Source organism: Dermacentor albipictus, chromosome 10, assembly GCF_038994185.2.
Source record: "Dermacentor albipictus isolate Rhodes 1998 colony chromosome 10, USDA_Dalb.pri_finalv2, whole genome shotgun sequence".
Taxonomy (NCBI): Eukaryota; Metazoa; Arthropoda; class Arachnida; order Ixodida; family Ixodidae; genus Dermacentor; species Dermacentor albipictus.
The window spans coordinates 55,695,672-55,939,371 of NC_091830.1; the positions used below are offsets into that span (position 1 = coordinate 55,695,672).

The window sequence follows — 243,700 nt, forward strand, 5'->3', positions numbered from 1 at the left end:
GCTCCATTGTGTATTGTTTTGCAGCAGCACTCGAAAGATGCGGAACGTCAGCACGTTGGGAATGCTGGCGTCGTTAAGGCCAATGCCGAAGGTGACAGGTGGTGGATGAGCCTGAGCAGAGCGCTTGAACTTCTGGCGACCTAGGAGATACTCGGACTTTGCCTTTGAGCAAGTGAGCTCCGTGGATTCAACATGAGATTGTACGGCATTCATTTCAGCGTAAGCACTGGGCAGACATTTTGCCTAGTGCGCATTTCCAGCGCTTTCTTGACAGCGGTGGGTTCCGTGAATAATATTCCGCGATAGTCTTGGGTGCCCTGCGAATCAACCTGACGAGAAGCTCTGGCTTTACAGCTTGCACCATAAAGCCAACCTGGCACCCTACTGGAAAATTTCGGTCGAGCCGTTGCGACAGCTGTATCATCTGCTCTGTCAAAATTGCGATGTTTTTTTTTTATAGCTGAACTTGACCTTAAAACAAAACTTGCGTTCGTTATATGCAAAGGACGCTGTTGAATATTTTCAAAAAATCTACAATTCAAAGAATTGTCTCCCAATGCATAGCATTCCTTTGCTAGGCTGATATTTAGCTCTCCTATTTGGTTTCAATATTTCATTTGAGATGTGCGCCGTACACCCCCAAATTTTAAGTTGGGCCTGCCCCAAATTTTACTTGGGACACTAGTAAATTTCAATTTGGCCTACCCGCAAAGAAATTTCAAGTTGGCTTACCCATAAATTTCAGTTTGTCCATGCCGAACTCTCAATTTGCCCCACACCACAAGTTTCAGCTGTCCCACCACAAAATATTATGTTAACTTACCCTCACTCAGGTGTCTACATGTATTTTCTGTAGTACTCTATGTATCCCTATTGGTTTGCATAAATCTGATCATATGTGTACACTTTTTGATCAATTTTTATTAGTTTCGCGTGTTCCTTCTCGTTGGGAGAGTTACCAGTCATATATATCTACACTATTATAACTAATAAATATGTGAACTTCGCAGATTACGCATTTATTCTGCTGATACAAGGCACGGCGCTTTTTGCGTGAAAGGCAGAGTTTCCGGTACTACTCACCAAAGGTGGCTTACGCTTTAAAAAAAAAAGGCGTCTCCCACTTTTTATAGGCGAATCAGCCACATGCAGTTACTTTTCATAGGCTTTATTTTTCACGAACGCGCGTCCCGGTGATTTTCATGTGGAAACATGCAACCTTTACCTACCGTAGCGGCAGTAATATATTGTCACGTGGTAGTGACAGTGAAGAAAGAAGCAATAACACAGTAGCAATACTGTGAACGAGAAAACTAACTTTTATTGGGCGAACCTGTGCCCACAAAAACAGGCTACACTTATAGCACAACGATAGCGGCGAACACGGTCGGCGATCGTCGGAAAAACTGATCAGCGGGTCAAGCGCGTCGGCTTTTATAGATCAGTCGTCGAATGTTCCAGATTAACTGATGGGACCCGCGTGTCTTCCACAAAGTTCTACACTATTCGTGTCACGCGATGAAATCTGATAACACAAGGTTCGGCGACAACAGGCACGCGGATAGAAGCGTCGATAACTTTCCAGAAACTTCGGATACATGCAAGCGCGTCCCGCGCTGCGCGATAAGATTTGTTAGGCGGTGAAACCTGGTCGCCCGATAAATATAAATACACGTGTCAATACCCCCCTCTTAAAAAGCATCGTCCCGATGCTACAAAGAGAGCGAAACACAAAGGGACGCTTATTAAACATAAGTAACAAAACAACGAAAAGAAATAAAGTCCAAAGGTCAGTTACGCGAAGTCCCAAAGTTCGTCAACGCTGGTGGTACGGCTTGAGCCGCACAACGTGGACAATTTCAGGTCGTGAGCGGCGCCGCTGTGACAGCGAAATGCCGTCTGGCACGACCTCGTAGTCCAGTGCACCAATACGTCGGATGATCTTGTACGGTCCAAAATAGCGACGCAAAAGCTTCTCGCTCAGTCCTCGTCGGCGTATAGGGGTCCATACCCAAACACGGTCGCCGGGCTGGTACTCGACGAAGCGTCGTCGGAGATTGTAGTGTCGGCTGTCGGTCCTCTGCTGGTTCTTGATTCGCAGGCGGGCGAGCTGTCGGGCTTCTTCGGCGCGCTGGAGATAGGTAGCGACGTCAAGATTCTCTTCGTCCGTTACGTGCGGTAGCATGGCGTCGAGCGTCGTCGTCGGGTTCCTGCCGTAAACCAACTTGAATGGCGTGATCTGTGTTGTTTCTTGCACCGCCGTGTTATAAGCGAATGTTACGTACGGCAGGACGGCATCCCAGGTCTTGTGTTCGACGTCGACGTACATCGCTAGCATGTCGGCGAGGGTCTTATTCAGCCGCTCCGTAAGACCATTCGTCTGCGGGTGGTAAGCCGTTGTCCTCCTGTGCCTTGTCTGACTGTATTTCAGAATGGCTTGGGTGAGCTCCGCTGTAAAGGCCGTTCCTCGGTCGGTGATGAGGACTTCTGGGGCGCCATGTCGCAGCAGGATGTTTTCGATAAAGAATTTCGCCACTTCGGCTGCGCTACCTTTCGGCAGTGCTTTTGTTTCAGCGAAGCGGGTGAGGTAGTCCGTCGCCACGACGATCCACTTATTTCCGGTTATTGACGTCGGAAAGGGTCCCAGCAAATCCATCCCGATCTGCTGGAATGGTCGGCAAGGAGGCTCGATTGGCTGTAGTAATCCGGCTGGCCTTGTCGGCGGTGTCTTGCGTCGCTGACAGTCTCGGCATGTTCTGACATAACGGGCGACGTCGGCGGTCAGGCGCGGCCAATAATACTTTTCTTGTATCCTTGATAGTGTCCGGGAAACTCCGAGGTGTCCAGCGGTCGGATCGTCATGTAGGGCATGCAATACTTCTGGACGAAGTCCTGACGGGACAACAAGAAGGTAGTTGGCGCGGACTGGCGAGAAGTTCTTCTTCACGAGTAGACTGTCTTGAAGCGTGAAGGAAGATAATCCGCGCTTAAATGCCCTGGGGACAACGTCGGTGTGCCCTTCCAAATAATCGACGAGGCCTTTAAGTTCCGGGTCCGCTCGTTGTTGTTCGGCGAAGTCTTCCGCGCTTATTATTCCAAGGAAGGCGTCGTCATCCTCGTCATCTTGCGGCGGCGGGTCAATGGGAGCGCGGGATAGGCAATCGGCGTCTGAGTGTTTTCGTCCGGACTTGTATGTTACGGTGATGTCGTATTCTTGTAGTCTGAGGCTCCACCGTGCCAGCCGTCCTGAGGGATCCTTTAAATTCGCTAGCCAACACAAGGCGTGATGGTCGCTGACGACTTTGAATGGCCTGCCATATAGGTAAGGGCGAAATTTCGCTGTAGCCCAAACGATGGCGAGGCATTCCTTTTCGGTTGTAGAATAATTGCCTTCCGCTTTTGACAACGACCGGCTAGCGTAAGCTATCACGTGTTCATGTCCATCTTTTCTCTGGACCAGGACGGCGCCGAGGCCTAGGCTACTGGCGTCAGTGTGGATTTCGGTATCGGCGTGTTCGTCGAAGTGCGCGAGTACGGGCGGCGACTGCATGCGTCGTTTGAGTTCTTGAAATGCCTCGGCCTGCGGCGTTTCCCACTTGAACTCGACGTCGCATTTAGTTAGCTGCGTCAGCGGCTCAGCGATGCGTGAAAAGTCCTTGACAAAGCGCCTATAGTAGGCACACATGCAAAGGAATCTGCGCACTGCCTTCTTGTCGATTGGCTGCGGGAACTTTGCGATGGCAGCTGTCTTCTGCGGGTCGGGGCGTACTCCAGATTTGCTGATGACATGGCCAAGGAATAGAAGCTCATCGTAAGCGAAGTGACACTTTTCCGGCTTCAGGGTGAGCCCTGATGACTTGATGGCCTCTAATACTGTCGCAAGCCGCTTAAGGTGATCGTCGAAATTTCCGGCGAAGACGACGACGTCATCCAAGTAAACAAGACAGGTCTGCCACTTCAATCCTGCTAAAACCGTGTCCATCACGCGCTGGAACGTTGCAGGCGCCGAGCACAGTCCAAACGGCATAACCTTGAATTCATAGAGGCCGTCTGGCGTGATGAAGGCGGTCTTTTCGCGATCCCTTTCATCGACTTCTATTTGCCAGTAGCCAGACTTGAGGTCCATCGATGAGAAGTATTTAGCATTGCAGAGCCGATCTAATGCGTCGTCTATCCGTGGGAGGGGGTATACGTCTTTCTTCGTGATTTTGTTCAGTCGACGATAATCGACGCAGAAACGTAGGGTTCCGTCCTTTTTCTTCACTAAAACAACTGGAGACGCCCACGGGCTTTTCGACGGCTGGATGATGTCGTCGCGCAGCATTTCGTCGACTTGTTGTCTTATAGCTTCGCGTTCTCGCGTCGAAACTCGGTAAGGGCTCTGGCGTAGTGGTCGAGCGCTCTCTTCGGTGATTATGCGATGCTTTGCGACTGGTGTTTGTCGAATCCTTGATGACGTCGAAAAGCAGTCTTTGTATCGTCGAAGCAGACTTCTGAGCTGTTGCTGCTTAATCACGGGGAGACTTGGATTTATGTTGAAGTCTGGCTCGGGAACTACGGTCGTCGGGGTAGATGCAACAGAATCCGAGAGGACGAAGGCATCGCTGGTTTCCTGTATTTCCTCGATGAATGCGATCGTCGTGCCCTTGTTGATGTGCTTGAACTCCTGGCTGAAGTTTGTCAGCAACACTCTCGTGTTTCCTCCGTGCAGTCGAGCGATCCCTCTTGCGACGCAAATTTCACGGTCGAGTAGTAGACGTTGGTCGCCTTCGATGACGCCTTCTACGTCAGCGGGTGTTTCGGTGCCGACCGAAATAACGATGCTGGAGCGAGGCGGGATGCTCACTTGATCTTCGAGCACACTCAAGGCGTGGTGGCTACAAGGGCGCTCCGATGGTATCGCTTGATCTTCCGACAGCGTTATTGACTGCGACTTCAGGTCGATGATGGCGCCGTGTTGGTTCAGGAAGTCCATGCCGAGAATGACGTCTCGTGAACACTGTTGCAGGATAACGAAGGTGGCGGGGTAAGTCCGGTCATGAATGGTAATTCTTGCCGTGCAGATTCCAGTCGGCGTAATGAGGTGCCCTCCAGCGGTCCGAATTTGGGGGCCCTCCCATGCAGTCTTAACCTTCTTTAACTGGGCGGCGATGCGTCCACTCATTACGGAGTAATCGGCCCCTGTGTCGACTAAGGCAGTGACTGCGTGGCCGTCGAGAAGCACGTCAAGGTCGGTGGTTCTTTGTCTGGCGTTGCGGTTAGGTCGTGGCGTCGGATCACGGCTGCGTCGTGTTGAACTGAAGCTGGAACGTCGCTTCGTCAAGTCGTCTTTCGTCGGTGTAGTCTTGGCTTCCTGACTTCGTCGGGACGGCGGCGTGTCGTCATTAGGTCGTCGAGACGGTTTCTTCGTCGTCTTCGTCGGCGGCGGAGGATCTTCGTCAATTCGACGAACAGCAACCGCACCTCCATCGGTTGCTGCTTTTAGTTTTCCGGATATGGGCTCGCAGAGCGGCCCCGGGCTGGGCCGGTGTATGGTCGGTGCTGCGGCGACAGGTAGCGGCCTGGTGACGGCGAACGGGACGGTCGTCGAGGGCTCCACTGAGTAGCGGCGAGGTAATCGGCGATGTCACGAGGGCGTTCACCTTCCCTCGGGCGCTGTGCGTTCACGGCGAAGCCTCGCAATCCCAGGTCGCGGTATGGGCATCGGCGGTACACGTGCCCGGCTTCGCCGCAGTGGTAGCAGAGTGGGCGGTGGTCGGGGGCGCGCCAAATGTCCGTCTTCCTCGCGTAGGTGCGCTGGGCGACGGGTGGGCGTGCTGGCGGCGGCGGCGGTGGACGACGGAATTGCGGCGTTACAGGGACCTGGCGTTGTCGCGGAGGGGGAGCTTGACGGCGTGCGATGGCGGCGTAAGTCATCGCTTCTGGCTGGGGCTGCGGTAATTGTGGTTGCACCTCAGGAACTCCTAGCGATCGGTGCACCTCTTCTTTCACGACGTCGGCGATCGAGGCCACTTGAGGCTGCGACGATGGCAAGACCTTGCGCAGTTCTTCGCGCACGATGGCCCTGATGGTCTCGCATAAATCGTCCGTGGCCAGTGATTGAATTCCGGAGTAGCTTGTTGGCTTGGTGCGTCGGTCAAATTGCCGGTTCCGCAATTCCAGTGTCTTCTCGATGCTCGTCGCCTCACGAAGAAACTCGTCGACGGTCTTCGGTGGACTTCTTACCATACCGGCGAAAAGTTCCTCCTTTACGCCACGCATCAGTAGACGTACTTTCTTCTCCTCGGACATTTCTGGGTCGGCGTGGCGGAACAGACGGCTCATTTCCTCAGTGAAAATCGCGATCGTCTCATTCGGCAGCTGCGCTCTTGTCTCCAGTAGAGCTTGGGCTCGTTCTTTTCGCACGACGCTTTGAAATGTTTTCAGGAAGCCGCTTCGGAAGAGGTCCCACGTCGTCAAGGTGGCTTCTCGATTCTCGAACCACGTCTTGGCGGCGTCCTCCAATGCGAAATAGACATGTCGTAGCTTGTCGTCGCTTGCCCAGTTGTTAAACGTAGCGACCCTCTCATACGTTTCCAGCCAGGTTTCCGGGTCCTCAAATGTGGAACCGCGGAACGTCGGTGGTTCCCTGGGCTGCTGCAGGACGATGGGGGACGCTGGGGCTGCCATTGCGGTTGCCTTGGCCACAATCTTCTTGGTCTTCTCAGGTAGAAGTCCGTGCTCCGGGGGCAGCTGTTGAAGACGGCGGCTTGCTCGGTGGTCCGGGATTACGTTGGTGTTCTGTTCGCGGTCTGGGCTGGGATCACGGCTTGTCGGGGGCGTCCTGTACATGGACGAAAAGCACCTCCACCAGATGTCACGTGGTAGTGACAGTGAAGAAAGAAGCAATAACACAGTAGCAATACTGTGAACGAGAAAACTAACTTTTATTGGGCGAACCTGTGCCCACAAAAACAGGCTACACTTATAGCACAACGATAGCGGCGAACACGGTCGGCGATCGTCGGAAAAACTGATCAGCGGGTCAAGCGCGTCGGCTTTTATAGATCAGTCGTCGAATGTTCCAGATTAACTGATGGGACCCGCGTGTCTTCCACAAAGTTCTACACTATTCGTGTCACGCGATGAAATCTGATAACACAAGGTTCGGCGACAACAGGCACGCGGATAGAAGCGTCGATAACTTTCCAGAAACTTCGGATACATGCAAGCGCGTCCCGCGCTGCGCGATAAGATTTGTTAGGCGGTGAAACCTGGTCGCCCGATAAATATAAATACACGTGTCAATATTCCGCTGTCTTCATAATACACCGGTACTTGTGAGAATGCTGCTGTACAGAAGCAAATTGTGGATTTTTATTGGAGTGTAACATTGCTCATCAGCTACAGACTCCGAAAGTGACGCAAAAGTAAGCACTTCATGCACCGAAGCAACTGGCGCCGCGACCTCAACTGCCAAACTAAACTTTTTTTTTTCTTCTGGAGTATTTGGCGTTCCAGCGTGGTATTCTTTTATTTCTTAAGATGGCCTTTCCACGATGATGATACACAACAGAACCTTTCAGGTGTTTACAAAACAATCGTCCCTTGTGTCGGGTTCCTTTCTTCGAACCTTTTTCTTCGAACGCACTTCAGAAGAAATAATGTTTAAGGGCAGTTTAAAGGAAAAGATTTCTCGCTTTAGGAAGAATCCGTATTCCGAGGACTCGCCTTAGCGAATCTTGATTACCAGACCCCAAGTAAGCAACGCGATACAAGTGAACTCTTAACAGGCTGACAATTACAGTAGCGAAAAGTGCATCGTGGGGAGCGCTCAACAAAGATTTCCTTCGAAAACGCTCCCTTAAAGCCCAGAAATATGACTGATTTTTTTTACTAAAACCCCAATATCTCTGTGATACTTCTCTTAAGGAGGATGGTACTACTATGTTCGTAGGGTAACTAACAAAATTAGATGCAACGATTTAGAAATTAAAGGGTGTTTGGTATTACGACGATAAGATCTGGACGTTATCGATAATGAAAAGTTTTCTATCATGTATGATCAATCATGGTATGAGCGACATCGCTATATCTGATGTTCATCTTGCCGGAACGACACATTCTAGAAAGGTCGGATGCGTGAGAGACATGCAAGGACCCCGAGGTTTACGAGGACACTTGTTAGTGAAATTGTATGGTATGCGTGTATTGTGTACGCACGCAAGTGCAGCGCCAAAAGTGGATGTTTTTTTAATATTATGACAGCGTCTGTCTGAATATCAGCCTCCTTTTCGATTTGCGCTTTCGTACCGTTCTCTTTAACTGCATTCCCCTTTGTTTCATTCTCTCACCCCCTCTCCATCACGCAGTGTAGAAAACCGAGCATCCGTCTGGTTACCTTCCTGCTCTTCGTTCTTTCTCTCTCTCTTTCTCTGCTCAATTTCATGAATGTTTTTCGTATACGAAGAAAAAGACCTCCTGGTAAATGTTGTGGTGGTGAGTCTAGGGTGGCATGTTCGACTCTAGGTGAAGTCACTTCTTTTTTCAAAATTTGTTTTCATATCCTACGAGGCAGCGTTTTATGTAGAGACTTTGGAAAGACATTGACGGCGATGCTTTGAATACTATAATGCAGCGTGGGTCAGTGCACAGCTCACAAAGTTCGTCCCAATATCTACTGCAATAATTCTTCCATAATCACGATAGCACTGATATTCTGGCTTCCACGACGTAGTATATTCTTCAAATTGGCTTCGCTTCTTGTGTGGTTTATTTACCTATATAATATTATTATACTTTGCGCACATACTGTTCTTGCCAGTCTGACAGCTCTCACGTTCACGTTGCTTTTTTCATTTAGTTCAATCAATACTTAACTCAATTCATTTAGGTTTACCACGCCTCAGTGTTGTCTTTTATTTCGCCTGCTCACTAGCCGATAGCAATAATTAGCAATGCTATGGTTCCTTAGGCCATCATCAGCGTAACCTTCTAGACAACAAGCCGAAAGCCATAGTTAGCAATAATATGGTTCCCCAGGTCACTGACATCACCAGCGTAAGCTTCTAGAATATTGACACGTGTACTTGCTTTTCGGGTTACCACGTTTTCACCATCTAACCAATGTAGTCTCTATGCACAGAACGCGCTTCCATGTATCGGAAGTTTCTCGAATGTTCTGATAGTTTTATCCGCGGTCTGTTGTCAACGAACCTTGTGCAATCTGATTGGATGTATGCGTGACGAGGATTGCGTAGTACTTTCTGGAAGACAAGCGGGCACCCGTGATTACTCTGGAACCTTCGATGACTCATGTATGAAAGCCAACGTGCTTGACGTGCTGATCAGATTTTCGATGGTCGCCGACTGTGCGCGCCACTATCGCAGTGCTTTGAGTTTAGCCTGTGTAGAAGGCACAGATTCGCCCAATAAAGCGCTATTTTCGTCATTCAAACTTTTCCTGCTTTCATCACCGCCACTTCTACGTGACAATATTGGCAAGAATGAATGGATGAGCCCTAAATGGCCTTGACAGAATTACTTGGTGGGTGTCCGGGTATGCACTGAAGATTAGTTACGTGATTCATTAGGCGTGTGTATGTTGTGTAGATTTATGAACAGCCTGCGCTTGCGTGTATGTGTATATATATTCATGGGCCACTGCCCAAACTAAACTAGAATGAAGTGCCCCCCGTGGTGTCTTTATGTGTCTTCCTTTGGTGTCGGTTTTAGCTTGTGACAAAAATGTCTTTCAGCAAACACCAACTAGGTCATCGAGCAGTGCAGTTGCAACATATTTCGAGGTAGATAAAGCCGTTCTGCCATTGTATTGAAGCTCCTTGTTCTCCTCTTCTGGTAATCGCACCGTTTCGTCTTCGTTTTGACCGCATTGCATATTGTATATTTGCTTTTATGCTTGAAGGTTTGTAACCAGAATGGTCCGCACTTACGCGAATGTTTCATGTGCACATTCGCTGAGCAGTTCTTCATGAGCGGGGGAATTTATTTCCTTAAGTCTGACATGACGAGCGTGAACATGATGCAATATCGAATAATCACGAGATGGTACACACAACCTGGAGAATGAAGCACATATAATGGGCTTGCTCATTCTCGTGCATTGCGTTTCAGTTAGTTTCTTTTAAGTCATGCTTTTGATTTGCTTTACAAGACTGCCTCTTGAGCTGTGCTGTTTCCAATTCCTTCTTAACTTGAACGTAACTTTAGCAGTTTATTGCACATGCTAGCTGGTTTGTATACTGCTTGTTCACCATATAATACGTAGTTGTATTTACATAATGAAAAGAGACCACTTATTACAAGGACGCAGACTTTAATGCTTTACTGCCGTTGAAGGCAATTGGAGTGCTGGTATTTAAAGTTGATATCAGTAATTGTAGTGCACCAAATGTTGTAATTTTCACGACATCTATGTAAATATAACGGAAACATATGCAACATCGTCATATGCTATATATGCTTCCTAGTTTACGTAACAATCATACGTTACGCAACAGGTTACGCCTACAGCTATCCCATCGGCGGGCCATTTCCATACGATCGCATTAGCCAAGTTACAGGTTGATTATTTAAGAGAGGATTCATGAATTTATAAGAAAAATGTGGTGAGAGGGAAATGTTTCCTTAACAAAGGGATAAACGGCTGAGCCAGTAATGCCTACTTTTTCAATGTAGCAAAAAAAAATTAAATGTGTGTATAGATGAAATATTTCCGAAAGAGAGGAGGGGCCGGGTAAATGCAGAGGACGGAGATCTAAGATGCAATGCTGCTGGTGCGATGACGGGATGTCTTTGCGTCATATCACCTCCAGACCCCGCTCCTTTCTGTGTTTTGATTGACCTATCGTTCGTAGAGCCCGTTGACTTTTTAACTCACGCAGCGTAATCTTAGCAATGGTTTATCAGCATTACATCATCACCCCCAGTCTCCTCTCCTTTCTCGATCCTCACATTGAGCTATCCTACACCGTTATGTTGTCCCCAAATTGTATCACCGCATCACCACTCCCTTTATTCCTTTAGTCTCTCTTCGCTCATTTCGTGGTTATGCGCCTCCGCCGCTTTGCTAGGCATTGCATCCTTGAAATATACAGGTCTTTATTAGTACTCCAGCAATATTCGTTTAGCGTTATCCTTGAAGTCCTTAAAGAAAGTGTCGCAAAGGTGCGAAATTTTTCACGATTAGTTATTTGTGCTAAAACCAATATTGCGTAGACCAGTTGTACAGGCTTTTGGCTATGACGTTGTGCTGAACAAGTTCATGGATTGGCTTTCCAGTCGATGCGATTGCGTTTTGATGGGGCGAAAATCAAAAAGATCGCGTACGTTGCACAGGTGTGCATTAGAGAGCCTCAAGTGTTAAAATTATTGTTGAGGCCTCGGCTACCGCATACCTTGCTATGAGATTGTGCTTTCGGGACAAGAAAACCCACACTTTAGTTTTATTACAGGGATGTTGTTAGCCGCTGGTTCGTCATGAATTTTCATGTCACCGTCCTTGGTGAAAGAAAAATGTGGGCCGGTATCGGAGATTGTGCGATAGTGGGGCCGATCTGCGGCGGAGGTGAAGCCGGCTTCAAGCACTACGCAAAGGGAAGCGAAAAGGGGATGAATTCTTTGTAATCACGCGCACAACACACAGAATATCATTCATTTCAATAATGCACAGGCACAAAACAAGCATCCCAACCACATAATTGATGATGATTCGCTCCTGCTAACAAGGCGAAGCACGTCGCGCTCCCTGTGTACCTTTCCCGGTAGAGAGTGCTGTTGCACAAGCTTCCCTGGCGACGGCAGCTTGAGAAGTGGGGAGTGATGCCACAGAGTTTCATAGATAAAACAATCAGCTTAGCAACTGATGTCATTGTTGTTGCAGCACTGCTAATTGTAGCCTAAGCAGTCGCAATACGACCAGCGATGGCGAGCGGTAAAAACTGCCGTTGCTTCAAATAATACCATTGCTCTAAAGCAATACAGCAATGCGAAACCTCTCAGCAGCTGTAGTAGCTGTTTTCAACAGCTTCCTTAGACATTCACTTTGCAGGGCCAGGAAGGCAAGTCACCCTCTTTTTCCTTTCTTTTTTTGAGCAACGATCTGCTGGCTTTATTTTTCAGTAAGGAACACCCCAACAGAATGCACATCCCACGACCAAAAAACACATCGGGGATGTGGCATGCTTGGCAATAAACATACGCAAAGTCGGGATTTACCTTATGTCTACAATGCTCCTAGTCGACTCTACATGTGGTGCCAGAGATGGCTTTCATTCAACCATCAGCAAATCTTTCAAGAAACCCTTCACAGAAACTGTTGTATTTTGACATTTGTTTTGTACCGGCGGTTCTATCGGTGCTTCCGCTTTCGGAGGAAACTGCGTCTTTTTCTGCCGGCGAGGAAGAAAGTCTCAGATTCATCTGAAAATAGAAGCATCAATTGCGATGGCCAATTAGTAGAAAGCTACACGAATGAAGGACAGTAGCTTTGTATGTCATATGAACGCGTAAACGTTCGCTTACAAAACAAACTAGGAAGCAATATGTCAAGCGCACACAGGCAAACTTCACCACATCTAACTTGACGAGCGCCGACACTCGCTGTGAAAACGCTAGCGATAGGAAGAGGGAAAGCAGCAGCGAGCGAAATTACCTTTGTGCTGTCTCTCAATTCAACGTGAACAAAACGGCGAGGACACAGCGCAAAGGAAGCTATGAGCCCTCGGCCCACCTACCCTGTGTACTCATTGCAAATGGCTTTCACAATAGAGCCTGTGCGGCTGACTCTGTACTCGTGGCAGAATGCTGTCAAGATAAGGCCCGTGTGGCCGCGCACAGCAGCACCGTACATAGCAGCCGGCCTAGTATAGTACCCCCAGCCCCGCGCCCTCGAGGCCTTGCGCACAGTGTAAGACGGCGTGCTTCATCCAGGCCTTCATTCCATGAGCGCGCGAGTTCCAGCCATGATCATCGGGGCACTCTTGCACGCTTTCACTCGCGCCTACAGAGATACACGGCGTGCGTCGATGGTGTAATCGCACTTGGACATTATAGGGACATCACGGCGATGCCAATGGCGGCCGAATTGCGCCACTAATAACCCACTCATAAATATGAGTAGGTTACCCACTGCTATTGTGTACACACCTGTGTGTAACCAAATTATATTACTTTCATATTTTCCTGAATGATTTTATTCGACTTGAAAAAAATACACGTACGCACCGTTCGTCATAAAAATGGGGCCTCTAACTTCTACCACATTTTGATTGGCATCTTGAGAACCAAAACAAAAAATGAAATGTTAGCTGAGCACATTTAGATAAAGAATTGAATCTCTGGACTAAAATAATACTGGTGGTTTTAGAACTTTATTACCAACGTAGCTTTCATGTGATTCCCGTCAATATTCTTTTTTCGTGTTTTTGTGCATGGGAACAAGGGCATCCTATATAATATTTCATAGAAAAGAGGCAACGAGGTGCGTTATTAGGGCATATTTCTAAGTTGCGCGCTGGTCGATAAGCTTTTGTCGAATTAACAAAAACATGCCTTCAGTTCTTTTTATGCTGCTTCTTCTTTTCACATACCAGTGGAAAAGATAAGGATCGCAGAAGCAAAAATAATCACAAAAAAAACTGATTTCAATACGTTATACAGGATAATGTTTGTGCCAATAAGAACAACAATGATAATAAAATGAGAAGGCAGAATAGTGGTAACACATGCGAACTAATTTGATATGCACTGGCTGCGCGAGTGGCGACCATTGATGGACGATTTCATAGTGGGTATGTGCTACAGTGACCGAGAATTATTACCATAATCTTCCTGATCGCATTTCAGACCTTGAAGACGAATCTTAGGAAACAGGCCTGTAAGTCCTACTTTGCTTACGCCAGGCTCGTGGCAGGGGCGACGCAGTGAGCCTTTTTGCGTACTGTTCCAAATAGTCTTGCTGAAGGCGTTTTATTTATTCAAGTGCAGTCAATAGAACCACCGTTATTTTTCCAAACATATCGCCACCTTCGCTGTCTGCACTAAAGACGCCAATTTTTCTAGGATCCTAGACCACGATGTTCCCCCTAGGCCCCGCGACGATGTACTGGTGGTGGAAAATTGGCGATCTATTCATGGAAGACGGGCACTGGGAGGAAGGTTGGCGCAATACAAGCATGACCTATGCCTCTTCTAGCCCCCTGCCGCATTGTCCACTTCAAGACAAATTAGTGGTAACTCTGCGGGACAAGGCAAGACAGGTAAGAAATGTTACCATTGATAGACCGCACACTGGAAAAAGGCAACAGATATGCATGTTACGAGCCACTAACTGGTAATTCTATTTGTTTCGCTTAATATCATTCTGATTCGCCATTGCATGCGGCGGTCGCTGATTTTAGGGCGCACGTTTGGAAACAGAAAAAAAGCTCTCAGTACGGCTGAAGATAGCCGCGTGGCTTTGCAAGTAAAGAACACAAAAATCAGTAGCGTTACCAGTAAAAATGGCGTGCCCATGCTGCTTCTGGGAGCTCGCCCTGATGTAGTTTTTACTGAAATAGTGAAAAGTATTTTACATGAAAGAACGCAATTTACGAACTATTTTTCTGCGAGACGTATTTAAATGCGTTCAGTACAATCTGGTGTTATCTCTGGTTTTGGCGCCGAGGACACGCTAAAGTTAGCGCCCTTGCAAACTCTCCGAAAGGGAGCAGAGTTGCGCCTACTTTTTCCTTTCGCAGCTCGCGCCGCTACTCGCCAAGCATCGTCACATGATCTTAAATGACGTCAGTGTTACAACGCGTTGCAGAGAAGCCAACTTCGCGGATGCGACACCAACTTTTTATTACCTCAATGCCTTCAACATCGCAATCCGTTGCTCTAGCAACACGCGTGACATCACATGAATTGCATGTAATCTCACGAATAGCATGACATGACATAAATGGCAGAGATGCATGATAAGTCATCACACAAATCATAACACATGCGAAATATGACAGTGAGTGACATTTCGTACTTCCGTGACATCCGGAGTGACTTCCGTACTGTGTGACAAGTCGCACTAGGGAGTTCCTGCAGCAATTTTTTTTAAAGCGCTGCTTTTAGCCTCTAGTAGCCTGAGATGTATCGTGCCTGCGTGCGAGACCTTTGCTTGCACAAATATGTGGGCCGATCTCTAGGGCAGTGCAATGAAGTGGGCAGCACGCAGTGTGCTGCTTCTCCAAGGAGCGTTACATAATGTGATCAGACGACATCATCACTTGACCAAGACGTCATTCCATGTCGCCACGTTTGACGTGATTGCGCCATCCGTTTACTTCACCCGGCGATATCGTGACGGGAGAGTGCGGTTATCGCGTAACGCAACGTTTGACGTGATATCATCGTGCGACGTTTACGGTGATTTGAGGTCATGTGAAACGTGGTGCCTCCACGTGGTCACACGGGTTTGGTACCAATGGGTGTCACCATCGAATTTTTCGCATCGTGGCCCGTAGAATGATTTCGCAGTTATGAAGAATAGCGCTTCAGCAGTTGTAGTGGCGCTTTTCCACTGCTTCGCTGGACATCCACATTGGTACGGCCGGGATGGCTAGTGATTTTTAAAATTTTTGCTTCTATTTAGTTCTGGCAAATCTGCTTTTTTTAGAATGACACTTGCAGTGCTGTTCCTCCTTTTCAAGTGAACGAATGAGAGAGAAGGAAAGCACCTTCTCAGGAAGTATTTTTATTGCGGTGACTAAATAACAACGTGAACCAACTGCCTCTTATTTTGATTGCTCGCTTTAGGTCACAAGTTCCAATTGCGAAATTCAAAGCGAGTGTTAGTGAAGTCGAGCTCGCTTAGCAGAAATTGTTAATTTAGCGCAGTTTTTCGCGATATCCGTCACCATAATCTGCGCGACAGTTTAAACAAAGTATGGATCCAGTAGTTTGTGATTTACTTAGCTGTACTGTCAATGCCTCTTCTACTAAACATCGGAGGTGGACAGATAGAATGCGACACTAATTATGACATTTTCGCAAAGCTGGTAGGACTTCATTCCTTCTCAGTGGGGTCATGCGGCTTTCGCAAGAGGGTCATGTGCCATGATGCAAATAAAAAAACTCAACTGGCGAAATTTTTAATTGCCCATATGCAAAGTGCGGTGTGTCGTGCAAGTGATGTAACAGGTGGAACTGCACTTGAAGGTCCATGAGACCTGGAAAAAAAAACGCGTGCCTTAACTCACAAATGAAATATCTTATGTGAGGTCCTGCCTTCAAATCTGCCACAACCGAACAGGACATGCCTGTTTTCTAATACTTCTGATGTCCTCATTCTTTCGCTACAGGTATTTCAATACTGCATGCGTTATCTCGTGTGCTTTTTGTTTTTCCATCGTGCTTCATTGAGATATAAACCGAGCATACAATCTTTTCTCTACTTCTCAGGTGATCTGGATGGTGCTGTTGCTGGGTTACACATTGTCCATATGCGCCGCCATCGTCAAGACCCACGCTGTCGGCAGGCGACTCGTCCTTCTGGTCACACCGGCTGTTCTACTCCTAGCCTTCACGTGCCCCGTCACAAGCCCGCTTCTGCAAAACTCAAGCGCACTGGGTGCTTTGACAGCCACCTTGGTTTTGATCTTTGAGGTGGCATGCGTGGTAAGCAAGCGTACACAATATTGAAAGCTGCCAAAAGAAGAGTGGACATCGTGGAGCATAGAACATTGCTATTGTACGGTGATGACTTCCCCAAGTTACTTCGATTCCGTAAAGCAGATCCGCGTGCACTAGATTGGTCATGTAATTTTGCTCCTACAACAATTACGATTCGTGTTCTAGTGTTCCGGTTCTTAAGAAGTGCCAAGCTACGGGTCGAAATGGCGCAACCGCACTCAGATGACAACGTTTCTGTATCACTGGTAAATTTGTCGACTTCTTGTGAGGAGAAAATTCTGAGCTTATGGTGTCCAGCATTTACTCAATTCGTTCAGTCCTATTCAGCTTTATTTTTTTTTCTTTATTGTACCACTGCCATCTGGTTAAGGTCATCAGTGTTGCTCATTGACCATAAAAGAAAAGTGAGGAACCATAGCTTGTCTGTACGAACTCACATGTATCCTATAGCATCTATAGTGTTAATAAGTTCAACTTAGAGCACATCCTCATTGTTCCTATGCTACTTAAGTATCATATTATGTGCTGAAGGACACTTTTTCTAATTGTACTTGAAAGCAAAATAAACTGCATAGCTTGCTGACCCCATATTTCAATGTTATCTTTATGTTCTCCCTGACTTGACAGGTGGAACTGCTGTACGTGAAGCCATTTGGCCCCGCAGCTGCCCTGGTCACTATAATATTACGCCTAGGAACAGCTTTGGCACTGTTCCACTTGAAACCCGGCTCTTCAATGGCTTCTCTACCGCTGCTGCCACATTTTGGATTGGCGGCGCTAGCTGTATTTCTCCTTATCGTGGCCTATTACTTCAAGACGTCACCAAAGAGGTATGGCTTGATATATTGACATCCATACATTGTTAATACTTGTTTATATTTTTCTCCCAGGAACCGCTCTTGAACCGATACCAATTTTAATGTTATCACTCAAGGCAAGACGCACTTGCATTCATAGTAACATTTTCAAAATATTTGTTGGCTATATTTGTTGTCTATGTTGTCACTGGAACTTGCGTGCTCATATGTATGCGCGAAACAAATACTGTTGTTCTTTCTGGAAGGCACGTGGGCACCAGTGATTACGCTGGTACCATCGGCGATCAAGTTATGTATAAATCACCAACGCGTATGACATACTGACCAGACTTTGACAGTCGCGAACCTTGCTCACCGCTATCGCAGTGATTTGAGTGCCACCTATTTTTCTGGGCAAAGGTTCGCCCAGTAACAAGCTAACAGTCTAAGGTTACGTTTTTGATATTGTCTTATTCTACGCCTGCCACGACGTGGTTACAATATTGATATACACATTTACTTACTGCATAGGCATTGATCTATACCTTCACTATCAAACGAGTATACTTTATATCTTTCTGGAAATAAACACCGAGGCTAAAAGCAAATGCTTTGCACTAGAACTGAATTTTTTTGTGGGTTTCACTCTTGTGCGTTCTTTCTTAATATCGTAAATAATTGTAACAATTCAGGGTCTAAAGTAAAAAAAAACATGGTAAATAATTCATTGTATTGTATTGCGTTTGAGGTTGCCGTAAAGCAAATAAAGATGTTCAATAAAAGGGCGTGAATATTTCGCTTAAAATGTAAGAAAAAAAAGACTTTGCCCTTACCGCTGCACTGCTCTTCATAGCGCTTCGCAAAAAGATCACATCTTGTAGTTTACGTCGTTCAATATAACACGTGGCACAATTACCTACCAGATTTGGTAGAAGACAGATTGAAGTTTGCCTTCGTTCATGGTGAGCCGAGCTGAGGCTGTGATGGCTAAATTGTACATTTGTGTTGATGCCTGCCTGCAGCTACAGAAAACAGCAGTTCAGGGCGGGTTGCGACGCGTTCCACATGCTGCCACCATCCCTGAACAGCTGGTTCGTGCAGCTGCTCACACGCAGCGAAACAATTTACCGTTTGCGCTATCGCAGCAATAGGTTGCATTCCCATAAACGAAGAGAACATTGTATTTCTGTCTAATAAACCAAGAAAAATAACTGTTCCAGGTTTTACATTCGAAGACATTGGCTCTACAATGCAATCTTCTCACGAAATTCGCGTAAAAACACTTGAATGATAAGTGGGCGATCCTTTTGAAGATTTCAAGAAAAATACGTTGGCCCTTTCCATAAGCATGCATTTGCGAGATTTTGCTTTAGACCAAAAAATAAATTTGTTATGTTTCTGCACATTCTAGATAACACATTTCTATCAATATTTACTGTCTGGCAACAAGCGTGTTTTCTTTTTTGACCTGCTTGTTTTTACACCTTTTAATCTGCACGAAGCTTTTCTTTCTTTGTTTCGCACTATGCTCATACCTTTTATATTTGTATAAACGTAGCCTGTTCATCGAAAATACTTATAAAAGTACTCCTGAAGGAATTTGAGAAAAACCAACATGCAGAAAGAACCAATAGACTTGAAGATTTGATGTGCGGCTTGCGCAAGTGGCTATTCTAATAAGAAAATGTCACACCTCTACTAATTCTCATGGGAACAAAGAGTGGGGTATGAATACAGATACAAGCTTAACAACAGCGCAGAATGCAATTGTAAACAAACATTATAATACACCAAAAGCTCCTGCAAGCAGGCAACATACCTTCAAGAATTCACCCCATAAGTGCAGTCATCCCCTTGGCGGTTTAAATATTGTTCAAAAGATTTCTGTGTTAATATTGGCCTAGAAGAAAGCATGGTATCGTTAGGTAGAGGCAATATAGTGGATTGACACAGCTTTCAGTTTTAGAACTATCCATCAGAGTTTCGAGTCTTCTTCTTTTTCCACCTTGGTTATTCGGATTGTAGAAGGCCAAATTCATATTGCCTTATGTAGGTCCTCAGTGAACCTAAAACAATTACGGGGTGATTATATTCGCATTACTGCACTGTTTTAAGAAACACGGTAACCTAACACGTTAAAAGGATCATCGGAGAGATTGCTCGAGAAGACGGCTGAAACGAGAAATGGAAATCCGCTATAGTGTCTTTCCTTGGCATCGGGTGATCAAAATGGTGCAGGAGTGACGGCTTTGATGTGAATGTAGGCGGGGGGTTTGTATATTTAGCGTTGCTCATAAAGGGACCCTGAAGCGCTTTTGACGATTTTCTACAAACGTACTGAGTCGTTAGAGTAGGTCCTTCTGATCATTAATTGACACATCTAAGTGCTCTGCGTAAAGCGTGTAATTTATTATAAGCTTTTAAAAATGCACATCGCTGCCGATCGTAGCGCACTGCTCGGCGGGATTTGAAGCCGCCCCTACCCATATGACCGAAATCACCCATATGAGGTCAGTGGGGCGAGCTATCCGATTGGCTGACGAGGGCGCGTGATCGATAATTTTTCCAACTTCATGGTAAACAAATGATCTTCGTAATAGTTTGAATGTTAGTTAATTTGTTTTTATAAAAAGAAAGTAGCATAAAGAGAATGCACAAGAACAATTTTTCAGTACACTTAAGCACTTCCGGCACACAGCAAGTGTCGTCTGCTTGTGTTACAACCTACTCCATTTTGACGAGGGCTCCGCGGTCAGAGTTGGTCTGAGTTATTTCGCGAGCACTATGATTCGACTTGGTTGCCTTGTGGACTGCAAACGTAGCGACTGGCAATATGTCAAGCTGCGACATCGTGTCCCTCTGGAAGGCAGCGTACGAGCGAACTGGCTGCTGCGCATCGGACTGCCGCTATCCGATCGGCGCAAGGATTTCCGCGTTTGTGGCCGTCACTTTACACCGGAAGATTACTAACGCAATAGCGTTTCGCGAGTCCCGTATTAGGGCAAACGTAAGCGCGAGGGGACAGGGTCTGGCCGCTTGACTGTGCCGTAACGGGACGAGCCGAGATGAGCAGAAGGGCAAATGTGAATGGTCTGCACGGTGCAGCCACCTGGTGGCATAGAGCTCAACCATACACAGTAGCAGCAACGAAGCGTATTCTTCTTTGCTGTTGGTGCGTATTTTTCGCAGGAGTGTAATCATCAAGATGTTGTTTTTATAAATGTTTAAAATGTTTTACACTTGGTTAGAGCAATGTTAGCGCTTTGTTTGGCTGGTTAAGCGCTGTGCCAACAAGTGTCGGGACCGTGCAGACCGATCAGGCCACTCACGTACGTCTACATCAAAGTTCCTTAATCAGTTTGAGTTTATGCCTCCAGTCATTTGCCGAAATGACCAGCTTGCCTGTGGTTAACAGAATACCAGACACGTTCGGCGCTACGACAGAATGCTCGCAACGCACGCTGCTTCGATAGCTCTCGCTTGGGGTCGACAGCCAAGCGGCTAGCGGAGTGGTTTAGCGCGGGCGGGGGCGGGCTCCTAAACCACAGGAAGTGGACGATGTGACGTCGCATCCTGACGCAGGACCAGTGAAGGCGGAGCTTAGCCCCGCTCGCTCGGCGAATGAGTTGAGGAGGAAAAGCATGGCTGGGGAGGAGGGTAACTTCTAATCGCTTGTAGCTCCATTAATACGTAACGCTTCACTTAAATTGTGGTGCGAATGTTCTACTTAAACTGTACCTTACGCGTCTCAAAATTTGTCCGAACCGATTCAGGGGCCCTTTAAGGCAGATCAATTAGTAGTACTTAGGCTTGTGGCTGAATAGCTAAATGACTTGTGTTCGTGATAAAGAAAGATTTTCCACTTAAAAATTAAAATAGCGAGTTTTACGCGCTAAAACTACTTTCTGATCATGATGCACGCCGTAGTGGGGCACGCGGGAAATTCGGACCACCTGGGGTTCTTTAACGCGCACCTAAATCTAAGTACACCGGTGTTCTCGCATTTCGCCCCGGCGGAATTCAGCCGCCCTGGCGGAGATACGATCCTGCGACCTCGTGCTTAGCACGCCAACACCATTGCCACTAAGCAACCATGACGGCTTAACTACCTTCTACTTTTATATGCTTTTGGGTTTCTTTGCCTCCTAATAATTCTCGACCAAATCGTCATTAAAACTGCAGGGAAGAGAACCAGTGTTCCAATACAGTGATTCAACGACCTCTTGGCCTTGCCACAAGAACATCGCTTCCACAGGCCACTGAAACATTGGTCATGGAACAGACGTTAAACGTATTGCGGCGTGACCAGAAAAAGAATCCCAGCTCGACCAAGAAAGGATATTTCCAAGATCAACCAGTCATCTTGCGCAGGTCAACGCGTATTCGACGGCCAGTAGAGAGATTTGATCCTTCGTCATAGAAGACACCAGCGAGATCCGTTATAGTTCACTTGTGAAGAAAAAGGTACTTGCCATGTCTCTTTCACTCTTGTATCATTATAATTTGAAGACCGATGCAATTGATAAATTATAACTGCGTTTGATGCCATCGTATGTCTTTGCAAAGATTGCGACAACTTGCATCTTCAGTTCTTCATAGACAACAGTTCTCAAGCATGCGATTTTAAGAGGAATGAGCACATCCGCATCTTTTACATAAAGAGAATGTGTCTCTGAAGCCAATCAAGCCCGTCGTTGTCTTTTCATGGGAAAGAGCCACATGAAATGCACGCCTAATCAAGCTGGGCAAAATAATAGTACACTCGCAGCTTTTACTCACATGGGGTGGCTTCTAACTTGTGTGTCAGGTACGCAACTTTCACTTAGAAGTCGCACAAATGTCGTCCGTGTGTTTGAACTATGATAGCCGGCTCATAACTTCTACTCCCAATAATATATTCGCTCATTTCTTTCACCCCTGCATCATCGATCTTGTATGCATATAAATATGGTTGTTTTTTATTGGTGACAGGAAGAAAATATCCGGCCGAACTCATATCACGACGTTTGTTGACGTCAGTACAATTTTAATATTGAACCAATGCAGAAACCACCAAAACGCGCCATGTATAACGCGTGTATTGACTGGATGCTCTCTCGCGCGTCCCTGTGGCCACGCTGCGCCATCCAGTGTGGCTGTAGCAAAGTCACCGCCTAAATATGTACTGTGAATATTTATTCAGACTATATGAACCGAATAATATTGACGCGGAGTCGACTTCACCCACCACCAGGGAAATTTAAATAATTTTTCGTCATTGAAGCGGGCCACATACGCATTGGCGCATTGCCAAGCTTGTGGTAAATATGAACATAGGAAGGCAGTACTTACCCCGTGGCCGAAATTGGTCCCAAAGAGGTTCATTAAACATGACAGATGCCCAGTTTTACATACCCAGTCATTGAAGTTGGGTTAACGAGGTTCATTGAAAAGTGGCATAAAACTGGCAAATCACCAGTACTAAAAGTTGTTGTCAAAAGGGTAACTGATGAGTGCCACATATGCAGTGTAGGCCTGACGCATTTTCCCGACGATTAGTTTCGGACCCAATTTCCTCATCAGAGCAGCGCGATGCTCTAACCACCAGTTCATTCATCACCCAGTGGCACAACTTGGCGGAAGAATGGTTAGTGACACGGTTAGTGACCGACCAACCGACAGACCTACGAACACTGGAAAGTGCCTAAAGTACTCTAATAATGCTAATCACATTAAAACTAATTTATTCTTCTTTAACCACATGGGTAACGAGCCATACCATTCAGAAATTCTTTTAAGACTTTAGTGTTGAATACATTCAACTTCAGTGCTTGCAATTTTCTTAAACAAAACGCAAGCGCCGGCGCATAAACGGATGTTAGCACTGTGTGGAAGTGGATAAATTTGAACTAATAACTTTGGTTATTTATCTAAGAAGAAATTTGGAGGTGGAAGACGCTATGTTAGGGAACTGGCGACCAGTTATGGATCAGAAAGATTTGCGCGGATGTCGACCCAGTTTCAATCCAGTGATCTCCCTTACCCTAGTTTCATTAGTGATTGTCTTGAGCTAGCTCATGGGTGAAAGTTAAGCTTTTTCCGCGCTATCTTAACAATGACAAAAGCAAATCTGCATTGTAACAGTATGTGACAAGAATATAATTGTTTACAAATAAAGTAAAATCGTCAAGATTTCCAAAACAGTTTAGGAATTTTGTTCGAGTCAAATACAATACCTAAAAGTTGGTAAAGAAATAAAAGAAGAAAATTTGCATAAGAGAGGAGCGACCCAAGCCAACATGCAAATGCCTTTTCGCTGAAGAAACAGCTTGTCATAAAAATAACAGCGCCAGAGACAGCGACAAACGAACATGAACTATCAACATGCCCAACTATCTACCTTTCATATCGTCATAAAAATTCACAATTGTGTTACTTGGGTAAAATTACAGCAATTAGATAAAACTGAGGATGAACAGTCTACAGAAATCTTCAAGAATAGTGCTATCCCTAGCTTTCAAGACACACACGTGATAAGGAGCACGGATGTGCGGTCCTTGAACTGCTTGAGCCCCACTCCCCAAATTAAAAACGGTATTCTTGTATTAGTATTCCTTGACTGTCCGCTTACCAGAGTGAAAATTGTTTTGCTGTAACTACGCGGCTCTCCTCCTCGCGTTCTTCTCTCATTTGGGTTTTTCTAGTGCTGTTCCACCATAAAGGTATCGTACCAACTAGTTTGCGACCAGAGCCTAATCAGCTCTTTTAATGTCGGCACGTGCCTTGCTTGCATAGTTTAAACTGTGCATCTTCACTCAGCTTGTACAGGGTACCCCACCTATCATGCGCCAATACTTAAACATACGAAAATGCTACATGACTAGACAAAACCAAGGTAAAGTCTACCATGCGTTCGAGATACTCAAAGAACTTTCTTGCATTTCGCCTAATTACGTAATTATTCCTAATAATTTATTCAACTGGTCAAATATTGCAATTAGATGAAAAACGTCAATGAGAAAATAGTAGAGCAAAATGACAAGCTCCTGATACAGTTTTCTGTTGCAGCAAATAGTGTCAAGGTATTACCGACGCCTCAATATAAGCGGAACAATGCTCTGACAGTATTGCTAACGAGCTAACTTTCAACCACTTATGCTTTTTGTGCTGTTGTCCCGCTGTTTTGGATACCATATGTGCGAACCAAGATAGGCGAGAATGTGGCACTGCCAAAGAAAGAGACAAAAGCGGAGTGAATTGGCACAATATATTTGGCGAGTCGCAGTGGTACGGGAACATTCCAGGCAGGGCCATACTTTGTATTTTTATTGGCTGTCTGAGAGCGTATCGTAACACGATTCAGGCTGCATTTAAAACATCGCTTGTACCATTAAGAAACATTAAAGCCACATAACACCTTTTCAAAGACAGTTCAATTTGTTTTCAACAATATCGCGATTACTTCAGTTCAGCATGACAAGTGGAATTATGCTTCACTTCCGGTGGACGTAAATTTTCTTCCTGTTCATTTAAAAATAAAAGAAAGCCTCAGGAATCTCAATGAAGGATGTTTGTCTCCTTGCAAATCACGTTTCAGATAATGTAAAAGCATTGTCGATACCATTTGTGAAAGAAAGGAGGGTGCGTTATAAAAAACTTTTTTATTTTGGATATAAGAAAGCTTGAATGTTCACGCTTTCGCACACACCATGACTTTATTGTTTGAATTCTTAGGAAACGTGCACCTTCTAAAACATAATTTCGAATGGTAGCTATTGCGTGAGTTATGTACGCGCTGCAGATCTTATCGCGAGTTTCTTTTTGAACATTCCCGCTTTAGATTTTCTGGTTCATCGTACAGTGAATACGTTATATTTAGGCTGTATGCTGTGATCCTTAATGCATCTGTTTTTATATGAAATAAGCTCCTCTGGATAGTCTCACGTTCTACAGTTTCTGATACTGGCGTACTCTGTGCAGTGCAGTGTGGCTCAATACTATTTTATTAATGGCGATTTTCGTCCTATAGGTACCACGACGCGGTTGTCCATCGATTATGAGCTTCTCATTGTTAATGGGAGTATAGGGGTGAATATGGTTCTAAAAAACTGGATTCTCAGAGCACCTTTTAACGGAAAAGTGTTATTTTATATCGCGGCTTCAAGGCCCATCCCACCAGCAGCGACTGCCACTTTGTCATGAATTGTCTCACTTCAGCAACTGAGGAGCCGCTGCTGTCCTTGCCCCTACCACTACCCATGTTATGGCATCCAATGGCGCAGCGTGGGCATCGCCGTTGAACTGTGCCCGCAATTCATCTACGCGTTAAGATAAAGCAGTAGCAAACCGCTGAAACAGACATTTGAAAACGAAATGACGCATTGCAGCCTTGATGTGTTTGCCCTTTGCGCAATCACTTCTGATGTGTGCTGTCCACAAAAGCATGAGCTTGGAGACTGCCTTTCTTTCCTCTGAGCACAACAGCTTCCGCGGGCCCATTTCGCTTCTTCACTACTTACTGTTAGTATACCGCTGTACTGTTGAAATGCGTTAGAAACGTTCAAATACCAATTTTCTACCGCACTGAACACACTCAAATTTGGAAGATTGCTGTGTTAAGTTCACGATTTAACGTGCAATTCAAGACACAAGTTCCAAAATTTCGTGTCATAGAGTCTATAGAAACACAACTTCTTTTTGTTTGACTTTTCACCTATTGTGTTTATCACTTGGAACAAAGCAAGCAAGATTCGGAACGTTACCCAGAACTAAGATTTCCAATTAGCACGACAACCAACCACCCACACAAGTATGTAGCACAAAGCGCTAAATGTACTTATTTGGCAGCATTCTTTTCTCTTGCATGTCGCTAGATGTTTCGTTAACATCAGCAGAATATTTTTTCTTAGCGAAAACTACACCCACTATATTTCTAAGTTGTTTTCCTATTTTTTTTTTCAAGAAATAAACATCAAGTGATCGACCGATGTTGTGGCGATGGAATAGTTGAAATCAAACTTTGACCATGGCAGTGCTTATAGACAAACTCCAATCCCCAAAGTTTGTTGGGTGCATCGCACACTTTCGGGGCAGCTATTCAGCTCCAAGGGCCTCCTTGAGGGCTGGCAGCACGTGCGTCTCCGGCAGCTTGGCGAACACGGGCACGAAGCTGTGGTCGGCAGCCTGCATCATTTCGAAGTAGGGCACTCCGCTCACTTGAGTGTTTTGCGGGCTCGTGGCTATGCTCGAGAACGAAGGATACGCTCGCATAGTAACCCCGACGCTCCACACTGGCTGTGGCGAGGAGGAACTACCGCCGACGTTGCCACTTCCGTCTCCACCAATGAGCTGCTGGCTGAGCTTGCCGTTGAAAGAGACGCCGGAAAACGCCACAGACACTCGGCCGCGATCTTCAGGAGTTGTAACGTTGTTGCCCGCGCAGTGGTAGTGGTAAATGCCTCTCATAGTCCCATCCTAAAGAGAAGAATGAAACACAAAGACTTTAATTAGCCTTATAAGCAAATTCGAGGGCTGGAGGTGATTGGTGATTGGATTTTCTTTGCGAATCGACGCAGGCTATTTAATATGCTCAGGTTTATTGGCGAATACCTGTTTTTGACCACGGGAGTATTATGTTGATTTACAACCTTTCTGTTGTGTTTTTTTTTATTGGTGTGGTCAGAGTGTATCGGTCGACAACCGAGAGTAAACGAAGCATTTTCTAGCAAAATGTGGCCTCTTTCTCAATGAAATTTCACAAGTTTGGAATACATCGCAATGAATCCGCTGAAGCTGAAAAATTATGAACAATAAAACAATCATTCACGCGTGGGGAGCAAATAAGTACAAAGAAAGACAAAGGAAACTAATGTATTTTTATCAAAGAAAAGGTTGCATATACAAAATATTATTGTTCTTGGTATCGCGACTGAGTCGCAATCAATCGTTTTCGCATGGCAATCTTTCTACCTAATGGGCGAACCAGGAGGTAACTACAAATTAGGCTTAGAGTCTCTTTATCAATCCCTGTCTTGAGGAGAACAGTGAATAAGCAATAAGTTAAGCATGGATCTACAATGTGGGCGAACTTATGTAACACATAAAATGCTCTCCTATTTCAAAAGAACACGCTACAAAATAAGACTCATGCGAGTATCTCACTTAGAAAGTATCCCAACTGAACCAAACCCATTCCGTTCTGAAGGGGTACAAAATAAGGTCGAGTTACATTAAATTTGAAGCTAACATGGAGCGGGAAGACACGAGGGTGGTGTGTAACTATCAGCACGATTATATTCCCTAGAGTGCAATAACGCAGCACCTTGTGTTAAAATATCCGTAATTTCGGAAACAGCACCAAGATAGCTGCGCAAACCACGCCTCCAAATGAAGCTTACGCTCTTTGATGGCACAATATTTACGGACAAGCATAATCAACAACTGAAGAAGTTGTAAAAAGACTGCTAACTTTTTTTCTAGAGCATGGTATGCGTTTAGGATGGAAGCTTGAAGACAATCGAATTTGAAGACAACTTTATTTAATTCATTTTCTTAGCGCACTTCTACTTCGAAATAGCCCTAATACACTTTGCCCCTGAAATCGCTAATTTCGCGTTCAGAGGTGGGAGTCTTTAAACAAAGATAAAAATCTGTGGTAACGTTGCCTATTTGCATGTCGCAACATTGCCGAAGCCGTACACGCCCTAATAGAGTTATTTTACGCTCCTCAGAGGGACTGGACTCTTATTTTTCCATTATTATGAAAAAACCATCAGCTCGTTTGCTTCGTCTTGTTGGACACACTTATTCATCTTCCTTTCAAAGGACACCATCGAAAGTGAACCAAACCTTAACACATAATATGTAAAGCTTTGTGCCTCAGCAAGATTGGTGATTACAGCTTGACCAGGTACTCATTCTGTGTCTACGACTCCCTTTAAGCTCCGCTGCACTATAAATCACATGTGTTCCGCGGTTTGAATTTGTTTTAAAACCTGCCAACAGTAAGAAAACGTTACGCTGCCATGATGATAATAGGGAGTTATAGTTACGCGTCCTCAACAGCACGGGTACACAGCGCGAGATCGTGCACACATAGTGAAGCACGCTCCCACGTAGCAGCAGTAACTGTTAGCCGGACGCAAATGTTCAGAGGTGGATTGCTCGTTGGCTTGCGCGGAATTCTGTCGCGTGTGGCTGCGCGCCATCATACGTGAGCACCAGGAGCTGCCGCAGCCAATCCACACGCCTTCTTTCGTTCGAAGCCATTTTGGCCAAGCGTCTTGGAAAATCCGCTGTCGTTGGCACGCCTGAACACATTAGAACGTCACGAAGAGTTTCCAGCGGCCCCAGTGGACGCTACTTAGCGCCTGCAAAGCTGCGGGGGGAGGGGGGGGGAGGAAGGACAAGAAGTCGTGCTTGCTCCTGCGTACTGCGCATGCGCACTACTACCTCGGAGGTTTTCTGCGTACGCAGAGCGGTTGTGGACGCCCAAATGCCTATTGGCAATGACAACCCGGATTGATGAACTAAAAATAATACTGGTGGAGCTGGGAGACAAGTTATTTCTTTTTCTGCGCTACGGTGCGGGTGACAATGGAAATGAGGAAGTGGCAGATGACGTAATTTTCTACGAAGCCGTTGACAACGACGACGATGTACCAAAAGGGACGCATACAGCAAACCCGTTTCAAGCTTTTTAACTTCTTTTCGCTTTAATACGCGCACTTAAAAAAAAAAAAACCTACTGCCTTTGCGATATATCTTGTTCGAAGAATAATCCTCATCTGCATGGACGTTCGCTACTTTCCTGTCAAGCATGTTATGCCACGCTATTTATGCTTTGTCACGTTGTTTGTGATCTGGAAGTACTAGGCGTGCAGCCTTAAATAAAAGATTGGCCTTGAAGCCCGATTACATTTAATTTTGGAGGACACGCTGACCTCGAAAGAGTGCAAGTAATTCAAAGAGCGCAGTTGCGCTCGCAGTAATAAAATATTCTCTGTTATTTGTCACGCATGTACTAATGGAACGTTGTTTGACTGCACAATAGCTTATTTTCTCATTGTGTAAATTGAAAAAAAGAAGGCTAATGACGTACGCCGACTAATGTTAAGACCACCCTTTTAATAAAATGCATTCAAATAATGGAATATTAGCACAGTGAGGCCTTGCTACAGCTTCGACATTTGAGCCTTCTGCTAGAAACGACTCCTGTGTCCACCAAATGAAAACAAGTCTCTGAAAGCTGGGTAACTGAGTTTCACAACAAAAGATAAGCCGGCAACTCTGCTGAAAAGTCAAGCAACATGTAGTCATTTAGTATGCGGGCTTTTATTTTTCTGCTCCATGCTCGTGAGGATTCAGCAGAAATGATCAAGCAGGTAAGATTGTGGGAGAACTGCAATAAAAATATTGATTTAATTGTGTACGCAAACACCTACAAGAGAAAGTTGTGATGCGCCGTTTTTACATCTTACGTATTGCATAACGGACAAAGACGACGAAAATAAACGAAGTGTAGCATATTACGCTAACTTGCAACAGTGATACCACAAAATTTGCTACCGCTTTCATGCACTGCAACGCAAGTACTGCGCATACGTCAAGATGTGTTGCTTGCCATGCGCGCGTCCTTCGCAAGAATGCAAATTTTTGAGCTGACATTGATTTTTATGGAGCACTGATGAATCTGTCCCCTAAGTTAGAAATATTGTGAGTTTCTATATTCAGTCACGTCCATTCATTATGAGGTTTTGCATATTCTCTATCCCTCATTTTCTTAAAGCTCTATGTGATCCAGTGTAAATTTATATGCTCTTTTTAACTGTACAGGGCGAAATAGATCAGACCAGTTAGACACATAGTGCGGGTGCAATCATAGTCGGCATGACGGCCATTTGAACTGCTCACCGTGCCAACTCCTATGACGAATGGGAAGTGCCGTGCGTCATCCCTACACACGGCTTCCTGCGCAGTCACGTTGACGTCGGTAAGAAGCAGAGGCGATAGGGTGCCGTTGTACAGGGTGTACTCGGAAGAAGAAACACCGGGCACAGGAATGCTCTCGGGTAGGGTGGTTCCCATCCTAGCCACGGCATTTTGCAGCAGACTCCGGGCCTCCTGCAGCTGACTTTCCGCACACAGATCTGGGCGCTGGGTGCTCAGCGGCTGTTGAGTATGCGCTGGATCTGCAGTGTCGCATAAACGTCTTGAGCATAGGTGTGAAGCCGATATAATTTAGCGATTCACTTCTCTCGATTGTATTCTTTTTTTTCATTCAGCGTTCCCGAACGGGCGATCCTGTAGTGATAGGATAGGCGGCGCACTGCTCAGACCACTGAGAAAGTACGGCATTAAAAAAAAAAGGAAACTAAATAGAATTGTTACCTTATACCAGCCTAATTTGCGAGATGCTATTTGCGGGATGCTAAACCTTGCTAAACTGCAATGTTTAAGTGAATCAATGGCAAGAAGCCCATCGTGTACAGATCTTTGAGCAAGCTTTTCAGCAAGCAAGCGTTTGACGAAAAGACTCCCAGGACAAATTTGTCAGGCGCAGTGGACGCTACTAAGCACATGCAAAGCTGCGGGGGGGGGGGGGGGGGGGGGGGGCAGGACAAGAAGTCGTGCTTGCTCCTTCGTGCTGTGCAGGGACAACTTGAAATACAAAATTAAACCTCGCGAATACAAACCATCGCTCGTGACTTCAATTTCCTATGCACGTGCTCATCGTGGCGACAGCTGCGTTCTTTGGGTGTAACTTTGTTCGCATCTGCTCAAATCTAGATGCATTACCATAAACAAAAGCCAACAAACAAATATGCAAATGTCTGCGCTGCCCAAGCTAACAAGCGCTGATTACCACATATCTTGAATCGCATCGATAATCGCAGTACCTGATGTGCGATTAACGCTGCGGGATATATTTCGGGATATGTTACACTTTCAAATGCAAAGCACCTCTTTGAGCCTCTGGAATCGTTTGCGCCATTGTATCAGCCTGCATAACATTCAGCAATGAGTGCATATGTCAGCTAATGGAGCGATAATAAAAATAATTAAAATAGCCATTTAATATATATACTACCTCAAATTGTTCTGGAAGCAGTAGCAGCTACTAGCAGTAACACCAATACTTTCCGCGACTTGAACCTGCCATATTCCTTTATTCCTAATTGATTTCGATGGCTACAGGACTGTACTAATGTTGGCAGTAATGAGAAGGATGTAAATATATAATTCAAGAGTTATAAATTCGCTTTAGTTCTTCTGGATGTCTATTGGAAGATAGAAAAAGGTTTGAATGGCAACTTCTCTTTGACTACGTTGAAAAGATCCATTTCATTGACAAAACCAGCAATATTCTAATTGGATCGTGCAACACAAGAGCGAAAATCGCAAGGAACGCGCAAAATGCTGAAGTTGCGGATAACGGAAATAAATTCAACTAAATAATAGGCGCAATTCATGGTGCGAAAGCAATCAACGGTTCTTAAAAGCTTTAGTTGCTGAGTTCGTTGTTCGTTGCTTGTGCTTGTAATAACTAGGCTTATGCTTTCGTGATCCTTGGTTGAAGTGCATCAAAACACAAATGATTTACAATATTTCATGATGTTCGAGGCACAATGTAATTTGTCGCTTCCGTTTCGCATACTGGTGACAGTGGCAACCACATATTTCATGCACTAATAAAAAATTTGAGCACTTTATTAGAATGTGTTTTCTGCCTATGAACTGAGACACTCTACTGCCACATGTGTGCGTTATACACGTGAGACACTCATGACAGCCACTCTTTCACGATACGGAAAAGATCCTGACAGCAACAATGACAACGGGCAAGGCAGCTGACAAAATCAATATCTAATTGATTGCATAATAAGGCCCTTCATCTCAGCAACGCACTCAGAGAGTTTAGGCTTTGAAGATCCACGCCTCTATCCCGAGCTCGTAAAAACTAGCGGCAACAATGTTTTAGGTGACAGTGTCCCAGGCCATGTTTTCGGCAATCGGCGTGCCTTTCTTCAGGGACCGAATTCATGGAGCATTTTTTCAGCAGTAATGTTTGAAATTGGCCATCTGTTTTTGCCAATTATATGTACGACATTACGAATGACTTTCCTCTGCTATTACGAACAGTTATATCATAAAATTTTTGTGACTATGAGCCCTGCATATGAGGGCCATGATTATTTATAGCGGGCTTGGCGGAAACAAATTAGCATTCACAGTCAGCGCTTTTAAGAAGTGGCTATACTATTCGCCTTGTTCCCTAAACAAGAATACAGGGAGAGATAATGACCTCGAGTGAAGCATCTGGCAAGCCAGCTAAACCACGGAACAACCTACGGGGCTTCACCACTGAGAACTATCTTTTTTTTTTTCAGTGTACCGTTCCTCATAACAAATAGCTCTTATTTCTCTGTGCCGGTAGTCTGTGCTGAAGCACTCTTTTAATATGTACTGTTTGTCATGCTGTCCGAGTTATGATGTTTTTTTTTTCTCTCCTCAGAACGCATTCGTTGTTTTGAACAAGACAAGACCCCAGTAACAATATATTCATTCATGCCAATCACGAACGCCACACCTCGAACACAAGGAAGTCCTCCAACATATTACGACGCAAATTTTACGGTTGTTTTCGCATGCATGAGAAAAGAAAACCTTATTCTGAAGTTATCATAAAGCAAATTCTGTTTCACCACTTGCTTACCGCAAACGCTTTATGCTCTCGTATTGCAAACATCGTAAGCTGACCTGGCAATTGCTCATTCATGCTCTATCATTCAAGAGGTAAACACTGTGATGCGAATCGATGAAAATGGCTTCACGCAAGCAGACATGACTCTTCTGCGTTTAATGCGTCTGCTTAAGCACCCTCATCATGGTCAGAATAGACAGGAAGGGCTCACACATGCAAATGACTGAAGTAAGTAAACAATGTGCACCCGCAATTCAATCACGTGTGCTTTTTCTGATCACTTCATGTCCGTGAAATGCCGTTTAGCATTTTTCACAGGTAGCTGTCAATGCTGAGTTGTGTTTCCCGTTTGCACTTTTCTGTAAGCTAACATTGGGCAACAAGCACGCATTTCTTTATGTCGCCGCAACATGCTTTGCTGCCGATGCGAGGCAATAGTTTGTATGGAATATAAAGTCCAGCAAGCGCAAACAACCTGAGAGGCATAATATACTTGATATTCGCATGAGTTTTCCACAAACAATTGTGAGGACATAAAGTTAAATCATTATTACGTGTCAATGTCGCTTTGTTTCGCGAATTTAAAATTTGAACTCCACACGCAATGAAACTGCACTTCTTTAGCAACTTTAAGGTCTGTTAGAAGAAAGATGGTTCGCACAAGTCCACAATTTTTCACTCTGCTTGCAGCACAAAAGAAGGACACAGTACAAAGAAGCAACTGACGAAGAGCACTTGTCTTTTGCTGGTGTTCCCACTGTGTCCAGTTTCGCGCTGCCACCCATGTATCGTACAAAGTACCTACCCTCTGCTATATTCTCGCGTAAAAGCTATGATAAGCTCGCGCGGAATATGCAAAGTATTATGCAACGCGCCCTTTCATTTTTTCTTGTGTATGACCTTTGTAATTCGGTAGTAGCACACCACGTCTACGTTAACGCCCGTATCGTGTGCTCTTTACGATGGGTGGTAACACCAGAAAACAATCGATATCAAAGAATCCTTCCTTAAGATGGCCCTTCAGCGAAAGAAAAAGCCATACGCACAAAAGAACACAAAAAAGAATCATGCTGTGTTGCTAGCACACGAAGTACTTACAAACTAGAAGAAACATATACGGGCAGGGTGCCGGGTGTCAACATTGATTTTTTTTCAGCATTTTATAACTTAGCTACACCGAAGGATGCGCTTCGATTTCCTCCGAATCACTACACTTGTCAACACTTTGTCAACACTAGGAAAAATAAGAATGCTAAATAAGTAGATCCCTGCGCGCAACCTCAAGCAGACTGCTCTAGGCATGAATTTACTTATTTTCTCTGACGCACAAGCTAAGCCAGCAACATAATCTCCTTAAGCACATTCATTAAATTAAGGTTATATGTTAGAAAACTAGCCACGAATATTTGCATACTCCGTTTTCCACCGCGTAGGCCTAATGACACTAACCAACGGTCACCAAGAATAACACATGGGTGACCTCAAAGATTGACCACTACTTTCAATGGTCATCACTGGTCTTTGCCAGGCGAACGGGTGTGCAAAGTTAACTTACAAATGTCAAAATGCTCACCTAGTGTTGTCGCAAGCAGTGCTAGCAACAGTCCCAGAAGCGGCGACCGCATGCCTTCGGTGATTCCTCCGCACAACACCGCGACGATGGGATCCACGCGCAATCTGGCCTTCTTCCGCTGTCACCGGCCTGGAGCTGCTTCGCTTTCGCTGTTCGCACGAGGGGCCGTGAAGGGGCATCTCCTATTTCAGCCATCGTCCTTGATATCTTTCGCTCATAGTCGCGCCGCCTCGGCCGGAGAGGCTGTCTGGGTGCGGTGGGTCTGACGCGACACTGCGCATAAGCGATAACGATGTAGAGAGAGCCGAGTTTGAACCAAGCGCGCGAGCGAGCACGAACTTAGAAACACCTACGGCGCGGAGTTCTTGCGTCAGCAACGGCGTCGGTTCATCTAAGTGAAGAGCACGCACTGTTTGTTCGTGCCTGGCAACATGTTTACGAACATACGGAACGCAACAAACATGTTGCATGCCGTCAATTGTCACCACCATTTGGGCATGAAGTCCCATAGTTGCTGCGCATTCCTCCGAGATCGCTGTTTGTATATTTGTCACGCATGGAAAACAAACTTCGGCCTTTCGTAATGACCTCATTTGCCACCACTTCAAACCGCTGTTTCTTGCGAATGTATGCTGCTATGTCATGCAACATCCGTGCTCCATTCGTTGTACTTCATTCTATAGCACCTGCTCAGCACAATATTTTATCCAGCATGATTACTGTACTGCGTTCACTGCTAAAATTATCCGCCAGAGCCCATCTTGCAATGAGTGCCGACGTGAATGCGATTAGCATTCAAATAATGGTGCGACACATCGAATTCCTGAAAAATCTTCATTTATTCCTAGTTCATTCTGAAATTAACATTGTTTCGGCTATATGCGACATACACTGTCTCCAGGATCAGCCCATTTTTTGCGCACTTGCTCGCCCGGGACGGCGATGACCAGTATATGACGACGATGCAGTAATGACCAAGGAATGACAAAACAGGAGTGTCGTCAATGGAAATTCCAATGGCAGAGTGACGATAATGTCATGACGACAATGGGATGACCATTCTGCAATGGTGATGATGGTTTCAAGATGACAGCTTGACGACGGCAGCTAGAGGACAATGAGATGATGAAGTATTTAAGACGATCTTGTCTTCAGGACAACTGTATGACGAAGCCGGAAGGACTGCGAGGAAATGACTTCTATGACATCACATCCACGAACGCATATTTCGTGCCTAGAGTCCAAGCTAGTAGACAACTTTGACTACTGGGTTAGCGAAGATAGATAGATAGATAGATAGATAGATAGATAGATAGATAGATAGATAGATAGATAGATAGATAGATAGATAGATAGATAGATAGATAGATAGATAGATAGATAGATAGATAGATAGATAGATAGATAGATAGATAGATAGATAGATAGATAGATAGATAGATAGATAGATAGATAGATAGATAGATAGATAGATAGATAGATAGATAGATGGATAGATAGATAGATAGATAGATAGATAGATAGATAGATAGATAGATAGATAGATAGATAGATAGATAGATAGATAGATAGATAGATAGATAGATAGATAGATAGATAGATAGATAGATAGATAGATAGATAGATAGATAGATGAACCTTGTGTTGAGGCACTTACCAGTCTAACCCACCCACCGACAACCACAATGCGAGGGCGAATTACTGACCACGCCTCTGAACACTTTAAAAACTGTTTGGTTTCGCACTACTCAGATTTCTTGTTGTACAGAAACTCCCAGCTTGTTCCGAGCTGTAAGAAGTACTTCAAACTGCGCACGCTATTTCTACTATAACAGTAACGTAAACCACCCTAGTATTACACCCTATTTCACTCACCAAGGGAGCTATAACGTAAAGCTATTCCAAACTTTCCTATTCCAATTCTTCAATCTGCCCTTGGCGATTGTTCGAGCGAGCGATCGAGGCAAATTCATTAGGAATGCCTGCAGAACCATGAGCCTTCCACTGTAAGGGAGGCGTCACCGTGCCGTGGCCATGACGTCTTCTCGGCATGGGGCGCCTCTACTCCGGCCGCGGCCGCGCTATTCCCTTTGGTCGACCGTGCCTGCCCATCTTGTGGTGTGGCAGCGTCCCTCCCGTTTCGCTCAGTCGTTGCCTATCGAGGGCCGCCGAGATCTGCTGTACGGCCTTGGCTTGGACCTCTTGATTGTAGCACCACGTTGCGGCCTCAAGATTGTCGTTGAAGCAATGAACGACAATCTTGTGGGCATCATTAAGGAGTGTGCAATGAAAGTCGGTGGTAACTCCGTTGGGCAGGATAACAGTAAACTATCGGAGGACACGAAAGTTCTGATCAAGAAACGCCAATGTATGAAAGCCTCTAACCCTACAGCTAGAATAGAACTGGCAGAACTTTCGAAGTTAATCAACAAGCGTAAGAAAGCTGACGTAAGGAAGTATGGTGTGGACAGAATTGAACATGCTCTCAGGAACAGAGGAAGCCTAAAAGCAGTGAAGAAAAAACTAGGAATTGGCAAGAATCACATGTATGCGTTAAGAGACAAAGCCAGCAATATCATTACTAATATAGATGAGATAGTTCAAGTGGCTGAGGAATTCTATAGAGATTTATACAGTACCAGTGGCACCCACGACGATAATGGAAGAGAAAATAGTCTAGAGGAATTCGAAATCCCACAGGTAACGCCGGAAGAAGTAAAGAAAGCCTTAGGAGATGTGAAAAGGGGGAAGGCAGCTGGGGAGGATCAGGTAACAGCAGATTTGTTGAAGGATAGTGGGCAGATTGTTTTAGAGGAACTGGCCACCCTGTATACGCAATGCCTCATGACCTCGAGCGTACCGGTATCTTGGAAGAACGCTAAGATAATCCTAATCCATAAGAACGGGGACGCCAAAGACTTGAAAAATTATAGACCGACTAAGGTAATCGCAAATAGAATCAGGAACACCATAGACTTCTGTCAACCAAAGGACCAGGCAGGATTCCGTAAAGGCTACTCAACAGTAGACCATATTCACACTATCAATCAGGTGATACATAAATGTGCGGAATATAGCCAACCCTTATGTATAGCTTTCATTGATTATGAGAAAGCGTTTGATTCTGCCAAAACCTCCGCAGTCATGGAGGCATTAGGGAATCAGTGTGTAGGCGAGCCTTGTGTAATAATACTCAAAGATATCTATAGCAGCTCCACAGCCACTGTAGTCCTCCATAAGGAAAGTCACAAAATCCGAATAAAGAAAGGCGTCAGGCAGGGAGATACGATCTCTCCAATGCTATTCACAGCGTGCTTACAGGGGGTATTCAGAGACCTGGATTGGGAAGAATTGGGGACAGAGGTTAATGGCGAATACCTCAGTAACTTGCGATTCGCTGATTATATTGCCCTGCTTAGTAACTCAGGGGACCAATTGCAATGCATGCTCACTGACCTAGAGAGGCAAAGCAGAAGAGTGGGTCCAAAAATTAATCTGTAGAAAACTAAAGTAATGTTTAACAGTCTCGGAAGAGAAGAGCAATTTACAATAGGCAGCGAGACACTGGAAGTAGTAAGGGAATACAGCTACTTAGGGCAGGTAGTGACGGCAGATCCGGATCATGAGACAGAAATAATCAGAAGAATAAGAACGGGCTGGGGTGCGTTTGGCAGGCATTCTCAGATCATGAACAGCAGGTTGCCATTATCCCTCAAGAGGAAAGTGTATAAGAGCTGCGTCTTACCAGTACTCACCTACGGGGCAGAAACCTGGAGGATTACGAAAAGGGTTGTACTTGAATTGAGGACGACCCAACGAGCAAGGGAAAGAAGAGTGATAGGTGTAACGTTAAGGGATAAGGAAAGAGCATATTGGGTGAGGGAACAAACTCGAGTTAATGATATCTTAGTTGATATAAAGAAAGAGAAATGGGCATGGGCAGGACACGTAATGAGCAGGGAAGATAACCGATGGTCATTAAAGGTTACGGACTGGATTCCAAGGGAATGGAAGTGTATCAGGTGGTGACAGAAAGTTAAGTGGGCGGATGAGATTAAGAAGTTTGCAGAGACGACTTGGCCACAATTAGTACATGACCGGGGTTGTTGGAGAAGTATGGGAGAGGCCTTCGCCCTGCAGTCGGCGTAAACAGGCTGATGATAATGATGATGATGGTTGCGGCTTCGAGCCGCGACGGGATTGTTCTCATCGTTGTAGCATCGTGCGGATTCTTGGCACTATCCCAAATGATGTGATCTGCAGTGGCTCTTTCCTTTCGGCACACACCACACAGGTTAGTCACGTAAACACTCAGACACACGTGCCTCTAAAAACTTGTTTGGACCACCCCCACTTCGCCTATTTGTCACGCGACGTCACGGAAGCCGGGATAGCTTGCAATCTGGCATGGCATGTACACGCTGATTAGGCATTTTTCAGCGTAAACAAGAAAAATAATTTTTGTGATCCGACGCCTTTTCGCCCTTAACACGCTGCAATTGATCAATAGGTTTGACGCGGCGCGCACTTAACCTGCCTGTCACTCGACGTCAAAAAACCTCACAAACTCAGTGCGTCAAAGGGACCTCTACCCGTTGCACAGGAATTATTATGCCGAACAAAACCGGCCTTTTTTCTGAATAGCCGCAGAGTGCCTCGTTCCGAAAGAAATATAATATCGCTGCCGCCGATCGCTCAGGCGCTGGCTATTGACACCTGCCGAAGAGCATGAGTTTATGTGTTTATAACAAGATTTCTTGCGTGGCCGTATAATGGTATTGAACCCTTTCGGTACGTATGGGACATCGTTCTGCGATGTCTTGTTTGCTGAGGTTCTGTTTTAACGGCATTTTTAACTTCCCGTGGCACGCCACCGCCATTTTAGACAAGCCACCGCAAGCTAATTAAGGGAAAGTAAACCAATCGCAGACGCCGGCACGTCCCTTTTCATCCGGTTATCTTTTGTCAGTGCGCTGACAAGCCCCATCCAAGCCCTCGCCACTTCAGCGTACTCCTCGCCTCTTGTCATTCACACATATAAAAAAAGTGATCAAGGCACGCAATGTTATTCGTTTTGAAAGCAAACAAAAGTAACCTACTATAAACGAATAGAGCGTTTGACTGGGCTGTTCAGGCAACGCTGCGGATCACCGCCCGATGCTTGCGTCGGTGATTACGTAAATATGAGGTCAGGAGATTGGAATATAAACATATTTGAATAATTTTGCGGTATTGGGCCCCAAGTCAAATAATAATTGTTCGGGAACTCGTATGGCGTCTCCTTGTTTACAATATCGCTGACACATGGTCGTCGTCAGTACGCAGCGCAGGACGCAATGACCGGTAATAAACTTAGGGCGTGGTGCCAGCCGTACGTACAATTTGGTGTCGACGGTATCAGTAAAGATTCAAGTAATAACCTCATCTCCCCGTTTCCTTCTTTGGCGACCACTGACGCGTAGTTCTATTTGATGACCTGCTTGCACTTGTGTGGGCGCTCCGCCAATGCCTACGACAAAAGACTGTTCTCCACCATCACGCTTGTTCTCTGTGAGACGTCTCGAGAATTTGCCAGTCACCCCATGTAATAAGATCGTGGCTACGTACCATAAGACAACGTGTGCTTCACCGCAAAGCAGCAGCTAGACTGCGGCACGGGGTGACCCGAAGGAATTCCGAGAACCATCCCAAGACAGCACAACTTCCAGAAAGCGAGCAAAGAAAAAAAACGATATGCTTGAGCACAGGGCGTCCGACGAAAATTATGCGCAAGAAGCAAACATCGCGCTTAGGACGGTGTCGGGTAACCGCGGGTCCCAGACGGCCGTGTGAAGGGGGACGTGCTTGACTTCGCATCTGGCGTGCTCTACCACGCCCGCTACATTACGCTCGGTCATGCGCCCTTCACGCCAACGCCGCCTGTCACTGCTGCCACCTACGACACTTACGATCTCCCGAGCCCCTGCCTTTGCAGGAGCTACAGCGCCTACTTCTCCTGGTGAACCGAGATCGCCGCATCGCTTCGTGTGATGAACGCTTGGACTGGCAGGCTGCTGCAGTGTTTTTGCACGAAGGTTTCTTATATCCCTTTGTTCTGTTGCTATGTGTTGCTAAATTATAACCTTTGTTAGGTGTGAAATGCCTTGGTTAGTCATATATATTTCGTCTGTATTTTTATACGCAATTTAGGTTTTGCTTCTTTATTTACATGTGGCCTCTCGTGTGTGTTTTCTATACGCCTAGAAGGCCCACAAGCGTTACATTAAAACTCCAGGCACCAATGTCGCTGTCACGGCCGTGTGCGCAGAAAAGGGTGTGATTACCGCTGGGAAATTTTTCTCTTAGAGGTCGTTTATGTTGACAAGCTTGTCGCGGAGATTCTCGGGAGACACACGTGTGTGCTACACGCCGGGTATGTTTGGTGAACATGAGAGACACATCTACGCCTATCCGCGAGGCAGATTTCAGAAACAAAGTGATGGGAAAATAGTTGACGCTGGTGCGTTTCCGGTATACCATCTCGATCGTTGCTTTTGAACTCGGGAATCGTCTTCAGCTTCGAAGGGCTCACACGCATTGCACCTTCACGAATTTACGAACGTTCATTCAGCTGTTGTTCCATAATTTGCTCGGTCCTATATAAAAACGTACACGTGTACACGACATACGAACCAACTATTGTGCTCGTTGAACGTGCAAACTAGAAGTTAACCTGGCAAGAAATGCGGTTTGGCAAAAGGGAGTCGATTCGATTCCACTGCTGTGGTAGCCACAATCTTGTGGAAACAGAATGGAAACACTCAGTTACTTCCTTTGTGTGCTGGTTGTACAAGTCCAAGAAAACCTAAAGTCATTGAAAGCATCCTCCTCACCCGTGACTATTGCGTCTGAAATAGTATCCCAGCTGCTTTAATAAATTGCCTTAACATATTACGTGATGTTCATTTGAGCGTGTTACTGCGCTGTCTTATTTTTTCTTTCACTGCGCAATGGGCTGCGACACGAGGACTCGTTACCTTGCAGTTTTATTTCTTATGAGCTCCCTTTTTCGACCGCAGAATGTTATTTCAGCTCAAATAACCGATCTATTTGCTCCAAATCCCGACTAATGTAAGGCCTTCGGTCCATTGTAGGTGAACTAAGGGGGTTGCTTGGGCTAGTTGGTAATTCATGATCAAAAATAACGTACAGCGCGAAGGACATCAGTGCTGTGTATCTCTTCTCTCGCAGTTTTTGTCATTCGCGCTGAACGTTATTTTAGACAATTGTAGGTGTTGTATAAATAAATAAATGAATAAACATACATACATACATACATACATACATACATACATACATACATACATACATACATACATACATACATACATACATACATACATACATACATACATACATACATACATACATACATACATACATACATACATACATATTATGAATGCTTTACAGATGCAATGAGAGCTATTGTGTACACTTCTGGTGAAGTATTCGCACAACATTGAGGAACTATTCTTCAAAGAAGTAGGAAATTCAATTACATAAAAATGTTGTAGATGTAGTGTTTTACAATACTGAGATAGAAAAAGGCATTGTGAGGATACACAGTACTCAAAAACTTCCTCGTGGTCAAAACTATCGCCAATCATGTGCCAGCAGAGAGAACTCAAACGTAATTTCGAGAAACCTAATTACTTACTCACAGATTACATTCTGGAAGTTTATCAATGTTGTCCCACTTTTGCGTATTTTTAATACTGAAGACTCTCGGGCAATAAGGGTGGTCGGCAGTTACTTGCTTACACGGGCATTTCAACAATCACGTTCGAGAGAAACTTCCATGGCCTCCCCAGGAATCAAGGAGAACAAATTATCGTCTCCCCCATTCTGCGCAATGTACACCCGCATAGCAACGTCGGAAGAAGACGAGTCGGAGACTTGGCCCTGCTTCGCAAGGCCGAATAGGACCCAAAAGAGAACTGTTTTGTCGACGACGCCCACTACGGAGACAGTGGAAGATACACGGCCGTCTCAGTTGACCACGAAGGAATAATCATCAACGCGGCTTCGGTCCAATGCGCCTTATCAAGGGCGGCGGAGCAAGTGGCGATAACCATCGTGTTACTTGACGAACAACGTCCATACGTTTTTAGCGACTCCCGAGCTTCCCTGCGAGCTTTAACCCTCGGCTCCATCACCAAGAAAGCCCACTGTATTCTCAAGTGCAAAGTGGCCACCCCACATACACTAACGTGGTTTGCAGCACACACGAAGTCTTTCGAAGAGGGGCTGACCAACGTGAATGAGCCGACTCACTCCAAGGCACGAGGTCTCACGTGCCGTGCCCATAGAGAATCCCCCAAGCCCACGACACCCTATAATAGTGATTCTCCCACCACGTACAACGAGATCACGCTACACGTTTAACCTTAGTGGAAAGGTATATCCACTCCCACACAAAGAATTGACCAAAGCGCAGACAATAACTCTGAGATTTTTGCAGACGGGGATATAACGCAACCCATTTTTATTACACTCGAACTTTCCAGACACGTCTACTAGCATTGCCTGCCCTCAATGCGACGATTCAGCCAACTTGGAGTAAATGCTTTGGCGAGGACCCTCGTTACGAAGCACAGGTCACGCGGACCAGTCAAGATCACATACCTCACTGCGAAGCCCCGACTATGGGCATCAAATCTGGACCTGTTAAAGAGCCCATGATGTGGGGGACAGGCTCTGCTTGCCCGTCCCAACGTGGGAGCTGCCCGCTACGTGCTGATCGCATATCTCAGGACTGTAAACAAAATTTTGCCGTTCATCCATCTATCCATAAACGCGTTTTTTTCGAGCATGAAAGAAGCCGGTGAATACAGGTAAAACTGCCGCGCGACTGGCTGCTCGAGGCACTTTGAATACGTTCGCGGGTTTCTTTCACTCTCGGGCAAATACTTTTATGTGGCATGGTTTGAACCACACAATGCTCTATTGAGAGTTTTTCACGCTGCTCTACATCACGTTCGTCGTTCCGTAGCTCGCTCTCATGTTTATCCCGGAAACAGTAACGATGACAGTGGCTCTACAATGCCGAGGACCACATTGACGACCTTTGGCGTAACTGCCAAGGCATGATATGCATGCTAAAACTAATTTCAATCTTCATTGGCGTATATGTAGCACCTACATCGGCCAGTGAAAGCAATGAAGGGAACAGCAATATTCCCTTTTTTTAAAAAAAGGTTTCCCCCAAATTAACACGGAACTGCTCAGGAAAGGTGTCACCACCACAATTATTTACAAGTAAATCCTTTTTGCGTAAGCTATTCATTGCGGAGCATTCGTTCCACAATCGTACATTTTAGTTACCACTAGATGTCACATTCGACTTTGTACTGTCTTCAACATCAAACCAGCGGGCACAATTTGCAATTTGCTATTTGTCTACTGCGTGGGCCGCTATCATAATGGAATATTGTGTCCCGTTTTACAGCAAATCTGTGTACCTCTACATCCTAGGAAATTTTCGTGTCGTAGACGTGGTAAGCAAGAAACTCCCCATACATGGGCCGATCCCAAAGATTGTGCAATGCCGGCCGGACCCGCGGCGGAGGTGACGCTGGCGTTAAACACTCCCCATACGTGGACAGACCCTGAAGATAGTGCAATGCCGGGCCGACTAGGGGCGGAGGTGAAGCAGACATTAAGCACTCTCCATATGTGGGCCGACACCGAAGATGGTGCAACACCTGGCCGACCCGCGGCGGAGGTGAAGCCGGTGCTAGGCACTCCTCATACGTGGGTCGATCCCGAAGATACTTGTATTGCAATGCCGGGCCGACCCGCAGCGGAAGTGAACTTCGCCATTAGGGGGCAGACATACACAGCTCAGCTGGTCATCCTTCACAGAGTGGAAGGGCACTGAGTTTTTTTATCACGGAATACAATCAAAAAAGTGAGCGACTCAAATAAAACAGAGTGTAGTTCGCACACAGCACAGCCTAAGATAACATAAACTTGAAGCTTGGAAGGTATGTGTAGCATAGTGGGCACCATCCCTTAGATGCTGCCATTGATATTCCACTGTACCTTGTTTGGTGGGCGACAGAACAATGTGCTATTGTTAAACTGTGGCTATTGTAAATTGTTAGACTGCGTTCCCTGCATATAGTAGGCACTTATATACAACATTAGCTGCGCCTACATATCTACAGGACTACAGAATGTAGAGACAATGTGACGAGGAGAGGGAGAGCGAGGCGTAACTGGATGTTTCGTCTACTCGAAGGTAAAGGAGCCGTGAAACACTTTTTGAACATAGTAAGAAAAAACATTGAAGATCTGTAAACGAGGCCCCTGTGAACATATGAGCCGAATATTATGGCACTGCTTGCAGCAGGGACTTTGCAATCACAAAAGAGTTAACAGATGCTTTCTCTCGCATCCGCAATATCAACATCAAAAACCGATGGGAACCATACTTGGCCGACCAACGGTATTGGCTGATTTCGTTATTGCGAAAACATTCTCAATAGTACGCATTTTCTTATTTTGCATTAAATAACTGAAAAATATATACGTCTACTGTTAAAAAAAGCCATTTCATCTTTGTTGGGCGCGTAGTTGCGTCTGCTGAGTGTGGCGTCTAAGATGGCTGTGGCGTTCTGCGTACCGTAGCGGCTACCATAGGGCACCGCGACGAGCCTTTTGGTGCCTGGAACACTGAACTTTTGGCCGGTGCTTTGGTTTTTTAACTCCTCGACTTTGTAGCTTCCAGCGAGCTAGCGGAAATGAAAGGAGACAGAAAGCTGGCTATCTGGTCCTATAATAGTTTAAGAATTTGGAACATTTCTCCAGAATAAGGTTTGTGGCACGACGTATTTTAATATTAATGTCATTCCATGATTAAATACAAAAAATAATTCAGGGCCCTTTAAAGGAAAATGGCGGAGGGTGGCGGATTCGGTATAACTCACAAGGAACGCTCAGCTGGGCATGGACATCGCATTGGGTAGTGGCGCCATCTCTCCATCCTTCTTGTAACAATGACCACGGATGAATCTACCTAGCGCCACTATTTTTGCCTCAGTCAGGGCTTTGGTGGGCAGCAGACAACTTCTCAATTTTCAGTTCGCCATTTCGCGATAGGCCGCGCCACGCCGCGCTCATCCTACCGTAGTCTGCCCGATGTCGTGATTTCTGCGCGCCATTCTGAACATCAAGACGTTGCCTTCATTGTACTCGTTGTGTCACTGCATCATCACTGACATCGATAATGTGACATTGTCATCGTGGATATGTAGCGCCCTGAACACAGCGTTCATAACGTGTTTCCGGCTTTTGCTATACGTTTACGCGTTTGCATCATGGAAATTCATGTTCTGTGAGAATAGTGTTTCTAACACCGAATAGTCGGCGTCTTTTGCATAACTTGGACGCCTCCTATGTTTCGCATTGCAAAGACAAGCTTCACCATCTGGTAACAAACTGAAATGAGGCTGCATAATTAGGTAGCGGCAAAGTGTTTCGCCTAACAATGAAATCGGCCGTGCGAGGCATCTCTATATTTTAAGTGCGAAGCATTATTTGGTGAACACTTTTCATTTCGACGGTATCTATCTAGCCACCTACTACTTGCTGCTCTAATGATCGTTTCGTTAATTTGGCATGTACCGCAACTGCCATTATGACAAGAGCATATGACGATCATTAATGATAGGTCATAACATGATTATCATGACGTGGGTGTCATGCATAGGTCCTAAAATAGCCGCCTACGTCCTGGTGCTCTCACGGTCATTTCATTAACTTGGTAGGCTCCCCGCACATCGCTTCGCATAACATCGATTCCCACAAGGCGTGGGATATGCCGGCGTTCTTTTTTATTTGGTCGTTCCTAAAAGGGCACGGGCTACCCTGCATACACCATTTATTAGAGTAACTTGGCGGAAATTTTCCATGGCCGTATAGTGCACTGTGGGCCTTGCACTAACCACTATGCACTGTGCACTATGGTACATGTTGCTTAGCTATAGTGCTATTTTGAATGTCAATACCTCCCCCCCCCCCAAGAAAAAACAAATAAAAGCAGATCCCGCAAGGGGAACTGCCAAAAACAATTTATGAGGTGTCTCATATTACACCGCGATTTCGCTGCTGAAAGTCGTCCGATGTCCCACTTGCAATTAAACTATAATTGCTGAACCAGAACAAACACTGCAACCTTGCTGCTCAGTAATAAGACAGGAGCTCCAGGCTATGCAATGGCTTTCCATCGAAAGTTTACACAGAACTGTTACCACGAATGAACTCATTTTTCCTTCTCCTCACTCCCGAAAATGACCTGCGACGCAAACACGTTCTCTGATTCCCTTATGTGCCTGCAATATGTCCCGCAGCAACGCCAGTGTACTGGACGTTTAGAGGAATAGGATCTGGCCTGGGGCAGTCCTTATCACAACACTCACCAACAAGTGAAAATGATTCACGGAGACCGATGTCACCAGCCGCAACTGTGCCTCACTGGTGCACAATGGCAATTACATGTGTCACCTACTGTTGAAGTGCAGCTACATACGACACATTCCGCAACTTTACTTTGGATGGTCTAGCCTACACAACGACAGACATGCTGACTTCAACACGGGAATTTCAGAGAATCGTCATTACACAGCCTTACTAGAAGTCCTACACGAGGCGGCGATGCATTCATTAGTGTTTGTTTTTAAAGCGAGACTATGATTGTGTACTATAGCTACCTCATCGGTTTTGCATTGGCCACTTGGTCAATGTGAATATCAACTGATAAGACATAGCTGATTGGCTTCTATTACTCTTGCGTAAAGCCGTCAACCCTGTGCTGACGTCAGGCAACGCTAGTTTTCGGCCTCTATTGTGAGGAATAGTCCCGATCAGGCGATGTGGTAGCCGGTTTCCTATTCCATCAAGTTTTTGTATGTTTTTTTACAAACACTTGATGGAATAGGAAACCGGCTACCACAGAGCCTGATCGAGACTATAGGTACTGCGTTGTTTGTTGCCCATTTTCATCCACGCCCGACCACCTCTGAACAGTTTTTCTAGGGTAAACGTTCCATTGTCTTACAGTACCCATGTTTCTCTTCGTCCGTTCATGCACGTCAAAGATAGAGAGAAGGGAGGAATGACGGGCCGGGAGGTTTCCTAGATTTTGTCCAGTTTGCAACCCTACAGGAAATGAACACGACGTGTGAACGAGAAAGGGAGATGGAAAGAGGGAGAAAAGACGCAAGTATCAATTCAACTTCTACATACACCAAAAAAGGTGCAGCTTATCTAAATTCGCCTGACTGGTTGACACTTTCCATCATTGCATGTAGCACGGAATACTACAGTGTGAATACAATCATGTCCTAAATGTCAGACGGGCAGATTGTCGTTTTGTTTTTTTTAAGGACGGTAACTTACGTTACCAACTGTCAACCAATCAAACATGAGTCCCTGCTTTGCACGAGTTAAATAGGTTCTTCGCCCTTACGAAGACTTTACTTCTTTCATGCAGCTTAAGCAGTTTATTTTGTTATTATCATTATTATTATTACATTATCGTCGCAACTCGGTGCATGTCCCAAAAATATAAGTATGCAGTTGAAATTAATACAATCTGGCGTAGGGAAATGGTTCATTTTGACCGATAAAGAAATAGCTGGTGACTCTAATAAGCTTTCTCCAAGTTAACCTCTTCAGACGAAGAGCTCGAACAAGTTGTGAGCCGTTGCTTCCGATGAAAAGAAGGGATCTCGTTCTCTAGGCGTTTTGCTCTATTCTTAAAAGTAAATTCAAACAGAAAATGTTTCGTTTGACTGGTTATGACAAACTTCAAGTGGCCGAACGCAAGTGTGCATTTGAACACAGCAAATCAAACTGTGCATTGCTTCCTCAAAAATATAGACCTTTTACAACAAGATGTCTACGCATCGCCCACCAGGGGTCACCACAAGCCCGCCGAAGGTGACCACCTTTGGAATCTGGGCAAGCAGGCGCTAGACGCTGCTCGAGCAACGCTCCGCCGAAAGGCCGGGATTATGCTTAGTACTGTTCATTTAAAATTTCAAAAGAGCAGAAAGCAGACCGGCTACGTCGTCATATACAAGAACTGCGACAAAGACTTGAGTTAATGAAATGAGACTGCGTGGGAGCTTCGTTTGCCTCAACTGCACAAGGAGTGCCCGTATTTACGACCGCTCGTCGCCGACATCTTTTGGCAAGGCCAGCACATCACGTTTCACCGCGACGAGCGCTGGATAGCCAGCCGCCGGCAATTACCGGGAACCGATTGCTGACAACGACTGCCAGACAAACACCATCTGCAGCAACAACACAGCGTTATCGCTGCACTTGGCACAAAATATGACCGAATCTTAAACTTCAATAAGCATGCAAGTCAGCGCTTCGTCCACCCGACTCAGGCGTGACTGTTAATCGAGGAACTTCACGTTCCATTACAGCGAAATCAAATGTGGAATAACAGCTGGACACCGCGGCCTTTTCTTTCTTTGCCGAGAATCGAACAGCGGACGACAGAACAATAGGCCACTTGCAACGTCAAGTTAATGTTTGAGCGCGCGCGAATACATTTTAACCTGCAGTGTGCGTATCCGGAAAACCAACTCCAACTTACCTGGCTAGCGCTAGGCACAGGAGCTGAGCATTCAGAACCGACCACGGTGGCCGGAGGAGGTCGCAAACATGCATTTTACTGTGAACGCACATGGATCCACATATCAGCGATGTCGCTGAACCTACATTTAACGACGACAAAAGGTGCGTGGCTGTAAGCGCCCTGCAAATCTAGCCCCGTAAAGACTCGAAGGTAAGCAGTATTCAAGGCAAAGATCAGTCTGCTACATTTGTCGTCTTCAGCTAGTAATCCTGCGCACAATCATCAGGATTGCATCGCGCACAGAGTGGATAAACGAAAAGTATACTTACGCTGCCTCTGCATCATTGGCTAAAAGTCCTGTGTTGTCTACACGCTCACTTTTCACCGTGGTGGCCATAATAGCGGTTGTCTGAGCCATGCCTGTGACCGACGTGGGCATTGTAAGCAAGCGAGCAAGCAAGCGCCGACCAGAAGGCGCTCAATGGCTGGTGCACTTACGGGGCATATATCGCGGTGATTATGGGTTTGATGCTGTGCAACGTCTATGTAGTAACTATATGTCTCGTTACGCAGTGTACTGTGGCCTCCCAATGAAATGATCGATCACTCAAGTTTATTCGGGAATTCGGTTGATTATATTTTTATTAGACATTTCGGCGCAGCTACTCACCGCGTAGGCCACTGTGTCGAAATGTGTTTAATGATCGAAATAAATATGCTACCACTGGGCGAACTTGCTGTACTTGGTCATAGGCACAAACGCGACATCTTCTTTTTCAGTTTTTGCATTGTTTGGCAAAAAACGAAAGAATGTATCTGTTTAACAAACCGAAAGAAAAAGCAAACAGAGCATATTATTTCACCTCTTTATTAGGCGCAACAAGCCACTCAGGAATGAAAATACAGGGGTACAACTCCTGGGTTACATATGACCGCACGACCGCTAATGAAGGAAACATTCAAGTATTATAAACAGCAATGAATAAGTTACAGGTCTCACATTCCTTCCAACACGCTCTTTGAAAAACTGAGCCCAGTTTTGTCGGACATGATACAAAAAATAACAAGGATGATATTACTATTAAAGGCTACCCCATCGCGTGGTGCACACTTCCAAGGAGCTGCGTCTTCAGTCTAATATTATTATTTCCATTTTGTACATAGCAGAAACGGTGTGTTTCATTTGGTCCTAAGTATAACACCAGTGGTTACTATTTTTGTAAATCCCCTGTAAAGCACGCGCATACATAAAATACCATTGCGAACATACTTCGGACTGCGTAGTGTTACTTATAATTAGTACCAAGCGTCCTCTCCATGCATAGCTCTCCTGTGCTACGGCCGAGAGTCCTTACAGCAGTGTGTGTGTTATCATGGAAATGTAACACATGTAGTGGCATTTCGAGAATAAAGGTCACATGTAAAAGTGCGTTAGAGTGTTGTAGCTCTGTGTGGTGCCTGTACAATGATAAAATATATCTAAGGCCAACTGCGCCTGCGCTACCTCTGTGGAATATTGCGGCACATATATATATATATATATATATATATATATATATATATATATATATATATATATATATATATGGCGCTCCATACCTCAGCTAAGAAGTCACTTATCGATTTCTGCGAAGAACTAGAATCTAGCACTTACCCTATTGCCAAAGCGTCAACAATGCAGACGGCGTGGCACTACCTGGTAGATAATTATTAAGGGAAAGTGAGACGTCAGCCGAAACATACCCAAGCGTTACAAAGTAAACCCCTACGGGTTTCTCGAAAGAAAAGCCTCGCAGTTGAAGAAACATTTGTGCTAGTCCGTGACTCGAACCCGGGACTACCACCTTTCGGGGCAAGCCGCTTTACCATCTGAGCTAACCAGGTGGCTAGCAGATGGCAGGGCAAAATCGAATTTGTCAACAACTCGAGGCAAAGGCCAGACTCTGACGTAATAGTTCTGATATATTCCTGGTAGGTAGATATCAGAAGGCTTTCGCAGCTTGGTGGGGCTTCTTTGGCCTAACGTCAAAACAAACTGCGGATCGCAATCCTGGCAAAGGTTTTTTTTTTTTCAACCACGTTATTGAGACTAAACGATGACCACTTTAACATATATTTCTAACTTTCATGACGAAGGACAAGTCGAAAGGGCACATTATTATCGAATCAGGCAGCCAGGGCATCTGCCATGATGCTACGCAATCACGGTAACCCGTGGTCATAGGAGACTGGAATTCTGGCTGGGAGGGGCAAAATTATTGGCCAAAACCCCAATTTCGTTATGAGACACGCCGTATTGCGGGACTCCGGAGTAATTCTGACCACCAGGGGATCTTTAACGCGCCTCCAATGCAACAGACACGGGCACTTTTACATTTAGTGCTTATGGAATCGTAGCCCCCACTGCCGGCACTTCATTCGGCGACCTCATGCTTTGCATCGCAACACTACAGCCGCTAAGCCACCGCGGTGGGGCGGTCATAGAGTTATCATACTAACTCTAGTCAAAAGCTCCGCGAAAAAGGTGGCAATCACATAGGCGCTCTCATGCCGCTGCCTTTCATATATCGCGAAAGATAATCACGATGCTATTTAAAAATGAGCCTTGATATCTAGCACGTCCGTATGGATGACGTGTGTAAAATTCATTCAGAACTTCTTCTAGAAAGATGGCAGGGTAAAGTAATGCTGCCATGGAAAATTTAAAGTGCATAAATGGGTGCGTTTGAAGGCCCCAAAACTAGGTAACGCCACCCTACCGACGCAGGCTAGAGATAGCGTTCGTAGCACGCCTCTGCTGAATCGCATCCCCTCTTCCGCGCATGCACCCCTGCCTTGCGTAGCAAGATGACGGTGCCCTTGCGGCTACCGATCTCAACTTATGGGTGCCACGGCACGCTTTGCCTCTGGAGTTATTTATATTATAGAGTCCTAGAATAGGGGCGCCAAATGTTTGGGGTGCCAGAGAAATAGCGTAGAAGCCACTGCGCATGCGCAAGACGCAAAGTGCGTTTGAGTTTTGCAATGAGCGCGCTATTTCACTGATTTACCGGGAGCCCCAAAATTTGCCCCAATAGCTGCCCCAAAAGATTTGCGTAAACAAACATGGCGGCACCCATCGAAGCGACCGCTCTAGCCTAGCACCCCACTGGGCCCGATTCGTGTTAACACAATAAATTATCAAGCTAGGAGAACATACGACAGGAATCACTTTCTCTCGACTAGCATGTGTTATGAAGATCGATTCATTTGACGTCGCTGATGCCGAATTTAATTGCAGATTTCATGGCTCGTAGGCCTAACATGGCTTTGCTTCACTTGCTATGGTACGTAAAGTCGGTTACTCGAAACTAAGTGCATCTAATTGTTCGCTGCTAATAGAATAACCTATAAACGGAATTAAACGCTAAAACACGAAAGCAAAAATGACTATTCTTGTCATAATGAGGTACATTTTATTTTACTTATTTCCAATCGCTCTTCTTTGATGCCACAGTGGCGCAGTGAGCGGAAGACTCTATCCGCGAACGCAAAGCCCTGTTCTAAAGCCCTTTACTCCTGCGTGCCCCAACACTATCACCCGCAAAGCTCATTGGTGCGCGAAACTATCGGGGCCACTATTCTAAAGCTCTCTATTACCTTTGTGCCTACGGTGACTGCCGCTACCACCAAACTAGTCCCGGCACGGCACACCCATGGCCATGGGGCGTCTCGCGGTGACTCTCACAGTGGTGACATCTCGCGGTGACATCTCACAAAGATACAAGTGTTTATTATGTGCCCTGAAAGTACAATTTTAAGTGGATGCTATTTCTTGCTTGGGTTGGTGCAATCTTGGCGTGTAAAATAAATTTATCAAAAATCACAACCATTATGGCTGCTACTTTTATTCAAAAGTAACAACACGGCGCATGTCAAAATGGCCACCGTTATACAAGCTATCATGTTATTATTATTTGCCAAAACGCGGTAACCCCGTTCTTTTTACTCGGGTAATGAACGCCTTTAAAGAGAGGAGACGCTCTGTGAATTGGCACAAGTGAAAAAAGAAATTAAAGATCATTCAATTTTCCTAGCAAAAGAAACTTCCAACCTCCCTTTGCTTCTGTTATGATGCAGCGCGACACAACGCAGACTTTTCACTGCGGCGCCTTTAGTTCAGCCTTTTTATTTCCTGCCTTAGCAATTAACCTGCCTCCGTACGCCTGACGCAGAGCGGGCAGAACGTGCGTTTCGGGAAGCCATATGAAGAGTGGATAGAAAGTTCTCTTGGCCGCCCACTTCATCTGGGTGTACGACGGCCCGTTGCTTTGCCGCTTCAGTGGGTAACTGCGTATGTTCGGGTACGACATGAAATTCCCCAGTGTAATCCTGAAGTGCCAGAACTCGGGCTGCGTGAGGGTTACTCCGTTGCCTTCTGCGTGGTCTGCGTGTAGTTTCTGGCTCAGCGTGCCCCTCATGTAGGCACTGGAGAACGTGACGCCGACGTGGCCGCTGTCCTCGGGTTCTGTGTCGTCGTGTCCTGGGCGGTGATACTCGTACATACCGTCCATCTGGGCGTGTCATTGGGAGAATGGAACAAAAAATAGGTACGATTATTTCGGATCACATTCAAAGGGCGACATGAAGGCAAAGTCGGTGTTAGTAGAGACAGATGAAAGCAATGAATGCAAGGTCAAATAGAGGACACTTCCGGCTGGCTACACTGCACTGGGGAAGGGAACGGGTGGTGTCAAATAAAAAAAATGAAAAATCAAGAATTGAAGAAAGAAATGAAAATAGAAAGAACGAAATAACGGAAGAACTAAAGAAAGAAAACGTAGGAAAAACTCAACAAACTCCTACTCTCTCTGCTGATGCAGTCACACCATCTGGGAAGTCAACAGTGTTTGTCAGCAGCGTTGTGCAAAATGCGTGCTTTCACTCAACCACTACGAAGCTGCCTTGTGAATAAAGTGATCATGTTCCCTCCAGGTTGATACCAGTAGCTTTGTTGCCTGGTCATCCTCGCAACTCTGTTGCAGAATAAGTTCAATTCGACACATAATCATAAACAATGCCAATGTCCCACTGAGATATGTTATGCAACAAAGTGCACAGTCAGAAGTTGTCGCCTAGTTAATCGTTTTTTTGGGAAACGCAGCCCCACCTTTATAACGGCTCGCACTCATCTCTGTTAGGCCAGTGACTGAGGCTTTTGTATCGGCGCTGCAACTTTGCCCGACGTGAATTTCATGAAATAACTAAATTGCAGCCCGGATTTATCGTGCAACCAGTAAACAGTACATCGTTAACTTGGCCGTACTCAAAGGTCGTGCGAGAAAGACAAGAAACTACGAATGTCGCCAAGAAAATCTTATTTCTTGCGCAGTTAGGCCGGTGGTCCAAAATTAGGTTATACAGCCAACGTTCGCATGTTCTACCTAAGCTATGCTCTGCCAGTATTATGTGTCCGCTCTAATCTGATACATCTGATCACAATTTTTGGGTGATTGAGTGATTTGAAACATCGCCTGCAGCAGGTATACAATACAAGCATCAAGTTTTCAAATTGAAAACACCGGTTGCATGCCTAGGTTCAATGAATATTCAGCTTATTCACAAATATCGCTTCGAGTAAACTTTTGAGGCCGACTCTATCTACATGAAATGAAGGAACACCTCTTGAATATGCACCGACGCCAAGCTCTCTGCCAACTATCAGCTGAATGTTGGCTTCGATACAGTGTGACAGAGGCGCCGACACGAAGGGAAAACCGCTGTAGCCGACAGTCGGCAGGCCGAAATAGCTGTCGAGTAGGCCTAGTGTGAGTGAGCCTTAAGCGACCAACTGGTGGGCGACACACAAGTGGAGTTTGCCCTCAAGCGCATTAACATTTACATCACCTCCAAGTAGGATTTGATAATGATAGACATGGCATGGTTCACAAATTCCTTAGTGAAATAAAAAAGATAACCGCCCAAGTACTCCGTACAGATGGCTTAACAGAAAAGCTGATACATCCGGTACAGGTGTTGTTTCACTGAGTTATTCCCAGTGGCTGATTAACGTTTCACTCGGTAATGGTAACGCCTCTGTGTTTTTTAATGAGGTTACATACACGTGTGACTGCGACGGAAAATATGGCGGAGCCGGAGTCAATCATGATAACGTTGGTTTTGTGTCTCCACATGGACACAATCCTGGGCTAACCAGCCCTAAGGGCTTAGGTGTAAAATTTTAAGCATTGCCAGTAGGTGGCCGATAGACAATGTAGCACCCACCGACGCCGCAATGCGGGGACGCTTAGGTCGGAGCTATCAGCCGGCGCATTGGTGAAAGAGGAGGAAAACAAAGATGGCGTAGCAGTGCGTGCTCGTGGCGCAAGCTCCGCATTCGCAGTGTGGTTCTATAAGCGTGCTTTGCTTGTCGTCTTGGTCGGGCCCTCCGAGGCGACCCTTTTGCTCCCGACATTGGTGACCCAGGTGAAGGCGGCTTCCGCCTAATCACACTGTCATGGCTAATTGGCCGGAGCGGCTGCTCAGCCCAGTAGAACCACCATTCTAATCACGCTGCTTCGGCGCATGGTTCCCGCAGTGTGAGGTGGCTCTGCAGTTTAACAACATAATGATCCAGGAGATCAAGTACAAGGTACTACTCGACGTCGTACCACTTTACCTTCAACTGTGTCGCACCGCTCCACTGCCTGGTCCCCGCTCCTACAACGAGCTACGACAGTCCATCATGAACTTCTGCGGTGCTACGTACCGCCTTCTTCCAGATGTTGACGCGTGGCATGGGACCCATCTCTGCCAACACTCTCACGGCCAGCACCAAGGGCATCTCTTGCTGCACCCATATGCCATCCTCAACTGGCCTGCCCTCGTGGCTGATCTGCCACAATACAGTTTCTTTGACCGACACGTGCAATGCCGCTCAGTCCCCCGGCCTCAGACTTTCTGTGCAAGTACGCGTATAATGCTCTCGACATGGGTGTTGACCCGACAATGATGCCGGGCACTTCATTGCCTTTATCGCCACCAACGATGGCACGTGACAGTGGCTGCATCACCGACCCAAAGCCGGCTCCCGTGCAGCATGCCATCGGGTCAACCAACATCGCACTTGCCACTCGGCGCCGCACCAGTCTTTCACCCGATTCGCCCACGCCAATTCTTTAGTGCACCTCCTTCATTCTTGCCTCCCACTGAGCCAGCCTCGGAGACGGCGCGGCAGCTCTGCACCTTGCTGTCTCCGCTAGCTCAGACCATGCCAGTCGTCGCCACTGCGTACACGAGCCACGATCTTTTCGACCCTGAACTTCGAATAAGACCCATCTCCAACATGCCAACTAAGCTGAGTCCCCCTTCAATTGTAGTTCACTGAAAGACCAGAAACTCCTACGAGCCCTACAACCGCTTTGCCAGGACAGCCCATTGCTCATAAACGATGCACCCGGTTGCCAGCTGCGCCGGATCGTTTTCGCCTCCCGACAGGGTGCGCCACATTCACTTGCAACGCACGCGTCGTGGCCCGTACAGCTCTTCGTCTGTGTTAAATCTCCTTTACACTGCACTGCTCGGGCGCGCACGCTACATGCGGTGAAACGGTGCGGTCTGTAAGCGCCGCCGACAACCCTCGCAAAAGCACCACTTACCCATCATTTCCCTCACAAGCTTCGTCGTGCCTCCGTCCTCCAGGCGCTTGTGCCGTGCATCATGTTGTCAATTTGGTGCACTCCTCTCAACCGCGACCGTTCATCGAGTCCACCGCACATTACCGAGCACAAGTGTCGCCTGCCTCAGCTGCTCTACGGTACTGACTCGTAGCCTTTCCCGCTGACTGCTTAGGTTAACCACGGACCCTTTTGTCACGCGTGTACACTAGCCGTTTTGCCGTTAAGTATGTGCGGGGGATGGTGGGGCTGTAACGCCCACCGACGCCGTAACGGGAGGACACTAATGTAAGCGATCTCAGCCGACCTGAGAGGCGGCGACGAGGCAAGGCCTCGAAGTCCCCTCATGGGAGACGTGAGCCTGGGTCGTTAAACATTGCCGGATTTAAAACAAAGTTGTTTCCATCCATTCATTGTTGAAAGAAGAGGAAAATAAAGATGGGAGGGCAGCGCCTGGTTGATGTTGAAGCTCGGCACGCGCAGCGTTGTTCTATAAGGCTGCTGCATTGGTCTTCTCATTCGGACGCTCCGCGGCAACCCCTCGGTGCCCGATAACCACAATTAAAATATTGCTGCCGCATTTCAGACTAAGTGCCTTGTACCTCATCATAACCTATGTAAGTTCGCCAGATAGTTTACATGGTGTGTCCCGTTTAACAAACATTGCCACACCACCACCCCGAGTCTCGGCTAGATTTACCAATTAGTGAGCGTAGTTTTCCAAGACCAGCATATCGTAACCATCTCTGCATGAAGTTTGGGAAAAGATCACGACATCAAGTGTATTTATAAACCTGACCAAGAAAATCAGCCGCTTCGTATTGCTTATGAACAAGAGAACGTCCGTTCAAATCAACTACGGAAATCCAATTATTTGTGGAGACCGGTGATACTATCTTGCAGGCAAGGCGTATTCGTAAAACTTCATGTAGTCTTTAACAGGGAAAAGTTATGGGTGTGTACATGACACGCTCTTTCGCAGGTCCTAATCATATTTAATATTTATGTCTTCAGTCTCTTCAGGCTTGCGTGCAAACATTATTCCATTCTACATCGAAACAAACGGCATCTTACAACCCTTTTTCTTGGCGATACCCAGAGAAACAAGACATTTCAGAGCTGGACATAATTGCGAGAGTTCAAGCATACACTTACAGAGGTGGCTGGGACCACTTTGAGCATACAGTGATAAGCTGGGGGCTGTGCATTCAACTCATAGCAAAATATACACCCTTTGGGGCTTATCTTGTTCCACAGCAATAATCGTCATCTGTATTGCACGCATTTCCTTTTTTAACGCTGCGAGCTCGGCATTTCCAAGTAACGAACGGCATGCGCGTTATCAGCATGTCCTAGCAATCTCTACAGGAAAGTAGTGAGCTCAACGTTTTCAAGAAAGGAAACGCAAGCGAGGCACATGATTATTCTCTCGGGGGCAAATATACACCCCATAGGGTGCAACTGCTATAATAGTATTCACTCTAGAAGTTATGGCGAACTTAAGGCGAATAATATTGCAATGTAATTCTTCCTATTCAAACTTTCCTTAAATAAAATGAATCTCGGAACACTCGATGCAAACTTGGCGCGGTAAGTGTAACCGCAAACATGAAACCCACCCGCCGTGGTTGCTCAGTGGCTATGGTGATAGGCTGCTGAGCACGAGATCGCGGGATCGAATCCCGGCCACGGCGTCCGCATTTAGATGGGGGCGAAATGCGAAAACGCGGGTGTACTTAGATTTAGGTGCACGTTAAAGATCCCCGGGTGGTCCAAATTGCCGGAGTCCTCCACTACGGCGTGCCTCATAATCAGAAAGTGGGTTTGGCACGTAAAAACCCATACTTTATTTTAACATGAAACCGAAACTTCAAAAATATTTCTTCGAATAATAATAATAATATATGGGGTTTTACGTGCCAAAACCACTTTCTGATTATGAGGCACGCCGTAGTGGGGGACACCGGAAATTTTGACCACCTGGGGTTCTTTAACGTGCACCTAAATCTAAGTACACGGGTGTTTTCGCATTTCGCCCCCATCGAAATGCGGCCGCCGTTGCCGGGATTCGATCCCGCGATCTCGTGCTCAGCAGCCTAACACCATAGCCACTGAGCAATTCCTTTGAAGGAACAGTGGCCTTTCTCTGATTAAAGCAACCGATAAAAACCTAAACCCTTGCAAAGGTTTGACAGCTCACCTTGCTGACAGAAATGGTGAACGGGAAATGACGTTCCGTTTCTTGGCACGTGGCCTCCTCGACGATCACGTGGACGTCGGTCAGGTGCAGGGGCGACAGCGTGCCGTTGAAGAGAGTGTACTCGTGGGTAGACACATCCGGAACTGGGATAGTGACGGGCAGGATGGATTCCAGTCTTGACACGATGTCTCGCAGGAAGGCCTCCGACTCTTGAACGTTTGCCTCGGCGCATGCATCTGGCCATGGGGTGGCCGCAAGCGCATTCTCCGTAACAGGCAACGCTGCATAGAGTTCGCACACTTTCAGTGATTATTGGAGTGATCGCATGCCCGCTTGAAGGCATTGTCCCAAACAACACTTAGCGTCTACCCGCTTACCAGTTGCTCGTCTTTACTAGCGTGCTGTTAGTGCTGACACGCAATTCACGGTAAAAATTGGTGATAAGAAACGTTTGGCTGCTGTAAGAAGCAGCAGCGTGCGCTTTGGTATACTGTGCTTAAGAGAACTAAAGTCACGTACAGTATGAGCTGCAACACAGCACCCGTGGTTGAAAGGGCCCAAGGCTGCAATCCGCACTGACATAACACAAATTGCAGATCTTAACACGATTGAAATTACTAGTGTTTGCGAAACCAATTTTTCTTATGCCGGCGCCGCGCTATATTCTAGGAGCGCCTTCTCCCTAGGCCACGGTGTTGCAGCTCACGTCGCACGCGACTGTACACGACATTATGGACCGTACTTCACAGTCTTCACAGAAACCACACCGAATAATCACGTAAGTGCACCATGGCACTATCAGTCTGTTTTAGGTGCGTTCAGGATTAACATCTCTGAAAGACACCGACAAATGGCCATATCATCCGTAAACCAAACTGAATCTCTATGGGCAGTATTCCTAATTTCACGTCACAGCATACATTCCATCGGCGCCATCGGGTGCTCCCATGTCCTGTCACTGATTCTGTTGGTCCAATAGCCCAAATAGATAGATGTTCTACGCAGTACATAGATTGAGTTTTTGTATGGTATAAATATATGTTACATACAAAACGTTTTGTTCATCAGCTGCGCTCTCATCAGTCATTAGTCATGTTAGCGTTACGCCTGTCGCATTTCTTCCATGGCTCGCTGCGGTTATCTTTATCTAAATTTATTTTTACGTCGAATTCTTCCTGCTTTGTAGCTTAGTGCTATAGCCGCAAATATAGCCGAATGCTGTCGATAGCTAGACGCCATCTGCCGGATACACTTATAAACTATTCTTCTTTGTTCAGAGAATTCTTTCTCTCGATTTCGGTTTTTTCCGTCACTGTTTGGCAAAAAAAGAAATGTAATATTCCCTGCTTCAACAGGTTAGCTTTCGAACTTAGGAGCCCGTTCATTCGGCAGGCTATTACAGATTGCTCCAAGGTTTCTGCTTATTTGTAAATTGCCCAACCTACATTGTCAGTTCCAGTTAAGGGCTTCAGTCTTTGCGATCAGTAATTCACATCCTCGCTTTGCTCAAAAATTGCTCAAATGACAGGTTACAGTCGTATTCGTCGCAAAGATTTACTCTTCGTCCTCTTCAGCCAAGATTGAAACGTTCGGTGAATAACCATTTTTGGGGCGGTTTGCACAAGCCAGCACGCCGTGATAGTTCATTACATTTTCTGCAGTACGCTTTGCGTGATTTCCAAGGTGCAAGCATTGCAGTGAAACTCCACTGACGGGCAGAATACTTAGTGCTTGAAGGAGTCAACAAGGACGAGATTCTGCAAAACCAGTAAAGCTCGAGCCCTCTGGTGGGGAAAAGTAAATACGACAAATTGTCATGCACCCCAAGGTATCGCAGCGTTATAAAAGAAACCGAACCCAGGTTTCTCATAAAGAAAGCTTCACATCATATTAAGATACATTTAGCCTGCACTGCAGAATAAAGCGATTGTGATTTCACAACAAAGAGAGTGTATCGCCTTGCTTGACATGTTCTTTCACTGGTATTTCGCTACATTTCTTCCTACCATAGCTCTACACTCGATGCCCATAGTTATTACATTGTTCATTGGTCACTTTAACCCCTTAATTATGGTGTACCTTCGGGTTATGGCAATCACGAAAATGCGTATGTGTGCTAGTAATTCCTCATTTATTCCTTTTTTGATCGCTACGAGATCTTGTACACATTTGCTTTTATTTTCCCTATCGATGAAAACTTATTATTGCCCCTGCCGTGGTTGCTTAGTGGCTATAGCGTTGGTCTGCTAAGCACGAGGTCGAGGGATTGAAGCCTGTTTGCGGCAGCCGCATATCGATGGGGCGAAATGCCAGAACACCGATGTACTTAGGTGCACGTTAAGGAATCCCAGGTGGCCCCAATTTCCTGATTCCCCCACTACCGCATGCTTCGTAGTCAGATCGGGGTTTTGGTACGTGAAACTCCATCATTAATTAACTTCTTATTGCCTGTTCACGGTGCATTCTACACCGACAATATCAAATGTGATCGCGTCGATATATTATAATAAATGGGCAGTAGACTACAATCTTTATTCAAGCAGCGACAGCGCGTGTCCTCGTCAACACCGTGTAATTCCCCTGCTAACTCAAGAAGGAATTCAAGACGTGTGTTAGCAAAACTTGTCATTTAATTTAGAACGGTGAGTGTCTGGCCTTCTGCTCGGCGATCGTATTATTATCACCCTTGTCTCTATCAGGAGTGTCGGGCGGCAGCACCCCGACTCCGGGGAAACATTCTATGGGACGATGACTTTCCGGCATATGCAACCCATAACAGTTACTTTGCAAAAAAAGTGTTTCTGTATTACTCAAATTCGATCGAACAAATTGTCGTGGATATCGAAATATGTGCCTTCATTTCAACTGTAACGCACAATGCCAACCATATAATACTGCAATAGATGATTCCTGGTATCCCACCGCACAATAGTTACAGAATACTCAATGATCAAGAAACGTCAAACGTTGGAAGCCTCATCTCAGAGTCAACGTTTCGTCGACTTCTCTTCAATGATACCATCCAAACCTGGTGGGAAAGTCGGAAAGGTCAGAACAACGTCCTGCGTAGAGACACACTTAAAAAGAAAGAAAAAAGGCGCACTGTCCTTCTAGTCTGTGAAAAAAGAAAAAGAGGAAAAGGGAGACCGGCGACGTCGTGAGCCCTTGATGGCCGCTTCGAGGCTCGCAAGGTCCAACGCTTCACACTTCTACGTTTTTGTGCGCAGCACGCTGTATCAGCTTGCTTCTTGCGGTCCGAGAGACATTAGAGCGCGCCGCCATTGAGGACGTGTGACCTCGTCTGCTCTCCATGGATGGTGCGGCGCAGATCCATCTTTTGATTGTCACGTCGCACGTTGCTGCTCCGACCATCTGGCGCGATGTTAATGGCTCCCAGCGAAGATATTCCCGCGCATCGTCTCCGCTTCCTCTTATGGCGATAGCGGGCAGGGCTGTCGCGTAAGCTTTCCCGTGGTAGCCGGTGGCTACGCAATGCGAGTACCTCAGTAGGCGGCGCCGAACAGTCGGGAACCGTTTTCGTAATATGTGCTGACGTTTCCCGTTGGGTGATCTCCACCGAGGCCATCAATCACTTTCCCTCTCTCATTCTCTTTCAAGCGCCTTTGAAGTCATTCGCGTGACGTCGGCAGTGATTGCGTGTACGTGCTTCCCACCGCTTTCCTCCTCTCAAGTCTAATCAGCTGTGGCGTCTGCGCAGGACCCCGGGCCCAAGCAGCAACCGTGGCATTTCAGCCCGTAGGTTCCGTGTAGCATGCATGTCTCCTGGCAGGGCTGACCTCTTCAGATTTTATTAAGGCCTCTCTTCTCTCAATTCCCTCAATATTGCTCCATGATGAGTGCTGGCGGGGAGGTACTGCAGAAAGCTTGGGCGAAAAAGAAAATGGCCCTTTTCATGGGCACAAGAAATGATTCAGTGACTCTTAGTTTGAAGCACCACGGTGACTCAGTGGTTGTGCAGCGGCGCCGCTGAGCGCGAGGCAGCCTATTCGGTTTCGTACGTGCAGGCAACATTCGAATACAGGCGCAATGTAAAAACGCTCGCGTGCGACGCATTTGGTGAGCGCTGAATGAACAATGGTGAAACTTGTGATCACGATTAGTGGTAAGACTCTCAATATGGCGTGTCCCATAGCCGAATGTGAAGTTTTGGGAGGCGAAATTGCACAATTTCTTTTTTGTTATCCCAATTTCTCTGCGAATGGTGGTTTGTAGCGGCGCATGCAGGCGGCCATGCGACAAATTGAGCTCACGAAGAAAAAGCCAAACTACCAAACGGCCGCTTGCCCTTTATTTTATGTTGTTGCACATACAATACGCTTACTCTAAGAGACGCTCATTCCCCCATTTGTGGGACTCGTGCGAAGCTTTCTGCTATGGATTGTGCATAAAGAATCAGGCCCTATACAGGTCCTTTCCTTGTGCCGCCACATTGAGGGAAAAGCACCAATGAATATGACCAGATCAAGATATATTTTCATGAAAAGGGTACTTTTGGCTCTAAACAAACTGTTTTTTTTTCTTATATTAGATGTCTGCAACGTAATGTGCTATGATAGATTTCTTGTGTGGCAAAGATTAGCCTTATTAGCTCCTAATTATGGTCGTGTGACTGCTTTTATAAAGCTAGAAGCAAGAAAGAATCCTTCACAATGACGTAAATAATCATTCTCCATAAGTTCATGATTGTCATTTGGTGTAGTAGGAGGGATTCTGTAGTAGGAGGTAATTTTGTGCTATGAATTGTTAATGGCGAAAGCTGCCCACATCTCTCACCCCTGTAAAAAACAATGTGATGAAAAGAGAACCCACCAGCCACTCGAATTGGTTAAAGCAACGATAACCTCTTTCAAAGGATCCGTCGATGGGGTGAAATGCGAAAACACCCATGTACTTAGATTTGGGTGTATGTTAAAGAGCCCCACATGTACAAATTTCGGGAGCCCCACTACGCCGTGCCTCATAATCAGAAAGTGGTTTTGGCAAGTAAAACCCCATATTTTTTTTAAAGGACCCGTGTGTAGTCGTAAATTAAAAATTACGAGTACAACATTGAATTCCGAGTGTGCCTCATGTAGTCTCCTATGCATCCGTTCTTATCAAATCCATTAAACTAACCTAACGTCTTAACAGTGTCAGTCATCTAACTATTTGGTATTTCATAATCAAACTTCTGAGCCTGGAAACATCATGCGAGACAGACTGGAAACGACGGTGATTCCCCTCGCTGCGCCCAATGTTTCCATGTCAAGAAGGCAGATGTAGTGAAGCAGTGGCTCTAGGAAAGCACTGCGTTTAGCTACGTTAATATTTGTCTCCCTCTTCGGGCTGTTTCTCACAAAATATTAATAGCACAAGCCAGTGGACATCATGTCAAGATTTTTGAACGGTGATAATTCAACGAACAGGAGAATAATAAATAGTATTGGGAAGAATTATTTCCTTTCGTGAAGGGAAGACTTGGTTTCTCTCCATAACTCTAAACTGTCTCCGGTATCTGCGGCCTCAAGAGCTGAGAAGCCCGTAGAAACCGGCCTGTTTGTAAAACCTCACTTATTGCTATTATTTGGTGATCTGTTCACCTTTTGTTCCCTTGTGCGTTTTTGTTGGGCTGTGAACGTTAGGCCACGAGCATGTGATTAGACCAAACAATTTAAACAACTCTGTAGCTGATAGCATGCATGCGCAGACCCCACGCGAACGCGGACCGCGCCAGTATTCGTGTCGCGACGATACAAACTTGAAGGTCGCACAGCTCGAGTATCCGGCGTCTCCCAAATCAGATTGGGCCTTTTAACGGGCACCATGCACCACCCGGGATATCAGGGAAGCTGTTGTGAGCTGTTGAGGGTTAACATTGACCCCTTGGGGCTGCTCCACGTGCGCCTAAATAAAAGTGCAGGAGCGTTTTCGCATTTCGTCTACATTGGAGTGCCACGAGAGTTGACCCGGCGAGCGCGCGTCCGACAGGAGAATGCCATAGCAACTCAGACGCCACAGAGGGTTGCGTCTTGTGTGATACGTACAAGTGAGGGTAACAGGGCAAGCGTCGCTTTGACGGCCGTAAACCAACGAATGACGCCTTGGGTAGCGTGCACGCTTTTGTGTGTATTTGTGTATGAGTGTGTGCAAATGCGGATGCGCGCGTGCGAGCGTGCACGAGAGCGTACGTGTTTGTGTGTGAACGTATCTCCCCACTCGCGTCCGTGCATCAACTCGAAAGCTTAACTGCAGGCTGAAAACCGGAAACGACTGATTAACAGGCGAAGTGTAAAGCACACAGAGCGACCCGTTTGCTGCGGAACGGCTCCAGCGCACCAGCGGCTATTATCAATCAGCGCCCCGCATTCAGGATAGGACAGCCGCTGTATCGATACGCGTCGCAAGGAGCGTGAAGGAGATAGCAAAGGCGACAAACTGTCACACTTCGGAGAAAATTTGGGTTGATGTGGCGCGCTTTGAGACCAAAACAATTGTTTGGAATAATCATAATCTTGTGAAAAGTAGTTTGGGCATAACACATTTTGGGGAAAGACAACAGCGCAGTAGAACGGGGGAGGGGAGAGAGTTCTTTTCGTCATGTTCTGCCAAAGTTATTACCGAGGAACGTCAGAAAAGAATGTTTGAGTGTTTGTTTGCTTGCTGGTTTGAATGTTCGTTTGAATGCGTACTTGCCTGCCTTTTTCCTTGCTTGCTTCTCGCTTCCATGATTTCTTGCTTGATTCCTTGCTTGTTTTACTTTCATTCTTTCTTCCTTGCTGTGCTGCTTTGTTTAGTTGTTTTGTTTGTTTGTTTTCGTTTGTTTGCTTGATTGATTGTTGGCACGTTGGTTCTTTCTTGCTTTTTTTTGCTTGATGGCATACTTGTTTGCTGACATACTTGCTCGATTGCTTACTTCCTTGCACGCTTGCTTGTTTGCGTACTTGCTTCCTTCCTTGCTTGTCGGTTTGCTTGCTTGCATGTTTCTTCTCGCTTTTTCTTTCAAAAATGTCTGTTTCCCGCTTCCAAGAAACTAAAAAGCCAAGAATAAGCGCGCTTACTGTAGCGAACTAGGTCCCTAATTTCTTGCGACCTGTGCTTGAAGAAAAGCGGGACAGGACATATGCAAAACATTTTATCACATTCATTATAATAAAAACCACAAATCCACTTATTATCAAGAAAATAGAAAGTAACAAATTCATCGAAACAATGAAGCGCTGATGCATAACACATTTATTCTAATCGTAGCCTAATTATTGATAAAAATACAAAGGTCAATAAGGAGAAGAAATGTACAGTGATTACATGCATGCACAAAATTCCAATCCTAGCAGGCTTTCCAAAGACTGCTTTTTAGCTCATAAAAATCGTTACGAGAGGGAATTGTCAATCTTAGGAAGCAAACGTGATCAAAATTCACATGCCTCGCTCATACAATAATTAATAATGGTGAAATATTGTCAGATAATACTGAATTAGGACCTGCCGTGGTTACTTAGTGGCTATGGTGTTGGGCTGCTAAGCACGAGGTCACGGGATCAGATGCTGGCCACGGCCGCCGCATTTTGATGGGGAATTAATGTGAAAACACCCGTGTACTTAGATTTAGGTGCAGGTTAAAATCCCCAGGTGGTCTCAATTTCAAGCATTATTGGATGAAACCTGTTCCTTTGCGAAAAACTGGAAAAAAATAACGAGCAGGTGAACCACCCATTTCAAATGTACCTGTTGCCATGCTTGTTCAATGTTATTTAAGATAATGATACTCGTATGCAGATATTTTCTTGCAATAAATTTAGAATGTGTGCTAAAGCGTCAAAGTCAATACACACTGAACAAACTTATTTGCCGATATTAGCTTGCACGACACTTTCGTGCACAAGATTTCGCGATTATGATACCATATGGAGACGTGCCGCGAGCTTCCTGTGTTAGCGTCCTTGATTAAGTTTTGTGGCAAAGAATTGCCCAAATTGCTTGCGCGCCAGTAAATCTCAATTATTTCCATACAGAACAGTTGACACGAACATTTTTCGCTAATGGTGACTCCACGGTTCTTGTGATCGGAGACTATGACATAGAAATTCATCGAAATGACACTGCGCTAACAGCCCCGATCACGTTACGTTATGCATCTCATACTCCACTTTGGAAAGATGGCGTGCCAATGAAGCTGTCATTGTGCTCCTAATCCCCCCCCCGGCCAATTCATGGCGCGAACGTGGCTGGACAGGGAAGCAAAACAACTGCACGAGAGAAAACACGATTGACTGAGGCGCACTCCAAAGCAGTGCACAAAACAAAAAGAAAAAGCATTGGTTTGTTACACGCGATTGAGCACATTTCTTAGTTAACTCGCTTAAGGTAACTAGGAAGCACTAGAGTCTTACCCTAGCAGATAACCGTTGGGCTGCAACGTTTCCCTCCCGTGGAAGCTTATGTATTATCAGCAGACGGGAATTCCGCAACTTTTACAACTTCACCGTGAACTACCTAATTACGAAAAGTAAATTAAACTCTTCATAACGATTAATAAATGATTAATATTTATAAATTATTATAATAATTGTAATAATGATTATAAATAATAATGATAATATAATGATTTATAATGATTACAAAGAGTTTAATTTACTTTTCATAATTAGATAGTTCGCAGAGAATTTGCAAATGCTGTGGAATTCTCGTTTGCTGTCAATACATGTGCTTCTACCGGACAGAAACGGGCAGCCCCATCTCTCTCTGCTAGGGGAGAACTCTAGTCCTTTCAAATTTCATTAACCTAATTAACTAAGAAGTGTGCTGAATCGCAATTTGCACACACATGTTTTCTGTTTTGTGCACTCCTTTGGACCACGCCCCGGTCAATCGTGTTTTGTTTCGTGCACTTTTTTGGCTTCGCCGTCAACCAAGGTTCCATCATGGATCGGTGGTGAATTTGGGAGCACAATGAACGTTTCGTGGCCATTCTACATTGTCAGCCTGGATTGGCCACCACTTTCTTTCACTATTTCAGCTTGTCCTGTAGTATTTGTATATGCCTTGTCATTCCAGTTCATTTATTTTGTAAAATGGGAGCAAAAAATCGCAACAGGTGCAAAGCACTCCTTTCGACCAATCTGCGGCATCTGCTCTCACGTTAGTTTGTACGCAAGCAATGCATGGCGAATAAAGCGAGGTGCTAGAAGCCGTCAGTGGGTCGGCGCAATTATCTACGACCAGATTGAACAAATCGCTTAATTATATTTCGAGCGGCGCACTGTCGTTATCTTCATTTTCATAACCTTCATTATATCATTCTTTTTCAGCGGGATTGTAGTTACCCTATCACACGGTCGCGTTACCGTAATCAGCTCTTGAATGCATAATTGTCGCACTTTCGGTAGGACATTAAATTTGAGAGTTACAGAAAGCTGTGACACGATTTAATATTGTGCGTACAAAACTACTTCGCTAACTTCAGTGTCTTTCGTTCAGGAAGATCAACCTTCTAAGCGAGCAGACAATCGTTATCAGTCACCGGAGAGGAATGCGACATTCAGCCGGCGTCGCGCAGATTTCTCAGGCCAAGGGCAGAACTTGTCACAGTAGCTCGGAGGCAAAGGCGACGAGCTGTTCAATACGAGGCCGCAGTTTCTCTCCATGACCGCGGTGCTTGCATTGCAGTGACCGGGAACACACGAGTATTATAATGCTCAGACGTCTGAACATGTTAAGCAAACAATTTTCATTAAAATTAGTTGACTGCTGCAAGAGGGCCGTTTATAGCCCGCCATGCACCTACCGAAACTGAACTCGCAACAACTAGTTTCGCGAAACAAAGTGTCACCTGTTGCTGAGCCAAACGAGGCAGTAAAACTAACTGCATAACCGAAAAGATGTAAACCAAAGGAGGGAACCATGAAGTGTGATCATGTCCAGGTAAACGGCATCACGCACCGTGGTGACTCAGAATCTGCATCACACTGCTTTTTCACGTGAGGGGGGGGGGGGGGGCTCCATTTTATAGTCTAAAGTTTGTGCCTATTAGAGAGACGGCGGAAGGGTTACTTGACAAAAGAAAGAAGCGTCTGGACCTGAAAAAAGCCTCTTCCTGCTGTTGCAGTTAGTGATTTACCGCAATTTTGAACTCGCATGCATCCCGTGGTGGAATGAAACCGTCGCGCTATATAAAAAATAACAAGAACTTAACTCTAAAGTGCCATCGGGTAGCTTTCCAAAAGCAGTATGCAAAAACCTTCGAGCACTTCGAATGCTATTCGCGTTACGGAGCACCAGCTGCACATGATGAATCTGGAGTCCGCCAGGCCGGCGCATTTCGCAGACCGCACGCGGTCCATCTTGAACTTGAAGTCCGTAATCAATCGATCCGTCAATCGACCGGTTCACCAGTTAACCATGCTGCAGTTTCGCAAGGAGAAGGTATTGAAGCGTATTTGATGCTCACCGTAAGCAGTCGCGAAGAGAGCCACAAGCCACGTGCGTGTCGCCGGAGAATGCATTTCGACGGTCGCTGCTGGTCGCACTCACGCCTCAACGATAAGCGGCCCGCTCGACGGAACCCTAATTTGTCTTCGTCTCCGCGCTTGCGCGGTGTCACTGCCAGGCCAAACTGTCGCATCGCTTGGGAGTGCGAGGCCCGCGGTGCTTTTTATCTGCGTCTCAATTTTTGCCATTTTGCTGAGCCACGCGCACGTGTCTCGTGCGTGCCTCTCACGCACGAGGCGCGTGCACGTGGTGTGTGTGACGTCGGTTGTAGGTAAAAACGCTGGGGAGCATTTGGTTACGCAATCGCCTCCTCGAAAGAGAGGCACCATGTTAGAAGCATCCCCCACAAGCAAACGACAGACGTGCGTCTCAAGTTCATAACACGTCGACTTCTTTCACAGCGCATTGCAAGGAATTTAAAGTTCCTTGTTGTCACCCGGGCGATTTCACAACGTGGTCCAATGGGCGTGACCTCGCTCCCTGCGGCCAATCCGGCTGGGGATCTCCACCTTAGTGCAAAAATAGAACGGCATTGCGCAGCTGTCTGCCCGATAGCGGGCTCACCAAGCTCCAGGGCTTTTCTAGGCGACTTGCACTTTCTCGCTGATGTTAACTCGTTAAATATCGAAAAGGAAAACGTGACTACGGCCTTTTGCATGCGACGATTGCTGAAGCTGTAACCTTCTGAAATAGTAGGTTATCAAAAGTTTATTACCGTGAAAACGCATAATATGAGCAACATTCCCTTGTGTGTGGCAGAATGAAGATTCGTCTCATCTTTTTTTTTCTATTGTGGCGAGCATGCGTCTGCACGATCTTTCTCATTTTCTTAACTGAGTTTACAATGTTTGGTAAGCTTTCTTGCCGGAAAGCATTAACTATTCCGGTGATAATTGTACGCTCGGAAACACCCTACCTTGCTCCGAAATGAAACGATGAAACTTAAATATAAGCTGTAAAATAGAGGATAACTCGGGGCGCCATTCGGTTTACAAGGTTTTTTTTTTTCATTTCTGCACGCATATGTTTTATCATGAGAAACGTTCGCTGGATATGTAGCCGATGTGCTTGAGTCATTTCGGACTACAGTTAGCATTTTATTATTGAGCAGGGGAAGTGCGTGTTTTCAAAATTAGGTTGACAAACTGCGAGAAGTACGACTTAGCCTTTGATTTGCGTTATTGCGAAAACGCAAAACACCAGTTTTAGCGAATTCTGCGAACGTGAAACCTTGTATAAGTATCAGCTAGTATTTTTGTTGCTGTGTTTACCGCATCGCGGTTCCTTTTGTTCCACGGGAATCTTTCAAACTAGAGTAACTTGCAATTCTAGCTCAAGTTGAGGATACAAATACTGTGACCACGTGTACAAGTGTTGCCATATCTACAAATTTCTACAAAGATCGACTGATTTAGGCCCAACTACACTAACTAGAGACTGGTGTGATGACCTGTGGCGGCATTCATTTTTCGTCTTTCGGCCTTCGCTAAAAATATATACCCCGTCATTATTGGCAGGTAGACGATATTACGAAGAGTTCTAGCGTAAGAACTCCTTTTGTGAAGTCCCAGGGTCTATATTCACAGCAAGCACTTACAGTTTATTTTTTTGAAAGAGGAAGCTCCAGACAACCTATCATAATTTACTAAAACTGCTGACCAATGACAAAGAGCGCTTACGCACGAATCTCTTCGTGAATGTTGCCACAGATTTAATAATCTGTGGCAACATTCACGAAGAGATTCGTGAATGTTGTGAACTCCTTTTATGCGACTGTGATCCTTTATTGGCTGGGCCCATTTGTGCTGTGTCAGAACAGCCTAGAACACCCATCTCGTTGGACGACTCATGTAGGACAACACCAAAGTGCACTAGCGTAAAAGCATCGTTGATGCAGCTTCCTGGCAAGATTACAAAAAAAAAAAACGTTCCTATGCTTGAATTGTTCCTAATAGCAGGCGTCAGCCATTCATGATGTACGACAAACTATTAGCGCGTGTCACCGGCCGATGACGAACCGCTGTTTGGAACCGAATGTATTGTAAATTACACGCACGTCCAACAGCGTTTTAGAGAGCAGCTCTTAGGGCACCCGTTGCTGAGATGAGCGTCGGCGTAACCGAGCGAACGAGCGCAACAGTGAATGATGAAAGATCAGCGCGGAGTGCAACGGGGAATGAAAGGCGGTGATAGCGGAGAGAGTGCGAGCAGGAAAGCGTGAGAAGAAAAGCGCAGTCGCATTAACGCGAGACGTTCTCTGCGCCAATCGCTAGGAGATGACGCAGAGTACCGCACACCGTCTGTCCGCTTTGTCCTTCATGGGTCACTGCTTCTCACCTACTAACAAATGTTAAACGTTATCCCTCGACGCACCTGCATGTGTCAGACGTTTCTCGAATGTTATCGATAGCTCTATCTATCAATTGGTTGTTGTCACCAAAGCTTTTATTAATCGGATTGTATGCCCGATGCGAATTTGTAGTCCTTTCTGAATGCCAGGCGGGCAGCAGCGATTGCACTGGGGCCTTCGCCGAGTCGTGTGTAAAAGCCGACGCACTTAACCGGCAGGTCAGATTTTCGACGATTGCCGACTGTGCTCGCCGCTATTCTTGTGCTAGAATGTTACTTACTTAGCTGAGTTCTGGTTCGCCCAATAAATAATTAACTTTGTAACGCACCCTTTCAACACTCTGTTGTTCTTGACTGTTGCTACGGCCTGAAAATTTAAGGCATAATACTTTCTGAAGAATGAGTTACGCAACCGATTTAAGTGCTTAGTCTAATGCAAAGACTCAGTGCCACCGCCCTGAGCAGCGGGCCGTTCCGAATCAAATGATTTGATGCAATGTATGGCGAATTCGAAGCAAGTAAACATCAGCGCTCAAAATTATCATTGTGAGGTATTGTAATCTTCGGTGAAATTTAATAACTCTGGAACTGTTAATTGTTAATTCAGCCCTAGATTTTTTTCCATTCATGGCGCCACCTAGTGTTCTTGATGAGTTTCCGAGCACTGTTGCACTAGAACTTGCGATATGTTTTTGTATGCTTATATATAGGCCCTATTTACTCATATAATTCTCAGTTCAACACTGAATACGTTTGTTAGTGCGTTTGTGCATGCAGTACCATCGTACTATAAAACCGGGACAATAGATACATTGTTTTACTGCAGTTTTCTGTATGCACATTCTGTTTACCAGTTTCATAATTAGTGCTTAGAATAAAAAAGATCCCTTGGCAGCAGTATCGCCACGGAGGCTATCACGCTTAGAAGTAGATCTGGCGTGCCATTTCTCTATACACGTCTGCATGTCTCGTTTGTTGCGACAGTTTATACGGAAACTCGGCCGTATCTTAGAACGCAAGCTTGGTTGCCTTTATTCGTCCCTGCGAAATGGCATAGGATTCTTCACAAGACTCATTATAAACAGCCATTGCCTGATTTTGTGCGCAAGCAAACGAGACAAGTGTGATGTCTGTTTCGGACGTCTTTAAAAGTAATCATTGTAATGAACTATTCCAATGCCTATTGCATCGCAGCGATTCTCTAAATCGCATGAACATGGATCTCTCACAAGAAATAAAACAAAATTTTTTGTTTTAGTGCGAACGCGACAAATACGCAATGTGCAAGAGACTCCAAGTACTACATTATTACACTAGTACTACATTAAGTACCACATTAAGTACAACATTATTCGCTATTGACCTCATCGACACAAACAAACTCACTCTATGTCAACAGTTCACCCACAGCACAAAACAGCAGCATATGCCATCTCCTCAGTCTCGAGAGCAGACCACCAGCTGCACTTCTGTTTTTAGCGCCACGACTTTATTTGTACTTTTCACACCTAAAATTCAAGAGTAAAGAAACGATGAGGAACTCAATTTATAAACAGCTGAACCGCCCCCCCCTCCTCTCTGTGGCGCCTTCATGTTGCCAGCCACGGAACATTCCATATGAGCTTCGACCATTTGGTTCTGAGAAACATAAATCATTCTCGCTTTTGGCCCGTCGGATATGATTACGAGTTGATTCATTCGTCTCTACGGCGCAAAAAAGGGGCTTTGAATGCTCTTCGAGTGCACTTCACGGGGTCCTAGAGGGAGCTGAAAAATTTGCTTGCCGCTGGAGATCGTCCAATGCGCGCTTTGAACGTGGACATGCTGATCACGTGACAAAACAGACGTGAAAAACAACTTCATAAGTGTTCCATCAGCCTCAAACATACCATAAGCCTTAACAATCCCGAAAGTGTGAAGTATGTAGATGGAGGAGGATGTGGATGCAACTTTATTGTTGCAGAAATCTTTGCGCGGTCTATTCCTGGGTGGTTCCCTCTGACAGGGCTCCACTGGCGATCGCGGCTCCACATACCTCTTTAGTTGGCCCGTGTTCTCAAAAGCCTGTCAGGCTAGAATTGTTCGTGGGAGAATATTTCAGCCAATTCTGATGCGGGAAATCCTACTATCGAAGGTAGCTGGCCGATGAAAAACAGCATCTTAGGAACGAAAAGCTTTGTGAATTTGTCCCTCCCTTATCAAACACCTCAGGCCAAACTCACAAATTTCGTAAGTGTTCTTTGACATTGTGTGCATTTGCTATTGATATGTCCGGTATCAGGAGTGGGTGCAATTAGCTTTTATGAACACTTGGTACGGAAGAGCTTTTTGTAAACACTGGCCCTCATGTCTGCGCTCCGCGGGTTTGCTGAAAAAGCTTTCTTCGTTGTTTTCAAATACTCAAGGGATCTCCTCTGAAAAGCGCTTTGTTAGTATTTATAGAGCACCAACAGTGACGGCGATGCTGCTCCTTGTGGTGCTTTTCTCCTGATTTTCTCCACTACAGCCGCTACCACTCACATACATTGTGCACAGAATTGCCTTACTCCCTCGGCGCTTCACATTGCGCAGCAGTGTCCGCAGTTGCTTGGCATGTGGAGTAGTGCCGACAGTTAGTGCAACGTTTTAACACCCCCGAGTAGCATGTGCTACAAACGTGTCCATGGCCACCATTCTCCGCGTTATCTAATTATTCTCCCGGAGATTTGGTCTGGCTTTCAGTTTTTAAGGAATGGACAAGAGGCCCCACCTCTGGACGCCTCATTTACATTTCACGTACTCTTTCTCGTTCTTTTCATACTCGGCCACAGTGCGAGTCTTTAGATATTGTTCTTGCCTAGACTATCGGTGACTATTTACAAGGCCCAAGTTACTACAGGAGCTTTTGTCAAATGAAATCTGGCAACTCTCTCAGGAGGCATCGACTTATTTGGCGAACCACCGAATAGCAGTCCTCTGAGCAGCCGATTCTTCTGCAATTCATTCACTGGCTTTACAACAAGATAGCCCAGAATTTGGAGGACGCGACATACAACAAGCTAGTGAAGAGATTTACGTGGCCTCACATGAAAGAAGACGCCAATAAATACGTTCGTTCATGCCACATTTGTCAACTCAACAAAATGAAATGTAGAGAGCCTACGGACGCCATGATAATACCTTACCATTCAAAATTGCGTTTTGAAGTTATATACCTGCATTTCACCGAGCTAGATTAGAAACGAGAAGGAGTCCTAAAAACCAAGCTCTTGTTCTGGCCATCGATGAATGCATCAGGGTGGTCGCGGCACAGGCAGGAAAAGAAGATGTGAATAGTGCCATTACCCTCCTCGAACGAGATATGTTTAGGACAACAAGAACGATCGTATGTGACAACGGTCCAGGGTTCAAGAGTGAAAAACTAGCAAGATGGGCTCGAGATCACAGTATATCAATAGAATTATGTGCGCCCACCACCCCGTGGCGAATGGGCTTGGAGAGCGTGCTATACGAGATGTGAAACAATACATCAGGATGCACGATAGTTTCCCTCGTGGATAGAAATGCGCTTTAGAAGCAGCTGTAAGACATCACAATCACTCCTAGACGAGGGGCTTGAGATGCAGGCCAGTTTCTCTTCAGGAGAAACCACTATTCGTCCAGCGGAACATGAGCTGAGGCCGTTAAAAAATCTCAAGATCGTTGTGGCGAAGAAACAAAAATTGCAGGAGGGGAGGTACCGTAAACGAATGAAAAATAATTGACAAGAAACCTTGCTCAGATATCCCAGACAATCAAGGCACCAACCTCTTTCTAATTTAGAAAGGAGTAAGAGATTGCAGTAGCAAATTTTATGGTCCTTAGTCTGGTGCAAAGGCAGCCACTCAGAAAGGAATAGTGAAGACTGTGTGGTACATGGGTGAACGTTGGTCAGTTGAATGTGCTTTGATTCGAGACATTTTCAAGTATTTCCCCAGGAGGCGTTAGCAAAAGAAACCTGGAAGGGTGAAGTGGTGCGCGAATTCCAATAGAAGATGAAGAAGCGCAGGAACGTGGGTACAGGAGAATGAAGTTAGAATAAAGGTAGATAAGACGGACGCCAGTTCCACAGCAATGCTTTACGTCTATTAGGTCATTTAACTAGTAAAGGAAGGAAGGAAGGAAATCAACTTTATTCGAGGTCATGCAGGCCACGAGAGCTTTGCGATCTCATTGAGTGGGCGCCTCTCACGACGGAACCGGGAGGCTGAGTTTCCTGGCGCCGTCGTGGACCTGCTGGACGGCCCAGAGTTGGGGAGCGAGTTCTTCACTCCGTATTGCTTCTTCAAACTTGTGCTTGTCCTGTTCGTAGATTATGCGAGCTTGCGAGCAGGGCCAGAGTAAATGATATAGGTTAAGGGATCTACTGCAATTGGTGCAATAAGACTTGTCGTAGAGCTCAGGCATGTAATGGTGTAGTCTGTTTTGCGTGGGGTATGTGTCTGCTTGTAGCATTCTGAGTGTAGCCGCTTGAGCTCGAGTGGGCGTGTGGTGTGGCGTGCTATACTCTCTACATTGTAGGTAGTATTGTTTAGTGATTTGATTGTATGTAGTGGGGGCATCCTTGTTCTCCGAGTGGTCAGATGAAGCAGCGCAGTCTGTAAGCGCGCGCGCAGCCTCGTATGCCGCCGCGTTAAGGTTGGGGACATCGCCGATCTTTCGTCCTAAGTGTGCCGGGAACCAATATATGACGTGTTTCTTAATCTCTTTCTTTGTAACAATTCTGAGAGCCTGCGCGCAGACCGTGCCCTTTCGAAAAGCTCTGATAGCGGCTATGGAGTCGCTGAATATATGGAAAAGATTGCCGTTGGTCAGCGCGACAGCGATCGCAACCTGTTCGGCCTGTTCAGGCTTCCTTGCGATTACCGCGGCTTCATATCTTGTGGATCCGCGGCCGTCCACAACCGCCACTGCGAAAGCTTTGTTTCACGCGTATGCAGCCGCGTCCACAAAAGCTGAGCGTTCGTGGTTCGCCGAGGCTTGGTTAAGGAGGAGTTGTCCCCTCGCTTGTCGTCTGTCGTTTTTGTTTTCGGAGTGTACGTTTCTGGGCACAGGTCATACCGTGATCTTGGCACGGCTGTCCCGTGGGAGGTCCGCAAAGTCTTTTTCTATGTTTCCATGAGCAATGCCAAGCTTCCCTAGGATCGTGCGCCCCGGAGGCGTCGTGGAAAGCCTAGCAAGCTGGGCGCGCTGCTGGGCTTCGGCAATTTCTTCCAGCGTGTTGTGCATGCCCAGCTGCTTCAGCTTCTCGTTGCTGGTGCAGGTCGGAATGCCGAGGGCTTGCTTCGTGACCTTTCTGATTTGGGCATTAAGTCTGTCTCTTTCGCATCGTGACCAATTGGGCATTGCCGCAAAGTATGCGAAGTGAGAAGTGACGAACGCGTGTATGAGTTTGATGAGATTATGTTCCTTGAGGCCCCCGTGTCTACTTGCAGTTCTTCTGATGAGCCCGATAGTGTTGTTGGTCTTGGTGATGAGCTTCTGAACCGTACAGGCATTGACAGCTTTAGTCTCTACGATCATACCCAGGACTCTGATTTGTCGACGCACGGTATGGCGTGCCCCGAATTGGTTCGTAGGGTAATTTCTTGATTATAATCAAAACCTGACGAGTATGGCTTGCGGCCCATCTGCGTGGGTCTGCGTACGAGCAGCTCCGACTTGGTAGGCGAGCATTCCAGTCCTGTGGGAATTAGAAATTCTTCTACCCTATTCACTGCTTCTTGCAAGATGTCCTGCACCATGCCCGGGGTTCTGTTGGAGACGCACATGATGATATCATCTGCGTATATGGTGTGCTGGAGCCCGTGGATCTGTCCGAGTTTCTCAGCAAGTCCCGCCATGGTAAGGTTGAAAAGCATAGGGGACATGACCGAGCCTTAGAGGTGCCCCTGCTCCCCAGCGAGAGTGTCTCCGTGGAGAGGTCGGCATATCGGAGCGTAGCCGTCCTGTTATCCAAGAATGACTTGACGTACGCGTGGAATCTACCTCCGAGGTTGATGTCGGAAATAGTGTCCACAATGTATTGGTGAGAGAGGTTATCGAATGCTTTCTCGAGGTCCAACCCTAGAATGGCCTTGGCGTTTCTAATGGGATCAACAATGATTTGGTGCTTGATTAAAATCATGGTGTCTTGAGTTGATAGACTGGGTCTAAGTCCGATGAGGGTGTGTGGTAACAGTCCCTTGTTTCCGAGGAATCTGGAAACTGTCCTGAACGGCGTGTTCCGCAGCCTTACCCACGCACGACGTGATTGATATGGGTCTGAGGTTCTAGACGCCCGAGGGCTTGTTGGGCTTTGGGATTATGTCCGTGGTGGCGTGCTTCCATTCCGGCGGGGCCCTACCGGAAGCCCAGACCTGACTGATTCGTTCCACTAGGAACCGGACGGAGTCTTCGTCCAAGTTACGAAAAGCCTTCTTACTAATACCGTCCGGACCTGGACCCGATGTGCCATTCAAGGTTTGAAGGACGGTCCTGATTTCTTCCACGGTGAAGGGTTTGTCGAGATCGGGGTCGTCCGCGCCCGTGTACGGGGAACTGGGTGCCTCGGCCTCGTTTTTGTGGCTGCTCGAGAGTGTCATGTATCCCTCGGCAAGTCTTGCCATAAATTCCTGCTCGTTGGAGCTTTTCAGTTCGCGTTTCGTTATCTTTTCAGCCGCCTTCATCTGGGAGCTCCTGGTTTGACCTTTGTTGAGAAGGTGTTTGAGCAGGTTCCAGGATTTTCCCGATGTCGTGCTGCCATCAGCCATTGCTCATACTTCGTCCCGTTGTTGGTTGGAGAGTACCACACAGTGGTGCCCAATGTCCTTGTTCAGTAGTGCGACCTTTTTCCTAAGTCTTCTATTGAGTCTCTGGGTACGCCATTTCTGCAATATGGATCTTTTCACTTCCAGAATGTGAGCGAGCTTAGCGTCCATCCCGATTGTCTGGATATCTGTTTTTATTTCTTTGGTCGCGTTACGGGCGTCCTCTATGAGTTCTTGCGCCCATTGTTCAAGTGTAGCGGGCTTGTCGGTACGTTCCTTTCTTACCTGTCTAAACGCATCTCAATCCGTGTATCTCCATTTTGGTAGTGGTTTCAAGGCGATTGCTATTGACGTTTGCACAATTTAATGGTTATTGCCGAGGTCACGTTTGCACAATTCAATGGTTATTGCCGAGGTCGTCACCGCTATTATGCCAGGTGGCTCCCTCGTTGTTGAGGACGAATGTGAGGTCTGGGGTGGTGACCCTCGAGACCGAGTTGCCCATCCTGGTGGGGCAGAGCGCGGATGTGATCAGGTTGAGCCCCATCTCTTCCGCATCGGTGGCAAGATTTCTGCCTTTTGCGCTGGTGACGCCATAGCCTCATTCTACGTTTAGGGCGTTGAAATCCGCGGAAATAATCAGCGGGTTCTCCCCGGCTTTGTCCCTGGCCTTCTTCAACTTTCTTGTGAAACTTTGCGTTCTGTGGTTCGGGCTGCTGTACGTGTTGAGTGATAGTATGCTCTTGGCCTTTTTGCCTTTCGGAAAGACTTCGATGAACAGGTGCTCGCATTTGCTGTCTGGATTACTTCTGTCAATTTTGGCCCACGCGAGCCTGTTACTGATAAACCTCGCTACGCCGCTGCAGGCTTTTGTGGGTGGAACGGCAATTGTTTCATATCCTGGAAGTGTGCGTGTGTCGGTGTTGGTGTCTTGAATGAGTATGATGTCCGGCTTGTCTGTAGTGTGTCTGATGTGTTGTTGCAGGACCGATTTCTTGTGGCGGAACCCACAACAATTCCATTGCCAGAAATAAGCTTGCCTTGATTGCTCGTTTGCGCTAGGTGCCTTTCGGCTGGTTCTCGCTTATTTGCCTTCTCTCTTCCTGCTTTCTACTTTGGTTGCGGACTTTACCGCCATTTTGAGTATGATGATATCGCTTGTTGCAGTGTTCCTTCTGACCATGTGTGAGGCGGGTGAGTTGACCGGTGCCATGGAGTGAGTAAAGACGGTTCTGTCGAGACCCTCGATCCTGGCGCCGACGCCCTTCTCCATCACTTCTACCCTGCCTATTAGGCGGTCGACCACCTCCACTAGTCTGTCGTGCCCCTGCTTTAGTGACTCGACATTGAATTGTATTTGACCTAGGGTACTAAGGACCTTGTCCAATTTACCGTCTATGTCCTTGGCAGGCGTGTCGATTCCGTGGTCTTGGCCTTGCATTTCTTGGTGGCTGGTGTGCCCACGAGTGGTGTTTGACTAACCGTTTGTGATTCCGCTACGCTGCAGGGATTGGGACTGGGTGAAGTGTCCATGTGCGTGTCCTGTGTCTGCGCATTTGGTGTGACGATTTGCGTTTTAAGCAATCTGTTTTCGTTAGCCAGTTCTGTCAGTGTGCGCCTGAGTTGAGCGTTCTCGTGCTCGAGTGCTTTGATTCTCTCTAAGATGTCTTTGTGTACACTATTATCTGGCCGCGCTTGCAAGCTCACCTGAGATTGGTCCCTCAGTGGCCCGCAGTGAGTGGGCAGCGTCCCTGCTGTGGCGGAGGCCTGGCATCCCGCTGTCGCCTTCACTCACAGGACCCAGCTGTTCGCTCCGGTCGCGGGTGCGAAACGCACCCCCGATGTGGAGCGGCCCCGGCTCCCAGGTGCGCGGGATTGGCTCCACCAACCTCTGCTGGCCGATCGGGATCCCGAACTCCCTCTGGGTCTGGAGCATCCTCTGGACGCGCGCTGTCCGTCTGGCTGCTGCACCGCACCTGTGCCGTTTAGCCTTAAAGGACTCGTCGCTCTTTCTCGAAGTTTCTTGGACGCAATGGCTGCCTGCTTGTTCTCGATTCTTCGCTTGCGTACCACGTACGGGATCTGGTATCTGCATTCCTTGCTGGCCGTGGGATGTTTCTCGCCGCACAGCGCGCAAGAGACTTCTTCACAAGCGTGATCTGCTCCGGGGTCTGCAATGCTGCAGTCCCTGCAAGTCTGCTTCTCTGGTTTGGGGCATACGTCGGCTCGGTGCCCTAGTTTGTCACAAGCCTTACATTTGGCGATCTGCTTCCTGTAGAGTGAGCACTCGCCTAAAGAGTTCTCTCGGGGGAGGGTTCTTCTGGCATCCCCACAAGATGTGATCTAGGTCCGCCAAGGGGCAGCTACAATGTTTGCAGTTTGGTGAATATTCATCACCGGTCATTACAGCTAGCCTTTTTGGACTAAGTACAGGTCTACTCTGTACTCTCCTGAGGTTAGTGGCCTGTATTCTTGTCAGTGTCTCGTGTGGGGATGGATATATTCGCCTGGATTCGGGGTAACAGACGGTCATTTCGTTATTGGTGTGGATACCTTCATGTTGGTCAAACCCGTTGGGGAAGCCCATCTCCCGGTTACTAGCTGCTCGGGCGGCTAGGTGGGCGGCCTCATTGCCAAGGTGGCCCGCATGAGCGGGTACCCTCACCAACTTCAGTTGATTGAGGTTTTTGTTGATGATTCTGAATGCTCGAGGGGAAATGAAACCTGAGGTGTAGTTACGAATCGCTGTTTTCGAGTTGGATATAATAATCTTGGTGCCCGGAATGGAGGTGCCCATGGAGATGGCGGCCTCTTCCGCCTCCGCAATGGAAGATGTGTTTACCGTCACACAGCTGATGGTGTGTCCATCGCCATTCGGCAGGTGCTGCATGCGGTCATCGGACACTTCAGTGAGACATGGACCGTGCAGCTGCTGGCATCAGTGAACCTGGATCTGCGCAGGGTCTGCACAGACAGCGTCTTTCTGTCTGCAATTTTCGTCCACAAGCTGTCACCCTCTCGTCAGCACATCACCTAGCCTGCACCCCAGACGCTTGGAAATGCCTACTTAAGGAACAGCATCGCTCGGCTTCTTTGCAGTCAGCTGCAAATACGTTCCTGGAGCAAATCATTTCATGCCTTTCGGCAGGTGAGCCTTTTGCTGTTACTTATTTTACCGTTGTAATTTTTTGCCGCTGACTGCACAGAGATGCCTTCTCATTGTGCTGCTTGCTGTAAGCCGTTACCTTCCGATGCGAAATTTTTAACATGTTCTGCTTGCCAAGAAGGTTTCCACCTTGGAAAACGATGCTCTACAGTAGTTGAAAACAGCTACGAAAAATTAGTACAGGTAAACGTGAAACCTGGCTATGCCAAACTTGTCGACCGGAAAAAAGCACACAAGGAGACTTGACACACACAGCAAAAGAAGAATCGTTCGCACGGCAATTTACTGCTGTAAATGAAAAACTAGACCGACTTGCATCTAGCGTAGAAATACTCGCCAGGAAAGTCCAGGAACTTCTAACATTCAAGGACTCAGTTGGAAAGATTGATAACGCAATACAGGTAGTGCAGACTTTAATAGAATTTCTTTCCACAATATATGACTGGGTATTGGGGGCAGTTAACAAAAATCAGACGGAGGTGGCGGAATTACGTTCCAAGGTTGACTCGCTGTTTTCTACCGTCGAGTTTCAGTCAGACTTGATCGACAAAATAAGTGAGCAAATGAAGGAAATGGAGCAGTACAGTAGAAGAAAGAATTTCGAGATCCACGGATTTCCCAGCAAGCCGAAGGAGAACTTGCATTCCTTCCTCAGTGATCTTGCGCAACAACTTGAGGTACCTAACTTTGCGGCAACTCAAGTCTCTGCACTACCTGTATGGACAGTAGGGACGTACTGCACCAGCTATTGTTGTCCAGATGTGCTCCGTTGAAGCGAAGGAACAATGGCTTCGATCACGTAAAAACTTTCCAGGATTAGTTCAAAATGATTTTCCACGGTTGTATTTCAATGACAACGTCACAAGGGTTAATCGTGAACTGTTCTGGCTAGGTTAGACTAAAGCAATGGAAATGTCCTTCAAATACGCCTTGAAAAGAAATGGCAAGGTGTTTGCAAGGAAAGCAGACGGCGCTCCACTCATTCGAAATAATAAAACAAAATTGACATTGAGAGGCTTATCTAGTCATCGGTAGTACTTTCAAGGTTTGCGATGACCTTTTAGAAGTTTCGCGGTTTTTTTTATATACGGGTAACGACGCTTTCTATGTTACTCACGTAAACATCAGAAGCATTCGTAAGCACTGGGACCATTTATAAGCCATTCTATCTTCTGTTCCACTGCTCTTTGCTGTCATCGTACTCACCGAGATAAATATCTCGCCAGGTCTATTTTCTAGCTTCGCGCTACCGGACTATTGGTCATTCTCCTTCTTTCGTCCGGTCCGGAAGGGTGGAGGCGTGGCTGTGTTCGTAAAAAACACTTGGTCAGTCTCCGAACTACACTTGCCTTTCGATCATGCACTGCCAGGCACTGCCAGTCAAGCCCTCTGAGGCTTTGGTAGGCCTGCTATATCCTCCTGAGACCCGGCTATGGAGATTTGTCCAATATATTGGACATTCATGAATGAGCCAGTACTCCTGTGGCAAGGCTTTCATCCTCATAAAACCACGCTGTCCTACTTATTGGACACCTGCTTGCGCCATCTATGCAGCTTTGATGAAAATACATCGTTCTAATTCCCGCCGAAACAGTTTCACAATGGTGGCATTCAGCGGTGCGGCGTTTTACGGCAGCTGCCGGAGAAGTAAACACTGTTTCTCGTATTTCTACCTGCTTTCAGGGCATATCTTTGATTTTACATTAAAGTTAATACAACAGCGTACGCGCAGAATACGGAATTTAAACTGTTCGCGCGCTCACTTTTTTTTACGCGTCCTTTGATTTCGCGTGTCCATTACGTTGGACGCTAGGACTCAACCCGGTTATTTTGACCGCGCTTTTGTGATGGCCTTGTTATGAACAGCATGCGACTACTGTTGGCATTTAGAGACTTGTGGATGAAATCACATCTTTTTTTTTTCTTTAGGGGACCGGCCACGCGTGTCTGATGAATTAAGCTGATAACTTATCTTTTTTAAATCCATGGCTAGGACCCGCAAGACACCTGTCGCGAACATCGATATCCCTCAACCAGATATTGTGCGCATCTACGTCAACATGGCCGGTGTTAACAACACAGATCGAAAGATAAGTTACTACAGGATAAAAGCATGTGTCAACAAGTGGACAATCAGAGCCATCCTTCACCTCTTCGACATTGCCCTCAGCAATTCCAAGGTGCAGTACACGTGGGACATACGCTCCCTAAAGAAACAGCGGAAAGAAATACTGAAATATATGCAGTTCCGCCAATCTGTTGCTGAGACTCTCGTGGCTCAAGGGAAGCAGCAGGATGAAACTGAGAGTGAGAACGAAACCGAGTGGCATTCGCCATCAAAGCAGGCTTGACTGTCTCTTCGGGAACCCCAAGAAAAGAGCGCTACCCACTGCTCAATACTGGCAGACACTGCAAACGCTGCCCGTTGCAGACTACAAAGGCTGCGACATGAAAACAAAGTTCTTTAGCACTAAATCGCGCCATCTATGCAGCTTTGATGAAAATACATCGTTAAAATTCCCGCCGGAACTGTTCCACAATGGCGGCATTCAGTGGTGCGGCGTTTTACGGCAGCTGCCGGAGAAGTAAGCACTGTTTCTTGTATTGCTACCTGCTTTCAGGGCATATCTTTGATTTTATAATAAAGTTAATACAACAGCGTACGCGCAGCTCTTCGGCTCTTCTTCTGCATCACGAAGGACAAAAAGGTGCTTTGAAGTTTCCCACAGGAAGTCAACACAAGACCAATTTTTTTTTAACAGATGAATGATCTTTTTATGTACTTTATTCACAACTTTGCCTTTCGAGTTATTAAAATATTTTTGCACACGAGTTTGAGCGCAATATCTGCGGTACATCATTACGTGTGTGCTGGCTGAGAACAGACCGGGCAGAATCCCAGTGTCCAATATATTGGACATCACGCTGAGCTGTAACTATCAGGGCTATTGGAAAAATATTTAACACTTTTCACCTTCATAACCCTACTGACTTATTCTGAAAGTATGGGAAAAATCTGTGGACCCAAATGCATCCCGGGTCTCAGGAGGATATGTACTTTGTTGTCTTTATGCACAATAATGATTGTATTGTATCGTATTGTACTAGTGACGGCTGTGGTGTGTAGACCAGCACTGGTGCGAGAAGCATCAACGTATATGGCGGGTTGGTTTTTGTTGCATTGCCAGAGTGCCACCGCCCTAGCTTTGCGTCTACCACTGTTTTCAGTGCTCATGTTTTTCGGAAGCGGGGGGATGATGATCTTGGTCCAGATAGTGTTAGGTATTCGCTGTCGTTGCGGAATGTCTAAGGCTGGGCGATACCCTAAAGTGCCGAGGATCCGCTCTCCCGCGTGTGTGCCGGATAATCGAACTGTTTGAGCCCATTTGTGGGCCTCTATGATTTCCTCAACGTTATTAGGCACCCCTAGACTCAAGAATGCATCCGTATTAGTCCATTTTGGCAACCCAAGAGCCTGTTTGAATAACCTTCGGATTGGACTGTTAATCCGTTCCAAATCCCTCTTCCTGAGATGCAGGCAAGGGCTGACATACGCCACACGGCTCAGAAAAAAAGCCTGGATTTGCCTGCAGGCATCTTTCACCTTAACTCCGTGTCGTCGGTTGGAGACCCTCCTGAGAAGGTTCTGTAATTGCCCAGCTGTAGTTTGGAGTCGTGCTGCGGCTTCTTCGTTGTGCGTGTTTTGCCGGATCCACAATCCTTACACTCTGATTTTAGGAACGGGTGGGACCGGTTGTCCAGCTACCAGCACCTGAATGTGTGCGGGCATATTGGCAGCCGGATTTGTGGGATTTTTGTTCCAGACTATAAGCAATTCTTATTTTTTCGGCGAACAGCTGAGGCCATTGTTGCAGGCGTGTTTCTGCACTGCGTCAGCCGCTGCCTGCAGTGTTTCTGAAATTTCTCCATCCGACCCAGTGCACGTCCAGATCGTTACGTCATCGGCGAAGATGACGTGCCTGATATGAGGAATATCTTTGAGCTGTCGGGATAAGCCAGTCATAGTGGTATTAAAGAGGAAAGGAGAAACTACTGCTCCCTGTGGTCTACCTCTAGTGCCGAGCTCTATGGTTTTGCTTTCAATATTGCCTATGTTTACGGTGGCAGTACTTCCCTTGAGGAATGTGGTAATATCGGAATATGTTCTCTTACCTACGTTCATGTTGGATACGTTTTCTACAATGGCTCGATGTCAGACATTCTCAAATGCTTTGTGTATGTCTAATGCTAAGACTGTTCGAGTTGCGCGTATAGGCGCTGGGTTAAGGATATCATTTTGTACTTGCCACAGTATGTCTTGGGTGCACAGTTTGGGTCGAAAGCCAATCATTGCCTCTGAGAAGAGGTTGTTGGTTTCGGCATAGTCAACCAGCCTATTGAGAACCACATGCTCCATAGCCTTACCAAGACAAGAGGTAAGGGATATGGGTCTGAGGTTCTCTACACTGAGTGACTTGCCCGGTTTAGGAATGCAGACCATGCTAGCGTGCTTCAACTCTTGCGGTAGTGTGCCGTTTTGTCAGTGCTGAATAAAAAGCTTGGTGATCATTGTTGTGGTAGGGTCATCTAGATTCCTGAGCATTTTGTTGGTGATCTCATCTTTACCGGCTGATGATGTCGTGCGTAGGCAGCTGAGAGCGGCGCGTACTTCGGCCTCAGTGATGTCTTCGTCTAATGTTGTGTTTTCGTCTCCTCTGTACTCTATATATGCACCCGGCTCCCGTTCTGTATTCAGATATTGCCCGATCAAGAGGTTTGCGAATTCAGAGTCTGTTCCCGGGAAACTGTGTACGATTTTCTGAATCCTTTTATGAGAAGCACATTTAGAGTGTTGTGGATCTAGCATGTGTTTAAGCAGGGTCCAGGGGTTCTTTTTGCTCAACTGCCTATTCATGTTGTCACATAATTAGTTCCATTGCATACTGCTGAGCTCGCTAGAGTAGTCCTGAATCGCTTTCTCTAGGGCGGCGAGTTCGTGGCGCAGCGTGCGGTTGATCTTATTCTTTAGCCATCTCTGCTGAAGGTCTTGATGCTTTTCGCATAGACCTAGGGGCTTAGATTCTGGCACGGGGCCTTCCTTCTCTATCGGTGCCATGGTTGTGGCATTGTCCACATCCTGGATAAGCTCATTCGTCCACGCACTGAGGTCTGCTATATCGGTGAGTTGATGCGGTTTCTTACGTATCGGAATACATCCCATTTGTTATGCGCAATCAGCTTCATTTGTCATTTATGCCCTTTGGAAGGGATAGTGATAAGAACGAGATAGTGAGCGCTCCCAAGACTAGTTTCGGAGTTATCCCAAAGAGCCCCATTGGCATTTTTGACGAAGCATAAGTCTGGTGTGGTATTCCTGCATACACTGTGGCCGATACGCGTGGGCCTATCTGGGTCAGTGATGAGTGCATGTTCTAAGTGACTTGTCACTGAATATAGCGCATTGCCTTTCCTATTGCAGGTTTGGTATCCCCAGACTGTGTGCGGAGCGTTAAAATCTCCTACAACAACCACTTCTTCCTTTTCTGCGGCTTTACATGCTTTTTTCAGGAGGGCAATAGCTCTGTTGCTTTTAGCTTTCGGGGAGCTGTACAAGTTGAGGATGAATACCCATTTGTGTTCCTTTTTCCTAGGCAGTAGCTGTACAAACGTGTAAGGAATTTTGTCTTCCTCCAGATCAATTTGCATTGCCGTAAGGTTGCGTTGTATCGCAACTGCCGTAGAAGGTTTGTTGTCGGCGTCAGTTAATTCATTGAACGTGGTATACCAAGTAAATTATACTTGCGTGCCTGTGTCCTGTAAGGCTACAACATCTACCTTGGTATCAAAGCTAGCGAGTTGGAACTGCAGTGCTGTACGCTTTTGCTTAAAAGATCTGCAATTCCATTGTATAATCCTAATAGTTTCAGCCATCTTTTTGGTGTACGGTTCTGCCCTTACCGGCCATACAGATGTCATTTTGAAGCCCTTAGTGTTCAGCACTTTGGTGACTGTGGTGGCAAGCTGTTCGTGTTCCGGGCTTTGGTAAGGCCCTGTGTGCATTTGGCTCTATACACAGCGCCTATTCTGGTAAGCTCGTGGGCTACCATCTGCTGAAATTCTGCGGTAGACGTTAGGTGTTTGGAGACTGTGTTCGCTAGCTGAGCAATTGCTCGGTATAACTTATCTACTCTGTCCATAGGGTTTGACGCTTGGGACTGCTTGGGTGTGTGCCGCAGTGACGCTTTGCGTTTGTTTGACGGTTCTGCGTCCATCGATTCAAGTTCAGCTTTCCGAACACAGACCACTATTTCGCGTGCAGCCGGCGTCATAGAGGCGCCTCCAATTGGCTGCCTACTTGGTAGGGTCCTGATTTCGGCATTGGCTGCCTCAAGCTGTTGTCTCAGTGCTCTATAATCTCTTCAGCGAGCTCCCTCACCTGGTTTGCATCCTGCTGAGGTCATGCGGGCGTGGGCTTGGGCTCGGGATAGGCTGACCAGGCGACTTTCCGCAATACCGCCTCGTCACTGCGTTGTTTGGAGTTGGAGTGGCTGCGAGACTGGCTGTTGCTCCGGCTGCGCTGCCTGCTGCCACTTCTACTATTTGATGCTTCGCGCTGATCGGAGCGCACGGAAGGGCGGCCGTGCCGCATGGCGTCTCGGTAGCTCGTTCCGCTCTCTGTGCCGGTGCCAGATGCGTTTTGTGCGCCACTTGCCGGTGGCGCTGCTGTCGTCGACGTGGTCGCACTTCCTCTTTTTCCTTCCCCGGCTGGTTGTCAGCGCTGCGCAGGTGGATAGAAGCGATAGCGGCAGCTGGGAGCGCCGGTAGGGTGACCGCCGCGGCAGATGATGCAACGCGCTTTGCACGCTGCCACAGTTCCCCGAGGCGGCGTATCATGTTCTTCGACGCCACAATGGTGACATCGTTGTCGTCTTGGGTCCGGACAGACATCGGAGCGATGGCCAATCTGGCGACCGTTAAAGCTAGCTTCAATCCGTTCGCGGTATTGATGCACATTAAAAATTGAGGCCCAAAAGCGTATGCGCTTGGGTAATGTTTGTCCGGCAAATGTCACCACAATAGGGCGAGACGATCCAGAAGAGGCGTCATAGACTCTGCAAAGCACGGGGAACCACCTTCTAGGTCGCGAGGTGTTTGCATTGGACAACCGATGACAATAAAAAAAGAAATGTTATGGCTAGTGTTCAGTGGAAAACAGCTTAAACACTTTTGTTAGGAGACACCAGACATAAAACGCGTGCGTACTAGCACCCAGTGCAAGGTACACGAGCGTTTTCTTTATTCGCCCTCTTGCCAGATTGCAAGCAGAATTGCTCGAAATCTAATCCACCAAATTTAGCGAAGCACCAGAATGCCATGGTCATTGAGCTGCAGTTGATTTGTACGCACAGTGAAACGATGTCGCATTGTGTTCTTTGAATGACGTGAGCGACCGTCATAATATCTTGCAGTAAGGAAGATCAACACTGCTAAACAAGTGTCGTTGACTAATATTGCCTTTAATGGAATGCCAATATACCGTGCGAATAGCAGGACCGCACTTATTAGTGCAGTTTCAATGGCTTTATTGGGTGGATTACGTAGTTGTCAGCCACATGCGGGTTTTTCCGTCCTCACGCCCAATTCTTGAATTCTTCATCAGCGTCTTTGAATAAGTCGTGCCTTTCTTCGGTGCTCAGGGTGTAATTTCCAGGTAGCAATGCAGTCAGTATTTCTGCGGAATATACAATGGATTTTGAGCATTTGTGTTTGTTATTCCGGCAACATTGTGCAATAAAGTAAAAAGAAACGCCATAGATGTGCACGCTGAGCACTGAACATGGCGAAACATTGCTATTGCTCTAAATTCTAACCATTCGTTTAATTTTCTGCTCTTGTACTCTTTTCAGAACGCCTCGCATGATGCGGCTTTTGAGCTGTCGAATAATTAGGGTGCATGGCTCGATGGATGATGCGGCGTATACTAAATAAGAGCAAAAGACGGCTTGCCTAAACCAGGACCTGAACCTATCAAATTTTTCTTTCTTGCGGGCAACATAGAAATTCTAATATAAAAAAGTTATATCCATATGACAATAAAACTACTCAGTACCCGCCGTGGTTGCTCAGTGGCTATGGTGTTGGGCTGCTGAGCACGAGGTCGCGGGATTGAATCCCGGCCAAGGTGGCCGCATTTCGATGGGTGAGAAATGGTAAAACACCCGTGAACTTACAAGCACTTAAAGAACCCCAGCTTGTCTAAATTTCTGGAGTCCTCCACTACGGCGTGCCTCATATTCCGGAAATAGTTTCGGTGCACAAAGCCCCATAATTAAAGAAATATATATATTCAATACACTAATAAGACAGTTGAAAGTAGATGAGTACCAATTTCGAGAATAATGTGTTGCCAGGGTGTGGCAAATGCTCAGAGCCTGAACAGAAAGTCGAATACTATCCAAGGTGTGACTTTTTATAGCGCAGGAAAAGACGCAACTCACACGGGTGTTCATGCGGGCGTAATTTACTGAAACCATTCAGCGTCATTACTTTTTGAAGTAGCAAGCCCAAAAATATGCTCAGAAATTTTAACCCAAGCGATGCAACTTTGTCCTTACTCACACAAAACTAGAAAAAAACAAAAAGAAAATAAAACGAGATATTTTCTCCTGTCGACCTTGCATATATTGAGTTTTTGCGTCATACCTGAGCCAAGAGAATGATTGGCTTTCCGAGCCCCAAATAATACCCGGTACGGTCTTTCCAAACACTTTCTCAGTCAGGTTAGCTTATACAGCTAACCTAACTGAGCCTATCTAACCTAGCTTATGCAGTAAGATATTCGATTAGCGTTGTTTGCATGCTGTGTGACAAACGTCTGGATTTGCCTAGCTTCGCATATGCTAACGAACCTTCTGTGGATTGCGTGAGGGTTATCGGGGCCCAAACACTCACCGGACCACTCTTCTAAGGAGTGATAGATGTGAGCTATCTCGCAGCTCCTAAATTCCAGCCCAGTGTCCTTCGCCAGTGACCGGACATAGTTCAGCCTGTCGTCGGTGGTCTTCATGTCCTGTGATGGCGAAATGAGGGCTTCCCACATCTGCAATGGTGGGTTGCAGAGTTAGTCGTGGCAGCTGCGCTATCTTTACATTTGCTATCTGCGCACCGGCTGCGCTATCTGCGCATTTTACATATCTTTTATTGAAGTGAGAAGACCCACTACTTTATCACTCTTTCCGCAGTGGGACATATTAAAGCATGGCTTTAAAATGGTAACCCTTGATGAAGCTTCCATGCCGTCTTTTGAGAAAAAAAGGAAAACATAATGACTTGCACAAGTTGCTATACCAGTTAGACGAATATGAATGTCTGCTTTCTGGCAAGTACATTGAAGATATTTGGGACATTATAGCACAAATACAGACAATGTACCTTGAGATATATACAGGTGTACTAGTTCGAACACGTACACGTCAGTATTCGGAGCAACAGTCTTGTAGTCGTTCATTTGGTGATGAGCGTTGGCATGCTCTGTCGAAGGAAGTGCTCAAGATAGAACATGCCGGAATGATTCGTAATGACCAGGCTAGAATAATGAAAACGTTAACGAATTCACATGACAATTTTTTTTCCAATGTCATGAAATTAATAGTGAAGTTGTAACGAAAACATTTGTTTCGCTGCTACCACAGCTCGGTCAAGAAGAATGTGATGATGTTGATAGGTACATATGTGTCACAGAAGTTCAAGCAACCATTTCTTCGCTGGCTAAAGGCAAAACTCCTGATCCTGAAGGCTTGATTGGGGAACTTGAACAATGTTTTTGCTCTATATTGGTACCCTTTTTGTTTAAAGTTTATTGAGAAGCTTACCAGATTGGATACCTACCCGGCACACTCTATCAAAGGCACACAGTACTTATCCCAAAGAAGCAGAGATGTGACTAAATTTTAGAAAGTCGAGGGATGTCGCCCCATATTACTTACCACCGTGGATTATAAAATATTTACGAATATATTACCCAGCCGCCTTCAAAACTTAAGTCAATCCGTGGTGGAAGAGCTATAAACAAGTGGCGTTACAGGAATAATAATTTAGGCAAACATCCACGTTGCGCGGTATGTGCTAAAGTGTGTGATAGACAGTGCAGGTCAGGTCGAAATTGTTCAGGATAATTTGGCAAGAGCCTTTGATAACGGTAATCACTACTCGTTTCAGGTGTCAGAGCAGACAAACATTGGGTCTCTTCTATTTTATGGCACCACTGTCTGCTACGCTAATGGCATAAACACGGGTAATAGTTGGTGGTTGTGTAACTAAATTTTTCTACTTGAGGGTATGGTAAGGCAGTGCCGTCCGTTGTAACCTTTGCTATATGCATTATGCTTTGAACCGCTTTACGCATGAACTTTGAAGGATCCTGTCTTTCAAGGATTCAAATTTTTATCGATCGAGATCCCTGTACGTTTTATGTAGGTTACATAGCCTCCTTTACCTCTGAGAAGTGTAGAGAATGTCCTTGCCATAATACAACAGTTTTGCTCGGCTTCTGCAGCAGCAGTAAACATTGAGAAGCGTTCAGGGTTTTGGTTCGGCTTGGGGTGTACGATGCCAATCCAAATCGCACGTGTTCAGTGGAGACAAGACTTTTAATACCCTGTTATAGCTCTCTCTCTCTCTCTCTCTCAGTATCGCAATAGCAATCCACACGGGTCAGTGGAAGTTGCAGACGTACAACGTAAGGTTAAACGCTGCCAGGGAAGGCATTGCCAACAGTTAACCGACCTGAAGCTTGCAATGTGTGCATAGGCGCCGGTCCTATGTATGTCCTGAATGTATTGCACTGCGCGGAACTTATATTGCAAGCTTTCCATCCTGTCTTTGCCACCTATGCGGGAAGGTCACGAGGTGACGCCATGCGACATAATAACCTGTTTTTGTTCCTTGAAACTGTGGGTCTTGGCCTACTCCACCTTTTTTGTTAGGAAACTTGTCTCCAAGTTATTATTCTTTTGTGATTTAAATAGGTAATTGATAAAACAGGTGTCACAAATTAGAATAATGAGTTACCGTCCAGAAATAGTTGTGTCGTCATCTGTGGGAGATGCACAGCGGGCTCCTTGGGGCTCCTTAAAGGAGGCTCTCAAAGGCTTTCACTTTCTTAAGGCTCGCTTTAGTATGGATTATATTTTCACTGTCCCCTTCAAAGAATATTCTGCTGCACTCATATAAATATTGGTTCCTGTTGTCCATTATTGTGTGTGTCATTAGGAATGTCATTACCAAGAGGTACTGAATCATGTTCGTGGATTGATCACCCATCCAGGGATCACTACACTTTAAGCTACATTTGGCAACCCTTCCTGTCGAAACCTGGTTAGAAAAAAAGCGCGTGTTTCGTCCTGTGGTAGACAAACGACCGCTTGTGCCCACATGCTGAAATGATTGAAAACTGTTTTGTATACTGTAGGGATGCTGTGCTCTTCTGGGACATCCTCAGAGAATACTTAAAATGATTAAGATGTCATACCACACACAATCCGCCTCCTGCCTTTTAAAGATTTCTGTGAGCCGCCATATGCCATGTTCTTGGTACTTGGCCTAATAAATAGCCTTCAGATTGTGCGACAGGCACGCGGATCCAACGCCAAACATTCAGTCGTTTTTTCATGAAAATATTGTCCGCGTTCATAGAGTGTACGCTGCACAAGAAACATTGCCGGATTGGACGCTTTTATTGAACGCTTGCACTTCCTTGCGTGGCTTTTAAATGTGTTTAAGTTCCTGTAGCACTTTGTTTTTCAAGTTTTGCTGCAGATTTGGTTACCATGTAATAAAAGAGGGCACTGGCGTAACTCAGTGGTAGAGGAACTGACTCCCGCGCAGTTGGCGCGAGGTCAATCTTAGCGGCAGCTCCGATTATTTTTTTCTTCTCCCGGACACCTATGGTGGTGGCGCTGGTGGACAAGCTTTACGTTATGGCGTCCTAGCTGTGTGCAATTCATCAATTAGTTTCTTCGGCACAAATTTTGGAAATTCGGTATGTGCCAGCATTGCTAAGATTTTCTCGCCTTGCGAAGGCAAAGAAAGACCTAAATTTTTAAACGGTGAGTGGAGCCGAACGCACACCACAAGGCTTCCTCAATAACGGCCACTCGACGCTTCAAATGCCAGCACCATAAATACACAAATGCGCCCCTCTTCAATGAACGCCTTTCACACACCAATGCTTCAGGCGGCTGTGAAAAAAACGCTGTGGGTATATTGTCTGAGCCTCTCGACAACTTGCGACACTGATTTTATGCGATTGCTGTGTACGGAAAGCGAAGGAACACGTTCACGTACATCGATGCGACCCGCTTTGTGTCTCTATATCCACGTGTGGAGCGTTCAGAATTGCCACTAGATGGCACAGCGAGTCCAAAACCAAGTTCGAGGGAGGAGCCAGGTTGCTTCGCTACACCTTTCTGAGCCATGCACAGCCATGGCCACGCGCAGGTTTCGCGGTGGTGAAGCTAGATTGGACAGTGTGTTCTGACGGAAGTGTGAAAGAGAAATTGCTTTGCAGCGCACGCGTCATACCTAACTCGTTTCGATGGTGGCAATACGTTGTGTCCCTATATTCATCCAATCCGAAACGCATTCGCGTTGACTGTGATTGTGAGAAGGGTTCTGCTGAACTTTCTGTGACTCCAACGTAATTTAGCACATGCATGTGCGAAGATGTCGCGGTATGCACCTTTCTTTTGGTGCCAGAGTTTTAATTCGGACGTTGTGCATGCCTTTAGTTAAATTTACGTAATAAGAAGAGGAGCCGCAAGATTTTTTAGCCATGGCATATATTTTGCTTGAGAGTACATATCTTGCTTAATGTTCATTGGTTTCGGCATTTATGTGCGGTCACCACAACGAGAAAAGTGTATTAACCGATTTTCACATGGGGTTGCTGCCGGGATGTATATCATTAGATGGTTACAATTTCAATCTCCTTGCACATCTATGGGCTGTGCATCGAGCTGCCCCTCTTTGGGAGCCAAATTCTGAAGTAATTACAACACACTGCATGTTTTTTTCATAATTTTGTGAGAGTTTCTACTCAGGTACGCAGCAAACGGTGACACGCTATATCATGAGAACGTAAGCGAATCGCTGGAAAAAAAAGTTTTGCAAGGAATCGACAATGCTTTTCATTTTACATTGTATTTACCACTGGTCAGCTTCTTTAACAAATATTATGTCTAACGTCGACATTGCTTGGCACCTGCTTTTACGGACAGATATAGCACAGGAACGTTTTGCTGATGATTGGCTTTGCTTATAAGTATCCACCACTCACCTCCGCAAACCTGCTCCAGCGTTCCTTTCTCAGCAATGCTCTCGAGACTTCAGTTGTAGCGAACCAAGCGCTGTAGTACAGAAGACACTCTCCACCAGGCTTCAGTAGCTTCACCATGTTGCTCCATGCTTTGGGCTGGTCTTTCACGCGGGTAAAACAGTTGAAGCTGTAGACGCGATCGAAAGGCCCGTACAGCCTGAGGAACTCTGAGACGTCTCCTGTTATGTCCAGCTGTTCGTACGCTAGCTTTGGATGAGAACTGTGCTCGCGAGCATAGGAAACCATGTTTGGGCATACATCGACCCCCACAATTTTCCCAACATTCGCTGGAACATTGGGCAGAAGGATCTCCAAGGTCACCCGACCGCAGCCAGAGCCAATGTCCAGGAATTGCAATGGCCTACAAGGACTCACGCTTTCTTGTCCGACGTCATCGTCTTGTCCATTGTCGAACATCAGGTTGTAATAATTTAGCAACGTAGTATATACAGAGAAACAACACGTGACGCCCTTCGAGTACGCAGCCGCGTCGTAGTCAGGTTTGCTGAGACTGGGCTTGGCTTCGTCATCCATGGTAATTGGCTCACAGTGACGGTGTTGTGCGTGGTTTTTACTTGTTCTGAGATGTGCCTGAAAAGGCTGGGAAAAGATGTGGCAATTCGTTTGATTTCTCTACTCGCTCTCTTTCCCATGGTTAAAGACCAACTACAAGGAAACATTGAACTGCGTATAAAGCCTTGGTTAATATGATATGGATGTAGAAAAGACCTCTTGCCATTATCTGTCATTTGAAATACTAGCACGAAAGTAATACAAGGTTCCTCAGTGGCAGCCATTTCTAATGATAAAAAACAACATTGCCTTTACCGCTCGCTAGATATGACACACACCTAACAAGCGGCTCCCCAGCATGACTTCGCTAATCTCGGTGGCCACATTGCTGCCGATACCGCCGCAGCCTCGGGGTGCCACGACGAGCCGTCCTGCCGTGTGAGACGCTTAGATTATCGCGTGCGCTGCTTGGTATTATTAGTTTTGCAGGCGTGGCAATGCATGTCAGTCAGAGCAGGAGGCGTCCTGTGCGGCATGCGGCCCGCTGCCAAATTTCTGAAGCGGCTTCCTGGGACTCCCGTCCTAGCGACATCACGCGCGCACTTCTTGTGATGTGCTGTTAAAAGGTTGCTAATAAAAAAAAGGTACACATTATCAGCTCTGCGACTCCGCCAAAATTGCTTGAATGGTATATACTACAGATTTGTGAGAAATGTGACCAATGTAAAAGTTATTTACAGTTGGCTATGAAGTGTTCTTCAGAAGGATCTTGGAATATACGTTGTGGGAACTGCTGGCGCTAGGCGCACTGAAGCGCATTTGCATGGATATCGAGGCTAAAAATGAGGCTGAAAGGGAGCGCAGGACAAGCCGGGGTAAATAACTTGCAATTAGAACCCGTGCCTACCCTACAACGTGAGGAACTTTTCCTAACATGCAATAAATAAAGTTTGTGCTTCGACGAGCGCACTTCTTCATTTGCACTGAAATTTCTTTCAAAATGGCTGTAGGCTTCCAGATGTCGGAAAAAGTATAAAACCTGTAACGAGGTGCGAGATCTTACCTGAATCACTGTCGAATGACTTTTTCACTCTAGGTTTTGCCCTGCAGTGAGTAGTGCCCTTTTATGTGCAAGTTTGGCGGCTGTGGGTGAGGTGCAGCTGCGTCGTGATGAATGCATATATGCTCGCTGTTATAAACAAGGGCAAACACGTGTGAAACGCTTCATGAAAAACATCGCACAATCTCCAGATCTAATCCGACTAGAGCCGTCATGCTCTAAAATTACTTCGTGTTTTTCCTACGGTGTATATTCAAGCGCGGATGACACTGAGAGATCGCCACTTCCGCATTCTTCTGTTGAGGGAATGGAACTGATAGAGCGAATGTTCTCTGTTTTCCTCTTTATACTTCGTCCTTTTCTTCCTACATACAATCGCCCACCTCCCTCCACCCCTTTCCAAGGCAGCGAACCAGATGTTTTATTCTCCAAGGTTAGCCTTGCTGCCTTTCTTTCTTCTTTTTCTCCCTAAGCATAGAGCCCCACCCGGTTCTCCTTCGTAGAATGCCTATTAACTCCTAAAATATAAGAAGGGCTCGGAGAGCAAAGCAAAGGCAGGCGAGATAATTTGACTTCAATATCGTTTATTCTTCACTTAATTAATTTGTTTTGGAAAGATTACGCCTGGATCTTTGTAAATGGACACAGAAGGCAAAGACTAATTCTGTTCAGACTGCGGGTATTCACAAAAACCTTTTTTTTTGCTTTTGCGCGGTATGAGGTTTATTACTATCATAGAAAATGAAGCTCGAATTTCTAGTTATTGATGTGCAGAAATTTTGGCCATTAGCTCCTGCGTCTATCTATCAAACTTCACCGCGGTTTACCTGAGTAACTCAGTGGACAATATAATAAAAAGTTCTTTTGAAAACACCGGCCTAACTTGAACAACATTCAGTTGTCATCGTCGAGTAAGTATGCCTTTAAAATTCTTATTCGTGGCCCTTATTCGTAACATCATTGCAGCATTATAGCAGTACTTTGGGGCCGTCGGCGCTCCAACGTAAAACAATTCCAAACTTTTCTCTTCCAATTTTGTGATCAGTGCTCCGCGATTGCTCAAAAACTATTTTGAACCATCCCCTCCTCACCTGTCTGTCACGCGTCATCACGAAAACAGCGATGGCTCAGTTAACCAATATAAATACCTTGGAGTTACCTTTTCTTCTTTGGAAGAATTTGCGACATATCGAAATGCACATAAAGTAGTCGATATTGTTATTCCCGTAAAAACAAGTGATTAATCATGTATACGGGCGATAGTTACGCCGAAACCACTAAGACAATGGAATGAACATCTTGTTCACTTCTGCGAAAGAGTTATAATGTTATAACTGAGAAAAATAGCATTCAGAGGACCAGTAACTCACGCTGGACACAGTCGCATAACAATCAAACGCGGCTTTTTCCAGCTTATAATTTCATTGCGTTCAGACGTGCTTTCAAACACGTATACTTTTCAGCCAGTTGCGAAGCTTTCGTATGAACATTTTCAAACACAGACCAATTGCGTTCGCAAATGGCAGAAGGCGCAGATATCTTCAATGGCTTAGAAGCAGTAGGTGTCAGTAGTTGATTTGTGAGAAAAGTTTTCCACCAGGCTGATCGTTGCACCTGATTTGTGAAGTCTCGGGTGCCAGTACTGGACAGAGAGGCAGAGTGCACCTTTTATTCCAGAAGCTTCTACATATACGCAACTACTTTCAAAACAAAACTGAAAGCATACACTTTGCTGCACAGCCCAGATTGGGAAGTAATGCTGTATGTGGGATTTTTACTAATTTTTCTCACTCTTTCCATGTTGAAAAGCACCAACGAAAACGAACACGCTTCGCCCCCATCTTCCCGTTCTTTTTTTTAAGTTGCATTTCTAGTTGCGAGATTGGTATATATGTAGTTTAGTGCAGATATTATTCAGGGTAGTAAGCTGCCCACACTATTTTGAACAATGCTGCAACATAACCCTTAAAAAATGTAGAATACACGTGAAGGCAGGTCAGTTTTTATGAACAGAAACTGGACCAAACTGAACACAAACTGGTTCAATTAGGGCATATATGCTCACTTAGGCGTAGGTAATTGAGATGGGTTGGTCACAAAAATATAAAAATTGAATGCATTCATGATTTTCGGTTAAAAGTAATATGTTAACGCAGGCGATGCTCATTTGCAAGCAATCAGAATACAATGCAAACAAAATAATAAGTACAACATGAAGCGCCCAAGCGTTTTTATGCATAATATGTGGCATACGCTATATTATCAATTTGTTCTACTTTTCAGAGTAGGTGGACATATACTGACAGAGATTATCATAGTAGGCATTGCAAGCCAAAAACTAACGCACACAAATGCTCATTTCAGCCGGGTATCCGTCGAGAAGGAAGCAGTGGGTCCCACAAACTTCGTGTAGTTGACATGAGTATATGCTGGATAAGCCAATAATTACCATTATTCGGCCAGAAACGCTGGAATCACATTGACAAAGACATTACCTCTATAGTAGTTTCATCGCCAGTCGCATCTGGCATCTGGCTTTCTCGAAAGCCTGAGAGACACGACTGATCACCTCCCGTTAATGCATAATTGATGCGAGGGTGTCTACCCTGCATGAAAATACTGACACGTTCAGGCTTACTGTAGAAGCGAATACATGCCATCAAGAAAGGAACAGGTAATTGTTTGTGTCAATTGCATTACTAAGTCGCCATTATTACTACATGCCCCCGCTACACGTATAGTGTCGTCTTATGAATACTGGAATGACTATGGCAATGCGATGAGACGCTTCTACCAATATGTGCTGCCTACCGCAATCCCACTTTCTTTTTGCAAAAGCTGCTAAGAAATCATGGCTGCTCTAGCCATTATACGTAGCAATGTTTTCTTTGTGAGGGTCACTCTAGAAAAATGGAAAATAAATTTTTACTAAGTATTCCCTGGAAGCTCTTTAGCCCGGCAAGGTTAAATTATTTTCTGTAAATTTTTTACCTGCGTGAGGCGCGTTTTTGTCGCAAATGTGTCAAACAGTTCGAAGGCTGTGTTTTTACTTATTTCGGAATGCAGTGCAACAATTCTTTGCTGATGGACAATTTACAACCTTGGAAGAGAATTCAAAAGCCAGCATAATGTGCAAAAGGGCGTATATACCTGACTGTTGTTTTTCCACTGTTTCATTCTTGTCAAGCCTCTGCTTACGGTGACACTGACCTATTTCTCAACAGAGACCTCTTATTTATCAGTCTCATTTGGGTTAACTTTATTTTTAACCTGCCATACTGAGCTCTCCACTTGAGTCTACTTGCGACATCTGGCGTAATGCATACATCAGGACTGAACCGCTTGTCAGAAAGATAAGAAAAAAGTTGATAGCACAAGACGATTCGACGCTGCGAAATTGCGTTGCTCTTTGCTCTCTTTAACTGGCCGAGGCACAAGCCATTTACTGTGTTGTACAATGAGATAGCAGCTACATTGACAACATACCAACCAACACTACTCACACAGCTCAGCATATTTTTGACCTCGAAGAGTGTTTTGACGGCACGGAAAGTAGGTCACGGTGAAATAACTTAATTTTTATGGGTTTCGCGAGCCTAACAATGCAGAAAGTTACTCCAAATCCGAGGAAGTGGAAATACGGCATTCTCAGGACCTCTTATGATTACGTTAGACTCAAGAGAAACAGAATGGACCCATCATCTTTGTCGCAACTCTACCGGCCACAATCGCCCCATTAGCGCACAGTTTTCTTTATACAAAACGAAAGAAGCCATTATTTCTAACGCAGGAAAACTAAAGGGAATGAAGCGCAGCACGTGACTAAAATATTCCTGTTCTCTCATCGATGCGCCCAGTAACTTCATTGCTTTCGCCAAGACGAAATCTGTCCCTTTCTCCCTACATTTCAAAACCATTTTAATTACTTTGAGAGAATATACATACGACGAGGTCTCGCAAATGGTAAGGGATGTTGCATAGCTATCAATTCCGATTGAAAAGAAAACGCATCCCTGCAAGGTTTCTCGAGCTAATCCCACATTCTCTGCAATCTTCATGATATACGCAGCTTCTGGCAGAAGCGGGAACTCGTGTGCAGCATTGTTTTGCCATCTTCCAGTAATGTACTTATACCTGCAGAAACGTGGCTGCATGGCGATATTTAGTGACACCTAAGTTCTTGTCGATTTGCCTAAATTGAACCTCCATCGCAAGGATCGTCGTGATGCATGCATGGTTGGAGTACTTGTGGCGGTGAATCAGCAACTGCCATCTTCTGTATTTCATATCGATTCAGATATCTCAATGTTATAAGTAGTTTGCCGCGCTGCGCCGTGAACTGTACTTGCAGGGGCCTCTTACAGGCCGCCTCAAACTAGCCCCGATTTTCCGCGAGAATTGAACAATATTCTAACCATCCCTAAAGGAGCACATGGGAATGCAGACATCGCTCCGTTTGGTCATTTTCATTATCCCACCACAGACTTACGTAACTACTAAACGTTAACAAGCAACCAAGAAGCAACCAATCTTTTTTCAAGTCTGTCTTAACTTCAACCTTTCGTAGGTAATATTTGAACCAACGTGTGTTACACCGAACGCGGCAAATGTTTTCGAGTTGGCGCTAACGGGCAATCCCGACGGCATGTGATCCACAGCATATCTCTGGGAAATAAGCCGCCACAAGGCTGTCCATGGGACTACTATCTGCGTTGCGCTAACTTGTAAAATTTAAAAGAAAACCGCTCATCTTCACGGCAAGGCCAATTGCGAAGCAATTACTATAGCGCTAATCAGTTTCTTCCCTTTATTCGAAAAAGTTTTTCGTAAGCATCCTGTTCATAAAAATTGGTTGCTTTTTAAGATCAAAGTACGTGAAATAATTGATAAATGCATACCGGCATGCAGATTCCATGCTAATGAAGACAATAAATGGTTCAGTGAGTCACTAAAACCATTCGAGAATAAGAAAAAGCCTTATTTCCGAGCTACAAAACTGTGATAGAGTCCCAAGCACCTAGAACAAACTCTATTCAGTGGAAACCGCATATCTGGCAGCAATACCTAACGCTAAGTACAACTTTTTAATAATGACCTTCCTAACATGTTAGTAAGGAATCAGCGAATGTTTTGGCACGTGGTGAGCCCGGAACACGTACCTACAACTACACTTGCTGACAAACATAATAGAGCAGTAAGTGGCGCAGAAAGCGCAGACGCATTTAACATCGCCTTTGAATCAGTATTCACTCCAAAGTGTGACATGTTTTCTTCCTTGCAAAGAACTACCACCGGTGAACAAACTAGGCCAGATCTTGCATTTTTCACAATTGGTCTATTATGTCAGACGGAACAACTGAAGATCAAATCGTCGACTGGCTTCAATAAATGGAATTCAAATTTTTTGCTAAATACAAGCAACATTTAAGCAAACTACATGTGTCTTCTGTATTTTCAGTCCCTTTCTACAGGTCTCATACCTGATTACTGGAAAGTGCCAAAGTCCTTCCCATCCATAAATCAGTAATAAACAGTCACCGTCCAATCATCGTCCAATATCTTTAACATTTAAGTATACCCTGTAAAATCACCTAATTACTAACTTATTCACAAATAATGAACTTCTTCAGCTGGAATAATTTCTTTAATACTTCAGATCATGGTTTTCGCAGAGGCTATATAGTGAAACTAAGTTAGCTAATTTGCTTCATGATTTATATTACCATCATCACCGAATTGATGCCATCATCTTATATTTCGCGAAGGCTTTCGATAAAGTGTCTCATCAGCTTGTCCACATTAAAGATTCTGGCCTAAATATTCACCCTCGTGTTCTTGACTGGACTGGAACTTGACTGAGCGATCGTTCCCACTCTTCCTTTGTTAACGAGCACATTTCTAACCCTCACCCTGTAGTGTCCAATGACCCCTAGGGGTCGGTATTGGGGACCCTGTTTGTAATATACATGACTGACTTGGATTTACTTGTGACATGTTAGGTCCAAATGTTTGCGGACGGCTGCGTCATTTATCGTACTATCACTAACCATTCTAGGTAGCAAGCTCTTCAAAGTGATTTTAACTGTAATAAAGTGTTGTGTGACCAGTGGTTCATCACACTTAACTCCACTAAATTTATATCAATATCTTCCTCGTCATCGTAACTCTTTCCCTTTTTCTTATGCTGTCGGTAATGTCAATCTTGAGAGGGTCGAAACGAATGTGTACTTAGAAGTAACATTGTCATATGATATACCATGGTTCGCATATATCACTAACATAGAAACGTCTGCTAACAGTCGCCATTCTCAAACGTCATTACAGTCAAGCGACTGAACACTTCAAGTTGCTGCCTTACAAAGCAATTATCATACCAAACCTCGAGTACGCGGCTACCATCTGGAGCCCGTATCAGGTGTACCTTGTTAACACACTTGAGGCTCTGCAGAATCGAGCAGCGTGGTTTATTCATTCGTTCTATTCCTATCATACCAGTGTATCATCAGTAAAAGCAGAATCATCTCTATTGTCCCTCGCGCTTCGTCGCCGCATCGCATCTCTAGCCCTCGTTCATTAAACTTATTACAGCACCCGTGACCGCCCATGCTTTATGATCCCCCCAGCCCGCATATCTCGTCGTACCGGCCGTTCTTTCAAGTTGCCCGGCCACGCAGCCGCACTGCTACTTTATCCGCCTCCTTTCTCCACGCACAGCATCCGATTGGAATTAACTTTCCCACAGCATTGTCGCAGTAACCTTCACAATATTATTACTTAAAAATGTAGCTGACGACCTCTCCTGGAACTAAATTGGGGTAACCTTTGTTAAAGAATGTGTTCTTCATAGCCTCCATTTCTGTGGATTTGAAGCGGGAGGTAATGCACCAAGGCAACAAGTAGCTGAGCTCTCCCATGTAACCTAATGAAAGACCTAATAATGAGATGACAAAGAATGAAAGTGTCCAACTCTATACACTAGATAGAATTCGCGGAACTGTCAAAACTAATCAACAAGGAGAAAATAAAAGATATTCGAAACCATAACGTGTGAAGTACTGAGGAACTAGTAAGATATGAACGTGGCCTGAATATAGTGAGAAGAAAACTGGCTATTTAAAAACCAATATGTATGCACAGAAGGACAGGCAGGACAATATTGTGGGCAATTTCGAAGATGTAGTAAAAGCAGCGGAAGAATTATATACTGACCTGTACAGTACCTCAAGCAGCCTTTGTACCTCCATTCGAAGTAGTAATGAACAGGTTACAGTGGTTCATTCTATAACTTGTAATGAAGTTAGTAGGGCGTCGCAAAACATAAAACATGAAAAATTGGCAGGTGAAGATGAACTACCAGTCGATTTAATCAAATATGGAGGAGACATATTGCTAGAAAAGCTGGCGGTCCTTTTTTATACGTGTCTATCGACTTGAAGGGTCCTACAGAACTGGAAGAATGTCAGTCTTATACCAATTCTCCGCCCATCACCTTACTTCCAGTATTATATAAATTATTCAAGAAGATAATCTTTATTAGATTGAGGGCAACACTGATGTTTAGTCAACAAAGAGAACCTGCAGGCTTCATGAAGAGGTACCTCACAATGGATCACATCCATGAAATCAATCCAATAATCGAGAAATCCACGCAGTACAATCAGCCTCTCTATATGGCTTTCATATATAACGAAAAAGCGTTTGGTTCAGTCCAGAAACCAGCAGTCATATAGGTATTACGTAATAAAGAAGTACAGGAGGCTTACGTAAATATCTTGAAAAGGATCTACAGAGATTCCGCAGCTACCTTAACTCCCTGCAAGGAAACTAGGAAAACACCTATAAAGAAAGGGGTCAGACAAGGAGACACAATGTCTGCAGTGCTATTGAATGCGTGTCTAGAAGAAATATTCAACCTATTACTCCGGGAAGGCATAGGTGTAAGGAACGATTGCGAAGACCTCAAAATCCTCCGGTTTGCCGATGACATTGGTCTGTTCAGCAACACTGCGAACGACTTAGAACAATTGCTTGAGGACCTTAACAGAGTGAGTAGAAGAGTGGGGCTGAAGGTTAATATGCAGAAGACAAAGATAATGATCGATAGCCGGGCAAGGGAACAAGAGTTTAGGATCGCCAGTCAGCCTCTACAGTCTGTGAAGGAGTACGTCTACCTAGGTCAATTACTCACAGGGGATCCTGCTCATGAGAAGAAAACTTACAGAAGAATAAAATGGGTTGGAGCACATTTGGCAGACATTGTCAGATCCTGTCAGACATTGTCAGACCGAAAATAAAGGTGGATAATGAATGCATTGTACTGGAACTGACATATGGGGCTGAAACTTGGAGACTGACAAAGCTCGAAAACAAGTAGGCGACCACCAAAAGAGCAATGGAACGAAGAATTTTAGGCATAACTTTAAGAGCCAGGAGGAGAAAATGTGAAGATCAAAAAGCAAAGAGGGCTATCCGATATTTTAATTGACATTAGGAGAAATAACTGAAGCTGGGAAGGTCATGCAATGCGTAGGGTAGATAACCGGTGGACCATTATGGCTACAGAACAGGTGCCAAGAAAACGAAAGTGCAGTCGATGACGGTAGAAGACTAGGTAGGGTGATATAATTAAGACATTTGCAGGTGATAGCAAAAATCGGTTGGCGCATAACAGGGGTAATTCACTTCAGACATCCCATTAAGGTTAAAACTAAATATATAATATGCACTATTTCATTCTAAGGTAAATTATGGGATATCAGTCTCGGGAACAACATCGCAGAGAAATTACCATGGGCTTATTACTATCCAGAAAAAAATATTGCGCTTTTTCGAAAACAATAGGGTAAAATTACAAGACCTGCCAACTGCTCCACTGTTCGAAAATCATTCCATGCTCAGGGTTGACCAATAGTAGTATTTAAAATTGCTCCAAATAATTCAACACAATAAATTATGTGAACAAAGCCGCACCGAAAAACCATGCTGCTGTTTACGAGAACAAAGGATACGAGCACCTTAAGTAATAACTAATTACGGAAAACAAAGTGCTGCTTACCAGACACATCATGTTTTGAATATCCTTGCAGATAGATTGAACGGTAAATCTAGCGGGGCTGCATTTAAAAAACAAGCGAAGAACTTATTAATTACCGCCTGTGTAGAGTACCAACATTACCTGTGGATTTTCATCCCTCGACCAATGCCTAAATTATTCAAGAATTAGAATTAGTAGTGTTTCCATGTATGCTGTAATTTCATTGTATCCTCATGCATTGTAAGTTTCGCATTTTTTGGAATGTATTTTGTATGGCTATATATTATGGCGTGCGCGACCTCTTCTGTACGAATATTTAAAGATGTTTTAAACAAGAGAAAAATTTTTCTCTTGTTTAGTGATTTGTTATGTGTACTTTTGCAAGTTGCTAGTTGTTCCTTTTCCTGAAACTGATGCACTGCAATCCTTTTTTTTTCCTCTGTGGAACTCGAAGCGTGTCAGCTGCCACGAACTGCGGAAGGACAGGGACCTTTGTCAGGTTTGATTGCCTTGAGCCCATGCCCCTGCAGTTAGATTTCTATATTGCTTGCTGTAAATAAAACACTTGCTTTCTTAATTACTTAATTACTTACCAAACATCGCAGCAGGTTGCACGACCGCCTGACTAGTTTACCAGGTAGGAAGAGGTTTGATGATTGCATGCTGTCATAGACTCTTTGAAACGGATAAGTGGGTGGCGCTACCTGCAGACTCGTGAGGCTATTATGGCGTTTGTGATGCCTAAAATTATTCCCAGTATGCTGTCATTTCTCGGCTAATTGCCCCCAACTGAATGTAAGGTTGCTATATAAAAACAACCATTGCACAGGCTATAATATCCGTTGTGCTTATTTGCAGAAGCAAATTCGACAAAGTAGTTCCGATTTCCAGTAGTTTCCGCCGCACACAGGCAGAAAAAGCATCGCCTTAGCAATCTATGCATGCAATATCCCTAAGAATATTGACATGTTTGCACAGGGCAAAAGAGAAGGACTGCAGGGAGAACACAACACAGGCGCTGGCTGCAAACTTGGGATCCAAGCTTAACACATGTGGCACTCCTTCCGGAATACGTACATTACATGCTGTGTGGACTGGGTTGCTTGGTGTAGGTGACTTCTTGTGGGTGATGGCCCGAAGCTCGATGAGCGCGTGCAGCCAGATGAATTCAGTTGTTTGGCCGGTGATGACACGAAGTTCAAGCCACTTCTTCTTTGCCCTGGAAGGGGTCTCAGCGCTTTGAAGTTGGAAGAATAGAACGACCCGGTGCAGCATTGCCTGGCGTTTCCACTCTCAACGAAGTATTCTGCAGATTCTCATTCCATGTCCAGCCGAAGGCGTGAGACCTCCGAATAAGTGTTTTATCTCGGGAAGAAATATCTTGAACCGTATGCAATAAGCAAGTGTGGTTCGTGCCCTACATTCAGCAATGGCGATGAGGTTTCCAATAAAACATGGATCAGCGGGAAAACAAATAAAAGAGCCCGATGCACTAGAAATATAACTTGATAATGTGGAATCTTGGGCGTGCTGGTGATTCGATATTGACATGTTTGGAGCGGGACGTTCAATTCTTCAAACTTTGAAGCGCTGATACCGCTCCCAGTGCAAGGAAGAGGTGGCTTGAACTTCGTGTCATCGCCGGCCGAACAACTGAATTTATCTGGCAGCACGCACTCATCCAGCTTGGGGCCATCACTCCCAAGAAGTCCGCTACACCAAGCAACCCAGTCCACTCAGCATGTGATGTGCGTTTTTCAGAAGGATAGCAACAGGTGTTAAGCTTACGTCACAAGTTTGTAGTAAGCGCCTGTTTTGTGTTGTTCCATCAGTCCTGGTCTTTCGCGCTGTGTCAACATGCCGATATTGAATCACCAACTCACCCAAGCTTCCACACTATCCTGAAGAGGTCGTTACTTGGACGTGGTTTTAACGACTTGGAATTAAATCAGCTGTTCTGCAACCCACCCACGACCCCTTACGCTACTGCCCATGCTACCGGCCCCGTAACATTGTTTTAAAGGCCTTGCTGCTGTCGTCAGCCTGTACTATAGCCTTAGAAATTGTTGACATAATCTCTGAGGTACAAATGCACAGCGTGCGATGTTTTCTTGGGTATCTTAAATTTTTCAGTCGAAAACATCAAATCTGCGAGGATTCATCGCTCGTGTGGCGTGGCATACACCCGTGTCTTCCGCAATAGAACTACTTGGGGTTCTTCAACATGGAGTCAATGCATTGTGGGCAGGTGCAGGCTCTCTTGTCCCCATAGAAATTGGGCCGCTGTGGCTGGAATTCGAGCCCGCGAACTCATGCTTAGCACCGCATTACCGTAGCCACTAATCCGCCGCATGGATGTTTGCCATAACCGCGATATGATTATAAGGCATGATATATTATTGCACAGCAAAATATTTTTGGATACCTGTGTTCCTTGTTACTCCATTACTCTACGTAAATTAGCGTTCTTACCGTCAGGCCCCATTAGAATAGGACTCCTACCGCTGGAATCACATTCTTGACCTCAAAAGTTGTAGCCACTAAGCTGGGCATGTTTCGCCGCGTCAAAATAAACGTGCATGTTGCAGTCAAACTAAAATCAAGCTTTAGTGATTCTTATAAATAAATCCCATACCGCCAATGGTGATGCTTATAACTGTTTTTACTTTCGTATTCTCCAACCTCTGTTCTCTCTCGCAAAAGTCATGTTTATGATTCGCAAAAGCCACAACTTCCGTATCCCTCGTGTAACATTAGCACATTTACGCATTTAGGCTACTATACTGTGTCTGGTCCAGAGGCACGTACTCATTCCGGAGGATTGGAAGGGAACGCAGACAGACTGTCACCCACACCGAATGGCTGAAACATAAAAAGTCACGTATATCAAACAAATAATTAAATATTGCGTGTATTTTCGTTAAGTGGTTGGTGCGCATTAGAGGTGCCTCATGGACGACATCACGCGTGTGGGTTTCACGTAGGAATTTCTAATTTTCCTACGCATAGCTCAGATTTCCTTACTTGCACTCATGCCCAGAAATGTTGGACGTTGCCCTCTTCAGCAATTTTATTGCGATAAAAATTATACAGACACTGCAGGTTTTTTGTACGAGTGAATGCGTGCGGGGGATAGCCGGCGATCGCCGCTCAATCTCGCGCGTGCAAGGGAGGAAAGCGGGACGAAGACCTTCCGTCCCACGCAAGGCTTCGGGGGAGGGTAGGGAGAAAGGGCTTCTTCCGCTCCGGATTGCCCGGGCGGCCGCGCGTGCCCGGCTGAGACGCGGTAGCTTGAAAGCCATCCGCGACGGCTACAGATTCCACGCTGTGCTGTGTTATCACGTTTTAGTTCGCGTTGATGTTAGCGCAAACGAGAAAGTCAGTTATCTCGTTGCTTCTGCTGCTTCATCATATAATTTTGTTATAGACACTGAGGAGTTTGGAGCAACGAGACTCGCGGGCCCCCGCACTAGCCCACTGCACTCAAGCGCTTATGTTCATTTGGTCCATAGCGCTGGCAGCGCGATCACTAGGCATGGTATGCTGCGGCCGCGTTTCCAGACTGCATCGTTTCGACAGCGTGTTTACACGTTCATCCAGTGAGATGTGTTCATATTTGCTGAAGCGCGCATAACACAGTGCTCTTTAACTTAGTTTATAGGGCCGATAGGACTGCTATCCTTACTTCGTAAAACTGTCCACAAATTGTCCACGTTTCGCTTTTCCGGCGAAACCGCGATGACGGAAACGTAGAGGAGGTGCTTCCCTCTAATATTGCACGCATTTACGACACCAAATTCTCACTTGGCTGCCACTTTCTAGCAGTGTTTTGTCCGGACCAAGCGGCTGCTAGAATGTAGCCCTGAACGTCGAGTGCGTGTGATAAATGCGTTTGACCTTTGAAGAAAATACCCAATTGAAGTCGTAAACGAAGCAGTAAACTAGGTACACCTTTCAAAAGGTAATTTCTGAAAGCGCAGCCCATACAGTTATGTTGGTCTGTTGCGGTAAAATTCAGCGGTCTTCTTAAGGGGAAAGTTCAATGTCTAAAATTGAATGTCTAAACCACACGTGTTCGCTGAGTGTACTTGTGATTTTAGCAGTAGTAAGACATAGGAGGTTATTTTCTAGGGAGTAGATTGCTACTCATGCCACGCTCTGTATTATTGTCCAGAGAAATGCATATGAACATCCCCCATACAGAATAATTAAGTGGCAAAACCAACTTACAAACTAACAAGATGACGGTGAATCATATTCTTTCATCACGGGTTTAAATAATTTTTTGCTTCATGACCTGCAAACTACGTGAAATGGAAGACTACGTGCAATCATACAAATACTTTCATAGAGTAACTATACATGGCAGAATGTATAGTTCTGCTGGTTTCATGACAAAACATTGGAACGGATACTGTTCATCTGTATCTCAAAGTGTTTTTTGACTCGTATAGCCAGCAGTGCGCCCTTGAAACTATTGTACTTCGAACAAGTGATATGAAGAAATGGCATACTGTACTACGGATGAGTAGACAGCTACATTTTGCTTTACCCTACTGCAAGGCTTTCATGACTCAGAACATGCTGAGATACTGACCCGTAAAAGTAAGATCCACATACTGGAGTAGTTTTACATATATTGCTTTATAGTTCGTTGTGCAGCGCAGGATTTTCAAGACCTTGTAAAAACCCACTCAATGCCATTCTCATGAAATCAACAGCCGAATTAATTCAACCACATTACAGACATTTTTATAATCAAGCAAGAACATATTTAAAATGACATTCATTGAAGAAGGCAAACGAGACAAAATATTAGACGTTCACAATGTGACGTCATGGAAACGCACTGTGGTTTCTATCGCAGATGCAGGTGAATGACAAAGTTTATGAAGAAACAAAGAGAACTGCGTGTAAAAGGCTGCGTCTCCTCGCTGGAATGCGATGGGGCAGTTGGCTGTGAAAACATCGTACACCGCCGCACATGTGTGTCACACAACACTTGCGACACAGGCACACTACATAGATTCGTGGGCCGCATCATAAACGCACAAGGCATGGACGACAGCAGTGCGACGAGTGCACATTCAACACACCAACACGAAAGCAAATGCGGACGACAAGGGTGTAACTTGCGCCACGCGAGCGATGAACCCTCATAGGTTTCATGCTTTCCAACTGAACCAAAAAACGCGTACAGAATCATCGCACACTGTAAACGACAGCTGCAGTAAGTCTTTCGAAGTGAAATGTTTGCACAGGTATCACAGGCAGTAGGGCAAAACGTAACGGAGGGGCTTTAAAACAAACGTTCCCTCTCAAGCGATGTCAAATTGTTGAAATCATGGCCCGACGGTGACTTCTTAAAATAAAATAACCAAATATCAAAGGGCCTGCCTTTTTTACTGGCCACGTTCGGGAGAAGGTATGAAGAATCAGAAATACCTCATACAATTTCTTCCAGCGCTGAGGTACAGCAGACAATATAGAAAGAGTGATGGTCAGTCTTGTATCACATCATCTGTAGTTGTGCGTCACACGAGAAAATATGAGAGTGTACTGATTATTGATGTAGTTGTTCTGCGGAAACCCGCAAGGTGGAGAGAAGTAATGAAAAAAAGGAAAAATCAGACAATCATCCGTTCGTAGCAATTGCTACAAAGAAACCCATACGGGTTCCTCGAAAGAAAAGCCTCATAGTTGAAGAAAAATTCGTCCTGGTCCGGGACTCGAACCTGGGACCACCGCCTTTCAGGGGCAGCCGCTCTACCATCTGAGCTAACCAGGCGGCTACCCGATGGCAAGGCGAAGTAGAATTTGTCGACAACACGAAGCAAAGACAAGTATTTGACGTAGCAGTTCTGCGGAAACCCGCAAGGTTTGCGGGTTTCCGCAAGATGTGGCTCGATGGACCAGCACAACTTGGTCAACCGAGTGAAAAGGGGAGCTAAGGCCGCCAAACTCAGGGCATTACTCAGTGCAGAGAGAATGATCATTCTCTAGTCGTGTGCTCTTTCGTATAAATTTTATTCTCTCTCTCCCAGGGCGCCAAGCTGACAGTATTTAGTTAGAAATGAAAAGCTACGCAGCTGATATATGACACTTACCCTTGACAAATTACTTAGTTCTCGGGCAACAGAGTGCGTACAAGAAAATTTGTAGCACTTAAGTAATTGTATGCTCCTTTCTTAAGAGCAAAAACAATTTTCTTTTTGTGTAACAAGTAACCAAATGTTTGCACTGGTCTTCCGCCTCTGAAATTACAACTTACTAAATACTAAATGTCAACAAATTTTTTACCACAATATAAACATTCTGCAACATGACACTGTCCATGATATGTAGCTATTTCATGCATGCTAAAACTTTTGAAACGCATCATAGGTTGTTAGCATGGTCCAATTGAAACCACACCAGGATAGAGAAAGCACCAGGCAAGCGCACTAAACGCACGTCGAACACACAAAGCGCGCCGGGTCAGGTACATCAAGCACAAAAGACTGGGTTCACTGTATACGCCAGAATGGTTACACCAGACACACGAGACCGGGCTTACCGTACGCACCAGGTAGAGGCCACCAGATACACCAGACCCCTGTCTAATGACCGGGACTGGGACGGGGATTGTAGCAATGTTTGTGTGGCGCTGTAGTTTTAGTGGCCATGGTCGTTATATACATCATGAAAACGGATCTTCTACAAAGTTTTCCAGTGGTATGTATTTGAGTAATTCGAATTCCATCACCAAATGAAGCGAAGTGGTCAAGAAATCTTTGTCTCCATGCAGTGGCCAAACTGCTCCCTTTTTGGTTGTAAACAAATGGTCATTGTCGAAGGTTCTAATGTTATAGAATTACTGTAGGATGGGCAAGTCAGAATCAGTTAATTGATTCACGTGAACATACGGATGCGATCGGGACAAATATTTCATAATTGTATCTTCTCATCCCTCGTGCGATACCTAAACTTTGAACCCTTGGAGGTACTAAATAATATTATTAAATAAAAATGAGGATGCATTTGCTTCGGCAGTCGATAGTTTGTGCCAACTGGCTCTTCATGACGCTTTGTGAAGCTTTCAATGTCAGCCTGGTTTGCATATTGCGCCATCTCGCTGATGTGCCCGCATCCTAACAGAGCAGGTTCAAGTTCAAGTTCAAGTCCATTTATCCACATACAAGGAGTTTCACATAAGTGGTTGGAACGAGGGAAAAAAGCTGCATTAAAACAGCTTGACTGGCCCCACGTCCCCGGTTCACTGAGGCAGCATGGCAATATTCTACGTCGGTGTCTAATGAGAAAACATGACATGCACAGACGACATATTTTACAAAAAGTGAAATTTAACTGAACATATTTAATACAGGATGCTTAAAACAGAAGTGTTAGAGAGTGTGCGAACGTTTTCATAAGAAATCATGAATTTATTTAATCTCTTCTGCAAGCAATAGCTAATGTTTGAAAGCCATAATTTGTACGCAGCCGTGGCACATACCATTTTTCCGAGTGTCTGTTTAGACACGAAGAAGGATTTAGTTGCAAGTAAGCCACACTCTGTATATAACCGCGATTTTTTACGGTATAAGATCTAAAGGAAACTAATACAGTGTATTCATATAGCACGTTTAATTTAAGTACATTATATTTAACATTACAATATATTACATTATTACACTACATTATATTTAATATTACATTAAATTTAAGCAGTAGGTGTCACACGTTGATTGTTGCGAAAACCTTTCCACAAGGCTGAAAATTCCACCCGATCTGTGAAGTCTTAGGCGACAGTCCTCGAGAGAGACTTACGAGCGTCGTTTATCCCAGTAGCTTCAAAGTATACTCAACTTTCTGAAAATAAAGATTAATGCACGCATTTTGGCGCACAGCATACATAGCGAAGTAATAGTGCAAGTGGAAATTTAAATGGTTTTTCTCACTCTTTTGATGCTGAAACGCTACAACGAAAACGAAAATGCTTTCTCCCAATCTTCCCATTCTTTTTTTCCTGGCCCATACATTTTAAGTTACGAGATCGGTGTATCTGAAATTTAGTCCAGCTAGTCCAGTGTAGAAGGCCGCGCACACTGTTTTTAACTATGCTTTAAAATAACCCTTAAATGATGTAGAATGCACGTGAAGGCAGGTCAATATTTAGGAACACAAAGTGAACCTTATAGTTCTATTAGGGCCTATATTCACATGTAAGCATAGATAATTAAGATGGATCTGTCACAAGAATAGGAAAATTGAATGGAGTCATGATTTTCGGTTAAAACTAATACGTTTACGCAAATGATGCTCATTTGCGAGCAATCACAATACAAGGCGAACAAACATGAGACATGCAACATGAAACGCAAAAAAAATGTTTTTTTTTATGTGTGCGTAATGTGTGGCATACGTTATATTGTCGATTTGCTCTATTTTTAGACAGGGTGGAATTATATTGAAAGAGAGTGTTATATTAGGCACTGCAAGAAAAAATGAATGAACACCAATCCGCATTTAAACCGGGTGTCCATTGATGCGAAAGTAGTAGGTCCCTGAGTTTTCGTGAGGTTTACGTTACTACATGCTGGATAAGCCTATTTATTGCCATTATTCGCCCAGAAACGCTAGAATCTCATTGACAAAAAACATTACTTCTATAATAGTTTCGTCGTCAGTTGCATCTGGTCGAATCACTTTCTCGAGAGCCTGAGAGACACGACCCATCACCTCACGTTAACACAAAATTGATGCGAGGGTATCTACACCACATGAAAATACTGACACGTTCAGGTTTACTGTAGAAGCAAATGCACACCATCAAAAAAGGAACCTGTAATTTTTTGTGTCAATTGCATTACGAAGCCGTCATTATTACAACATGCTCCCGCTACACGTATAGTGTCTCCTTATGAAAACTGGAATGACTATGGCAATGCGATGAGACGCTTCCACCAATATGTGCTGCCTGCCGTAATCCCACTTTCTTCTTCTAAAAGCTGCTAGGAAATCATGCCTGCTCTAGCCAGTATATCTAGCAATGTTTTCTTTGTGAGGGTCACTAAAGAAAAATGAAAAATAGATTTTTACTAAGTATTCCTTGGAAGTTTTTACCACATTAAGGTTAAATTTATTTCCGTTAATGTTTTGCCTGCGTGAGGCGCTTTTCGCCAAAAACCTATCAAGCGACACGAACGCGCAGCTTTTACTTATTGCGAAATTCAGTGCAAGCATTCTTTGCTGATGGACACTTTACAAGCTCAGAAGAGAATTCAAAAGCCAGCACAGCCTGCAACAGGGCGTCGACACCTGACTGTTGTTTTTCTACTCTCTCATTCTTGTCAATCCTCTGCTTGCAGTGACACTGACCTATTTCTCAAACGAGGCCTATCATTTATGAGTCGCATTAGGAGAACATTATATTTAACCTGCCATGATGATCTCTCCACTCGAGTCTACTTGCGACCTCTGGCGTAATGCATACATCAGGACTGAAGTGCTTCTCAGAAAGATAAGAAAAGAGTTCAAAGCGCAAGACGATTCGTCACTGTCAAATTGTGTTGCTCTTCGCTCCCTTGGATGGGACGAGGTACAGGCTACTTACTCTCTGATGTACAGTGAGGTAGCAGCTACAACAGGGGACGATTTTTTTTTTCTCTAGGCACTCAAACTTTGTATCACGTATGGGAAGTGAATTATGCTTCTATACTAAACTCTGGTACAACAGACATGAGCGAATCATTCAAGCTGTCCTGAGTTGTCTGCTACGTACGTAAAGGGAAAACGAAAGTACACCTTAATTGAAAAGTTTGTGGGGAATACTGGAATATATTTAATACGTTGACATCATTTGTATCCGACCTGGCCAGCTATGACACGCCTGGGCTGAGATCACAAAGTGAAATCCCCTTTCCACGTTCCTTACATCTCTCCATTTGAAACAGCTTTATATTATATTTGGATCCCTGTTTAAAACGAATTTGTTGTAACACTTCTCTTGACGCTCTTTAAGTCTAACGGTGGCAGACAATTAGAATGTCTCCAATATTATTCCCTGATGTGAGGAGTAGCCAGAGTTGCTACATCTAGACCAACCAGTGGAGTGACATGTAGAACGCACGCCGAATTATTCTTCACCAACAGACGACCGCAACTACTACGACAAACAAGATTTTACCGTTATAGGGTCCTTAATGAACTCGCTCCAAGTACTACTGACTGTCATACACACTAGGGCTGGTCGAGGTGCACCTCAAATACTGGACGCCATGAATCATTGTGAGTGTTGGGAAGCTCAATGGCTGCTCCTCTCCGATCCTTCCTTAAAGAAGTCAAAGAGGAGACTATCTTCAAAGGGAATTTCTGCCGCCTTAAATTCCCTATTTCGGACTTTCGTCCTATTGTTCTTCAGAACAAATATTTAGTCATCGTCCATTGTGTGCCTAAAATTGAGAGCGCCATCCGTCTATCCGGGTATGAATTTTTTATGCCTGTCAACGGTTGAACCACCGATTAGTTATCGGTTGCGTCATACGCCATCTCACTTTTCTTTTACGCCTTGTGGCATATAATGACTACAGTAAGTCCGTATGCTTGAACATTAAACAAAAGAGCGCTTCATTAATGCTCATAGGCGCCTATATTTAACCTTCGAGATGATTTGACAACTAAAGGCTAATTTCAATTTGAACAGTGCCATGTGGACTATGGATTAAGACCAGCGATTTCAATGCGCATAATTCGCTGTACGGAAGCCTAAATATTGATTGCGGAGGAAGACGTGTACTATGAAGGCAGACGTATCTCAAATGATGGCAGTCCTATTTGCTGCGAGGAACGATTTGCTGCGGATGCCTCGACTTAAGTTTTGTTTCAAGATGCCTCAGTGCCAGTGGGAAAAGTGGGAAATGGTTTCCCGACAACGAAATTCATGGTAATGACAACGTTCCTACATATATTAAAACCGAAGGCATATTCAAGTGATACCCTACAACAGCACTTAAACGCATCAACCGGCCGTTGCTGATGGAGTATAATTGATAAAATATCGGCACTCTCTACCTTTAAACATTGAGGAGCTAATTAATGCCGTTGTCCAAAAAGCCACCAACGTTTATGAGCTTATTCGTAAGTTTTCTGAATTCGAAGCAGCATTGGAGCAGTTGCGAGTAATTCCCTGGCGCGCGGAACAGTGGTACAGGCACACTAAGTCTTAAGCATCATATACGCCTTAAGGAAGGTGATACGCATGCAGGAGTTCCAGCATCGTATCCAGTCTCGCGGCAGTCTCTAAATGTAAGACTTTCTGTGATTGCTTTGACCGACATGAACCTCTGCCATATATATGGAGAATGGTGCGTGGTCTACGACCATTGTCGCAGTACGCTACCCCAACAAGTGCTTAGCTTTCTGCCAAGGCCGGGAGATCAGCGAAGCGGGAAGCTTCCGGTCAATAGGCACTTCTTAGGTTAATCTGGAGACCAGCATTCAGGAGACAGGTAAGAACTTGATGTAAACGGCGAAGATGGGTAGAAAAATCAGGGGACAGGACGACAACGCAGTCGAGGTAGCAGAGACAAGTATGCCACTTCAGGCCACGTAGGCTGCCCTCCATTATGCATTCAAAGGTGGCGGGCACGTTGCACCGACCGAACGGCATTACAGTGAATTCATACAAGCTGTCTGGTGTTACAAACGTGGTTTTAGAACACTCAGCGTCAGCCATGGGTTCCTGCCACTAGCCAGAACGGAGATCTAAGTAACAAAAAAAGCCCGCTCCTTGCAAACAGTCAAGTGCGTCGTCAATACGTGACAACGGATATACAGCCTTTCGGGTAATCTTGTTAAGCCTTTGATAATCAACGCAAAATCATATGGTGCCGTCTTCTTCTTTAACTAGGGCGACTTGTGATTCCCAGGGACTTCTAGAAGGCTGGATGACACCGCGTTGGAGCATATCGTTCACCTGATCATTCTTAACGCGTCTTTTTGCTGCGGATACTCGGTGGGGAGGCTGTCGAATTGGTGCATGGCTACCAGTGTCGACAGTGTGCGAAGCAATCGTGCGGCTGAGTGACGTTGCTCGGCAGTCGCAAGAGGAACAGAAGCCTTGGAGCAAGCGAAGAAGTTCGTCGCACTGCGTCGTTGTATGGTTCCTGGCAATACCTGGCGTAAAAGAACGCGGCAGTTACAAAGGAGGAGATGCCTCGAGAGCGGCAACATAAGTATTGTCGTCCATCGTGTCAAATATTCGCGATGAGGCCAGTGGGTCTGCTCTGCCAAGGCTTTCACGGCGGCCTAAAGTAACTGGTTCGGCAGATGGGTTTGACATGAACATGAGAGAGGCGCCAGTTTTGAACTACAAGACAACGAATCGCAGTGGTAGTGAACAGTGGCGAACTAAGAGTTCACATGGAGCGAACAGTACTGTGCCGTCGTCTACAGAATCACGATAGATACTGACAAAAGTTGAAGACCGGTTAAGTATGACGGTGTCTACTGAAAGAGCAATTTTGCGACAACAGTTCTTGTGGTCAGTGATAATATCGGTCGAAGACGGAACCAGCTCGACTTCGGCGCGTGCGCAGTCATGAATTGCATGACGTGTGGAGAGAAAGTCCCAACCTAGGATGACGTCATGTAAGCATGATAGCAGTAAATATATATATATATATATATATATATATATATATATATATATATATATATATATATCTTTATTTGTATATATATATGTATCTATAATACCACGGCAGACCACCACCCTCTTTTTCTTGCTGCCTAGCTCCGTTGCACTTCATGAACAACCGCTCAGCCACAGTTGCTCGAAATATGTGTCCGTCGGAGGTCGTTTCCCAGATTTCGGGAACCCACCCAACATCGCTGCACCTGGCTCGAGCAGTACTTTGGGGAAGCGTGATCAAGGAGGCCGCATGGTGATGGACCCCGAAAGTGCGCTGCTTTCGAGCTGAAAACCACACCCGTCATCTCCTCCTAATCTGATGGCTTCTCACAGGACTTCAGCCTCCGTTCCGCCTACGACCTTCGACGGCTTGGTTTCGCGTGGCGTGTCGTCGAGCTCTGCCCATTCTAGGGGATCGGGCAGCCTTGATCCTTCAGTGGCCACTCAATGAAAAACGAACTTGCCTCACGCAACGACATGAAAAAGCGATTCTTCGGTGGAATTACGGAAGCGACGACTTCTGGAAGTTCGGGTGTCCACAGTGAAGTTGCGCGATGCCATCGCGTTCGGGCAATCTCCACGTCCCTCGTCTGCCGCTGGGAAGGTGTGTCAGCAGGTAAAAAACACTGCCACTAGGCTGCCCCCTTAATCCCATGATAGGTCCAGATGCTGTCCAAATGACCCCGTTTTGGCGTTATTTGAGACCTTGCTCGCAGGTACCTTGCATGGGCGCATGAGACGCTGCTTGGGGAACTTACTTCTGTATGTCGGATGGCGCGTACTTGAAGATTCTTTACCTTTGCCCGTGCTATTTTTTGGCCTTTGGCTATCGGTTAATATAGCTATACGGAGCTCCCAGCCCTAGCGGGAACGCGCCGTTCTCGTGTATCAGATCTCCGGAGGCTGCACCATGCTCTCAGATTTTTGTCCGTTTTGTTATATTGTTTTGCTAATAATTCCCTCCGCTATGCGTTGCTCAACAGCAAGAGCGCTGGCAAAAGGGTATGGGGTGCTATGAGAAAGGTATATTTATTTCTTTTGGTATGCTCTGTTTGCTGTCACTGAGGACAGTCTGGATATTTCATGTAATAAAATGCAGATTGATTTTTAAAAATTGTTTTGTGTTGAAAAGCCTAATAATAGATGTTCTATTGGTGAACGTCCTCTAGGATCTCCCTAACTGCGGCTAGGGCTCGTATTTATTCTCTTGGTTTCTCTGAGCACGCGCGCGCTCATTGTCGCGTCACTACGGGGCGTGCAGTATTGGCATGCTTGAACCTGCGGTTGTCGTCCTGCGCGGGGCTAGCGTGCGCGCCCTTAAATTTTAAAACTACTGCTGTGATTCAATACTCACAAATGCGAAGTTTTTAGATACTTGTTGGGGAAAAGAACGTCAAGATTTCCACGTACAGTAATACTTGCTATACACTGCTGCGCAGCATATTGTATGATTTCAGTGTTGTTATTGAAAAATCTGCTTATAGTAGGAGCTTTCATCGAGCACTGGCATCACAGACATTGCGAAGCACGTAGAACCATCTGTCAGGTCACAAAGATTTTTGTACTTAACAACCGCTGAAAATAAGGAAGAAATGCTATGGCTGTGTTCAGAGTTAAACAAATGAAGCACTTTTCTGAGAAGAAGGCAGACAGAAAACCCATGGGTACAAGCACGCAGTCCTCGATACACGAGCGTTTTCGTTATTCGCCCTATTGGCAGATTGCAAGCACAATTGCTGAAAATTCAATCCACCAAATGTTGCAGAGCACCAGAATGCCATAGTCACTGAGCTGCAGTTCATTTGTACGCACAATGAAATGCTGTCGCAATGCGTTCATTGAATGACATTAGCGACCATCATAATTCTTTGCAATAAGGAAGACCAACAGAGTTAAAAATTTTGGTTGAATAATATTGCCTTTAACGAAAAGGTAATTTACTGCCCGAATTGCCGAACCGCACTCATGAGTGCCGTTTCATTGGCTTAATCCCATGGATTACGTAGTTCTCAGCCAAGCGCGGATTTTTCCGTCCTCGTAGCCAGATCTGAAATTCTTGATCAGCGTCTTTGAACAAGTCGTGTCTTTCTTCGGCGCTGAGGGTGTAATTTCCTGGTAGCAGTGCAGTCAGCATTTCTGCGGAATATAAAACAGATTTCAACATTCAAGATTTATTTATTTCGGCAATATTGTACAATAAAGTAAAAAAAAATGCCGTAAATCAGCACGCTAAGCGCAGATTCTAACCATTCTTTTAATTTTCGGCTCCTTTTGTCTTTCAACATCGGCATACACGATGCTGCTTTTCAACTGTCGAACAAATCGGGTACATGGCTCGATGGATCACCCTATATATATTAAATCAGAGGAAATAAAGCCATGCGTAACACAGGGCCTAAAATTGTCAACGCTTTCGTTCTTGTCGGCTATAGAGAAATTCCAATGTAAAGAAGTTATCCATATTACAATAAAGATATTCAATAAAAAAATAAAACAGATAAGTAAATTAGTACCAATTTCGAGAATAGCGTTTTGCCAGAATGTGGTCAGTGCTCAGACCCTCAACAGAAAGTCGAACAATATTAAAGCTGCTGTTATTTTATCGCCAAGAAAGTGGGAGCTGAGATGGGTGTCCATGCAGGCGTCATTTACGGAAACCACTCACCGTCATTATTTTGGGAAGTAGTAAGAAAAATATTTTCAAAAATTTTACCCCGAGCGATGCAAACTTTGCTTTCACTGACTTGAAACTAGTAAAAGGTAAAACAATTAAAAAAGACATTTTCTCCAGTGGACTTTGCATAAATTGAGCATTTTGCCACAAAGAAGCAAAGAAGAAGATTCCATTTCCGAGCCCGAAATGATACTCGCTACTTTCTTTCTGAACATTTTCTCACTCGGGTTAGCTTATACTATGTGACTGAGACCAAGCTAAATGCAGTAAGCTATTTGATTAGCATTGTTTGCACGATGTGTGACAAACGTTTGGATTCGCCTGGCTTCACATATGCTAACGAACCTCCTGCGAATTGTGTGAGGATTATCGGGGCCCAAACACTCACCGGACCAGCCTTGTGCGGGGAGATGAATGTGAGCTATCTCGCAGCTCCTCAGTTCCAGCCCAACGTCCTGCGCCAGTGACCGGGCATAGTTCAGCCTGTCGTCATTGCTCTTCATGTCCTGTGTCGGCGGAATGAGGGCTTCCCACATCTGTAACGGTGCGTTGCAGAGTCAGTCGTGGCAGCCGTGCTATAATTACTTGTACCCAATCAAATATGATAAGCAGGGGCCGCTTTTTCACACGTTTTTGTTAGTAAGGATTACTGGCTACTGGCCAGTTAGCTCCTCCGCTGAGAATATGTCCCATGACCGAATTGGCTTGAACGTCTGCTATTACGCGTACAGTGTGGCTGCCTCAATTGCGCCAAAGTGCTACATTTTTCTTTGCTGCGACAAGCTGTGCCTTCGCCATAAAAACCTCCAAGTTCGCCCGAGCTGCAGTAAACCTCAAAGCGCGATTCCTATGTGCTCATGTTTTAGCCACATTTACGCAGTAACAAGCCAAATTGCCTTATTGTGCTTTCTTTCACAAGATATCAGGAGTCGCCACTGTTATCCGGTGTCGCACCCTCCCAGCGTGCATTCTTTTATATTCATGTGCAATAATTACTGATCAGAATAGGATGCCTGCAAACCTGAATGCGTGTTTTGGGGGGGGGGGGACTTATGAGTTGCATATCTTCAGACTTGTCTCGTGAGAATCGTACCTTGTAAGCGAACACCGTTGCAGTGCACACTTCACCTTTGAGCATAAGCACATTCCGTAAAATGCGTTTTGAAGCGCCCATTTACAGTTCTAAAACATTATTTCCTTTTTTTTGATTGCTAATAATTACTCGTGGTTGCTCGCTAACACTTACCAAGAGGGGCGTCCATTTGATGCGAGGCTACGCAGCAATCCGCGAGGGACCGCATCGCGAATGAGTTAAACAAGCTTCAAGCGCCCTCGTAGAGTTGTCGTGGGAATCGTTTTGTCCATAGGGTGACCGCTATGATAATGTCATTAAGTCATGAATAATACCGATGATGCAAAAACAACTTGGAATCTATGTGAAGCGAACCTTTTGCGGAGCAGTTGAAAAAATACTGTAAGTTTGCCAATTTCTTTCTTCGGCCTTTCATTCTTCATTCTGCCTTTCCATTTCATTCTTCTGCCTTTGGCGTCAAGGTAACTGGTGAGCGCGTCTGTGATCTCACACCGCGATGTTATGAGGTTGTGAGATTTCTTATATTGCATTGTATTTCCTGATTTCTTGTTTTTAATAAAACCTACCACTCATTTTTTTTTACTATTGCTACAAGGAATACACAATTATGGGTACCAGCAGCAATGCGGTGATCCTCAGCAACACTCTACAATCATCCCCAAAGAGGTAGTCGGCGTTGATACAACGGAACTATACAGTAGCACATGGTGTTGTGACCTAATGGTTATTAAAGTAAGCATTGAAAAACTAGAGCGGTCTGCTTCATTGAAGGAATTGTTGTTTGAAAGACGTACATTTTATCGCATCAGGGTATTTGGCTATAATTTGTTTTATCACATTGAATTGGTAGAGAAGAAGGCCAAGAACCCAGACACCCGCAAAGGCATTAAAGGTGGCGGTGCTGTCCTTTGTGTGAGCTATTCGGTGAGACGACTGCAGCAGCAGCATCGTCCAACCAGGGTCATGCCTGTCTTGCAGGTGACGCAAAAAAAACTTTGGTTTAAAAAGAAATTTAGCGTGGAAGGCCAAGCGGAATAACAAAAACGCATGAAATTGTTGGTGCACATCGAGTCCGATAACGCGCACAATTAATGGTATTGGAAACTTGACTAGGTTGGTAACGTGCCGGAAATGCTGGCTGCGCATACGTAAGGCTTTGGCGATGCCACTAAAGAGGGGTTTTCGTACACAGTGGCAAGGCCTGTCCAATCATTCGCGGTTTTAAGCCGAAATCTAGCCCCGACCGCCTCAACAACGACTGAACAGAGTGCTTGTAACTTCTCAACGACGTTGCTAATGGCAGAAAATACGATTGTGTATAATGCATTTTCGCATACGCCATAGATCGCGGTATTGAGAGAATGCCTCCACCATGCAAAGCAAGTCAAGCGAGAGCGGAGCTATCGGCCATAAAGCGGCGTTTTCGGCGTCAAGTAGTGCGACGCGCTGAAATTTAGCGTACGGCTGAACAACGGCGGGGAGGCTGTTTAGAAAAAGGATAAAATTCAGAACAAAATTATGAATGCGTGCTCTCTATCACTGGACCGAAAATTCCGCTTGTGCGCGGGCTACATGCCTCTGCGATATTCAGCAGAAGGAAAATGTAATTTCGCTCGCACTATACTTCTGATGCATTTATGAGTACCAATACTCGCAGTACTTTTCAACTTGAATGTGTTACGCCGTGGCGAGACCCGAAATGCTGTTCGAGTTATCCATTTGGTCGAACTATGGGAGAATCAGTTATAAGTATTTCACTGTACCAGGTAAGCCGAGCACTGCAGCTGGACAGCCCAACACCGTAACCAACTCTGTGTTGTTACACGCAGGCCTCGCGCGTTGGCCGTACCGGGCCCCGGATTTTCGTGATGCCCCCCCTCTTGGTGCTGGATGCCAAGGGCATTCTAGGAGCACGCGAATATCGGTTGAGACATTTGTGGCTCGTCAGCTTTGCCAGCAGCCTTTTGAAGCGGAAGCTCGTCGATAAAGGTCGCGCTGCTAGTCAAAGAACTAAAGTGCCTTGTCATCGATCCAGAAATCCGCAGCACAAAAACGATGCTGCTATGGCTTCCTCTTCACCTAGAACATAAACCAACTGTTGAGGCATCGGAATCGTATGGCATGTTGCAGTCTATAACCAGAGAAATGTAGCGTTGTGAAGCCATGGAGAGTTGGCAGATGATGAATCGCGATGTAGAGTTCACGCTCATGGAAGGCATCTCTACCAGTTGCCGTCGTCACCTTCTGATGATCTCCGGACACACGTGCCTAATTTTGATTCCCTAACGACTTCCCTTCTTTCTTCAATGCAACAAAATAGAGCACATACGAAGACAGTGAAAAACACCACGATACAGGAAGCGCCACAATCATGGTCATAACGCCGAGGCATGCATTGGTACGTATGCTGACAAGCTTCGTTGCATTCGACCGGTAGACGTAGGGAACCATCCTTAACCACCTCATTTATGTGAGTTCGTATGTGCATCTGGCGAGTGGCTGCTGATTGCCACCGGGCTGAGGCGGTGCAAGTATCACAGCTGCAAACACAGCTACAGCAAAGGCTATTGAAGAAAAACAGTGACCAACTTTTAACAGAACTTTCGTGCAACGTGGGCCTAATCACCACATTTTCGGGACCGCCTTCATCCTGCCGAGGATGCGGAAATGACTGATGTGTCAAAGAAGCGACAAGCCCCATTAGATGAATTCGAGTGCTCTGGGTAACAGCCCAGGTTCGTTGCGGCGAAGGCGACGAAACCACTTCATGGAGCTCTTGTGAGTGTAGATGGCGCTGCAGTTGCAGTAGTTCTTGAAGATGTGACTATCCAAAGCGGCGGGACAGGCAAAATAAAAGTAGCAGTGCTACTTCTAGGCGCTGCAACTCAGTAGTGAAAAAGTGGCGGACGTCCTTCCCTTAGCGTTTGGAATACTGAATGTCGGTGGCTTACGTGGTAGGCGACGGCAGGGTCAGTTGCTGCATTTGCTGCGCAGCCGAGCGTTAGATGTTATTGCAATTCTGGAAACAAAAATTGAGTCCAATGAAGGCACAGCGGCTTCTGTAGCTCTAGTTCTTTCGAAGTATGAAGTATGTGTCAGCAACACCATTGCTGTCGGCACATCTGGGAAATTAGGTATGTGCCACTGTTACTAGGATTGGCCCGTGTTGCAATGGCAAAGTAAGACGTAAAATTTTCGAAGCTGAGTGGAATCGAACGCACACAACAAGGCTTGCTTAAAAACGGCAACTCGACGATCTTCCTACCTGTGCCATATATACAAAAATACGTCCCTTTTCAACTAACGTTATTTACGCGCCAAAACTTTAGGCTACTGTGAAACGAATGCACTCGGCATGGGCTGATCTTCAATGAGCCTCTCGACAACTTTTGGCACTGACTTTGCGATTGGTGCGTGCGCGGCAAGCGAGGGAACAACTCCTCACGTTCCTGTACACCGGCGAGGCGCGCTGTTTGCCTCGAACTCCACGCATGGATCGTTCAACAGTGCCAATAGATGGCGCAGCGAGGCCCAAACTATGTGCGAGAAGGGAGCCTGGTTGCCTCATGACACGTTTCTCAGCCATGTACAGCTGTGGCCACGCGCATGTTTGGCGGCGGGGGAGCTAGATTGCGCAGAATGTTCCGACGGAAGTGTGAAAGAGGAATCGCTCTGAAGCACACGTGTCATACATAACTCGTTTTTATTGTGGAGATATGTTGTGTCCCTATATTCCTCCAGTCAGAAACGCATTCGCGTTGACAGTCATTCTCCGACTACAACGTAATTTAGCACAGGCATGTGCGACGAAGTCGTGCTATGCGCTTTTCTTTGTTGCCAAAGTTTTTATTCTGATGTTTTTCATTCTTTTTGTAAAATGACCCTAATAAAAAAGAAGCCGCAAGATTTTATAGTAGAGGCATATTTTATTACTTTTGAGTATATATTTCACTTTATTTTTGTTAGTTTCGGCATTTTTGTGTGGTCACTACATGAATAAAAACTTGTGTACCGACTTTCAGATAGGGTTGCGACCAGGAGGTGTAAAATGAAATGGTTTCAATTGAAATACCTTTGCAGATCAATAGGCTGTGCAGCGAGCTGCCGCTCTGTGGGAACGAAATTCGGAAGTAATCATAAAGCGTTGAATGTTCTTCATTATTTATTGAGAGTTTCTACTTAGCGACGAAGTAAATAATGACACGCAATATCGTGCGTACGTAAGAGAAGGAAGCTTCGCTGGAAATAAGTTTCGCAAGGAATCGACAAGGCTTTTAATTTTTAAGTTGTCTTTACCATTGGTCAGGTGCCTCAACAAATATTATTTCCAACGTCAACATTGCTTTGCACCTGCTTTTACGGACAGATAAAGCACAAGAACTTTTTGCAGATAATTAGCTCTGCTTATTAGTATCCACCACTCACCTCCGCAAACCTGCTCCAGCGTTCCTTTCTGGCCAATGTCCTCCAGACTTCCGGTGAAGCAAACCAAGCACTGTAAAACAGAAGACACTCTCCGCCTGGCTTCAGCAGCTTCGCCATGTTGCTCCATGCTTTCGGCTGGTCTTTCACACGGTTAAGACTGTTGAAGCAGTAGAGGCGATCGAAAGGTCCGTACATCCTGAGGAACTCGGAGACGTCTCCTGTTATGTCCAGCTGTTCGTACGCTAGCTTTGGATGAGAACAGTGCTCGCGAGCGTAGGAAACCATATTTGCGCAGACGTCGACCCCCACAATTCTCTCTACATTGCTTGGAACATTGGGCAGAAGGATCTTCGACGTCACATGACCGCAGCCAGAGCCAACGTCGAGGAATTGCAATGACCTGCATGGACTGGCGCTTTCTTGCGTGACGTCGTCGTCTTGTGCATTGTCAAACGTCAAGTTGTAATAATTTAGCAACTTAGTTATTAAAGGAAAACAACACGTGACGCTCTCCGAGTACGCAGCCGCGTCGTAGTCAGGTTGGTTGCGATTGGGCGGTGCTTCATGATTCATTGTATTTATTTCGCAGTGAAGGTGCTTTGCGTGCTTTTTACTTGTTCTGAGACGTGCCTGAAAAAGTTGGGAAGACGTGGCAATTTGTTCAATTTCCCTACTCACTCTCGCTCCCTTTGTTAAAGCCCAACTCCAAGAAAATAAAATGTGCAATGCTGAATAAAGCCTTGTTTAACATGATATGCGTATAGGAGAGCCCTCTACCAATATTCTGATATCTAAAATACTAGCGCGAAAACTGCGAATAGCTCACCAATGCAGGCATTTCAGATTGTTGTATTCATATGGGAGGTTGTGGCCAAGTACTGCACCAGGGTGGCCAATCCTGGTCTGGTGAGAGAGTGCGTTACCGGTTCTGGTCGCCGGGATCAGGCCGCACTCCAGGCCTGTTTGTGCAATTTTCTCAACACACGGTTTTTTTTGTATTTTCCGGTGGAGAATTGTGCGGCACCGGGATTTGAACCACGGTCTACTTGCACGGGAGACGGATACTCTACCGTCCCCGCAGTAGTTAAATTAAAAAATGAAATTATGGGGTTTTACGTGACAAAACCACTTTCTGATTATGAGGCACGCCGTAGTGGGGGACTCCGGAAATTTCGACCACCTGGGGTTCTTTAACGTGCACCTAATTCTAAGTACACGGGTGTTTTCGCATTTCGCCCCCATCGAAATGCGGCCGCCGTGGCCGGGATCCGATCCCGCGCCCTCGTGCTCAGCAGTCTAACACCATAGCCACTGAGCAACCACGGTGGGTCCCGCAGAAGTTGTACGCCTCATTTAACCTACAGTGGTGCCCTATTTGGTCAGTCAAGGTTGACCAATCTGAGCTCGGTTATACCGCACGGATGGCACTCGGCTAGAGAACCTGGTATTTATGATTTGCACATGTGTCGCCATACTAAAAAAACAAACAGCATTGCCGGTACCGCAAAGTGGGAGCCACGCGTGACCTAAGACATACCTTCTCCTATCTCGGAAGGCATGTTCTTGCAGATTTTTTTATTTATTTAGTTCATTACCCACAGCGCCTTAGCAGGCATTACAGTGGGGGAGGGTACACACAGAAAGATAAAGAAATACATACAGTGTAAGTCACGCAACTAATACAAATAACCACTAATCACAATCAGTCACAAAATGCACATGTCATTAGAACAAACTTAAACGCGGCTATGCTAACATAGAAAGGAAAACATCATTAGATATAACCAAGACAATGTTTGTCGGCAATTGGTTCCATTCGCGGATTGTTCTAGGAAAGAGTGGCAATTGAAATAAAACAGTCTTTCATGCGATTTCCCGTACCTTGATCATATGATCAACTCGGGCTTAGACATAGAGATCCGCAAACAAATATTTTTGATTTTCCATCCCGACACGACCATGGTAAATAACATGAAAGAATTTCAATCGCAATTTATATCGACGAAAATCTAAATGCTCCCAATTCAGCGTTTATTTCATACTTTCCAGCCAATAGTCCTGCGGTAATTGCCTGAAACAAACCTGGCAGGCAAATTTTGAATCCTTTCCAATTTATCATTGTCTCGCTTTTTTGGAGGCTCCCAGGCTGTTCAGGCATATTGAAGAAGTGGTCTAACTTTGGTTTTGTACAACAATTCTTTAGTGAATACAGGAAAAGTTCTGGCATTCCGACGCAAAAAGCTCAACACTTTCCCAGCTTTGGCTGCAATGTAATCAAAATCTCTGTGCCACTTTAGCGCACATTTAAAATGAACACCTAAGTATTTGTAATATGATACTTGTTTTAAAAGTATGCTGTTTACAATATAACTGTTCTTGTGTGGATACATTTTATGGGTAAATGTCATGTACACCGTTTTTTTATTTAAATTCACATGCCGCTTCACACACCACTCGATATTGTCAAGATCTTGCTGGAGAGCAGCCGCATTCGCAACGCATTTTACTTCCCTGTATAGCAAACAATCATCGGCGAATAAACGCTTCTGAGACAGGATACCATCAGTTACATCATTTATGTATAATAGAAATAACAGTCGACCGAGCACAGATCCTTGAGGTACACCGGACGGGACTCTCGCGATCAGAGATTTAGTACCGTTAACAATGCCAAACTGCTTTCGTGATGGGAGATATCTTATCCATGAAATAACCTGCGGATGTATAATATAGGCTCCAAGTTTTCCAGTTAAGGAAGCATGGGGTACAGTGTCAAATGGCTTCTGTAAGTTCAAGAAAGCAAAGTCTACTGAGAGTCCATAATTGAGGGTTTCTGCTAATTGTGTAACGCAGGAAAGGCCTTTCTGAGAGCCGTGCTGAGCTGGACTAAAAAGCCAATGTTCATTAATACGTGCTACAACTGTAGTATACAAAATATGTTCTAAAATATTGTAAGAAACAGATGTCGAGGACGCTGGCCGCTAATTCGCTGCTTCACTGCGTGCGCCCGACTTATAGATCGGCACAACCTTCATAACTTTCCACTTGCCCGGAAGATAGGACTGCTCTGGAGATTTGTCATAAATTATCGTTAATCATGGCACGACTGATATTGCACAGAGTTGGAGAAGTCTGTTTGACAAGCCGTCAGGGCCACAGGCCGTTGACGCATTTAATCCCAGCCGCAACAATTCGATACCACGTGCGGAAAAGTTAATGTTATCCATCTCGCCTAATTTGCTTCGAGGGTCCTGTGTCTTCCCATCAGTTCTAAGCACTGTGGTGAAGACAGAGCCGAAGTATTGATTAAAATTTTCAGCCTTGGCATTGTCCTCAGTACCGTGTTACGGCCAACGACCAACGATGGAACGGCTACCTTGTCCTTACCCTGTTTTTTACCATGCTTGCAAAATTCTTTGGGGTATTGTTTTATTCTACAGCGCATAGAGCCGGAATAACAATCCTTTGCATTAGAAGTAGCAACTTTCACTTCAAATGTTATATGCTGCGTTTTTTTTAAATTTTCTTCTGTTGGTACTTTTCGAAAATTGCGATAGCATCTCTGCCTTTTCTATGTTAGTCTGTACAACAGTTTTGTAAACCAGGGTCTACATTTAGTGCGCCTTGAGGGGAACACGCAGGAAGGAACAAACTGTTGCTTTACTTCGGCCATTTTTCGTTTAAATAATGTCCACAGATGAGCTACACTTTTAGCCTCAGCTTGTGTTTCAAAAACTGTTGGATAGGAATCTAAGACCCCGTTATTCTCAGCCACATTAGCATTCTCAAAGTTGAAAACCCGCCTCTTAGGACCAGTTACCTTTTTTACGTAACAAATATGCATCTTGCACACCACAGCGCGGTGATCGCTTAGACCAGGTACGACAACTTTGGAGAAAACTAGTTCAGGTTGATTTGTCAGAATCAAATCTAAAATATTTTCTCCACTTGTAAGTTCCAACCCCATTTGGTGCAGCACAAAAAGGTCGATTAAGTTTTTCATTTCTTCACTACAGTTCTCTGCTGTGGTGACAATATTAGGCTCTTGGTGCTAATCAAGGGAAGACAAGTTAAAGTTACCACCGATTACTAACGTGTCTGCCTACGGCGTTTCAAGTACTTTCGTAAGCTTTAACAGTGCGCTCAGGAGGGAGCCGGTGGCCGGTAAAAAATTGCCCACAAGCAACACTTTGTTATTAGGTAGCATCAGCCTGCAGAACACCGCCTCACAAGCACCTACGTCAGCGTTGACCGTGCTTGACGAAAAACTGCTATCTACTAAAATGAACACGCCTCCTCCATGATAATTTCTATAGGCGGTGAAACCATCAGGAAATACTTCATTGTTAGCAATGTCGTTATCTAACCACTACTCGGTCCGCAAGATAACAGTTGGCTCGACTGTTTCAATCAAATATTTCAAATCATCTTCCTTATCTTAATACTTCTGCAGTTGACCAGAATAAAGCGAAGCCCTGCGTCGTTTACTTGGGATAGTCAAGTCAGCGGTACTACTTGTTTCATTGCATCGTCATAGCTATACTTCTGCCCATTCATGAACAGAGTATCATATCGAAGGCTCAGTTTGTCGCCTCCTTCTTTTCGGGACTTGGCTTACTCCCATAAAATTTTTCGTTTCATCCTTGCTGTTTTGGAAAAGTCCTCCGAAACGCTGATTACTTCCTTTAGGCTTTTTAGCGTTGCTCAGAATATGTCGCTTTCTTTTAAACAGGGTGAAATTAGCAATTAAAAGACAGCATTTTCCTGGAGGAAACTCCAAATCTATGAGCCCGTTGGATACCGCGGCGATCGCGAGATCCGCGACGAATCTTCTCCCCGTTTGAGATGCTTAGATTATCGCGTGCGCTGCTTGGTTTTTGCGGTTTTACTGGCTTGGCAAAGCAAGTCAGCCGAAGCGGGCCGTGTCCTATGCAGTGCGCGGCTCGCTTACAATGTTCCGACCCGACTTGCTGGGACTTTTGTCCTAGCGACATCACATGCACTCTTCATAGGTGCATTTTAAAGGTTGCTAACAAAAGAAAAAAAAACTTCGCATTATACGCTCTGTGGCTTCGTCAAATTTATTGAAGTCGTATATACTGCACATCTCTGACGAATTTGGCCAACAAACATTAACCTAGAGTTGACTTTCACGTGTTCTTCTGAGGCAAGGCTACTGATCATCTTGGAGTATACGTTGTGGGAATTGCTGGTGCTAGGGGTACAGGAGCATCTTTGCACTGACTTCGTGGCCAAGAATGAGCATGAAGTATAGCACAGGACTAGCCGGGGCAAGCAACCTGCAGTTCAGACCCGTGTCTACCTTACAACGTGAGAGACTTCCGAAATTGCAACTAATATAAGTCGATGTTTTAACGAGCGTACTTCTTGATTTGCAATCATATTTGGTTCAAGAAGGCTGCATGCTTCCAGGTGTCAGAAAAAGTATCATAGCAGTTAAATGTGGTAGATCTTACCTTAATACCACGCCAAAGGACTTTGTCAAGCTAGGTTTCGGCCTGCAGTCGATATTGAAGAGATGAAGGTGGTACATATATCAAGCCCGCTAGCAAGTCAGCGCCCTGTTATGTGCACGTTGTGCGGCAGCGGATGTGGTGCAGCTGCGTCTTGGTGAGCTGTTAGCTGTTATAGAAGAGCTCAAAAATGTTTCGAAAGGATCATGAAAAATATCGCACAACCTATAGTCCTAATCGGACTAGAGTCGTCGTGCCATAAAATGCCTTTATTTTTATCTTGCGGTTTCTTTTTATGCAAGGAGGAAACTGTACACGTGTGTTCCAAATGGGAGACCCACAGTATCCTCTCTTTGTTTTGAGCGAATGGCAGTGGTAGTGCGAATGTGCTCTGTTTTTATCTTTCTATTTTGGTCTCACCTTTCCAGATATTATCCTCCACCTCCCTCCACCCCAATGTAGGGCAGCAAACCAATTTTTTTTTATTCTCCATGGTTAACCTTCCTGCCTTTCTTACTTTTTTGTTTCTGTCTCAGTGCAGAGCACCATCCGCTGTCCTCTGTATAATGGCGATTAACCCCCAGAATATTGAAAACGTTCCGGCAGCACAGCAAAGGCAGGCGATATAATGCGGCGTCAGAATTCTTTATTCTTCCCTTAGTTTTGTGTTTAGGAACGCTGATACCTGGACTCCTGTAAATGGACAAAGAACACAAAACGTTATTTTGTTCAGACTGCCGTTATTCTCACAAACCCTACTTTTCGTAATTCGTACGTAGAATGTTCATTACAATCACAGAAAATTAAGCTCCAATTTTATTTATTGATATCCAAATGTTTTGGGCATTGCTCCGGCGTCTATTCATCAAACTTCACCGCGGTTTACCCGCGTAAGTCAAAGGACAGTACTATGGATGGATGGATGGATGCGAAACTTTAATAAGGTCCTGAGGTACGCGACTCAGCGCGCTGCGCGCCGCTCCCACGTTGGGACAGTCAGGCCTTGCCCGACCGCCTATACTACAGTACTATAAAATTGCCCGACTATACAGTACTATACTACAGTACTATACTACAGTACTATAACAATTATATTTCAAAAGGCCGGCCAAATTTCAACAGCTTGCAATTATGAGCGTCGGGACAGTACGATCTTTTTAGGATGGGTTTTCATGGTGGGTGGTGGGATGGGTGTTGACTTATTCGTAACGTCATTGGTTCGTTATGGCAGTTTTTTGGTCCGGAAAATTGTACACTGCTACGACTCAACGAAGGAGCGACGAGTACCTGCCGTAGATAGGCATGTAATTACAAGTACGTACCTTGTCAACATTGTTAACGGAAAGTTGTTGGAATTGGGGTGGCATTTTCGCATAATAATCTGTTAAATGGTGCTTGTGAGCTCCACTGGTGCATGGGAGGGAAGTTGGATAGTTGGCCGCAAGGAAACTTCTAAAATTCAACAGTATGTAAAACCAATCCAACTTTGCATCAAACGTTACCTCGCTAATTATGTTCTTATGTTCTTGCATATATATATATATATATATATATATATATATAGAGAGAGAGAGAGAGAGAGAGAGAGAGAGAAAGAGAGAGTGAGAGCGAGATGAAGCGCCTATGTGATGTGCATGCAAGTACATACCAACGGGCTTATATAAACCCTTTTTGCTGACCACCAGATTAATCCAGAGTACTTTTGGACATTGCCACTTACGCCATCTGTTTAATTTAGCCGTTCAGACCAGCGCAACTCAATGGCCTGCACTATCAAAAGTTACACATCGAAGATCGACCAAGTTTAGCACCGTTTCGTTTGCGGCGTCGATAGGGTGTTTTCTTCCAATAACATACGCGGTTATGACACTTCGTCGGTACATAGTGCGGCTTTGTAGCATTGGTTTTGTCCAGACCGAAACACTGCTACAAAGTAGCAGCAAAATGATAACTAGGTGCCGTAAATGCTTACGTAATTAGAAGGGACTACCGTCTCGACGTTCCTATTTAAGACTTCTTCAAATCGTAACAAATTGTAATGCTTTCCCCTTACAAAAAACCACCAGAAACTAACTATGCCCGAGGTGGTATTTGCCATAATTGGCCCATTATCTCGTATTGAACATCTCAAGATCACATCGTCAGCTGCCTTCGATGAAATTAATTCAAACTGTTTACAAAATACTAAGAACATTTCTACAAACATCCTGTGTCTTTTGTATTCTCAGTACCTTTTGATAGGCCACATACCTGATGACTCGAAAGTGGGAAAGGAGATCCCCATCCTTAAATCTGATAATAAACAGTCACCGTTGGATTATCGTTGAGTATCCCCAATAGTTATTGAAGCGGACTGCGCTGGATGCATGAAAGAAGACGAAATGGGCTAGTGGAGAAATGTGGACAAAGAGGTCAGAATTAAATGATGGGCGACACCCGCCTCACTGAAAATGTCTGTTCTACTGTCGTTCTAGTTAGAAACGCTAGGTTTTGGGACAGCTGATTCGATAGCTATCGAATAACGGACATGCAGGTGACGTTTTTCGTCGACCAGGCGTGATCGGCGTCGGCTGTTGTTTTCACCCAATACCAAGTGGACCGTGAGCCAGTGACGGATCTTCCTCTCGAAGTTAGTTCTACCGCGCTGATCAACATGTGCTGCAACAAGCTGAAATCAGCCACCAAGTCATGGTACAAACTTGATCAGCGACAGTGAATCTACAGCTCCAGACACTGAGCGAAATCGTTCTGGAACCAATACCACGTAGCAGTCTCATGAGGGAAACACCTGCCGGGAAAGTTAGCCTATACTTGACCATTATAGCACAACTGCAAAGGCGCATTATACTACTGACTGAAATAATGAGGTGTTCGGTGCAAGCGCTTATTCGAGAGACATCAGCACGAGGCATCGTTGAGCCGGATGTTTATGAAGAAAACTCGCAAAGTGCTTACTACTGGCGGTGTTTTTTTCGAGTGCGCCTGCGACAAGACTATGTGGCACTCCGACGAGACAAAAATTTTGAATATGCGCTGCTGCTTGAGCGCTATAGACAGAAAATGGTATGATGTGCAACTCACTGGTCATGGACCAACATATTGGAAAGTGTGCAAAAGCAAGTTTTTAGCGGCTTTCGAACGTAATGCTGTAGAAAGATAGGATGGTGTACTGCGGTTGAGATATATATGTCGTTCTCTGCTTGGGTACTGTCTTTAGAAGCGTCCCCTATTGTATTCTGCAGAACCTAAGCTGTGTTCTCCTGCTGTTGTAACATTGATAACGCAAGGACTAGGTATCGACATCCGTAGTCGTGTCCAGCTCAAAGTTTGAGAACATTTGGTGACCTTCTGAAGTTTCTACAGATTTCACTGCCAAGAATTGCATTGAGAAGACTGTCACGTGGTACAACAGATCAACTTGATTCTCGTAAGCTGAGTGAACATCTCGAGTCGTTGCCATCATCTGAAAGAAACCCCTGGGAAGCATCAGTCATGACTGTGAGAATGGTGAAGAACCAATTACCGCAGTTGAAGATAAATTACTTCCACATCATCTGTCTACCACAGATCAGAAGCCCCAGAAAAGAGCTTAAGTGAGAAAGCGTACTTGGTGTCGTCAAGCTTACTGTGTGTCCCCATTAAGGTAAATGGCATTGAAGCGAATGCTCTCGTTGAGACTGGGGATTCGGTATCATTATCAACAACACTTGAGCGAATGTCAATCGTCTGCGTGCTAGTAGAACATTCCATGTCCAAGCCTGCGATGTTTCAGTGACCATGCATAAAGAATGCGTAGCTCTGGAAATTCCGGGAATTACATGGACATTCTATTGCCAGCACTGTATTGGGAATTACCAACATCACCCATAGTTTCCTTTTGTCCTGCAGAGACATGGAAAAATTGAGATAAACGTCTATCGGGAAGACAAAGTAATGGCTGAAGGCACCATAAGAACTGAAGTTCCTGATGAGGAACCTAGAGTATCAAGACTGTTTTTCACCAGCAATAAACCAAGACAAATTAGGCACCTATCACATGCATTGGAGTGATCCGCCAGCGATGAAATCACATGTCGTTCCTTTCGAGCTCACAGATAAAACAGTGGATTTTAGAGCCCCCTATCCTATGTCCAGAAATAAAAAAGAGTGACTAAAAAAGGAGTAGCAAGAAATGTTGGACGCAGGCATCATCCGGCCTTGTTTATCTCCATTTGCTTCTCCTACAAATATTGCACCAAAAGAGGACGGGACATCCCACCTCTGCACAGACTAGCGGGCTCTCAGTGCTCAAACTAAATTGAGAGGTTGTCCAATGCCGAGAATCGACATAACTGACAAAACTTGTGGTTGCCATTGCTTTTCACGAATAGATTGCACGATAGATAGAGGACTTTTGAAAAATTCAAGTAAGTGACGGAACAAAAACGTCCCCAGAATTAATAACTCCATTAGTCTTGTTTGAGTACAAACACCTACCATTTGGCTGGAAATACTCCCCTGCGTGGTTTCGGAAAATTTTGACCGACATTTTTAAACCTTACTTGGGCCCACTTGGAATGTGTACATTGATGACGTCATCATATACTCCAAGAGAAAGGAAGAACAGCGTAGTTCTTCGAAGATTTCAAAAGCTCTTCATGCTCTCAGGCTTGCCCAACTCAAGTCAACTTCAAGAAAAGTGCGTTGTTTCAAAGTATAGTATTGTTTCTTAGAAAGGGTGTCTGATGAACACAGTAAAAGTACTAAGCAAGAATCGGCAGAGAGGATCTTCAAGCTGGTAACGCCTTATGACGTGAACTCCCTGTGCGTTTTTCTTGGCCTAGCAAAGACACATCAGAGCGTTTATCAACGACTATGCACTGAGGACTATGTACTGTTAGCCCACCTGCTTTTTCCCCACTTTTGAATTGAAGTCCCCCATTTATACTGTATACCGCGTTTCCACTTTTCCTATCGGTAATTCAACATTTTCATAAAACTGATCTACTTCCTCATCATCGTGACTGGACGTTAGAGCGTACGTTTGTACTACCTTCAATCTATACCTTTCATTGAGTTTGATTACGACTACTGCTACGCTCTCATTGATGCTGTAAAATTCGTCAATGTTGCCCGCTACGTCTTCATGGAATATGAATCCCACCAAGTATTGCTTCTTATCTGGGAGACCTCTATAGAAGAGTACATGTCCGTTATTCAGCAATGTGTAAGCCTCACGAGGTCTTCTAATCTCACTAAAGCCGATAATATCCCAAACAATGTCTGATAGTTCTTCGAGGTGTCCTGCTAAGCTTGACTCACTCGAGAGCATTCGGGTGTTAAACTCTGCAAGGGTCAGTTTACATTGGCGGCCTAGAATTGACGGCCTATATAGAATTCGCTAAACTACAAACAATAATCAACAAGCAGAAAATAAGCGATATTTGAAACTATGCCGTGAGAAATACTGAGGAAAAATTCTAAAATGGACGCAGCCTGAAAACAGTGCGAGGGAAACTAATCATTGTACAAACTAAGATGTATGCACTAAAAGATAAGCAGGGTAATATCATCAGCAATCTCGAAGATATAGTAAAAGCAGCGGAACATTTCTTTACTGACCTGTACAATACCATAAGCAGCCACAATATCTCCATTCGAGGTAGTACTTAACAGGTTACAGAGACTTCTTCTATAAGTAGCGATGAAGTTAGAAGGGCCTTGAAAGGCATTAAATGGGGAAAAGCGGCCGGAGAAGACGGACTACCAGGTGATATATTCAAAGATAGAGGAGATATGATGCTTGAAAAACTAGCGGGCCTTTCTTTATACGAACTGTTTATCGACTTCAAAGGTCTTAGAGAACTGGAAGAATGGTAAAGTTATACCAATTCACAAAAAGAGAGACGGTAAAGGTTTGGAAAATTATTGGCCCATCAGCTTACTTCCAACATCATATAAAATATTCACGAAGATAATCTTTAATTGAATAAGGGGAACACTGGACTTTAATGAACCAAGGACACATGCAGGCTTTACGAAAGTTAGCTTTCCAATGGGCCACATTTATGTCATCATTAAGATAATCGAGCAAACCGCAGAAGAAAATGTGCCTCTCTACATGGCTTTCGTAGATTATGAAAAGGCGTATGATTCAGTCGCGAAAGCAGCAGTCATAGAAATATTACGCCATCAAGGAGCGCAGGATGCTTACGTAAATATCTTGGAAAGTATCTACATAGATTCTACAGCTACCCTCATTCCCTACAAGAAAAATATGGAGATACCTATAAAGAAAGGGGTCAGACAAGGAGACAAAATCTTCCGAATGCTATTCTCTGCAGGCTCCAAAGAAGTGTTCAAAGATATCAAACTGGGACGGCTTAGGACTACGGCTCAACGGCCAATATTTCACCAACCTTCGATTCGCAGTTGACATTATCCTGTTCAGCAACCCTGTGGACGAGTTATAACATATTATTTAGGACCTTAACATAGAGGGTAAAAGAGTGAGGCTGAAGATTAATATGCTGAAGACAAATGTAATGATCAATAGCCGGGCAAAGGAACAATAATTCAGGTATGCCAGCCAGCCTCTAGAGTTTTGAAGGAGCACGAATGTGAAGTGCGATGTTTCCGCGTGCATTTTATCTATTTCAAGCGGAAAGCATCAAACTTACGACGATTCATCCCTTGTGTGGCGCCGGATACGCCCGCATCGTCCACATTGCCAGAACAACTTCGGGTCCTTCAACGTCGACTCAATGCTATGTGCGCAGGCGATCTTGTCCTGATAGAAATTCGGCCGCTGTGATCGGGATTCGAGCCCGCGACCTCGTGCTTAGCACCGCAATACCGTAGCCTCTAAGCCATCACGTGGAGGTTTGCCATGACCACGGTAAGATTATATTGTCCGATATAGTATAGCACTGCGAAATCATTTTGAACACCTGGATTGCTCATAACCAACCTAAATATAAGTAAAAAAGCGTTCGTGCATTCAGGCCCCATTACAATGCGACTGCTGCCGCCGGAATCCAACTCCCGACCTCGACTGTTGTAGCCACTAAGCTGCCTCATGGTTAGCTGCGTCAGATTAAACGTACATGTTGCAGTGTACGTGAAATGAAGCTTTAATCATTTGTATAAATAAATGAAAAACAACCCAGGGCGATGCTTATGATGGTGCTTACTTTTATATTATCCAAACTGTGTAATTTCACGCAAAAGTCATGTTTATGAATCGCAAAGGTCAAAACTACCACATTCCTTCTGTCACATCAGCACATTTAATCGTGTCATGAGAAGCCAATAAATACACCAAATAAAACGATGCGGAATTTACTTGGGCTCATAATTTCAATTAAAGAAGTTATAAATTAATCGTACTGAGAGTGGATGAAAAAGCAACTTGCCACAGCTGGGAAACGATCCCGCGTCTTGGCATTACGCGTGCGATGCTCTAACCAATTGAGCTACCACAGCGCGGCTTCCCCATCCACTTTCTTGGGTATTTATGTGTTACCACTAGAATTAACCTTGGAAGGCATAGCCAGCACTACTACACACAGGCCTTTCCCCTACGTTTTATTTCGTGTCTGCTTGTTGGCTTCTCATGATGTGAATAATAAAAATCGGTCCCCTTCTGTTAATCCCCTTTCTTCTCGTTTTACATAACGAGGGTCTTGCATCCGGCAGCGTTGATGCCTGCAGATAACATGTGCGGGTCTATTGACCGATTGCCTTTAACAAAGAAGATCACGTTCTCCTGACGCCTGCGTCATAAATGATGCTCTACATTCGCCACCAAGGTTTGTATATTAATATATTAGTGTATGATCGTATATATAAGTAGTCATATCATAAGAAGCCAACAGACACTGATACCAAGGACAGCATAGGCGAAATTACTTGTGCTTAATCAGCGAAAAAAAATAACTCTAAATGAATCCAAATGAAAGTGGATGAAAAAACAACTTCCCACAGGTGGAGAAAGATCCCACGACCTTCGCATTGATATGGTCGCCGTGCGCCGAATGGCCTATGTTCGAGTGAAATTGTGCGAATGTGAGCCGGCGATGTCGGCTCAATCTCATGCACCTCAGCAGGCACGAAGGGCCCCGCCTTCCGTCTCGCGCAAAGCTTCGGGGGGAGGGTGGGGAGGGAAGGCGCCTTCTACTGCGGGTTGCCCGGGCGGCCCCGTGTTCCCTGCCGGGTCGCGGTATCTTCAAAGCCATCCGCGACGGCTACGGATTCCACGCTGCGCTCCGGTTTCGCGTTTTAGTTCGCGTTGATGCCAGCTCAAGCAAGAAGGTCAATGATCTCATTGCTGCTGCATCATCATGAAATTTTATTGTAGAGACTGAGTTGGCAGCAAGCACATTCGTGGGCCACCGAACTAGTCCACCGCACTCAAGCGCCTATGTTCCGTCGGTCCATAGCGATGGCATCGCGGTCAGTAGCCATAGTCTGCTGCTGCCGCGTTTCCTCACTGCGTCGTTTTGACAGCGTGTTTCTACGTTCGTCGAATGAAATGTCAGAGGTAGGAGCGTTCCCTACCTGCGGCAAGTTGTTCTTTAATGCACTTTCATTTCCAATAATTTATTGTTTGTTTATTTCATTTATTGAGGACAAGTGATTTCCCCCAAGTCGTTCTTGGTGTCAGTATTCGCTGGCTTCCTATGATATCACTGATACTAATTGGGGCCCTCGGTTAACCCCCTTTATATACATATATATATATATATATATATATATATATATATATATATATATATATATATATATATATATATTGAAATTCCACGGTTGAGACGACGCTTTATTCCAAGAAGGAAAAATGGCGCCGACTCAAAACGAACACGAGCCGATAACTGATGATGACTTTGTACAGATGAAGATGAAGTTCGCATAAATGCTTACAATATATATATGTATATATATATATATATATATATATATATATATATATATATATATATATATATATATATGCAGCCGAGCAAACAGCAACGAGAAGGCGGCAAAGAAACCTTCGCTTGGCACACACAGGACTTTAAACATTCCCTTGCAGCAACGTATCAAACTTCACCGCAATGCACCTCAACGAGCCACATATAAGCGACAATAAAATTATATTCTACCTTAAATTTCTCTTCCAGCAATGAACCTCTTAACACGAAATTACTATAAAATATGGTTTATAAGAGAGACACAGAGAAAAAAACTTTACTTATCCCATCTCAAGCGGAAAGGGGCTGCAAGAAGAAGACGAGGGAAGTTATTCTACTCGCGGTAGGCCTCCTCAAGAATGCTGAATTTAAACAGAATTACTATTTCTGTTCTGTGTCCATTTAAAGGGACGCAGACATCAGTGTGCGCAAGCACAAATTAGTACCTACAATAAAGAATCCCGTCGTCCGATTATCTCTCCTGCGCATGCTGTTTATTTTTCTGAATTATTTGGATATTCTAGGGTTTAATATTTCTCATACAGAGGAGAGCGAGGCGGTGCTCTATACTTAGAGAGAAAGGAAAAGAAAAAAAAACATAAAGGTCACACATGCAGGCTCAAAAAAGTCCGGTTTGCTACCTCACACTGCGGGGGAGAAAGGGGGAGGATGATATCTGCAAACAAAAGAAGAAAACAGACAGATTCAAAAAGAGCACATTTGCACTATCGCTCAATTTCGCAGAATAGAAAGATGTTACCGTGTCGGTATCCCATTGGATGAACACGGGCACCGTGTCGTCAGCGCTTGCGAATAGGCCACAGGAAAAACAGGAAGCAATTTTATAGTACAACGACTCTAGTCCATGTAGGACTAGAGATGGTACGGTGTTTTTTTTTATGACGCTTTGAAAATATCTTTGAACTTTTCGTTCAAAGCGAACATATATTCGCGCATCACGATACAGGTGCACCACGTCCGTTGCCGTGCAATGTCCCCATAAAAAAGCGCTGAACAGAGAACGATACTACACTGCATATATACGCGCCTTCGTTTCTGACCACTGCCACGAATGACCACTGCAGGCCGAAGCCTTGCTTCAAAACGTCCTCGGACACGCTATTCAGGTAAGATTTCGCATTTCGTTGCCTATTTGATGCATCTTCCGACACCTGAAAGCATGCAACCTTTTTGAACCAAATTTCAGTACAAAGCAAGAAGTACACTCGTCAAAACATCGGCTTGTATTTGTGGCATATGGCCGTAATAGTTTTCCACGTTGTGGGCTCAACCCTGCTCCCAACTCAAGGTTCCTTGCCCCGGCTCGTCCTGCGTTTTACTTCAGCCTCATTGTTGGCCACGATGTCAGTGTAAATATTCTCCAGTGCGCCTACCAGCAACAGTACCCGCAACATCTATTTTAAGGCGCTAAGCAGTCTTGCTTCTGAAGAACCCTTCAAAGCCAACTATAAAAAAATTGTTATAGCCAAATTTGGCATAAATATGTAGTGTATACCACTGAAAACAACTTTTGCATTGCCCCAGAGTTGGTAATGTGTAGTTTCGTTTTATTTGCTATTTTTTCGTTAGTAACTTTTACACAACGCCTAAGAAGTGCGCACGTGGTGTCGCTAGGACGAAAGTGCCAGCAAGCTTGGTCAGAACTTTTTCAGCGAGCCGCGTGAACCACTGGACGCCGCCCTCTCGGATTGACTAGCGTGCCCAAGCCTGTAAAACCACAAAGACCAATCGGACGATGCGGCATTCTGATCTTCTTACATGGGGACAGAATCAGTCGCGGCACCTGCGTCGGCCGCAGGATCTGCATTAACGTGGCCTAGGAGATTACTGAAGTCATGGCGAGGAACCACGTGTTAGATCTGCGTCGTTTTCGGGGGACGGTGATCGCAGCGCACTTTTTTTAGGAACAGCATAGCTACATTGGCAAGCTTTGCATGACGCTCGCGCAAGTATTTGAAATGTCCAATGATCGCAAGTGGGCTCCTTTATGCCCTTATGATATTAAACAAGGCTGTTTATGCAGTTCAACATGATCTTGCAAATATTCATTACCATAGAGAATGAGAGCGACTTGTGAAGCCAAACAAATTGCAGTGCTATTTTCGCATTTTTCAGGCCCATTTCAGAACAGCAAGTAAAAGCCATCGACGTCATTTTCACTGTGAGTCAATTACAATGGATGACGAAACCCAGTCCAATCACAACAAACCTGACTACGACGCGAGTGTGTACTCGGAGAACGTCTCGTGTTCTTTCCCCACAATTACTAAGTTGCTAAATTATTACAACTTGACGTTCGACAATCCGCTAGACATCGGCATCGGGCAAGAAAACGTGAGTCCATGTGGACCATTGCAGTTTCTAGACGTGGGCTCCGGTTGCGGTCAAGTGACCCTCAAAATCCTGCTGCCCAATGTTCCAGAGAATGTAGGCATAATTGTAGGGGTTGACGTGTGCGCCAACATGGTTTCATACGCCCGTGAGCATTCCTCTCATCCAAAGCTAGCATACGAAGAGCTGGACATAACAGGCGATGTCTCCGAGTTCCTCGGCCAGTACGGACATTTCGATCGCCTCTACTGCTTCAACAGTCTTAACCGCGTGAAAGACCAGACCAAGGCATGGCGCAACATGGCGAAGCTATTGAAGCCTGGAGGAGAGTGTCTTCTGTTTTACGGCGCTTGGTACGTTACACCGGAAATTTGGAGGGCATTGGCCAGAAAGGAACGCTGGAGCAGATTTACGGAGGTGAGTGGTGGATACTTACAAGTAGCGCCCATAAGCACGAAATGGTTCTAATGCAATAACAATCCGTAAAAGCATGTCAGAAGTCATTGTGATGTGTGACGTACCAATTGTTTATGCCATTGGCCGATGAAAATAACATCGTTTGCATGAAAAGCATTGTCGATTTCCAGCCACAATGGTTTTACCGCCAAGATTCCATGGCTTACTATAACGCGATATTGCGTGTGGCCGTCATCATCCTCGCTGAATTGAAGCTCTCATCAAATAAATAAGAAGATTTAGTGTGTTGTGATAAGTTTTGAGCCTCATTCCCTCAGACCGGCAGCCCGATGTCCTGCCATTGATCTGCTAGGATACTTGACGTCAGTCGAAGCGGGTATGGGAAGCGCTCGTCTCTAATTTTTTATGCTGCTTTGTCTTTTCGGTTCATCGAACCTTCGGTTACATCATTTACCACTGGGCGTGGGATCTCCATGATATATTTGTGCATCTGCTGTAGTTCCTTAATAATTCACACCTTGTGTCATAGTTTTAGGTTTAATTACGAATAGAGTTAGTAAGATCTCGGGATCCTGGCGACATTCCGTTTTTAGTAACCTGTATACCGACGGAGACTATGATTAACTTTTCGATAAATTCAAACGCGAGAAAACCACTCTATAAGGTGTGCGTAATATTCAACGAATACCTCCAAGCTACTAGACATTCTTTGAATTCCTAAACCTAAACTCTAAAGTCCCTATTAGCAAGTCAGTCAAGACTCTTGTATAATCTGCCATCTCCTTTCTGTGATTAGGTGAATGCGACAAAAGGCAAGCGAAAGCTCAGAAACCTGTCAACAAAAAATGCATACGGCAACGTCGTCGCACATGTCTGTGCTAAATTCAGGTTAAGTGAGAGAAATTTCAGCAGCGCCCATCGCCCGATGACTGTCGAAGGGAATGCGTTTATGATTGGATGGATATAGCGACACAACTATGAGCACGTTAAAGTAATCATGGGAATGTTGGATACAGAGTGAGAACGACATCAATTTGCTTTTAATACTGTGAATTTTCCACAGCTAGAAGCCATTTGAAATTGAAAGGGCTTCATGCGCATTTAGTTGACAATTGTTCGTCGGAATTTATGGTATATTGAGACAGCTGTAACAAAATCTTAGTTTTCGGGCATAATATTTTGAACTTCAAGCAGGTTAACTAGACAAAAAGTAAATATTTTGACCACAAAAATTTCAATGTAGATTAGCTCATTTGGATCTTAACAATTTAAATTTGAAGGAGCACGATGAAATAAGTGATGGCAATTTTTACTCAAGTCCTTCCCTTTTGCAGTAACTCCTGGAATTGTATATTCGACTTCTCAGTGCTATTGTAATCGGCAGTTCACCCCGCGACACCATCCGGTCACGGCTCACACGTTTACAGAGAACGGGCCGACAGCCGGCTCAAAATGGTTGTCAAAGCGGATGATTTATTACCAGCACGAAAGTACTTCGGTCAGGAAAGGTTTGGGAAGTTATCAAGGATACGGCCACCACTTGGCAGCTGCACAAATTGGCCGCCCATCCACGCCGGAGACGTGCTGCGTGCAACGCTACGGAAATCACATGTCAGCCACCCGAATTGTCATGTCCACGCCGGGGACGGTGCCAGTGTGCGACCGCAGACAGTGTACGAACCTACACAATGAACAAGCAGAGTCAGTGTACGATCCCCTTTCATCGGAGACAGTGTACGATCGGAGGCCATGGAGAAGTGGAATAATGGACAAACTGAGACAATGGAGTCAGTGTGCGCTCCCCCTCCCCCTTTTTGTCCCCAATGGTGTGGGTGCGTTTCCGACAAACCTCTCTTCGCGAGCAAAGGGCGACATAGCTCCAGATTTCGGGGGACCGATCTCATCGGTCTCTTGACGACGGATTGGGGGAAAGGACTGAACAATGACCACACCAGGCATAAAAAGAGCAAGGAACGTTGGGGACTAGTGGGCTGCTACAACTTCATGAACTTTTTCTTTACGACCTTCACTTTTCTCCCGCATACGCAAATATAAACGCGTATGTCAAACGTCCTGAATATCGGGCGCAGCCTCACGTTCCCTTACTCCTCCACGAGCAAAGTGAATTTTACATCTTAGGGACCCTAGTCGCAACAGTGCATTTCCCTTAATTCGATGTAACGGATAATTCGAACAGCATTTTATACCACCACAGCGCTACACAGCTTTACTGAAAAGTACTGCCAGTTTTGCACTCATAAAGGCACTAGAAGTTCATTTTCTGCAAAATTGCTGTTTCCGCTTTTAAGCCGTAAGTACGATGTCCGAACGCAAACGGAAATTCCTGTCGAGCGCTACAGACACTGCATTCATGCTTTTCCTGCTTTCTCTATCTTTTTAATCAGGCTCTCCTCCATAGCTCTGGCATAGGTTCAATTTCGGCACATCGTACTACGTGTCGTAGAGAAGAAAACGCGGGTGTACGCCAGCATGCCCAAAGCTCCATTCGCACTTCGCTTGCTTTGCATGGTGCAGGAATTTTCCCAATAATTTAAAACATGGCTCATCTAAAGATGCATTGTAACCTATAGTATTTTCGACTATCTTATGATGTTGTGAGTTTACAAACATGCTGCTCCTCCGTGGCTGTGGCGTACGCAAATCGCTTTCGCCATAATTCCGTGCGCTTGGGATGCGCTTGCCGCTGTGAACTAACCCCCTATTTATCGGCATCGCCTGTGCCACACGCTACGGCAGCCAATATGCGCGGACCATTATCAACGTAGTCAGACTTGCAATACCACTACTTTCCCGCGTTGTCAGTAGCGGTCTGCACAAACATTTTCATGCACTATTCTCACTTCCGACTGCCCTTCCACGTTTACGATTCAATTAAAACGATACTCTCTCTGCCAGCCCTGACAGGCATTTCCGACCCTGGATGCTAGCTGGGTGCTGCTGCTCCTGCTTTCTCCCCGAGTAGCTCACCCCAAGATCAGCACCGCCATATTTACTTCCATATAGGTGTCCAGGTTGCTGGCCTTGTTTTCTGCGAGATTATTGTGATAAAGCAAATCGTACTAAATATTCTCATTTTAACATATATACGCCTCCCAGAGCGCAGTTCCTTTACCGAAGCAGATCTTTCTAAGAATATTTCTATGTTTACTATGCTAACCCTTAGGTCATAATTGCAGGCACATTTTTATCGTGCCAACGCCAGCTACCTCTTTGAGATTATCGCCTAGTGTCGATGAATATTTGCAGTTTACGACCCATACATCCACAGCTGGGTTGCAATATTTACCAAGAATGCAGTGTTAAAAATTCATTTCAGATAGATTCATGGATGGGTGGTGCATCATCATTATTTTTTATGGTTTATTGGCATAGCCATCGCGCTCACACTCTCACCAAATCATTTGCAATGATGCCACAACAAGCGTGCTTGAAGCTTCTTCAACTCAGCTGTGATGCGGTCACTCGGGGACCGCATGGTATACCTGAATCAAAAAGACACCTCGGTACTAGTAGCAAGTGCACCCGGCTAGTAATTATTAGCAACACACAGAAGCGCTAACGTTTTTACCACTGTGCATGGATGCTTTAAATTCATTGTAACAAATGTGCTTAGGAGAAGGAGAATATTTTAACAAAGAGAAAAGAGGAAAACGTCGGCCTACAGACCGTGTGTTTAGCCTGCTATTCCTTACCGGGGAAAGAAGTGGGAAGTATGGGGAAAAGTAGGTGTCTAGTGATTGCGTTATGCTACAATGAGCTACTGTATACACGTCCAATATGCGGATGCCCACTGTAGACACAATACGCGCAAACGTAAACTTATCCACAATGAAAGTTATCGCGCAAACACTTTTCGCGCTCTCTGCACGTCTCACAGGTGCCAGAGCAAACCGTCTAAACCAGTCTCACACAGACATTTCAAGAGTGACTTTATGGCACGTTTATCATGATCGACTCTTCTCTACACATCTACATTTTTTTTTTCCGAAAAGGCACAGGAATATAAGCAGTCAATATTAGATTTAGGTGTTCGCTGCTCAGCCGCATATTGAGGACACATGCAAACTACGTGATATATTGTCGCTTAAGTGTGACAGACGGTACAGTCAGGGTCTCGTGCTTGTCCATTGTGGTGAAAGTATCGGTGAGTGTACGCCACATCGAGCCATACTCGGTGGATGAGTGTTTCCTGGCCTCTCCGCAACCAAAGTGGAAGCCTGAATTGTGAACCCCCGTCAAATCTATCAAGACGCTCTTGCTGATGTTTGGGGTTGTCCTATTGTCGATCGATAGAAGTTTTGATTGAGGTTTGGAGCAAAACGTTGATGTGATACCGGGAAAAATGTATTTCTATAATGCTCCCGGCAGTATGAACCTTTTTTCCTCTTTGCGTCAGCCTGTTCATTTCCAGCTATTCCACAATGGCTAGGAATTCACTGCGGCACGATGGTATGCCCGAATTGAGACGTCTCAGCTAGCAGAGGCATTATGTCACAAACCAGAGAACTATATGCAGTTCTGTGATTCATATAATTGCTGATGAGTTGCAGTGCTGGTCTTGAGTCACAGAACGCTGTGTTCTTCTCGGTCAATAAAAAAAACGCAGCTGCTGTAGGTGACGTTCTGTGTCCTGCTTTGAACCGTTTGCGATGCCCATTGCAGGTACCGTGTAAGCTGTCACAGAAGAGGCCTGTGTCACTGAACCACCTGCAAAAACACGTTTCGTATATCCGTACATGTAAGGAATGTAGAATAACACGAAATGCGCAAGCCCAGCAACCGGAATTTTCGACTTCTTGGTTATGCCGCGGATTGAGAGTCTTACCGTTGGCTTTGTCACCGTCCAGAGTGGAACTTCTGGAATGTCATGCGGTTCGAAATCCGACGGCAACAAATCTTGCTGCGGTAACACGGCTGCTGAGTAGGCGGCGACATGCCGTCTGCTTGTGGTGTTCGTCCGTGCATGATTCTTGTGTCTAGTCAGTAGCGTTGGATGTATTCGCAATGGGGCATGTCGTGGATAAATTCGAGCTGGGCACGCGCGGACCTCTGCAGTAGTACCCCAAGCAGACGCACATCGTGGAAGTCCCAGGCAAATTTTCAGTCCGTGAGCCTGAACAACTTCAAGTATGCGTACAGCAGTTATACTAACCCGAGAAAGTGCTGGCGCACTGTGGCGGAGGTAGCCAACAAAAAGTACCTGGTAGAGCTGCAGAAGAGATGATTTGGATTGCACCCACGATTTTGCAGACATTTGTCGAATGATTTCAGTAAAGCTGTGGAGCTGTGGCTTTTAGTTATGTTTGAGAACATACACGTTATATCTTTCGTTTATTCATAGTACAGCTGCCACGACTAATCCTGGAACCCATGGTTACAGGTGTGGGAAGGCCTCATTCCACCGTCACAGGATATGGGGAGCACTGAAGAGAGGCTCGAATATGTCCGATCACTGGCGAAGAACGTTGGGCTGGAATTGAGGAGCTGCGAGATGGCTCACATCCATCTCCCCTTAGAAGAATGGTCCGGTGAGTGTTTGGGCCCCAACCACCCTCACACAATCCCCAGAAGGTTCGTCAGCATATGCGAAGTTAGACGAATCCAAACATTTGTCACCCAGCGTGCAAGCAATGCTAATCGAATAGCTTACTGCATTTAGCTTGGTCGCAGTCACATAACGTAAGCTAACCCGGCAAAAACTGCTCAGAAAGAAGCTGGCGAGTATTATTTAGGGCCACGCTACGGGAATCTTTCTCATCGCCAAGATATGACGATATGTTCATTATATGCTATTTCAATTGGAGAAACTATATCGTTTTATTTCCTTTTGGTCTCTTCATGTCTTCTTGTGAGCCAGAACAAAGTGTGCAGTGCTTGGGGTAAAATTTTTGAGAAATATTGTTGGCCTTATTACCTTGCAAGATAAGGACGCCAGGTGACTTCGGTGAATGGCGGCAGCATGAACCAACTGAGTTCCGTCTTCCTTGGCGAAAAAAACGCACGTTTAACATTCTTCGCATTCTGTTGAGCATCGGCGCACTGACCACATCCTAAGAAAACATTGTTATTGAAATTGGTGTTAATTTACTTTCATCTGTTTTATTATTCGCTTCAATATCTTCAGTTATATATTTATAAGTTCATGTTGGAACCTCTTTGTTGCCGACAAGAACATAATAATTGGCGATTCCAGACCCTGTACTTACAAGGCTCCTTTCCCTCTTATATAGTATATACCTGTCCATCCATCGAGACCATTGACTTATCCATTCAATAGGTGGAAAGCAGCATTTTGCGAGCCGATGTCAGAAAACAAAACGAATAAAAAATTTAGAACCACAATGCTGTTATTAAATATTCCTTGCTTAGCACGCGCTTTAATCACGTAGTTTCTTTTTCTTCTTTTTATATTCCGCAGGAATGCTTGCTGCATTGATACCAGGAAATAACACTCTGACTGCTGAAGAAAGGCGCGTCTTGTTCCAAGACACTAACGAAGAATTCGAGAAGTGGCTACGAGGGCGCAAGAATCCACTCTTAGCTGACAACTATGTAATCCACGGGATAAAGCCGATGAAACGGCACACATAAATATGGTACGGCAATTCGTACAGACAGCATTTCATTAGTAAAGTGGCCTTCTTTCGAAGGCACTTTACATCTGTGTTCATCTTCCTAATCGTATAACATTACGACATTCTAAAATGTCCTTCAGTGTACGCAATAGAGAAAGCATTTCATCTTGCGTGTGTCATCAGCCGTAGCTCAGTTGCTATGACATTCTACTGTTCCGCCAAAGTTGGCAGACTAGATTTCCTGCAACTGCGACCCTATTCTGGGAAGAGGGCCAATGACGAAAGCGCCCCTGTACCGAGAAATGACTGCTTGTACGCTAGGGCTTTCTGTCCGCCATGTCCTCTGGAATGTGTTTTGGAAGAGTAACGCTTAGCACCTAGCTATAATAGTTCTTTCTTCTTACGCAGCAAAACGCGACTTGCGCGATGCCTCTTGCGCGCGCATCTTGCGCACGCGAGCTGGGCGAGTCGGTATGTCTTCATAACTATTACACGCAGCGCGCACTAAATAAACACGGACGAAGAATGGACAAGCACGAGCGCTGACTCACGACTAAAAGTTTATTGCGTTGGTGCGTGGGTGTACGGATGTGTGAATTTTCCTATATATACTTGTTTAAACGCAACAAACTTTTAGTTGTTAGTCAACACTCGTGTTTGTCTATTCTTCGTCCGGGTTCTTCACTGCTCGCCATGCGTAATAGTTATGCAGTTTTCTGGGAAACTCTAAAACGTGATGCAGGTCACCTGACCCATGTAACACACATTGAATTCCACCACGCTTTCCATGCACTTGTAGAAGTAACACGCTACTGCATTGAATAGCTTGGCTTCTCGTATGTGTTGGCGGAGAAATTGCAAACGGACTGCCTAGAGGACCAATTTGGCAAATATCAGCAGTTGTAAGGAGCACAATATCACGTATCTGTACAGAAGATATGCAAATCCATGCGCAAACTCAGGCTGCAGAGAGTGCTCGAACTCACTGAATTCCCTCAACTAGATGTGCTCACTCATTGTGCTTCAGTTGACGACCTACAAGCTTTGCAGCATTTTGATGTTGCTGCAAGGGAGCAAGATATTGCAAAGAAGCAGCCGATGCTTCCCGGCATTACGTATGCGGCTGGTCACCTCAGATGCAGCTGCAAAAAAAAACTTGATCACTCTTTTCGCAAGGAGAACCTCGTACTAGAAAACCGGACTTTCGACAGTGGCGATTTCGCACTTCTTTCCACTGGCACGAGAGGTGGCTTCCTGTTTCCTGAGCCTATGTGTGGTTGTGCATGAAGCTGTGACAATGGACATAGTGCTTGAGCAACTTGTAAATGAAAAAAATACCATAAAATTTTATTATTGTCCAAAGCAAAAGGAACTTCTTGTTGCCTTCCCAACGTCCCTTATTGACAGCAATGACGACTTTTGCATGTGGGGTCGTTGACATTCGCCACTGCTCGTCATGAAATTAATTTTTAGTGCGGCTGGAAACCTTTTAATAAACAATACCTGTAAGCTTTAAAACGACAAGCTTATAGCCGATAAAGCAGAAACAAAAAAAAAAGACTGAAGACTATGGAAGCTTAACCGTTGTTAGCTGTATTCACAGTCCATGTTCACCCTTATATGTTCTTTCGTAATGGTTTCCAATAATTTGTTTGCGTTTATTAAGAGATGGCACTGCAATTCGTTTGAATGAGATATTTTTTTTTCTACACATTGTCACGAGGCAGTGACGATAAAGAAATCAGTAACAATACTGGGAATGGCGAAACTAGCTTTTATTGGGCGAACCTGTGGCCAGAAAAACACGCTACACTCAAATGACGACGATAGCGGTGAACACTGTCGGCAATCGCCGAAAATCTGATCTTCCGGTCAAGCACGGCCGCTTTTATTCACGAGTCATCGAAGGTTCCAGAGTAATCGGTGGTGCCCGCGTGTCTTCCAAAAAGTTCTACCCAATTCGCGTCGCACATGCAATCCGATTACACAAGCTTCCGTAACAAAAGAACTATCAATAACATTCCAGAAACTTCCGATACATGTGAGCGCGTCCTGCGCTGAGCGATAACATTTGTTGGACGGTGAATAGCGCTCACCCGTAAAATATAAGTACACTTGTTAATATTTGCATGCATTGTTTAGTTTAAAGTGTTGTTCTTGTTATAGGTGATACTAACTTGTTTAAATGATAAAATATTTATGATTACATATTGACCTGCGGTGTCAAATTTAGAATGTAATAAATCACACTACATTCGTCTGAATTTAAAAAAAAATTTTTACTTGTTTTTATGGTTATTTTCAGATACCACACTACAGAATGCAGTATTAGCTTGAAGGTGAGAATACGATCCAGCATTCGATCCCAATGAAAGTCACAAAATCATATCCAGCGATACCTGTATTCTCTACTTGCCCGATTGTTAACCATTGTTAGGAAAGACTACTCAGAAAAATAAAGGAATAAATTACCGACGATTACGTTACTTCCTAATGCGAAATTTGAGCGCAGCAAATAAGCTGTTTCACCTTTTCGATAGATTGAGGCAAAGAAATCGAGCAACACATGTATGCGCTATCACAGAATTTTTTTTTATTTTTCACACGTATTCCTTTAACAAAGACTCCACCAACAGTTCTTGACAGTCATGAAGGAAGCTTTGTGGTCGGAGAAATAGACTGATATATGTTCGACTTGGTACACCAATGCTTGATTCTCAAAGACGAGATCTATACAAGTGCCTCGCGAGGTTGTCACAGCCGTGGGACGCGTTACGAGCGAGAGGAACGGGATGTTCTCCCGCATAAGTGTTAGGAAATCGCTGTTTGTCTTTATGTCAACATTAAAGTCCCCCACTACTAACATCGGTGTGGATCGATGGACGGTTAATGCGAGTTGCAGGAAGTGCACGACGTCTTTCGTGAGTGCGGTAGGGGCGAAGTAGGCAGCTACTACCAGCAAGCCGTTGGGCAACTTTGCGGCGCACAGTTCGCCAACTTCAAAGTTCGAGCCGGCGCTTTGACAACCGGAGACTCGCAGGAAGGGGTGGGAGGGGGGCGGCGTGTACACCCAGCGGCAAACGATGGGGGCAGAAGCGCGTGCAGCAAGCGGACAACACGATAAAGGGAGGAGGGAAGAGATAGCAGCGACTGACTGATGCCGCTGACGCCGATAGTGAGTCAACCCCAGCTGCGGAGTTGGTTTCAGGGACAACGCCGGCGATGCCGACACAAACAATATGATACCCTCGCTTCCGCAGCGCTAAGAACCAGGGGGGGGGGACAGTTTCCTCCTCTTTCTGCATGGCGGCGACGGTGTTCTATGCAGTCACGTTATCTTGACTCTCTAGCGGCGTCAGCGGCATCCAGCGGTATCAGTCGGTCGCTGCTAGCGCTGGGGGGATGAAAGGGGGGCGGAGCTGGTTACGAGGCCGACGACAACGCCGACGCGAAACCCAGGAACGGACGCCAAAGAGCTGCGCTCTAAAATACGTGGGAGTTGCGTATATAAACGTTTAAAACAAATATGGGATGGTGGGTTGCAGCTGGTCAGCCAATCATCCGCGGAAGGACTTTTCAAGCATCACAAAGGAAGAAATAGACTGAAATCGCTTATGTTCCCAATCTGTAGCATAAGAAGTATTTCGAGGGAGAGAGAGAGAGAGATGCAAATGAAAGGAAGGCAGGGAGGTTAACCAGACTTAAAACGTCCGGTTTGCTACCCTGCACTAGGGGAAGGGAAAGGGGAAATAAAGACGGAAAGAAGAGCGTGACAAAAATGAAAGCATGAGAAAAAAAAATATGAGAAGGGACGAAATGGGGTCATTAGAGTCTTTCTAATAGGCCACTGTCACGTAGAAAAGTCAACAGAGCCTTGACCGACTTTTGCTGCGACGACCGTTCACGTCGGCATTCCAAAACCGACTGTTCTGAAAGCGGCCTGTCGTCAAGGCGCGCCAACGCGGTCGCTAGTGACAGCCGGTGCGCGCTGTATCGAGGACAGTGGCAAAGCACGTGTTCGATGGTCTCTTCGCCGCCGCAGTGTCTGCAAGCCACGCTGTCATCCATACCGACTCGGAAGGCGAAGGATCTTGTATAGGCGACACCAAGCCACAGTCGGCAAAGTACTGCTGTTTCGAGGCGAGAGAGTCCAGGCGGGGGTCGAAGTCGAAGGGATGGGTCCAGTCGGTGTAGACGTGTATGCTTTAAGCTGGGTGTATTCCATAAAGTTTTGATGGCTTCATTTGCAAGCACACGAATTTTCGTTGCAGCGTCTGTTCTTGAGAATGGAATGGAGTCTTGTAAGCCCTCCTCGTGTGCAGATCGTGCTGCTGCGTCGGCAAGTTCATTGCCCATTATGCCACAGTGGCTTGGAATCCACTGCAACGTGATGTCGTGTCCTTGCTCGACGAGGTGGTGAAGCAGCAGTCTGATTTCCATAACTAGTTGTTCGTGGGGTCCTCGGCGTAGGGCAGAAACCAAACAATGAAGAGCAGCCTTGGAGTCAGTGAACACGCTCCATTTCCTGGGTAGTTCTTCAGAAATTACACGAAGTGCACAACGAATAGCAGCAAGCTCCGCGGCAGTCGATGTAGTCTGGTGAGATAGTCGAATCTTAATTGTGGAAGGTTTTGCAGGAAAGATCACCGATCCTGCAGACCCATTCACCGTGGTTGAAGCGTCAGTATAAAGATGATGATGCTCGTTGTAAGTCTCATACAGCAAGAGCAGTGAAAGCTGCTTGAGTGCTGGAGACGAGAGTTGGGCCTTTGTTCGTATTCCTGGTACCATTAGTCGAACATTTGCTCGAGCCAAGCACCATGGTGGAAACGGAACTTTCGCTGGAGCTGTATAACCTGATGGAAGGTATGCACGATAAGGCAGGACTGTTTCGCAAAAGGAAGCACGTGGTCGATCCACTGGCAGTGAGGCTAGATGATGGGCAGGGGCTCGAGCAAGGTGTCTTACGTGTGCTCTGAGCGCTTCCATGACTATATGGGTCTTGGCTGGGAAATCGTGTGCAATGGCAATTGTTTCAGCCGTTGACGAACACCGCGGCAATCCAAGACACACTCTAAGTGCCTGGGCCTGGACGCTTTCGAGTGTGCGGATATTACTTCTGCAGGTGTTGGTCAGCACAGGCAAGCTGTATCGCAAGTACCCAAGAAAGAGCGTCCTGTACAGCTGCATCATTGCATGTACTGAAGTACCCCAGACATTTCCTCCAAGAAACTTAAACACATTAGAGATATCTGTCAGGCGCTTCTTTAGGTAGGCCACATGAGGACTCCAGCAGAGGTCACGATCAATTATTACGCCTAAGAATCGGTGCGTCCTGACATAAGGTATGCTTTGACCGTCGATAGAGACATCGTATGATCTCATTGGCTTTCGGCTAAACGCAACCAATGCGCATTTTTCCGGCGAGATCTTGAGGCCTTGTTCATTTAAGTATGCCGATGTTGACGTGGCAGCTTTTTGAAGCCTGGCGCGTACTTGCGGCCGTGTCACACCAGATGCCCAGACGCAGATGTCATCGGCATACATTGATATTTTAACTGTGCTCGGAAGTCGTTCCACGAGACCAATGAGTACAAGGTTGAAAAGTGTGGGACTTAAGACACCGCCTTGTGGAACTCCATGGTGCGTATAGTATTGCGAGGTTGGGCCAGCTTCAGTGTTAAGAAAGAGAGACCGCCTATGTAAATAACTGCGAGTCCAACGATATAATGGACCGCCTAGGCCCACCGATTCCAATGCTTCAAGTATGGCGTCATGAAGAACGTTGTCGTAGGCTCCCTTTATGTCTAAGAACATTGCGGCAGATAACCTCTTACACGTCTTTTGGTGTTGAACATAGGTTACCAGATCGATAACGTTGTCGATAGAACATCGGTGACGTCGAAAACCAGCCATGGCGTCCGGGTAGATTTCGTAGTGTTCAAGGTACCACTCAAGTCTGGCGAGGATCATTCGCTCCATTACCTTCCCAACGCAACTTGCCAGCGCAATTGGTCGGTATGAAGTAATCTCTAAGGGAGATTTGCCAGGCTTAAGAAGCGGTACCAGGCGGCTGATCTTCCAATCTTGGGGAACGTTGCCCTCCTGCCACGACTCGTTATAGATATTAAGGAGTGTTCTTCGTGCCCGTTCACCAAGGTGACATAGCATGCGGTAAGATATGCCATCCGGACCAGGCGACGACGACCGATTACATAGGGCGAGCGCCGCGTCAAGCTCTTGCGTCGTGAAAAGCAGATCCATGCGTGAATCTCGTGAATCTGGAATACGGTTCAATGTAAGCGAAGCTGTACGAGTTGGCTGGCCCGCAACCATAGCACAGAAGTCTTCCGCCACATCAATGTCTTGTCGGCGCTGGAATAGTGCTAGGGCCTTAAACGGGAAACGCTGTTCCGGAACAGAACGTAGACCACGCACAGTTCTCCATATTTGAGATAGCGGTTTGCGGGGATCTAGCGACGCACAAAATTTCGACCACCGCTGAGCCTCTAGTTTGTCCATGCGGCGTTGTATCTTCTTTTGCATTCGCCTGGCTGTTCTTAGATCCTGAATTGACTTAGTGCGTCGATATCTTCTTTCGGCACGACGGCGAATCGCACGAAGCCGCTCCAATTCCAGGTCGAATTCAGAATACCTTGGAGAACACGTGAGTGTGCGCGTGGCTGTCTGTGCCGTTTCCTTGATAGCTTGTTGAAGTCCACAAGGGAGGCCTTTGTGACAAGCGTCCTCAATGTGGGATTTAAAGACAGTCCAATCTATTCTTCGTATCGTGGTGGACGTATACGTGTTAGACATTCCCGTGATCTTGAGGTAAGTGGGGATGTGGTCACTTCCGTGCGTTTCAATGTCCAAAAACCACTTAACATGTGTGGCGAGGCGGTGGGAGACGAAAGTCAAATCGAGGCAGCTGCTATACGTTATTCCCCGCAGAAATGTTGGACTCGCGTCATTCAGCAGGTATAGACCGTTGTTGGAAGCCAAGGAAGCTAGTCGTCTTCCCGTCGCGTTAACCTTAGAGCTTCCCCAAATGGTATGGTGTGCATTGAAGTCCCCGGTGATAATCCATGGACCAGGTTGTGTTTTTAAGATGTCTTCGAGCCTTTTGGTGTCAAATCGGCTTGATGGAGACAGATACACCCCCAAGAGTGCAAAGGTGACATTCCTATTTTTAACAGTCATGCACACATACTGATTGTCGTCATGAGGTTGCACCGGTTGGACGACGTAAGTAAGTTCACGGCGAATAAACACGACGACCTTGCTGCTTTTGATGTCGCTTGATGAGAATGTTGTCTCGTAGCCGGATAGTCTTATTGGATGGGATAATCTTGGTTCACAGATGACAATGATTGGAAATCGGTTAGTGAGAACAAATTGACGAAAATCGGCGATGCGAGATCTTAGACCTCTCGCGTTCCACTGAAGGATCGACGCTTCTCTGACCTCCTTACGAAATGACTGGTGATTGTCAGTCATGGCTTCACTCAAGGCTTGCTAGGACGGGGCTCAGCGCGTCGAGCACTTGTAGCCCACTTCGAGCAGATGGAGTGTCAATGCTTGTCAGCATGGCCCTGATGACATTCACAATAGATCGCAGCACCGGGATCATTTGGCAGTCGACTGTTGAAGCCTCACCAACAGAAGCGGGCTTCGATGGGAGCGTCAAGCGTGGAGGCTCCTTAGAGGACTGATAGCTTGCAAGCGTCGGCCACTCTTCCACGGGGGCAGCGTTTCCCGTCTGAGGTCTCCTTGTGCTCTCGGGCATTCTATTTGAGGATGATGGCGTTGGCACAAGCGGCGCACGAACTCCACCCTGTCTTGAGCGTTTTCGTCGATGACGACGTCGACGCCGGATCTTTTCTGAGGCTTCTCTATGGGTTGAGTTATCCCTGACCATTTGCTTCAGAACTTCCAACTCTTTTTTGAGTCTTGGGCATTCTTTAGACGTCGCTTCATGGGTGCCTTTACAGTTGCCACACCTAAAGTTTGTTGCACGGCAGACATCTACAGTGTGTGACTCCGCGCACCGGGGGCACATTGGGGAGTTTGCGCAGGCGCCCTTAACATGCCCGATCTTGAAGCACTTGTGGCATTGAAGCGGCTTTGGGACAAACCGCCGTACGACATGTCGGAAGTGACCGACCTTTACGTGTGAAGGGATGGAATCCCCCTTGAACACAATCTTCACACAACGGCTGTTGCCGAGTCGGCATACGTGCGTGATGACCACTCCTTCGTATGCCGGTTTGATTAGAATTGGCAGGTCCGAGTTCGAAATAGCCAAGTCAACGTCGTAGATCACACCTGCAGTGCAGGCCCCATCCATAGGTATGATCGGTCGTACTTTTATGTTGCCCAATTCTGTGATCTGTCGTAGCGTCTCCAGCGTGGTTCCACGGGTTGTGTCGACAGCTAGAACATTCTTTCGTGTGTTCAGCCGGACTTCCTTGATTTCGTTTGGCGCCTTTCCCTCAAGAAACACAGAGAGAGCTTGCCTGTTCAATACTCGAAGGTTGACGGAAGAATCCACTGGCATGAAGAGGATGGTGTGCGGCCAGCGTTCACTGCCTGCCTGCATGGTTGACGTACTCGCTGGTGACGACGCCTTGATAAGCCTCCTTTTAGCCCTTCGGCTCCTCACCGACACGAAGCTGTCATCGGATGAGTCGTCACCTGCGATTGAGTAGACCTCTGTGTCTTCACTGGTGCTGGACCAGGTGCCTCGTTTCCTTGAGGAGCTTGTCCATGTAGTGATCTGGCCAGACGGGTCGGCAATAGGCTCTGCATCCATGGCCACAGGAGTAAGAGTCTCTCTGGGGCGTTCACTGGTGGTTGACCAGGTGCCTTGACTCATAGAAGAGCTTGCAGTTGCAGACTTCTGGCTGCACGAGCCTGCGGAACGTTCCGCGTCCATCACCTCAAGCCAGGACGCGGAAAGCGCTCCAGAGACTGATGAAAATTTGACGAAAAACTGGCTAGCTGGCACAGGTGCGTTCTAGCACTGAGTAACTTCGAAGTATTTCGAGGGGTAAACTCAAATTCTATGGGCTGTTTTCATGCGAAGAAACAGATAAGTAACTCGATTCAAGCACGCTGGTGCAGTGAAGCCCACTACCATGGTGTTCAGACTTACGTAACTTCTCTCTAGCGTGAATAGACTTTCAGTAATTTAGGTGGTGTTGCCTTGACGCACGTATCGACGTTATTCGGCTCTCATGGCGGCGGAAATCATGCGCTCCGTATTTCCGCTGCGTCAGCTTACTGCTAATGATGTTAACGAACACATAAAAATGTCATTAGGTAATATAATAGCACATGTACTGTTCAAAAGACCAGCGAAATGAATGAGTTGATAGTTGGGTAATTAGATCAGTAATATTCAATGAATATACATATGGCCACCCGTAACGTTGTCGCATGGCGTCCTCTCTGAAAAAATAGCATCATCATTATTAATATTGCCTGATTTTCAGGTGCATCTCTACTCAGAACTCTGCTTCACAAAAGAAGGGCGCGGAAACAAATATATAGCAGATGCTACTGACATAGTCTTAATGAAGCTGTCATAGTTGAAGCTTTTAATGTTCTGCAATTATTGAGAGTTGGGCAAGTCGGAATGATAATCACTGATCCACTTCAACTTACCGTTTCAGTCGACAGAAATCTTTCGTAATTGTATTTTTGCCTCCCTCGTGAAATACATCATGTTAGCCGTCCTTCGCTTGTGTCAGCTGGCACTTCGAGATGCTTTGTGAACATGCAGCGCATTCAATGCCTGCCCACTGTGCCGATTGCTTCATCTTGGTGAATCCCCTCCGTCGTAATAGAGCAGGTTGGTGTGTTGATTTAGCGGACAACGAATAATCAGCCACCAAGCAATCCCAACGTCGTTAAACCATTGTCATTCTCGTGATGTTTATCTTCGAGAATCCTAAATGTAGCGCCATCTGTTATTTTTACTTGATAGTTTGATGTCTATTTAATAAATGTCCTTGACTGAAACTCTAGCAACTGTGAAACTGCGGCATTATTTGTCACACGAAGATTGTGGCTTGGGATTATTCTTTGGAATCTTTGGCAACACAGTAAGACAATAGATGGTGTTCTGCTGGCTCGTGCCGAGGGTGCATATTTCTAGACGGGTTGCTTAAGGAATAATGAAAAACTAATACCATTAAATTTTAAGGTGATCAGGTATCTAACCATGGAAGCTAATGACCGTTTTGATCCTCCTGTCCTGGCATTACCAAACAACTAACTGTCACAGTTATGCACGCTCACAATCTGCGTGGATGCAATTCCAAGAAAGTGTAAATGTGTACCTGGAGGTGCAAGGAGCCACCAAGTGAGTCCTGAGATGGCTGTCAATGCTACCAATCGTTGGCACTACTGCACAAATGAAACGATACATTCAGCAAAACATATAACGACAAGAGAAATAGGGCAACGGTTGTTGTACCTCCGGATGCGCCCTCGCCCCGTTGGCGCCTTAGACCCTGTCGGATCTAACCTTGAGAACCATACTGTAACGCACTTTGTTGCGTCACAGTCACAGGCTTGCAGTACATTTGCTGTATGCATCCTAATGAGCTTTATTAGGACTACTCCTACCCTCTCATTAATGCTCTACAATTCACCAATGTTATCCGTTAGGTTTTTGTCGATGAGGAATAGTACCCCGTATTGTATCTGATCTGGAAGTCCTCAATAGCAAATGACTTGGCCGTTAGTGAACACTGTATAAGCCTCACCAGTTCTTCTAACCTCACTAAGATTATTATGTGCGTGCTTAAGCACGCACATAATATTCGCTATATTGTTATAACTCTATGTACATTTCTTATTATTAGCAATTAGAGATATTTCATTATTATTAAGGGGGCGGGCTTGCGTGACGGCCTCATGTGCTCATCAAACCAATTCACGGAAAGCTTTCCTCTCCGTACTGCAAACATTCTGTTTTCGCAGCCCATCGTCCTGCTTAATCTGGCCTCCAAACACAAAATGCCGTTCTACACCATCGGCTAGTTGTGCTATACATATAATTTGCCACCATGACTATCTACGTAGAATAAGCCTTGTTTAGCTCTCTGGCGAACAAAACATGAGATGACGTGGTACTTACAGTTTTCTAACTCCTTGCTGCATTCTTTCTATCCCACAGTTATCAATGTTTCGATAATTTTAACGCGAGTAACATTATCGACCTATTTCAGGCACACTTTGCCAATCTATCTGTTCACTTAGCCTATTACGGCAATTTAGTGACCGTAGGTGTCTGTGGCTTGGGACGTATCGTAGTCCTGATGTCGTCGTGATTGTTCCAATGTGGTTAGTTTAGGTCATAGAGCAGTCGATACGCCAAAGTCATCATGTTGTTTCGTCATGCTGCCTTCGTCATTACACCGACGTGTAACATTACACCGGAGACAGGGTATGTCGCATATAGTAGGACCCAAAAAAAAAAGATCTCAGGATGACCATGACAGATTTCAAATAAAAGAGCCCTCACCAATATTGTGTGTTCCTATACTGCTTAAATTATACTGTCATTTGTGTAGGCAGTCATCGAAATGTTGGTTCTGCCGAAAATTTCTTTTTGTTTCTAGAATCATTTCGCTATTCTAGTCTCATTCTTGTTATTGATAGTATTCTCGAAACGCAGTTTGTCCATATGCTGATTTCCACTTTCCACATGTTGTTTACGCATTTCGGTCTCCCCCATCTTCTCGTGTACCTACATCAACGTCAACACACAGCATTGCAGCCGTTCTCCATAAACGTTTGACGTTCATGGAGAATGGCTGGTCACTCGCGCACAATTACATTCATTCTCCTCTTGGTGTCACGTGAATTGGTCCCCCGTTGCAGTTTTACTTCTTTGCATGTGGGGGGGGGGGCACGTTGTCCTATCGGTATCGACAAACGCTTGTGGGCAAGGAGGTATGCAACGGTATAGGACTGCAAGCACAGTAGTAGACATGTCTAAGAATTTTCATACAAAAATCTTGACTATCCTGGTGATTGCAGCATACCCTTTGTGAGCTAGCTATACAGATTTCTTGTAATTCATACTTCCCAGACGCACAAAAAATATCCTACAGCATTCTTCGTACAGCCTGAGACATTTCACGTGCAAACGCTTATTTATGAAAGGACCATTTGATTCCCATGTCTGTAATCAGGCTGCTCTTTTTAATAAACTGCACTTTCTACATTTACACGAAACCATGTAGATGAACGCTCACCCGATTCGTAAAGGCATGGATTCAAAAGTCATTCAGATGTGGTAGGGCCCCGGCATAGAAAGGCTCAGATTCACCGGAACTCACCGGGCCGCTATATCACATAATCGTAATCAAATTGCCTGACACAGCGCATCCTGACTGTACAAACTGAAGATTTTTGAACAATCATGGGTGTATAAAAGGCTCTTGGTTATCCCATAGCAAATTCCCTCATTCTCATAGCTGATACAGATGACCCGAAAAGTACGATAATGTTCCAAACCTGCCACTGTCAACCTTTCTTGTCATATAGCTTTGTGCACTCCAGGTGATCAGGGCGTAAAATTTCAGGACACCTAAGCCCTTCGCATGACTTTTGGAAGCGAAAGAATTATTGTGCAATTGAACGCCGCTGAGCTGTTCTTCTAGTCATCAGCACCTCGCAGGTAAGCGAGTGCGTTGATATGCTCGGCGCGTTGTCATTCAATGTTACCGAGGCACCGATAGATTGCGCGCAAGAGCTTGTGCCGTCACGGAACGTACGGATAACAAGGCTTGCGAGAGCGAACATGGCGTGGCGTCGCAGCGATTCACAATACCCTTATACAACACTTGGCGCCTTATCGTTGCAGGAGGTGTACCCTTTCACCTACTCTGCTCCGGCGAGTCACGTTTGAGGAAAGGCGTCGCACCCAATGGCGAAATTAGGTGCCGTTTCGCTCCTACAGATGGCAGATGCCGGTTTTTTCGTTCAAAGGTTTTTAGGTTGAATATTTGGCGCTTTCTCATCAATAAACTGTTATCATGGACGCTTTTAGCATCACTCCTGTAATTAGAGCTTGGTGACGTGTACACTAATTTGTCATGACCATACAGGTAAGTGTGTTACCCTTCGGACAAACTAACATTATTTCGGTTTAAAAAGTCTCAAAATTGTACTCATGAATGACATGATGCGGCTTTTCCGAAGACTACTGCTATGTCAGCCGGTATCAGCTCTTCCTAGAGCTAGTACTTTCGTCGTGACAGATTAGCACTGAACTTTGACAGAAGGAAGTGGAACGGGGACAGACAGGTTCGGTTTTCTTTCCGAGTGCTTTTACCAAGTGAGCCGACAAGTGTTTAGACTAGTTCTATAGTTTATTGCAAAGTACCGTCACCAATGAAAATGTCGAGCGCACATGTTGGACAGGTCAGTATCAGGTAGATCGCGCGAGAGAGCGAGCCAAAGTGGCTCTGGTGACTTTTCCGGTGTCCGTCTTTGGTAGTGAATCCACAAAGAAGACACCGCCATATAGGTGCTTGTGTAAAGCATAGCTACCTGTAAGTAAAGAAGAATATCAGTTAGAAACTGTTTTGCTTACAATACACCTGCTCGAATATAAGAAGGGGCGTCATGCTGTGCCCTATTAACGCTAATTTCAACTGCCTTGCCAGCTAATTTTGATGGCATATTCTAGAAATAACATCACTGCGCCGCTTACAGAGTAATATTCAGATTGCATTAGCGTTGCCAGGGGGGAGTCAACACCCCCTCCCCCAAAATATTAGGATGACCCCCTTCCATCCACCTATACCCCGAAACAGAAAGTTTCCGAAGGTGGGCTTAGAGAGAGTGAAATGGACGAAAAGAATAAGGTGAATACGAAAACACTGTGTGTGTGTGTGTGTGTGTGTGTGTGTGTGTGTGTGTGTGTGTGTGTGTGTGTGTGTGTGTGTGTGTGTGTGACGGGGGGGGGGTTTACGGGGTGACACGCTCACTCTTGCCCACGCACAAAAGGTCTTCGCCGTCGCGCCAAGAACAATTAGGCTAAAGGCGCTGTGTACCACGCGTCCCTGGCAGCTCGCACTAGATTGGGGAATCACACCTCTACATTTGCTGGTGGTAAGAAAGAATTTTGCTGGCCGCATTGGCGATGGCGGCCACCTGAGGAATCAGAAAAGTGGCAGGTCCAATAAAGAGGAAGCAGAGTACAAGAAAGTGCAGGGAATATATATATATATATATATATATATATATATATATATATATATATATATATATATATAAGCATATGCACCACTTTAGGGTGTTGTGCGCACAATTGTACACTCCCTGATTCGGGCATCAGCAGCAAATGCATTGATGCAAGTGACGATATTTAAACTTCGTTGCATCAATATTGAAACTCTTCTTTTTGGCATTGGGCTGGAGGACTGGACAAGCTTTGCTGCATGTTTTAATAAAATCAGTGTGAAGGTAAACTGCTCAGTATTTTTTCACGGTGTGAGTATGTCATTGTATGCATTGGGTTTACCCTTTTCGATGTTTTTCACATTATATTGCGACAGGCACAATTTAAAATGACTGTGTTGGTGATTTTCAAGCCTGCTAGACATGAAATAATTGATCTTATATCTGTAGTTCTGGTTGTGAGTTCTCACGTGAAGTCGACCGTCTCTAAACTTGAAAAATGCAAATAAACAATTGATAAATCTAATTATATTCTAGAGCTGCGCGCATTTTATGATTCTGGACATGTAAAGAATGTAGTGACATTAGGGTTTAAATCAACAAAATTAATTGGGGCCTGAAAGGCCTACACTAACTGATAGAAAGAGAGAGGTGATGGGGCCGGAGTAGAGGCCGGTGTAGAACACCTCTCACTCCCGAAATATATTTCGGCCCACGCCACTGCCAAACCAAGAAGCTTATGACATGTCAAGGCGTTTTCATACCTAGGAGAGGCTGATTTCTGGCAGCTAAAGTGTACCTGATTTCTCTCGGTCGAAAATTTACTCACCATGAAGAACTGGGGGAGTGAACGTGTGTGACCTACACGACTTCTCTGGTAATGATCAGTTTGGAGACTTTATATTCTGCTCGCGAATGCACTGATATTGTACTTGTCATTAGTTATCCTCTAAAAATTGCGGCGAATGTTTAGTGATCCCATCTAAACGTTGTCTGTGAGCTAAGCGCACGTATGCTCCGCTTAGGAAGACAAAAATCTGGCACATTACAGCACTAGGAAGGCGTTCCGAATTATGAACGGTTGCTCATTGATATTAATGACTAGGAAAGTATGTTGTCAAAGCAATCTGAGAGCACTAATCCATGGGTACGAAGCATTGATGATAAAAAAAATTAAAAGGCAGCTATGCTACGCGTCACGAGCGATGAAGTAGAAAATTGTAGGCATAAGACGTAGCAAAACGGTAGTATTAATCCGGAGGAAATGTGCATAGCCTTTGTAGCTGACATTAGGCGGATGCAGTATTTATTTATTTATTTATTTATTTCAAGTACCTGCAGCGCCCGAAGGCATTATTGCAGGGGGGGAATATACAGTGTACATAAGCTCGACAAAATACAGAACTGGTCAAACAAAAATAACACAACAATAGAAAAAATTCATGCCACTATATGCTCTGCAGAAATGCTCTGAATGATGCTTCAGTATGACAATCAGCAATTTCCTGCGGTAGCTGATTCCACTGTGATATTGTGTAAGGAAAAAATGAATGCTTGAAGACGTTTGTTCTACAAATAAGTTCTCTTATTTTTAAATAGTGGTCACTTCTGTGAGACAAGAAATGAGGAGGTAAAAGGTAAGTTTCTCTATCTATTTTAACCAGGCCGAAATAAATTTTAAAAAGCATTTCCAACCTCATGTTTTGTCTGCGTGTGCTTAATAATTCCCACCCCAAGTTATCCTTAAGTGCTGAAATACTCGAAGTAAAGTCATAGTTATTACAGACAAAACGGGCTGCACGGTTTTGTACATGCTCGAGCATATTAGACAGAGTTTTGGTTTGCGGGTCCCAGGCCACACAGGCATACTCTAATATGGGTCTTACGTTTGAAAAATAAAGTAGTTCTTTAATTTTAGGAGGAGCTAGCCGGAAGTTGCGTTTAACAAAATTTAGCATTTTACAGGCTTTCGCCGTGACATATTCAACGTGCTTAGTCCAAGTTAAATTCGATGAAAAATAAACACCAAGATACTTATACTCAGTTACTCGCAATAGCTGGACATTGTCTAATGTATAATGAAATATATGTGGATTTTGTTTACGTGTAAAGGACACGTACTGACACTTACTGGGGTTTAAAGACATTTGCCACCTAACGCACCAGCGTGTTATACAGTCCAAATTGCGTTGCAGATACTCGTGGTCAGTGGCAGACCTAATGCAGTGATAAATCACACAATCATCCGCATACAGACGCACTTTGCATGAAACAACCTGAGCAATGTCATTGATGTAGACCAAAAACAGCAATGGCCCTAAAACAGATCCCTGGGGAACTCCCGATGTAACATCAACATAATCAGATTGTGAGCCATTAACTACAACACGTTGCATGCGTTCTTGCAGATAACATTTAATCCAATCAAGCAATGAAGGAGAGATACCGAGGGATGATAGCTTATACAACAGTAAAACATGGGGAACAGAATGAAATGCCTTTCTAACATCTAGAAATATACAGTCAGTCTGTACACCGAGATCGAATGAATGAAAAAGATCGTGGCTGAATTCTAGGAGCTGAGTCGAACAAGAACGACCAGACCTAAAACCATGCTGATATTTGCTAAAAAAATTATTGTTTTCTAGATGTTTTATTAGGCAACTGTATACAATGTGCTCCAGTGTTTTACTACACACACTAGTTAGAGAAATTGGCCTGTAGTTGGAGACAATATTTTTTGGACCACTTTTATGGATTGGTACCACGTTTGCAACTTTCCATTCCTTAGGTAAACAAGAAGTACTTAGTGATTTCTCAAAAATAATAACCAGATAGTGGGCAATTGTGTCAGAACAAGCCTTTAACACATGAGAAGGTATACCATCAGGACCACTTGCAGAAGAAACATTTATATTGTCAAGCAACTTAAGTATACCACCATGTGTCACGACCAGTTCCGGCATAGGTTCAAACACATTGTCGGGAATAGGCGGTAATTCATTCTGGCAGGGAGTTGAGAAAGATGATTGGAAATAAAGATTGAAGCAGGAAGCTTTATCGACATCATTAGTAAGAAGTACACTACCGTTTTTTAAGTTCGGGATGCCAATTGATTCTTTGCTAATCGTTTTTAAATACTTCCACATTTCTTTCGGGTTATTTTGTAACTTTGGGCCCAATGCTAAGAAGTATTTTTCCTTAGCAACCTTGTTTTTTACTTTTATATCTTTTCCAAGGGTTTTTAGCATTACAAATACAGAAGGGTTACGCTGCTTTCTATAAGCATTCAGAAGGCGATGTCTTTTATTAATCAGTTGCTTGACTTCCCGAGTTACCCAAGGCTTATCACTACGATGTTTTGCAGACAAATGTTTCCATGGAACATGTGTGTCAACCAGGTGCTTTAGTGTGGAGCAAAATGTATCCCATAGGGTATTGCAATCTGCGGACTGAGCTAAATGACTGAATTCCTGCAGGAATATAGCAAGATCATTAGACAATGAAACATAATTGCCTTTCTCAAAAAAGTATACCTTCCTTGGGTGATCATGTGCACATGAGAAGGGGACAATCTGCACATGCGCCACAATGCAGTCATGGTCACTAATACCGGGAATTACGGCGTTATCAGACACAAGCAATGGCTGGTTTGAAAAAAGCAGATCTAGGATAGAAGAGCTATTGGGACCATACCTAGTGGGTTCAGTAACAAACTGATAAATGTCATTGGTAACTATTGCCTCGCGGAATGCTATAGACAGAGCGGAAGAATTGGCAAGGACAGGCTTATAGTGAACCCACTTCACGTCAGGCATGTTGAAATCACCGCCAATAATATAGTCATTATTTATTGTAGAAAGAAACTCGGATAGGGTTGTGAAGGTCTCAGGCGATGTGGAAGCGGGGGAACGGTAAAAGGAGCCAACTGTCAGTAATTGCCCAGTTTCAAATCGAATATTGCACCAAACTGACTCGGGACAATCAGTTCGGATTAACACGGGAGATGATTGCAAGCACGAGTCAACAAGTACAAAGACACCACCGCCATGCGCATTGCGATCGGAACGGTAGACGTGAAAACCGGGCGGAAATACTTCGGAACTACTAACCGCTTCGTCGAGCCAAGACTCGGTACCTATAATCACGTGGGGTTTCACTGAAGATGTCAGAGTAGCAAATTCATCAGTTTTGTTTTTTACACTTCTGCAGTTCACGACTAAAATGGTAAGCTCTGAAATTGGATGAGCGGAACGTCCCGTGCGCACACATTGCTTTGAGGACTTATTGTTCGGGTACCGCCCCTTCTGCTACTTTTTCAATTCAACAACAATATCCTGAGTTCCATCATAAACGTAGCACTTCTTATCAATGAGCAGCTTATCGTATCGAAGTTTGAAAGAGCAATTCAGTGTTTTTGCATAACTTACAAGTTTAGATCGCGCAAGTCTGACGTCAGGGCTGAGATCCTCACGGATCGCAAAGTTAGTACCCTTGAGCCTGATACCACGAGATAGGATACGTTCCTTATCCTTGAAGTTAACAAACTTTATAATGATAGGTCTGTTTTTGCTTCCGTGGGATTTACCAATCCGGTGAGCACGCTCTACACTTTCTGGGGTAATCTTTTCATCCAGTTGCGTTTCGAAGAAAGACAGTACTTTTTCCTCCGATACAGACCATGTCTCATCGGTTGAATCATCCAGGCCGAAAATAATGAGGTTGTTTCTTCTGGATCTGTTGCTCTCGCTATCAAGTGACGCCCTAAGCTTCATCATATCATGACGAAGGGCGTCGAGAGCGCACGGAGCTGAGGCTGCATTGAGCGTATCAATCTGTTTGAGAGAATGCATATCAGTTTCCAGAAGATTCACCCTGCTAAGAAGGGCTTGGACTGACGTATTCAGCACATTTTGCTGTTCTTTAACAACTTGTATTTCTTGAAGAAACCTCGCCTGATTCGTTTCCAAGCCTTTAACAACTTCAAAAATTTCCGCGATTTTGGCACTGTCAGAACCTGTAGGTGCAGCATTGGTTCTGGGGCCAGGGTTACTCTCGATATCTCCCGAGAGCATTAACAGGACACTCGATACAGCAACTATTTCTACCATGCTGTAATGGGAAATGTAGAAAAGATAACCCATGATGTGTTAGGGTAACAGAATTCGTCTAATGGAAACCACTGTGCTGTCAAAGGCGAGACACGATCACATAGACTGGTGACATTGGGCAATATGTAAGTATAGGATGTAGTGGGCTTACAAAGGTGTTATATGATGGTTCCTCAGAGAGCATTACCTCTTGTTGCGGACGTAAACAGCCTGATGAGGATGATCGTCCTGTCAATCATGTTTGCTGCAACCAAGTTCTAACAAACCACGGTGCCTTACTGCACGACAGCTATGAGCACGTCTACAGGCGCAACACGAACAAGAAAAACTATTTCTACTCCAGTTTCATGCAATTTGCGAAGTCGTGCTGTATGCTGGAAGTAAGCGTTCTTATTGAAAGTGAATCCCACGCGGAATTTTTACAGACTGCGGGGTATGAACCGGCCTCCATGTAATACAAGTCAGCAACGCCTGAAATAGACACTAGTGATTATTTCATAAGCACAATTGATGGCATGATGGAGTTTCACTGCCTCAAGCTGTGAAGTTGGTGGAAAGATGCCCTAGTGTCTCACTTTCTATGTGAAAATTTTCGATCATTTTTCGACTCTCCGCTTTGCACCTAAGGCGAGGCAAACCTGTAATGTCGAACTCAGTGCCATCTGATCTCAGTCGCATCGGTCCGTGATCGAAAAGGTGACCTCGGGTTCAGCGACACAACACCATAGCTGTGGTGCAGACCATTGCATTTGTAAACATAACTGCGCTGAAGCTGCTAGCTTGGTCTTCTCATGTCCTCGTGATCTGATTGAGTTGCACCAGAGAAGGCTCTAGTTTGTATTCAGGGAACTGGTGATTTCATATCGATCGAATGGGTATAGCAGAGTGCGCCTGTAGCACCAGACGTCTAATAAGGGGACAGTATTGGCCTCGAGCTCCACCACTGGAAAAGCTGGCGCCACCGTCGGCGTGACGTGCTAGGAGGGATCACGTGGACATAGCGGCCGCGTCGGCTGCTTCGGGCGCGCCGAAGCGAGCTGAAAACGAGTTTAAATTCCCTCGTACGCTGCGGTTTTCATTTAGTGGCGAAATTTTCCCGCTTCGAGTGTCTCCTTTACAACGCTTGAAAGCACTACAATAGGTAGTGGCTGCCTTTGAAGGCGCGCAACATGGTAGGCTACTGCTCGGTGCCGCAGGGCCGGACGCACGTAAAGGAGGCCGGTGTCGGCCTTATTCACACGTAGCCGCAGGACAAGAAGCTGTGTGAAACTTGGCTCGCGAAACATAAAACGGGCAGTCATCGGCTACAACTCGGGTATGCAGCAAGCACAGACGCGAGGAAGATTTCTGCTACGGCGCCCGGTCTGCGATGTTCTCAAAACGCGCACTGAGACGCTCGCCTGAGTCCGCTGCCCGACTAATGTCATGACGGTTTGGTCCATGAACTTGTCGATACTATAGATACTGCCAAGTTCAGTGGAGTGGAAAGGCAGCGGTGAGAAGCACATTTAAAGAAAGCATGGCATATGCTCATGTTTGTGTTATGAATTAATGCACTGGATTACAAAAAAGGAGCAGCGGGAAATTGCACGCTGAGAACGCCGATAAACATACAGTGCGACGCAACTCGAGAAATAGTATTGAAAGGTCAAAGAATTTAGAAGAAAAAAAAGATTGCATCGTCGCGACGGCACATCACAGTCCCCGTAGGCGTCGAAGTCTCTACAATGAAATTATTTTTGAACAGCTCTGATAGCGCCCACGCAACAATGGTTGCCTGTATACTGTCAAATGCTCATATTCTGCGGCCTAAAGCTCATGGCACGGTGCGAAAACGCGCGCGCGGAGAAAGCGAAGCAGTGCGCGGACAAGCATGCAGACGCGCAGTCGGTCGCTGCGAATCTGCGCGATCGCTGCATTGAGGCTTAATTCTATTACGCTCCCTTTAGTTATACAAACACTATAAGAACATATTTCACATAGTTTGCTCTCGGCGTTTACCTACCTTTCACGCAAGAAGCTGGTTCGGGAGACTCCATCTCGGCGACCGCGCGCAGTGGCGTTCACTGTACGTATTCGGTAAAGCGATAGCGGCTGTAAACGATTGTGTGCTTTCAGCTTGCCCAAGATTATTATTTAGACAGTAAGAAACTTCTCTCGTTTCGAAAGTACTTACAGAAATGTCCGGGAGAGCTCGCGCGTGGTGTTTTCAGTGAGCGCTGACAGCAAAACCTATGAGGAGCGCGTCACGTGATCCCTCATACTACGGCATCGAGGCGCTTCCGATAGAGGGCGACTCCGTAACTCCTCGCCGCCAATACCTTGCGGAGCGGAACCGCACTCGTTACACCTCGGTTGTGTCCACCATAACTCTATCACCATAATGAGCTGCACACACGTGTCACCATTCTTGAGGGTGCAAGAATATCGGCCTTTCAATTTCGAAGCGACTTTTAATAATGAAATTGAAGTGGTAATTGATCAAATAGGTATTCAACACGAATTTTCACACTACAGGCGTTTTCGAAAAAATAATTTTTTTCGCCAATAAGGCATGCTTCAAACAAGCAATTTCAGGGCACGGTGCGTCTCAAGTAATGCTTTCAAAAAATGTACATGTTAGTTATGCTTAGCGATAAACATAATTCTCTTGTATGTAGAACACTCTTGCTCGGAAGTATCGCAACTGCTCTTACTTAATATTGTCAGGAAGAAAGAATAGCTGTTCGACATGTTGGTGGAGCCGTGACGCCCTCGAAATTCCTCCGGACAGCAAGAAGAGCCACCCACTGGACATACTAGCATGGTAATAGCTTGCGCTAGTTGGTTTTCCATTACACTGTTCGATGCAGCTCAAAGTGTGACAGGAGACGCGGGAAAAAACGCGCTGTCCGCATCGCCCCTGTCCCGCATCGAGCTGCACCACACACACTCTAGTGTCTCGTATTGGCAAGTACTGTTTTGGGATGATTTATAGTGAGGTTAATAACTGCAGTGTAGTCCGCATCCTGCGAATTTATCAAAAGATAGTACAGTGGGGGTACTTGAGCTCATGGTGTTGGATAGAGCACCATCAATCACCACGTGACATTGCCCCTTTTCAACTTTTAGCATGCTTCACTGCATTGCAGATATGCTTCACTGCAATATTTTTATGCTTTGCCGCCAATTACAACTGTAGTAGGATGAAGCTCAATATAGGAAGCCGATTAGCAGCATTTTTATCCCCATGTGCATTGGCGCGTGCTTATGACTACACACGAACACAGGTACAGCCGTTGTGAAGGCGGGCTAGGCGAGCTAGAAAGCGCCATCCACGAAACAGCGTAAATGATGAGCGGCTTCGCGTTTAAAACACGCTCCAAATGCAATTCGAAATTTTGACGGTTTCAAATATTTAGAATGGTAAATGCGTATTTCGAAACTATTCGAATAAGAACCTATTCGAATGGAGTATCGAAGTTCGTATTATTCGCGCACCACTAGCCACTGTAGCCAGCTTATTTGCTAAACAAGAACAACCCCTATCACTGATTCGTTACTTGCCGGCTACTGTTGCTTTAATCTGTTCGGCGAGCAACTCCGAGTCTTTCGTGCGGCCCTCATCTGTGAGCACCACTGCAGCGGCGGGTGCCTCTCCATAGTCGGGATGCGGCAGTCCCACTACTGCCACCTCGGCGATATCGGACGCATATTGACGGAGAAGAAGCTCTTCCAGTTCGGTGGGGACCACGGTGCCGTCCATGCACTTGATCATCTGCTTGAGGCGCTCGACGATGTAGAGCCGGCCGTCTTCGTCGTAGTAACCGGCGTCACCTGCGCGGTCATTGCCGTGATATTACCGGAGTTAGATGTAAAATTGATTTCCTCTAAACCATTTTGAGATAACGAACTTCGCGACCAGCCTGATTCAATAGACCACCGCAACCACATGCGACGCCGGTATAACAATTGTCCATAGCAGACTTAACAACAACAATGATTATCATCTCAAGCAGCTATAGATAGGGACATATCAGCAATGCAGGAGAAGGTTCTCTCAAAAACTCATGGTGAACGTTGCCTGCGCGCTACAAGAAAACGTTACATTACTGATGCAAATGGTAAAAGGAGTGTGTGCACTAGTTCGTCCACAATAATGAGTAACAAACAGCGCCAACCACCAAGTATGAGAGTGAGGACAGCTTATTAAACAGTTAATAGTACGAATTAATTAGTAGCGTCTTGTGCAAACAACGCGCTGGTTAACACCGGCAAGAAGATACACTGTATACAAAAGGCTGCATTTTCCGATTGTTTCCTTCACAGAGACGACTACCACTCGGCCTTCAGTAACAAGAGACTTCTTACCCAATATCGGTAGCGCGTGTGCTTTCAAGGCCAAGAAGCGCGTGAGGTTAGCAAAGGCTGGTTCGGGAATTCATATGTTTGGGAGACTAGACAAGGAGATCTACGGGGCGTATATTCACTCAACTTTGAGGGGCTCTGAGCCCTGTACTTATGACCAATGACTGACGATAGTTTTCTGCGGTGTTCAGTGAAGAAATTCTTGTTTTAGCTGATTTGGTTGCGGCATGCGAAGTCACATCAGTTCATTATGGCGAGAAGCAGTGTGAAAGACCATGGTGATCTTATTCATTCTTGGAATGATTACGGAAGTTGCGAGACTGCCTGCCCATACTCTGTATACAAGAACGGTAAAATTAAAAAAAGCAAGAACGGTGCATCGTTTCACGTAACAGTGGCTCAATGAGAATGTGCAGCCAGCCGCGGTGAGGCGGTGCCGAGGGAAATACGGATATTTCCCATGAAGGTAGTATTATATGAACACAGTTGCTTCACGAATTCAGGGGCATTTTATTGTATGAGCAAAGCATGTCTTGAGGCTGTCGTGATCCCTCTGGTTTGACGCTTACGTTTAATTTTTAACCTTTAAATGTGACTAGCTACATTTACATTCGTAGCTTGTTTTCTTTCTCGGCTAGCTGTCTAACTATAATTGCTTCCGATGTCGAAGGTGGTGCAGTATAAAAAAATATACGGTCGTACTGATTCATGGCACTCAATAACTAAAAAAATGGCGGAAAATGCAGCCTCTAAGCTCAACTCGACAACGTACTGTCTTCACAGGTCAGTTAGGGGTGAAAATATTTATATATATAGATAAATATATATATATATATATATATATATATATATATATTGGGAAGTTTGCAGGGACAACATGGCCGCAATTAGCACATGACCCGGCTTGTTGGAGCAGTATCGCAGACGCCTTTGCCTTGCAGTGGGCGTAGCCAGGCTGACGATGATAGTCATGATATAGGCTACACTAATTTTAAGCTTTGTCACCAGTCATCATTATCAAGATGTACCACAGTCGGACTGGACACCCGTTACAGGCTTGCAGCATACATACTAGACACACAAAAATGGCGGTAACTCCACGGTAATTCCACGGATTCGAACCCGCGACATAGGGTGTGTTTAAGCTCCGCAGCCCGGTATTTAAGCGCAGCGACACGAAAGCGCTCGGGGAGAGGTAAGGGAATAAGAGAACACCACACATCCGAGATTACAAGAGAGCTAATATAATCAACTATAGAGGCATTCGTACCCATAGCGCCTAGGCATAAAACATCAGTAACCACAAGGACGCCGCCATGTCGCTACTGTGCGCGGGCGCGCAACCACCGACGACGAGAAGCGATTCCGACCAAATGCGCAAGCAACACGATCCCGTCTGTCTCTCTGTATAGCGGTTCAGTATAGTTCAGACGCCTAGAAAGGCACGCTTTGAAGCAACGTCAATTTTAGATCACAGCTCTGTGTATAGGCAGCGGCTCGTCCTAAGAAATACACGGAGGGAATTTTACATATTGTCCACATCAACATGTTACATGTAAATGCTTCTTTTTGCATTGCATTTAGATCATTTTTTGTTGCAACATGGCGAGGTAGCAACGTCGCCGCACCATTGTGCATGACACTTCTTTCGCCCAACTTTTCCTCTGGAATATGTATAATAACCTTATGCAGATGTTATGCCTAAACTTCGTGGGCCAGGCGCTAGATGGTGCGGCGTGCCCACAGGAAAGCAGTAGAGTAGTCCCGCTGCACCACACGCCTCGTAAATAACACATTTCAGCTATGTACACCCTTCAGTTATGAACATGTCTACAAATCGTTGTAGACATGTTCTGCATGAAATGTTTCGTATTACAGGCAGCAGCGAGCATCCAAACCCTTCGATATGGGTGCCTGTCTTCGTCCAGACGAGAAGATCACGTTGTGCGAGAAATTAATGGAACTAGAAATGAGGACGTTACTCATCATTGTTGCGAAGCTTCCTTTGGCTCTCCCACAGGATTTCAAGTTCCTCGGTATATATATATATATATATATATATATATATATATATATATATATATATATATATATATATATATATATATATATATATATATGCCAGGACATGTACTCAAGTTGTTTCATTTATTAGGCAACCCGCGCTACTGGCTACGGTGCAAATGGGTATCGAGCATTGGGTATGTATTTCATCGTTTACAACCCTCTGCTTTTGAGTATTCCCGAGTTCTCCTCCATAAAGGGGCCGCGTCGCTCTAGAATACCTCATTACCCCGGTGGGTAATGCGTCGTGCTGTGAAATGACGACGGTGGTGTTCGATTTCAGTGCCAAGATGTTGAAAGAAACAACAATGAGACGTCTCAACTAGGAGAAACAAACCAGTCACACAGACAACTCATGCACTACATTAAGAAGCAAGTGTACCAAACCAAGCGCGAACGTCGATAAACATCTGCACAAACATTGTACAACGCTAGGCTTCCGGGATTATCCAACACATGTGTTGGAACTGCACAACTTCCCAAGGTAACAGATCTATGCATTTGGGTCAGCTCTATGTCCTCCCTGAACTCTTTGTACGTACCAATACAAGTATAATACCTGCACTTTGTCGGACTCTTGGCCTCCCTTGGCCTACGGATTTCAGGTTTATCTGCGCACAGCAGAGCCTGTTGTAGTGAAATGCACTGCTGATCTACAATAGCAAATGAAGCAAAGAGCACAGGAGAACTATACGAGTGCGTCGTCTGTGCTTGTCCTTCAGTAGCGCATTTCACCACGGCTTTTACGACAAAGCAAGTTTAACCTTATCCCTATCAAGCAAGAGTAGACAATACGTGACCGCGGAGACTGCCACCTGCCATCTCTTTTTGCTTCAGTGTAGCATTTCCTGTCACTTTTGATTCTGAAACTGCGACTAAAGTGTTCTGTGAGCTTAATTCGTTTGCAAGCTGTCAACTGTTTTTCACTGAGGACGAAAAAGTGTTTTTTCCGTTCTCTAAATAAATTTATGCCCTATACTGGAGACTGTGAACATGTAATTTAACGCAAGAACAATTTGCAAGCGCAGGCACCTCGTTTCTTTCCTTACGCTTCCAAGATATGTGAAGAATATATAATACACTGCCTTCACGCGCGGATAGCCTGCACTCCCTTAAATTTCATTACGTAAAATAATATAGCACGTCCCACTTTAGTACGAAAAATATTGTGCTGGCTTTGTGCTGAATTTAACGTAGAGGCCAGTTATCACGACTAACACTTTCGTTACCAGTCAAAAAAGTCGAAAGTTGCATTGAAGTAAAATGAAAGTGTGAAAATCTGTCACTAAGTGGAGATGAACACCTATGAAATTAGCATTAAGATCAAAACCAATGCAACACTGCACCTTACCCGACTTGCTCCAGCCGTCCTCGTCGATGGTATCGGCGGTTTCTTTGGGTCGTTTGTAGTATCCCCTCATCACCGACGGTGTGTGATAGCAGACCTCGCCTGTCTGGTGGGGACCGAGTTTCTCACCCGTGAGCACATCAACTACCTGAAAATTGTCCGAAAAAATATTGTTAGCAGCAGAAATTAACCTGAAATAACTATTTATTCGTAACGTAATAAACAAACTATGCCTCATCGACAAATATATTATAAATATAAATATTAGTGAAAAAATAGCAGCAGCCTAATCATGGCACGCTATTGTAAGGCATGAAGTTACATAAGCCATGTAGCTCAACATATTTGTTTCCTGCCTACTGTTCTCGTGTTTGTTATGGTATGCCCCATATGTGCCACTGACCTACACACAATGAAATTAAACACTTTACTTTCGTTTAAAAAGCATATAAAGACTTGACTGTACAAAGGCAAAGCCAGAACCTTTGCAAGAATTTTCACTCCAGATAAATGCGATGAAAGATGCACTTGCACTGAGCATTAGCACAAAAATATGGCGCAACCGGATATCGCGCTGTAAGGGGTCGGGAGAGGATGATGTCCTGCAGATCTCGGGAACTGGAATTAATATTTTTTTTTCAGACGGACGGGGGAAGGCTTATTGGCGCATAAAGGTAAAAACGTAGCTTTAGCCATTCCATCAATATTTCGTTCGCAAAGACCAGTATTCGAAATCTCTGACACCGAAGTTACGATCAGCATTTCGTTAGGCTATGTAAGCTAGAGATTTTACATGAAGCAGAACCATATGAAGGTTAGAAAGAGAAAAAAAACGTTTATTTCGAGAAAAGCAGGGAGGTCGGCTGGAGGAATGCAAAGGTTAAATATTTGGAATGTAACTATGCCTAATGTTCAAGTTTGACGCCGCGAATAAAGATTTTGTGATGAAGCATAAGAGTTAATATTTGACGAATTTGAAGATGGAAACACGCTGTTCGAGCACGGGCCTTACAACATACCTGAAAGTGGTGTTTATTTTAGAAATGAGCCCATAGTTCTTCAAGATGTTAATAATCGCACGGGAGCGTTGAATGGAACAACGACCAGCTCTCTGTCACGGAGCGCACCGGAGGTAGCCGGAATAAGGGCACGCGCCGAGCATCCTGGTCTCTAAGCATCAGCTACTGTGCTATGGCACTGAAACCGCCTAACCCTTACTGGTTACGAGCTACAGTAATATTTTCATTTTACCGGGAGTGCAGGAGCACGTCCGTGTATTTTTGTGCACATTGGGCAAGCACATGAGTAGCAGGAGGGAGTGAGTGGAGCTTTACAGAACAGCCTAGCACACGGTGCTCGCACTGGAGCGCATAGTCTGCGCGCATGCGTATACCCTCGCTGCATTCGTAGGGGCGCTCTGCGAGACGGCGGTGACCGTCGTGGCGGTCGACACTTCTGTGAGATGAGCAAAATCTTGGAGCGCTGCACAAAAATATCCAGAAAATTTTCCGAGCACATTTCAATGAACTGCTTCACTGCCTCATTTGGTTTGGTTTTACGAAACAGGTGATTTCAATATAGCATGGGAATGTGTTGGGCTCAAACAAGGTATTTGCATTGGGGTGGGAATGAGAATAGCAAGCATCTTCTTTTATTTTGGCACTAAAAGGGGGGGGGGGGCGGAAATGAGAAGAGCGGTCGCTTCATAACAAAGAATACAAAGCAAACTGTGTACCGTGACGTGACATAAACCCACGAAGAAGGAGTTCTTTTGTTTATATACATTGACGTCATTGCATAATGAATGGTAAATTATTGAAGCTATGTCGTCTGTTCGTCACACATCTGTTCGTAACGTAGTGATATTCCACTTTCACGGGTGTTGAAAACTGGCGAAGTCTTCGTGAATAAAGTGAGGATGGCGCGTTAAAGGAACACGAGCAAAACACTAACCCGAGTTTCAACGAACTACGAACCTTCAGGTATGCGTGTACTCTCGTTCCGTACAAAAAGACATCTAAGTATGTATTTTCACTTACGGCGAAAATATATACTCACGGTGAATAATAGTCACGGTGAAGAAATACGAAAAACTGGGAATCATGAAACTAGTGTTTTATTGGGCGAACTTACGACCTCAAAAACAGGCTGCACTCAAAGAACGGCGACAGCGGCGAGCACATTCGGCGATCGTCGAAAATTTGATCAGCCGGCGGGTGAGGGAGGGGGGGGGGGTCAAGCGCGTCAGCTTTTATACAGGAGCCATCGAACGTTCCCGTGTAATCGCTGGTGCCCGCGTGTCTTCGAGAAAGTTCTACACCAATCGCGTCGCGCATACCTGTAATCAGAGAACAGAATGTTCAGGGACAACAGACAGCGGATAGAACCATCGACAACATTCCAGAGACTTCCGATACATGCAGGCTTGTCTTGCGCCGAACGATAACATTTGTTAGACGGGGTCAAGCGCTCACCCGTAAAAGATAAACGAGTTCACGTGTCACTATATTAAGAGTAAACGACCACAGCTGTCTTCCTCAATTTCTCTCGCCACGCCAACGGCGTCGTTTCCGTGTGGTAGCGGATTTCATTGTCCTCGGCGAATCAGATGTCGCCATAACATGTGACCGAGCACAGCGGAAGCAGTTCACGGAAATAAAATGGTAGTGCCGGCGTCGGCTTTCTGCCCACTTTCTCTTGCTTAGCTTTCGTGGGTGACAGAAAATTGCGGTGGCGCTGAACGGAAGGGTAAATATGTCGGTAAAATGGATTCCCGGTGAAGAAGAGAAGAGAGAGAAAGAAGTTTAATGACACGAAATGCCGAGAGGTCGGCCTGAGGTATATTCCTCTAGCCAGCTACTCGGCATTGGGGGAAGGGGAAGTGGGAAAGAAAGAGGGAAGAAAGAGGTGCATGATGGGTGACGATGACGATAGAAGGAAGATGTAGAAAATATGGCAAGCAATTGGGCATGCTCAAAGTCTGCAGTCCAGGCCTGTAATTTTTAAAAAGTTCAGTAATGCCTTGATGGCCTTAAAACTCGACTGAGCGTCTGGCCAAGAGCCTAAAATAATATCCTCCGACAACGGTGCACTGTCGAGACGCGTAAGGTCCTTGACCAACCTATCACGCTCTTCCACGAACTTAGGGCAGTCACAAAGCACATGACCTATAGTTTCAGTCACATTGCACACCTCACAGTGTGGAGACTCGGTGCGTCGCATGAGGTGCACGTATCCGCACGTAAACGCTACCCCCAGCCTTAGTCTGTGCAGAAGACTGGCATCGCTTCGTTGAATTTTCGGTGGTAGCCTAAAATTCATGGTGGGGTCCAATCTCTGGAGTCGTCTGTGGCGATTATCTGGATTGTCCCAGTGCTTTGCTGTCAATTTGCGGATGACACTGGAGAGGAGACAGTTGGCGTCCGCTCTTGAAAAGGGAATTGAAAGCAGGGACTCTCGTTCTTCGAGTGCTTTCTTCGCTTCGGCGTCGGCCAGTTCGTTGCCCTGTATACCACAGTGACTAGGGATCCACTGAAATGTGATGTGGTGGCCGTTTTCTTGCGCTAAAGTGTAGAGCTCGGCAGTTTGAAGAGCCAACACTCTATAAGCGCTTTCTTTCAACGCCACTCTAAGTAGTTGAAGAGCCGATTTTGCGTCACTGAAAACTGTCCATATTTGAGGAGGCTGTCGCACAATATATTTAACGGCCTCTCTTATTGCCACTAATTCCGTAGATGTTGAAGTCGTCTTGTTATGCAGACGAAACCGTCGAATGACTTGATGCGCAGGCACGACGAAAGCCGCACCAGACGCATACGACGAGACCGAGCCGTCTGTATACACGCTCACCGCGGAGTCATATTCTTTCGACATATATTCAAGTGAGAAATGTCTGAGGCCGACGGTAGGTATTCGCGATTTTTTAGAGATTCCGGGAATAGATAGACGTACCGGTATTTTGGACATTACCCATGGGGGCATATGTGGAAGGTCAGCCGGGGCAAAGTATGCTGGTATGGCAGATGCTTGGCATTTAACGGCTCTTGAAAAAGTGGAGTCCGGCCGTGTATCGGGTAGTTTCGATAAGGGATGACGTCCGTGACGGCAAAGCAGTCGCAGGAATACTCGAAGAGGTTCGCATCGTAGATAGACAGGTAAAGGGGTGACGCGAGCCTCCTCAATTGTTCCATAGGTTGAGGTGCAACGTGGAACACCGAGACATGTTTTCAGCATCTGCGCCTGGGCACTTTCCAGCGTACGCAAACATGACGGGCTCATACTTGATAAAACTGGCAGGCTATACCGAATGTATCCGACGTAGAGAGCCTGGTACAGCCGGAGTAGCGAATGCTCAGATGGACCCCATTTCATACCGGCCAGAAAGCGAAAAACTTGAGCAAGCCCAGTTAATTTTTTCTTCAACATTGCCACATGTTTCGACCATGAAACACCGCGGTCAATGACAACGCCGAGGTATTTGTGGTGGGTGACATATGGGATGGCATTTCCATTGATCATAATTGGATACGAACACATAAGCTTCCGTGTGAACGCTATCGCAGCGCACTTGTCTGGGGCCAGTTGCAGTCCTTGGCACTGCAGGTACTGAGACGTTAAAGAAACAGCTCGCTGCAATCTGGCACGAATTTGTGGTCGCGTGACTGCGGATGCCCATATGCATATGTCGTCTGCGTAGGTACTGATGCGTACTGTATCAGGAATTATTTCCGCAAGGCCAATAAGGGCAACATTGAAAAGGGTCGGGCTGAGAACTCCTCCTTGAGGCACTCCACAGACCACAGCGTGTCTTGTCGTTTCGCCAGCATTCGTGGACATGAAGACTGTACGACCATCTAGGTAATTTGCAATCCACATGTAGAGACGGCCGCCGATGCCTAGATTACTGAGGGCATCAAGAATGGCTTCGTGCAGTACATTGTCATAAGCTCCTTTTATGTCTAAGAAAACTGCTCCTACAAGTCGGTGGCGCTTTTTTTCCTGTTCGATCGTGGACACGAGATCAATGACCCCATCTATTGCAGACCGGCCACGTCTAAATCCGGTCATCATTTCAGGATAAAGCTCATTCTTTTCCATGAACCATTCTAGTCTAGTGAGTACCATCCGTTCCATCACCTTACCGACACAGCTAGCTAAAGCTACTGGCCGGTAAGATGACATTTCGTAAGGCGATTTTCCTGGCTTTAGGAGGGCCACCAAACGGCTGGTTTTCCACTGCTTCGGGACTGTACTGGTTGACCACGTGGCGTTATAGTATGACAGCAGGACTTTCCGACCTTCCATCCCAAGGTGGCACAGAGCAGTATACGAAATACCGTCAGGTCCAGGGGCAGAAGATCGTCTAGACGCAGCTAGTGCAGCTTCCAATTCCGGCATCGTGAAAGGAAGGTCAAGACGGTCATCTTTAGGAGGTAGCACGGGTCGATCCAATGTTGGACATGCTGTAACATCAGTACGGGTGACTCTCTTACAGAAGTCTTCGGCAACCTGCACTTCCGTCAGACATTGGTGAAGTGCTAGAGCACGGAAAGGATGTTTTTGCTGAGGAGGGGCACGAAGGCTTCGTACTACCTGCCAGATCCTAGAAAGTGGCTTTCGAGGATCCAGAGACGAACAGAAGGTCCTCCACCGTTGTTTTCCCATTTTTTGAAGGTGACGCCGTATTTTTCGTTGAGCTCGTCGACATAAGACAAGGTCTAATGACGATTGAGTTCGCCTAACCTTCCTTTCCGCTCTACGACGGATCGCTCGGAGTCGTTCATATTCAATATCAATCGCCGTTCTGGATGTAGGTGCACAGATGAGCTTAGTTGTCTTCTGCATTGATGATACAATAATGTCTTCTATATCAGATGGTGAAGTGATGTCTCCGCAGTACTCTTCGACAGATGTAGAGAATGTGGACCAATCAGTGCAGCGTACAGCAGGTGGAGTTGATTGCACAAACCACTTCATCTGTACATATGTTGGTATATGATCGCTCCCATGCGTTTCTATGTCCAAGCACCAGTTGACTAAGGGCAGGAGGCTCCGAGATACAATAGTGAGGTCTAAGCAACTTCCGTAGGTAGTGCCGCGGATGTAAGTTGGAGATCCATCGTTGATGACAGCCAGACTTTCACTGTCTATGAAGTCCATCAAGTTCCTACCCCGACAGTTCATTGCGGCACTTCCCCAGTAAGGATGATGAGCATTGAAGTCTCCAATAACAACATGAGGGCCTGGGGAGCTTTGTAATACAGTGGATAGATAAGATAGTTCAAGTCCTTGTCTAGGAGGTATGTAGGCGCCGATGATCGAAAACACATGTAGTTTATGTTTTAGTGTCACACACACATATTCATTGCTGTCATGTGGAGTGATCGCGTTCCGCACAAACGTCATGTCGCTGCGTATACACATTAACACTTTGCTCTTGGGTCCATCTTCACGTGACCAGAGCTTAACGTATCCGGAAAGGCGAAATTCCGACGTGAGATTTGGCTCGCATATCACGATCACTGGGAAGCGGTATTTGAATACTCGTTGCCTAAAGTCAGACATGCGGCCGCATAGACCTCGAGCATTCCATTGCATTATAACAGAATGATGCATCTTCTGTTCCAATGTCCAGTGTTTTATCGTGAGAGCCATGATTAATACCCTTATTTTAGAGCCGCTAATAGCGGCTCCATAGCATCTAACGCCTTCACGACCGACAGTGCAGTTGGCGTTGCCAATCCGGAGAGTAATATACGCATAGTGTTTACTAGCTGTTTAAGCATGTCTAGCACCTTTTCATTTCCAAGCCTTTCAGTACTCTCCCGGCACTTGGGGAGCGCCGAAGGAGTATCTCCTCCGGAAGCCCTCAGTGGTAGCGAAGGCCACTCAATAGCCGAAGAGGTTGGACGCACGTTGGATGACGCCTCATTCCTTGACGGGCGCGGAGATACTGGGGGAGGCGCATCTTGTGTGTGCCGGCCTTGCTCTCTCTGTGGCACGGTTTGCATCCAAGTACTCAAAGGAAGTGCCTCTTTACCCCGAGGCTTGCTCTGGGAGCGGCGACGCCTTTGCCGCAACCGGCGCCTTTTCTTGCGGACGGAATCGGCAGCCTCCTTGTGCGTGGAGTTCTCTCTCACCATTTTTCTCAGAATTTGCCTCTCCTCTACCATTTTGGGGCAGTCCTTGGATGTCGCTTCATGGTCTCCGGAGCAATTTGCACATTTCATGGCGTCAGTCTCACAGGAGTCTACCTGATGAGCACCACCACATCTTCGGCACGACGTAGGATTCTTACACACAGCACTCACGTGGCCCAGTTTGAAACACTTGTGACACTGTAACGGTCGTGGTACATATGGACGCACTGAGTGCCTCACATAACCTACTTTGACCGATGCTGGCAAAGAGTCTGACTCGAACACCAACTTGATGCACCGGGAGCGGCCGAATCGGTGGATGTCGAGGATTCGCACTGTCGACGATAATAGAGATCGCAGGTCGTCATCCTTTATGTCAATGTCCACATCCGATATCACACCAGTGCAGGTATCTTTGCCGTACGCTATGAATGAGCGAACTGGGATGTTGCCAACCACTTGAATGCCTTTCAAAGCCTCCAATACTGCCTGAGAATTCACGTCCACCGTCAGAATGTTCTTCCGAGCATTAATGCGGATCTCTCTCACATGTCCTGAGGCTATTCGATCGAAGTATTTGGTCAGTGATTGTCTATTCAACGAATTCATATTCGTACCTTCCGTAGTTGGGGTGTAGCCCACGGAGAAGACCCGTTCGTCACATCTGCTGTTATGAGTAGAATCACTGCCTGCTGACGTCCGGCGAAGCTTGCGCTTCAAGTGGCGCGATTGGACTAGCGTGTAATCACTGTCCGAGTCCATGTCTGCCGCTGTTGAGCTGTCAGATGAATCGGGAAGCCTACAGTCGGTGATGTCGCGGTTTCCCACGGACAGGGCTACCGCCGCGGGACTCGCCTTGCCATGAGGGCGCGGAGGTCCTCCGTCCTCCATTCTGGAGGACGACGTCTTCGGGGAAGCTCCTGATATGTAGAAGGCGCACAACTTTGAAGAACCACAGCACAAGATCGACCGTTCCGCACTTCTTCGTCTTCGTCTTCCCGGTGAAGAAAAGCCGGTAAAGCAATGTCGCGGGCGAGTAGATAGGCGGGCCAATTGGTGTACATTCATTTGACCAATAGCGGAGTGCTCATGGCAAAATCGGCTTATAATCGGAAGCATTTATTTCGATTTTGTTTGGTCTTATCATGCACAATCGGTGCGTCACGTCAAATCATATGAGTTTTTGCGGTGCTCCTGTTTGCACCTCACAGAAATGCGAAGGGGGGGGGGGAGGGGGGTGCCAAAAATTTTTACCTATCTTGGAGGGCTAACTGCATAAATGGTATAGAAAAACTTAGAATAGGTGTAAGTTATGGCTCCTCAATGGAAAGAAGAATGATGGGTGTAATGTTAAGGGATAAGAAAGAGCAGATTGGGTGAGGGAACAAACGTGAGTTAATGACATCTTAGTTGAGAGAGAGAGAAATAACTTTTATTTATATAGCCGGCAGATTCGTGGGGGGCCAACCCCGCCTAGATGGCGGCCAGAAGCCCTTGAGCTCTAGCGGCATCCTCGGCCTGCTGGACAGCAAAAGTTGGTCTTCGGGGGCCGAGCTGAGCAACACGGTCTCCCACTGCTTCCGATCCTGAATTTTTCGGCCCTGTCGTGGCGCCCGAGGGCAGGCCCAGATAATGTGATCCAGGTCCGCCCTTTCTTGACAAAGTTTACAATTGGCCGAATATTGGTCTGGGTAATAATGATTATAAGACACCGGGTTCGGATATGTATTTGTTTGAAGGAGGCGCCATGCCACCGCCTGCTGCTTATTAAGTGATGGGTGTGCGGGAGGAAAACGCACCCTTCCCAATCTGTAATGATTAGTAATATCCCTGTAGCCAACCATCCGGTCCCCTGTCAGCCCCAACCGCGGCGCCCCGGTGGCTCGGTTTGTGAGTCCTCGAGCCACGGTGTCGGCCGCCTCATTGCCGGGGAGAGAGAAGTGCGCAGGCGCCCAGATGATATGGGCAACCCGCTCACCGCGAAAGTTTGCCAGGATACGTTGTGATTCCGGCGAGATGCGTCCCTTTGCGTAATTTAATATGGCGGTTTTAGAATCACTGACTATTATCGTGGCCAGTGTGGAAGCCATTGCGAGAGCAATGGCCGATTCCTCAGCCACCTCGGCTCTGTTAGTTTTAATAGATCCGCTGACCTTACGCTCACCTTGCGAGTTCACTGCAACGATACACATATTCTGAGTAGTCGTGTACTCTGCCGCGTCGACGTACACCACGTCCTGAGAGCGTTGGAATCTCCTCTGTATAGCTCTTGCCCTTTCCTCCCGCCTTTCCCTGTGGTGTTCAGGATGCATGTTTTTGGGTAGCGGTGGGATAATAAGCTGCTTTCTTATGTCGTGGGGAATGTCTACTTTAGTGCCATACTGTGATGCGTATGTTACTCTAAGCTTGTCAAGTATGTGTCTGCCAGTAGGTGTTTGTGAGAGTCTTTCATATTGCGCTATCGTATGGGCTTCTATGAGTTCTTCGAGCGTGTTGTGGACACCTCAGGCTAGGAGCCTGTCATTTGATGTGTTTATAGGCAAACCTATGGCTTGTTTGAATGATCGTCTAATGATGCCGTCGATTTTTGTCTTTTCTGCTACTTGGAGATTTAGGTAAGGGGTTACATATACTATGCGGCTGATGACAAACGCCTGGACTAGACGTTCCAGATTGTTCTCTTTCATCCCATAATGGCGATTAGCTATTCTCTTAATTAGTCTCAGTGTTTGTTGTGCGCTGTTTTCTAATATTCTGATTGTTTCCCCGTTGTGACCGTTCGCTGATACGTGGAGTCCGAGGACTCTAATGCTGTCGACAATAGGTATTTGGGTGCCATTTACAAAAAGCGTGATGTTTGGTTTACCCGTAGAACTCTTACGGCCCCTGCGTGTCGGTCGGTATAGAAGTAATTCTGATTTTTGCGGCGAGCATCTAAATCATTTATCCATAACATATTCCTCAACCGTATGTACGGCTGTTTGGAGGATTTCCTCAATCTGCCCATCACTTCCACCTGTTACCCAAAGGGTGATGTCATCGGCGTACAGGCTATGCTGTAATCCTTCTATATTTTCTAGTTCTGCTGGCAGGCCAATCATAGCTACATTGAAAAGAAAGGGAGATAAGACTGATCCTTGTGGTGTGCCCCGGCTTCCGAGTTTTATCTCTTTGGATTTCACTTCACCGATTGTGATTTGCGCAACACGGTCAGAGAGAAAGTCTTTAACATACGCGTGGGTCCGTTGGCCCACTCCTAGGCCTTGTAAGTTTTCTAAAATAGCCCTGTGGGTGATATTATCAAAGGCCTTCGTAAGATCAAGACCAAGGATAGCTTTTGTATCTAGTGTTTGAGGTCCCGCGTCTATTATTTGGTGTTTTAACGCGATAGCGTTAAGGAGCTCGTGTCGCAGAAAAGCCGGTGTCGTCGGCGTCGGTGTCGGCGTCGGGTGTCGGCGTCGGCGTCAGCGTTTTGCGGCGTTGACCGTGAGCGATAAATCACGGCAGGCACTCCATAAATAAAAAGCAACTTCCAAGATGGTCTGGGTGGGAATCGAACCAGGGTCTCCGGAGTGTGAGACGGAGACGCTACCACTCAGCCACAATTTCGATGCTTCCAAAAGGTACAAACGCGCCTCTAGTGAATGCGGTGTTGCCTTCGAAACGAGCCGTGGAAAGTTATACTGTGGTGTATATAGGTAATTATGAACATGTAACTTACAGAAGTCGCAATTACACGAGTAGCGAAGTGCGTTTCGCTGCATTTCTTCTGCGCTTTCCGCACACGGAGAGCCACCTTGCGGCAAACACAGAAGAGCCCCTCCTCTCCATGTACGGCGCTGCCCCGACAGATGGCGCGCCACGCGCGCATTGGAGCTGTCGCGGTTCGGACTCTCTCCCCTGACAACGCTTCGCCTCGCTCCCTCCGCAGAATCAAGCGTCCTTCCTTTCTTTAGATCACTATCTCTCTATCTCTCTGCCCGTGCCGATCACGGCGTTTGGCTGGCGTGCATCATTTCCCCCTCCGGGATACCGAGTTCTTTGGTTCGCTCCGCTTGCTCAGGCGCACGTTTCATTGCTGCGCCGAACGCCGCGTTGCTCGACCATATGGCTCGACGCTCACCGCGTCTGATGCGGGGCGCCTCGTAAGTGATGGCTGCCCTGTAGCCCATTGTCTTACACCCATTGGCGGGTCGACGGGAACGCTATCGCGTTCCACTCTTGAAGGCGAAGCTTAAGCGTCCTCCAATTTTTATTTGCAACATAATGTCTTGTGTAGACAGTTTTGGTCTAAACCCAATCATGGTGTGCGGGAAAAGGCCGTTATCTTCCATGTAATTAGTTAGACGTGTGAGGATGACGTGCTCCATGAGCTTGCCAGCACACGACGTTAACGATATAGGCCTGAGATTCTCAAGGTGAAGTTTCTTTCCCGGCTTTGGAATCATTATAACCCGAGCGGTTTTCCATTGACGTGGTATATTACCCTGTTCCCAGCAGGTGTTAATATACTTGGTGAGGGCCGAGATAGATTCATCATCGAGATTTCTCAGGATCTTGTTGGTGATTCCATCCGGGCCTGGCGTGGATTTCGTGTTGAGCCTCATGAGTTCCGCTCGAACTTCAGCCTCGGTTATGGGGCTGTCAAGATACGGGTTCTCCTTACCAGTATACGGATGTTGTTGTTCTTTGGTTGTATTTCCTACGTGACTCTGCCTGTCGGCTAAGAAATCGGAACTGCTACTATACCGACCCACAATCGGTGCAAAGAAAGGAACACCTCCCGATATCTCTATCACCACCGCGACCGGATCCGTCATTCCGGTGGTACACAGAATCAGAATCCTGGGCATGTTCCTGGAGGAGGACGGCAGTAATGACTACACATTAGAGCGCATCGCAACCAAAGCCGATCCATGACAAAGTTAATCACGAGGGTGGCCAACAAAAAAGGGGGGCTATCGGAGGATAATCTAAGGCGACTCTTCCACGCCTTCCTAATCAGCCACATTAACTATATAGCCCTGGCCCACAAATGGAGCAGAAGGGACGCAGCTAGAGTAGAAACAATCATTCGCAAGAGCATAAAAAAGGCACTGGGTCTCCCACAGAGCACCAGTACTGAAAGGCTGTTGGAGCTAGGTGTCCACAACACCTTTGAAGAGATAGTCGAGGCGCAGCAGATGTCACAAGTTGCAAGACTGGCTTCCACGGAAGCCGGCAGGCAGCTACTAGCGCATATCGGTCAAGGTTCGTGCATCACCAAACAGAGGGAGTGCGCGCTCCCCGTCAAAGTCAGAGAAATGTATTCGGTATCCCAGATACCTAGAAATATGCACCCTCAGCACAATTACGGCAGACGTAAAGCGAGGGCCAGGGCCCTCCTTAGCCTGGCGGCTAAGATTGAGGACACCGTCGCCTTCATCGACGCTGCGCAATACGCTGCTTCCAATCATTTTGTTTCGGTGGCTACATCGCTGCGGGGGGAGCTGCTGACGTCGCTTACGCATCAAAATGTGAACGCCGACAAAGCCGAACAGGTTGCTGTAGCCATCGCCATGGCCACCACGAACCGTTCCACTATTTTCACAGACTCGCGAGCTGCCGTTCGAGCATTCATGAAAGGCTCGGTATGCAAGGAAGCCGCTCGCGTTCTCTCTGCAGCATCTTGGACAGGCAAAAAACACTTAATCTGGTTCCCCGGTCACATGGGCAGCGATGCTCATGAAGCCGTCCCCAACGCCAACGAACTTGCTCACTCCCAGGCGCGAGATCTCACCCGCCGCGCCGGAAGTGGGCAATCGGAGGCTGGGGGATGGCAATGGCACAGGGACCCTCTCCTTACTTCTAACGAGGTCTGCAGGCACTATCAACTAGGGCGTCGGAAGTTTCCACTTCCACACCCACACCTAAACAGACCACAGGCAATCACCCTGCGGATGCTGCAGACGGAGACGTATCCGTCTCCATTTATTTGCTCAAAGTTCCTAGGTGGCATCAACCCGGGCTGTCCGCGCTGTGGACATCCCAGATGCACTCTTAACCACATGCTCTGGCAGTGCCCCGACTTGTGCGGGGGCTCAGGGTCTCCCTCTTCGGAGGAAGACTGGCTTCGGCTCGTCAGCAGCTCCGCCAAGGAAGAGCAACTCAGGGCTGTCCAGAGAGCCCGCGATATCGCCGAGAGTCTCAACCTCCCGGCTCCGTCGTGGGTGCGGCCCGCAGACGCTGCCCCCTAACGGGGACACTCATCGTCTTCTCAGGACCAAAATAAAAGTTCTTTGTCTGTCTGTCTGTCTATTTCCTACGTATAGCCTTTGTAGTTCCTGTAAAAGTTCTTCTTCCGTGCCTTTGTATCTGTGAATTATTTTGTACAGGCAGTGTCGTTGTGTGGACTTGCTGTTTTCCGGGTCTAAAAGATAACGCAGAAGATTCCAGGTTTTAGGTAGCCCTATCTGTCTCTCCATGGCGTTGCACGTGGCCTCCCAATTTTGACGGCTTAATCTATTCGCATAGTCCTCTATTTCCTTATTGAGCATGGCGATTTTCCTTCTCAGGTTTCTATTAAGTTTTTGCTGCTTCCAGCGTTTCTGCATGCTGCTTTTTGCCTCCCACATATGTAGGAGTTTGCTGTCCGCCTCCTCTATCCCTGCTTTTTCCGGAATAGTCTTAGTGGCTCGTATCACACTTTGATGAAGCTTTTTAGTCCAAATATCGATGTCTTGTATGACCTCATCAGCTTCCTCCTCCCGGATTTTGCGGAAGAAGTCCCATTCGACAATTGTTATTTTCCTGCCTTTCTTTCGTGATGGGCCTGCGTGTACAGTTGTTGCTGCAATGAAGTGATCACTACCCAGATTTTCTTGTGTGTTTGTCCATTTTGCATCAGGTGTGTTCTTTGTAAAAGTTAGGTCTGGTGTGGTGTCAATGCTCACACTGTTTCCCATTCTAGTGGGCGCCTGTGGATCCGTTACGAGTGTGAGACCCTCCTGCTGAGCGTCTAGCCATAGATTACGACCCTTGACGTTCTCCAAACGGTATCCCCAAGCCGCGTGGGGTGCATTAAAGTCCCCTACAATTACCATTGCATTTCTTTCTGCTAAATTTAAGGATTTACGAAAAAAGCGGGCCGAATCTCATCTTGTGTCGAGGGCTACTGTATACATTTAAGATGAAAAGGCTTCCTTCTCCCTTGCGCGTGGGAATGATTTCAATCAGGACGTGGTCTACACCGGTCACGCCAGTGGTGTGTTCTATGACCGTAAGGTTTCTATGTACGAGAGTTGTAACAGACGCCTTCTCGTCGGAAGCACCGTATGCTTTGTAACCGGATAATTTAGCCAGTCCCCCCGTTTCTTGCAGGGCGATGACGTCTGGGGCCTCCTTGCTACTTAGGAACTGCTGTAGGTGTCCCCGTTTCCGACGATACCCGCGACAGTTCCATTGCCATATTATGTATTTATTACGCGGAGCCATGTTTAATTGTTTGATTCTCCCCGGTGACTTTACTGGTTTCTGTAACAACGGGTAGATGATATGGTTTGGTGGTCGCTTTTACCGGTCCCACGCCCGCAGGCCTCAAGTCCTTTTGCGCGTTTTCAACGACTGTTAATCGGGTTTCAATGCCTTCTATTCTTTGTATAATTTCCACGAACTGTGCCTGTAACCCGGCGAATTGTTGCTGTAGCGTCTTTGTTAACTCCACAAACATTCCCTCTACTTGCTTTTCTAAGTGCGTTGAGACGCTGCTTTGCGCGTCTGACGCGTCTTCGGCTTTTCTTTTGTGGGGCGGCGTCCCTGTCATTTGCGCGAGAGCGGGCGTTGACTCGCGGCTAGGCGTCTGTGCCGTACTGGCGGTAGGCGTGTGACTTAGGTCGTGTGTCTTATTCTGCTGAAGCCTAGCGTTTTCTTGCTTTAATTGTTGAATTTCCTCCCTCTGCTTAGCATTTTCACGAGTAATTTGCGCTAGCAATTTTATAATTTGGATCATTTCCTGCTCCAGGGCGGACCCTTCTATATTAGGTGTTATATTAGACGGAGAAGCAGCGCCGGAGACCGTGTCTGCCCAGCTCACCTGCGTTTTGTTGCCGTCGGACCCGCCAGAGCCCTCCGGGGTTCCGTGTAGTGGTGATCCTCTCGATCTCGATTCAGACCTGGGCCGGGACCTGGACCGGGACTTGGAGTTGGACTGGCCGCCACCGCCTCCACCGGGGAGTCTTGGGAAGGAACTAGAGCGGCTCCTGTCGCGGTGTCTGCTGCCGTGGCTGTTGGTCCATGTCGATCCCTTGTGCGATTCGGTGCTGCTGACCGCTCCCTGGACCGACTTGGGCGATTGTCCGCCATAGCTTTCTGCGGTGGATGTTCATTCCATTGTTGTTGTTGGTGGTGTTGTTGCTGTTGTTGTTTCCACTGCCTCTTTCTGAGAAGATATGGGGTCTTGAACCGTTCACGGCACTTTTTGTCTCCTGTGAGGTGTCCCTTCCCACACATGAAGCATCTTGGCTCGCACTGATGATCTTCGGGTGGATTTAGAGTTCCGCACCCGCGACATTTCTTGCTGTTCGGTGTCGGGCAAACATCCGCTCGGTGGCCGAGGCGGCCACATGTGGTACATGTCTCGTACTGCTTACGATATAGTAGGCATCGGTATTCAGCTCCGCGGTAGTACACGTAGTGTGGTACGTACGTACCTTCAAACACTATCACAACCGAATCGGTGCGTCCCATGCGTCTTGCGTGTAGTATAGTCGGGTTTCTGCAGTTCACCAGGCTTTTTTCAACGTCTTCAGACGTGTCGTATTCTGGTATACCGTGTATGACTCCCTTGGAGGTGTTCTCCGGCGCAGTAATGTAAGCGGCCGTACTGTAGGTGTTCGATCCAAGTTGGATTTCCCGTATCTGGCTGTAGCGTTTCGCATTCTCCAGTTTCGGTGTGCTCATGATCATGGTGTTTTGTCTTGGATTGATGCGTAGCGTATCTTCTCCGGCATTTTCTGGTGTCAATGCGGCTGCCAGCAGAACGCCATCCTTTATGTACGCAATGCGTTGCTGCGCCATGTCGAGCCCACCTCTCGGGCGGATCACGACCTTGTAGTCATCCTCCGGTAGCTGCGGTTGCCTCGGGGCCATTGGTCGCTGTAGAATTCGTTCGTTCTTGGTTTTCCACGCCGTTGAAACCGGTGAGTCTCCGATGTTCTTCGATCGTTCATCGAGGTCTGGGCGTCTCTTGGCGTTACTGCGGCGTTCGTGAGCCGCAATCCAGCCCTGGTCGTCATATTCTTCCGGGGAAATTGTCTCCCCTTCCACTTCTACGACGTCCATCCTCGCGTCTCGTGGCGAAGCGGGGGCCCGCCCGCACCCGAGTCAGGCGGCGTTCCCGCCGAAGTGGTGGGAACAGTGGCGTCGTAGACCCAGCTAGTTAGGGTTAGCCAGGCCGCTGGCGTGGCAGTGTATTAAAACTGCCTTTGTGGCTCAAAAAATCGCCCAACTGGGATAATCCCGATGTCTTCGTTGTCCGTTGACCTTCCTGTGTTAGGGGTGGTAGTTCCAGACTCGAGAACTGCCTTTTTCCGCCACAATCAGGGAAAGTTTTCGGAGCCCATGTGTAGCCCGTCTTGTCGGCTCGGCCCCCTAGCGGCATCTTAGTTGAAATCATGATAAAGAAACGGGCATGCGCTGGACATGCAATGAGGACTGAAGATAACCGATGTTCATTAAGGGTTACGGAATGGACTCCAATGAAAGGGAAGCGTAACAAGGGGCGGTGGAAAGTTAGGTGGGCGGGTGATATTAAGAAGTTTGCAGGGAAAACATGGCCACAATTAGTACATAACCGGGGTAGTTGGAGAAGTATGAGAGAGGCCTTTGCCCTGCAGTGGGCGTAACCAGGATGATGATGATGATGATGAAGCAGAAGAAGAAGAAGGAGAAGAAGAAGAAGATGATGATGATGATGGTGATGATAGCTCCTCAGGATAGCATTTCTTGACAACGACTGTGGCGTATTTGCTCAAAGTGTGCACGGGCGGTATCAGATCAGGTTAAAAATCCGTCAAGGACTTTGATCCTGATCTTGCTCCATCAGCTATGTCACGGTCGAAAGTGCCACGTGTGACCTCGGCGTTGCGGGCTGCTTTCAATGTAAAATTATTTCCGCAAACGCTACCTTCTGCAGCAATTTAGAGGCTACTGTTGGCTGAGCTATTTTTCGTTGTTTAGAAAAGTTTACATACGGGAATAAATACTTCAACATTACTTTGACGCTGTTTCATGTGTGACTGTGGACACTGCGCAGTGCTCAGCAGCATCAAGCAAATCTAAACACTTTTTGAAATTATTAACGAAAATACACTTATTATCATTTCAATCCATTAGCTTACGGCACATAATGGGATTCACGGATTGTAGTTGGTGGGTTTGCAAGGCACATCCATTTGGAAATTATTTTCAGAACAACGCCAACATGGAGATATGGGCCACAAAAGTAGTAAAAATTCACTGTTGTACCACTTTTTTATCGTAGCGCTGTGTAAACCATTTAGGCACAAAATTAATTGGAACATCCATGTAGTTCCTTCCACTCTTTGCGAAATACTATGTAGGAATAGGTGTCATCATGGATGTCCATTCAAAATGGATACGTCTTGTGAGCTCACTGTCTACAATTCGTAGGTTGCAATAGGCGCTGGAAAGTAATTACTTCTAAAATTAATTAGTGTATTTTCGTAAATATTTGGAATATACGTTTTGATTTCTCGTGCTACCAATCTCTGCCTCTTCGAATAATCGAACTCACAGACAAGAATTGTGCTAACTGCCTCAAGCGATATTTTAACAACTGTGTATAGATATACCTAAAACATCCGAAGAAAGCAAGTTCCGCAGCATGTTAGGCTCTTGTAACACGTGAAGGTGAAAGCACGCTGGACACTTGATAATGGATTTAGTTATACAATTGGAGGGGTCCGACTGCGTGCAAGACACAACGAGCCGCAGTGTGAAGAACACGTGTGGTGCTTTAGGTCGACTTCCTCAACGACAGATACAGGCACTTAATGCACTTTGTAAAGGTGCATCGTGCTTGTCGCCAGTACGAGTTACAAATGTGCAACACAAGGAGAACAGAATTGCGTTGCGTCCTCTGCGCAGGGGAAAGCCGAACGCCTTCATCCCACCGCTTCGCACCTCGTTTGTCGCTTGGCGTTCACCCTAGCCCGTAGCGTACTTCCCTGGCCTACAACCCAAACTGCTAGGCCCCAGCCGAGTGTCCTCTATCGCCCTCCCTCTCGCTTTGCGGTCGATGTCGCCACAATCACCGCCCCCACGTGACGACACCAACGCAACACCAATAGTGGACTCGGTGGCCTGGCAACGATGGATTATGCTCATTGGGATTCCGTCCATTTCCTACAGCTTCCCGTTCTGGCATGTTCAGTGCCGCCACAATGTCTAGAACCTGCCGTCGTAACAGTGGCAACAGCACAAGATTCGCGGCCCCAAGTGCAGCCTTGCTTGGCATCAGCTCGACAAAAATTGGAGGACGCTTAAGCTTCGCCTTCAAGAGTGGGACGCGACAGCGTTCCCGTCGACCAGCCAAGGGGTATAAGAGAATGCGCTACGGCACAGCGATCACTTACGATGCGCCCCGCATCGGACTTAGCGCCCACCTATCACGCGGTGAGCGTCGAGCAACGCAGCGTTCGGCGCGGCAACGAAACGTGCGCCTGAGCGAACGGAACGAACCAAAGAACTCGGTGTCTCGGAGGGGAAACGATCTACGCCAGCCAAACGTCGCGATCGGCACGGGCAGAGAGATAGATAGTAATCTAAAGAAAGGACCGGGAGCACGGCGAAGCGTCGTCAGGGGTGAGGGAGTCCCGCGACGCGCCTGGCAGCGGTCCCAATGCGAGCGCGGCGCGCCTCCTGTCGGGGCAGCGCCGTACATTGAGAGGAGGGGGTCTTCTGTGTTTGCCGCAAGATGGCTCTGCGTGTGCGGAAAGCGCAGAAGAAATGCAGCGGAAACGCACTTCGCAAATCGTGGAATTGTGACTTCTGTACGTTACATGTTCATAATTACCGATATACAACGCAGTATAACTTTCCACGGCTCGTTTCGAAGGCAACACCGCATTCACTAGAGGCGCGTTTGCACCGCTTGGAAGCATCGAACTCGTGGCTGAGTGGTAGCGTCTCCGTCTCACACTCCGGAGACACTGGTTCGATTCCCACCGGGCCAATCTTGGAAGTTGCTTTTTGTTTATGAAGCGCCTGCCGTGATTTATCGCTCACGGTCAACGCCGCAAACGCCGACACCGACGCCGACGACACCGGCTTTTCTGCGACACGAGCTCCTTAACGCTATCGCGTTAATAAAGGGAAACGTTGCTGTCCCATAACAGCGTCAGTGCCCAGTCGCACCAGCATCATCATCGCAACCCCAGTTGTCCATGCTCCAAGAATGGTCAGTGTTCGCGCTACTCGTAGCACCTCAATCAACTCATAAAATACATCCCGGAATCAGCACTCTATCCAGGGGGTTCGGTGGCACGCCACCAATGGATTAAGGTCATTGGAATGCCATCCGTTTCTACAAGTTAAAAAATCACTTCACTTTATTCTCGCGACTTACGCGTTATGCTGTCTTGTAGTGCTGCCGAGATGACAACAATGTTGCGGGATAGTTATAGACTACAATTGTATTGTGTCTTAGTTGCTACTTTTGGGAGAAACGTTGAAAATCCGTGTCCTACAAGTACTAGAACAACTTCTGCATCTGACGAGCACTGTTGTCTGGCGAATGCTCTCAGTGAACTGAAGTCAGGACAAGCAACGCTATTAAATGAAATGAGATCTCCAAAAACTAAGTTAAAAAATGACCACATCCTTGACACTATCCAACGACTTGGTAAAATCGAAGAGGATGGTGGTTCTTTTGCCGCTGTAGAAACTCAGGTCGTTAGCCTTGAGACACTTGCTCATAGCCAAGCTAACCCAATTGCGGTGTTAGCCTCCCATGCTGACGAGACAGAGTACAAAGTGCGCAAGCAAAATTTAATATCTTAAGGCGAGCCGATACAGACGGAGAAACTTGGGCACAGTGAGAAAAAAAGTATTAGATTACTACGCTTCTCATCTCCAGTTAACCATCGACACGAGATATTGAACCAGCCCACCGCTTTGGCACTATCCATTACTAAAGAAAACGTCTTATGACAGTCAAGTTTGCACATTTCAAAGAAAGAGAGCGTGTTCTAGTGGGAGGATGTGGAACAAAAGCACCCGGTATCCACATCATGCACGACTACTCGTCAAGCACTCGCTGTACTCATAAACACTTAGTCGACTTCGGGAAAAGCCGAAATGTTGTATTCCAACTACGCTCTAACAAACTAACAATTCGGAACCATACATTCACATTCGACCGTACCAGTAAAAATTATCAAATTCGTATCGCAGCAATTGCACTCAGCTCTCAAACAGACCCTCCGAACTGATCTGTCGTTTCTTTTTACTAAGATCAAGAGCATTTTGTAAAAATATGATGCCCGAGGCGGTCGCATCGAGTCATCCTCATACAACCTAGTAATATTCACTGCAACCTGGCTAAATTCATCTGTTGGCGACCAAGAGCTTCACTCTATTTTCCCTGAGTTTAATTTATTTCGACGTGACAGCTAAAGAAAACAAGGTGGTGGTGTTATAGGTGCTCACCGCTCCCTGCAGTGTACCCATGTAACTGTTTCTTCCCCCTTAAAAATTGTTTTCGTCGTCTGCAAGGCCGTCAGGCCACCCACACTGATCGGGGCTTGCTACCGTCTACCAGACAGTGAACGCTTATTTACATCATTGTTGCATGATGCATTACGCAAGCTATCTACTGTATCCCACGGCCTCTATCCCTATCTTTGGCGATTTTACCTTCCATCCATTACCTGGTTTGACCTACCTTAGACAATATCAAACAAAATATCAAACATTTCGCCTATCGCTACTAATCAGCTCGGCAACTAAGTGTGCAGCGTAGCCTTCTAACATTCTTGACCTTGTGCTAACTTCACAACCTGGCAATTTCGCCACGCTTAGTTAACTCTATAACATCAGCGACCACGCAGACATCCACGGCATGCACAAATGCAAATCGTTCCTACGAAACACCAGGACGAAAACAATAACACTATTTGAGAAAGGGGATTAGGATGGTATGAACACCTAAATATAGTCAACGTTTGCGGCTCATTTATCTAGGATTTCCGCGGACGCTGCGTAGATTTTATTTGGTCCCTGTTGAAAAATGAAATGCAGCGGCTAGTAAAAAAATATATTCCAGTAAAAAAATATCCGTCAACTAACTATGTCGCCATGGTTTACAGGAGATTTAAAACAACTGAGTAACAAAAAATCGACAATTCCGACCTGCTAAGTTGGCAAATACTTCCTACGCGTGGGTCCAATATCGATCTACGGCCAAGCTCTTCCACTCTCTATTACCACGCAGTAAGTGCATCTTCTTAGGTTACACATTACCTTCACTAATACGCAGCAGCCCAAAGCAATTTTTGCGGGCCGTCAATCCTCGTGATTCTTCAACATCTGTATCTCTGTTAGATCAGACTCATTAAAACTAACCTAATGTGCAGGAATAGTAGGTAATAATAACACTGTACTAAAGAATACTAAAGAAATCGTCAGCGTCATCTTAGCGCAAATATTCAAATAGTCCCTCACATCAGGCTCTGTTCCTTTAGTTTGGATATACGGCAAAGTAATACCTATTCCAAAAAGTGGCTCGACAAACACTTACCTTCCTACTACCCTCACCAGTGTGTGTTCAAAAATTATTGAGTACGTCATTCACTCACAGGTTGTAAAATTTTCAACTTCTGTCGATTTTTTTTACTGCTAATGAACACGGATTTCGGCAAGGCTTTTATTGCGAAACTCAATTAGCTTTCTCTGTTAACGACATCAGTTCTAGTCTAGACAATACCCTTCCAGTGAATGCCACATTTCTAGGTTACGAAAAAAGCCTCCTATAAATTACCTCATCGTCAATTCTTAATAAAATTATCACATCTAAACTCACAACCCTTAGTGCTTGAATGGATGAGGCAGTTCCTCAGTGATCGCCAACAGTTCGTTTCCTCCACTGAAGTCAACTACCCCTTGTGTACTGTCACCTCTGTTGCCCCACAGGGAGCAGTACTCATCCCGCAATTTTTTTTAGATTTACATCAATGATCTTCCCATGTGCATCTCTTCAATCATTCGTCTATTCGAGGATGATTGTGTGATTTACAGTTCCATCACGAATCTCAGCGATAAGCTAATGCTTCAGCGCGACCTTATAAGTGTTGAAATTTGGTGTCATAGATGGCTCACGGTCCTCAATATTCAGAAAGCTTCCGTTATTTCTTTTTCATAGGTGACAAGAATATCAAACTAATACGCACATGCTTAATGGTGAGGTCATTTCTTCAGTAGATTCCCTCAAATATTTAGCACTTAACACCACCCGTGACCTCATGTGGTCATCACAGGTAACACACATCACAAACAAAGCTAACAGCAGCCTTGGCTATCTACGACGTAATATCGGACTTTCCCCGCCCTCCGTTATGTTATTAGTATATCAATCTGTTGATACGACCTAAGTAGGAATATGCATGGGCGATATGGGATTCTCATAAACACAACCTTAGCAAGAACTCGAGTCGGTAGAAAATTGTGCAGCCAAATTAATCTTTTCTGACTACTCATATCATACAAGCATCACTGTGTAAAAATCAAAGGCTAATCTTCCCATACTAGATAGGCACCACAAAACATTCAGACTTTGCCTTTATCATAAGCTCTACCATACCGTCCGTCCTGACAACACCCTTATGGAGCCAACTTACCATCTTTCAAGCCGTATCAGACCCCATAATGCAGTTTACCCGGCACATGCTCGGACAATCACTCACCTTCAGTCCTTCTTTTCTCAAACAGCCGTAAACTGGCATAACCTTCTAGTCAGCGCGATTATTCATGATGATCCTGAGCGTTTTAAGTCGGTCATTGAATCACTTGTCTAATTGTGTTATCTGCTCGTATTATCTGTAGTGTTCTTCTAAACGTGTTTCTGTCGACATTTTAATATGTTTATCGAGATTTCTGCCTGTATTTACTTACCGTGTTCCATACCTAGAAAAATGTTACTGCCACATTTTGTACACAAAACGTTAAACATTTGTCGATTGTCATATTTGGTAATTTTTTTGAGTTTTTTCGCATATTGCTATTTCTTAACCTCTGGATGTGCAAATCATTGTAGTCATAGCGTTTTTGTACGTTGCTGTTTGTCTCCTAAGTCTTTTTAGTGCTTACTGCAATGGTATTGTGTTTCTGCTAATTTTTATGCTCGCCCAACCCCCCTGCAGGGGTAATTGGGGTATTGTAAATCAATAAACGTTTTTTTTACAAGGAAGCTGTATATGAGTGGGGTTCCGTGCATTTTTGTTCTCCGTTAACAAAAATTATCATCATCAATGGCTCATACACCCGTAGGAGTTCGTGCTTCCGTAAGCAAGCAAAAAAATGCAATGGCCCATAGCCCCGTAAGGCAGAGACTGCAAGTACTCAGCGAAGTGAAGCGAACAGTGCTTAATTTACTGATCATGCATACAACATTAGCACAGCATGCCGAGAACTGTCCTCATCAATGGCTCACACTAAAGTGCCTACATCGACGCTCCAGCGCTGCTTTTGCTAAAAAGCGTGAACATTTGATGTGCGCCGCTGTTCCCCGATGCGTTGCTCGTACCAGTTGCGCTTCGTAATTTACGCTTCCGGGGTTTCCGTTTCCGGCCGTTTCGCTTCTGGAATGTCCGGTTCCTGAATTTTAGCTTGTTGCACGCTCTCACCCTTATAAGGCAGTGACGTCGCTTCCGCCTAGAACCAGAAACTTGGATTACGCAAGTTCCGTTTTGTGCCGGAAGCTGATGGAACGAGCGAGGGAGAACCGCGGAGGTGGAGTGCACGTTTCCGGTACTTAACCTGGTCGGCGAAAGCGTGTATGGAGAGCCTTTAGCTCATACCCCCGTGAGCAATGGCTCATACTCCTGCAAGCAAGCAAAAAGTCTAATGATTAATAGTCCCGTGAGGTTCAGGGCTACTAACTCGCGGGAAACAGCTGCGATGACACTATCCCTGTTGTCGTTGTCGGTGATTTCAATGTTGATGTGTTGGGACCGAAAAGGGACCCGTTTACGCAATTACCCAGAGTCCCGTGAGGTTTATGTTTACTCACTTTGCCTGAAATACCACTGGTCACACTACCCCTGTTGCCGCTGTCGATGATTTAGATGTGGATGTGTCGGTATCGAAGAGGGATCCGTTTACTTGTTCCGTGTTCCAGACATATCCCTTGCGGCGCCACACTACCTCAAAACGATGCCCAACCGACCACGCAGCGACGTACGCGCATCTATTTGACACTATCAAAGAATGTGATTGCAGGGCCCAGTGAAATAATGACCACCGATCAAGACAATAAATGAGTTCGTACATTTGTTAGGAATTATGCGTCACCTCCATGTCATGTGCTAAACAGCTTCGCTGGTGAACGACATTCACAGGGTAGAACGACTTATGATTCTGCATGCGCGTGCTACTCATTCCCCTCTCCACCATACGCTCGCTTGTAAAAGGTCACGTGGGTATTTTTGTATGATTCGACTTGGCGCCATGTTTTTTTTTTCAAGGCCATGTCGCAAGGATTCTCGCCTTAAATTTCTAATCCCAACAAAAACGATGACGCCGAGTGCTTCTTACCTTTATTGCCACATTCGGAGTTGGGAAGCCGACGTCAGCGCTGATGCTCAAATCTTCGTTCTTAGGCCGAGAAGTAATAAGGCTGCATGCCTCGGTCATGCCGTACACTTGCACCAGGGCCTCAAGGCCACCGAAAGCATTACGACATTCTTCGGCCAGTAGTGTCGAAAAGGAGCTCCCACCTACGGCGATGCCTCGCATGCTGGGCAGCGTTCTACCAGTCTGCGTCATCTCGCGCACCAGGGTTCGAAGACTGCCTGGGAACATCTGCGCTGCCGTCGCCTGTGCGAGGTCCAAATCCATGGCGTAAGCAAACTATCGAACAAAACTTCTCGTTGCGGTTTTAGTCTGGGTTACCCATTATTTAATTGACCAGCACCCATGACTATGAGATATCGCTCATGTTACCTAAATTTTCATGTTTTATGCTGTAAGGTATGTCTGTTTCCAGATTCCATAAACTTTTTCTTGAGGTTATTTTTGGGCTTATCGTTCTTGCCAACGATATTATTATCCCATTCTCTCTTTCACTTTCATGACTTTGAGACATCATTTTGCGTTTCTGTATTTTAATACAGTGTATGATTTACATTTCTGTGTTCAGAAAAAGCCGCATAGTTCTTCTAGTCCAGAAACAAAAAGTAAGGGCTTCAATAGGTCAAGCAAATTTTATTAGTCCGGAGACAAAGAGCAAGGGCTTCAATGGGTCAGGCAAATTCGGGTCGGTATGCAGAACAGAAAATAACGACCAGAACTTGGAAAAGTTTTTTGCCATATGTTCAGCACTTGTGCCCTTTAAAAGTAAAACTATTCGGATCTGTTTTTATTCCAATTTCCTGACGTCAAATTTACATAAGTACCGACGCAAGCATCGGACCGTATCCCGCAGCGTTGTATCAAAAGCACAATGAAACGCGGCTGGCGTTTATAGGAGGACCCTTATTTTGCTTTCAAAGCCTATAGCATTGTCTACATTACGCAGTTTTTCTTGAGGTGAGGAGGCGAGGAGTAAGGCGAGGACATGAGGCGAGGAGCATGCTCCAGTGGAGAAGCTTTCAATGGGGCCAAGCCAGCACAGTGAAAGCAGATAACCACATGAGAAGGTTGGCGTCGGCTTCTGCGAATGGTTCGTTTTCCTTGCTTAGATTGTGGTCGCTGGCCGCTAATTGCGAGAGCATGCAACGTAAGGTTGAAAATGCCGCTAAAACGGACCCTTAGCAAAGAATATTTGGGAAAGCAATGCCGTATATGTGCCGAAAGTGCTCGATAGCGTTATACGGTCATGCTAAATATCTTATTATACGCAAATAAATCCATGTACCCAGGCAGCTCCGACTTTCCAGTGCCAGACCGGTCGGCCGGTAATCTTGTATTCATGTTGTATCGCGGCACGGCCCTGCTAGCTGTTCAGAAAATAATTCGGGTTTGTTCGGCATATTAATGCGTCTCTAACGCGCACACGCCACTTTGACGCGTTGAGTTTTAGTGGTTTTATATGGTCGGGTGACGGACACGCGAATTTGCCGTAGCACAAATACGCTTGACTAATAGCAGAGGACTTAATGGCGAAAAAGGTGTCGGAACAGAAATAATTGTTTCTTTTGTTTGGTGTAATCACGCATAATCAATGTGCACATATCATATCAATTGGGCATTTTCGTGGTTTTCGTGGCGTCGCACGACCGAAAAATGAAAATGTTTCGAAAATGTTTCGACCCATTGCGGAAGGCTAATTACACAATTGGAAGAGAAAATTTTGGAATAACTTTACGTTATAGCGCCCCTGGGATCACCATCGCGAAGGAGCACCGAATGTGAGCTTTGGTTCTAACATCCTGCAAAGGGGAAACACCCAAGAATCACCCAATAGCGACCTCGTATAGGAAATCCCACAGTCTTGTGACGATTGCTCTCTTTGCCAAACTTTCCCAATTCATGTTGGACGATTCGAGGAGATGACGACTTGAGACGTTCATATTTGTCCGGGTGGCGGAGTATCCAAATATTTCAGACCTTGGCAGCCTAAACAGAAGTCATGTGAGCAGTTTTAAGAAGGTATCGGGATATTTATGTGACACTTTATATTTTATAGATGTCTGGAGCATAAAGAAAATTTTTGGACGAGGAGATAAACCTTTAGCCACTGCCTTTTGACTGCGGCTCAACAGCGTCATAGCGTTGTTAAAATATAAAACGCTGCATGCCGTTGCCAAATTATTGCCACCGTAGAGCAAAATTTAGTCCATAAGGCTAAGGAAGAAAGCCCAGTACATGTAAAAGAAATGGAACCCATTTCAGCTGCTGACCTGCAAATAAGTTACTCAAAAACTTTTTGGCCTAAGAAAACACTTTGCATTTTGTATCCTAAGTTCTTAAGCAGGGTAGAATATTTCTGTGGAACACACGCCACTTTGTACAGTAGATAAAAGCGGTGTCGAAAATTTGAACTCAGCTGAACAAGCAGTGCCGTTGGAGGGAACGGTAGTTTAACCCGTTACCCGACCGCTTTTATTGCTCCTTTACATTCATCAGATCGCGGACAAAATGACGGTGTCATTTGTTGACAGCGCCCACCTTAGCCTAGAAACCACCTCGTTAGGAAAAGCTAAATGTGAACTAAAGAAATGTTACGTGATATTAGCTTTACTTTAGAAGACAAAACATGAACCTTGTGCTTGTCGACAGCGTCCATGATTTCTAGAGGGGTCATGTTCGCTGGCACAACTGCATACGTTGCGCCGTCAAGGACAGCTATCATGCCGCACTGCATATTCGCCAGGTGTGTGACCGGGTGCAAGCCAAGAAAGATGTCTGGCTCTCCCCAGGGCAAGTGTATCCTGCACAGGAAGTGGTGTCAATAACTCGCTCATCACTAAATGGCGATGCTTACGATCTACTAGTGCAATATCCAAATGTGCTCTTAAATCTTCAGGCGTTGGTCCTCCTAGCAAAGACAGTGTTCCTTGCATACAGGAGAGAAGCGCATGAGGTGCGCAAAGCCTGTGAATAAGAGAACCTTTTGACATACCTAATGGGGAAATTTAACTTCTTTTCAACAGCCTAACAACTAGTGGGGCTGTGTAGATGTAGAACATCGGCTTTTAATACCTAGCTAAATTACTGGCGCGTCATACGGCGCACACTTCTCAGCGAATTTATGGCAAACTTACGCGTAATTTTGGATCACGCAAAGAGCCCGATTCAAGATTTCGTAGATAGAGGGCAGGTTGCTTCCGAATACATGCACTTGAAATAAGTGTCTATGCGTCACAAAAGGAAAGCAAAAAAGATGCTTCTGATACCCAAACAATAAAAAATGCATATCCCACTTACCAACTCTCTTAGCAACAGAACACATTTATCAATTTAGGTATTTAAAGGAGCAAACAACATAGGTACACACAACAGGACGTTTTATCCATGTGTTCCCTGAAGTGAAACTTCATTATCAAAGCCGCAATGACGCATCTACATTCTCCTGGCATCGTCGCCTCAAACGGTAATCTGAAGCTACTTATCGGTAGATTTATCTTACCAGTAACAGTACATTCAATTAAATTGAGAATTTAGAACTCAGGATGTACGTCTGTCAGCCGAGGGAGTTACGTCACTTTGACTGTACAACCATAGGTTCCAGACGATGAATATGTTCTTCGCCCCATCATCGACGTGCTTTTGAAGCAGAACGTTGCTGTTCAGCAAACGCTGGTCACGGTTACTAATAACGACGTCATTCTTCCGCTTCTCAATTTCAGCCTGTGCCTTCAAGTGATTCTGGCCGGCTTGTTCTTGAGTAGGGTTTCTACTGGTTCCGAATTTTACATTGAGAATCTGAATGGCGAGAGTGGCTTATTAGCGCCAATTGGAGCTCAAAGCTCTAGTTCCTTAACATCGGACATCTCAAGAATGATTGCACCTGACCCCACCTCTGCACAGGCCTCGGGCATACGTCTCCTCCTTGAATCATACAGTGACATCTTTGATTTAGGCCACAGACCTTCAGGCCAAATATTTGTTCTTCACCCCCATATAAACACGGGAGAGACGAATCCTATTCATCGGCGTCCTATATTGTATCGCATGTTGAACGTAGAGTCATCCAATCAGAAGTGGACAAAATGTTCCGCAAAAGGGTCATCGAGCCATCAGCTAGCCCTTGGTATTCACCTCTCGTCCTTGTGAAAAAGAAAGATGGTACTTGGCGTTCATGCGTCGATTATCGCCACTTAAACAATATCAGGCGAAAAGATGTCTACCCACTACCACGCATCGATGACGCCTTGGACTGCTTGCACGGACATAGATACTTCTCATCCATGGATCTTCGATCCGGCTAACGGCAGATTTCCGTTTATCAAATGGACCGCGAGAAGACTGCCTTCATCACGCCGTACGGCTTATGTCAGTTCAAAGCTATGCCCTTTAGCCTATGCAATGCTCCTGCGACATTCACTGCGACCTAAAGGCTACAAATGGACCACCTGTCTTTGTTATCTGGAAGACGTTATTCTTTTTTTCTCCCACGTTCGGCAGCCACCTTACCCGACTCGCTGCAATTCTTGCGGTCTTCCGAAAAGCCGGCCTCTAACTGACTCCACGAAGTGTCAATTCGCGCGCCGTCAGATTACCGTGTTGGGACACCTCATTGACGCATCCGGTGTCCAACCAAATCCGGAAAAAGTTCGCGCCGTACGCAGTTTCCCTGTACCACGTTCTGCTTCTGACGTGCGCTGCTTCGTCAGCCTGTGTTCTTACTTTCGCCGTTTCATGAAAAACTTCGCCGACATTGCTCGGCCTTTGACAAATCTAAAGAAGAACATGCCATTCTCATGAGACCTCGACAGTTACTCATACATGACAGTCGCTCGTTCTCGTTTCTAGTTGTGAAGTTCGCGCCAAGTGCGTGGGTTCTCCTTTGGTCACCATGTCGCTGGGTTGGCCTCTCCCAGAAACTTATCTCTTCCTACAAAGGTCCTTATGAAGCGTTACTTCAAGTTAATGACGTAAATTACGAGATTTCGCCTCTACAGTTTGATGCATCCTCGAGTACCACGCCTGTAGACATCGTGCATGTTTCGTGACTGAAGCCGTACATCACTCGCAATTCTTCGCTTACCATGCGCTGGGACGGCGCTTCACCATCCGGGGGTGCTCTTACGGAAGGATGAAAGCAGAGGCAGAAGATCGCAAGACGCTGGCTGATGGGTGTGGTTGGTGGTCAGCTATCTCAACTACTCTGACTCATCTTATATACATACATTGTACAAACAGGCTTTCTATACTCCCAACATCCTAGGGACAATATCTTGAACAAAGTAAAGCCAGCACAAAACAAGAAAAATAAAGCTTATGCTACTAAATATAGCTTAGGCACCAAATTCTGAATATTCATTTATAGGCAACAACAAAACGCCTATCAAACGACTTTAGGCTGGCAACTCGCGCTTAATCGTTAAATGGGAATGAAAAGAATGTAAAAAAGGTATTTAACATAAATTGCCTGTCTATTGTCATAACTCTGTGTTGTTCATCCCCGTGTTCGTAATAAATTATTTTACGTTTCATCGTTTGATCTTTCGCCGTACAAGCAGTACACGTTTCAACACTACAAAAGCAGTTTTTTACCTTATTTCTAGGCACAGGCTTCTGACTCAAGGAATAGGGCGAGACACAAGAGTGGTGTTATCGGATGGAGCTGCTACAACGTTGATGGACATTAGTCACACTGTTTCTTCATGCTTTAAACAGCTTACTTCGTCTCTTTGGCTGTTTAAATGTTCCAGAACAATATGAATTGGTTCCCCTAGTTAGCCTGATTTACGAACTAGTTACCCTTTCTACCATCTTTCATCAAAAAGCAAGAAGGCACCGACCTGTTATCGCAAGCACCTTTTACCTGGATGTGTAGAAGGACGCCACGTAACCGTAGTGTGTCATCTCAACGCCCTTGCGAAAGCCAGTCGTTCCTGATGTGTAGGTCACAGCAAGAACGGTATCTTTCGGATCGGTGACGGGGCATTCGCGGAACTCTTTTTCATCGATCTTCAAAAATTCGGAGGTATTGACGAAGCCGGCTGCTTGTCCCAGGCTGAATCGGCCCTGAATGAGGAAATAATTCCAAAAGAGCTTTTTCACGGTTTTCTCAATCTCACCTGAATTCTCACTGCATTATCATGCTGCTCTAGCTGCAAGACCTTGTGCTATCACGAAGGACATGTCTTGGAGGTGATTCAGCCCCCCGTAACTCCACGCCTTGTAGAGGTCTTTGTAGAGCCACCTACACCTAAATGAATACAGCAAGTTGGGAGCGTTGGTAGATTAACATTTTTGTGCATATAGACAGTTCGACACGCATAGTGTGAATCGTTGCACCCTACGGTAGGCCACACCAGAACAACCTGCAGGACCCTGCGTTGAGAATGGATGAGGCAAGCCGGGCTGCTTAAAGAATGTCTCGAGGTAACATCCAACTTCCAGAAAGAAAGGCAACGACTGTATTGGTTCGATTGGTATTGGCCCCTGCGCACGAAAGTATAGCCACGTGGTATTTTTTTATATTTCGCGGGCTGTCTTCTAGACGGTGGAAAAATTCTAATGCAAAAGATAGCACATAAAGGTTTTGATCGCCGATTTCTCTTCGAAGGCAATGACTCAACAGTACAATAATTATAGCCATTATAGTTCGCTTCGAGTAGTGTTGTCCTCATCAATACATATATAACTGCGGTCATTCTGACCTCATTTATTTTAGTACAGGCAATCTTTCGTTTGCGTTTTGCGTTACACGTCGACTAAAAATTATAGTGTTTTGTTTTAAAGGAAACACGCTTTGGAGTACACTGACAATATATCCACGCTGCGCTCTCTGCCACCTTTTGCGTCTTATGGCGCATGAGGTTCCTTTTGCTGCTATAAGGAAAACTCCTGGTCTACGCGGTATTTTTATGCCATACAGAATTACAGGCTTAGAACAGAGAAAGAGGAAGAGGGGTTGAAGATTAATATGCAGAAGACAAATGATGATGACGAATTGCCGGGCAACGCAACAACAGTTCGGTATCGCCAGTCAGCCTCTGGAGTCTGTGAATGAGTACGATTACCTAGGTCAATTATACACAGGGAGTCCTGATAATGAGAACGAAATTCATAGAAGAATAACAATGGGTTGGATCGCATACGGCAGACATTGTCAGCTCCTGACTGGAAGCTTACCCTTATCATTCAAAAGGAAGGTGTAGAATCAGCGCACTTTACCGGTGCTAACATATAGAGCAAAGACTTCGATACCGACAAAAGAGCTTGAGAACAAGTTAAGAACCGCGCCAAGAGCGATGGAACGAATAATGCTAGGCCTAACGTTAAGAGACAGAAAGAGGGCGGTTGTATCACAGAGAAAACGGGTATAGCCGATATTCTAATTTACCTTAAGGGGAAAAAATGGAGCTGGGCAGGTCCTGTAGAGCGCAGGTTAGATAACCGTTGGACCATTAGGGTTACATTATGAGTACCAAGAGAAGGGAAGCGCAGTCGAGAACGGCAAAAGAATAGATGGGGCGACAAAATTAGGAAATTTGCGGGTGCTAGTTGGAATCGGTTGGCGCGGGAAAGGGGTAATTGGAGATCGCCGGGAGAGGCCTTCGTGCTGCAGTGGTCATAAAAAGGGCTTTTAATGATTATGATAATGATGATGATGACGATATGATCATCAGAGATGGGTGGATTATTGGATAGAGATAGAATATTCGAAGTGTCCGACATTACTCGCATGAGAAATTAAGACCCGCAACCGAATATTGACACGTGCACTTATCTTCATCGGGCGACCACGTTTCGCCGCTTAACAAATGTAATCGCACAGCGAGGGACGCGCCTGCACGTATCCGACGTTTCTGGAAAGTTATCGATGCTTCTACCCGGCTGTCTGTTAGCGCAGAAACTTGTGTTATCTGATTTCAACGCGTAACGTGAATGGTGTAGAACTTTGTGGAAGGCACGCGGGTCCGAACGATTAGTCTGGAACATTCGACGACTGCTCTATAAAAGCCGACGCGCTTGACCCGCTGATCAGATTTCCGACGGTCGCCGACCGTGTTCGCCGCTATCGCTGTGCTATAAGTGTAGCCTGTTTTGTAGGCACAGGTTCACCCAATAAAAGCTAGTTTTGTATTCCACCGTACTGCTTCTTTCTTCACCGTCACTACCACGTGACAATATTTATTAGGAATTGTCTTATTAACTATACGATAATCACTTTCTTACGGGGCATATTCCTACGTAGGAATTGGAGCCGATGAGTCTCTGAGGCGTTTCCACTTTAAACAACTATGATGGAGCTCATAAATTTCGTTATATGTGCCGTGAAACTCGCGGTAAAAATGCACCCCCATTGCCCTTTCTTTAAGAAACCGCCACATTATGCATTCAAAAACAAAAGTAGCGAACGCCCCCGTATCTTGCCGCGCACGTTGAGAAGGAATGTCTTGAAACTTGCGTCACCCTGAAAACTCCTGCCTTGCGGATACATCTTTCGAACCCACCCGCTGCCACTGATCAAGTGCAATATGTTCCGTTAAGCAAAAAAAGTAAAATAATGATTACCAAGTATTTCTGAATTAGTCGAATATGCATTTTCGTTCTTCTCACAAGTAGTAGGCACCTCTTTGAGCAATCCAGCTCAATCAATAGAATTATGCTATCTGCGAAACGCGATTTGTAAAAATTTGTCCAGGTCTAAAAAAAAAAAAACGCCGGCTATAATTCTCTTTTCTATCAGCGTCACCCTGCACCTCATCACAAGCTAACCTATCTGGAATAAAAAGACCAGATAAGAAAGCAGCGCGAATATTCGTGAACGTGCCATAAGTATCACACAGAAACGCAGTCTTTGCGTCCTAAATATACAGCCTAGTAGCTATAAAACAAATTTGAAAGACTGCCCCTACCCTCAATATTTTGTCCGTCAGTTGATGCGATCCTTAGTTCCATATGTTCTAACCTTTGTAGCACACGGAAAATGTGTGCTCATAATGATACCTTCTTCAAGAATACTGCTTTCTTTTGCAGTTGTGGTTACTTTATATCCACCATATATGACATGGTGTCTGCGCTGCTGTCGCACTGTACGCGGGGTGGAAGAAATGCTCTAGCCTTAAACAGGCATCTGTACGTTCACTCCCAACATCACTCATGTAATAACTGAAATTAAACCACCACTGAAACGTATTTTAAATACACAACAAGAAGTGCAATAAAGATGGCAATTATTTTCTTCATTGGTATTAGTAAATCACACGTAGAAGTTCTGCACATTTATCTGCATAAGGTTAGGCAGGATATTCTGCAAATGTATGCAGTAATGGAAAAACAGCTCAGATTTTTGGTTCAAAGAGTCACCAAGACCAATACTTATACGAGAATAATAGCTTTACCAATAATTAAAGAAACATGAAAAGAAGGCGTAAATGGTTATTTGATATGCGCAGTGTAAGCAGAACACTCTATACTAGTCGTGACATCATCCATTTCTGTGTAATCTCATGATGTGGGTAATCAGTGATTTCCGACATATTCTGCTGAAGCTCCCACCTGTAGAAGTAGCAGAAGAAGACGCTTAGTTTTGAATGACTTTACCGTTACGTGATTCAGAGGTCGCGTGCAATTTGCACTTCTCGATGGTATTCACATAAAGCTCAGCAACTGTGCCGTCCCTTTACTGGCAGTCTGAAATGCGGCAAAGTGTGCGTTCCTTTTGCGCACATAGCGTAGACAAACGCCTACAAACAATGCACAGGTGCTGCAACTCACCTTTAGCTTTAAGCCCGCAACTGCTCTCTTAAACTTCTCTGCATTTAGCTCGTCAGTGAGGATGTGTGTGCAGTCGCCGTCTTCCACTTCGTAGTGCAGCTCATCTGCACATAGAAAATAGCATGCGATTTATTCTCGAAATGTTACTTTCAAATAAATTATACTTCACAGTTGCATATCTTACATTGACTCCGTGAAGATACCATGTAGGGTATACATCAGTTAAACGATTCATTAATAGGTCTTATAACATTTCGCACGAACGCAAAAGAAACCGACGCCGTGGTCTTGCTTTAACTATTCTTTGTTTTTTTGCTTCACATCATTTATATTCTACGTTGACACGATAAACCGGTGCGTAATGCTCTATAGAACAGCGTGACGTGGCTACTTGCTCGTTGCAGCAGCCAACAACTGCGCTGTCACTTTGAAATTTGTTCGTGGTAAGAAAGCCAGCCATCAGGCAGACTAGCCATTTGGAAATCACTTTAGCGAGATCTGCTGTCTTGCATGTCAAACGTCCGGGCCCTACTTAGCTTCGCATTTTTTTTTCTGCGCTATGCGCCCCAACTTCGAAACGGGGAAAACTATTGGGGGATAGGTAGCGAGCAGGAAACTATTCAACGTAACATTTTCGAATGCGATGAAGTTGTGGCATTGGAGGTGATACGTAATTGTTGAAGCTAAATCTACGTGTAGGCTAAGTAGGTTGACTAATCGGCTAATCGACCATAGCAGGAATATTGATTAGTATGCGCAAAGTGAGCACTAAGCGCTGCACCGTTGTTCTCAGCATCGTATCTGGTAGAATTCATTCTTTTTAACTACGTGGCATGCCTTAGGGGACATGGTACAAATTTTAGAAAGATAGAGGAACGACGGCTATCACTCGGATGGTAGTGCAATAACCTTGGATAGAGATTTACTACTGGCTTTACGTTTCACATTTCCTTTTTCTTTTAGTGCAGGGAACTTATCCCATTCACTAGATTAGATACGGTTTGCTGCATCTCCATTTTCGCATCAAGTGTGTTCATGATCCAGTGCTCGCCTGGTTTGCGATAGCGTTATGGGCGGTGGGTGCACAGCAGCCTGTTCATGCTGACTATAACTGGTGTGCTTCACTTAAACTTCGCATTAGAGGCACGGCTGACACAGCAGCAGGAACGAGCGTAGCGATAACATGCGTGCGAGCAATCGGGAACCGCCCCGAATTTCCCATTACATGTGTCACGGAACACCGTGGCGGTCAAGTATAGGCAATGAGTCTTTGCGGCACTGCATGCGAGCTGACATCCGACCATAGCCTTGAGGAGAAAATATTCTGAATCAATTAAAGCTAATTTATTGCAGCGCATTTGCTTAAAATTCTTGCTACTAATATTTTTCTTGAGCGATTCTGCCTTTGTGTAAACGCTGTTGAAGTGCGGCTAAACGCATGCCTGAAACAATTTAAATCTGCGCTTTGTGCTTACCACAGATCTTCCGCACCTTATTTGTCACATCTTCTAGGGTTCGTGTGGCTTCCAAGCGCCTACATCCGCTATCAATTTTGCACAAACTCTGTGGGAGCCTCTGCTCTACTTTAATTACAGGCTGGTGTATTCCATGTCAATGCTCCATGAAAGAGAAGAAAATAATTGTGTATCAGCTGTCCTTCATTTTTTTGCTACAATTTCTGCTGATTGTAACCAACGCAAGAAGAGCATCAGCCGGATATTTGCCCGTTCTGTAATCCCGCTCAGCCCACCAACAGCTTTCAATGGACTCTCGTACGTCCTAGTGACCAAGGAGCTGGTGTGGCATAGAATGCGCCTACTCTTTAGCCTTGCCTGTGTCAGGGACCGCATTGATCTGTTTTCGTTATCACAGTTGATTATATTTTGGTTAGCTCTTCATTACACGTAGCCACCTCAGTAGCTTAGCCAATATAAAGTTATGTTCCTCATTACCAGATCTCGGATTCCATCCCTGCCGGGATGGTCGCAGTTTGGTGGAGGTTAAATGAAAAAAACAATCGTGTGCTTAGATTTAGGTGGGGATTACCAACCATCCGTGATCAATATTATTCCGCAGCCCCGCACTATGGTGTGCTATATAATAACATCGCGGTTTGGGCTCGTGAAACCACATACTTTTACTTAACTTAATTTGACTGCAAGTACAGATCGGTGCTACAGATCGAATTGAGATTGTTCATAGTTATTGTATGCATAGTAAATATATTGCATGCATCAAGCTATCGCTGTTGCTCAGTACAAAGCAACAGCTCTCAGAAAAACGCGTTTGAACCAAGCGTGGCACAATATGCAAATAAATACTCATATCCGCTCTAGGACATCTTGTTTCGAAGAATTTGTATGCCATGAAAATGAATGCGTCAAAGCCGCCTCCTTACGTTCAGTGAGAGAAGCATGGGGCAGGAAAACTGTCGCGCCTGCTAGGATGCAGCCGTAGATGGCTATCAGACTTTCCACGCTGTTGTTGAAGCGAATGCTGACATGATCCCCGGGAAGCACGCCATTCTGCCGGAAACCGATGGCATAGCGCTGCATACCAGCGAGAACCTCGGCACGTGTGAGGCTCAGATCATCGCTGACCTGCAATTGCGACACAAAGGGTGAGTTAGATTTAGTTAGGCCATTTCCTTTCTTTCTCTTCTTTCTTTATTAATAGTTAACTTTCGCTTGAGGGTTTTTACAGGGAGGGAAAATAGTAGAACACAAGCGAACTTGACATTTCATTGCATCAGGTTGGGTGCTCGCTATACAAAATATCAATCAAGCATTCAAATTTGTGCACATCCGTCTGATCTACAACATCAGGTAAGGCATTCCACATTTCGATTACATCTGGTAAAAAAAAATGACGAAAAACATCAACACGTGTGTTATAAGGCTTGACGGCTCTGCTGTGGTTCATTCCCTCGCTACGATTTGCAGGGAACTGGACATGTATTTCCTTTTTTGTCTTCAAAACCCTATGAAAATCAAAACTTTTTGAAAATCTTAAGTCTGGTTTTTTTTCCTTCGGGTTTCCAGCAACTCATGCCCACACAAACGCAGAATTGTTGTTGCCGAGTCCGTCCTTTGGTACCTTGAAGCAATAAAATTCAGTGCAGAGACGCCATAGCATAAGCAAAAATGTTGAAACTAAAGTGCTTTAGCGCGCATCTTGTGCCGTCCGCACCATACTCCTGCGCGCGAATAAACTGCATCTTTTTCTGTATAGGCAAATGAATACCATTATTCAAATGGTCCTGACCGTCTACGTGCTCAGGGTTGTCTATATAGCTTTCGTTATCTAATTTGCACTGTTGTTCCATGCTGCCCAATACGAAGGGCCAATTTGGCACCTTCTGGACAAATCAAACTTCCGGTTATACCCGGTGTTTCCTAGTACTGCTAGAGCAATGAGATTTGGAGGATTTTCTTATGCATTCTGACTGCAAAAGAGCTTTATATACCAAAGACTGGTAGCAGCTAGTTGCCAGAAGGCGTATTCAATAAAGAAATTAGTACACCTAGTTTCGGGGCAATTGTTTAGAATTAAGATCTCACAGCATTACGTAATAGCTGGCTGAAGCATTGAAAGGTGTGCTTAAATGTTAGAATGCTAGCGCGATCCAACATTTACCTAAAGTTTATGAAGCGCTCTAAAATTGATTTGGTCAATTTACCAAGAAAATCTCAGTGCTGTGTGAAAATGACCCTATTTATTGTAAAGCGTTTTCTCTGCAACCACTCTGCAGTCTCTTATCATGGTTCAACCAGAATTTGTTTGTGCAGCCGATGCATGTAACCATTCCCTGAAAGAATGATGCAAGCCTCCAAACCTATCCCAGTATCCTATTGCTTTTTTTTATTCACCATGGTTGCTGTCCGAAATACTGACGTGAAAATTTTGTTCAGTGCTGGAACCACAACATCGGTCTTAAGCGGGAAAATCATTGTCTTCGTTTGTTAATTTGGAGACCTTAACTTTGAAATGCGATTTTTATTCCCCGCTGAAAATATTGCAAGCAACAAACTAAAGTTAACCCCACAGGGGCACCTTGAGAAGTGTTGGTGCTTGGCAAAGTCCTTGCCCCCATACCATGTCTGTGATTTGTACCTCTACTACACGTCGTAAGGTGAAAGGTTAAAATTCGCAAACGGTTACGATTGGGGTCTTGCTCAACCTTCACGCGACGGGCTCCCGCCTAACTATCGGGCTGCAGGCTCCGGGACCCTGCTGAGACTATGAGGGTGAACCTTGGCCGACATATCTGGAACCAGCAGTCCGTACATCACGTATGACATTTGTGTGCTTAAAGAAAAATGACCAATCTCTGTAAAAAAGTGGCGCCGAAGTTCTCAGCAGATAAGTGTTTTGCAAAAACTTTCCAAAGTTCCTGTCTATTCACTCCGCTAACGACAAAGCACCAATACCATGAAAATTGATCTTCATTATAGTGAAGTCTCTAGAAGGAGCAATTGGTAAATAATAGAAAAAAGAAACCTTGCTTCTGGCCAACTCTTGATCAAAGTATAAACAAGAGCACAAAGAGAAGACCTCGAGAAAGAAAAAGAAATTGCTGAGTACAGCGTGCCAGTTTAAACACACCGTAGCCTTAATAGTGTACAAGGGGGATCTCTGCAAAGCAATTGAAGAACGAAACAGACGCAGATGTGCTTGACAATCACCGAACCCAAGGCGTCAGCGCTGTTCGAAGAATCACCCTTCGAAAAGATAATGAACAGGTAAAACTTGGCAGATGGTGATCTTGTTTAGCCGCCGCAGCCTTCCAGACAGAGCAAATTTGGCATGTATAAGTTCTCCCGTGATAGCCTACCTCCTAAATCGGAGACGACGCTTCTAATCTCTGCAGTACTGGCGTGGCTCGGAGTCCTACCGAGCAAAAATTATTTGTGTGAAATTTGGTGAAAATTATCACCCGTCAGAGATCTCCTACAAAACAGCTATGAAATGTCCCAACTAGAGTGCCCCCTCCCCCCCCCCCCCCCCCGCGGCGTACTAGAGATCTTGTAAAGCTTTGAAGAAAGAAATGGAAATTGTTAAGCTAAAACTGAACGAAAAGAGATCATTTCTAGAAGCACGATGAAAAGCATGCAATGTGTTTAGGCGCACATGAATCTGATACAGCACACCGGGGGGAGGGCATAGCTGCTTCTCGTGCGTACAGGCTGCCACTACAGCTTAACTAATTTGGCCTTGCCTCTGATTCTCCGTGATCAGCCACTCACCACTCAAATAGGTTCCGCTTTCGAAGCGAGGCCCCCGAACCCAACCGAGGTGCTAGAAAGGCGTTCTATCTGTTGGGTTCTATCTGTTGGGTTCTATCTACAAAGGGGTTCTAATCTGATGCGACATTTCCTGTTCCTGTGGTGCGCTTCCCTACTTACAGTGTGCTACCAAAGCACGTGGCACCATCAGGCAAGGAGCTTGTACGAGTGCCTTCAGTGTCCAAGGTTTTTGATGAAGCAATGGACATAAAACCGGGTACACCAAGGATGTCTACATCGACGCATCCTGCTTTGCCCACTGGTAGAGGGAAAGCACGTCACCAGCTAGTCGCTGCTTCTGGGAAGGGCACGCGAATAAGGATGTCTTACAGTTCTATCTTTCGAGCAATGCAAAAGCGGAATATACATCTTCCGTAAACTAATCCACGTTTCAGCGTGTCAGAAAGCAATATTTTTTGTTGCTAAGGCATAAGGAAAGTTGCCCGGAAAAGTTGCTTTTATGGTTTGCTGGAACTACCGTGGTGTAATACATAATTTAGGTGACGCAGGCGATATTTTAAACCAATTCTCTCCTTTAGCCCTAAGCGATCAGGAGCCAAGTTTGGAGCAAAAAAAAACACAAACTTTTTGACACCATACAAGGTTTCCATAAGGTGAAACCATACGTCGGTAAGGTGAAACCATACGCCGAGACCATGACACCACTGGCCGTCATTCGGGTGGCGTTGCAATTATTATGGGGCACTAGAGCACAAGAAATTCTGCTAAATACTTGTTTAGGAACAGTGTCATTCAGTGTAGTCTCATTTAAGACCTTAACTACCTGTTGGATGCACGCCGATGTTCGAACACAGGTACATTTAAGAAACCTGGAGAGACTCGCAGAAACAGTTCTTTACGTACACCTAAATGAATGAATGAATGGTTTATTTTATCATCAGTTCAGCATACATATCCAGTGGTACAGCGGGAAGGGGTGGCGAAAAGGCAACTGAATGCCTGACAACGCGCCAATCCCCGCCCAGACCACGACATTGCACAACACTCAGCGAGTCACTAGATAATACATAAATGTAGTAACAAACGAAAAAAAGAAAAGAAAAACAATTGTTGCAGTACACTCAGTCTGTAATACATAATACATAAATATAACACTACATAATGACACATAATGGAAGTAATTAGGAAGTACATGACTGTCCATACGGACGTGATTATCTGTCATGCCTTAAACGTTCCGCGCGATCAACTCCAGCACGTACTAAACCATGGCTGTAGAGACTGCACCTAGCAAACTGTGCAGTCGACGCGTGCTGAGTTAAGAAAACATTATGAAGAAAGTCTTAGTGTAGAGGAAATTCACAAAATATTTACTATATGTCTTTTTCAAGCGCCATCCATCTAAATACCCCGAACCTCAAGTATCACGAGAAAACCGGAAATCTCGGTGGACAGAGGATTGCCGTAAACCGAAAACGAAGCAGACAAAGCTTGGGACACCTTCAGGAGGTAGCCAATGTACGTTCACCTGTTAAATTTCCAACAAACGTGAGCTCAAGCACGTTACATCTGTACAAGAGCAGGAAATACGTGCTGGAAAAACTTCGTATCTTCTATATAGAGTTCGACATCAACAAAGAAAGTCTTGGAGGGCATGCGGAAAATGAATGACGATTACAAAGTTTACATAATCCATCTATTAACTCATCCTGGTATTCAAACGGCCCTCCACTATTAGGCGGACGTTTTAGGAGGACGTTTTGCCCAAGTGTCAATTTCATCGTACTAAAATGCCACTTTCCTATCTTACAAAAGCAAAACAGAAAAACAGAAGTTACCAACTAAAGGAGCCGTGAAGGAAAACGATAGCTGCGTATTTACTATAAGCTAATAATCGAACGCCCTTAGTACTCGCAAACAACAAGACCAGGTCTAGATAACATTTATTACGCATGTTTCTGCACTTATCTGAAGCTCTATCATGGGCTTTACTCAAGTTTTTTAAGAAGGTGTGGCTTACGGGCACAATACCCCATGCTCGAAAGCTGGCTGTATTCATCCCTTTCTTGAAAGCAGAGAAACCACATACCCTCCCTAACAGCTACCGTCCAAAAGCACTGAGAAGTTATCTGGTAAAGTCGTTTGACAGCATAGTAAATGTCAGGTTCACGTTCAACCTTGAGCACTGTAACTTGCTAAATACTAACCAATGTGGCTTTCGGAAGACACCATGAACATTCGACCCTTCGTTCCGGTTGGAAAACACAATACCAGAGGCATTTACACAATAAGAAACCGTGTCTACCAGTGTTCTTTTATCTAGCTAAGGGTACAAATCAACCTGGGGGTTCGGAATCTACGCAACTTGGTTCATATGTGAATAAATGGCATAATGTTGAACTCCTAGCTGGGTTTCTCTCAGACCGTACTTTGCAACTATGCATTGGTACTACCCTTTTGCGTATCAGGTGTAAGTCTCTTCGTAGTTAAAATCATTTCCGTCGCACAAGTAATGCATGCGTATGTCAAACATTCAATGTATGTTGAGGACCAACAAATTGTTTGCCGTTCTTCCAATAGTAACACCTGCGAACGCGAGATACAGCTAACCATAGACTGTCTGATGGGAGACAAAAATCTCATCTGGTTTTTGATTGAGAAAACCGTGGCTGCTCTATTCTCACTCAAACGAAGACTCCAACCAGAACCTAATATACAGCTAAAATAACGTGATCTGCCTGTGAGAAAGGACAACAGATTTCTAGGGTTGGTATGCGATAAGTCACTAAGTGTCATCCCGCACATAAACTCATTGAAATCGAAAGCAAAAAAGCCACGAAAATGCTAAGAATCTTATGTCAAAAAAAGCCAAGGCTCGGACAGGAGATGCACCCCAAACTTATACCGATCATTAGTTCTTGACTGTGGTTCAGTTGCCTACGGATCAGCCATGCCGTCATATCATCGAAGACTAGATCCTGTACATAACCTTGCTCTACGTCTTGCCACGGGTGCATACAGAACATCTCCAGTGGCTAGCCTCTATGTAGAAACTAAGGAACCATCACTAAACGAGAGACGTTTGCTTTTAGGAAGATATCTGCCGAAGATCTGCACATTACCTTCACACCCTTGTTTTAGCATTGTTACGTTGTACCAAGCAAGCAACCTTTACACCAACAGACCCTCTAATATAAAGCCGCTTTGTTACAGATTTGAAGAAATGCGTCATAAATGAAATATGCCACAAGGGTTTTTGTGTGTACACTAAATACCCTAAAGATTACCTCCATAGAATAACCTGCCCGCCATCTGTGATTTCACGATGACAAACATCAAGAAAACCGAAATGCCACAGGGGCACTTCACAGAGTTCTCTAGTGTGCAAGACAAATACTGGGACTTCAATATATTTTACACAGATGGATCCGAAACAGGCGAACGCCTAGGCATAGGCGTTAATGGAGCAGGGTGGGAAAAACGTGTACGTTTCCCAAACAATGCTTCAATCGTCACTGCTGAAGTTTTCGCTATATTCACGGCAGCAAACAAATCAATAGAAGACGACGGCCTTAGCACAGTTACAGCAATTCGGTAGGCGCACTTCAATCTTTAGCATTCAAAAGGTACAAGTTACCAATTTTAGGAGACGTACTGAAAATGATTACAGCAGCAACCGATAATGGAAAAGCTATAATATTCGGCTGAGGTTTGGCCATGTATGGATAAGCTGAAATGAAAAAGCGGAAAAGTGTGCACCTAAGGCAAGAAATAATCTCACCGAACACTTAGAGAAGCCGTCAACCGACTGCATGGCGGAATTTCGATGAGTAGTGAATAAGAAATGGCAATCACGGTTGGAGAGAAATATATATATACATATATATATATATATATATATATATATATATATATATATATATATATATATATAACACTCCATGTTGAAAAACCAAGCACTGGTTATATAACAACTTCTTTCCACATAAAGAACAAACACCACAAACAACTTGTGCGAACTGGGGAGCCATTTTACCAGTAAATCATTTTCTGATCTGTTGTCTACAACTAAACTGGAAACGGAAACAATTTTTTCATACCTCATACAAAAGAACTCGACATTTTACTCTGCACTACTGATAGGGAACGACTCTGAAATATTACTAAAATATCTCGTCAGAAATAATGCACAATCTTTAAGAGCCTTTTGCCTTAATACTTAACCGACAATGCTATAAAAACAGTTTTAATGACCTCTCAATTTCTTGTGCACCGATACCTTGTGTTTGGCGGAACACAGCCTAAGTTGTTATTGCGCCCAAAAAACACTATAAAATAACAACAGCGACATAAAGCTGAGCAGGCCGTTAGCGCCAGCGACGTAGCTCACACCACAACTTTAGGCATGGTACATGGTAACAATATATGAGATCCACCGGCGAAAATACCATCCAAGAACTTCTGGCTTCTTTTCTTACAGCGACTGCATGTGTACTATATGCGCTTCTAATTTCTTTTATTTTATTGCACTCTTTAGCAACAGCCTCCCTTCAGTAAGCGCTTACAAAGTAGCAAGCGCTGGAGCGATATAAGCAAAGCGCTCACACTATCTACAATAGGTATTCAGAGAGAGAGAATTCAGAGAATGAGAGAGCGAGATAAAAGCAAAGTAAATAAAGAAATGCTAACCCGAGGAACCAAATCTAAGACAAATCGAGCGGAACAAGGTCCTGTCTGCTGGCTCAGTCCGTGCTGCCAACCTTCTAAGCCAATTTTCCGCTAGCTTCAATCGAGAAGTTCCTTAGGTTTGCCGACATTTTCGTAATACGGTTCTTCAGTTTGTCGATAACGGGCTACGAGTAAACATCTTTTTCTTAATGGAAATAAAGACCACATTTTCTAGCTTGAAATAATCTCTAACTTTGTTTAAATTATTGAAATAATGAAGTTCTTGAACTCAAGCTGAAATAAGACCACAGGGCAAGTAGCGCTAACAACACGGGTCTTATACACGCGGCCCACATATTCGCCGTAGGATGACCTCAGGATGTTTACACTTTCCTCTATACGCAAACCAAGCTTACACTGCAAAAAAGTACCAAGGTTTATATGGGATCCTGTAAGAATTGTACAACCCTGATACAATGGGTCTCGCTGCAGTGGTTTGAGTTTGGGACCCTCGTCAGAATGCTACTAGCAACCAACTATGTATATCGAATGAAAAATAAACTCACGCTGAAAAACTAAATGTAGGACTTTCAAAACGGTGTGCTACTTCCAGACACCGATGTAAAAAATGTACTCTGCAATTTTATTCCAACAATGCTTACGCGCTAACACGCCGACTTCAGCCCAACACAGAAGTGCGGCCAACTGTCCTCCCCTCCCCCCGGCATTGCTGTCAAAATGCACCCAAACACGTTACGACTAAGAATACGCAATGATACTTTGTCGATTGTTGCTCTGCCTATGCGCCGCCTTGTCGTACAGTGCTAGATATATGCAGGTGTTCGCTAGTGTCTGCGCTGCTTTGTTTGGTATTTGAACTACGTTTTTTTTGGCAGTTTGACAGACCCTCATAAATATTTCATTTAACGGCAACATACAGTGACAGCACAGCCAGAGGTGCAAATGGCAATAGCCTAGTAGCTGTGCTCTGTTAATGAGACCACGAGATCCACGCCTTGTTATTTAAAAAGCGAGCTTCGTTCACTGCGCTGCCACGCAATCATAAGTCACACTTCGCAGGCTGAAATCGAACCACGTCGTCCAGACAGCTATTCTATGTATCGGCCGTCGCGGTGTGGCAGTGGTGGTTGCTCACGTCTCTGAATTCGACTTTCCTCCACGTCGTAAAGCAAATATTTCCTCGATTTCTGCAGATATTGCTTTTTCAGAAACAACACCTAAATCGCCTACATTTAGAAAAATTCTCCCATATTTGGCATCACAGGGTTCAGTGCAACGACACTATGTGTATCCATCCGCCACATGATACGCTGAGATGAAAGGTGGGCGCTAAACGAGCTACCATTGTTTAGTGTAAGTTTTGAGTCGTGTTTCAATGCATGCCGCGGATCAGATATTTCAGAAATGATGGCTACACATTGCAATTTTTGCTTTGTAAAGAATCACCCTTCGTTTCTGACATTTTAGTTCTGCGTATTAGTATTATTTACTATATCAGTATTATTTATTTTGAAAACATATATACACTAGGCAAGAAAGAGAAAGCGAGGAGCAGGCCGGTAACTTCCACCGGAAGGGGCACAACGCATTTCTACTCTTCAGAAAGGAATAGAAATAGAATTTAGACAAGAAAAATAGAAATGGAATGTAGGAAAAGGGGATGGAAGAGCAAAAAAGGAGCGAATTAACAAATCTCAAAGAATTAAGCGGAACAAACACAGTGAAAGTCAGACGCAATGTGACTTCCATGGAATGTAAACAAAAGGAAATTAAGCCAAGCATTCGAATACCTTAAATTCGCAATCCTTCGTGTGACTTCCCTCAGTTTTGTCGTAATTCGTGAGCTTACGTAGTCAGCGACTTTCTGATTCGCTGTTATTCTTCTCACGTCACCCCCATTAAAGTGACGGAGTCGACAAGCATTACTGGCGATACAACATGGCGATACAACAATGTTCTTACCAGCGCAATCTTGTTCGGGTTGATCAGCAACTTCTCTTTTGCCAAGGCATAAAACGAGCATACTGGGATGTCGATTCGCGGGTATGGTGAGTAGATGACGCGATCTTCGATGCGAGCCTTCATGGTTGCGGTAGGCAAGTCTCTTTGTAGCACTGTAAGGTAGCGTGAAATTCACATTTGTCAGCACTTGTCTCTTAGTATCAGTTTCAATATTTTCTACGGTATGGGCATTCCCTCCTACATGTTAGGAGCATTCACAACTATGAGGATTAGGAGATGCACAGAAAAATTTTGACGTGGTGCTTGATCAAAGCAACGGGTACATTTTTTTTTAAATCCTTCGCTTCTACTGCTACGCCATTTTCGAGCAGCACCTAGGCAGCACGCATTAACGGCTTACTAGCAAGTCAATTTATTGTTGTTGCAGTCCGTGTGAACAGCAGACCCACAGGCGCTTGCGAATAACCATATGTGATGTGCCATATTCCATACTCTGGGCGCCACTTTACTTCTACTTTAGATCGGGCGACAGTGTTTTATTTAGGAAAACCTTTGTTTAGATAGGACCCTCATTTCGCCACGAGAATTGTCAGTTCAAAGTGTTTCCCCAGATGTTTTTTTTTCGAATAATTAAAACGCACCAGCATAAACAGTATCGAAAGTAGAAAAAACAAATACACTAATGAACAAGACTTTGTATAACTGTGTGCTTTAACTTCCCCAATGTATCTGATTTTCATCATTATTAGTTGTGTTTTGTTCGCTTGCATGGGCTTTAACTTTACGAACTTACTGTTGCAACTTTTTTTTTTGTTTTTGCAAAGATTTAAGCAATCGCACTCATAGCAGTAACCTACTAGATAATTCATTCAGTGCTCCAAAAAAGACACTGAAGTGCTGACGCTTAATTTTGCGCAAACACCTTTGACATCTCTTAGCTAAGCATCTGTCCACATCGTAAGAAGCAGGACTTACGAGCGTTACGTCGCAAGCGCAAAGTCCTAAAGTGACTTTTACGGCGAAAATAGCACCGGATATTTCATTTCATTTTATTGCCTTAAAGACCTCATTCGGTGTATTACATAAGGAGCGGTTAACACGTGGACAAAAGAAAAGGCAGGTGTTAAGGTGAAATACAAGTTTGAACTGTTTCTAGAAATTTTGAATGATATGGTGATGGCAGCGAAATGAACTGTGAAAAGTAATAGTTCGTTGTTCGAGAACGAGAAACTTGGACTTGATACCTGGTGCACTGTGATGTGCGTGAAGATGATGGCCTGATGTAAGGTGGGCGGCTTAGCAAGCTGTAGAAAAATTGTAATAAAGAGATAGCGTGGCGATATGACGAAGAAATGCAAGCGATGTCAAGCTAGATTGAGATTTTAATAGTGAAATGCTTATGTTACGTGAATAAGAAGAATGGATGAATATAGTCGCACGATTCTGAAATGACTCGAGTGCACTGATGAAATATGTTTTTTGTGGGTTCCAGATGGCAGCGGCATATCCTAGTTGTGGTCTGACAAATGATTTGTGTGCGAATATTTTGACGTGCTTTGAAGCATGACGAAAGTGCCGCCTCATGAACCCGAGGGTCTTGTTCACTGACGAAATAATGTTATTCGAATGCGCATTCCAGGAAAGGTCGTGGAGCAGGGTTACGCCTGAGTACCTATAGGCTAGAACTGATTCTACTGGGACGTCTTCAATTGTTTAAGTAGAGAGATAAGGATTACAAGAGTGGGAAATCGAAATAAATTAGCACTTGTTAGGGTTCAAGGCCATTTTCTAACGGTTGCATTAGTTCTGCACATTATTATGGACATTCTTGAGAGATGCTTGATCAAAGATGTTAGTTACAATTCGATAAATCACGCAGTCGTCAGTGGACATGCGAATAGCACAAGATACATGCAACGGAAGATCGTTATTGCATATCAGGAAAAGCACCGATCCTATGACTCGTGAGGGACTACTGAAGTGACAGGGAAAGGGTTCGGAGGAGAAGTTAACAATGACCAACTGGGAACGATTATTAAGGAATTTTTTTATCCATCATACTAGTGAGCATCCAGATTCCGTCTGGATAATTTTATTAGCAAGAGGTTATGAGGCACTGTGTCAAAAGCTTTAGAGTAGTCTAAAAAAGTGGCATTATCGAGATTATCGAGATTAACGTGCAGATTGTTAAGGAAGATAGCTAGGTGTGTTTCACATGAAAGCCCTTTACGAAAACCATGCTGAGAAGGATGAAATGAGTTTGTCGAGTCTAAAAAGTTCATTATATCCGAGTATATGACATGTTCCATGATTCTGCAAGGAACATTAGTTAATGAAATGGGGCGGTGGTTTAAGGGGGAGTCTTTGCTACCTGCGTTGAATGCTGGAACGACCTCTCCCAGTTTCCCATCATCCGGTAAGGCACATGTAGACAATGATTGCGAGAACAACAGAGTGAAACGTGCCACGGATATATGATTAGTATTCATTAGGATCCTTGAGTTAATTTAGTCTACACCGGAAAGAGTATATAATTTCTGTTTGAATGATTGACAGTATACCATATATCGAAAATACAATGGGTTGCATATGCGATGTTATTTTAGTAGGTAGTGGAAAATCTATAATGGTAGCTTTTTGGAAACATGGTAAAAATACTGTGTTGAATATGTCAGCTCAATCGGCGTCCGTGTCGGTGTCGCCTGCTGCATTCGTACCCCTGACAGTACGAGCTTCTTCAGGATTTAAAATGTGCCAGAACTGCCAAGGATTTTTAGTAAGTAGCTGGGGTAGGTCGACAATATAAAAACAAATTTTAGCAATGCGAAGGGCACTCAGGTAGGTGTTCTCTGCCATGCAATATTTTGACCATACCTCGGTGCATCCATGACGCGTGGCTAGCCGGAATAGACGTTTATTTTGGTTTTCAAGCTTCTTTAGAGCTCTGGTGAACCATGGCTCATTTTATTGGTGTGCATGTTTATTCTTGGTATAAGTTTGTTTACAAGTTAATTTTGTTTTTAAGTAGTGTCCAGTTTTGTGGAGGTGGAGTGCACATGGAATAATGTCTCAGAGTGTGAAAATGAGTCGCCTAAATTGTAATTAATAGCTTCGCAATTCTCTTTATCATGTCGGGATATAGTTTTGTAGTATTTTTATTGTCGCAAGGGTTGAAAGGTGAAGGTGGCACGGATTACTTTATGATCGCTTACCTCATGAAGTTAAGTTATGGATGATAGACTGTCAGGATGGCTAGTTAGTATAAGTTCGAGTGCATTAGATGTCTTTTGTAACCCGCATAGGCTCTAGTAAAAGTTTAGTTAGACTGAAATTAAGACACACATTAGGAAATTCTTTAGCAGCATCATTGCCTGTGACTGAAGCATTAGTGTTAGTCCAGTTGATCTGCAGAAAATCAAAGTCACCAAAAAGCAGGATCTGTGCGTTAGGGTGTTTTTCACTAAGTTCGCTCAAGGTGGTATTAAGTGTAGGCGAAAAATGAGGAGTGTTATGTGATGACCTGTAACAAACATCCAATAGAACAGTCTGCGTTGAAGCGCGGCAAATTAGCTATCCCATTTCCTAGTCAGTCTGAATGGTTGGAGAAGAACACGATAAAGGATGATGTGCGGCGATTAGCGTTTGCGGTTTTTCCGGTCAAGGCGGAAATTCAGCAGATAAGCAAGAAGCTCGGTACCAGGCAATTTCGTCAGTCAGCCACGTTTCAGCTATTATCAGAAAAAAACTGTTAGACGTTAACACAATGTTCAACTGAATATGTCGTTTAGTAAGGAAGCTGGGTGCATTGGCAGAGAATTTGGAAAAGGAAAGATTTGGTCGGGTCGATACTTTTTGGCGAAGGGCTTTCCCGCGTCGAGTTCTACTATTGCAAATTCTTTCACTCTAACATAGCGCTTATTACCAATGAATAGAGTTTTAAAGGGCAGGGAGTTAGTTTGCTGATTTGCTTCTTGCGAATGCAAAAGGCATATTTAGGGACATTGCAACTTCAACCAAGAAAGCATAATATTTCTGACTCCAAATGGCCTGTTCAGTAACTGAAGGAATAAATTCCTATTTTACTTTATATTTTTAATCAAGTTACATTGCAATTATGCTGCTATTCAAGGGGATATTGCAGGAGCGGGGAAAACAAAATGAAGCCGTCACACAAACTGACAACTCATGAAAAGGATTACAAGAAAATCATGTACTTGAAAGCAAATTAAGCCCAGCATTCAATGGAATTTAAAACTTCCTTCCGGAGCAATGTCTACGTAGTACCAGACCGATTGTTTCAGTTCTGTAACATTTTAATATATGGCGCGTAGGAGATGTTCTTGCCTGTAATTGGTGCCGGCTACCCGGTTCTTTTTTCACATAGGAAGGGGCCAATGATAAAGCCTACAGATATCAAAAGGAAACCACTTAATACCACTGAAACTGGAAATGAACTCCGAACCACCGTAACAACAAGTCCAGTCACATAGGTCCGCTAAAGCCACACTAAAACTGAAAGTCAGCTAAGAACCGATAATTTCTTGTAGCACGAGCTGAACGACAAGGACAACAGAAAGGCACATGTGACACACACACACCGCTAACTTTCGAGTATAGATTTAGTTCCAGTTCTCATCAATGTATGTTCACCCACGAAACGTCACGCAACAATTGAAAAATATTGGTGAACATGAGCGAAAACCAGGAAACGCACGGAAGCACTTTTTGTTCAATTTCAACGTGTATGTACATTGTCAATATGTGTGGCAGAAAACTGCTTGCATGTGGTTCCCGGTTTTTAGTTCATGTTTAAGAAGATTTTACACGTATTTTGTGACGGTTCGAGAGTGTATATATAGCGATGAAAACTGGAAATAAATCTGTTGCTCAAAGTTAGTGCTGCGTTTGCCAGATGTACCTTTCTCTTGTCCTTATCAGATATGACGCAACCGCGTTCCTTGAAGTCCGACGGCGACGGTAGTATGGCTTTCTAACAGTCGCAACAGCTTCCCGATGAGACGAACGTTCTCTCGCCATCTGCTTCAAGACCGCCTTTTACTTCATTTTGGGGCAGGCCTTCGAGGAAGCATCATGGGACCCAAGGCAATTGGTGCATTTTATAAGCGCGGTTGCACAGGAGTCTACAGCGTGGGCCTCGCCGCAGCGGGAGCCAACTCGCGTGTTCGCACACACGGAGCTCACGTGTCCCAGCCTCATGTCATTCCGTCATCGTAGTGTCTTCGCGATGAACAGTCGCACAAGGTGCCTAAAGTGATCGCCCCTCACGTGCGAAGAGAGAAACTCCTCTTGAAAGTTATTTTCACGCAGCGGGATCTGCTGAGGCTGACACATGGGCTATAAAGAGGCCAGAAACGGTTGCTTTCAACAGAAACTGCAATTCAGCGCTAAATATCGAGACGTCCACGTCGTACGCTACACTAGTAGTGCAACAAACTTCAAGGGCATTCTATGAGCGAAGGCTCATGTGTTCTGGAAGCTTGCTCAAAGTTCTCAGCGCAGTCTCACGTGCCATGTCAATAGCCAACGCATTTTTTTATGGGTTGACTCTAACGTTTGTCACATACTTTAGCACCACTCCTTCAAGTTGCACTGAGGCAAACTATCCGTTGAGTCGCCTCAGGTTGTCGGTAGCGAGATCTGGTACAAATACAATCGCATTGACTGTGGTATTCGGAGCTGGTACTACCGCTGACCTTCTCCAAGATGTGGACACGCCGGTGGGGTGTTTTTGTTTCACCTTGTGGGTCTGCCCAAGCTCTCAGGTGTCATCGGAGAAGTCCACACTGCTGAGCGAGTAGACACTGGTGCAGTCGGCGTCGGTGTCCCTTTGGAGCCCGGCCCATCTCCTTAACGCTGCCGCCGCTGGAGCCACCATCCGTGGTAGTGACACAGGAACGTCGACTTACGTCCGCGACACGAAACATGGGGGCTCTTTAAAGATGTTCAGGAGGATCAGGAGGAAACAAGGTTTTACAGCAGTCGATGTCACGCCGCCGTCAGGACTCTACTGGTACACAGGCTTCGTGATGCAGCCATCGTCACGCCTCATTGTTATCACACCTTAGTCCTGTCACTGTCATCATTGCATACATGCGTTGTCATAACGTCATAGGGATACCATAGCGGTTGTTTAACTGCTTTCATTCCAGCTTCTTCGTCGGACTCTAATAATATCGTTGTCAATATGCCATGGCCATATTGCCGTCGCTTTCACGCGGTCGCTGAACCATTGTAATCACTTCAGTAACTTAAATTTATCGTCGTCATGGGGCCTTCGTCAAGGAATTGGCGTCGTCCTATCTTAACCATGCTACTGTATGTTGTCATTCAATCGCGTTTTTGTGCCGTTGTAATGCCATCGTCATTTCCGTCGTCGCCAGACAGTCCCTTTTTACGCACCCGTCGCCGTGCCGTCCTTATAGCGCCACCATGAATATGTCATCGTCGTCATAACCGCTTCCGAGTCCGGTTGTCCTCTTATATTTGGCACGCCATCCTCGCCATACATTGCCATCATGCCCTTGTCCTAATGTCGACGTCATTTTACCATTGTAATAATTTAACAATCATCATCTCAATGCCATCTTGTCGCCGTTACCACGCCTGATTTCTAGTTTGATTGACATCATTCAGTGAGCATGTATTGCAATTGCAATGCATGCTCGCTGACCTGGAGAGGCAAAGCAGAAGAGTGGGTCTAAAAATTAATCTGCAGAAAACTAAAGTAATGTTCAACAGTCTCAGAAGAGAACAGCCATTTACAATAGGTAGCGTGGCACTGGAAGTGGTACTTAGGGCAGGTAGTGACGGCGGACACGGATCATGAGACGGAAATAATCAGAAGGATACGAATGGGCTGGGGTGCGTTTAGCAGGCATTCTCAGATCACGAACAGCAGGTTGCCATTATCCCTCAAGAGAAAATTGTATAATAGCTGTGCCTTACCAGTACTCACCTACGGGGCAGAAACCTGAAAGCTTACGAAAAGGGTTCTACTCAAATTGAGAACGACGCAATGAGCTATGGAAAGAAGAATTATAGGTGTAACGTTAAGGGATAAGAAAAGAGCAGAGTGGGTGAGGGAACAAACGCGAGTTAATGACATCTTAGTTGAAATTAAGAAAAAGAAATGGGCATGGGCAGGACACGTAATGAGGAGGCAAGATAACCGATGGTCATTAAGGGTTACGGACTGGATTCCAAGGGAAGGGAAGCGTAGCAGGGGGCGGCAGAAAGTTAGGTGGGCGGATGAGATTAAGAAGTGTGCAGGGACGGCATGGCCACAATTCGTACATGACCGGGGTTGTTGGAGAAGTATGGGAGAGGCCTTCGCCCTGCAGTGGGCGTAACCAGGCTGATGATGATGATGATGATGAGGATGATGATGACTTCATTTCTTCGTCGTCATTCCATAGTTGTCACTGTGTCAGAGTCATAAATCATTGTCACGCAGCCATGCCTGTATAATCTTGGCAAACGAATGTCAGAGTGAAACCTGGCGGTACCAGAGTAGGTCTCATAGAGCTGCTGCACTAAATGTATCACAATGGGCACTGCATAAGTAAAATAAACGTTACTTCAAAAACATGGTGCATCACTGAATTTCTCTAATCATTTTGACATTACTGTCGTCAACCATCGTTTTTTGAGTTCTGCCGTGTTTTGCTAATGTGTAAGTGCGAGCAGAAGCAAATAAGTAAAGTGTCAGACATTTTATTTTAGCCAGTGGCGTTGCTTGGAACATTCGGGCCAATATTCGAGTGAATATTGGGGAGTGAGTAAAACACGTGCTATAGGTGCTCGAGAATCTCAATGTGCGGCAAACGGAAAGAGGAGTTAAACCAAGAATGCTCTGGTGAGGAGATGGTGAAACAGAGATAGGTTTTTATTTAGGAGCAGAGAGATTTGCAGGCGTACACACAGTTGCCTACATGCTATCCTGCAAGGCGAGGGGAGGACAGAAAGAAAGTCCCTAGGATCGACGAGGAGGCCAGACGGAAAAAAAACGGTGATTGTATAAAACGCCTCAGTGAAGTGAAGACAACTCATATATTTAGACAAATAGTAGATAACGGTGAGACTTTCTTACACTATAAGGCTGGTATGTGAAGCGAATATGTTTCTTTTTTTCTGAAAAGATTATGTCACACTACTGAAAATTGTGAGGAGGTTCTACGTAGCAGAGACCAATTTATGAAGAGGTCTACAAATATTGAATGAAATACAAGTTTAGTTTCCTGTGGATCTACGAAATGTGTCCTAGATATCCAAATTTTTTCGCTGCTTTGTGGCAAGTGATCGATATGTGTTATCACCAGTAAATCTTTAAATGGAAAGGAAGCCTAAGTAGTATTGTTCTAAACGGGCTGCCGGAACCTATAAATAAAGAATGTTCATGCGGTTAGCTTTCTTTGCCTATTTTTGGTATTTCGAGCTTATCTCTCTTCCTACACTGACTCAGTCTCCCAAGTTGTCTACCAGCTTTGGCCACTACGTATGTGCTGGTGGTCGTTTCATCGTCGTCCCTATAGGTTGGTCAACAGACCCTGGTTATGCAGTCGTCCTGACACCATCGTCTTTATACCGTCGATGTATATTCGTTGTCACATCGCTGTCGGTATGCTGTCCTTGCTGTTCAATCGTCGTCGCTTCAGTTTTGTCATCTGGCTCTCATCATACGGGAGTCCTCACACAATTGTCGTCACAGAGGTTTCTTGGCGCAGTGGTGGCCTCGGTATTTTTTTATTCATTTGTATATTCATAACATACCGAAGACCACGCATCGGTACTTCCAGGAAGTGCACTCAAGTGTACAAGGCAAATAAGAAACAAGGTAACAAAGAATGCCAATATAGAAATGTAAATACAAATTGTCTCAAATATTAACAAATTGTCTCAAACCGCCTTGCGCGCTCGAACAAAATACAAGTTAAAAAAGGCACTCAGGCAAATTGACTAGTCGCCTCAGGGAATCACTCGTTTTTTTTTTGCTTTTACATTTTTTTCTCATATAATACTTTAAATGTGAAAAGTGCATGTCAATTGAATAATTGCTTGTTCCGCTGCCTGCCAGGCACTGCCGCTCATGCCCTGTGTGGCTTTGGCAGGCCTGTTATGTACGCTGCTATTTTGTGACTTTGTGGAATAAAGTATTATTATTATTATTATCCAAGAAACCCAAATAAATGCACATTACAGAGAACCTATGAGTAACGCAATACATTTTGAGGGCTTTAATACATCGCTGTTCGGGTATTCCAATCGGACACTATTCTGGGGAAGAAAAAATTGCACGCATTTGTCTTGGCGAAATCAGGGCTTAATCCATATCTGTTACCACGACGTGTACGCCCAGTGGACAATGGGGTCACGTTACAGAGGGATCTAAGGATAATTCACGTATAATTAGTTGCAGTAGAAAATTCCAGGCAAGCACCTGTTCGTCTCTACGAGGGGAATGTTGTTGGCCATCATTAGCTTTGTGGGTAAATTCGTGCGCCTAAACTTAGAACAAATAAAACGAACACCCTTTCTCTGAGTTATATCCATGATATTTATGTTATGTTTAGTGTATGCATACCCAGGGACAAGACACGTATCAGCGAAACGTCTATCGCCCTTCATGACAAGGAACCACGTTGCGTTGGCCACTTTTCATTATGCGTTAGTTGGTCACAGTTGCCTTGCTGTATCTCTGGCTAGTGCATGTCCGGACTTTTTAATTGGCACTTATGTAAATGTAAAACACATCTTCACATTCATCTGCGGCACACGGCGCTACTACGATTGCTTTTAAATTGCAGGAATTGCGCAAGCACAGTCATGTCATGCCGGTGAGGTCTCACACTGTGCGCCCCATTGGGGTCCATGGCTCACGCGATCGCTTTCCGAACAGCCCTTAAAACGAAAAGTTGCCGTTATCTTGACTTCATAGTTTCATTACCACTCCAGTCACTCGCGAAATGTCAGTGGTTGAATATAAGAACATCCAAGTATTGCATCTTGGCAAGCACTTCTTTGTGTCTTTCATGTTGTGTAACATCTGCTGCACGAAGTTCAGCTATGCCGCAATGTGAGATCATTGAACTGGTAAAAATGCGGCTTTCTATCAAGTCCTGATGCAAGGATCTCTCTGAACCAATGCGAGAAACAAATGTATCATGTGTTTAGTTAATTTCAATACCCCTATGTTACTTCTCACCCAGTATATAATGCGTTTGACGTGTGCGGACACATTTATGTGACTTCCAGAATCATTGATAGAGAGGAATTTATACCAAAGTAGACCTCACGTTCAGGGGCGTAGCCAGGGGGGGGGGGGGCTTATGGGGCTTGAGCCCTCCCCCCCCCCCCCGAAATTTTTTCGTGCTGTCCATGCACCGCCGACCAAAGCTACCCCCGGCGCCGGAAATCACTCTGGATTTTGTCTAGAATGTCTTTTTGACGCTCGAAACGACATTTAACCGCGAAGATTGCGAACTCGGGCTGGATTTCGTGGCAACGCCCATACAGCGGCAGTCACATAACGCCAAGCAGTGCCATCCGAGCACAATGTTTCAAGGGCGCTTTGATGGTGAGCGGGCTCGCCGCGGCATCTCACTGAGGCCACGGAATCTATGGAGCGCATGGATATCAATTGCGAAATTTTATGGGTATAAATCTCATAAACTCTTGATGTGAAACGTGCATTGACATTTCCAAAGTTGTGCTTTAAATTTTCAATTGCGGAACTTTGTGGGTTCAATGTTGTTATAAACATTTGACGCCAATGCTCCATTGACTTTTCTAAAGTCTTACATCGGAACATACAACGAGACAAGCCAAATTAACACACTAGCAGACGAGTTGACAAAGCACGCAGCGAGGTCCAATGAGACGATGCGATGGGGTGGTTCATTTGTGCCGTCATGTCACATAAAAAAATATCAATATTTTTTAAACCTACGCCAGAACATCCATGTCAAGACACTAAAGCCAGCCAAAGTAACTACGTTCTGATTAATTTTTTCTACTTTGTCTTTTATTCGCCGAGGACACATTGAGCCCCTTCAATTTTTTTTGTTCTCGCTACCCTACCCGCGGGCTGCCAGAGCGAGCCAGAGCGCATATGTTTTTCTCGTATGGCCCCGACCACCGCGCGGTGCACTTCGGTTGGCGTTCGGTTTGCTCTGGCCGAGTGGATTTTCACCTGACAGAGTTTTGGAAGCTTTCTGGCTAGCAGACGAGAAAAAAAAAGAATGGTCGCTCGCCGCCATCACTGTGGGGACTCGAAGGATTGCACCGCGTTCCTTGAGCGGAACCTTTCCGGAAAGTCTTGTTTCGCCGGTGTAGGATACTGAGCAGTATGCGTATGGTTCTCAGTGGGCCAAGCGTCTCATGTTTTCTTCGGTATTAATCCCGTAGCCCCATTAGGTGCCCGATGTAGGCCTTCGGTTCTGGCCAACATACTTTCCTATGCGTATTTTTTTTTTTTCATTTCGGTTCCTCCGCCTCACAGAAAAAAAATACATTGTTGCGGCGCCGCGAATTGTCGCATGGTGAAAGTTCGATTTTGATACTTTTTTGCGGAAAGTAATGGACGACGGGACGCTTCAATTGCCGGATACGTTTATTATATTATTGCGAAAGCAATTATATGGACACTCCAGGCGCATTCCTGCCGTCGCCTTCATGTTCCGCATAAAGTCCAAGGGTGATAAAATCGTGACCACGCGCTGCATGCTGTATGTGTGAGTGAAAGCGTAGGAGGGGAGGTGGAATGGGTGAGCCTACGATGGTGGCTCAGTCTTGTGTGCGCAAAGGAGAAAAGCAAGGAGCAAGCGTGCCGCCTTCCGTCGCGCGCAATACATCGGGGGGAGTGGATGGAATGGGGGCGGAATCTAGGATTCTGTGATTCTATGATTGTGCAACATGTTTAATTGCCTTGTTTGATCCATTATATACCGTTACTTTTTCTTACAGACATAGACTCATTGGAGACTTATACGTATACTTAAATATCTTGTTGCGAGGTTTTGTGTACACATGCAGTGAACTTTGTTTCCAGTGACAGTTTTTGTCCTTTATCAAGCCGTATTTTCTCATTTGCATATCCCATTGTATCTTTGCATTTCTAATGTACGAGGGCGAGTCAAATGAAAGTGAGCCTACCCTAACCACGCAATAATGGTTCGGTTCATTATCTGCGAGGCATGCGCGTAGGAGAACGGCATGTCTCATTTACAAAAGTGGCACGCAGGTGTGAAGATAAATGTTCTTCAATGCTCTCATACACTGGGTTGAATATGGTTGCATCACATAACGGACACTTCAGAAGTTGAACAGCTTGGTGTCGCGAAGTTTTTGACAGCTAAAGGTGTTTCCAAAACAGAAATTAATCGCCGTATGGCTGCCGTTAACGTTGAACACGGCATTTCATTGGCCACTGTGAAGCGTTGGAGCAAACGGCTTAAAGGACGTTGTAAAGATATTCCAAGACCGGGCCAAAATCATCGTGCAATCACACCCCACACAATTTCAAAGGTTCATGAGGTGATGAAACAAGAACGGATGATAAGCATCGATGAACTGGCAGACGGTCTGAACATCAGTCACGGTTCGGTTTACGCCATAATTCATGAGCTTCTCGGTTATCGGCTCTTTGGGTCGCAATGGATCCCCAAGATTTTGATCCAGCGCGAGAAGACGGAGAAGTTTCGCGCTGCCTTGACTCATCTGATCGGGTATCCCAATGAGGATGACGACTTATTGTTTTCAATTGTGATCGGGGACGAACCTTGGTGCCACTACTACGAGCCTGAAACACGACGGCAAAACTTACAGTGAGAACATTCGAATTTACCACGCCCAAAGAACGCAAAGGCCATCATTTCCACTGGAAAGGTGTTGTTGACTTCTTTTCGGTCGTCAGGGTCCATTACTGATAGATTGCTGATTTGCTGCTGCTGATGATGATGATTTTGATGATGATTTGCTAAATCTTGAGAGGCTATCAATTGTTTCCGATATTGTGAAACGCCAGAACGGCAGCGTGTCGCAATCAAGAACGAACAACGTGGAAAATTGACGAATGGGGTCATCTTGTTCCACGACAATGCCTGTCCCCACGTTGCTTATGTGGTTAATACAAAACTGGCAAAATTCAAGTGGGAAACGCTGCAGCATCCGCCATACAGCTGAGACCTGTCACCTTGCGACTTCTACATTTTGGGGCAACCGAAAAACAGCTCAAGGGAACCAGATACAGACTTTTTGAAGCAGCAACCCAAGGAGTTTTATAAGGCGGGAATCACGCCACTCGTTAGTCAATGGGACAAATGTCTAAATTCTGATGAAGACTGCTTTTAAATAAAGTACCCCGTTGTTGGCTCACATTCATTTGACTTGCCCTCGTATATCTTGCAGAATTACTGCTTTTTATACGTGCCCTCAGTTGCGACTATAATTTCCGTGCAATTACTCACGATACACGACCGGTGACAGCTGCTCCTGCGTAATACATTAAAACAAATTACAGCGTCATTGAGATTTTTCACTAGCCATTGCATAATACAAAAATGTAAGCACGGTCCTTGAATGACAGTTTCATTAACATATTTGTCCTCAACTTCTTCAGTTCATTGCCTTTTAATTTTTCATATCAGCAGCATGCACTGCTTTCCTGGTTTCGAACCGATATAGTTCTAAAGTTTGTGTGATATTTTCTTTACTTAATAAATAGACCAAAATTTGGAAGCATTGATATCAGTTATTTTGGGCAAAATTTTTGGCACATACGAGTATATTCTTTTATGAAAAAATACATATTTTATTGTTTTGATGTGCGTAGGGTTCAAGAATTCGTTTGCAGCGTCTTTGGCAATGACAATGCAGTTATTATTCATGGATTTGATCCCTTGACAAATTGTTTAAGAAGAAGCTTTAGCTTGGGCCCAATCCGACGCGGCCTATTCAAATACTTGTCAAACGCAGAAACGCTTTTCTTCGATAATCCTGCTAATCGCTTTTATTGAAATTGGTTGCATTTGAGAGAGAAAGTTAAATCCTAGTTCTGTTGGAAACACAACTAACGATATAGGGCCTGAATTTTGTGTAAAATATTTTGAAAAATTCGAAAGCTTGAAAAAATAGAAGCATGACGTTTACAAACTAATAGCTATGCATGAAGAACGGACATTGTGGTTCTGTAAATGGCATCTATTATAGCAGTCAAAGCGGACAAGTTTGCTATGTCAATTTATCTTACGTGAGTTGGTTACGTTGTGTACAAGGGTTCTGCACAAGCCGTATTTCCACAATATTAAATTTTATTGAGATTGATGTGTAGCACATCTATTTTGTCCGCTGTAGATGTACTATTACGTGCAATTCACAGAATTGTGATATTATTTTTCATTGTTGAGTCACGGAGTTTTAAACTTCATAGTTTCGTTTCCTGAAAATTTTTGATTTGGCCAACTTTTAATAAATAATTGACTACCTAAATGAAAAATTCGAAACCAGTAGTCACTAGAATTAAACGTTTTCTTTTAAATGCAACAAACCTCCTCAAATTTGGTGAAGTGGTTGCAGGGAAAAACGACTTCCCCTTCTACATGTATTTAAATAGGAGCACCCGAGCTAAAGCTTCCTCGAACAAAATTTCACTGGCCCCATATATATATATATATATATATATATATATATATATATATATATATATATATATATATATATATATATATATACACATGGGGCCAGTGGCGTAGCCCCCCCCGAACAAAATTTCTGGCTACGCCACTGCTCACGTTATCAAGCTAACATTAACGATATCTCAAAAAATAAAGACAGGTTGGGTGAGCTACCCCTTGAGATGTTCTTAACAATATATTGCATTGGTAGAGAACAGATGAGCATGTGTTTAGACGGCTGCATCAAATATACATTTCGGTGGCAATAAAAAATGAACGTATTTTGATGCAACGTACATTTTCCCAGAGTGTGTTTGAACTTTAGGGGGATTTATGTCCACATTTTAGCAATGGTCTCGTCCAGGTTTTTCCAACTCAATGTTACCAGCTCGGCTGTCCTAAAAGAAGTCAACCCTAGCCACTTAGAAATCCGGAAGTGAGAGAAAGGGAGCATAAGAGGGAACCGACATAGAAAAGCAGATACTAACATGAAATAGTCACATGAAGACATAGACAGGAAAATGTGGCTGTCAATCCGGGGTTCCGTCGGCAATGCCGTCAACGTGAAGCGAAGATCACAGGTGTGTGTCGCCTAAGCGAAGAGGCTTAAAGGTCCAAAAACTCGGAACTGGCTCGACCGCCATTATACTCTACTCTGCCGACCCGGATAAGCCTCGCACGAAGATGCGTGGGAGAGTCTGACGCCGGCTGCTCGGGTACGTGGTGTCGCAACACCCTGAATCCGATAGAAAAATGAAGTGGGGAGACCGACTAGTCTGTTGAAATACACACACTAAAATTATCGAGGTTGACAAACCACAGTCGACTATACTTACTCGAATCCCGCTGCTTGTTCGGTGGAAGCTGACGTTGTCTCCGTCCAGAACGTTCCCAGTGGCTTTATGGGGCACGTGTCAGACACGTGTCACGTGTCTCTTGTTGACTGCACATGTGCGTGTATGTGGCGCAGCTGTTGAATGCCTAGGCAAGGTAACATATGCTCTGTTACATGTGACAGCTTCGTGATGACGCATCTGTGTAGAAACGTCGCGCATATTTGGACGTAGTTTTATGCGTCGGAAAATGAGGCCGGATGAAATGGAGCCCCATAAAAAGGAGTGCTGCGTGAATCCAGCAATGAACTACGGACGTTTTGTACGTCATAGAGCCGCCAAGACACGTGTATAATACGTGGCTTGCTTAATTTATTTGGCTTCCTTTTATTTACGATCGGCGTCTTTCGGCATTGCCAATGTGAGTGGTTTACAGACAAAAAAAGAACTACTACATTGTTAGACTATGCATCTAAATTACTGACGATGCAATGCCTGCTAGTACTTGGTTAAATAGAGCGTCGCGATACAATACAGTATAAACGCACCAAAATTTGAACACTTCTTCATACAAATGAGAACAGTTGCGCACGATGCGCTAATGGTTTTCGAAATTTATTATTATGATTGCTAAAATAAATATATTTTTTACTTCTACGCGCGGAAACCACGATCTGCTTATGAGGAACGCCATAGTGGGGGTGCTCACATTTTCTTAGAACACGTGTGATTCTGTAACTTGTGCGTACATATACGTACATGTGCTTGATTTCATGTAACACCCACAGAAATGCAGCTGTCGTGGCTGGCATCGCACCCACGACCTGGAGTGCCGCAGCGCAAAGCCATAGCCACGAGGCTACCGCGACGGGTCTCTGTCAGTTTTGGTACACTCCTTCTGATGACTATTAACGGGAAAATCAGACATCAATACCTTCGTAGCGATTGCTGCAAAAGTTTGCCTTTTCAGCAATTGCTACGAACGGGCGGATGTCTGATTTTTCCTTCATTTTTTTATTGAAAGGAATATTACGAGTGCTTGGCGCCTTTATGGTGACACCGGCTACTCCTTGTCACTTGGCAAAGGAAACAAATTTGCGTAAAAAAGGGAGAATAGCGACACAAATATGGCACACGATAGAAAACTGGATGAATAAAAATATATAGTGCAACAGTACATGAAGCGCAAAGTTTTGTGAGTCTGTTCAGTACACGTATTTATAGAGAAACACGAACCATCTGTGTAAACGTGGAAGTACTGGGGTTGTAATGAGTAAATTTGGCAGAGTGCCAGTTGTTGTGCGGCTACTATGAACATGTCTCTCTTAGATATAATCCCGTCAACCGATAATCTTATGTTAGGACATGTAACATCCAGGGAGTGTAACTAACATCCACACTGCATAATTCAAGTCTTCGTAATAGTGCTTTATGTTCTCGAACAACATTGTCAATTTTGCTTTTGTTTCTTTCGGTAAGCGCGGCGTTTAATGGATACTTCTCGTGTTGAGTTAAGACGCGATAAATACGTCGGCATATTTCAACCGTTCGCATGACTGCAAAGGGCGGGTGACGAGTTTCAGCAATTACTAATAAACTCAAGGTAGCCTGCTCAACCCCAAAACGCACTCGCAGCCCGCTTACCAGAAAACGTTGAAGATGTTCCTCAGAAGTTTGTGAAAAACCACGGAGAATAGGCGCCGAATAAGCGATTTTTTTGCTACATGCTACATGGGTGCGTTATGAACTTGTAGTACTAAAGAGACCCCCCTCCCCCCACTATATATCATCGAGTCGCCGAAATACGTTTACTATTGCATTGGTCTGCTTTTCAATTGCGAGGACGGGTGATGCCCAAGTTAGCTGGCAGTCAAGAATAACTCCAAGAAATGTATGCTCTTTCACAATCATCAAAGCTTGCCCCCTTAGCGTAAGTCCGAAATTATTCAGCTGTCATCTAGTTGAAGGAAGTACGGCTGTCTTTGCGTACGACAGATTCATGCATCTTTCTTTTAGAAATCTGTTGATACTACCAAGACCATCTTGCAGCGTCGTTTGAATATTCTGTATATGAGATCCAGAGGCCCATATGCAGATGTCATCTGCGTACAGAGAATACTGTAGACCAGACGGCAGTTTTTGCGGCAAGGCTGCCATGACACAGTTAGTTGAATAAAAACGGACGCAGAACACTGCCCTGCGGAACGCCCTGCGTGATGCTGTGATAATTACTCTCCTTCTCTTGTTTCCATAAATTTGATGCACATTGCCGCATCGCAGGGTTCGACCGTGTAGGCCAAGCTCTAGCATACCAGCAAGGACCTGTATGTGACTTACAGTGCCGAATGCTCTTTGAATGTGTGACTACGGCTACGGTCACATTTCCACAAATTTTTTCATGTTCGACGCATATGGCAATGTATAACACCGCATCCATTGCACACCAATTTTTTCGAAAACCGGTCATGTAGTTGGAAAACACATTTGTGAGTTTACGCCACCATTGCAGTCGACTGTCTATCATCTCCATTAGTTTGGAAAAACAGCTTGTGAGACTGACAGGTCGGTAGGAGTCAAGACAAAGGGGAGTGTTTCTTGGTTTACTACTGAAATTACCCGAGATAATTTCCATGAATCTGGAAGAGTCTCCCTTATCCAGATATCATTAAGTATTTCCAAAAGAGCCGGTCAAGTTGCCCGCCAAGCACGTGAAATGAATACCGCTGATAGCAGGACTGCCAACAGTATTAAGATATCCACTGCCACTTCAAGCAATTCCAATAATAATAATAATAATAATAATAATAATAATAATAATAATAATAATAATAATAATAATAATAATAATAATAATAAAATTAATAATAATAATAATAATTGTCACTATCATCATCAGCCTAGTCGCGACCACTGCAGGGCAAAGGCCTCTCCCATACTTCTCCAACTGCCCTGGTCATGTACTAATTGTGGCAATGTTGTCCCGGCAAACTTCTTAATCTCATCCGCCCACCTAACCCTCAGCCGCCCTCTGCTTCGCTTCCCTTCCCTTGGAATCCAGTCAGTAACCCTTAATGACCATCGGTTATTTTCCCCCCTCATTACATGTCCCGCCCATGCCCATTTTTTTCTTGATTTTTCTATGATGCCATTACCTCACGTTTGTTCCCTCACCCAATCTGCTCTTTTCCTATCCCTTAACGTTACACCCATCATTTCTCGTTCCGTAGCTCATTGCGTCGTCCTCAATTTAAGTAGAATCCTTTTCGTAATCCTCCAGGTTTCTGCCCTGTACATCAGTACTGTTAAGACACAGCTGTCATATGCTTTTCTCTTGAGGGTTAATGGAAACCTCCTGTTCATGATCTAAGAATGCGTGCCAAATGCACCCCAGTCCATTTTTGTTCGTCTGATTATCTCAATCTCATCATCCGCATCCGCGGTAACTACCTGCCTAAGTAGATGTATTCTCTTACTACTTCCAGTGCCTCCATAGCTATCGTAAACTGCTGCTCTGTTCCTAGACTGTTAAACATAACTTTAGTTTTCTGCAGATTAATTTTTAGACCCACCCTTCTTCTTTGCTTGAACAGGACAGTGAGCATGAATTGCAATTGTTCCCCTCAGTTACTAAGCAAGGCAATATCATCAGTGAATCGCAAGTTACTAAGGTATCCTCCATTAACTCTTATTCACTATTCTTCCCCATCCAGGTCTTTGGATTCCTCCTGTGAACACACTGTGAATAGCATCGGAGAGATCGTATCTCCCTGCCTGACGCCTTTCTTCGTGGGGATTTTGTTGCTATATTTATGCAGAACTACAGTGGCTGTGGAGTCACTGTAGATATCTTTCAGCATTTTT

At 45.3% G+C, this 243,700-nt stretch overlaps 7 protein-coding genes across 12 annotated transcripts; 2 read left to right on the plus strand and 5 right to left on the minus strand.

Moving 5' to 3' along the window:
* Positions 1-13,786: 13,786 nt before the first annotated feature.
* LOC135917054 (uncharacterized) lies at positions 13,787-81,962 on the plus strand. Of its 4 annotated transcripts, none has more exons than XM_070527988.1 (6): positions 13,801-13,876; positions 14,070-14,258; positions 16,435-16,650; positions 17,293-17,495; positions 21,645-21,926; positions 81,696-81,962. In XM_070527988.1, the coding sequence occupies exons 2-5, from the start codon at positions 14,076-14,078 to the stop codon at positions 21,880-21,882; spliced, it is 840 nt and encodes a 279-aa protein (XP_070384089.1). In that variant the 5' UTR covers positions 13,801-13,876; positions 14,070-14,075; the 3' UTR covers positions 21,883-21,926; positions 81,696-81,962. The 4 variants fall into 4 exon arrangements, with proteins under 4 accessions (XP_065306618.1, XP_070384089.1, XP_065306617.1 ...); XM_065450545.1 differs by lacking the exon at positions 81,696-81,962 and adding an exon at positions 32,956-33,078; XM_065450546.1 differs by lacking the exon at positions 81,696-81,962 and having other exon boundaries at positions 13,787-13,876; positions 14,062-14,258; positions 21,645-21,947.
* On the minus strand, positions 24,749-34,876 carry LOC135917055 (uncharacterized). The gene is made up of 3 exons (XM_065450547.2): positions 34,718-34,876; positions 30,354-30,631; positions 24,749-26,915 (listed from the first exon to the last, which is right to left on the minus strand). Exons 1-3 carry the CDS (start codon positions 34,767-34,769, stop codon positions 26,535-26,537), a joined length of 711 nt encoding a protein of 236 aa, XP_065306619.1. The 5' UTR covers positions 34,770-34,876; the 3' UTR covers positions 24,749-26,534.
* LOC135917053 (uncharacterized) lies at positions 53,095-70,189 on the minus strand. The gene is made up of 3 exons (XM_065450543.1): positions 69,658-70,189; positions 59,211-59,491; positions 53,095-53,908 (listed from the first exon to the last, which is right to left on the minus strand). Exons 1-3 carry the CDS (start codon positions 69,710-69,712, stop codon positions 53,495-53,497), a joined length of 750 nt encoding a protein of 249 aa, XP_065306615.1. The 5' UTR covers positions 69,713-70,189; the 3' UTR covers positions 53,095-53,494.
* A 7,514-nt stretch (positions 81,963-89,476) lies between the features above and the next one.
* Positions 89,477-95,985, minus strand: LOC135917056 (juvenile hormone acid O-methyltransferase-like). Its single transcript, XM_065450548.1, has 3 exons — positions 95,317-95,985; positions 90,933-91,080; positions 89,477-89,712 (listed from the first exon to the last, which is right to left on the minus strand). Exons 1-3 carry the CDS (start codon positions 95,887-95,889, stop codon positions 89,612-89,614), a joined length of 822 nt encoding a protein of 273 aa, XP_065306620.1. The 5' UTR covers positions 95,890-95,985; the 3' UTR covers positions 89,477-89,611.
* Positions 95,986-120,598: 24,613 nt separating this feature from the next.
* Positions 120,599-127,112, minus strand: LOC135917064 (juvenile hormone acid O-methyltransferase-like). Its single transcript, XM_065450556.1, has 3 exons — positions 126,828-127,112; positions 121,698-121,845; positions 120,599-120,771 (listed from the first exon to the last, which is right to left on the minus strand). The coding sequence occupies exons 1-3, from the start codon at positions 127,110-127,112 to the stop codon at positions 120,599-120,601; spliced, it is 606 nt and encodes a 201-aa protein (XP_065306628.1).
* Positions 127,113-142,274: 15,162 nt separating this feature from the next.
* On the plus strand, positions 142,275-163,617 carry LOC135917070 (juvenile hormone acid O-methyltransferase-like). Of its 2 annotated transcripts, XM_065450561.1 has the most exons (6): positions 142,275-142,358; positions 143,368-144,000; positions 149,402-149,549; positions 150,440-150,617; positions 152,902-152,935; positions 163,477-163,617. In XM_065450561.1, the coding sequence occupies exons 2-4, from the start codon at positions 143,428-143,430 to the stop codon at positions 150,610-150,612; spliced, it is 894 nt and encodes a 297-aa protein (XP_065306633.1). In that variant the 5' UTR covers positions 142,275-142,358; positions 143,368-143,427; the 3' UTR covers positions 150,613-150,617; positions 152,902-152,935; positions 163,477-163,617. The 2 variants fall into 2 exon arrangements, with proteins under 2 accessions (XP_065306633.1, XP_065306632.1); XM_065450560.1 differs by lacking the exon at positions 152,902-152,935.
* A 348-nt stretch (positions 163,618-163,965) lies between these two features.
* Positions 163,966-239,923, minus strand: LOC135917051 (uncharacterized). 2 transcript variants are annotated; one of them, XM_065450542.1, is made up of 10 exons: positions 239,843-239,923; positions 224,317-224,468; positions 214,818-215,019; positions 212,420-212,523; positions 208,512-208,714; positions 205,284-205,452; positions 202,616-202,897; positions 177,672-177,816; positions 173,456-173,725; positions 163,966-164,165 (listed from the first exon to the last, which is right to left on the minus strand). In XM_065450542.1, coding segments are annotated over exons 1-10 (1,650 nt in total). In that variant the 5' UTR covers positions 239,844-239,923; the 3' UTR covers positions 163,966-164,043. The 2 variants fall into 2 exon arrangements, with proteins under 2 accessions (XP_065306614.1, XP_065306613.1); XM_065450541.1 differs by having other exon boundaries at positions 163,966-164,161; positions 173,452-173,725.
* Between the last annotated feature and the right edge of the window lie 3,777 nt (positions 239,924-243,700).

Excerpts from the sequence above, each read along its gene's own strand:
- LOC135917054 (XM_065450546.1), top strand. The coding sequence starts at position 14,076 with ATGTTCCCCCTAGGCCCCGCGACGATGTACTGGTGGTGGAAAATTGGC. Across the intron at positions 14,259-16,434 it reads TGCGGGACAAGGCAAGACAG|GTGATCTGGATGGTGCTGTT; the intron begins GTAAGAAATGTT and ends TCTACTTCTCAG. Across the intron at positions 17,496-21,644 it reads TTCAAGACGTCACCAAAGAG|GGAAGAGAACCAGTGTTCCA; the intron begins GTATGGCTTGAT and ends TTAAAACTGCAG.
- LOC135917055 (XM_065450547.2), bottom strand. The coding sequence starts at position 34,769 with ATGCGGTCGCCGCTTCTGGGACTGTTGCTAGCACTGCTTGCGACAACA. Across the intron at positions 30,632-34,717 it reads ACTGCTTGCGACAACACTAG|ATCCAGCGCATACTCAACAG; the intron begins GTGAGCATTTTG and ends GCGACACTGCAG. Across the intron at positions 26,916-30,353 it reads TCGTCATAGGAGTTGGCACG|GATGGGACTATGAGAGGCAT; the intron begins GTGAGCAGTTCA and ends TCTTCTCTTTAG.
- LOC135917053 (XM_065450543.1), bottom strand. The coding sequence starts at position 69,712 with ATGCATTCTCCGGCGACACGCACGTGGCTTGTGGCTCTCTTCGCGACT. Across the intron at positions 59,492-69,657 it reads TCTCTTCGCGACTGCTTACG|CGTTGCCTGTTACGGAGAAT; the intron begins GTGAGCATCAAA and ends AACTCTATGCAG. Across the intron at positions 53,909-59,210 it reads TCACCATTTCTGTCAGCAAG|ATGGACGGTATGTACGAGTA; the intron begins GTGAGCTGTCAA and ends TGACACGCCCAG.
- LOC135917056 (XM_065450548.1), bottom strand. The coding sequence starts at position 95,889 with ATGGATGACGAAGCCAAGCCCAGTCTCAGCAAACCTGACTACGACGCG. Across the intron at positions 91,081-95,316 it reads GCTGGAGCAGGTTTGCGGAG|ATGTGGGAAGCCCTCATTTC; the intron begins GTGAGTGGTGGA and ends CCACCATTGCAG. Across the intron at positions 89,713-90,932 it reads CTCCTTAGAAGAGTGGTCCG|AAATACTGACTGCATTGCTA; the intron begins GTGAGTGTTTGG and ends TATATTCCGCAG.
- LOC135917064 (XM_065450556.1), bottom strand. The coding sequence starts at position 127,112 with ATGGTTTCCTACGCTCGCGAGCACTGTTCTCATCCAAAGCTAGCGTAC. Across the intron at positions 121,846-126,827 it reads GCTGGAGCAGGTTTGCGGAG|ATGTGGGAAGCCCTCATTCC; the intron begins GTGAGTGGTGGA and ends GCACCGTTACAG. Across the intron at positions 120,772-121,697 it reads CCCCGCACAAGGCTGGTCCG|AAATGCTGACTGCACTGCTA; the intron begins GTGAGTGTTTGG and ends TATATTCCGCAG.
- LOC135917070 (XM_065450561.1), top strand. The coding sequence starts at position 143,428 with ATGGATGACGAAACCCAGTCCAATCACAACAAACCTGACTACGACGCG. Across the intron at positions 144,001-149,401 it reads GCTGGAGCAGATTTACGGAG|GTGTGGGAAGGCCTCATTCC; the intron begins GTGAGTGGTGGA and ends CCATGGTTACAG. Across the intron at positions 149,550-150,439 it reads CCCCTTAGAAGAATGGTCCG|GAATGCTTGCTGCATTGATA; the intron begins GTGAGTGTTTGG and ends TATATTCCGCAG.
- LOC135917051 (XM_065450542.1), bottom strand. Across the intron at positions 212,524-214,817 it reads CCATGCTTCTCTCACTGAAC|ATGAGCTGCACTACGAAGTG; the intron begins GTAAGGAGGCGG and ends TTCTATGTGCAG. Across the intron at positions 173,726-177,671 it reads GGACGGCTGGAGCAAGTCGG|GTGACGCCGGTTACTACGAC; the intron begins GTAAGGTGCAGT and ends ATGACCGCGCAG.